The sequence below is a fragment of the Aquila chrysaetos genome, chromosome 2, assembly GCF_900496995.4.
Source record: "Aquila chrysaetos chrysaetos chromosome 2, bAquChr1.4, whole genome shotgun sequence".
NCBI classification, from domain to species: domain Eukaryota; kingdom Metazoa; phylum Chordata; class Aves; order Accipitriformes; family Accipitridae; genus Aquila; species Aquila chrysaetos.
The window spans coordinates 14,950,536-15,235,535 of NC_044005.1; the positions used below are offsets into that span (position 1 = coordinate 14,950,536).

The 285,000-nt window shown below is 43.9% G+C and overlaps 3 protein-coding genes across 9 annotated transcripts; 2 read left to right on the forward strand and 1 right to left on the reverse strand.

Moving 5' to 3' along the window:
- Nucleotides 1-3,648: 3,648 nt before the first annotated feature.
- Nucleotides 3,649-119,183, forward strand: CCDC85C (coiled-coil domain containing 85C). The gene is made up of 7 exons (XM_030005341.1): nt 3,649-3,767; nt 3,931-4,816; nt 73,937-74,013; nt 90,541-90,645; nt 106,275-106,370; nt 114,302-114,400; nt 116,053-119,183. The coding sequence occupies exons 2-7, from the start codon at nt 4,105-4,107 to the stop codon at nt 116,140-116,142; spliced, it is 1,179 nt and encodes a 392-aa protein (XP_029861201.1). The 5' UTR covers nt 3,649-3,767; nt 3,931-4,104; the 3' UTR covers nt 116,143-119,183.
- Nucleotides 119,184-119,925: 742 nt separating this feature from the next.
- Nucleotides 119,926-138,727, reverse strand: CCNK (cyclin K). Of its 5 annotated transcripts, XM_030005326.2 has the most exons (12): nt 138,558-138,689; nt 136,803-136,873; nt 136,442-136,708; nt 135,318-135,399; nt 134,589-134,720; nt 133,654-133,759; nt 133,455-133,512; nt 130,954-131,123; nt 128,227-128,513; nt 124,192-124,225; nt 123,413-123,487; nt 119,926-121,246 (listed from the first exon to the last, which is right to left on the reverse strand). In XM_030005326.2, the coding sequence occupies exons 3-12, from the start codon at nt 136,636-136,638 to the stop codon at nt 120,624-120,626; spliced, it is 1,764 nt and encodes a 587-aa protein (XP_029861186.1). In that variant the 5' UTR covers nt 136,639-136,708; nt 136,803-136,873; nt 138,558-138,689; the 3' UTR covers nt 119,926-120,623. The 5 variants fall into 5 exon arrangements, with proteins under 5 accessions (XP_029861186.1, XP_029861180.1, XP_029861191.1 ...); XM_030005320.2 differs by lacking the exon at nt 136,803-136,873 and having other exon boundaries at nt 138,558-138,727; XM_030005331.2 differs by lacking the exons at nt 136,803-136,873; nt 138,558-138,689 and adding an exon at nt 138,286-138,410.
- Nucleotides 138,728-139,113: 386 nt separating this feature from the next.
- SETD3 (SET domain containing 3, actin histidine methyltransferase) lies at nt 139,114-203,111 on the forward strand. 3 transcript variants are annotated; one of them, XM_030005309.2, is made up of 13 exons: nt 139,114-139,227; nt 165,088-165,197; nt 166,800-166,892; nt 170,188-170,336; nt 171,405-171,477; nt 172,006-172,262; nt 187,969-188,027; nt 189,918-190,032; nt 194,365-194,439; nt 197,171-197,337; nt 197,976-198,061; nt 199,802-199,962; nt 200,572-203,111. In XM_030005309.2, the coding sequence occupies exons 2-13, from the start codon at nt 165,095-165,097 to the stop codon at nt 201,013-201,015; spliced, it is 1,782 nt and encodes a 593-aa protein (XP_029861169.1). In that variant the 5' UTR covers nt 139,114-139,227; nt 165,088-165,094; the 3' UTR covers nt 201,016-203,111. The 3 variants fall into 3 exon arrangements, with proteins under 3 accessions (XP_029861169.1, XP_029861165.2, XP_029861173.1); XM_030005305.2 differs by lacking the exon at nt 139,114-139,227 and adding an exon at nt 140,549-140,652; XM_030005313.2 differs by lacking the exon at nt 139,114-139,227 and adding an exon at nt 163,514-163,618.
- Nucleotides 203,112-285,000: the final 81,889 nt, after the last annotated feature.

The window sequence follows — 285,000 nt, forward strand, 5'->3', positions numbered from 1 at the left end:
CGCTTCATCTTAAATCGGCATGGGGAAATCATAACACCTTCTGAACACCACCGGGAAATGGGGTTTGTTCACTAACACTAAAATCACAAACCCATCAAAAATACTCCGATGTTATGTATTATTTGTGTTGATTAAAAATCTGCTTGCAACACTGGGTTTGCTATTGATCATAAAACTGTGCACTGACCTAGTCCTTTCCCTCCAAGGTATCAAAGCACTTAAAAATCTACCTCATCCCAGCCCTCGGTTCCACTGTGCCCATAGATCATCTGGGCCACAGTCACTTTCTGGCACCTCCAAGCCTCACCCCTCTGCTCTAGCATTGCTGCCTTGCCTTTCCAAGATGAAGGGATTTTCCTCTACTGCAACGCAAGGTCTGCCTTGAAGGGAAGACAAGGGAGCAGAACAGGCAACGGTGCATGGTGTCCACTCGATTCAGGTCTTGCTCACTCAAACCCACTGACCCTGTCCTGCTCTCTCTGTTGCTAATGGAGGAGTCTTTCACCAGGTACTCATCAGGACCAGACACCATCTGGACACCCGGCAGCTTCAATGGCACCTCCAGAGCATACAGCCCTCCGGATGCCCAAGCACAGCAGGTCACCATGCTTCAACGGCCACCTGGGCACCAGAATGACAGCGAACCCCTTGTGGATAGTGGCAGGGTGGATCTGTGCCATTAACACTTCTGAAAGCACAGACATACCCACCGAGTACTGAAAGCAAGTCTTAATCATCACAGGGACTTCCTCTGTGGATATTAATAATCTCCTTGCTTCCTCTGAGGAGCCCCCCCATTTGCTGGGCGCAGTCTCTGCAGAAGCATCAGTAAAGCTCAAACTTTGAAAGGTTTCACCTAGAAAAAACAGCTTTTCTTGGGAAAAGGATGAAGCAAACATCAGGCAGGCCCAGCAATACACTGCCTGGGCCAGGCGCTGCCATGGCGTAGCTGCACCTGTGTCTGTGGTGCAGCCGCCGGAGGCTTCTCCTCCCCTGTTGACTTCTGCCAGCGATGAACGATTGCTCTGCAGGGTCCCCCTGCTCTGCTCCTCCTTCCCCCAGCCACCGGCCGGGGATCTGCTAGTCAGATCAGCGCTTGGGAGGGTCTGGGAGAAGCACTTTCCGCTTCCTGCGGGGAAGGATGTGATTAAAGCCTTGTAAATAAAAGGCTTGGCTCAGAAAACGCCTGGGTGCCTTCAAGACACAACGCAGCCACGAGCAGCGGCAGCGTGCCCCGTTACAGAGGGTGCTACGTTCTGGTGGCCTGGCTCAGGGTGGCGAGAAGCAGGAGATGGGGCACAGCCTGATCACACCCCACGCTGGCCGTGGCCTGTCAGAGGGGTCGCAGACCCCAGAGGCAGTGACCCCTTGGCACAGACACCTGCTGGTTTCCCCGTCCTAAGGGCTGACTCTGCTGCTGAGCTGGCAACCTCAGGAGGGGCTGACCGGCCATGGCCGGTACTGCACCTTCTGGAGAGTTGCCACCAAGGTGGGCACCCAGGTCACAGCACAGCTGGTCCCGGGTAGCCCCTTCTTTACCTCCTCGGAGCGATCCCCCCTGAAGGGAATAAACAGGCCTCACCGCTGGCTTGCGCTACGTGATTCCCTCCTCTTTAGGGAACCACCCTGGGGTGGGTATGTGCTAGGGAAGAATTGTCCTCTTCACATCTTCATGTCTGTAGGGCGTGTTACCAGGGATCCATCACCTGCAAATCCCACATGAAGTGAACTAGTGTCCACGCTCTGTCCTAAGCTCGTCTTACCCTTTTGATAATAAAGGGATAAAAGCTACTTTGGGAGAAGAGAAGGGCCAACAGCACCCACAGAGGTGATGAACTCCCCCCAGGAGCAGGGAAGTCCTGGTGTTCTGCCTCAGCAGGGAACAAGCAGTTGTCTTTATTTGCCAAAGGTGTATCGTGGCTCAGAAACCCAGGAGCACAGACTCGTGCAGAAAAACATCCAAGAAACTGCAGCTTTACTGACTGAGACTTAGGAAGATAACACCAAAAGGCAGAAGTTGCAATCTTCCATCCCTCTCCATTCTGATGTTCCCTCCATGCATAGGCCATCTGCTCTGCATCCCACGCTCTGGCACCAGATTTGATGTTTCTTTATAGCTAGAAGGTGTCTTGACCAGCTTTCCAGTGTGGTCAGAAACCTGAGGTTGCTCTGAGTTAACCCTGGAGTCAAATCATTTACCGAGGGTCCTCGGGAACACAAAGCTGGCGATTCCCTGGGGCTTTTCAAGGATACTTACGCAGGAAATAGCTGGCAGCACTGCTCTGTCCTGGTGCATCTTTCATTTTTACAATGCGATACTGGCCAAAAGCAGCCTACAGAGAGATAGCATAGCCCAAGGAAAAGTGTGTTAGCCGAAAAGTCAGGGGATATGATGCAAGGATATAGGAAATCTGCCTACATGTTGCCTAGGAAATCCACTTTATGAACTTTCTGTACCCTTTACTGGGTTCTGTCCGACGTGTGCAGAAGTGATGCTGGCACGCCTGCTCCCAACCGGAAGGACCACCAGGACCTGGGCAGATTTTACCGAGGAATAAGCGGTATCTGCATCTTCAGGGCAGTTTCCTCCCGCACCTCTGAGGTGTGAAGGAATATGCCAGCCCCGGGAGCAGAGAGGCGGCAGGGATGCTGGAGCCGGCTCCTTCAACCTGCAGGCTCTGGCCGAGGCAGGAGGGACCCGGGGACAAAGGCGGCGGCCCCGGGGGGAGGGCGGGCAGCCGGGCAGAGCGGAGCGGCCCCGGGCCCCGGTGACAAAGCCCGCGGCGGGAGGGGGGCAGCAGCGGAGATGCCCGGGGAAATCCCGCTCCGCTCCTGGCCCGAGCCGGCCGCCCGCGGCTCCGGGTCCCCCTCCCCGGCGCCTGGCGAGAGCGGGGCCGGGGCCGCTCCGGCGCCGCTTCCCCCGGCCGCCTGCCCGGCGGGCGCGTTTTCCTGCCTGTCCAACCCCACCCTTCCCCGGGCTGGTGCTCCCTCCGGTAGTTTTTCTTTAAAAAAAGGAAAAACCAACAAAAAAAAGGCAAAAAGGGGGGGGTGGAAGACCCGGGGGGGGGCAGCGGTGAGCCGGCCCCGGCTGCGGCGGGCAGGGCAGGGCGGGCGGGCGGAGGGAGGGAGGGAGGCGGGCGGGGAGCGGCCCCGTCCCTTTGTACCTGCCGTTTGAAGGCGCCAGGCGGCCCCGCATTGGCTGCGGCGGCCGCGGCTCCGGTAACCCGAGCCGGCGGCGGGGCGCGGCGCGGCGCACCGGGGCCCGGCCAGCGCCTAGCCCGGCAGCCAACGGGGGAGGGCGGTGCTGGGCCGGGCTGGGCTCGCCGGGGCTTGGCTCGGCTCGGCTCGGCTCGGCGCCCCTCCGCTCCGCCGCCAGCAGCCGGCTCTCCTTCTCCGCCGCTCGGCTCGGCTGGGGCAGGGCCGCGCCGCCCTGCCCGGCAGGAGGTGGGACCAGCCCCAGCGCTGCCGCCCGCCTCCTCCCTCCCTCCCTCCCTCCCGAGAGCTGAGCCATTCCGGGAAGGCGCCGGCTCCCCCACCGCTCCTCGGCAGCGCCGCACCGGCATCGGCCGCCGCCGCGCCGGGCTCGGCCCCACGTCGCCGCGGAGCTGCGGGCGAGCTGCGGCGGAGCGGGGCAGCGGCCGCGGCGGCGGGTGCGCGGTGCCCGGTCTCCCGCGGCGGGGAGCGGCGAGCGGCGGGAGGACAAGTGGACGGAGCGCCCGGGAACGGGGGGGGGGGGTGCCGGCCGCCGCGTAGTTCTTTTGCCCGGGGTAAGTTGGCCGATCCCCTGCGGAGGCTTCGCCTGGGGGGGGGGCAGCGCTTGGCTCCCGGCTCCCTGCCGGCCCCAGCCCCCTTGGGGGGGCGCCTTCCCTCCCCCTTTCCCCCCCCCCCCGGGTTGTTTTTTTTATTATTATGGGGTCTGTGGGGGAGCAGATCTTCCAGTCCAGCCTTGCTCTTCGTCGTCGTCCAACGCTCTGCGGAGAACTATAATATTTCTTCCCCGAGATGCTGCAGTGAATTTTAGTCCCAGGAAATCAGGCGAACAAAATAATCCGAGTAACCCGAACCATTTGTTACCGTGTGAGAGCAAACGCTGCCTAGGCACAGATGATGGCAAAAAATTCCCTGGAAGGGTCTAAAGAAGACCTGAGCAAAATTTCGGAAGAGGAGATGCTGAGGTGGAGCAAGGAGGAGCTGGTGAAAAGACTGAGGAAAGTGGAGAATGAAAAGATGAACTTAATGGTGGAACACGGCAACTTAATGAAGGACGTGAACCGGCGGCTGCAGCTCCACCTGCACGAGATCCGCGGGCTGAAGGAGGTGAACCAGAAGTTGCAGGACGACAACCAGGAGCTGAGGGAGCTCTGCTGCTTCTTGGACGACGACCGGCAGAAAGGCAAGAAGCTGTCGAGGGAATGGCAGCGCTTCGGGAGGCACACGGCCAGCGTGATGTGGAAGGAGGTGGGCATGTACCAGCAGAAGCTGAAGGACCTGGAGGCCAGGCAGGAGACCCTCCTGCGGGAGAACGTGGAGCTGAAGGAGATGGTGCTCATGCTGGACGAGGAGCGGAGCGGGGCCGGCTCGCGGAGCTCCATCGACAGCCAGGCCAGCCTGACCAACCTCAACGGCGGCTCGGCCACCAGGGACGTGGGGGACGGGAGCAGCACCTCCAGCACGGGCAGCGCGGGCAGCCCCGACCACCATCACCACCACCTCCACCACCACAAGGCCGGCGACAGCAAGGCCGGGGCCATGCGGAGGTCTATGGATGACCTGTCCGCGCCCCTGCACCACCGGAGCATCCCCAACGGCCTCAACGGTGAGCCTCTCCCCCTCCTAGCCCCGCCGGCAGCAGGTGCCGCCGGCCTTGCCCTGTGCCGCCTCCCCTTGGCCCGTCCCGTGCCCCTTGGCTGCGGGGTGAGGGATGCCGGGGGACGGGAGACCTCGCCACCCATCCTCGGTGACCCCTTCGGGAGAGCAGCCCCGGGGACCGGGGAGGGCACCCGTGTGCAGGGGCGGGGGTGGTGGTGCTCCTCGACTGTCGTAGCGATGTCTGGGGCCGAGGGTTGGAGCCTTTTTTATCTGGAGGGTTGGGGTTTTGTTTGGTTGGTTTGGTTTTTTGGTTTTTTTTTTTGACAAAAACCAGCCTGAATTTTGAGGGTTAAATGAACACTGGTTTTCCCATCTCTTCCTCCTCCTTCTCTCTCCCCCTTCAAATACTTTGATTTACCTTTGGCTTGCTTGTTTGCTAAGATTGATAAAGAGCCTGGATGAGATTGTGGAAGCATCCGATGAAAGTGCAGGTCTGCCCCACAGAGCATCACCTGTTAGCTCCATGGGCTCTCAGGGCAGGCTGGCTGTGGCACGCTCAGCAGTCTAGGAGAGGTGCAACTCGTCTTCCCCATCGTTCCCCCGCTCCACTTCAGAAACTGAAGGTTTGTTTGTAGAGAAGAGATTGCTCTCAAAGAGACGCTGTACTCACAATTTTGTTCAGCCTAGTCATTAAAGTTAGAAACAAGCTCCACTGTGAAATCGTGCCAAGCCTCCTCTGACAGTTTGTATTCAATCGAAGTTTCTCCTGTTGTCTAATAGTGATCAGGCATTAAAATAGTAATATTGGAATATCTTTAAGATGGAGATTTTTTTTCTCTTTTGAAACCAAAAAGACCAAATACTTGACTTCTAGAAGGAGTGGTTTGGCCAAGGGGGTTCAACAGGAATCAAACCAGGCACCGATCTAATTAGTTGTTGTGTGTAAGAGTCCTTTTAACGTTCTTAATCCTGTTTTCCAACCAGAAAGGACTATTTTCCGGTGGGGGTACCCCTTCCCCTCCTGCAAGCACAGAGATGGGGCTGGAGCCCCAGAGGTTGTCTCTGACTGCTGTCAGCAGTGGATGTGTTTACCAGACAACTGTGCCTTCAGCTCCCAGAGCTTTGGTGGCCCTGGTGGGACTAGGGAGTGCTGGTCCTTTTTCCGGTGGTTTGTGGCAAGTCCTTATGCCCCAAGAGATCTGAGGGCACCCAGCACCGATCAGCCCAGTTCTCAAGTTCATGAATTTGCCATGCGCGGTCCTGTTGTTGCAGCTGTGCGTCTCCACTCACAGCTGGAGATGTTTGGGCCACCTCACCCAGTAGACAGGGATTGCTGTTTTCAAGGGTGATCCAGTCACCAGATGTTGCAGGGTACAGCAAGCATCTTTAAATGTTTGTTGTTTTTTCTCTCTCTCTCTCCCCTAGTGCTGCGTAAATCAGAAGTATCTGGTTTGTAAATCTGCGCATAGCTTCTGCTCCTGATGTGACTTGACTTTGTTTTCATAAAGCATTGATTGCTCTGCACAGAGGCCCGGAGAGCACTTGGCAGATACTGAATGTGCCGTTGCTGTTTTGGGACAGAAGGGGTTTGCAGTTCTTGTTTGTGAACCTTAGACCAGTCCCTTTTAGGTATCTATAGCTGACTAGGACAAAGCCAGTTGAATTCATTCCTGTTAACCCAGGGCTCTTGTGCAAATGGGACACCACCACGGCCTCAGAACTGTCCCTTAAATCCCGTGTGAGGCACCGTGGGATTCTTCGCATGGGATTCAAGTCATCCCTGTCTGCATGAAGAGGACAGTCTGCTTGCAGAGCTCAGTCCTCATTGCCGTCCTCAAACACTGTGTGTGGGACGGTGCACAGCAGCATCATTCGGAGGGGACTGAGAGCCGAGTCTCATGTCCTGCCCTGTGTAGGGTAAGTGTAGGGAGGGGTGATAAAGCATCTGCACATGTCTGTGTTTCCATGCGTGCCTCTGCACCCTTTCTCCTGCTCCTGTATAGAAAGGAGGAGTACGGGCTCAAGCATTTGAGATGTGACCTTAGGTTTTAGTGACTGCTGGTTTTGGGGTGCCTGTGGAAGATGGTCTCTGTGGGAAGCACTGAAGCTAGCTCTTTGCTGGGAACCTGCGTGGCTTCAATTCTGAGGGTGGGACAGATATGATGAGCACTTTTAAAGCTAATAATCCTTGTAAAGGTGCAAACAAGCCTGATCTCTCCACTTAGGTAGTGAAGCTGTAAAATGACTTGAATAGTTGTCATTCTCAGATAGCATCGGTATTCAGCAAGGCCATTTCCCTGCCTGTGCCTTTGGAAATGCCTCTCAATACATATGCAAATGCAAAGCTTATCAGGCCCCTTTTTTGACTGACAGCAACAAGTCTGGGAGGAGGCTTGCCTGGGACCAAGCAGCAATTCTGTTAAGCCTGTGACAATGTGGAAGAGCAGGGCAGGTGAACGTGAAAAACAAACCCAGGAGAACGCAGGAGTCAAGTGGCAGTGGAGCTGTCACGGAGCTGCCCTGGCAGCGAGCATCCTTCCATGTCTCCTGGTGCCATCCCTGCCTTCCGTGCACGCAGCTTAGATCTCAGCCTTTTTATACTCTTTTCCTGATGATCCCCTCCCCCCGCCGCGGCATAAAACGGAAGGGAGGAAGAGGAGAAAGTGTGGCCTTTCATTTTTAGGTTGCAAACTTCAGTCTGGTTTGCTGTTGTCTATGTCTTTAAAACACTGGGTAACTAACCGGTGGATAAAGCAGAAACTGCTGGCCAGCTCAACTAATACGGCAATAAACAGCCCTCATATGCTTTCTTACAGAGGGTGGAGCGGGATCTCAAATGCATGCAGGGCAGAATTTAGCACCTATGGTAAGAACACAGTGGAAGCCTTGGACAACTGGTGGAGGCAAGGCATGGTGAGCTGTTTGCTAGAGCACTTTTGCATATGGAAAAGCTGAAAAGTCCTGAAATGTGCTGCCCCTGCTAGTGGTATCAGCAGGGCTTTGTGTGGTGCTCTGCTTTTCTAGGTATTAAGCAGGACTGCTTCACTTGTTTAGTGCTTTTCTAAAGGAGTCAAGGGTATGGCGACTGTTAAACGCTCCTAGGGAGGTAGCTTTTTAATGAAATCTTAGCAAGCAAAGGTGGATTAAGTATTTCTCATTTTCTCTTAAGCAATCCTTTGGAAGTGAGTTGGTAAACCAGGGCTTGATTTATTGGCCCAAGTGACCCACCCCAATTTGAGGTCATGAACTCTAGTTTTGTAACATGAATTCAGTATAAATGGTACGAGTTTAAAAAACAAAAAACCAAACCAACCTGCGATCCACCTTCCCTTCACTTTTCTGAAGTCTGTTTACTTTTATAAACTGGCTTTTTGGAAGCTGATAACCTGGAACCTGATGATTAATTATCTGCTTGTGGAAGATAAGGTAAGAAATACAGCTGATAATGTGAAAATGGCTAATATTAGATCACACATGTAATCTTACCCAGCTCTGGATATTCTGCTGAGAGCCAAGAGGAAGTCTGCTCAGTCTGAAAGTAAATGGTGTTTCCAGTCTCCATGTGTGAGCTGGGACCTGGGCTGCAGGACAGGGGCATCTCCAAGCTATGTGACGGGAACTGGCCAGTTGCGTCCATGTTGAGTGATATGCTACAGTTCCCATAAATCTACCCACAGATCCAGGGCTGAAATCCAGGCACAGTCGCTGTGTTGTGCTTGTGAGTGCTTTGGCTTCCTTTTGTATGCACGGCAGGATTCTCTGTGTGCATAGGTAGTCTTTCTGCCTGTCCAGCTTTAGGCAGCCCCATTGGGGCGATGGCTGTTGCTACTGCCTGGTACCTGTCAGAATAAAATGTCCAAAAAAAACTGAATTAAAAAAAAAAAAGACAGCCACACTGGGTGATATTAACAGGACCTGGGGGAAGGAAAAAGCCTTCAGGTACCATAGGATATGTCCCTGGACTGCGAGGTATGTGGGAACATTGGGAGGAGTGACTTGAAGCTCCCTGAGGCCAGGGCAACAGCTTCCACTGGTTTTAGCCTTATCTAGATCTGACTGGGACAACTGTTTATCCATCTGCAAGCCTGGAGGCAGACTCACTAGCTGGTGATGTGCCTGGGACAAAATCCTGTGCATGCAGGCAAAGCTTTCAGGCTTTAATTTCCACCCCCCCCCCATCAACTGAATGTTGTTAGAAGTTCTCCTTCACCTTCCACTGAAGCTGTTTGCTCTGGGTTCCCAAAATGGGCATTTGCTTTATTCCAGTTGGGTAAAATGTTAATGCATTTCTTTATAAATGTGAACAGTTGTTTTGTTTTGTTGTTGTTGTTGTTTTAATTTTTAAAACACTTAAGTCAACACTTAAAAAGTGGTCAGAGAGGCCCAGAAGAAAGCCATGGATATGGCAGATAGCCTGTAGTAGCAGAGACATTAATCCGTGGGCTCTTGCTGTTGTCTGCTCCAGTGGAAGAAGAATGGTCTCTCTGGGTGAGGGGGTGGGAAGATCTCTGCTTCTATTGATTCCCACTTGTAAATGTCCACATATTTACCTAGAGGGTACGATATATTACAGTTAAAATGGTGGCAAAGAGAAATGGCTGTTCCCTGTGGGTTGGTATTGATCGGACATGCAGCTACCCTGTACTTATTTCTCATCTTCTTCACACACCCTTTAGGCCAAAGTCCTTTGTTTTTATTAGTGTATTTGTAATCAATATATGTATTATTTACTGTGACGTATTAATGAGGCCTTTGAGATGAGAAGATGCAGGGGCAGAAGCAAAGGGTGAGGTTCATCCCATTTAATCTGAGATATCTCCAATATAGACTTTAACGTCTGCATCCCCTTGGGCTTCCTTTATCGGCCATGTGGAGAAAGGCACTTTGGTGTCATGATTTATGTCAACTATGTCTGCTTTGGAGGGAGAAGAGTTGTACGCTAATTGTGCTCTTTCTGCTGATGGGAAGGCAGCCTGCATGGCTAGTTTATATGCAACCATCTAAAGTCAGGTGAGATCAGTCCTGTTTGAGGTGTTATGGTGACCACTGTCCACTCTTCCAGTGCAGCTGTGCTAGCCCTGGTGAAAGAGAGGAAATCGCCTTTCTCGGTAGCAGTCAGATGTCACCCCTTGCAGTTCCCAAGCTGCCTGGGCACAGCAGCCTGGCTCAGAGAAAGCCCTCTTCTCTGCGATGGAGACCTGTCAGAGCTCAGTGGCCCCTGCCATGCTTAAGCAGAGGTTTGGCTACTTGACCAATTAGTATCTTTCTTATATCAAGGGCACTTTTCATTCTCTGAACACTGCTTTAACTTTTCTTTTTTTGATACTGCCATATTTAACCTGTCAGTATTTTTGGTGCTGTAGGCTGCTATGTACAGGTTCCTTGTGATTAAGCCAGGAAACCTGCCCTGGGCTGGTACACTATATGTAAGACCCCTGTAGAAAAACCTGTTTCCATCTCTTCTGTAAGTTCAATGAGTTCTGCTAATAGGCTTATCAATGCTGAGGTCTCAGACACTAAGGGTATGGCTTGAGTTTCTTGTAGCCAGTAGTTGTTGGCCACTTGTCCAAGGGGCTTCAGTGGACTTGAGGCATCTTTGTCATTGCGCGCTCCTACCTTCGTGCTGGGGCACAGCCTGTGTGCCAGCTGCTACGCTCCCAAACTTCAGGGTAGCTGGTGTCCCTGAAAACAAGGCTCAAGATGCTTAAACTAGGTGCTAAAATTGGGCCGTATCTGGAAATATATTCTCCATAGCAGTGTCTTCTAATTTTGTTTTCCTCTTTCAATTTTCTAGAGAGATATCTTGTTCTCAGCTGTCCCGTTGAAGGAAAAAACTTGTATTGATTAAAAGGCAATTTTCTATGGGCCTTTGATGGAATTATCCACTTACACTTGTCAAAAGCAATCAAAATAAGGGGAATAAACTGTGTTGGTTACATGTAAATGATTTGGTCCTCTGGAGGCATTTCATCAAATAAAGCTGAGGATCAAATTAAATGGTGATCTAGTTAAGTGGCAGGCATGGGAACCCAAAATGCAGCCTTGGCAGGTGTTACACTCGGTGGGTGTGTGCGGAGATGAGGGACATGAACACTAACACTAACAGAAGTGTTACATCTGAAAGCTCGAGGGTTAATGCTTTTGTGGGGACAAGGCTGAGCACATCCATGCAACCTGGGTGATACTGGAGGCACAGCCTGGGAGGCATTGGGCTTTTTATCTGCCCCAGCATGGCTGTGGCCTTGCTTGCATCTCACACAGACATATCCATGGCAGGGTCTGCTGATGTTGTCCCCTCAGGCTGCCCTTGTGGCATCCTTCTGTACTGGGGCTGCCCTTTGGAGACGCTCTGGCATGGGCAATGGCTGATCTCACTGGGAGGCGAGATGGAGGTGAGGTGCTTAAACTGGCAAAAATGTCTGGTATACCACATTAGAAGGTGTGGAGCGAGGCAAATGGAAAAATTTGTAAGCCCATTTAAAATACACTTAAAACGCTTGACCCCAGGAAGGCTGAAGTTCTTCTCATGCTCTTACTCAGGCCTTAATGCATCCCACTGCAAAACACATGACATTGCTTGCCTGGAACAGGGAAGGTTTGGGGGCTGCACTTCCAGTTTTCCTGCGAATTAGCAGCGACTGGCTGGGTTTGCTTTTGCATTCTGTATTTTTAACCTGACTTTTTGTCTGCCAGCCAGAATTCATCCTGCCCTGTCGCGAAATGTCATCATCCCCTTGTGGTTAACTTGCTGCAATTCATGAAACACTTGGCTGCCATAAATAGTTATGTGCAGAGGTTCCTCCACACGCGGAGCGGGCAGAAATTCGCAGGCAGCGCTGCTAGGCACTCGCACACTAACATGTCCACCAAGAGAAAGTTGACCCACTTCTGCAAATAGATAACTCCTGGCAGAAAAAGTAACACTGTCTCAGAGAATCTGTCTTCCCCTTGCCTACTGAATTGTGAAGCAAAAAGCAAGCCAGCTCCATCTTCTGAATTAACAGCAGTGTGAGCACCGTACTCCCCATTGAAATGAGAGTGTGTAAATCAGCCCTTGATCTGAGGAGGGCTTAAAATGGCCACAATTAATTTGTGATTTTTTTTTTTTTCAATATAATGACTGCTTTTGTTAGTGAATGAGGTGTGTGGAGTTCAGGACTCAGCTGCTCTTAGGCATTGGGAAACATTTATCACCATGGCAGTTGAACGCTGCTGTACAGGTTATTTTGAACACTTTTCTCGTGACTCATGTCTGGGCCGAGACCGTTTATGGCAGGTTGCTTTGGTCCCCATGCATGCAGGCATATGTATATTCTTCCTTCCCTTAAATTGCTTCTTGCCTTGGTGTTTGGCCCTCTCAGGAAGCTCACTGCTCGTACTGACTTCTTATGTCTCCAAGCAGTGGTGGTGCCAAATGTTCACCTTGCTCAGGGACTCTCCTGCAAAGGTTCTTTCTGAAAGATAGTCTTTGTGAAATAGATTACAGGTTATTTATCGGTTAGATTTGAGACTGGGGGACTCCAAAGCACTGTGCTAAGTGCTGTCAGTATTGGGGCCGTGTCACCTGGCTTAGCAAGTGGCTGTAGACCCTCCACTTCAGGGATCTTGTGGTGAGATTGAAGCGATCCTAAATCCGATGTGAATTATCTCGTCATCCGCATGGGCTTCTCCTGCGGGCTTGTAGGGCAGGATGTCTCCTGTTTGCCTGGGGTGGATGTGGTGGGAGAGGGCTGTGGTGTCTGTAGCGGAGGGAGCACTGGCGGCGAGTGCCGGGCTTATGGCATCAGGGCTTTGGCCAGCTGTAAACTGCAGTCGCAGGGTGACACGCTAGCTGTCTTGTGTGGTTGTGTCAACCCCGGCTTGCTGGCAGAATTAGTTCAATCAAAGCTGGAGCGCTCTGAAAAGCCCTTCAGACGTTGTGCCGTCTGCCAGCTCCGTGCAGTGACGCTCAGGACTGCATGCTGCTGCCTTTCCCCCGTTTCATCCCCAAACTCCTCCGCTCCTGGGGTTTCATTTGCAGGCCAGGGAGTCAGCGGCATTTAAATGTTTGTGGGAGATGGAGGATGGAGTGTGTAAAGCAAATGGATGGAGCAGGGCTCAGACTGGGACGCAAGAAGAGATACTTTGCTGCTGTTCAAACCGTCTCCCGGGCAGTAGGATGCTTCAGGGCTGCCTGTGCCTGGGGGGTTGGTGGCTGTGTCTGACCTGCCCGTGCCTTCCCGGGACAGCGAAACGAGGACGCGTGGTGCTGAGAGCCCCGCTTTGGTGCAGAGAGGGTGCTGCTCTGTCCTCTCGCTGCAGAAGACCCGTGGAGAGGAAAGGAGTGGGCAAAAGGACCACTCAAGATAGAGCAGTAAAACCAAACCATTATTTCAGAAAAGAAGAAAAAGTAAGCCTTACAGCATTTCCAGTCCCCAAAGCTTAATATTTCTATGGAAACCAATGCAGCAGGAGGCTTGCTGTCAGTCTCTGATCCAATGGGGTTGACTAGATTTAAAAAATATTTGTCCTTCCCCACATCTTCCATCCTGGATCATCTGAAGACAGGTTTGCTGCGTATCACAAATGCAAGGTTAAAACTTGCATTCGTGGTTTCCGACTCTCCATTAAGTGCTAAGCAGTCTCTGGAGGGTTGGCATCCATCTTTCATCTACAGTTTTTTACTTGCTAAGGTACGTTTCATTCACTCTCTGACACTTACTGATAATGCCTTGTCCTATAAATGCCACTCCTGTGACACCATGCTCCTTGAAGGATGGCTGTGACTTTGTATCAGACCATGGACCGTTCAGTGGTGTGGTACATCTCAGTGCCCAGTGAAGTTGCAGTGGGGACACTGTTCCTCGTTCTTCCCCCAGCTTTATATGCTGAGCATGACATCATATGGTCTGGAATATCCCTTTGGTCAGTTTGGGTCAGCTGTCCCGGCTCTGCCCCCTCCCAACTTCTTGTGCACCCCCAGCCTACTTGCTGGTGGAATGGGGTGAGGAGGCCCTGACTCTGTGTAAGCATTGCTTAGCAATAATCTATGTAAGCATTGCTTAGCAATAACTAAAACATCCCTGAATTATCAACACTGTTTTCAGCAGAATCCAAAACATAGCCCCATTCTAGCTACTCTGAAGAAAATTAACTCTATCCCCGCCAAAACCAGCACGGACTTGAATGGAGTTAAGACTTGGGCTCTTTACACTTGCTTTAGTCTTTTATTCAAAGGAAATCCATAATGTCTTTAATCTCCAGCAATGGACATAATCTGGCTCATTTAGGTAATAGTCCACTTGATTTTTGTGTAGCCAGAGGAGTATCCTTGATTATATATGTGCAGCTATTTACTGTTGTCATGTTGATGTTTTCACTGTTTTCCCCCCATTTTTGTTTATAGTAGGATCTACTAGAAATGGCTCCAAGACAACCTACATAAAAGTCCACTGCTTTATGCCAGAGTAGCATTGTCAGATGCTAGCAAAGTATCAGTAATAAAAAATAACTCATTTTGGTTGATGCTGACTCTTTTTCAGCTCCTAACAAAGGTGTTAAGAAAATCTTATTTTTATGTACAATCTTAAAGCACTTTTGTGATGTACAGTATTCTTTTGTCTTCCTGGTTTCATTTTCTTATCTCCCTTACTGGCATTTGCAGTCTCATATTTATATATTTCCCAGCAGCTGAATATAACTTTGATCTATGCTTTGGATCTGCGGAGCTTTTAATCCCTTTCCACTGAGTTAAAAGCTTGTTTGCTGTTGAATGTGATACGTAGTTATAGGTTATATGATCTTCACCAGCGGCTCATGCATTGCTCAAAGATGGCATATTGTGAAAAACTCTGATAAAATGTCCCCTTGTTCGTTTTCCTGATTGCAACTCAAACCCAGCATGGGACTTAGTCAGTCGTTCGCTCCTGTGCAGACTGCTGATACACCTGTCCTTTGCTGTTACATATACCTATGTACTCGCTTGCTTTATTTCAGTTATTCATTCATTTCTTTGTGATGTTTATTTTTGAAGCTACAAACCCGTTGAGTACTTCAGCCAGTGCAGCAGGCTTTCTGTCTTCCAATTCTGATAACACTTGCAGTGTTTTCCCTTTTCATCTTCTTAACTGCTTGTTAGACCTCTTAAAAGATGGGTATCAGTTTTTAAAGCCTGCGCATTTATTCCTCTTTGATGTCTTAAAACACGATAATGTACACCTTGTTTGTGGAGATCTTCTCTTCTGGAGTGGCTGCAGGTTCCACCTCAGGAAAAATGATGATTTCTGCAGCTCTCAGTCCTCCAGGCTGTGTTGATGTAGCTGCACCTGTGTGACTGTATTCAACCATCTTCTGAAAGTTGTTCTTTTTGAGGTTTTGGTGTAGCTATTTGCTTTCTGGATTCTGAGCAGTTTATTTGGAATTCTCCCATGCTTGTCTCCTGGCCTCTTGTAAAAATACGGTCGTCTTTTTACGAGGTCCATTAAGACTATTGTTTTAGGTGTAAGCTTTAAAATAGTGAAGGATGGATGGTTTTGCAACTTAAAGCACTGGATGGGGACGCAGATTTGGTGGCTTTCTCACTGTGACGTGACTTTCTGATGTAGTCTTAGGTAAGTGATGTGATCTGTGGTTCTCCTTTTATACAACCAGGATAATAGATTTCCTTCATTTTCTCCAAGTTTTTTGTGGTTCATTGGGTTATCTTATAACATGCTCATACAGTGCTCAACACAATTAGACCCTTACCTCCGATGGGGCCTCTAACCATTGCTATGATACCAGTGATAACAAACAACACGGGTTTTGAGTTATAATGAGCTAGCAAAGAAGGAGCAGCCTTTATAGTAACTCCAGACATTTCTAATTCCCAGTTTTGGAGTTGCTTCAAATCCTGTTTCAACTTTGCTGGGATAAAAGCACTTTACGTGTTGGGGTGCTTCTTTCTGTATTGTATATACTTCTCAGGACCACAGGATGGTGAAGTATGGACAGTCTCCAGCCAACTGTCAAAACCAGAAATTTGTCAAATAATAATAATTCTTCTCCCAAATGAGAAGAGGAGGAGCAAAGTAAGATAAAGAGCAGTGTTTGTCTCTCCACAGCCAGAGACAAGTGCAGAAAGATGCTGCTGCTGTCACAGCAACAGGTTACCTTGATATCTTACAGAGAGTAGGGACAGCATTTGTTGTTATTTCAGCTCATCCCATCTGCACTGCCCAGATGAGTATCATATTATAGATGTGTATTTAAAATGCTGCTTATCTGGCAACCTAGTGCAGTTTCAGCTGAGGTGAAGAACCACAACTGTGAAGTGGACAGGTCCTTGTTGTCATGTTGCTCCCCGTGTCACTGCAAAACAGTGGTGTCTTTGCCATAATTGCTGAAGACACCTTTCCTCTTTCCAATTAAATTCTTACCTCATCCCTTGATAGCTCTATTTCTGATGCTGGTAATTTGGTAAATCGTAACAAGCCCTGACTGAAAAGTCATCAAAGTCACTCTTGGGTGTGAACCCAATGTTTCTTAACCACCTTTGGTTTTTATTCCCATATGTGTAGTGGAATTTGTATGGAGGATCTACTTGTCAGCGTATCGCCGAATCGTTAGGAGGGTGACAAGACCACAGTAAGTCTTCCTAGGCAATTATGTATGAAAGGTTGTCAGTATGAGTAGTATGGGAAGTTAAAAGCCTTAATTTTCATTTGGAATTGAAACCCTAATGACTTTCCACTCCCACAGCTCATAAAAACCTTGTTTCAACCTCAAGTTGACCAAGAAAAAGGGGGGGGGGGGGGGGCTTTTATTGCAGACTCTTTTGCACAGGATTTTTATGAAAAAGCAGATTTATGAGTCACTGTTCTTTGTATAAAAGATAATTACTGGAGTATGAACCTCAGAAAAGTGACATTTTATGACTTCGCCTCTAGCCACGCAGTGTGAGCTTTTGCTTTCTCTCTTTTCAGTTAGTTAAGTTAAACAACATCTCGGTTTGAAAGGACTAATTATATTCCTGTTTGTTGTTTGCCTTGTACGCTAAATGTTTTCTATATGTAAAGCTAAGCAGTGGGGTGGGAGAGAGAAAGGATCACCCCAAATGAATGCTATTTAATTATTTAAAATGATGGGCATAGATCCTGTGGGGTTAAGTGGATTGTTGTATTCAGCCACATCCATCACTTGCATTGTAGTAAGGAAGAGAAACTGGATCACGCAAATCCTTTTTTAAAGCCTAGGAGCGTAATTAAGTTCCTCTGGAAATTTGTTCTTTAAAAACACATTCCTCTAAACAGCAATGTTGTTTAATCCATGCTTAAATGTAAAGCTATGTGTTTATCCACTTCTGTGTGTTTTGTTGGGTTTTTTTTCTATAAGTAAAGGGAGCATTTTGTAACGCAATAGCATCTGCTGCCTAATGCAAGTGAGACCTGAGGGTGGGTGAGTACGTAGAGGTGGCATGTGCAGGTCACAGTCAGTCCTGCTTTGGCTCTGCAGTGGGAGGTCAAGAGTTTGCACAACAGCAAGCGATCTGGAGCATCTCCGTTGTTGGGGATCCACCTGAGATACCTGAACCGCATCTTCTGTTCAAAGGACAGGTGCTCAGCATTTTCAGGGTATTAAGTATTCTGAACATGATTCAGACTTTGCTCTTGGCAGTATCTGAGGGGACTAGCTAATTTTCTTGGCCATGGGGCTGTGTACTTGAGCAGGCGTCACTGCAGAGCTGTAGATGCCCTCCGTCTGTGACAGCATAGGTCCAACAAGCTTTGTGATCCCACAGCTGTGCAGACAAGTCTGCTCGGAATCCTGCAAGATGAGGAACGGATCACGTAAACAGCAGCTGATGCAGTTGCTGGAAAGGCATCTATTTTTCCTTTCAGCCTGTTATAGCATCTTGGCCAGGTTGGACAGGGAAGGTTTCCGATGGAAAATCTGCTGCCCTGTCCTTTCATTCTGCCTTATTTGGGTAAAAATTAGAGGGCTGTCCTTTTTAAATTTTTTTTATTTGGCAGTTCAAAGTGAAGCAAATGCAATATTCTTGGGAAAGGCTTGGAACTGGCCTTGTAAAAGGAATGTTACCTAAAGGGTAAAACTAGGGTAAAACTCCCTGACTCTGTTTTGTTTAAGGATGGCGATAGTTGAATTTGACCTTTAATTTTTAAACGAGAGATTTCATATCTGGATTTAAACCAAACCCGTATCAAACACAAAGGGACGGGGTTGTTCTGTCAAAACCAACATCTGTAGAGCCGGAGGGAAGGGCTGGGCGGTATGGAGTGCGTGGCCTGGCCTGGGGGGCTGTGGAGGTGCCGACCTCCTGGACCTGCTGCAGGAGGGTAGAGAGTAAGAGAGCAGTTGAGGGGAGAACTCCTGTCGAGCTCCGATGAAGCTCTCAAGCAGCCCCTGTGCTGAGCTACGGGGGGAGATGTCCTCACGGTGGGTGAGGGGTGGGCAGCAGGAGTTGCCTGCCTAGCTCAGGATGGAGTTGGAGACCACTGCAAAGCGGTGTGGCAGCAGCCTGGAGGAGGAGATGGAGTAAATGAGTCCAAAGATGTGGTTTGGGAGCTAGCTGTTATTTTTAACTGCTGATTTCATTGAACTGGATTGAACTGCCTTCAGCACAGCATTGATGATGGTGCCTGGAGCTATAAAGATTGTATTTTGATCAGCAAGTCAAAAGCAAGTCTACCACTAGTTATGAATACATTTTCAGAATTGCAAGCAAAGGAGATCCCAGAATAATAATGGGCAGAAAAAGTTGCTGGAAGGAACCAGTTTCCTCAATAAATGCTGGAGGAGGTGTAGACCTGAACTTTGCACTCCTTCCCATCTCAGCTTTTTAAAAATGTGCAAACAGATCTAGTACCTGGGTTTTGAACCTGTTGAAAACCTGAGTAGACAGAATGCAAGATGGCAGGAAAACCAATAATGATGGAGTTTTGAAAATACAAATGGTTCACTTGTAGATGGGTGGGATAAGTGAGGGAAAAAAGTGCATGTGTGTCCTGTGCTGTATGTCGTTGACCCAGTTGGTTATTCAATGATGAAGTTGGATGTGTATGTTTCGAATGACAGATCTGGGTTCTGAAGTGCTTATGATTAGATTAAGACAGTGTAGTAAACCTTAATGGTGCATGAAAAGCTACTGCTGGATTTGCAGTAATACGTACTTTTCTGCCTTAGAACAGCATGAATAATACTTTATGGTTGTATAACTCCTTCCAGACAAGGAGTCTAGGAGTGCTTTGTAAACGCTAATGAGTTTGGCCTCATAGCATATTTATAAGCCTGAGAAGTAGTATTATTCCCCTTTTTTATGGTTTGGATGTTGACTAGCCTAAGTATGCAAAGAGCAGGGAACAGAGCTTTCATCTTCCAATCCTCAGTCCTGGGCCTTATCTGCAGGACTTGGTAGGCTTTCTAAGTGTGTCTGGGGCATGCTCAGAAATTTACTGCAGATTCAATCCAGCAAAAGGGTTGTTTTTTGCAAACCTCTGGGTATCCTTTGTAAAGCAAAAAGCATTGTAATTATTTGACGGTAATTTCTTGCTCGCCTTTTTGTTCTACAGCAACAGAGATTGAAGCTAATCCTCAACTGGAGTGAAATCAGTTTGGGCATTATGAATATATCGTTTCCTTGCCCAGAACAAAGAGGCTAAGCTAATGTGAATGAAAATTCCTGTTATCTTTACATGGGAGTTGCAGGTGGGTAAGGAATGTGAGGTCAGCTGGGATTGGGAGCAGATAATTACCTGTGTCAAAGGGCAGTGAGAGTGATGCCTGTGAAAAACGCCTTGCAAAGTAGGTGGGATCAGGCACTGCAATGGGCACACACAGATTTTTCTCTAGCAGCTTCTTCAGTTGTTCATCCCCAAATGTCTTAGTTATTTGTACAGATTTATGTAGTAGGATGTTCTGCAACGTGAGCATTGTGTGGATTGTAGATAAATTTTACAAATATTTTGTGTGTGATTTCCGTGTTTGGTGACAACTGCCAGGAAGACAGTTCTAGATGGAGAAGTCCCTTTTTAGCTGTAGGATAAGCATATGCAAGCAGATATTTCACATACTGCTTTCACATTCCTAACTTGAAAAGCTGCTTCCAGACCGCAGTGCTTTTTCATGGACTGGAGACCAGTAAGGATGCCGGCAAGGAGTCTGTAAAGTTCTAGATGTGGAGGTGGTGATCTTCGTGATGTGGCCATGCATCTGCTAGCAGACTGGGTTGTTAGAATGAGCAGCTTTTGTGGTCTCGGATCATAGAATCATAGAATAGTTTGAGTTGGAAGGGACCCTTAAAGGTCATCTAGTCCAACCCCCCTGCAATGAGCAGGGACATCTTCAACTAGATCAGGTTGCTCAGACCCCGTCCAACCTGACCTTGAATGTTTCCAGGGATGGGGCACCTACCACCTCTCTGGGCAACCTGTGGCAGTGTTTCAGCACTCTTGTCGTAAAAAATGTCTTCCTTACATCTAGTCTAAATCTACCCTATTTTGGTTTAAAACCATTACCCCTTGTCCTGTCACAACAGACCCTGCTAAAAAGTCTGTCCCCACCTTTCTTATAAGCCCCCTTTAAGTACTGAAAGGCCGCAATAAGGTCTCCCCGGAGCCTTTTCTTCTCCAGGCTGAACAACCCCAACTCTCTCAGCCTTTCCTCATAGGAGAGGTGTTCCATCCCTCTGATCATTTTCATGTCCCTCCTCTGGACCTGCTGCAGCAGGTCCATGTCTTTCCTGTGCTAAGGACTCCAGAGCTGAACGCAGAACTCCAGGTGGGGTCTCACCAGAGCGGAGTAGAGGGGCAGAATCACCTCCCTCGACCTGCTGGCCATGCTTCTTTTTGTGCAGCCCAGGATACGGTTGGCCTTCTGGGCTGTGAGTGCACATTGCTGGCTCATGTCCAGCTTTTCATCCACAGATATTCCCTCTTGGCCCAAGGTGGTCAAGCCAGGAGACTAAGGGGTTTCTGAAGCTGTTTTCTGAGTTCCAAGTTCGGTGGGATGGTGACTGTAGTGGAATTTCGGTGGTGAGGATTGGAAACAGGAGAACATACCTGTGTTTTCTACAGTAGTTTTATTAGAAAAGACTTGGGGAGTTTCCTAGGAATATTTACATGTGGTTGATTATTATTTTGTTGGCATGATGGAAACTGCAATAATAAGCTAGCTGGCACTTGAAAAAAGGTACAGATTTTCTTTTTTTCAGAGGCATCTGCTTTGTTTACTCTCTGTCTTTCCACATGTAGATCAGACTCATCTCAGATTTTGTGATGTTACCGCACTGAAGACAACCATTTTTTGAGGCTTTTTACATCCAGTTAGCTGAGTTATACGAAGGGTGAATTTGCCTTGTGGTCTTCTGCTGTGTGGGTTATGACCATGTGAACATGAAGAGGGTTGTTTGGTTTCTAGCAAATTCATGCTAAACGTATGAATGGCAGCTGGGGTCATAAGCAGAAGGAAGGCAAGATTTGAAGTGTGTGGTAATATACATTGCTGGAGTGATTTCGAGAAGGCAGCCTCTGGGACATCAGTATTCCCTTCCATCATGACATCCACAGACCCAGAGTTATGAGAGCTGTACTACACCATGCATTCTGGTGCTGAAATTAATTGTGTTCAGTGTATTGCTGCACTTCAGATGTGCGTCTCACTGAATTAACTGGCATTAAAGCATTGGCTGCTCCATATGACTGGCCTGTGTTTTTAGTCTGATTCTGGTGTATTAAATACTATATTGGCATGTGACCTTTTTCCTTATCTGGCTACTTCTGGAATGCAACCTAGCCTTAGCGCAGCACAGAACAAAAGCTTTTCTGAAATGCTGCTTGCTTATGGCTGCAAATAACAAAGAGGTTTTGGCAAGTCATGCAGATACACAGGGTATTTCAGTATGTGACGTGGCATCCTTGCAGAGCCAGAAGCTGGAGCGTCCTATAGGAGGCTCTTAGTTGACTGCAGTGCTTAATCTTTCTAATACAGCCCATAATGTGTAGTAAAAGATCTAGGTAATGCAAGAAAACAGTTATTTATCTGGGATTAGCCTACATAAAACATTTACATTGAGCAGAAACTAGGCCAGAATACCATTCTTTTGTAAATGGTGATGATGAATTGCGACGTGATCCAAAGTCTTTTGAAGTCAAAAGAGCCTTTGTAGTTCCTTCAGTGAATGGACTTTGGACCCTGGACTTTGGCTTAGTGGACTTTTTGGACTCCTGGACTTTGTCTTAGTACTACAGTCTCTGTCTATCAGTGTTCTTGTGCCAAAGAGGAAAATCTTAGTTTAAAAAAGAAAAAAAAAATCAACTTCAGCCCCACCAATCACCCAAGCAAGCATACCAAATAAGCAGACTGCAATTAATATCATATTTGTAACAAAGTTTCGGGTTGGCTAGTTATCAATGCCTCCTTATGAAGAATAGCCTGCCTGCTTTTCTGAATCCCTGCTCTGCTAGCAGTGCACAAGGCATTTTCCTGATGATTTATTATGGTAGGAGCCACAGAGTAATCCTTGATAAATAGATTTATACATGTGACACGACTGAATGGGAGATTTATACTTGGCTATTCCATTGCTGCTTATTATCATATGATGTTTCATTGAATGCAATTATATGGCTGCCTCTACTTTTTAAAGTCTAGAAAGCTTTCACAGTATTACTACCTTCTTCTGCTCAGCAGAGCCTCACAAAGAGGCACTTTCCAATGTGACGGATGGTGTTTGCAGGTGGGTTTGTCCCAGGTAGACCTGGTTGTGTGAAGGAAGCTGGGTTTTGGCTGTTAGCAAGATTCGTAGTACTGTTATGCTGAAGGTGTTTTAGAAGTGGAGCTTAACTTTGCCAGCTACCTGAGCTCTGACAGAGTTTTGCACTGCAGAACTGACCTGGTCTTACAGGCTGTTAGTTGGGAAGATCCTCATAACTCCTACAGGTCTTAGAGGACGGGTGGGCTTTCCTCTTGATGAATTTAATGTAATGTATTCATTACACCAGCTGAAGATCAGAATAGAGTGTTTTCTGTGACACTAGGAGAATGATTTAGATTTCTATTAGCTGGTATTTTTCACCTAGTTTCTTTGGCACAGATTCTACTATTTACTGCCGCTATCTGCTACATTTTTAATCAGAAAAGATTCTCAGTAAACTAAAATAGTTTCTTTTCCCCTTTGGAAATCAATATGATGTAAAACCTTTGCAAAACAGTGGCTTAAAGCAATGGGATCTGCTAGGTATTTCACTTAGTATAGGTATTTTGGGAGACACCCTGGGTGCACTGAGGTCTGTGGCAAAACTTCTCTTGGCTTTGGAGGGTCTAGGATTTCACTACTTACTTTCCATTTGCCTGTAACTTTTCGTTCCTGGCTAGTGCGTATTACATCTTTAATGATTTCATTTCGACGTGGCTTTTAGAAACCGTGACCTTTTTTGTCCACAGTCAAGCCCTGTGTTGCTGCACCCTTGTGCTCTGAGACCTCATTCATAAACATCTCTCCAAACACGGCCCTTTATCCCATGTCCAGGGATGCGAGAGAATCCCAGACAATAGGGAGGCTGAGACAAAAGCAGCCATTGTGGAGGGGCGCTGGGGCGGGAGCGTGGAGGGGCCCGGGAGCCTTGGCGGGCTGGGACCATTGTGCCCGTAATTGGATTTCTGCTGGCGATGGCCAGCCGGTGGGAGTGGGACCTGCCGGGGCAGGCATGCCCGCCGCAATAAACCTGGCAGTGATTGGAGGAGGCAGATGACCTTTAAAGCCCGTGTTGTTGAGCAAGACCTAATATGGTACAAATGCACCAGGTTGCAACTTTATTAGTGATTAGACACAGAGATAAGCCTCAGCACATTGCCTAATCTGCAGAGCCTAATTCCAGGCATTGAAGCCAGGGATGCTGATGCAGACCCAGCGCCCATTCAGTCTCAGTGAGCCGGAGCGACTGCAGACAATATGATAGGGAGTTCCTGGATAACCTGGGTCCAGGGCAGATTCTGATCAGCCCCTGCTGTGGGGGTGCTGGGACAGGGAGGCAGGCACTGAAAGTGTGGAATTGGGGAGAGTCATGCAATCGTTTTCTTCAAACCCGGCTTAACTTCTGTGATGGCTGAGCGGAAGAGTATTCGCAGTGAGCAAGGATTGGTCCTTCCTGACAAAAATAAGGTGAAGGCTACAGCCCGAAGCAACTTGTCAAGTGGAGTATTTAAGGGGGAAACAAAGTCTTCCCTATTTCCATTTTTCCATCTGAGGCTGTTCCTGGGTGCTCTGGAGCTATTCTGAGTTCTTTTCATCTTCTTTTGGACAGAGTTCCCTTTCCTTTGGCACAGGGTAAAGGCTTAGGTGGGTTTGGCCCATGGTGATTGATCCATGCTGGATGTTTTAGGCTGTGGCTGAATCCTAGTAATGTGTCTGCGTGAATGGTGGTGGAAAATGTTAGAGGTTGCAAGCAAAGATGAATCACCATAGGCCAAGGGTTAAGACAGCACAGCAAGTATGATGCTGTGGTATGCTCTGTTATTGGATTTCCTCCAAGGATTGCTCTTTGAGGAGCTTTGGCCTCACAGCATGCTGCAGAGACCTGCTGCTTGGTGCCATCCTTTAAACATAACGTGGGAGCCTCCAGCTGGATTGTGTACAGATCTTGGTCTGCGTTACAAATATATGCATTGAAATGTTTGGCAGATTCACGCTGCAAATCCAGACAAGCCCATGCAACCCGAACTTTTAAATCTATGGCTTGGAAATCTGCCTCTGAGAGCCACTGCAGACTTCCTTATCCTGGACTCTCTTGTGTGGCATCTGCCTTGTTGTCAGACCCACCTAGACCACCACACAAATATGATCTAAGAAACCACCTTGCTAATAACCATAGCCTCTTAACTTTGTCTATCAGAGGAGCTCTTTTTGACCTTTATTTGGACAAACTGGTATTAAACTAATCCCACCCGATCTCTGTAGTGACAAGGTGACCTTTTTTTTTTTTTTTTTAATCTTGTAAAATGATGTTGTTAAAGTTACTGCATCTCACTGCCTTTGCCCCTTGCCTCCAGGCAAAACCCATTTGGGATTCCTGCTTCTCTAGTTTTCTCTTAGCCCTTCCTAACTGTGTTGTGACTTGTATTTTGGAACACCTGGCTCTGTATTTGAGGGTGAAAAGGGGTGAGAAGCTTCATTTGCTGTAAGAGAAGAAGTATCTTTGGGACAACATTTACCCCCAAGAGGTGGCAACAGAAGTTTCCTAGGAGAAACCAAAACCGTGTCTTTGTGATGTTAAATTGTCAAGTTTGTTAAGAGGTAATTTGGAGATGTTAAATTCTCTGATTCTCTCGGTTCAGAAGTGGGGAGTGACCTGGCCAAGCTTGAGCCGTAGGTGAGACTTCGGTAGGTCCCAGGTCAGGGCCCCCGTCCCTGGGAGAGCACCTTGCTGGGTTACTGTATCAGCTTCCCTGCAGCTTTGCATTGTTTTCCCTTTTATCACCCAGCCAGGGCTTGTTGTCTGTCTGTCTTTTGCCTCCAGAGTTTTGGAGAGGAGCCACTAACTTCCCTTTCTGTTCAAGGAAGCTCTGCATTAACTAGTCCCCTCCTCTGGCTACAAAGGTGTGAATCTGAAGAAGAAGATTCTGTTGCTTTGAAGAAATCTGGGCCTGGGCCTGGGTTGTTGAGGTCAACATCTGTGGACAGCAAACAATGATACAAACTGCACGTCTGGTGCCAGGTAGCATGTCCAAAGCCATTGAGGCACCTTCCCTGCAGGTGTAAAATGAGTATTATTCTACCAACCTTGTGTTTCATGCATCACCTTCCTTCAGGGTAGGATTAAACTTGGTTCTGGGGGTGCTTGGAGGAGGGCAAGCAGGAGCCGAAGTGGGGAGAGCTGGCTCTGCCCACACCTCCGTTGCTTGTCTGCGGTGGACGGTGCGTGTGAAGGTTTCCTGGACTGATGCAAATTTTGGCTTTGCACATCTGATGGTTTCATTTTCCGCTTGCACCTGATGCAGCCAGAGCACGCTTTGCTCCAGAGCAATGTTACTGCTGAAGTAGACACCTCCTATGCCATACACTTCTGCTGGAGCTAATTAGAATAGAACTGGACCTAAAGCCTTAAGAGGAGCCTAAAGCCTTCTGCAGCAGAAGAGGGGAACTCCTTGTTTGCTCTGTTGTCTTGGAAGGTGGTGGTGTGACTTCTTCCCACCCCCTTCCTTGGCGGTAAGGACAGCACAAGCAATAGGTACTGGAGAGATCTTGTATTCGCCTCGTGAGAGAGCGTACGTGTCTCGGGAGGAGGTTTGCTGAGCAGCGTGCTCTTCACCGCCTGCCGGCACCTCCTTTCTCCGAGCCGGCAGCGTTGCCATCCTCTGCGGCGCAGCCCCGTACCCACCCGCGGCGACCGGGATTCCTGGGGCGGCCGCGGGCCCGGGGGAATACTTTGTTCGCTAATCTCCAGACAGTGTGGCCTTAGTTAAATAAATCCGTGCCTATAGGCGGCTTTCTGGGGCTCATTATAATACTAATTCAGTTGAATTCCTAATTAGAGACCGGTGGTTTTGTGTGGGTATTACTGGAAGTCGGTGTAACTTTCTTAGGGTGGAGGAATCATCCACTGAAAGCTGCTTTGGGGACAGAGGCTGAAATGAGATCAGAATCTAAAAAAAGATGTCTATAAAATAAAACAACTATTTAAAATGTGTTATAAAGCTGGTGTATTACTTCAGATCGGCCAGGGTGTGGAATTACTCTTTTAGTTGACTTTCTGTGCAACATCAGCAAGAGAACTGTGTAAACATGTCCATAGATGAAGAGATGTCTCTGCCTTAAAATACTAGGGAGGACAGTTTTCAAGCCCAAGTCCAGTGTTATTTCTTTGGGTTAGGTGAGAGGGCTGCTTCAAATAATTTATTGAATTAAGATTAAATAAAGACAGCTTTCAAGAGGGAGAGAGAATCCAAAGCAAGCCCTGCCTGACCCCTCAATATCTGTGAAGAAATCCCAGCAACATCCCTCTTTGACCATTCAGGGTTAGGTGCGTCCAGAACAAGCAGAACCATGATTACAGCCCGTGTATTTTAATTTTGTAAACTGGAAGAAGTAATCTGTCCACACTTTGCACCATGTCCTGGCTTAGGCTGATGATCTCTTCTATTTGTATTGCCTCTTCCGCTCAAAAGGGCTACGTTGCAAGGGTTTAGTTCAGGGAGTGCTTGTGCATGTGTTTTTGTGTTGGTGTTGCACTCTATCATTGGTCTAATGGACCTCTGGAGGATGTGATACAATAGTTAATGCTGGCTATGCTGTTAAATAATAGCTCTTTTAGGAAGGAAGTGAAGAATAATTTATGTACAGGAAAACAGAGCAGGTATACAGAGAACAATAAAAATAGATAAGCTGTGATGTCATTAAAGCAGTTCAGCCAGCCCCTACAGCAAAATGTTGCTTGGGCTCTGTGGTGCCTGCTGGTGCCCTCCTGCATGGTGCCAGCAGCGACAGCTCTGTGAGGATGAGGATGGGTGGCTGGGGCTTGGGGCGCCCGGGAGGACACGACGGGGAGTGGGCCAAAGCCCGCGAGTCGTTCAGCCAGTGCTGAGCGCTGGCAAACACATGCATCCAGCAGCCCAAATGCAACGTCCTTGTGGATGCACTGCAAAAATCCCGCACTTGTCAGGATTTCGCAGGGAGACGGTGTTACCCCCCAAGTACAATTTTGGCGTGAGGGGCACTGCTGGAGCTTGTTTATACCGGGAATGGACTATAAACTGTGACCTGCCTTTTGATCGTACCAATACACTCCTTCTTGTCTAAATAGATTTGTGCATTAGCGTACTTAATTATCTGCTGGACACTCTCAACTTTCGTTTGGATAGCCTTCCTTTTGTATTTAAATGTAAATAAATACTGATCGAGTAGATTGGGCTCCATCTGGGCTGTGGGGCTGAACAGGAGGCTGTGCTGTGGCTGTGCTCCTGTGAGCTCCTCAAATAAACAGAGACCTTCTCAAGGGCTACCGGGAGAACTCCCCCACCGCTAATTTTAAAAGTAACCTATAAATCAAAGTGTGTATCTCACTTTCCTCCCTTTGGCATTCCACTTTTGAGGGAGGTTTACTTTTGCAGTGCACAGCTGCAATGTCAGCTTTTGATTACTCCTTGCCTTTAGTCATAGAGATGTATTATTTAAGTGTAAATACATTCGCATGAGAAGTGGTATCCTGTGTCTAAGCTGTTAGGAAGCGATCACTGTTTATCTTGTTAAAGAAACTTCTTACCCCTTCTTCAGGCTTCACCTGAACCCCCCCGCCCTGAGCCCCAGCCCCTCTCTCCCCATTTCACACATGCGGTGGGATCCCCTCCCAAAGCCTCTCAAGCAGGGAAGACATGAAAGCAAAGAAATCCCAGTCGCATTCTTGTAAAGAAGCAGACCACCTATGTGATGGGGCACCTGGGCACGTAGGTCAGCAGTATATTTTGAGAACGTGGATTACCTGTGATGGGGCCACAGTATCCATTCCCGTACGGCGGGGGACCAGGTAATGCTATCCGGTACCTCTGGCTACGGCATCGCTTTTCTACTAAAGTTCAGATGGTAATTTTAAACCATGGGAAAACATTTTTTCTCTTTGAAGAGCGTTGTTACTCACTTGAAGTCTCCTCCCTTGTTCCTTTGCTGAGTGCATCAGCCCTCAATCAGATTGCGGGGAGCCCACGGTTCCCCAGGCGGCGTGGGAGGGGGTTGCCCACCGCAGGGATGGATGCACGGGGCAGAGGGGGCTGGCATTGTTTTTCTTCGGGGTTTGACTCATGTGGGCATGCTGGTCTGCGTTTGTGGGGGCAGGAATGCGACAGACACGTTTGAATTATTGTTGGATCAAATTAACCAACATTTTAGAAGAGGATTTTTGCAAATTCACAAATTACAGTTATGTCAAGAAAATACTAATTGCCTGCAATTTTCCCTCTACCCCTTCTCACCTCCCAGCGTATCTGTGTTCCCTCACTGAATAATATTCCACCTCTCTGGAAATGTAGTCAAATGCCTGCGTGTGTTTCAATGGAAATGTCATCACAGTAAAAATGCTTAGTTTCTTATGTACTGCCAGGTGTTATTGGCACAGGGGGGAAATCTGCACTTTAACAGATCCTTGGCTTAATAAAGAAGTGAAAATGATGCCTGGTATCTTAGGGTTGTTGGTTTTTTGGTTTTTTTTTTAAAGCTATCCCTGCTCTCCTTGGAACAATGCAAATTCACTCTAAAGTACTTGCATTTCAATAGCACTGGTTTTTTTTTTTCTCAGTACTGGGATGAGGGAGATCTGATAATGCAGTCCAGGGTGGAAAACCTTGATAACTTGAGCTGTTAATATAAACCAACATACTGTGTTGCATTAAAAGATAGGGCTACAAAGGTGTGGTGCTTTTCTTTGTGGGTTTTTCTTTCTTCGAGGCAAGAGCTGTGTTTGGTCACGACAAAGTCAGAGCCGGGAGGGGGGCACAAACTCGTTGCTGGTGGAATTGCACCTGTGATGAATGCACGCTACCTGGCCACAGATGCTTTTATAGATGTTATAAATATAAGGTCTCGCCTAGAAGGTGATGAGTGATGGTAGGAAGCAACTCTTGAGATTAATGTAGTATCTTTTTGAAGCTTTCTGCCTTTTTTCTGAGCTCCTGGAAGCTGTTTCTACCAAACACCTCTCCAGTCCCGGGGAGGGTAAGGAAATCCCCGCCAGCAGCCTGGTGCGTGGCAGGCGTGCTGCTTGCCCTTACGTTAAAAACAAACCCCCGAAACCCCAACAAAACTAGAGCTTGTGCTGCTTCAAACAAAAGGCAGGGCTGCAGGGAAGGCTATGCCGAGAATCTGACCCCGGGAGCGCAAAGCCAAAGGGCAGCGGCAGGAGCGGGGTTACGGCCATCCTGGTGCGGCAGCTTCCAAGCTGTTTATTCAGTTGCCGTTTAATTAAAAGCTGGGGTGGTTGCAGGCACAACTTTATTTATTTACTTATGCTGGTAGAAGCTCTTTTCTTTAGGAAAGTTTATGTTTCTGAAAGGGGTGTGGCTTGAGTGTTGGAGAAGTGTGGTTGTCTTTCTGAAGAATAACTTACGGCATTGCTTGCTCTCTGAGGGCCTCAGTCCCGTCTTCTTTGGTGGGCTCACTCCAGTAATAATCTTGCAGCTACAAAACCAAAACTAATGTTGTTAAACTACAATTAATTATTGTAGAATCATGGAATCATTTAGGTTGGAAAAGACCCTTAAGATCATCAAGTCCAACTGTAAACTTAACAGTGCCAAGTCCTCCACTAAACCATGTCCCTAAGCGCTAAATGCTCTTGCCTGGTGAGGGAATATTGGTTCATTTAATTTGCTTTTTCTGGTACAGACCCCAGGTTGAAGCACACCCTCTGCCATTTATGCCCCAGCCTTACTACCGCTGTTTCTGCTCCAAGCAGGTCAAAGGACCAGTCCAGATATCTGCACTATCCAGTTAGATCTGGGCTTAAATGCACAGGCATTCCTGAAAATGTGATAAGCTGATAAATTTTTTTCAAAGAAGTAGAGCGCTGTCGATCCATTGACACCACAGGATTTGTAGAGATATTTTGCTTCTGTGCACCAAGCCCCATGATCTTGATGACATCCAGGACTTGATATTTTCATGAGGTTTTCAGCAAGAATATTGAATTAAAATTCAATGGCATTCTGCTGTCTTTAATGATACCCAGGTGGAAAGTACAGGCAGGTAATTACACATAATTTTCACATTTTTTCCTGAGACAGACAACAATCTTCATATATATTAGGATGAACGGTGCTGAACAATCTTGCATCGAGTGTGCCTTAATTAATACAAATGTTAACTACTCTTACAAATAAGTCACATTTAAATGTCAAACACTTGTTATTCATTGCCTGTGAGTAATTTTTCTTGCTTGCATATGTGTGAATTAAGTGTATGTTTTGAAGTCGTGAAGTATCCGAGGTCATAACTAAAAATAGTGAGTGTGCATTGTTTGTTTGCCATCAAGAGTTAGAGGAAATTCTTGATTGCAGGCAGTTTCTTGCTGCATGGTGTTCAAAGGAGAGAGAAGTGCTCTGAAGCGTTCACATGGTGCTACGGAACCTTCCTGAGTGCTGGAGTTTGTAGGTTAGGGCAGATTTTTTGCTTTTCATTCCGAATTTCCTTGTTTGTACAGTCTGCGGCAAAACCATTGCTGCGTGGGTGTCCTTCCCAGGTGAAGAGCCTTGAATCCAGATATGCCGCTTTAAAAATGGCCCTTCTGGTCGCTTTCCCTTTGTATTCACCAGTGTATTATCCTATTGCAAAATGATCAGCACAGAAATGGTTACCAGCCTTTGCATTTAAATAGCCCTTATATGGAAATAAGTGGCAGCAGTTTCAACGCTGCCAGGGCTGTATTGGCTTGAACTTTTGTTGCCTGGACACGGGCCTTCAGCTGCTGGGTTGTTGGATCTTCCAAAGGGCAGAGCAGACAGGGCAGGCTGCCTGGTGGCCCAAACTGCTCTAGCCCCTCGCCACTGGTGGGGACACTTGGAAGAGTCCTCAGTGAGGATGCTTGGAAAAGTCCTTGCATAACCAATCCTTGAAGCTATTTTTCTGGAATGGGTATTGGTTTTTCTTTGTTCAGGAATACCTCAGTCACAGCTTTTGCTTTTCTAAGGGGTGGAAAATGAAGTTTTCCTGCAGCAAAGGAGGTGGAAAGGGAAGCTTTTCTAGGAAGCCACAAGGCAAGTGCCAAAATGCTGCTTTCCAGTTGTGCTTTAAGCTTCTTGCAGCTGCTGCCGATGAGACGACTGGTTCATGAAAATGCTCCTGGAGCTATACTTCTCCCAGAGCAGCCATCTCATAAGCTTGCTGATGGGACTGTGCAAGCACCCGAAGGAGAAGCAAGCTCACTCTGCTACAAAGCCTGTCCCACACAGAAAGGTTGATTTGTAGAGCAAGCCAGGGAGTTGGATCTGCAGCAGTTAGACCTACAAACCCCCGCATTGCTTCAAGCTGAGCTGAGTCGACTCTTGCCTAAACTGGCTTTGCATGTCCTTCGTGGCTGGGCTGTTGAAGCTGTGCTGGATGAGCTGGAGGTGCAGGGACTGAATAAGCGCTGTCAGAGTTGGAAGCTGGAAATGATGCTCTGCATCCAGGCATGCTACAGGGAAAAAGAATCCAAATTTTGGCCTCTTCTTCAAAACTTTTTGTATCCATTTACACCTCTTCACCACAGTGGAGCCCTTTCTGATTTCAGTTTTTGTGGAAAAGACCGGGACAGGGCGAGGGAGAGCAGGCGGGGAACGGCAGCATGTGGAGGACTTTGCCTGGGGTTTAAAGTGTGCCCAGCACACCCACCATTCAATGAACGAAGCTGTGACCCTGTTCGTGGCATTGGAGGAAGGCTGCCAGGAATAAGGGGACTGGGGCCCTTGTTTTGGAGCAGAACTTCTCCCCAAAACAGACTGGTTTGGGGGAGACTGCCACACGGACCTGGCTAGCCTCCTCCCCCCTGCTTGGCCCTCTGCCTCCTCTGATGCTCGGTGCTGGGACCTGGGAAGAGGCCTCTGATTATTTTATTGCTGGGTTTAGGGCTGCTTCTGGAGCTGTCTTGAGCAATGTGGCTTTGGGGAGAGTTAGCCTGTGCTTTGATTAGGCAATCTCTGCTTTGAGCAATAAAAAGCCTTAATTCTGCTGCACCGAGGGTCTTGCAAGGCAGACGCCAAAGCTGGAAAAACAGATATTTGAGTCAAAGGTTCCATCCTGGGCTGCTCAGCAGGAAAGAAGAATTTCAGCCAGTGTTTCTAATCCCTTCCTATAGCTTGGCCCTGCATGACAATAGAAGAAAAAATATTCAAGACTTTTCTCCCCTGTAATGAAAGAAATGAAGGATGACCCCCCGGACTGTCCGTAACCTCCGGACACTCCGTAACTGTCCGTAAGCTTGTCAGAGATGCTCTGGCAGATTCCCCTGCCAGCTCCAGTTCCTGCTTTGAAACGCCTCTGACTTTTATCTAATCTGTGCTAAAGCATCCTGAGTGATAAGGGATGTTTTTATTTTCTCCATTCCTCCTCATGCTTTCCAGGAGGCCGTAAGTATTTCATAAAAGTACAAAGCCACCGTTTCAGACAGTGGTACGCTTGTTAGCTGCTTGAGTCGGGTGCTCTGTCTTCCTCCAGGTTTCGTGCAGGACTGATCCCACTGGGAGCAATAAATAACAGGGGTTCCCCATTGTGCAGATGCAGGTGTTTAAATGGTCCTTGCTTGGAGGTAGCAAGTCAGCCCTGGGGGTTATCCGCAGTTGGGTTTCCAATGGCTGCATTGAAATATTTAGCATTTATTTTATTTAGCATTTAGGACATGGTGCTGTTCGCATCATGCAGAGGTTGGTGTGTATCGGGTGGCCATTGAGCTCTGAATTTCCAGCCCATGAGCTGGGATTGCGAGCTGATCACCCTGCAGAGCCGCCAAAATGTGCCCGTGACCTGCTCCAGGATGGATGGACGGATGGACTTTAGCACCTGCCGGGCTCTGAAGTTGTGCTTGCGGGGCCAAACTGGAGCTGCTCTTGCAGCCCGAGCCTTCCCCCAGAGCCAAGCCGGCAAAACGGGTTCAAACAGGCTGCTGCTGCTAATCTGCTTAATGTCTCGACACATTGTAATAGTGCATCATCTGCTGCTGCTGCTGGTGGGAAATGGGGCCGTTACCAGCAGTGATTTTAAGTGCCCGGTCACGCTGCTGAAACAGATATAACTCAGGGTGCAGAGCTGACCCGGTTCATTAAAAATTGGGCGCGTTTATTTATTTATTTATTTATTTTAAATTAAAAATAAGTCGTTATTTCCTCAAAAGGGTTGAACCCCCAAAAGACCCCAGTCCTCAGCCTTTAGCTGTGGCTCATTTCATGCCTTTGGGTTTCTTCTTGCGGCGTGTCCCTGCAGCTCGTTATGAGGGTTCCTTTCTGAAAGGAGAGCTGGGAACGAGTGCGGCGCTGGGAGGGAGGAGGAGCGCGGGATGCTAGACCTGCTCTGTTCTCACATGCTTGCCAGGGCTGGGAGGTGGAGAAAGGGGAGCCTCCCAAGGTGTGTCGGGGCAGCACTACGTACGTACCCAGCTCCCTGGGTTTGGTGCCTGCCTCTGGTGTTAGTTTGCCATCACCCCTGTAGTTGCTCCTGGCTCAGGTGTAGCTTTAGCTGCAGGAACATGCCGTGCGTCACTGTAGCTTGTTCTCGGTGGGAAGAGCGTGGTGGTGGTGGTGGTGAACGCATGTGTACGCTGGCATGATGGCATCGGAGCAAAGAGGGAAGGGGCTGTTTCTTCCTTGGCTGCACTGGTGTTGTTACGGTGATGTGACTTAGAATCACAGATTCATTTAGGTTGGAAAAGACCTTTAAGATCATCAAGTCCAACTGTTAACCTAGCACTGCCAAGTCCACCACTAAACCGTGTCCCTAAGCGCCACATCTACACGTCTTTTAAATACCTGTAGGGATGGTGACTCAGCCACTTCCCTGGGCAGCCTGTTCCAATGCTTGACAACCCTTTTGGTGAAGAAATTTTTCCTAATATCCAATCTAAACCTCCCCTGGCACAACTTGAGGCCATTTCCTTATGTGTGTTCAGACAAAGCTTTGGGCAGAAAAGTGGCATTTTTGGAGCTGGCTGGCCTGGTGGAAGAAGTTGCGGTTCTTGGCAGGGTGGGACCAGCCCTTGCTGGTTAGTGGCTCCGCTGATGGAGCAGGTCCCTAATTAAGCAGAACCAGCCGTGTTCCCAGCTTGCCTGGATGAACTCTTTGCCTGACTTGACCAGAGCCAAGCAATCAAACTGCTGGGGCAAGAGTCTGTGTTTTGGTGTAAGGGGAGGAACGGGTATATTGTGATTTTGCTTGTTTAATTCTGTGTATTCAAAGTGAAAGTAAAGCATAAAACAGCAGCAAAAGAAGGCAGAGAAGCAGTGAGCAATGAAGATGTGGAGGAGGAACAACATCAACAAATGGGTGTAGGAGATAGGAAAATGTAGACAGGATCAAAGAAAATAAGTGCAAGGCAAAGGCATGGTCAGACACAGCTGCCCTTGAGCGCAGGTGTGCAGACCCTCTCTCACAGGCAGCTGCAGCAGCCCTGCCTGAGGATGCGCTGCAGGATCTGTCTGCCTTGGAAGGAGCGGATGGTTTCCCAGGGCAGGGTCTGGCCTCATAACTCCCCTTGCAGCAGCAGGGATTTTGTCTGAGAAAGGACTGCTTGATGACTACTAGAAAAGAGAGCAGCAATACAGCTGCCATCTCTTCAGTTAAAGAGTAGAGACTTCAGTGGATATTTTATTTTTTTTTGGCCCGCGTTTGAGAAAAATGGTGATGAGAAGCCTTTTCTGAAGTGTCTTGGTCTTTTCAAAGCCTATGGAAGATTTCTTTTTGCATATTCCACCTGTTTGAAAAGATGTGGGATGGTAGGGAGTGATCCGCAGTGCTCATCAATATGTACATGAGGTCCTTATACAATAGCTAATGAAATTGCTCTCAAAACGTAGTCAGTGATTTATATGAGGGTGGCTGCTAGCATCAGGCTTATGAATTGCTCTGGGATTTGAATAAAGTTTATATTTTTTAGGAAACAGCTCTCCAAGCCTTAATAAACATATTTAATTGTCAGAACTGAAGAATGTCCAACTCCCTCATCTGAGGGCAGTGTTTCAGCATATCACATCCTTATTTGTCTGTGACTTTCTGCTTCGGTGCCGCTGTCCTGCCATGGGGTGAGAAGCTCCAGTACAAAAGCCCCAGGGCCTTAAAAAAGAAATCTCTTGTAATAAAACTATATTGCTTTCACACAATTGTGGAACACAAAGCAAACCCTTGCTTCTTAACAGCCATTTAGAACAAGGTTTAATTTGATCTGGGAATCACTTTTTTCCTTCTTTCTCCCCCCCCCCCTTTTTTTTTTAAAGAAATGATTTTATTTTTGCTTCAGCAGAAACCAGCCTCTCTTCTTCAGTTGCACAGGGTCAGTTGTCGTCTGCTGTGCTCAGGCTGAGTTAAAGGTTTGCTGGGGCCACCTGAGGCTTTGGAGACCACCATGGTTAATGTATGCAATCCCACCTGTCTCTGTGGGTGGGAACTGACCTTGGGCTCGCTGCTTTTACAGTGCCTGGGGTAATGGGGCTGTAAACCCTTTAGGAGTCTTTAGGCACTTCCACAGGAGAAATAACAATTAGGTGTTATGCACCAATCGAGGAGAATGTAGGCAGATCCCTGGTGTGTATGTGGGGAAGTTGGGATGGTTAATCACAGCCTGAGATGGGGATGCTCTGCCACAGTGGGTATCAGTGCAGGATCTCTTGTGCTTGGCACAATTAATCTCTGAGCAGAAATGGCGAGGCAGCCCTTGCAAGGCTCCCACAGTTCCTTGTGTGTCCCTGCTTTAGCTGTGATGTCTCCAGTCACTTGGGGATGAAAAACTTGTCTTTATTTCTGTGTCTGAACAGCAGCTCAGACAAGGCTTGTTGTCTGTGACTAGGCTTATAATGCAAATAACAACTCCATAATAATAATAATAATATTTAAGCAAAAGATTGGTAGCAGGATTAGGATTGCAATCTGGGGTTTTTTTCAGTGTTTCCTGGAGTCTTGTTGTTAAGTAAATGCTCATCAGCTCTACCTGACTGCTTGTCACACAGCATTTATGGAGATGGATTCTTGTGCATTAATAACATCTTTTTATAGAGGTTTGTGAGATGAAACTGTGCAGCTGTTTCACTTCAGAAATGTTCTATTCAGTACTTCTGGGTATTTTGTTTCCCACCATTGTTCTATCCCTCTAAGACTGGCATTTAATGTGATTTGGAGCTTTAGAACAGCCCAAAAGCTGGCCCTTGCCTATGACCATCCGGGTCATTTCCTACACTTCGGGGTGGAAAGAGTGAGTTTGAACCTTTTAAATTCAACAGATCTGTTTGTTTATTTTGCTGAAATCAGCCTACCTGCCTCCCTCTAGAAGCAAGGTGTCAGATCTGGAACTGGATTTGAGGAGGGCGCTAGGAAGGAGCCTAAGGACCAGGCGGTGTTCCCAGCCCCTGGCCATGTCCCCCAGCCGCAGGCGGTGCGTCCCTGTGGGACAAGGCTCTCTTCTCTTGTCCGCTTCTTTTGCCGAAGAGGGTGGCCAAGGGGAGCTGGTGCTAACGATTTGGTCCAGGCCAGGCGGAGGTGAGTGTCTCCTACTTGGGGAGAGGAGTGGGGAGGCTGGTGACTTGTGTTGATGCAGTTTTAGTCCCTTTGAGAGAAGGGGAAAAGCAACAGTTGCCGGACTCTGGTTGTGTCTACGCTCTAGCTGCAATAACCCTTTCCCCTGCTGCTGTCTGATGTTTTCTTACCCCCTCTTGCGCGAATGTAGAAATAACCCGGTTTCAGGAGAGTAGGTCTGTAGCCCAAATTGTCAGCGATGTCTAAGTGCCTCATACCCATTGAAGGAACATTGAGTTGAGTACCTAAATGCTCTTCAAGAATGAGGTCCATTGCTCTGGTGTTTTGGTGCATTATTTGCTATATTAGTCGGGTAATGTCCAGAGTCTCAGACGTAAAGCACGGACTGACCATTGTGGCAGCAAAAACATTGTGCCGGCTCCAGAGCATTTCCATTTAGAGATTGAAGACAACCGGCACCTACTGGGAACACATCATCACTACATGTTGTATTGCCTGGCCCTTACCCGTGTTTCTGTAATACCACTTTGGGGAGTGCAACTAGTAATTCTGCACTTGCATTGGTTTTTTTGCGATCAATCTTTCCCTACCAATTCTCTGAAGTAAGGGATGCAGGAAACTGCAGATCTGACAATCCCAATCTTGGATCCTCTTGACCCTTTCAAAAATGGAACAAACATTGTCTGACGCTTTAAAACCTTGCCCCGCAGGGCGCTGTGGATGGGAAGCTGAGCATGTTTAGTTCTTGCAGAGCTGAGCTCCTAAATTGATAGTGCCTGTAGTTATATGTAGCTCTTGTGAAGGAAAATAAGAGAAACATCTTAAATCTTTAAACCTCTCAAGGCCATCCTTTCCCTGCCTTGCTGTGTGAAGTGTGTAACTCTTAATAGCAGAAGAAATCCTATATGAATGTATCCATGCCAAGATGTGCTTACAGATAAGAAGCCCTCTCATACTGGGCGTGAACCAGTGCCTGCCATGGTCACTTGTGGGGGTCTTTCAAGGCTGCCGCGGGCTGTTGTTAATGTACCTGGCTTTTGAAAGCATTGCACGTGTTTCAGAGAGCCACAGAGTGATGCTGTAGTTGCTCCATTCACACCGTGTAGTTCTTGAGGATTATTAGTTTCTGTGCTGAAATATTATTTCTAAAATAACAGTGGATGGCACGTATGTCCAATCAGATCTGCTTTGAGTTCTGGAATGAATGTGGGTTGTGCTTTCATTTTATTTAGATTTGGTTTAACTAATGAGAAGCACAAGTAAATGTTGTTTGCTGCCTAGAGGGAGATCTTGAATGTGGATCATTAAGAAATGGGGTCAGATGAAGAAGAAATACCACTGTCCCCAGACTGGAACTTGCAAACCCATGCACTCTGCAACGCCCCACGGAGCTGGAAATCTTCTGTCAATGCTCATATGATTGTGATGATCTGCAGCGCTGATAGCAGTGCCTGGCTTCGGGGTCTGTGCTATCCCTACATGTCACAACCACTGTGTTTCAGAAGGCTGGATTACATTTCCTCCTGGAGAGTTTGTCTGATTGCTCACAGCACATAACGATTTGAAAACGAGTTTGTTTTTAGTAATAAACCTTTATGGCTCTTGCAAAGTGGGTCTTTATAGACTGATTGGGGCAGAGGATCAGCTCCAGCTGACCGCTGGTTTGGAAAGACTGCCAGCCCACCTGGAGGTAAGATGAGGTTGTGAGGAAAAAGGGAAATAAAAGGTTTTTCTCCCACTTATTCTGAAAACCCACAGCTTGGCAAAATACATGTTTCTCCAAAATTCTGGAAAAAAAAAAAATTGAGTTAATGTAGCTGTAAGTTATGTAAAATGAAATCCAAAGGCATTAATTAGAATTCCGAACCATATGGTCATGCGAATCCGGAGACCCACACAACTGCATTTTTGTATTCGATGTTGACACATTAAAATTCATCAGTTTGCAGCCAGAGTTGTCTTAGTTAATTTAACTAATACCATAACATTCCTGAGATGCATCATTACACCTCATCATGTAAATATAAACCAGGATGATTAGGGGAGAACCGCTCGCTTCAAAGAATTAATATAGCTGAAAAACCGCTTACAATTTAGAAGAATTAAAATAAGATGCTAAATATGTCGCCTTATGCCCCCTTGTTAAAGCCAGACCTTTATTAGTTTGCACAGTACCTGATTTCTGATGGTGTATTTTAGCCAATGGCTTGTTTACACTTGTTTCTGTGCCATCGTGATGGTCATGTGTTTGGGGCTGCGATGCACGTTCTGAACGGGAGCTTTAAGGAGGAGGTTGTTCAGCTTGGTGGGCACCTTAGATCCAGAAATGTGTATTCCGCAGTGTGAGCTGGCCATTGCCATGCCTTGGAAGGAAGAAATGATGCCCTCAGGGAGAGGGAGCCGGAAGAGAAGCCAACATTTCAGCTGAAATGCTGACTGGGGGCTCGCCTGCGCTGTGGTGGGAAGCGAAGCCTAGCCCACCTCTGTTGTCTTTGACCAGGAGCCTGGTTGGACCTTCCATGTTTGTGCCTGATCTTTAGCATGGGGCGGTGGAAGAGGCTTGAGTGTCCTCTTGTGCATCAGTTAAACTGGAAACTGTCTACTCTGAGGTTAATCTAAGGCAGATGCATGTCGGAAGAGAGTTGGGTTCAAAAGTTTGATAAGTTCTTGATGTCTGCTTAGACACTGGTTTTTTTTCCCCTGATGGTTAACTGTCACGTTTTGTGTCTTAGATATCTGTGCAGTGTACACATATACGAGGAGACAGAATACATCCCTTGTGATTACAGCAGTCTGCTTGCAGACTTAGGTGGCTGGCAACAAAAATGTTCATGGAGATTTTCCCTCCATTTGTGCGCACAAGGTTGGGGCTGCATTGGTGACAAGCTGACCAAGGGGCCCCAGTTCAGGAGAACAAGGGTTGCACTACAGAGTTTTGTGTGACTCTCTCCCAGCTCTGCCATCATTTGGAAATCTTGTTCTTGTGAGTAAGTCCGGCTGCTCTGGGCCTCCTCTGCACGTGGCAGCCAATGTGCAAAGCAGATATGCTCTTGTGGTCTCCTGTTTTGTTGGCAGGAATTTGGGCCCAGCCTCCTACAGAGCACTAGTCCTGGGAGAACTGGGCTTAGCGTGAAATTGCGGATGTCAAGAACAAGCCTCAAAGCAACCAATTGTTTTGAAAATTGTGATATTGACTTGTGAACAACTGTTACTAATTGAGTAAGCGGCAATAGGACATGAAAGAGTCTTCCAGGGGTCATCTAGCCCAGCTCTCTGCCCTAAGGCAAGACCAGCTCATATCTAAATAGATGTTTCTATAGCCTGGTCTTGAAAACCTGCAGATGGCAATTCCATAACCTCACCAGGCAATGGCTTCCAGTGTGGCACTGTCATTCCCAACTGGAAGGCTTTTCCTAACCTCTAACCTAAATCTTCATCATTGCAATTTAGGTCTAGTTTCACCTTGTCCGATTTGCCATGGGGAAGGAGAACAGGTTATTCTTTCCAGCTACTTGCCACGTATTTTAGAGATAGTTATCGTGTCTATCGTCAGTCTTCACTAGACTAAACAACCTAGTTCCTTCAGTCATTCTTTGTAGGTCATGTTTTCTAGGCTGCAGAGAAGTCTTGTTCCCCAGTGGACTGTCAAATCAATCTGCTTCCTTTTTTTGAAGTGTTATGCCCCAAACCAGCTGGCTGTGCGAAAGCGATGCTAAGCAGAGAGGGAGGAGTTAGCACAGGCCGTCTGCTGGTCACCAGGAGCTCAGTGTGTCGGTCTCTACAGCGAATAACAAGCTCCTTCAGCAAGGCATCATAACTGGCGCGCATGCTTCATGGCCTGGCCTCAGAGAAGGAGAAACCTCCTCAGTGCATGGGCTGGTGCCTCTGAGGTTCCCGCGTGTCCGAGCGGGTTGTCGGAGCTCTAGCGGGGTTTGCAGCCTGGTCTGAGTTTGTTGGCAGGGCTACAGGGTCCCTTAAGTATCTATGAGCAGGTCCTTCCTTTTGTAGTCCTGACTTCCATTTATCTTTTCTGTCAAGCAGAAATACATAAAAAAGAGGAGGCTGAGGGAAGGGAATGGAGGACTTAATTTCTCCCCTTGGCTCGTGCAGCGAGTTACCTGAGTTTCCAGAGAGCCTCTCAAGCTTTGCCTCTAAAAACTTGGCGGGTTGCCATTGCTTTAGGAATTAATTTTTTTTTCTTTACTCCTAGTGTTTCAGCTGACTTCATAAGAAACTGTTGGAGTGTGGTGTGGGGGGGACCTTGTGCAATGAAACCAAACCAAGGGACCATCCTTATTGTCCTAGAGTGACATAGGTTGAGGAACCTCCTCTGCCTTGAAATCACAGTTTACACTTGGGCTCAAAACAGATCTCACAGAAAGCGGTTGCATGGGAGGGGCCAGCTACCCAGCATGTTTTCTTCAGCAGAAAAACTGGTTGCTCACCAGCCTCTCCTTCCTCGCCACCAATCTGCCGTAAGTTACCCTGTCTTCCTCTGCAATGACCAGGAATTCCAGCACCAAAGTCAGGCCACCTCCTACGGTCACACGTATGGTAAAGGCACCTCACCAAAGCAAGCTCCCAAAACATGGCCAACAGGTAGCTCTCAGCCACGCCGCTTGCCCAAAGCCGGGCATCAAGCCCGTGTCCCAGCTGGCATTACCTGTGGCAAAGGAATGACTAAAGGAGCCCTCCGGCCTTTTTCCCAGAACTCAGGATCACACCCCTGTGCATTTTTCTCTCTGCTCGTTGACGGATGCCGCTTCCGTGCTTTCCCCTCCCCGGACCAGCGGGCCACGTGCCAGCCCCGGGAGTTGTGCAAGCGCTCAGCATTGCGGGGCTGCCAGGCGCAGGGATGTCGCAAGAGGACACAGGGCCCTTCTTGCAGCGTTTTGAGGCGATCATCCTAATTTCCCATTTCTTCAGTACTGGCAACAGTTTTAAAGGCTGGAAGATAATTACCCTGTGAAATAGATCTGATTTCCTACCGGGTCTTTTGTCTCTGCCAGGTAGTCTTAAAACTTGAGGGTTTTGGAGGGAGAATTTCATAACACATGACCGATCACTGAACAGTCCACGTGTGGATTCGACCTTGGAGTGTTTGTACAGACTCGGTGGAGCTGTTGAATACAAATGTTTTTTTTACTTCCTTGGTATTTGCTAAACATTTGGGTCTCGATCATCTGCTGACTTGCCATTTTGAGCTGCACACGCCGACAAGCAAACTCTGCCGTTTGCACCGCTCGTTTCCCCCTGCCACACCGCGGGTTAAACAATAACCGAGTCGGGACATTCATTACTTGGGTGAAGCATCTCTTGGAGCTTGAAACCAAGGCTCTGCTCCAATACATGGCAAGATTTATGGCCTGGTGGATAAATTGGATTTAGCAGAGCTGAAGCTGTAATAAAATGATTGTATCGGAATGCAATGTGTGGATGTGGGTGCGTGTGTGGGGGTCAGGTGGGGCTCAGATACCTCCTAAAAATATTCACTTTCCTTTTCCATCCTCCCTCTCTTTTAAAAGCTTGCTAAAGCAGTGAGGAAAAACAAAGCAGATAGGTTTGGAAGGGATCACTTCTGACTGGCTGACTTCAGAAGGATGGGTAATTTTAGAACAACAGTATTATTTTTTTGAGCTTGAACTGACTCGGAGCATTTCTTCTCCCTTTTCTCCCACACCAAGGGATAGAATTTATTTTGTTGCAAGTACAGGTCCAGCCTGAGAAAAAGAATTATTTTTCCTTATTAAATGTTTTGGGGGAATCCTCATGGAGAATTCAGCCTGTGTGTTAAAATATTTGAGAAATGGACTGTACCTTAGTGCGTGTTTCTTTCTCAGCTCCTTCACTGTCCCACCTTGAAACACCTGGTACCTAAAACAGGGAAAAAGCAGTAGGAAAATGCTGGCAGTAGAAGGAAAGGAGGATGGAAGATCAACCTGATCTTTCTACTTTCTCCAACACCCCGCTGGGATTAATGCTTTGGCCTATGATTATTTGTTTGTTGATTTTGGACAGAAGATGGGGTGTTATTGATGAAGTGCTGGATGGAGGCAGACCAAAGCTGTGGAGCAAGCCTGGCCAGCAGTGTATGCACAACTGTTGCTGTATCCGGAAAGGACAGGGCTGTACCTGGCTTCAAAACTCGCATTCAGGTTGTTGCTGCCCCTATCTGAGTAGGTCTGTCACTGGCTAGGATGGCTTTTGATATGTATTTTGGGTTTAACGACCCATTATTAGTGTGCTCTCCCTGGCTGGGAAGGGTAGGCTGGCACCACATCCGTATGATGGTGGGAAGCTGGTCCTGTTTATTCCTGGGTCTCCTCAAAGCAGAAGAGATGTAGAAAGCTTGTTGGACGTGGTTGTATGCTCCAGAGCTCCCTGGGAGGGGATGAGAACCAGCCAGCCACGTGCGGTAACATCCTTGGGATTAAGTGATCTCTTCCTGGAAAAAAAGGAAGGAGGGAGAGGAACGTATCAGGGCATCATGGAGAGGAGAGGTGACTCTTCCCCTCGGGAGCAAAGCAGCTGTCCTTCACTGTGCTTCAGAGCTCCCTCCACGGTGCCTCCAGGAGCCTCCAGCCATGCAGACTAACATGGATTACATTAATATAGTCAATCCAAATCTTAATTTTATGAAGGCTACAAAGCAAACTGGACTGGGGAGGCGGGTCAACTTTCTTCCTGCAACCCTACAACTAGTTTCCATTAAAATGATTTGGAGGGTGTGCCTGTACCTTGTCATGGAGCGCAACCCAGGGACGGATGGATGCCTGTGGGAATGAAGGCTGTAGCGGTGGATCCGGGCGTAACATAACCTCCTCCGGGGAAAGTTGTGCGTCAGGACTTGTTCGCTTGGCCGCAGCGCTATCCTGCTCTACTCGCTCGAGATCTGCCCGGCATTGCTCTTGGTTCTCCCTGCCACACCTTCTGCAGGGAGCAGATAAGCACTTTTGGGGGATGATGTAAGTTTTTCCATGTTTGAATGCTACAGCGCTGATTTTAGGGCAACAAAGCAAAATTACATCCTACCTAATAATAAAGCGTGCTGCTTGGATAGAATCGACCACTTAGTTTCAGATCTTGTGCAATCTGGAGAAACAGTTGATGTTCATGGGAAAACAGGCGATCCCAATACAAATGCAATACTGAGTGAGAGCGGTTGTCAGTTAGGGTGCACAGGAGATTTATTTACGTTATATATATATATATATATATATATATTTACAGAGGTAATAGTAATAGCAAATGAAGTAATAGCAATAGTCGTTGCAGTCTGAGGGAAGCGTGTCTGGACATTTTGTGGACACAGACATTTTCTGGCACTGGGGACTATAGTCAGTAGAAACCCTGCTCGTTCCATTAAAAATAATGCTCATAATTGGTCGGTTCAAAATTCACCAGTACAGATCATTGCTTTCCAGAAGCAGCGTTTTATGCTTTTCATTGGACATTGCTTACAGCATCAGTGGACAGTGCAAGGAGAAAATGTGCTCATTAGATATGAACTTAATTGAGAGTGACATGGCTGGGTATTAATATTAGTCTTGCCGCAGGCTTTTCCTTTCCTTTTTTGTGTTTATAGTCATGCTAGTAGATACTGAGCATGTTATCCATTTACCAAATTCCATAACACCACCTTCAAGAAAAAGGATCGATTTCCCAGTTTCTTTCTAAATGGAGGTGCAGCATCGGATGTCCATCTCCTCCAGATGTGGGAGCAGAAGCAGCAAAGCAGGAGGGCAGGGCTCTGCCTGGCTCCGAGCACAGGTCACCCTTGCTACTGATGTGACCTTTTTTTGATGGTATTTCTGTTTGCAGGAATCTGCATTTATGGTGGTTACAGTGGCTTATGGAATTTAACCTGGCATTTGTTTTTCTGGGGAATGGTCCGGTGACAAGAAGCTGACGCAGATTTCTTTGGGGTCCTGTCCCTGGGCACTCCTACCTCTTTCCCCGCCCCCCTGAATGTGCTTGGGAGAAGAAATAAATTAATTAGATGAAATGGAGGGGTCCATTTTCACTGGCAACAAGAGAAGCATGCTGGGAAACGCGGGTGAGCGCGGGGCTCTGATTGGCGCCGAGAGAGGCGGTGGTTTGTATAAATAGCAGGATGCACTCCTTTGTGCTTGAGAGGTTTCCCATGTAAGGCAGAGCGAAGATGCCGGGTGTGTTGCTGTCGAGACTAATTCAACTCTTTTTGGTACATAAGCTTTTTTTCAGGGCATGCTTCTTTTTTTTGCAGCCTTTCCTCGCCCCTGCGCACTCTGTACGTAGACCCGTGAGGCGGGGGAAAGCGCAGATGCCCATCGCAGGGTGGTTTGCGGCTGCACGGTCCCTGGCTCCACGCGCTCTCCTGCTGCTCGCGGCCAGGACGAACAATTATCAGAGCGGTTTGTCTCACAAGTCAGTGCCATCTGTGCAGGGCGCCTTGTTTGCCGAACAAAAGGATTTGGAGGGGCTGAGGGGCTACGGCTTTAAAAACCCCCAACTGAATGGAAGAAAAGATGCTGTCACCTGCTTCTAACTGCACGCAGGAGCATTGTTCCCTCCCAAAACGTTCAGCGTCACTTTTATTACCTGCAGCCGTGCCAGCGCTTGGCAGCGTGGTGTTTTATTTGGGGACAGGGTAATAGATTCAGTCATTCTGCCTGCTACTCATACGTTTTGTTTATATATATTTTACAGGGTTCGGTCTGACAGTTTTGTCTCCTGGGTAATTAAGCTGAATTATTGAAGGCCCTGAAATTAACACTGTCATTTTTAATAATTAAAATAAAGTAAATCTCAGCCTGTTTCACAAGTTAGGTTATTTCCTCTTCCTGATTTTGAAGGTGTGTGTGAACTTGTTTGGAAGAATGCAAGCACTCGGGTAGCTTGGTTTTAAAATTTTGTTTAACAAAAATATGGGGGAAAACCCTAGGTCTCCTATAAGGTGTCTCAAAACATCCAAGCCTTAAAAGAAAAGATAGGTGGGGAAGTCAGTGTATGGTAGGCACTGCTGGTGGGAGTCTTTGCTGCCCACTGCTCCAGGCAAATACTGGAGAATAAGAGTGTGTCGGAGAGTATTTACAGCAGGAAAGGAGCTTTACAAATAATTATTTGCACTTTTTTCTTTAAGTTGTAACACTGCCCTCAAATTTTTACTGGCCCAATTATATCATGTATTCAGATCTTTTAAAAATTTTTCTTCAAACATTTGAATTTAGTTTTTCAAGTCAATATTTGAATTTCTTATTTGCTGTGGATTTGGGAATACTCTTCGTTTGCTGTTTGGGAATTCTAGGATGGTGGATTTCAAGGAGCCTGATTTGGTTAACTCCAGTGTTAAGATTGAGGTTCTGGCCTTCGTTCCCTAAGTCTGGGCCAGTTGCACCCAGCTCCGTGTCTATGAATGACTCAGGCTTATTTCTCTTGGTGACATCCACGTGTGTGTGGAGCTGCAGCGACGGAAGGGGCTGCTCCCCGTGGGGGTGGTCAAATGAGGACTGAGATGCTCACGTCCCACCGGTGCTGCTGCCTGCCAGGGGTGAGCATTTTGTGGCAGTGAAGGAGCAATGGGAGTCGGAGCAATGGCCAGGAACGGTGAGAGGGTAATTCAGGCTGGAAGGGGCCTCAGGAAATCTCTACCCCAACCTGCTGCTCAAAGCAGGGCTGGCCATGAGATCAGAGGAGGTTCCTCAGAGCGTTGTTCTGTCGGGTCTGGAAAACCTCGAAGCCTGGAGACCACGCAGCCTCTCTGGGCAGCCTGTTGCAATGCGGGACTGAAGGAATGAGGAAGCTCTGCAGGCCGATAAGTCTTTCTGTGTCTCTGCTTTTGCGCACAGTGATGTCTAAAGCCGCGGAGAAGGTCACAGGTGGGTTAGGAGAGCTGGAGAACAGGAGGAGTGGCTCCAGCCCCAGCGAATGTGACTGGTTTGCCTGGGCACACCCAACACTTTTTATTGATAAACATATTGTTGTATTTCCTTGGCAACACAGTCTGTTATGGCAACAGCTGGCTCTGAGTTTGCAGCCTGCAGGTAAGGGAGAGGAGGTGATGGAGAACTCGGCGCTGGCCAGGGCAAGGGCTGGGGCCGAGGGGCTGGATTTTCACGGCGGGGGTAATACGGGCCACGAGCTCCAGTCGCTGCATGAGACGTGACCGCTGCTCTCAAAGTTGCTCACTGCGGCAGGGTTCTTGCCAAGGAAGGGCTCGAGAATGTGGCTTCGCCTTGCAAAACGTCAGTAGCTCTTAAGCTTCAGATCAGTCACCACATGAAAGAGAGGAGCCGGTGCGTGTTTAAGGCACTGGATTGGGCTGCGTGGGGCCGGGATTGGCCGCAGACTTCTTGTGTGACCTTAGGCAAGTCACTTAGCTTCTCTGTATCTCGGTTCCCGTTGGGACAGCAAGGCTTCTTCCATTCGCCGCGTCCAACTGAGCCGTAGGCTCTTTGGGCAGCAGTGGCTTTCCTGGGCGTTGCAAAATGGGGCTTCGGACTCTGCTGTGGGTTGTCCGGGTGCTGGTGTCACACCCAGCCTCAAGGCCAACATGCTCAGGTAGACCACTGCTTTAGAAATAAAGACGGCTGCCTTAGGAGCCAGGAGGACACATTTCCTAAAGCTTGCCACCCACTGGTGACTTTGAGTGGGCTAAGGTGCCGAGTGTCTGGTCCCCTCCACTCGGCATGGTACAGGGGACCTCTCTCCTTCCCTGGTCCTGTGGAAGGAGACCCTGCTCGCTTACCTCTCGGCAGCTTTGTTGTTTGCATTTTGGGTTCGCAGAGCCTCTTTCCTCCCCGCAGAAGCAGAAACACCTGCTTATTCTGTTTGGGGTCCTGCATGGCAATGGGTGGCTCAGACCTGCCTGGAGGGGGTTTCAGCATCCCGCTTGGAGGACCTCTTTGGGCTGAGTTTGCCGAGCTCAGGGGGAAGAGGGGCTGGTAGGAGGCACTGGAGGTGACTGCATCGTGGTCCCCATCTCGGAGGGGTTTGCAGGCTTCTGTGTTCTCGCTCCAATTTGCACCTATTTATCACCACTGAGCATTTGCAGGAAAATAAGAGCCATTCTCAAATAATGCTGTTGTTAAAGCACATATTTTAAGATTTTTAACTTTGTCTACCCTCTGGCACACATTCCCTTTCGTTCCCTTGCAGAGGAATGGGCAAAGTGTGAGGGCATCACTTCAGCTATGTGTGTTCCCGGGGAATATTCTCCAGAGCATCTCCCAAATCACTTGCAAAGAAATCTCAGCATTCAGATGCTGAGCTGGTACTTCAGAAAGCTCCTTCAGATGTAATACTTGGCAAATCCATTTTCACATCTCTGAAACTGTGGGAAGATTTTTTTAATTGGAAAATCTGGTTAGGTCCCTTCCTAATTTTCAGGAAAGACTGATGGAAGGATTATGACCAACCCTAATTTTGCAAATGAGGTAAGGAAGCAAAGCCAATATAATAAAACCACAGGGTAATGTGTCATCTTGTGCCCTTTCTTCACTCACTAGGCGCATACAGTTTAGTTGTAATGATGTGTGAACTTTTCTCCAAGTAAATCTTCTGGAATATGTTTTGCCAAAGGAAAGAAATCTCAGTAATACCAGATCTCATGATATCTCCCTGCTGTTTGGGGCATGCAAATTATGGGCGAGTTTCTAATGTGTTAAGTTCCCACAAGCCTAAACCAAATCCTTAAGGAGAAGCCAGTGGGAAAGACATTTCCCAAGACAGCAAGACTTCTTTTTTTCTCCTAGCTTTGCAAAGAGTTTTGGGTTTGGTTGGGTTTTTTTTTTTTTTTTTTTAATGAACATCAATATTAGCTAAGATACCTCCTCTTAGGAACATAAAGCATGAACTTTCCCATTGTCGCGTGGGCATGTTGCCTGAGCAAGGACTGGTGGATTCATCCTGTTGGGGCTCAGCACTCCCGGGATTTTCATATCGATGTCTTTGAACTGTCTTCTTGATGCTGAGCAGGTGAAAGCCTGGGTGACCGTGCAGGAGGGTGTGAGGAGCTGCCCCAGGGGCGAGTGGAGGGCAGCAGGGCCGGGGCATGCAGGGCACGGTGCTGATGTGCAGATGGGTGCTGCGAGGGCAGGTTTGGTGTCTCTGAGGGGCTGTGATGGCAGGGGAGAAACCTTGCTGCAGGATCATACCTACCAGCGATAGAAAAGCCCGACTGGGTTGTCTTGCCTGTCTTCCCAGCACTCGTGTCAGACTGGCCCTCTAATGTGCATAGTCTTCCCAGGTGGCTGCTTCTCCAAACTGGTGATCCCTGGATCTGGCTGATTCCTGCCACTGTTGTTGTTTTCTCGGTTTCCGAGTGCTGCATCCCATTGCAGTCTGGGAACCAGGCATGAAGCATTTGCCCAGTATCTTTTTCCCAGGTAAACATTGCTTTAGATGCTGCAGCCGGATTATGCAATGCAGATAGGTGGGGTCGGTCTTTTTTCTTCCGGCGGTAGAAAGGGAAAGTTGTTTTGCTAAGATAAAAGTGGGATTTTCTCCAATAGCTTGGTGCGCAACATAACGTCCCTTCCTCAGGGTGCGGCTGGAGCTGTGCTCTTCGGGGAGCAGGCAGTGGGTGAATCAGACAAGGTTTTGGGTTTTTGAGCAGGGTTTTGAACAGTTCCCTGTTGTCCAGGGAAAAGAGCGGGGAGGGGTGGGCTCTGCGTGCACCGGGGGTGGGACGCGGGGACGACCTGGGTGCTGGCTGCGCCTGCGCCCTCCGGCTGCGAGCCTGCCTGCGCTTCGGGGCCAGCGTTGCTCTCCTCTCGCCAGTGCTCTCCACGCGCCCGTCAGCAGAGACGCAGCTCCTGGCTGCGTCCTCATGCCGTTGCCCTCCGTGGATCTCACCGGGGGTTTGCCGTTGCTGTCGTCGGGGCTCTGCCACTGGCTGCCGGCTGCCTGCGTCTGCACGCCAGACGTCTTCCCCAGATGCTAGCAAGGCTGTTAGCGCTAAAATTAGAGCGGCGGGTCGTGGGTCCCCGAACGCCGACGGCGGCACGTGCGTCGCCGTGGGGCCGCCTGCTCCCCGCCGCGGCAGTGCTGCGGGCAGGGCTGCCTGCAGCCTGGGAGAGCCGCTCTGCAGGCAGAGCGCGGCCGGGCAGCGGCCTCGCCCCGCGGCCCTGCCTCCGCTGCCTTGGCGGCACCCGCCACACCGATGGTCTGAACGAAATAAAGCGGCTTGTGCTCTTGTGCGACGGGCTGACGGGCGATTTGGGGGCCGAGAGGGAAGAGGACGAAGAGTTACGTTTTCTGTTTTGTATCTGCTTTCTTGCCCTTGATGGTGTCCTTTATGGGCAAAACCGCAGACAAGCATAATATGTGTGCATCACTTTAATATAATTAATTATAATTCACAAAAGGGTTTAAAAAGTCAAGGACGACCCAGTAACTGTGGTAAACTCCCTAGGATAAACCTTCCAAGGACTTTGTGTAATGAAGGCCCCATGGCTCTTCTGGTGATTGCAAATCCATTGGGTAAGCATATAGTACCTTAACAAGCTGCCAGTCGTTACATGGAAACATCAGAATATTTGTAAAATACTTTGATATGGTGTTTTTTCAGTTATTGTCACTGAAACTGTGGTTCTGGCATCTGAGTATTTGAGATCCTCTTAAAAAATGAAGGCAATGCCAGTAAAAGCAAAAAACCCCAAAGAATACTCTTTACCCTTTGTCCACTGTCTGAATTAAAAGTAATTACCAAGAGCAAAAGTATTTGCACTTCATTATATAGGGACTGACTGACTTTTCCGACTGAGGGCTTGTGAGATTGTGAAGAAAATTCAGCTCAAGGATAAGCCCAACTTGGAGTCTGTTAAGTAGTGTCTGTCATCTTCCCTTCTTCAGTCAAGCTGTATTAATCTGTCTGAAAGCTCACATTCCCAAGGGCCACCTAGCGCTTGCTATACTGTGGCAGTGACCTGAAGAAAGTGTGTTACTTATGTTATTTTTGTAGAAAAGCTGAAACTAAATTTTTTACCTAACGAAAAACATCAGTGAAACCAGCAGTTGAAGTGCTAGAGGATCCTAAGCCAAGAGGCACTTTTATCCGTTGCCTCCATCCTGGACGTGCCCATCTCTGCATGTGAATGCATTTGTCCGAAACACCCATTACCCCTTTGTAGGCACACAGCTCATCTGGTGGTAATGAGACATGGGTATTCAAGTTGGCCAAATTCATCCCTGAGGTCATTTCAGTGACTTCAGTAGAATTAAACCAGGACTGAATTTGCTCCTGAATCTTTATGTTTGCAAATTAATTTGGGTGGAATCTACTTTTGATTATGCCTTACCTAATTATACCAGATTTACTGTCACAAGGGAGGAATGCTCTAGTATCCAAAACAAGTACAGTGAGTATGGCCATCCCCTTAGATCCTTAGACTAATGTTACATTGATGTTGTGTGTGACGTGGTGATGGGGTGTGTGTGTGTGTGTGTATATATATATATATATGCATGCAAAATGCACCAGTATTAAAGGACACACGAGATCAGAAGGGACCTTTGGGGTTGGTGAATGTGGTCTTGTGCCATAGTGAGTGCTCCCACTTGACGCTGCCTGCCTTCTGAAATTTTTGCCCCTACTGCTTGTATTGCAAGGCTGTTCCTGACTATCATAGCTCCTTTTCCTAATTTCTAGCCTAAACATCTTCAAATCTAGTCTATGTTCATATTTTCATCCCTTTCAGCTGCTGAACATTTTGCTTTCCTTGCCATCTTGTTGCCCAAGGCAAATGCTGCTGAGTCCTGGAGGAACACAAGTCTGTTGGTGTGAATCCTGAGTTCTGGTATTATTATGTCCCTTTCATCCTAATAACAGTATGTAATCTCATGATATATGCTACCGATGTCATAGGCAGGCCTGCAAAATGACTCTTAACCCTTCAGCTCCCACCTGGGAACCTGTGCTAGTGCAGTATGCTGGAAGAAGACCTATAGGAGCATAGTCAGGGGCACCTTAAAATTCCCAGTTGGTTGTTACATTTACAGAGAAACATATCTGAGGCAGTCTTGGCTCACAAAAAGGGTAGTGTAACTCCTCTGGCGTGCACCATGCTGCTGTGCCTTGCAGCTCTCTGCTCAGCATTTTTACCTGGGGTGCTGTCCCTGAGCTGTTTTGAGCGAAGATGAACGTCTGTGCTGAGGAGCGTGCGGGGTCTTGCTGGGGACGTGCAGCACTGTGCGTCCTCCACCTCGCCTGTGCTAGCGAGCAGGACATGTCCCTGCCCTGGTGGCCGTGCCAGGCACGTGGGGAATGGCGGGGAGAAGACGACCTGCTGCCTGAAGCGTGGGGCTTGGGGGTAGGCGAGGAGGACTTTGCTTGTGGCTGTGCTGGAGGCTTGTGACACACAGCTCTGAGCCAGCAAAGCATATGGATGTATGACTTTGACTCTAGGCGCTGTTTTTTTATCGTTCCTCAGGTTACTGAGCTGTTCAGCCAGGGTATAACACTTCCTTAGCCCTGCGGGAAGCTTTGCTTAGCTTTATTGATATGTAGTTTATTCACATTTTTCCTCTCGACGGGGAGGCCCAGGGCAGAGCTCGTGGCGGGGTGGGCGTTGTACATCACCACTGGAGCCCGGCGGTGCCAGCCTGGTACCCAAACTTTATCAGGTTGTGTGGGAAGTTCTGTAAGTACTATGTAGTGTACTGGCAGTACCAGATTTGTTAATGCTGCAGAGACAACAGGGTTGCTACCCAGCGTGGCTGAGATGCTACCTGGACTGAACTACTGCTGTATAACAACACATTGCGCTTTTCATTCCGCTTAGCCGAATATCCTGCACTACGGAGGGGGAAAACCAGCGGGGAGCTATTAGCTCCGGTTCGGAGATGAAGCGCTAGGCATGTGGTTTCCTGAGCGGCTTCAACTGACCTCGTGTTGGGCGGCTGCCAAGGGCCGGTGCCGGCTCCCCATGCCCAGCTGCACGTCCCCTCCCGCCTAGTGCCGGCCACAGCTGGGGATGCTCTGCGTCACCGGGTCATCGTGGGATGCCGTGGGGTAGCATCGCCCCTTTCGGCAGTTGCTTGCAGTTGGATGGGCACAAAAGCCTAGGTCTCGCCCAGCGTTAAGTATAACGTAGATTTCCCGGCTCCCAGGCTTTGGCTCCGTGCCTCCCCCAAACTCCAGTCCTTGCCCTCCTGCAATCTCTGTTACAGGATTTCCCAGATCTGAGATCCCTAGCCAGCTCTGGTATCTTCTGTGGCTGAAAACAGCACTTCTATGCATTGAGGGAGTAGGAACCCTTTTATTTTTGTGATACCTCTTAATGCATTTTGCTTGAGGAAGCGTTTGTTAAAAGGGTTGAGTAGGGTTAGAGAAGATAAATTTGGGCCTCTGGGCATGCTGTAGCTTGATGGACATGAAGTTCTTTCTGTCTCTGCCTCTGTCAGAGACTTGCAAAGCCATCATATCAAAGCCTGGCACCAGCTACCAGAGCACCATCAGCACTCGCTTTTCTCCTCCTTCTGGCAAAAAATTTGCTGGGAAACCATTTGTATTATTTAACTAATGATGAATAATACTTGAGAGTGGATATCTGTGCAATGTAGTATTGTGGCTGTCTGAGGTCCCAGCACTTACCCTCTGTTCTCTGTCCCTAAGAACACAGCCTTCCCTAAAAAGATAAAAATGAAAAATATTTTGCAGGAATCTTTTTCACTCCCCCTTTTTGAGAGTGAATCACCCTGAAAATGAGTTCTCTAAAAATGCCAATCTCGGTGTTTGTTGAGGCAAAACTGGGTGATAAGTATTTTGGGAGAAACAGAGAAGTGCTAGAGGCCCTTGTCTCTTCTGGGACATGCACTCTTGTGTGCTTTTGGGGGGGGGGTTTGTCCCAGCACTCGGTGACAGCCAGATCTCCAGCATCTTCCTCCTTCACTCCCTTATGTGTGTGGGCAGGAGGGTTACACTCAGTGTAGGGACAAGGCGTAGGGACAAGGGACACGTATCTCCATGATTCTGGGACTGTGAAAAGTCGGTCTTGGCTCCTGGTAGCAGCCGAGGGTGGCTGGAGGATCCCTGGGCTCTCAGTGTGAAGGGCAGCTGGGCTTTTGCAAACGTACCCCCATGCAGTCCCATCCCGGTCGCTGCAAGGGGAGCAGCAACCCACAGCCCAGACACCCTGTGCTGGGCAAAGTCCAAATAGCTCTTTGGAGGGTCCCAAGTAGCTCAGTATGATGGAGCAGCCTGACAGAGCACCCCAAAATTAATCCACTCTGTGGCATGTGCAGCTGGTTGGGCTGAGCTTACCAGGACCGATGCTTTTGCTTCACACGTGCCATTTTTGAGCACCGCGTTGTGATTTGCCTATTGCTCTGCTTTGGCCTGAGTGTCCTGCTGCTGGGTACTCACGAAGCCTCCAAGGTCTGAAAGGTCTCTGTTTAATTTAATTTAATTTTTTTTTTTTTTTGAAAATTATTTACTCAGTTGCAATCTTACTCTTTTCTCCCCATCGCCTTTCAGGACAGTGCCTGCTTCCTTCCTAAAGAAGCCATTAGTTGGCATGCTCCGAACCAAAATGTTAACTCAGCTGTAACAGATGGATGGATATGGGTATCGTGTGGCAACTTAATGAATAATATCTATCACCTAATTTCCCGAAAGTTGGCATGTAATGAGGCTGGTGCCATGATTATTACCTCTGTAAATCATGACTTTAAGATGATGACAATCCCTCCTGCCCCAAGGATACAGGACAGCCAGACAATGATGTACATTTAATTGCTGCGTGAGAGAGGCAATGTGTTCGGGAGCATGCCATTGCCTCTAAATTATCTTCTGCAGCACAGACGCTGGAGGAGATTAGTGCAGATTGGAGGGGAGGGAGGGCCCTGCCATGCTGTGAGGTGCTGTATATATGTGTGTGTTTATCCACTTGAGCCAGCCGGTGGTGGTGGTGTGAGCTGGCCGGGGTGGGATGGAGGTCTGACTCCCAGGTTTGCTGTCTCGGTCTCTCCCCGGGCCTGAAGAAGCAGCGGATGGAGAGGGGATCGCTCACAACTGCGTAGAGAAGCTTCTTTTGTTTTTCTGATGCGTGTTTGTGGTGAATACCTCTGTGGACAGAGGACTGTGATCTCCCAAACAGCGACCTTGGCTTGGGGGGTGAAAGCCGCCAAACCTCTGGCCAAACCAACTCCCACTACAGGAAATCTCTGTGCCTGTTTTCTTCCTACCACAAACCACGGCTGGCCATAAAGCAGAGCCGATGCCCACATTGTGGGCTCTCAACGTGCTCACGCGGCTGCGTCCTAGCCAAGGGAGGCATCCCTGCTTGCAGGGCCCTCCCAGACCATCTCGTTCTTCATCAGTTGATTGAGTAACCACTCCTAGTAAAATTATTACTCTGCTGGGCTTTTGAGGTGTCTTTCATTAGGTGCTATGCTATGACAGTTGACAGGGATGTGGCTGGATTGTGGATGAATCAGGTATTGCAGCTGACCCTTGGAAAGCAGCTACTGCCAGCCTGCTTGTACTGCTGGTTAGTGCTGGGCTTTTTTGCTGCGTTGCCCTCCTTGCTTGAGTACTTCTTTGTTTTTGTTTAATTTTTCTTTTCCTTTTAATTCTGCCCCCATCTCCCTGATGCGCCAGTCAGCGTGGTTACGAGCCAACTAGATGTGGGGCAGAGCAATGGACACGCTGCTGCTCTGGTCCTCTCCTCCAGTTCGGCGCTTCCGAGCCATGTGATGAGCAGAGGTGACAATAGCCTTAAAACTGTGACAGCAGCTGCTTTGGGTTGGACCGAAGATGCCCCTGGCCTGATGTCCTGTCTCCAGCAGTGCCCAGGGGAATTAAAACTAGGGCAACGTGACGATCACATACGATGATGTGTCTCCCTACAATACTTGCCCAGCCACCAGCGATTTGCCGCTCGAGGACTTCCCAAGCCAGGAGTGTTACCTTCTGGTTTGGTGGTCCCTGTGCAGCCACCATCGGCGGCATCACGGCTGCTTCTAATTCCTGCAGCTCAGGCCCTGAACCCAGATACTCGCCTGGTTTGCAGGGAGATGGCTGTAAAACCAGCAATACTGTGACTGCCTGGATAATGTGAGCAATAGGCCATTTCCAAAGCCGCCCAGTGCTCTGAGCCGCATGGGATGGGACTGCTCAGCCGTGTGACGGTGGCTGCGTGTTGCAGGGGAGATGCTGAGGTGCTGGAAGAGGAGACCCACGGCACTGGTGGAGCCCCACGTGTGTGTGTGGGGCACGTGCCTGAATTAGCCTCTTGTACCTCTCTCACGTTGGCTCCCGCAGCAGTGAGCAGCGTCGCCCCAAATGGGTCAGCTCCCACCGCAGTGACCAGCCTCCAGTCACCCTCCTCTGGCCCTGGCTTGCAGGGCTCCCAGCTGGAAACGCGGGCAGGTTCTGCAGAAGGAAGGTGAGGGTGCGAGCAGCCTGCACCAGCGCAGAGCCAGAGGGGACCGTGCAAATACCTTGGTAAGATCCTTCCGCGGCTCTGCGAGCAGCCACCCTCAGGAACACCCTCGGGTTTGCTGTTCCCCGAGGGCGTTTGCAGCCCTAAGGTGGCCTGGAGCATTTCTTTGCTTTCCTTCCCCCAAGTAAGCAAACACCGTCCTGCCAATGCTTTGCAATGTCAGATGTTCCCATACCTGCTGGAAAGATGCTATCTGGTAAAGCAATGGTGGCCATGCTGATTGATTTCCTAAAGTAACATCAGTTTCTTCTCTTTAATTCTCAGCACTGAATTGGCTGCTTGTTGGTCTGAGCCTGCATTGAGCCTTTTTGTCACTAAAGACATTGTAGTGCTTATGGCATTAGCGGTTACATAAGCTGGCTGTCTCCGAGGGGGCTTTGCCCTGGCATGATGCTCCTTTAGGGTTAGGTAAGGGCCAGCCGCGGAGCAGGGGGACGTGAAAAAAAATACACATCTGTAGTCGAGAGACTTATTTGAACTTAACACACCCCACAGGAAAACCCGGATTTCGGAGTTTTCACGTATTCTCTCGGGCTCCGCAGATTAGAGGGGGACCGTGGGAAAGCTGCCAGGGCTCGGAGATCAATCCAGCCTTTGTAAATCCTTTCATCTGACTGGCGGCTTCATACAATTGAGTATTACCCAGTTTATTATTGTTGGTTGATTAAATTCCTGTTGGTCAACACAAATAGTGCTGCACAGGCTGTGCGTTCGTGGGATGGAAATTGGCATTGCAAAGCACTTCCTAGAGAAAGGCAGGGACAACCTGTCATTTAAAACCACATTCAGGGGACATTTGTGGGTGGGGGAAGGACAAATCCCTCCATGCAAGTGACTTTCCAGGCATTTCTCACATGCCTGTGGAGGCTGAGCCTGCGACGAACGAGTGTGAGGGTCAGAGCCCCACTTTTCTGGCAGTGAAGGCAAGCGGCCTCGGCAAGGATGCACTCACCAAGCCCCCGTGTCTGCGGGGTGGGGAAGGCAGGGTGCGGGGTGGACCCAGCATGTATAACCAGGATTAATGGGATGAAGTTAGACGAAGGAGAAAGTCGTCAGGAACTGTTTCCTCAAGGTGAAAGCTATTACGCTGCGGCACAGTTTCTCAAGGGAAGCGATGGGCGCTTACTTACTTGGGTCGTGTTAAAATGAGAATATGAGAAAAATCTGGCTTTGGGGAGGAGATGGGTGCTATCAGTGGCTTCAGGGGGCTCCAGGGAGACATGAGCCCCCCCTGCCCCCCAGGAACAGTGCTGTTCTGGGACAGATGGAGGGGGCCGCGAGTGGGATTTTTGCCTCTCTACAGGGCAGGGCCTTCAGCTGAGGTTTGAACTCAGAGGAGCTGGGGGCTGCTGTTTATCAAAGCAAGACATTACCAGTAAGCTGGCAGCAGGAACTTGTCCTGGTGGTCTGGTAGACCCTGAAACAGCACTCCCCGGATTTGTTGGTCTTTCAAAATACTCTTTCTACACACTGCCTGGCTTGTAAGAAGGAGGGCATAGGACATATCTCTCAAGAGTGGGAGTAATTGGCAAACTAAATAGTTTGGGAACCTCTGTGCTAGATGACCTGAAACATCTCTATGCTTTTATGAATGGTGTTACCTTGAATGTCCATGTATTTTCCTTCCCCATCCTTGTGCCTGAACCAAAGCAACCCCCTTTATCTTTGGGTGTAATGATTCGTTTCCCATCTCTATGCAACATGCCCCCCTAGAAAATAAGCCCACCAGGTTATTTGGGGAGGAGATGGGGGATATCAGTGGCTTCAGGGGGCCTGTGCTTAGTGTTCTTTTTTTTTGTGTGTGTAACAAAGAGCTGTCCTGTGGAAATAAGAAGATCACCTTCTTGCTCTCTGCTAGTTCTCAGAGTCCTGAAATGCGGACGCAGAGGAGCCCCAGGTGACCCTCTGCAGTGAGCAGACAGGAGATGCCTGGAGCAACATGTGATTGGGAAGGAAGACGTTCATTTCCAGGTCCCTTTCCGTATCCCTTCCCTTTGCCCCAGCTTTGCCATGGTTTGTGTAACCAGAACTGACTCATGAATGTAACGCTGCGGAGCGAGCAGGGGTCCATGCTGCCGAGAGCCCGCTCTTTAAGGCTGAAATACAGAATAATATGCGTTTGAAGGCCAACGTGCAGAGGTGGGTCCTGTGGACACCTGCGTGCTGCTGGAGCGGCGAGGCCGAGAGCGAGCCGTGGAGGCCGCTTTGGAGGCCCAGAGAAGCACGTGTTAACCCGCTTTGTGGGGAGCGGTCAGCCGCCAGTCCAAAGGGCTTAAGTGGGAGGTAATAAACCTGTTAATAAATAACAGGGAAAGCTGGCTACGTTGCATAGTTTTAATTTCTGAATGTAACCTCAGGGAAACATGGTAAAGGTTTGCACAGCCCTTTTGCAAAGCCGTAGCGAGCACTCGTTCGGCTTGTAGGATCGGAAAGTCTCCTCCGATCGCCTGCTCTCTGGATCGTTGTGGGATTGGTTTTATTATCCCCAGTGGCCGAATGCCTGGGCTCTCCTTGGCTGCCCCAGGCAAGGTGACGGCGCAGTTCCTTGCTTTGCTCTAATCGCCAAGGGACTCGTCCTGCGGGATGCTCCCCAGCCACCTTCCCTCGCAGCAGGGGTTGCTCAGCACCCCCTGGGAAGGGCCAGTGCTGGCAAGGACCGGCTTTGTCGAGCGCTTCCTAAAACTCCTGGCTGAGGGCGGTAGCATGGATGAGAGCGAGTCAGTTATCAGGGAGATTCATCTGAGGATTGACTTGCTATTTCTAAATTATTTCTCCTATTTTTATTGTAGTAGCATTGTACTATTAACTTATTTTAAAGCAGGTTTTGTTTCCTCATGTCTCATTATTTCAGTGCAGCCCAGTGATACATTGTAATCTGCTCCTCCATCTTGTTTCTACTCCCTTTAGACATTGTGCAGTTAGGGAATGCTTAGGTATTGTCTGGCCTTTCTTTCCAGGCATTAATTACACGTTTACTGTATTCAGATTCTTAAGCCATAGCACGTGTCGCTTGCTTAGGTATCTGGAGTCCCTATTCTGCTCAGTTTTGGGTTATAGCATATTTTTGGCTGGCCTACTGCTGTTCCCAGCTGGCCCCGATAAAGCCCGTGCTGGTTTGGCATAGCCAACACGTTACACTCGACAGCCCTTCTCCTGTTTAATTTCCTTTCGCTAACTCCTGCAGCAGGGCAGCGGGTCCAGGCAGGAGAGGGTTGCAGGTAAGAGGTGGGGCATCGCTGCTGTCCAAAACGAGGATTTCCCTCCACCCTTGCGTGAGAACACAGGCAACAGTGTCTGCTCCATTTGTGTAATTCGATGGCACGAAGGGGCTCCTCTGTGACCCAGTTTTGGTTTTTTTTGGTTGAATTTTATCTCAGGTGAAAGCTGGCATGGGTTGGATTCGTGCCATCTTCCAGCTTGACACTGAAGTACAGTGAATTAACTGTACATACTTTATCATTTTTATGCGTGGCTGTCATTCCTGTCTGTACAGAGTCCTTAAAGGTGTTTGGGAAGAAGCACACCTTCCTCCTACAGTCACACTGCTGTTGGAATGTGTTTATCAAAAGTGAGTTAAATTACTAGGCAATTGCAGCACGTAATGTTTAACTACGGTCTGCAGCAGGAGAGTGCAAGGCTGAGTGGTTTTCTGCTGCCAGGTGGAAAGGAGGAACCAGGCAGGGGAAAAAAGAATAACCATCTCAGAAAATACTCCAAATCAGAGGGGACCAGGTGGTGGGGAACAGGGTCCCCTCGGTGCTTTGGACTGCAGCAGAGCTTTGCTTCCCAAAACACTGGCTCACTGGGAGAGACCAGCACATTAAACCAGCTAATTGCAAAATACACATAGATCCAGGACTGAACTATGGGTGAATGCTGGGACCTGCACAGGTGCCCATCCTAGCTAGTAGGAGCCACTGGCTCTACAACTGCAGTTATTTTTGGCAAATAGGGCTGGGTATGGGGTTTCTGCCTGCAGTTTAGCAAGGCTCCATATCCTCGGCCATAGAAATTTGTGTCTTTGACACAGACGCATACAATCCCCAACTCCAGAAGAGCTTAGCATGCAGGGATTTAGACATTCCCTGGCGATTGCCTTAAGCCACAGGCTTGCAGCTATTTTAGGCTTTCTCCCTTTCTCCCTCTGAGGGTCTGACCAGAAATTTCATCCTAAGCTAAAAATTGCATGAAATCGGATGCCTGTGTTAAAAATGCTCTCTTGATAAATCAGCATTTTCCTATGAAAAACTGCTTTACCTAAAAATTCCTACCAGCCCTCATCCCAAGTAGCGTGGCAAGAGTGGGTGACACCATGAAATCATGCATCTTGCTCGCCGCTTGGGCAAGAGCCCTCCCATGCCAGCCCTGGCTGCGGAAATGAAGTTTGTTACCATCCTGCCCTGTACGTAAATGCCAGCCATAAATGGATAATCACTTTTTGCTGGAAAAAGATTACCAATTTTTAACACCTTTGCTACCTTGTACTTTTTTAGGCTCAGGGGGAGCGATATGAGCAGCCACCGCTGGGGCTAAGGATGGGGTGTGGGGCAGCCTGGACCGGGGCGGTGGGGATGACGAATTCCTGGGCACACGGAGGCTGTTCAGCGAGCGTTGGGCTCCGGTGGGCCCCTGACTGGAAGGACTTTGATCTGACTCCAGCCTTTTCCCACCGAGGCATCGCTTTTGAATGCGTTCCTGCTCTCAGCCTTGCCGTGCACGGCAGACAAAGGCGAGGGGAGCGGGAAGAAGGAGGGGGGGCTGTTTACCCTCATCAGGAATGGTCGAGTGGCCCGAGTCAATAAAACCTATTTTTCATTAACCTAATCATTATTTTTTTCTCTCTGCCAATTAAATTTTTCCTGTTGGTACTCAGAAGGGCATCGTTTGCATCTATGAGATTTTTTTTTTTAATAGGGGCCTTCCTGAACATGGTGGGGGTATTTGAGGAGTGGAAATTAAAGTTTAATTTCTCTCTGGATGGAAGAGGATTTTTGAGATTTAATTATCACGCAGCTTGGATTCCTGACGGTTGAGGACTGCATTGGAAAGGCTGGTTTCCATTGTGTGGAGTGGATAATTATGCAGCCCTCTCCCGGGCTCGCTGCGTTTATTGTCCAGAAGAATCTTCCCAAGCAAAAGGGGGGGAGCAGATTTACAATCTGAAATACATTTTCAGAGCCTGCAAAAGTTTCATCTTGATGTTTGCAAAGAGAGACTTTTGCAAATATTTAAGATCTTCTTATTTACCCTTTTAACAAAAAAACGCCCATCAATTAATCTGGTAATCTGCCTTTCCCCCCACAGGTTGCTTAGGAGGTAGTTTTGTAAACTCAAAGAGAGCCCTTCTGCTGCTGGACTGCTTTGTGCTATCAGTTTCTAAGCAGGATTCCTTCGAAGGCAATGGGAATTTCTGCATAAAACCTACCGGCCCATTTGTATGTACAATGTCGAACGTAAGATTTATAGCCATCTGAAGCTTGGCAGTGCTTCTTACCTAGAAGGTAATGTTAATCTATCCAGGAGAAAATGTTGAAGGACTAAAACAAATCTAAAGTTTCCAAGCAAAATTCACTCACAACTGTTCTGTTTCACAAGGCTTTGGATTAACCTGATGTCTTTCCCACAGGCTTTTGATGGTTAGAAGTTTGCCATAAAAATGGAAAAACTTCAGCAAAGGTCTTGTCAAATATGGTGAAGTTTTTGCAACTGCAACAACCCCCCCCAAATCTTTCAAGGGTGGGATCAAATCTGCATGTGTTTGAGTGGGTTCAGATCTGGGGGCAAATGTCTTGCGCAGCTTTGGTCAGCGTGATGAGTTCAAAGAGAAAAATACCAATTGTGGATGCTCGCGGTTTCTTCTTGCGAAGCGGTGGAGCGGCAACAGTGCAAAATGGAAATCAGGGAGCAGATTCTCAGATACACTTGCACTCATTTCAGTGGATTTGCAAGAGGTAACTAACAGGGCAGTTAGACGTGCAAATGTTTCAGATCAGCCTGTTTTCCAGAGCTTTCTGGCTGTGACCGAGTGACAAAGGGCTCTGAACCCAACTTGACTTTCATTTGCAGCTCTTTTTGGTTTCACTAGTGCAAACTCAAGAGTCTTTGGGCTTCTGATAGCTACCTTCCTATCTTGAAAGACCATGTGGTTGTTTTGGGGAAGGTAGCAGCTTATTATGGGAGTTTCTGGATTATTAAAATAGCTTAGGACAACGTGGCCTCCATTCCTCACATACACAGTTTTCAGATTAGCACCTTTCTCTTGTGCTGCCCTAAGACTCATAGACATGGACATGGCTGTCTCTGTAGCCTTCTCCTGTCCCTTCCTCTGTCACGGTGCCTATGAGCCTTGACTGCCATTGGACTGTCAGTGCTGCTGGGGCTGTTTCCTAACCCACATGTTTTCCTGGCATTCACCAGCTTGTCTGCATTCACCGAGCTCCTCTTTTTTAAGCTCTTGGCTAGAGACCATATGTTGTTACTATAGTCATACCGAGCCTTGTACGTGTTGGCCTTCTGTGATTTAGGACCATGCATTTCTGTGGAAAAGCTGGAAACTCTTAAAGGTAAGAACTCTCATTTTTTTGGGGGGTACTAACTCTTGAAATCCCTGGCTGTATTTTAAAACAGCCAACTGTTCCCAATATAACCTTTTTATTGCAAACATCCCATTAGTATCGGAGGGCCCTACCCCAGCACTTGTTCCTCTCCACACACTCCTGCCGGCTCTGCTTTCTTCTTTGCTAGCTGCCATGCAGTTAGGTGAGACTTTCTGCAGGTGATGGAAAACCAAAATGTGTGGATGGTTTCAGATTACTGAATCTGACATGCCAGTCAAAGGCTGTTTAGTGATTTCTTTTTTGCCTTCAAATAATAGCGGTGCTTGCTTTCTGGAATTTAAGTGAAATAGCCACAGATTTTCTCATGTGATATTTGTACAGGGTAGGCATGGAAAACAGAACTGATGGGCTCTCAGGGTCACCTAACCCATCCCTTTGCCCCAGGGCAGATTCAGCTCTACCTAAACTACTCCTGACAGATGTTTGTCTAACCTGCTCATGAAAGCCGTCATCAATGGCAATTCCACCACCTCCCAAGGCAATCTTTTCTAGCCCCTAAATATCCCTATTATTAGAGAGCTTGCTCTTCCTGGGTGGACGCGAACAACAATTTATTCACTTCATCTTTTTTTGAAAATCATTTACATATTTGAATCTGTTACTACATCTATGTTTGGTCTTTTCTTCTCCAGGCTAAACAATCTGGGTTCCTTCAAGCTCTCCTGCTAGATAATGCTTTCCACACTCTGATCCTCCTTATTTCTCTCCTGAATTTCTTCCAACTAGTCCACATGAGTCTTGAAGCGTGATGCCTAAAACTGGATGCAGATCCCTATTCAAGATCTTTAATAGCACCAATGAAGGAGGATTATTTCCTCTGTTTACATACAGGGCTCTTGTTTCTGCATCACAATGTGATCCCACATACTGCTTTTGCCCCAGCGTGACACTGATTCGTGCCCAGTTTAGGAATTGCAATAGCCCCCAAGATCCTTTTTCACAGAACTGCCGTGTATGAGGAATCGAAGGATGCTGCCACAAAAGTTCAGGTCGACCTCAGCAGAGGCTTTGAGCATAGCACGCTGGCAATGGGATGGGCTTAGCCTTTGGTTGCTGTTGTAGAGACAGGGACAGCAGCTACTTACTGTAGCAATAGCCAGTGTCAGGTGGGAAGGGTTGGGTTTTGGATGTGGGAGAGAGGAATGAAGTAACTTGATTGATACAGGTGGAAATGAGTACAGCCTGTCCCCTTGGTTTCAGGGATTTTCCTCTGGGACCATACCCTCTTGGTGACTTCTAGGGGCTGCAGTGTTTGTTGAGGTGGCCCCAAAAGGAGGAGGTGGAGCAAAGTGGGCTACTCTTTCCAAAGCATCCACACCATCCCAAATGTTTTGAGTCATTTGTAGCTGGTGGAAAGCCACTAATCGGCTTCGGGGCTTTTTTTGACCGGGTCACGTGACCGCGCTACCAAGATTAAAGCAGCACGAGGAAGGAAAAGAGGCTTAAACAGCTGAGGGTGCCTGGCAGGTCATTTTAACCTTTTCGTAATCATTAAAGCTGCAGAATCCCATTAGCAGTGACTTGCAGCTCTGCTCCCCGAATGAGTGCTGGTGACACAACTTTTCGTTCACCTCCACCTTCCCCCAGGGGACAGTCCGGCACAACTGGCTGGTAGGGCCTGCACTTCAACGGGAGGGTCCAGCCATTCCTTCCCATGCATCAGCGAGTCCATCGCACCAACGAGAAGCAATCCATGAGGTCTATCAAAAGCGGAGGATTTATCTCTCTGTATCTAAAATTAGACTCTCATGGAAGGTCCTGCTTAGGCCATACTGTGGTAGATCAGCGCTGGCCCATCTGTGGCAATAGTAGAGAGGTACAGGATAAGGAAGATTATGATGATCTCCTAATTCACTGCTTTGGCACTGGTCAACGGGCTATGGCTTTACTCTGCTGGGCTTGGTGACAGCGGAAGATCCTGCACTGCTGCAGCGCAGCTCTGATGTGGGAAGCAAAGCTTTTTGGATGGAGCTACGTTGACTAAGGCACGAGGCAGTCAAAGAGCCTCTGGTTTGTTGGTGTTACTCATCTTTTCCTCTCTTGCAAGTTTTCATGAGCGCAGCATCACATCCAGTAGTCAGCCTGGTCTTCCCCTGACCTTCCTCCAGCTTCTGCATCTTTTGTTGTGTCCCTTCATATCAGCTTGTAAGCACTGATAGAGAAATGCTGATACCACAGTGTCTGGAAGGGAGGATCGCTCTGATCTACCTGCAATTTGAACGTTGTCCTACTTTATCTAGAATTGTCCTTTTTGCATTCAGGCAGTCCTTCGCTGAGTACATCTACGTGGTTGGACAGCAAACGGCTTCTTAAAGAGGCCAAGGAAAACCTGAATTCTGCCTGGTGTCACTGAGCTGTGGTGGGTGTTGCAGGTATTGCAGCACCTGGAATTGTTCCAGAGAGCAACTACTCCCTCGGACAGTGCAGGCTTTTGTGTGCAGGGGGCAAGAGCGCTGCAGCGGATTTAAAATCAGCTTTTCTCTGTTACATGTACACCAGTCAAGACTGTCTGGCTGTGCGTGTCTTGGACATTAATATTTCTATCACTGTGTTTGCTTATTGCATCTAATTACAGTCTGTCCCCTCTTGCTTGCAAGCTCAGTCTGAGGCTGAACCTCAAAAAACTCACACGGATTGTTCTCAGAGCGATGCCCAGTCAGGTGTTAAAAGACAACTTGTAAAACAAACGCAGTCTTTTCCTTGGTTGTTTACCTTCAAAATCTCTGGGGGATATAAGGAAAGATTTCCCCAGGAAACCTGGACAAACAGTAGTGACTAATAATCAGGGCTGAGCCGGGCTGTCCTGCAGGCAGCACGGCGTGTGGGGAGCGCATCTGAGCAGCCTGGTGAAGGTGCCGTCCTCTGCAAGCAGGCTCACAAGGAGAGCTGTGGAAAGCCCTGGAGTGCTGCCGCAGCGCTGTCTGTCCTTGCCTGCTCCCAGCAGCAGAAGAGCAGCTACCGGTTGTCCCCCTCAGGAGAGGGGGAGTGTGGTGTCAGACTAGGAGATTGGGAGGTGTTTTACCACCTTCCCGTTAAGCAGGTTTTACGGGTCGAGTGGGTCAAACGTCCTCAGATGCAAGCTATCTCCAATGGTTCCTGCTCTGCTATGTGATAGAAGGACGGCCCCCACGAAGATTGTAATGTAAAGGTCACCCAGGTGAGGAAGGAGAAACCGGTGGCCACTTTCCGATGGGATGAGACAGCTCTCTCCCGGCTGCGCTGCGGTAGACGGGCACGCACACGCTCCTCTTTCCCTATCAGCCGCCTCCTAGTGAAATCCCGATAAGATATCCGGAGCTCTTGAGCTCCTGTTGACAGTCATCGCGGGCAGATGTTTTGCTGTGCGCAGAGATGATATCATGGCTGGAAGTTGCAGTAGTGAGCTGTAAAAGCTGAAGTCAGGAGAGACCTTATCAGACTGTTACAGACCGACTTGAGGCCGCTAAGCTCCCAGACAGGCCTAATGGACTGGAACTGAGTCGGGAATGTGCGGTCTTGAAAAACTTCAGAGCTCGTAGTTACAGGCTTGCTATGAAATGTTAATTAAATAGCTGCAGTGGCATATGTTTCATCCTGCCGGAGCAGCACTTTGCAGCAGCACAGCCGTGTCGCCAGTGCGCAACCACCGGCTTGTGAGAGTTAGAAAAAAGAGGTGTATTAGCCTGAGACCAGATTTCTTTGTTATTTGTAATTGGACTGACAACACACCTCTCTGTTGTTTTGACTAGTGTTTGAATACCTGTTCTATACCTGAGTTATCACCTCCACCTTGAAAACGAGGACTGATCCTACCAGTCTTACTCAGACAGATGTTATCGTGGGTGGCTTTGGATGCTACATATGGGCTTTTTATTTATTTAGCATAGTCTAAAGCAGTTTCTATTCAGTAAAAATGTGCTGCAGCACCTCAGCTATGGAAATAACCAAGATTTGGCCTTAGTTCTGTTTCTGTAAGTGCCATCCTGCCACCTCTTTAATGCTGCCTGGCAGAGTGCAGAGGAAACTGTTCCCTACACAGCCCATGGTGAATGAGGTGGTGGGACAAGAGGTAGAGCAGGTTGGTATGGTTTGCTTGCAGAATATCTTGCAAAGCTACAAAAGGCTGGAAGCCTCTGTCTTCCATAGGCCTTGTCATTGCATATTCTCTTACCATGTTCCAAGAGAGAGCCCAAATTTTGCCCAAGCTTCTGCTGGAGAGGCATGGGGATTGGGGTTAGCAAAGTATGGTATTTTGGACCTGAGAGAAGAGAAGGAGGGTTTAGGTCAGTGAGCTTCTTCACCTCACTGCTGGAATACTTCATTTGGCTTTTACCTGCCTTTTATCTGCAGACCTGCCCTCCCATCTACATGATTTCACAGCTGCTTTTAGTGATATTTTCAGCAGGGAGTAGCTGGGTTGGAGCCTGGGTAGCGGGCTGGAGAGCTGCCTTTGTTCACTGGGGACAAGCGCTAACGTGGGGACAGGGGCCAAGTCCCTCGGACAGCGGCAGCATCCTCCAGGTGCTGGAAGAAGTGGCTTCTCCCTGAGTCCAGGTGAGAGTCACTGCAGAGCTGAGCATGCCAAGGCGAACTGAGGAGCGTAGCCCGAAAGCCCTGGTGATGCCGTAGCAGAGGGCAGCACCTGCAAAACTAAAGGAACTCAGCAGTGGCTTTGCGGTGTCCCTGCTCACATTTGAGCCATCCGCTGAGTTAAGTCTGACGTGAAAACTTGCCTCGCGCACCAGTCCAAAACAGGACATTGGGAATGGGGTTTGCTGGTAGGAGCAGAAAGATGGGGGCTGCCCAGGAAAAAGCAAGGGTGGTGGGTTTGTCCACCTCTCAGTAATTTCCTTTAATGACAATATATAAAGAGATGTGGGTTTCATCTGCTTCCCAGCTGCTCTGAAAGAGCGCTGTTACCTTAATAAATCAACTTCTTTATAAAATGTAACCGCTGGCCCATTTTTCAGCCTGCTTGTCTGTGTCAAGAAGCAAAACCAGAAGAGCAATATGAATCTGAAATATAGTGCTGAAGAGCAGAGGTGTGATAACGAAACTGCCGACAAACAGTGAAATGTTTTATTGAGCACGGGGAAGGCCTTTTTATGAGACGATCTTTGATGGAAGGGAAGGAAGCCAAAGTGTCAGCATCCCATCACACGAAGAAGAAGGCGGCAGCTGGCCACAAGGTGCAAACCTGGCAGAGCATCACTCCTTCCTGTGTCTTTCCTCCTTGGGTTTGGATGTGGGAGAGTCCCTTTAAGGATGCTGCTTTTTATGAGGAGAGGAAGAGCCTTGTTTGCAGGACAAAAGATAGCTGTGCTTTACTGTCTTAAATCATGCTTAGTGAAAGTAGCTCCTGGGGAGAAAATTAAGCGGGAGGCAGCGGGTGTCCAGCCTTGCTGCTGCCTCCGTGGTGGACGCGGCGACGGTGCTGGAGTGGGGCACCACAGTCCTGACCTGCCAGCCAGTACCCCAGCCAGACACTGCGTAACCCCCCTCTTTGTAGCAGACATCGAAAAGACAAATCAAACCTCAGTGGGATGCCGTGGAAGAGGACTAAGGAACCTCTGTTGGCTCGAATCTGCTCATGCCAGATTGTTTCGTATTGCCCAGGCTGGGTGTAGGGACTGTCCCGCTGTGAGTGAGTCCCATCGGAGGGCTCTTGACGGCTTCCTCATCTCATGGACACCTACCTTAACATTTTCTTGCATCTCTGCTGTGAACCGCCCTAAGTAAAGGGGTTGCATTTTTTTCTTGTATTCATTTAAGTGCTAAGGCCTCATTATGAAAAGGTCTTAAATAAAAGTGTTTCGATCCCAACCATGTAGCTAGCATGCAAACCTCAGCTCTGCGTGCTTGTGGTTTGGAGAAATGACATACAAGGAAATAAAACCATTTCTTTTACTACTGTCAAAATAAATGTATAATTCATCATATTTGCCCCTCTGACAGATTCCTCTGAAATCTCAGATGAGAATCGGAAATGCTCCAGTGTCTCCAGGTGTCTTCTAAAATGACACTGTTCTGTGCTCTGCAGGGTGAAGGATTGTTTTGATTGTTAAAACAGTTTCTAATTTATGTTTTAAAAAAGCCTTAGGAGCCAGGCAGTTCCGTGCTCTCTCAGAGGCCATTGAGTTAAAACAAGGTAGAGTGATTTGTCTTGCCTCCATTTAACTGTAATGAGTATTAAGTGGTTTATCTATGTGGAGAAAAGTTACTCAGCTAGATTACATCCAAGTTGAATTACACCCCATTCCAGATGGAGTATATTTTTTAAGACAGTAAATCTTGAGGAGGGTGGATAATAACAGTAGTGCTCCTTCCTGGGCTGGAATGTGACTCTTCTACCTCTCGTGGAGATAATGTGCGGAGCTACATCCAATTAGTTTTTCAAAGGCTTTGTAAAGAAACGGGACTTCAGGTTTTACGTCTCTGTGAACAATTTAGCTTGAAGCATTTACATCGTACAAGTGAGCGATGGCTGATGGTGATTATGGCTTTCATCTGGTTTGCTGTTGCGGGTAGCAGCCTGGCAGGGCACAACGCCGGCTCTCTCCCCGACCTCTTCTGCACCAAGTGTGATGGCCGCGTCAGGGAGGGTGTTGGGTGGGAGGTGAGATGTTTTGATGGGTAATTCCTTCCCTCTGGTGCCATCTGGTCCACCAAGGCACCCATTGCTCATGTAGCTGGTGCTCACGGACCTGAGGAGTAACTGGAGGAGGACGTTGGCCCCGCTGGCATCCCAGGCGGCAGCGAGTCCCAGAGCATCCTCCCAAAAAGCTTATCCTTGGCTACGTGTCCTTGGCCACCACCCTTGTCTGCTTCCCTGGTACTGTACCTCCCCTTCGCTGTGCCGCACTTCTGTCGAGCCAGCCGGCGTGGTTGTCCGGCCGGGGTAGCACGAGGTGTCAGGTCACCAGCAAGGCTCCAGCAGGCGTGGGTGGACTCCGAGTCAGTGCCACGAGGTGGTAGCCAGGCGGGTGTGCTGGGAGTACGTACGCCCCAGCACCCAGGTGTGGGAGCTGCTCGTGCCAACGGGGAGAGTGCCTTTGGGCTGGTTAATGTGGAGCATTCCTCACAGCTGGCGGCAGGCTTCGGCAAGGCAATGAGGACCATTTGTTTAATTTCTAATGAAGGGGATGGGGGGGTCCGAGCCGTCAGTGATCCAGCTCTGCTGCCTCTCCTGGGTGGGTCAGCGGGGCCGTCCTTGCCCCATGGCTCTGGCGGAGGCGGGAGAGGAGGGAAGCTCACTGATAAGAGGAAGGTCAGAGGCAGAAAAATGCTGGGAATGTGTTTCTTGATCTAACGTGGGAGAGACCCAGCCCGGGGTTTCGCTGCTCAGCCCAGCAGTGTTACTGCCTGCTCTTGTGAGAGTTATGGGATTTTTTAAACCTGAGATCAAGATGAAAATGGCTCATCTGGCACCTACCTCAGCACAGGCAGGTCCTGAAGATGGAGGCAATTCATCTCTGAGGGCACAGCAAGAATAGGGATGGCTCTGAGCACTGTTTCTCAGCCTTTGCCGGAGATGGAGCATCTTCTGCTGACAAAACAGCTGATTTTCTTTTTTGCTTTTTTTTCTCCATGTATTTAATGTTGCTGTGGGGTGTTTTCTGGCTGAGGTCAGATATCAGACGTGGTTTGGGGTTGAACAGTGTTTGAAGAATTCTAGCAAATCTCAGAGCAGGCTTTCAAGACTGGGGGTAGCTGTGGTGTGCACTGGCTCCTGGGGATGCAGGGCTTGCCTTCCCAAGGAGCACCCTTTTTTTGGCAAGGGATACGAAACCAAAGTGAGGAAATAATTCTCCATTTCCTTTGGCAGCCATGCTGTATTCTGTCCATCAACCAGCCAGTCAGTCCTTGTAGCATTCAGGGCCTGAACACAGCAGCTTCTGTGTCACCATTCATCCACTTAAGCTCAGTTTCCTGTAGTTGTTAGCAGTGCTGGAACCCACCACAAGCACATGTTGAAGAGGTTGCTCGTGAGGTTCATGTTGCCAGCCTCCACCTTGGGTAACTTCCCACTGTGTTTGAACGAATTGCTGCTGGAGAGGACCTCCTGCAGTTTCTCTACCCTCCGTGGGCACAGAACTGTAAGAAAGGGCTTGTTTGCATCAGAAATAGTCCCCATAAGCTTTTTTTTTGGTTGTTGTTCTTTGCACACTACATGGTGTAGTGGCCCACAATAAAAACACTTAGTAGTGATAAAAGAGTACAAAGGTGAGGGGGGGTACTGCATATAGCAGGCTCCCTGCTGCTTGGGAAACAGGCTTGGACTGCTAACGGGCAACGGGCTTAGTCAGTGCTGTGGTTCTTGTGGAGCCTGTGTCTGTTACCGGCATCACATCGAGACCTTCTTGAGCATTATCTAGCACTTTTACAGTTGTTTATGCAAGCGTTGCTGTCTGCGCAATTTATGCATGCAGAGACTGTGCTCGGTCCAGAGCCATATCTCTGATTCCCAGGCAGGCGTGGATTGAGCCTCTCGTTTGACCCCACTTTGGATCCTTCCTTGAAACTGCTTTGAATGGCCTGATACTTTGAGATAAAAATCGGGACCTGCTGTATCAGGATCACTGCGTTCATTGTGTAGAGACACTCGGCTCTGCTGCCACCCTGGCAGCGTGGTGGTACCGCGAAGCTGGAGGGCAGGCAGGGAAGGACACCTCATCTCAACAGATTTACCGATGGAGGCTGTTGTATCCAGCACAGGAGTGGAAATGGTGGAGTCTCTGGTTGTCTTCAGACAGAGCTGGAGACTGTTCTGGGAACTGTGTAGTCAAATGAGTTATTACTGGACTGAATTCAGGGGTACGTTAACAAAGTGTGATGGCCTGGGGCACAGAGGAGGTCAGACCAAAGGGTCCATGGTCCTCCTGGCTTTGTATTTAAGAATCTTAAACTCCCCTCTCACCCCACTGGAGGACAGGTCCATTACTAATTCAGCAAGTTGTTCAAGCTGATGCTGAAATCTTGCTGGCTTAAGCACCGATCTTCTGCAGCTTTATACTCGCCACCTTTTGATATGCATGACTAAATTCAAAATACTGTTGTCACGAGGCCTTCTCGGGGAAGGTGCTATGGATTGATCCTATAACCTACTTGGTTTGCCCCCCTTCTCCTCTGACCTGGAGACTCCTCCCACGTCAGGGTTGTTTTTGGGCTCAGAGAGTTTGTGGTCCCTGCAGCTGAAGGTGATATTGCTGTGAACCGTACCACCACTTAAACTGTTCACTGAACTTACATAGCTTCCTACGGTGTCTTAACCTTTTTCATGAGGACTTGTTTGGATTTCCTGGGTTTGGACAAAGCACAATCCAAACGAAAAAGTGAGCATGTTTCCTCTGAGAGTGTTTGTGCTTTAGATGGGCACTTGACTCCGATCCGTCCTGCTGTTCCTTTATGTGCAGTTTGGCACTTGTCTATGGCAGCACTTTTTCAAGCATATTCCAATTTTTCTCTTGAATGGTCAAAGCACTCTCAGTGATTAGCTGTAGCTTGCATGCTAGCTTTTCTGCTAAACTGCCCCCAGAGTGGCCAAGAAACAGCATCCAGGCTTGTGCCGAGTGCGTTCGGCAGCTACTGGCAAAGGCAAAGATAAGCTGTGTAGTGCAGAACCAGACTAAACCTTACATGTATGCGTGGGCGTGTGTTTGTGTGTGCAGAGATGCAGCCAGTGGAGCCTGCTAACCATGGTGGGGCTGATCCTGAAAGGTGCTGGCAATCGGCAAGGTGCAGCGGCATCAGCAGGGTTGCATGAACACCTGGTTCCCCGCCGAGTCACGCTCAGCGAGAAGTCCTGTGGTTGAATAGTGGCTTTTGCAGTCATGCCGTAATACATGAAATGAGGTAAAAGATAATTCCCTTTTGCAGAGCCCTTTTAGCAGTGCAGAAAATGTTTGGCTTTTTTCATATGCTTAAGCTGCAAAACGTTTCCTCCTGCTGTAACAACTCACAGCCTCTGCTACCAAAATTACTAGTGGAGGAGAAATTTTGCAAGCATCCAGGTGGATGGAAGGAACTATTGCAAACTGCTAAGCTACAATGAAAATGGAGAAAAGGTTTTCCCAGGTTCCTTCGTTTTCTTCCCTGTGAAATTTGCAAATGTGTTGCTTCAAAGCATGTTTCAAAACAAAACCCAGATGTTTTGGAGAGCAGTAAGCCACCCACAGAGCTCTCCAGCAAGTTATCTTCTATGCCAGGTCACCCTATCTGGTGTTGCTGTCTTACTGCAGTGGTAGACTGGCCATTACATTCCTGCAGGTTGAATATTACCATTTTATGTGAGGTTATTCTGTATTTTATTGTCCTGGTATTTTTTCTGTTTAGTGTCAGGAGCTTCCACTAGAAAAAACAGATGTCCTGGGTAGACACTTGTAGTCTATGTCAGGCTGTGTGCATACTGCAGTTCTCTGATCTTGCTGTATACACTTCTTCCCCTTTTACAGCACTGGGAGTTGTGGCAGTGACCTCTTTGTAGAGCTGTGCCAGCAGCTTATTTTTGTGAGTTTTTTGATTGTTTTTGAAATAAAGAGGCGTGTGTGGAGGGTTTGTTTACTCAACCCTAAAAGGAAACATCTTGCTCTGTTGTTGAGTATTTTGGTGAATTTTAGGTGAATGAGAAATTATTTCAAAGCTAGGAAATTACTTTTATAAAATTATGAAACACAATATTTCAACTTCACTTTCCTGCTGTACCCCCCACCCCCCGACCTGGTGGCACTGGTATGGATTCACTGAAGATACTGCTGTTGCTGAGTCTCAGCTTTTTAGTGAAAAAAGGTTTTGGCAGAATCCCCTCCTCACCCTGTACACTTGGGGTTTTATTCATTAGGTCTTTCCCAAACTTGCCTTCCACAGAGTGGGAAAACATATTGCTGTCTGACAGTACTTGCCTGTAACACAAGAAGCTTAAACATATTTTTTCTCTTTTCCTAAAGATTCATCTTCCAACTATATCAGGCAACTTGAAACAAAAGTGAAACTGCTGGAGGATGACAACAAGCTTCTTTCCCAGGTAGGTTTTTTATTGCCTAATAGATATTAATGTGGCTTGGTTCTCCTGTTTCCATATAGTTGTGTCTGACTGCCCACTTGAATGCACAAGGGCTTTTGGTGGTCATCCTACCAGGGAAGAGCATAATGGTCTTTTTATATCAACCCCCCACCGATAGAATTAGGTTTCCTTTTGTTAAAAAAAAAAAAAAGTAAATCCTTTGCTAGTGTCTGTGTGTGTTTCAGAAATGCATTAACACCTCCCTGCAGAACACCTTGATCCACCGCTGCTCTTGGGGATGCTGCGAGGATCCGGCGCTGCCTGTGCCCTTGCTGTAGGATTTTGTCTTGCTTGCCCGTTTACACTGACTTTTATCTTGTTGAAAGAGGAGGCTGTAGTCAAAGGACAGCCTTGGGAATAGTTTTGTGCAGTGCTGGCTCCCAGCTTTTATTCGAGATCTTGCTTAAAACCGAACAGACTTCTCTAAACTGGCACTTTTTGCTTGCATCTGCCCTTCAAAGTCTACTCCACTTGCCACTGAGCTTTTGATCACTCCTGGTGCTTACCTATCTGTATATAGCAATGTCAAGCAGCAGGAAGAAAACAGTCATTCTGTCTGATATGTCCCCTGGATCCCCTGTAAAATGCAGCACTTGGTGTAAACAGGGGCAGCTTTGCTGAATTCAGTGAAACACTGTCTATTTAAACCATCGGAAGAGTTACCCTTTTTCTCTTGTTCTTTGCATCCTTTTTCACTGTTGTATGTTCTACCTCCCTGGCATTTTAAAGGTTTTTTCTATACTTTGCTTCTTACTTCAAGCACTGAGTTTCATAGTCATTTTGTTCCAGATTCTTTCCAATTATAAGGACTGGAAATAAAAAACCCCTCCTAATTATTTTTTTTTTTAAATACCTTTTTTGCCAGTTTATGTTGTGCTATTCTTTGCATTTCACCAAGTCTGAAAATAGACTGCTCCAGGACCACATGTGACTAAAACATCCCCGTTAAAAAAAAAAAAAAAAAAAGAGAAAAGGCTCTATGCTTACTGAAATTTCAATAAAATAATTTTGTCTTCTTATTTTTACTGAAATACACATTTTGTCCTGACGGTGAGCTTTTTTTGAAGATTACTCCAAATTTCCAGCGTACTCATTGGCATTGCTAGCCATGAAACAAAACTCACAGGGCATCGAAGGGTTAAAACCCCCAAAGAGTGCTCAACCTAACAGCTACTGAGTGGCTTCATGTATTAATCAATTGCTAATTTAATTTTAACTCCGTCTTTCTCCCAACCCGTGAGTGAGCTGGTGGCGGTCGAAACCCCGAGACTATTTAATTGGAGCTATTGATAAGCAGATGGGCTGTGCGTGGGCAGTTGGGATGCGCATGGATTCGGGGACAGGCTCAATGTGCCCTTGGCCCAGCTTTGTCCTGCCACAGCCGAGTACGTTACTCCATCGGATCTGCCTTACGAGGTCAAAAAAGAGTGGTTGGTAATTAATGGGTGGTAAATTAATAGGGGCTGAATAGCTGCCTGGGCTTATTGCGTGGGGAGGGTGAAGCCCAGTTAGTGCTGGGGTGTGTGAGGCTGAAGCAGCCCCACGCATCAGCCCTTCAGCTTCGTGCCATCCTGGGTGGGAAGGCTGTGCCTTTTCCTCCACGCGCACAACTGTCCTCAGGTGTCCTCACCTTACAGGCTGTGTCACTACAAATGTTTGAATCCAGGAGGGAGGGAAATAATCTCAAAATAGCTCTGTGCTCTGGAGAGGCAGCAGCAGGCACCGATGCCAGCCTGGCTGTGACGTTCTGTGCAGCCCCTGTGTGATGTCTTAATGGCCCTCCAAAAAGATCAGAATCCGACCTATTTTAGATCACACTCAGGAGATGCCTCTTTTTATCCTAAGCAGGGGGACAGCTCTCCTTAGGGCAACAGGAGAAGTGTTGAAGCTGCCATGGTCTGGGCCAACTCCCTGGTAATACCAAGCTGTATCACCTCCAAATCTGTCACGCTACAAACCTAGATTTGGATTTTTTTCTCTTTCAATGAGAAAGATGAGGAAAATCTGTATAGGCGCAAACTCACATGCATATGTACACGTTGCTCCCAGGACTTTCCCGGAAAACTGTAATCCACTTACTGTATTCTTACTCGCTTCATCTGATTGGAAAGCGTTTAGCTGTTACCATGCGGATCTCGGGATAAGACTCTAGTCAAAAAGGATCCTGGCAAACTTTCTACTGTTTTTAAAGTTGCCAGGTGATCCTGGCCATTTGAACTCTGCAATGCCAAACTGGCTTGTCAACACCAAAGTCACATTTTAACTCGGCTTGGCTTTCTCCCTGGGAGTATTGACATTGCAATAATATTTGCAGTCTGGTGTCAAGAAGTTCTATCACCGGCATGCTGAGGAGCGATGAAACCTGACGTCCTAAGTAACAAACAGTGCCTGTGCATTAAGGGATTAACAAATCAGTGGCGGTTATGGAAGTCTTCCTGGCTTCTCTCCAAGTGCTAAACATAGAGCTGAAATAGTGCTTCAACCAGAGAAACCCGAGAAGGCCGGTGCTGCAAATGATACTGCAAGCTTTACGGGAGGATTTATATTACAGTGGCCGGTGACACAATGCCCCTTTGCTAGCTGGTGCATCCTGAGCAAGATTTGTTGCTTTATCTTCTTCGACGTCTGGGGCGTGAAGCTGTGCTGAGAGGTGATGTCTTTGTACCACCTTCAGGCATGCAATTAAGTTGGTGCAGGTGTCCCCAGCCTGCACGTTTTCTCTTGCTTCCTGACATCTTTCTCCATAAGCACTTTGGAAGAAAATCTCAGTGGGAGAGGCGAGAGCTCCCCAGCCTGTGCCGAGGCGGCCGCTCTGCACTGCACGTGTTACCTGCAGCGCAGGCGTGCTGGCATTCACGCTTCTCTCTCTTCTTCTGGTGACTCATTTGAACAGATTAATGGAGAGAGCTTTTTCTCCCCTTGGGAGATCAAGAAGTACCATCTCATGAGCCACACTTTGCAGTGGGAGGAAAGTAAGTGGAGAAGTGGATGTAATGTATGATAGATGTCTATAGATTTTTTTTGTTTTGACTTCTTTTGCTTTCTAGGGAAGGCGATGTGTATTTCCAGTTGGGAAATGAGCTGCTTCTGACATTGGTAACCCATCAGTAATCATTGCTTTTCCCATTCTCCCTTCTCTGAGGAGAAACGACTCCAGTTTGATACCTTTCTTTGACGCAGGTTTACACTGTAATGTTTTGCTGGCATGGCCTTGTTAACTAGAAAGTCATGCTCTTGGATGGCATCGCTGTGCTCACAAAATCCCTGGCAGCAATTCTGACAACACACAGCTTTTGTTGCCTTGGTTTATATTGGTAGGGGCGATGCTGTAGCGAATGCCGCTACCAGAAAAGGCCCCTCGATGCCTGCTCACTGGTGCTGGTAGGTGTCTGTGGCGTAACCACAGTGGCAAAGTCCCCGCAGAGCAGGTGGGGACCTCAGTGTCCTGGGGTTGATGGTGTCAGCCTTTCTCACAAGCGTAGCTGGTTTCTGGAAGTTTTAGTCGAGATGTAAAGATGAACATAAGCTCTGAGGAATGTTGGTTGTTGGCTTTGAAGAGCTTCATAGGCATCACTTTTATAGTCTCAAATTCTCTAGGGAAGAAGTGCACTAAGTTCTGCTGTGTGCATGCAATTAATCTATGCAACATCACGTGGGAGAAGTCCTGTTTTTCCTCTGTGCCATTGTGGGGAGAGCCCAGGAGAGCTGGTGTTAACCTCTCTTTTGTGGTGCCTGGTTGACTAGATGAGGGTACCTTCCATATTACTAACATATAACCCCTGAGATGGGAGACCATATTTGGTTTCCGTTCCTCTGAGCTGAAAGCATCCAAGCAGAAAATAGACCCCTAAAGCCACCTCACACTGCCCCTTAAACTAAAAATGAATTTGTAATTACACCCTTTCCCTTCAAGATTACAGAAACCCATGTTTATGATCTTCAGGAGCTCCAAAGGTCAATTCTGGTTAGTTTTATAACTAATGCATACATTTTAGAGATAATAACAGTGACAAACTTCTGGCCATTCTTTCACATTATTTTGCATTTTCCAGCTCATTCTGTACAATGCCAAGCATTGGGCACATTTAACTAAAACTGAATTTTATAGGCTTTGTGGGCTCATCACCCTGTTCTCCTCATAACTAAGTCCTGTGCACCATAGGCTGGCTGTCAGGAGTTTTGGTTTATAGTCTCTGCTGAGCTGTGTCTGGCTTTTCCCTTCAGAACAGGAATCCCAGAGGCATTTTCCTACTCAAAGATGCCCAGGGCATGTTGCACACCTTTATTTCAAAAAGCCCAGCTTTGAGCAGAGCAGATGTGTTGGGCAGGCGAGACTTTGAGTAACTGGACGTTTGACAGTGAGGTCCTGGTGCATCTTCCAGGGAAAATTTCAGGTCCCATGGTGCAGAGCAGAAATACAAAAAATTCTTCTCTAGGGAGTGGACAACCCTTGGGATTTATGAGAAACATCAGAGTATTTAATTAAAATCACCAGTAGACTTCAGTATTACCAGCACTTCACAGCATTTCAGTATCTGCCAGCTAGCTGATTGGGATTTAGAGTATCCTTGGAAGATCTTTAGAGCATCCCTGGAAGATCTTGAAAACTGTGCTTAGTGTTATTTTTAAGAAACTGCATGCTTGGCCTGAATTAAAAGAAGGCTGCAGCTGTACAGGTAGTAAAATGATAGTGAATAATGCCTGTAAACACTGCTATTAAAACAGAGCTGAGGTTTTTGAGCTAGGAGATTCCATGGTAGGGACATCTACAGGCTGCCTCAATTCTTCTTAGCCAAATGTGAACTTGGCACAAACATACACTCAGCAGGCAGTTTCTAGCATATTGTTCTGAAAATGAGGGGAGAAAAAACTGGATCCCAGGATTGAAGAGAGCCTGAGAGTTGTTAGTACTGCAAACAACAAAGATGTAAATGCCGTTCAGTGGAGATCTTGATCTCTTCCTGAAGAGCAGAGGATGGAGGTAAAAAAGAAATTGCCCACAATGTGCTGGCTGGCTCCAGGAGAGTCGGAGTGCAATTTCCTCTTGTTTTATTATCAGTCGCTTTTGTGCCAAGTGTGCCATTAACAGTTCCTCCTTGTGGAGTTGCCCCTCGACTCTCTAGAGTTGCTACAGGGTCTTAACGTTTGGGCCTCTCCTTGTATTGTGGCTCCGGAGTTCTCTTGTGAGGCCATGGCTTGCACCAGGAGCATTGCCCATGCTCACCATGAGTGGAACAAAATTACAAACCTGTCTTATTTCCCCAAAGTCTACCTACTGTTTGTGTGTGAGGAGGATAGGTGTAATTGCTTTTAATTTAAGGTCTCACAAGGGAAATTGGATTTTTTTGTAATAGAGAGCAATTCAGACATGAAAGCTTTCCAGTGCATTTGGTCTCCATTTAAATTCAGAATACTGAAGGGGACATGCCCTAGGTTACTATATTACCATTTTTATGTGCTGTTTAAATGTTTAGCTGCATATTAATTTTAACTAATCAAAAAGGAGATGCGTATTTGGGGCCTCATCCAAATATTCCTTTCAAGTCAATGGTGAGACTCTCTATAGGACTCCATGCATTTTGGAGTACAGCTCACGCAGAACCAGATTTTTATGAGACTTCCTCTGATGAGACCTTTCGTGAGACCTTTCCTGAGACCACTCTCCAAACTTTGATTTAGGCCTGTAATTGCATTGCGTTACTTACATGCGTAAATGCAAAAAATGTTAACAGAATCTCCCAAATGTAGTTTCCTTAGCTGTGGCAGCAGAAGCTTCAAGAAAACATAGCATGCAAAACCAATCTATGTCCAAGTGTGTTTCATTTCACCTCATTCTTCTATGAATTATAATGACACGACTGATCTGACCGATTTTCTGTCAAATAAGTGGACCTGACTTTTAAGTAAACAATATGTATTTATTAAATAAAATGGTTTTTTACCTGCAAATAAGAGATGTTCAGTTTTGTAAGAGCAGTGCAAAGAGGTCTCAGACTTGCATCCAAAATACTTTCAAGCCCTTCAAGACAATGGAATTCCTTCTGTTGACTTGGGACATAAGGGTCTTGGGCTGCTACCTACCAAAATAAATATCCTCTTGGTATTCACCTCCCATTCATAGGTAGGAGCATGTCTAAAAAGCAGGATCAATGACAGAAATGAGCTTTTGCAACTTGTAATGAAAGCTGGATGGTGCACTGTGTGTTCTGGGGGTTGTCACCTGTGGAATCAAGGGAGTTTACGAGAATGCCACCTGGAACATATAAATAGAGTTCCCCAAAAACCTAGGAAATACAATTCAAGAAGTTCTGAATCCAGAAGTCAAATAGCAGATAGACAGAAACACAGTGTTTATTGAATCATAGGAATTTGAGACGATCATTTAATTTCTTGCAACTTAACTCAAAATTTTTGAAGGACTGGAGCTGAATTTCAATGTAAGAGTGTGAGTGTCAGGCGCACACACAAATCTCTGCCATGCCCCATTTGTTTCTGCTGCGGGTAAGCAAGAACATTGGGTTTAATGAGGCTCAGTTTAACCTCCAGCTGTGAAATGTGGGTTTAGTCATATCCTGTGCTTAACCGGCTTTGTAATAATTTCACTAGATTCCACTTTTTTCTGTATATGAGAACAGGGTCAGGGAAGAAGCTGTTAATTGCAGTTAGATCAGGCTATGATGAAGCAGTGTTTTGTGTCTTTGTAACATGTAGAGAGGTTCAAAGTACACAGATTCGCAGCGATCAGTCCATCTGAGAAGGACTGAAAAATGTTTTGAGGGGAAACTAAGCAATAGCTGCAGAGGCTTAAAACAGATTTTTGCAATAAGTTCAATGCCAAATTCAAGACCAGCTCAAGAAAAATTCAGTGTCTGATATCTGAAAACAACTTGGGGAAGTATGGGAAGGATGTTAATAATTCATTGCTTTTGAACCAAAACTGTAGCTTTGTGACAAAATTTTCAGTTTTGTTTTGCTTTTCACGAAGCCAAAAATGCAAATCTGAATCTTTATAGGAGGCTTTTAAAGAATATTCAGACTATCTCATAAAAATTAAGACTGGTTGTAACTGATTCTTCCCGACTATTCGAATCCTGGTTCAGCAGAGAGCTTTGAACATCTGAGTCGTCTTCCAGGAGAGAGGGGCTTGGGTGTCCATCCTGCCCTGAGCACTGTTCAAAAGAAGAGAGAGGAGGCCAGCAGAGCCCTCGGCCAGCTTGGTCCCAGCGTTAGTTAAAGCCTGCAAGGGACCTTTTCTGATTTATGAGAAGGGGATTCAGGTCTTCGCCTTCCTCATTCCCAGCTCCCTTGTTTTATGGGATGTGGGGAGCGCCTTGAAAGCAGCTCTGGCAGCGTTGCTGTGGCTGAGCTTTTGGGAGTAGGTGCGGTGGTTCCCTTTGGCCTTGTTGCCTGGAGTCCAATTAACAGAAGAAAATGAAAGGTGACTTCAGGGGATGGTCCAGTGAGTTTATTCGTGTGCTTAATACTACATCCACATCTACATCTACTTGCCTGGTGGAACTGGGGCAGCATTCCTTAGCTTCTCCATTGATGTCCCTAATGAAGAGACTGATTTTGGTGCTAATGAGCCATGGATGGGCTCCATTAGTCTGAGACTCCTACACTTATTGCATAGGAGACACAGACCAGACTGGGGCCACACCAAATGTCAGTGCTTATAGCTCCATTTGGCTGGTTAACTATTGAGCTGCATTTCTGTTTGGGTTATAGGCTGTGATGCTTGAATCTCAGCTGTGCCAGCTCATATTCTCTCTTGAGTAAAGCCTGCCAGTTGTGTGATTATAATTATATACTGCAATTTGGTTTGAGCTGATTATCTGAGTCTCCCATGAGTTACGGGGTTGATCTTTCTCTGCTGATCTAAAACAAGAGGAAGAAAATGCAGACACTCTTGAATATTAACAGTGTACTAAAGTTCCCTACCTCAGTTGCTACAGAGAATGGAGGGGTTTGAAACTTGCACTGCTTTTATTGCCTGTGCCCCACTGAGATACTAATAAAAATATTTTTCCAAGAGTGGTTTTACATGGCAAAATCTGCTAAGCCTCTTACTGACTGTCTCCTGCTATTTATTAAGCCTGTCCCAAAGTGTTAGCTCCCCTGACAATAGAAAATTCCAGTTGTCACCATTGCAACCAGATGAAATGTGCCGCTTTGCCCCTCCAGCTTGTATGAACGCAGCTCATGATGAGAGGGGGAAGTCAGAGCATAGGCAGAAGTGAGGATGTTCGTTCCTGCGTTGTGTTTTTTGAATGGCTGAGATCCAGCCATGGCACAACGTCCAAATACATCCTTACAGCTCCCTTTTGTGCTGCTGTACAAGGGCTGTGCACCTTGTTCTCAGTGTCGTACCATTTCCAATTCCACATGAACAACTGAAAATGGCTTTACTGACTAAACTGGCTGAGGTTGCACTTGTGACCTGCTGGCTGAATACTGGAGAGGGAATTGGCAGAGTAGGTGTCTTGGCAGACCATCATCCTCTAAAGCCTTTGTCACCAGTCTAAGGAATGATCCCTGGATATGCCGCGTGTACGACAGGGATATGAACCAGTGTAAAGGAATTTAATCTCTCCTGTTACAGAAAGCTCGTATTATTACATGACATGGAAGATGTTAAATAGTTTTAATCTCATCCCTTAATTTTTTTTCTTATTTGCAGAGTTCTTTCAAAATCAAATACGTTGATTTTTTTATTGCACTCTCATGTGTGTAATTTCCAGCTTGCCTGATAAAAGCTGTTGAAGCTAATGGGACTCTTCACATATACTTAAAGTCAGATATGTGCTTTGCTGAGCTTATTTTTGCTTGAATATGTCTTGTAGTGATAACTGCAATTACTGAACCTTAATTCAATTATTTGCTAGCTTCACACAGTGAAATTGCCCATCCCTCAACTTCCTGGTGCATGAGTCCCTAAAACACGGATTAATGAGATAAGGAGGAAATCTTTGTGCAAGGTCGTGTGGTAGGGGATGTTTGCTGGGGCACAAGGCCGCCTGAAAGGGCCGCTCATGTGTGGTGCTGGGGTCACAAGAAACTGGGGCCATTGCCCTGGTGCCTGTGTGAGAGCTGCACAAGGCAGGTGCTTTGCAGCACCTCCTTCACATTATTTAAGATGTGTTTGTGCTTTGCTTTACCTTGGCAAAATATCGCTGCTCTGCTGGACTTACTAAGAATATATCGGGCCAGGTCGTTCTTACAGAGTGGTGTGTTCTGATAGTGCCATTGAACTCTGTGGGTATGGTAAAATATCTGTAGTTGTGAAGAAGAGTAAGGTGATCAAGCTTTATCAACTGTTTGTGGGGTCACCATGCTCTAAATCAGCATAGTAAGATGTTAATGTTTGTGGAGATAATAATGGGTTCTGCCAGACTTTATTCATTTAATATGGGAAAAGGGGTTGGAGTTCAAATAATAATATTATCTTGTCAAGTGCTGCATGCAAGACCAGCTTATTTTGGTCATCTGTGGTAAAGATAGAGTTTTTTCCAAGATGATAAAATAACTTTTTCCTGTTAAGTTTCCAAATGTGTAACGTTCTTCTGTTCCCTTCTAGCTGGCTGACTGCAACAGCTTGCCACGAAATTTCAGTAAGGTAGAGAGAGCTAATGCATCCACAAACAGCTTCTTGGATCTGGGGGCTGCCTTTTAATATTGCTGCTGGTTGTTTGGGCCTCTGATTGCTTGTTCTTTCACATGCTAATGTTGGCGATTTCCATTTTTTAATCGTCTGAATGTAATAAATACGCCCCTAGTTATTTTTTATTTCCCTCCTGTACCTGTGCAAAAGACATTGGTTAGTAATATCTGAGTTTTGACCAACTTGAAATCAAAGCCATTTACCTCCCTGAAGAGAAGTTGGTACTTTTAGCTAAATTGCTGCAGGAAATAACAGGAAAAGATTTGAGCTAAACCTTCCGTTTAATTACCCAGTTGCAAACAATGGGTTGTTGAGTGTCAAAATTGAGGCAGTTTCAATTACTGGAACAATTATGGTTTAGAAAGTTGTTGCTGGTAGGTTTAGGAATTTATATATACAGTGACAGGCAAGTAATTCAGGTAATGGGCAGTACAAGAGTCCATAAAGATTAAGGCAGCCTGACCCAATGGACTGAAATAAAACCTTCCTCCTTTTTTTCTTCACAAATATATATAATCAAAAGCCAAGGTCTCAGCAGAGTTTTCCATCTAACATCCAAGATTTATGGGGTAAAACTAGACTATGAAGTAAGAATGACATTTATTTCATATAGACTTTTTCATATAGAGAATTACCCAAATCACAAGCCCAAATCCTTACGGGCTTGCATGGTCAGGATGGGATGCCTTTGCCCTATTGCTAAGGATCAGGTTCACCCCGATATTTAAATGACAGCTAAAGGAAATCCTGTACTTCGTAAAACAGTGGAGTAACCTCTAAAAAATGGAAATTGCTTGTCTCTCTGAGGGCTGGGTGATGGTGTGGCATATTCATTTGTGCAAAGAAAATCTTCTGAACTGGTGTCTTATAATAAGAGTGTCTTCTATTGCCAATATCGAGTTCCTTACGGTATTCCTTTCCATCTAGTTGCATTTCATGTTAAGATACATAATTTCTTCTAAAGTTATGTTGAATAGCAGATCTAATATTAATACATTTAAGTGGTGCGGAGTGTAATCTGCTGTCTCTTGAGCTTAGTGCCAGTGGGTCTGCGTTCTAGGAAAATGAAGCTGATTACTATAAAGCCTCCAAAATGACAGTCCTCTGGGAATCGGTGACTCATGTATGCTTGATTCTCCTCGTCATTCTGGACACATTTTTCCATCCCTTTATAAAGGGACTCCCCAGAGGTAAACAAAAAGGGGCTTTGTAGGACTCCTGGCCTTCAAATTGGTGCTTTTTTTTTTTTTTTTTTTTTTTTTAAATGGCATGTGGACCAGGAGAGGAAGCTTTCACAATGCAGGAGGTTACAAATGACTTACAAAGAGGTGAAGAAGAGAGTAGCATCGCAGGTACTCAGATGTAGTCCTCAGGTGCCACCAGGGCTGTCCCTCCTGACTCCCACTGTGCAGCAGAAGGATGTAGGTCTCTAGCAGCTCTTCTTCACGTCTGCCAAGCCTCCGCAGGTGCCTTGGATACATGCAGGCACGGGATGCCATGTGTAGACACCCGAATTGCTCCAAGGTGACCCCGCAGACCGTGGGGAGAAGGGAAGCTGTGACCCTTTGTAAAGGCTTTAATATTTCTGCAGGGCACAGGGTCAAACTGATAATTTATGATTAATTTTTTTTTTTAACCTGTGTTCAGCCTTCGGCTGTTACAGCTTATACGAAAGGAGAAAATAGTGTTTTCAATTAAAGGCTACTTATGTAACAACCCTGTTTTGAATGCTAATTCATGAATTACTGGAAGCTGACAGTGTCGCTTTTTAATTTTCCTCGGTCACTTCAGCACATAATTCTAATTGAAATCGTTCTGGGTTTTTTGCTAATCTCTTTCATAAATGCTGAGAAATATCTGTCAAGTAAATTTCTGTCTTTCTGTATTTAATTTCTGTTAAGAATGGTCCATTTTGTTACATCAAAGTGCTTCAGAATTAAATCCTTGTCTTCTTTTTTCTCCCTTCCAGCAGAAGTAACACCGAAGGTTAACAGAAAAGATAATTTGTCTAACTTGTCTATAAGTTTTCAACACTTTATCTTCACAGTTGGTTCAACATGGCCACAGCGCTGATCTGACTTTACTGGACAAAAACGGGAAGGAAAATGAATGTTTCTTCATAGTACTTTGACCTTAAAATACCACAAACACCATCCATCTTCTTGTGTTATTTGTGTTATTTTCAAATTGAATCACTCAGCACATCAGGTCAAAAAGTCAGAGGCCACCATTTCTTCTCCTTGCTAGCAGGACAGAAAGCTTTGATAGGAACAAGTGTTTGTTGATTTTTTTTAAAATGTAATTTTAGGCTTTGGTAAACACCAAGACTTTAATTTCTATCTAAAGTATTTAAAATGATAACTTATTTTTTATGGAAAATACTTACCACTTTCCACCCATGTTAATGATCAAATTGCTTTCTAGACAGAGAAAAGGTTGGGTTTGCAGTCCATTTTTACTAAAAACCTGATTTGTTGGTCCTATTCTTTTCTGATATGAGTAGGCAAAACTCCCTTCCCTGCCAGGAGGGGCATGTCTAGGTCCATTTCTTTCGTAACAGGGCTGACAAAGATCTTGGGCTTTGGTCCAAAAACAGTATCTTCCGGGGTCACTTCAAGTTCTGCCTAGTTGAAAAATTTAGCAATAAATGTCATGTCGTTATTTCCAGATAATGAAGAGTTATTGTGTCTGAGGGACCAGTGCGGAGCTGTCAGCATTGGTAGTGTGTAGCACAGGTTTGCGCTGAAGGCGAAGGTGTTGGGTCTGCAGGCTTGTCCCGATGCTCATCGGCCGGTAAAGGGAGGCAACACCGTGTAGAGCGATGCTGAGTTAGACCTAGGCGAGGTCTTGCACTTTCGTACCACCGTGAAAGTCAGCAGATGCTTTATTTTTCTTTATTTCCTTTCCTTTTCCTTTTTTTTTTTAACATTTGGATGAAAATAGTGCTTGAAAAAAATTCACAGTAAAAGAGCAAGACCTACTCCAAAGTAGTCAATGGCCAGTTGTTGGCATTTGCTGGGGACAAGTGTATTTCAAGTCATGCAAGTTGTAAATTTGATCGGACTGACTATGAGTGTCCTCAGCTCTCTCTTGGTCTCCTTTTCTGTGTTCCTCCCCTTCGCTCCGCTCCTCAGGTTAGAAAACATTCCCAATAAAAGTTCAATCGAAATGGCACTATCCCATGGACTTTTAGTTCAGATGAAAATGATTTTGCTGATAAATTCCTTGAAACTCCAGAAATGTGAAGTGATTTTACCTGAAGGGTAATTTATTATAGACATGTTACCCATCAATTGAGATAATCTCCAACAATGATGATGAACAGAGATGATCAGGGTTTGCACTTTTAAAATGCCATTCTGACTAGAAAAGCAATTTGGGATCCACTTACATCTCAGTAATGAAAATTGGGTAAGGTAATAAGAGATTTCATTTTGTGAGTGAATTGACAATGCAAATACCAGGATTTTTAATTTAGGTTTAAGTGGAGTAATGGCTACTCATTCTGATGCATCATTAGTCATATTGCTTTTTAATGAGGGATTCACTTTCTTTTCCTGGTTAGCTCTAACACTGATAGCAAAGCCCAATGAATGTGTAAATGTTTAGGGAGGTCTGATGAATACATGTCACTGCACCATTTTAATTTAAAAAAGGAAGAAAAAGCAGTTTTCCTTCTATGATGAAGAAGTACACATTTGCTTTTAGTGCAAAGAAAATAAATAGTGCAGAACTGTGATTGGTAGGCTGTTGTAAAAAATAATTAGAGTAAGATACATTTTGAAACAAATTCTAGAAAATATAGAAGGAAAATTGCATTGAGTGGAGTGCTCATGAAAGGGACTGGCTTTACAGCTGACAGCGGTAGGAAAAAGTGGTTCTTTGGCCATCTCCAGTGTGAATGTATTATAAATAATGGCAGATGAGGATTCTTCTTGCCCTACCAAACCCACCTCATGCCCCAAACACCTCATTCCTCTTCTGGATAGATCTCTGTTCAGCATTTTTGTTTCTTAGGTGTTTTGTCTTTTCTTTTTCTTCTCCTTTTATTTTTTTTCCTTTTTCCTTTCTTTTCTTTAATTAAGAGCTTGTTTTGATGTTCATTGAACTCAGTGGGAATCTTTCCATCAAATTGAATGCATTAGGTCAGATTCATAATCAGCAGTGACTGAAACAACTTAACAATAGTTTTGTCACACACAAGTGCGCTGTCTTAAATGGGATTTGCTTAAAAAAAGCAATAGAACTAATCCATTATAAACACTTGTTAGAGCAGAGTTTTGACTGTATCTGTATATTTACCAACACAATTTCAACCAATTTAAGCCAAATTGAAATTAATGCAGATTCTTGCTCCAGGCAGGAGCATAGGGCAGTTAAATTAAATCAGTTTAAACTAGTGTATTTTTAGCCACAGCAATATGATATTGTGTGTTGACTAGACTGAGGTCTGGGTGCCTTACTCCCTTTGGTGAGCGAGACGTTTTGACTTTCTGTGGGGACAAGCTGTAGTGTGATGAAACACAGGCTACATCTAATGTAGACCAACCCATTCCGATGTGGGGGCAAGAGAACGAGTTTCTGGGAGGCAAACAAATGTCCACCAAATCTCTTTTTCTCAAGCCTGTTTCTACCCTCCTGGTGACCCATAAGCACGTGGCATTTTGCAAGTCTCGGTGCGGTTTGCAAAAGTCTGAGCAATCCCAGGCCTCTACGCACCGGCGAGGCAGTGCACGTCCTGGGTGGAGCAGAGCCTCCGACGAGATCTGTGACCTCTGGGGTCTCCAGCACAAAGCTACAACCTCACTTTTTCGCTCTGCTGTTTTATTCTGCTTTTCCCGTGCCCGTGCAAGTGCCCATTCATCACGGATGTCAGGGACGGGTGCAAGAGCCCCTGGGCTGACAAACTAAAGGAGCGAGTAGCAGAGTGTTGGGACTTCTCCAGGAGGTTGCTGTCCCCCCGTGCACGTACAATAGTGAAGAAGAGTTCGCACACAGCAGGGCAGTGGAAGCGTAACCACGCAGGGTAAAATCCTTTCAGGATAACCACCAAGAGGCCCCTACACATCACATGCCTGGGACGATGCCAGTAAACTAAGAGTCTTCTCATCGGCTTCCTTTGTGACCTGCTAACCTTCCTTTGAAAGTACTTACCTCCCAGGCATGGTGGAGGAAACTCGGTTTCGCAGCAGTCACTTTTTAGCTTCAGAAGGGATTATCTCCTTCAGATCTTTCTGTCTCTGACTCTCTATTGTGAAATGCAAAAGAAATACAGGCCACGATCTTCTCTGATGCCACCTTGTAAATTCAAGGGAACCCCAGACATCCAGTATGCTGAAGCCATTCTGTATCACTTGACTCCATGTGAGGCACAACAGTTCCCAGCAGATTGGGTGATAGAGGACTAACATCCATTTCTCATGATGGCTTTCTTGAAAACTGCCCTTCTCTTCACAGCTTGTAAAAGGAAAGTTGATAGGGTGAGTGCACCAGAACGGTTGTGAAAGCACTAGATGTTTTAACCTAGGAAAATAACATTTTGAAATAAAACCAAAGCTGAACATGTCCTAAAACAGGCCATGTAGCTACAAGAAGATGTTTCTGACACTGATAGAAAATGATGTGTCCACTCTGAATGCACCAGTTCTTCTCTGCTGAATGAGAGCAAGAGATGGAAATGAACTTCCCATATTTCCAGAGATCTGTGCATGGCCACAGTCCCCAAAGTCTCAGTTATGGTCAGGCCTTTGGGGTTACTGAGGGGTTTTTATATACAGTTGAGCTGATTTATGAGATTTCCCGTTAAATTTTATTGCACCAGTGGCTTTTCTTTGGTTCTTTTGAAGTAGAAAAACATCATTTCTGTAGCAAATGCAAGTCAAAACTCTTAATGGAGCATAAAAATCTAAAAGGTCATGATTTTGTAGCTTTAAAATAGAGGACAGTGCACTGCTTGATACTCTTAAAAATATGAAAAGTTAATGAGGATGTTTATCGGTTATAAAAAGATATTATCTTCTCTCAGACCTTTGGTTTTGGGTATTTGTGTAGTGGCTTTTTATGGGTGTACTTTTATAAATGAGAAACTTCTCATTCTAGGACTGTCCCATTTCAGAATCACAGAGAGAGAGAACTAATAACATAAGGCAGAAACTTTGTCCCAGGGAGACTGTTCAGTACTCTCGACACCCAGTGCTGCTTCTCCCTTTGAGCGCAGACTGCTGATTGCATTTATCTGGTTTCTAGGGTCATATAGACTACCTTTATTTATCTGATTTTGTTTAAGACCTGTGGATGCATGCAAATTTATAACCAAATAAGAAGCTGTTCCTGTCACACACATTTTGTAAGCTTCGGTGAATCACAGCAGCACTGTTTACAAACTCTCATTGCTTTCCACATGCAGGTGATTGGAATAGCCTATGCTGTTTTAAAAAGAAAAATACAGAAAATGTCTCCTGGTGGATTTCTTTTGCTGATTTTGATTTAATCTGAAGCCTTAAAAATATTTTTTCATTTGCCTCTTAACAAATGTTCTTAACAAACATGTAGGAACTTGGGTAAAATAAAAATGCGTTCTTGCTGTATCACTTAATGGAGTAGACCTTCAAAGGTTCACCTCCAGCTGCTTGCAAATGTTTCCTCCAGGTGTGGGCATGGAAAAGCATTTTATTAAAATGTTCCCTCACTGCTGTTGCAGGGAGAAGTAATGGGAATAGGTCACGGGGCAGAAGCGATCACGGGAAAAGCCAATACAGCAGGAGGGGCACAGCTTTCCTTCTTCTCATTAATATGGACTGTCCTGTTTTCTGTCATTGTCTTTGCAGCAGTCCAGCACGGGGGACCTGAGGACTCTGAGGAAAGGGTTGTCCCCGTACCACTCTGAGTCACAGCTCTCGTCACTGCCGCAGTATCAAGACGCCCTGCAAAATGTAAGAGACGTTTCCTTACCTATACAGACAGAACCGCGGTTTTCCCCGAAAGCGGGCATGGCTGGAGGGGGGCATGTGAAGATTACGGGGGAGCTCTCCCAGCTGAGAATTCACCCTGAAACCCATAGTGCGAACGTGCAGCTGAAACCTGCAGCTGTTGGGAGGGTGGGGAGCCCTGGAAACTTCGATCTTTACCTGAGTTTGGATCATCAGCTTCCCAGCACAGGTTTTTCGGTTAACTGACAGTCACTGTTGTGCATCTTTTAAAGCAAGGGTGAGTCTTGTTATACCTGCAGCTCCTTGTTTGTAAATGCCTTGTATGCCTGCTATCAAAAAGCTGGTCGTAGATGAGGCGCAAGATGGTTTGCCAAGTGTCTGGCAGTGCGTGGTCAGGGTTGCTTTAGCAATTAAGTTCTTAGGACTTTCATTGCAGGTTTTTCTGTATCACAAATGAGGTTTATGTTTCCTAAGATTTGCCTGCGTTGCTTCTTCTCAAACAACAGAATAATCTTGATTAAAGTCTCTTGGGAAAGATAGATGCTGTGCTGCAGTGCCAGGGCTCCTCCTGCACTGGTGTGCCAGGCATGGCTGAGGAGGCCGAGCCCTGCCAGGTGATTGGCTTCCAGATGTTTGTCTGACTGCCTGAGACACTACATTTGCTTGGTGACATCATTTTCCAGATTGCAGGAAAGGAGTAGATGCAGTCAGGGAGTCCTGCTGAGTGGGCTGCGGGCGTCGTGAACGCGAGCAGAAGCCTGATGGCAGCACAGCTGGGGGACCTCCCTGCTGCCCTGCGTCTCGTCTTCTGCTCCGTGTCCAGGGCACCGGTCAGCTGAGCTGCGGGTACTGTAGGACCAGTTGTACGCTGGCTGCCTGCTTGGGTAAAAGTCGTTCTGTGCATTTAGCGTGCCTCTTAGAGCTGTAAAAAAGGGGATAATAATAATTTAAGAACGTTTGCATAAATAAAACTCCAGCGTGAAAGCAGAGCCCCTTTCTATCCCTGCTGAACAGCAGGATGGATGGAGACCCGCCAGCCAAGAAAAGGGATAAAACCATGCAAATGAAATGGAAAACTGTGGCTGAATATCCACTTTTCTAAATTTGTGCCCCATATATAAAGTCAGGAGACTTTATAATGAGGGCAGAGAGATAATAATATAATCTCACTTTATAATGAGGCCTGGAGATGTTTGTCTGGCTGTGCCGGTGCATTATGGTTTGGGGGATTTTGCTTCGCTTCCCTTGTGCTCAGGTTTTTGATCCCCAGCTTGGTTCCAGGTGGGGGATGCTCAGTTGGCCTGCGCTGGTTGCCCCGAGGAGTGCTGCTACACACAATTTTATGTTTATCTTGTGAGTCAGGCCAGGATATGGCCAGCCGCTTTCTGCAGAGGAGCTGTGGCTGGGAGCTGGCAGGAGACTTCTCTGCCTAAGCATTGGCCCCCACAGCTCACCGGGGCTGCGTGAGGGCTGGCGGCAGATGGTGCTGCCTGCTGGAGCCCTTCCCGGCCACTTGTCCCTGCTTTCCTTCCTTCCTTCCTCAAGGAAGAGGTGGCACCTGGCATTTATGGAGAGGCCCAGGGGCTGCGTGACACTCACCTTCATCTGTCACCCTGGCTGTGTTCTGCTTGCTTTGTGGGAAGATGATAGAGAAGAAACAAAACCAACACCGTCTGGAATACTTACATAGCCATTTATTTACTTATTCCTATGAAAATCCCTTTGGTTTGTGGCTTGACATGATATATTGTTTTTGTGACAAAGGATAACAATCACAAATTCATGCAGATGTCTCTCAATGTCTCAGGCACCTCCCAGAAAGTGGACAGTTAGACGTACCTGACTTTCTCTGCAGCCTTTTTTTTTGACAGCAGGCATGAGTTTGTGAGAAATCGTTCCTCTTTATGCCTGCACAGGCTTCATGTGGGTGAGTGATGGACAATTGGTGTCGGCTCCAAAGCTGTCACATCCGTTCAGGGTTTCATCATCGTCACTGCCTGTGCAACTCTTTGGAGAAGTTCCTCAGCACATCCCTCACTGTCACACAGTTTGCACGTAGGCATCACTCCAGCTCTCCATGGCCCTGACGTACCTCAGTTGATGAAAAAGTTTGGTGTTTCTAATGTATCCTGGATCATGGACACTGGCGCACACTCAAGACGCAGAATTGAAAGACACTCATAATTACAATCTGTGCACTGTTTAGTCTGTGGTGCATCATGCAGATAGAGAGTGAATTACAGGTTTGCTCTGTGGTCTGCAGCGGTTACCAAATACTCAGGGAAAGCAGTCCCAAGGGGTTAGTTCTGACCTACAAGCCCCTGGCTATTGCAAGGGAAGGTGTGACATGTATGTTAGCTTCAAGTGATAGCAGGCTGGTCAAACTCCCCAGCCCTGGGAACTGCAAACTAAAGTCATCTCATGGTGTACCAGAGGCTCCACGTGTCCTTTGGGAGGTGAGGGCGATTCCCTCGGGCTTGGACTCTGAGTGAGGCATGAGAGGAGGTGGCAACAAGCAGCTCCCTGTGCGACCTGCCATTCCCCTGGGATGAGAGGGGCAGGCTCCAAGGCAAGCTGGTTGGGCGGGCTTGATCTTTCCCATCGCTGACAGCCTCCAGACCTGCTCAGGCTTGAGTCAGATGATGTCCCAGGCATGGGAGCTGACTTTGAGGTACCTGTAAGCAGTGCACTCCTGAGGACCCAGTGGCCAGCCTGGTGTCTGGGTGTCAGTGATGGAAATGATCCCAAAGCATCCTTGGAGGTCTTGGGCTTGCATTTGTAGCCTGGGTTGTTGGTGTGTCTTCAGTACTTTGGTTCTCTGTGGTAGTTAGAACAGATTTTTTCACCCATGTTGCATTCATGTCTTACCTGCACTGCATGTGTTCCCTTCGTGGCTCCTCCACGATGTCGATGCTGCAGCACTTGGGATGAGTTACTGCACTCAGATTAGCAGCCCCCCGATTTACTGCAGGAAGCTGTTGGAGGAGTAATGTTGGGGAGTCTCAGATGTGTGGCTGGAGCGCATAGAGAACGTGGTGCTCAGTCTGTCCAGGAAACTCTTCCAGCTCAGAGCTTTTCTGGATTTTAACAGTACCAGGTGGGTGTTACCGACTTTCAATTTTGTTTGTTGGCATTGTCCAAGGAGTCTGGATTGCCTGGTCATATGGTCTCACCTCTAGTTAGTGTGGTGGAAATCACATTTCAGTAACACTGAGAGTTTTAGGAGAATAACGGTGGTTTTGGGTAAGCGCCATTGCAGGGAGAGGAGGAGCCCTGTCAGCGCAGTGCTGTGAATCAGGACTGGGAGCCGTGCCTGCCACTGTGGAGGGACTCTTCTCCTGCAAACATATGTACCTTCTTTTCACCTCTCTGTGCCTCAGTATTTCCCCTGAAGGAATTGGGTGGGAAATCACCCATTCCCTAGCATGGTTTTCAGGCAGTTCTTTATCACTAAGCTAAATAGCACTAAGTGCTCCAGGATCCTCCACGAGTGGACACTAAAAGGTGGTGTTTAACTTTTGGAACAGTATAGCATTGATGGAGAGTTCACTTGTTTCTCTCCTGGGCTTTCTCCAGCATTAACTGAATGATAAGTGAAGATTGGGAGCTGGAGTTGTCCACACTCAGTGTCAGCTCTCCAGTCTCTCACTCTCCATAAAGCCACCCTACACAGTGCTTAACCTTTGGTCACATCTAATGATTGCTGAGTTAAGTTTCTGACAGGTGGAAAAGGAAATTCCCTATCCACAGTGATAAAGCTCTTATTTTGTTACTAATAGTCATGTTTCAGCAATTCATTTTCTAAGAGCTGGACTCTCAGCTGCTGACTTCTGGAGCATTCGATGCCCCTGTAGCACAGCCAAGGATGAATGTGGTGGCTGAGGCATGGCCCAGAGCTTGCACCTCTGTCTCTTCTGTGCTCCCTTTGGCCTCTTCTTGGGTGCTCTGGCTGCCCACATGGACACACGGTCCCTGCAGACCTTCACATTCCTGCCTGCTGCCCTGCGACTGTGCCCCAGGCACGTCTCAGTGCCCAGGCATGGGAAGGTGGCCTCAGGGCTGCTCATGTTCCTATGGTTGGAGGTACCTTCACCTTGAGAAGCTCATAAGCCAGCTGGCTGGAGGAGCCATTTATCTACATTGGCATAAAATGCCATTAAATGTGAAGCAGCCTGTTACTAGCAGTCGGAGCTAGCCTGGCTGGCTTACACTTAAAATTTACTAGCAGTGTTCATGTGATTTATAATAGGAATCCTGCCTTTGATGGAAGTAACTGTTGAGGTTTGTAATGGAAATATTGAGGTTTTTAATGGAAATATTACGGTTGATGTGGATGTAGTGTGAATGGAAAAGTGTGTGTGAAAACACCAGGAGGAATGCTAGAGCAAGGGATGCGGGGATGGGCTGTGCTGATGACCAAAGACACAACCGACAGCAAACAAATGGGTAAACACTGCAGGATGTGTGTTTTGCATGAGGACCAGGAAGTCTGTGCTGTGATAAGGCCACAGCACAGATGGCTCATCACTAGAAGACCTGTTCCCTGGTAACAGGAGCAAGGTTACACTGTGATGTGCCATTGCGCTTCCTGGTTCCAAGAGGAGGACTTAGATAAAGTGCACAAGATGAGGGAAAGGAGCCAACAGGCAGCAGCTTTCCTAGGTTTTATGAGGGGTAAGCAAGATGCTGAGTTAAAGATCAGCCTGTAATAACCACTGACTCCTAAAGCATGTGAAAAATGTGTCCAGAACCCAGTTCTTTGCTGTCAAGGAGGAGGGGTGCCAGAGCTGTCGTTAGGACTTGCTAGTGGGTGTGCCTTGTCCTCCGTGTTGCACACAGTGACGCTGACCATGCCACATGGACATCTACCTGTTGGTGAATGCATGAGTGTGAGTTTGTAGGTCTGCAGGTGTGCGTGACACGTTAGAGAAATCAGTTTTAGGTTAAAATAAATATCCCTTCCTTAAGTTTTTATACTAGGTTTGTACCGCTGTGGTTTTCTGTGTAACCCCGTGCTGAGGAGCAGGAGCTCCCAACGGTGCCCTGGCTGAGTGCGGGAAGACGTGTCTGTGGGTGCTGTAGGTGGTGGCTGAAGGGAGGGACCTGTGCTCATCTGGGGTCTGGAGCTGGGAGCCCCCGGGGAAAGCACCTGCGGATACGCTCTGCGAGGGCTGAGCAAAGCTCCCTCTTTTGAGAAGGCAGTGATGACGGTGCCATTGCCCAGCCTTTATATACATCCCTAGGGACTACAATAAGTATCTCTGGAAAAAAGTGAGATTTCCATTAGCGTATTCAAAGCTGCATCTCTCAGGAGTCTGGTTATAGACTACAGGCCAGGCTGGGAAGAGACAATACCATTTTCCTCCCTAAATCTACTCCAAAACCAGCGAAGTCCATAGGAAAGCGCAAAGAAGCAGGGCAAGTGTGGTTATGTAGCAGAGAGTGCTCGACTGAGAGGACCGCCGAGTCCCTGGCTTCCCAGCACTGTCTCTCATTGCATTTTTCTCCAGTGCCTGTTCCGTGCAGGATGCAAAGCCTGAGAGATGGCTCTGGCTGCCCGGCTGCAGCACTGGCTTCTTCGGCTCCTTCCCTTGATTCCCACCGTGCTGTCACAACCAGCTGCGTTTCGTAGCTCTGCCTTGTAGGCATACTTGCGAGAAGCGTATTTCGTTTTGCCAGATGGCATGCGTGCTATTATAAAAACAAACCCAAATGTTTGTGGTCTGTAGGTGTAAAGAGAAGCCGTTAGATGGGGTGGGAAGGGATGATAAGAGAATCCTTAGCTGACGCGCTGGCTGTCTCCTGAGCCTGCGAAAGCGGTGGCGGGGGGATGTGATACAAGGGCACGTAGTAGCTAAACCCCAGCCTCAGTGACAGTCTTGTCTCTTCCTTCTGGCTGGAAAGATGGTGGTCTCCATGCTCTTCGATACAAGGGCAGAAGAAAAGTGAGAAGGTGACTCGGTCTCTCTCTCTCTCAGCTCCCTGCAGGGGAAGGACCAAGCTGGCCCCTGCGCCAGCCTGGCGCAGGCAGGGAGACGTGGCTGTGGCCCAAGCTTGATCTCGGGTCTCACTGGGGGACCCAGAGCAAGTCTGCTAGTCCCTTCCTCAGCCTGCGTGGGAGTAAATCTGTTCCTCTCAGGGAGAAGAACTGGATCGGCTTCTTAAAGGCAACCTGACTTTTAAAATCAGGTTTGAAACTGCCAGAGACCACCGTTCCCATTGTGGTGCCCAGGAGACGGACCCAGAAGAGCCAGGGGAACCCTCTGGGCATTGATGCCCCTGCAGAGTCACCCGGAGCACCAGGGACCTTAGCATGGCCCTGAGATGTCCCTGCACAGCACAGGAACCCTGCCACCACCAGCACGGAGCCCCCAGCCTCTCGCTGTGCTGCATGAAGCCCCTGGGCGCGGGGATCCCTGGGCTGCCCGGTGCCTCTGGCATCCCCGGGACTGCTCTTTGCAGCTTCAGCATCGTGTTGCAGCCTCTCAGAATGCCTTCAGCCCCTTCTGTCGCTCCACCAAGCCCATCCTGTGCAGCTCTCCGATGGTCCCCTCCTTTCTCCCATCCATGCGCGCCATCCCTGCGGCTGTCAGTTGAGCTGAGCGCTGCCAGCGTGTGTCGGAGGACAACCCGAGGCCTGTTTCTTGCCTTCTTCCAGCAGCGGAGACGGCCACAGTCCCTTTTTAGGCAGGGAGAAACAATGATCAAGGAGCATGGCAGAAGGCAGCTTCTTCCCGCCGGCAGCATCGATACCACCAGGATGCTATTGAGCAGACAAAGAGAGAAATTCAAGGCAGCCGTTTTGCTGCTGCGGCAACAGCGGCTGTGGAAGGGAAAGTAAAATGAAAGGTTTGTCGGGATTTGCAGCCCGGGGAGCGCTATTGTGAAGCTTCAGAGTGTATTACCAGCAGCTGAGAACAAGCTGATCCATTTTTGAAGGCAGCTGCCCTTCATCAGCAGTTATTGCAGCGTCTCTGAGCAGCGGGTGGCTTTTTTCCCCACGGCAGCCAACCGACACAAAGTTTGGCAATGACAAAGTTTGGGGATTTGATGAGCAAAAGAGGCACTGACAGTCAGTATCCATAATCTGCCCTTACAGGTAACCACAAGAGGCGAGAAAAATTCATCTACTTTGAGGATCTGCTGTAGGTTCTCGTGCTCATTTATCGCGTGCGTTTGTGTGGGGCTGGCAGTGGGTCGGGGGAGAGATACAGGCACGGCAGACCCTCGCTCTGCCCCAGACCTGGGCAGAGGCTGCTTCACCAGCGACGGCCAGGGCAGCCAGGCTGAAATGGAGACCAGGAGGGGCAATACAGATGTGAGCAGGTATCCTCCCGTGTCTGCATGCATCTTCCACCCACCCAGCGGCTTTCACCTGGGCCATCCCCAAATCGGTTTTGCTTCAAAATGAGGAAAGTCTTAAAAATACCCACGGTTTCCTTCTGAAATCAAATGAGCTTGACGTTCCTGTATTAAAAGAACTAGCACCTCTCAAAATACTTACGCTGACAGTGCCCCTGTGAGTCAGTCGGAGTTAGTGCACTTTGTCCGTGGGTACAGCATGGCCTTGCTCTGTCCGTAGCCGTCAGACTTCTTGTTTGCTTGTATCAGGTAGTTACGGGCTGAAACTGCTCCGAATATGTCATGTTGGTAATAATTCCGCAGTCCGAGGTGGAGCTAAAGCTGTCGGTGGGGCTTTTTAACAGCGTGCACCCGTTCCAGCTGTGCAGTGCTGTTACCAACCCGAAGAGCGACCGCTCTCCTCTTCCTCTCCCCGTCCGCTGCCGGAGGAAGCTGGCTCACCGGCTTTGCACGCGCCGAGGAGTTTTCCAAGGCTGGAGCTGCGATCCGCCGTTAGCACAGTGCTGAGAAAAGACACCCTTCCTGTTCGTAGATGAGATCCAGTTGCAAACAATGTCCTGACTTTGTCCTGTCTGGGGCAGTCCCTGAAATCCTCCCTTTCCTTTGGTGGCCCAGCACAGCCCGTACAGCCAGCGCTGTGTCGTGCCTGCTGGGGACAAGAGCTAATCTTTTGTCAGGTGTCCTTGATGTTTATGCTCAGAAAGCAATGAAACAGTTAAATTGTTTCTTTATTAATCAAAAGGGCTGTGTAAGCCCTTTTTGTTACTTAAGTAGATATCTGTGAACGCGGCGGAGGCAGTGAAGGTGCAGGAGGCGGTGGGTGAGCTGTACAGACGGGCTCTGCCTGGCTCCTGGGTGGACCCAGTGGTTAATTCATGGATTTGAATGTTTACATGACCAGCTGCTCTCTATGATTAAAGGCAGCAAATTAAGTAATGCCAAAGGAGATTAGCATCTGCAATAAAGTCCCTTGATTTGATAGGGAAGATGCTAATACGGGGCACTGACGGCTCCTGCACTCACTCCCACTGGTGGCCGGGACCCGTGTTGTGCCGGGGAGCACCGCGGTGTCTGTCTGCGGGCTCTCCCACGTCTTCCTTCTCCTCTGCCTGGTGGCAGGGTGTCAAGTGCTCGCAGCTGCGAGGCAGCCCGCTGTGAGTTCGGGAACGTAGGGCCGTGCAGCCATTTAAGCGCACAAGGGGGGAGTGGGTGGTTTGTTTTGAGCTGGATGCTGGCAGGCTTTCTGCACAGTAGGCACGGAATAACAATAGCCAAGTGTCATCATCGCTTTGGATCATCTGCCAGGCAGACTGGGCACATGAGAGACCTGGGTGCTCCCTGGCTCTGGCGAGGGTGTCCCGCGCTCAGGCACGAGAGGTCTGGCATCGCCCGCAGCAGAGTGGCAAAAAGGCTGTGCTTTGCACGGTGTGGTTTGCAGAGGAGCCGGCGCCGGTTGCTTCTCCGTGCCTCTGGGAAAATCTCCCTCTTGCAGCCGGGGAGGAGGCTGCTGCAGGGTGCCTTCAGGTAGCCTTGTCCCCGCGGGGCCGCGAGAGGAGCCGGGCCCCTTCAGGAGCACCACGCGTGGTGGCAGTGGCAGAGCTGCCGCGGGCATGAGAAGGTGCAGCAGGGAGGGAAGGGGCTTCGAAGGAAGGGAGGGAGAAATGTCAGCCCGGAGTCATGTCACGCTTCAGCGCCGTGCGGCACCATTGCTTTGTTTCAGCCATTAACCCCTCTGCAACTGCAAGGCAGCCGAGGATGGGAAACGGGGCCCAGGCTGCAAAACGATGAGGGGGTCTGATCTGCCATTGTGGGGCCCAGGAAATTTCTCAGGCTGGTGGTAGTGGGAGATTTTTTTGTGCGTGTGATCTCCTGGGGATGCGACTCATCTCTGTGTGAAGGGAGATTTCTCTTTCTGAATGGGCTGACTGTCTGCATGAGCCTGGTGCTTGCCCTCAGTGCTGCCGATGCTACGTTTCTGATGGCAGCACCGTGCTTCGGGGCTTCGGCGCATTCCCTGCGAGGGTCTGGGAATGTTTCTCCCACGCCGAAGTGGCCCCGTGCTCTCAGTCCTTGGTTTTGCCGCTGGCTTTCTCCATCTGCCCCCCCCCCAGCACTGCCTCTGGCTGAAGCCGCTCCAGCCACTTTCTAAACTTTGTAGCCACAAGCGCCATTCACAAAACCAAAATATGCTGGGCGTCCCGTTCTGCCAGCACACCAGGGCTGGGGTTTGCAGTCAGATGCTGCACCTTTCCATGTTACTGCCCGGCTCTGCCACCCACTTTCCCTTTGGCTGTGGGCACGTTACTGCCTCCTGCGTGTCCCTTAACAGTTCCTAATTTACAGAGCAGCGTCGGCACCTCTATTTATGTAAAACACCTGGATGGTGATGGGTGCTAAGGAAGGCCCCAAGTATAATTCAAACCTGGGTAAGCAGGCCGCAAGCAAAACCACTGTGAGATAAATAGTCGTGCCTGGGAATTTTATTGTGAGTTGTCTGGCAGTGCCTGCCTATAATGTAATTTTCCTTGTTCTGTCTTGGCAATAAAAACTTCAGAGTGTCTGATATGACTCCATTTAGCTTTAATGTTGTCTGAGGTATGCCATTAGAAAAGTGTGGTTTATTTAATTGGGTTTGAATCCTGAATGTCTGCTTGTTTTTTTGAAATGGTAGACAAAAATTAATAGAAGGCAAGGAGAAGATGTGCGGTTCAGAAGCATTAACGCTTGCTCACACGCTCCATGTTGGCCTAAAGCACCCTCAGTGCCTGGACTGTGACTGAAGTAAAATCAGCATGACGTTCTCCTCTGGGTTTTGAAACTTAGTCCTTTGCAGTCTTTCTGCGTGCGGATCAGGAATAGCTCTCAGAGCTGAGGTAGGAAAGGATGTCATTAAAAGACTGAATATAATTGAGCAGAAAGAGATTGAAAACTGATGGCAGGACCAAGGTCTCATGTCTTTTCAGATCCCTGGAGGAATCAAGGAGAAATTGTTTATCGCAATTTCTTTGTTCCTTTTGGAGATTTCCAACCTAAAACCTCTAAAAGAGCAGACACCTGTCATCCCCAGTTAGGCTCTTTTCTTCTTGGGTTCCAACGCATTCCCACTGTTATTAAGAAATGTTCATATTTTAAGCCTTACTTTGTCTCTGTGGAGGTGTGTCATTATCAAGAGTTCCCAGCGTGCCCTATTACAGAGAGTCCTATTAATTTTGTTCCTCCAAACATGTAGCAAGAGTATCAACGGCAGTGCTTGCCAGCATCTGTGCTGGACCACCTCCCGTGCAACCAGACAGAGCCAGCAAGGACTCATTAGGTAACTTGGTCTTAGACACTGGCAATGCCATCGTGGCTTGATACAGAGGAGCAGATGTCCTCCAGCAGCTGCAAGTTGAGGCCTCTGCTCTTCATTTTTTGGTGTCAGATTAAAAAGGATCATTGGCAGTATTTGTGGTCTTCGGATTTTGTTTCTCACATCAGCACTGATTCTTTGCTCATCATCTTTGGGTTCTGGGCTGGGGCAGTGCATGGGACTAGTTTGATTTGGTTTGTTTTCTGCTTTGGATTTGAGGCTGTCACCGGGTCAAGCGTCATTCTTAGCAATAGACAACTGGGGGATTTATCCCCTATGCATAGCATATTGCTTCAAGGATGCTCTGGCATGAGCGACTTCAGAGTTCCTCTCTCTTTTCTTAGTCTATTAATGATACAGCTGGACTGTGACTCTCCTTACAGACTTGGAGATTGAACCACAAGCCCTGCAGGCTCCAGTGAGAGGTTTCTGTGAGGGTCTCAAACGGAATTGGGCTTCTCTGGTGGATTTGTGGTTTGGACATCCACGATGTGGGTCTGGTGGGATGGAAAGGGGGCTGATGCTATGTGGGAACAGTAAGCTCTGAGAAGTGCGTTGGTCCCATCACAGACACCAGCAAATATCCAGTGCTGATTTGCTTGAAATGAAGGAGCAGGCGAGGGCTGAAGGGGAAATGTGTTCAGTGGTGCTTCGGTACTGCTTTCTGCCCAGAGGCGGCAGAGGAATAGCTCTTGTCGTGGTTTCCCCACTGGGAGAGTGGCTGCATACGTGGGTGCGTGGCACTTGCCTCCCATGAGGGATGCGAAGAGCCTCACCAGGAGCCTCTCGGGACATTACAGTCCCAGAGCCGTCCCGGCAGCAGAGATAGGGCTGTTCTTTCCAGAGCTGAACTCATCAGAGATCCACACTACAGTGGTCTCAAATGCTCTGAACTCCCACAGTGGTTTGCAGAGCAGCAAAAGCACCAACTTACCTAGGAAGCATCGGCTGGGTCACACACGCCTTCACAGCCTTTGGTTCTGGGACTTTTTCTTCTTAAAGATGTATCTTGGACAACTATCTCTGGGTCTCAGAGGTGCAGTGATCAACAAACCCTGTGCGTAGGGAAGACAAAGTGCTTCCTCCAAGCACTTGGGAACTCCAATGCATCAGATACGTAACTGAGAGCTTTCTACTCTTAATTAGGCTGGTAATCTCATTGCTGGGCAGCTCTTTCTTTTGGCAGTGTAACCGTGGCTGTGGATGAAACAGAAAGTGGTGTGCAATGTAATTCTACCCAGGTGACCATTTGACACCACAACATAAATCTACAGTTGTTTTCTTTTTGAATTACAAATTCCTTGTATAAGTGATGAGTTAAACAAGCTAACTTCCAGTCTCATGTCTGCTGCTGTAAATCTGGAGCAACTCTAAAGCTAGTTGGGGCCAAAGAGAGTAAGAAACTTCACATTTTGAAATGACTCAGCTTCTCATTCTGCTGACGTTCAGCCTCAGCAGAAGTAAACTAGAAAAATGACCAAGATCGTATTTCTCAACAGCTTTATTATAAATATAATGGCATCCTTTTGGGTGACTTCTGAGCTGTCTTTTAGCACCATTCATTTATATAATCATGTGACACCTCAACCACATGTCTGAGGATGAAGAGTGAACCATCTCTGAGCTACCAAACGCTATGAAATCCTAGCAAGTGGAAAAGCCAGATGTCCATCTAATACAGAGTGTACATGTTTGACAACACCAGACAGGGAGAGGAAATTGAGGGTGATGTGTGCCCCAAAACGCACCGTATTGCTTTGTGCCTATATGGACAATTTCTGCTTCTTAGGATGTAACCAGATTAACCTTGCTATTATTGTCTGTCAGGGTGCTGAATCAATTGTGTTCCCATGGCTGTGAAAATGTCAGCGATAGGGAACGGGAAGGGCATGGGCTTCTGCAGTGACAGAGGTCTTCAGAGTAGCTGCTGAGTTAGAGTGCTGGGGTGCAGCTGTGGTAATTCTTACCCACAGTTTCCAAATGCATCTATTTTAGGCATGAGGAATCTCCTCCATCTGTGTGATTTCAGCTACTACCTTAACGCTGACTTCCCGAGATTTCCCCCTCCCTCCTGTCCTTCTTCCAATCTCCTATCTCCTATCTCTGTTCCCCCTCCCCTACATTTCATCTCAACTGGTTTCCTGCTGGGTAAAATGCACATCCTCCTCTTTCTTCCCATTCCCTCCCTTCTCTCCCACTGTTGGCAGTTTTCCAGTCCAGCAACCTTGACCTTATCTCCAATTCCTTCCATTTCCTCCCCTTCAGCTAACACTATTGGTGAACTCTGCCCATTTTCCTCTCCATCCTCCAAAGGCTGGCCATGCATCCTGCTGGATATGTTGTCATTTCTTTCCTTGCTGACTACAGTCCCCTCTTTTCTGGCCTCCTTTATGTAAGCCTCCGTGCAGGAAGCTGATAGGAGTCTGGCTGAAGCTTTTTTTTTCTGAGAACCACACTGAAATCAGTGGGAATGAAGCACCTACCCCCCTTTATAAAACTCTGACTCTTTGTGTATCTGGAAAGAGCCTTTTCTAAGGGTGCAACTGCACGAAAAGCACTAAATGTAATGACAAATATTAAGCCACCTGTAGCAGTGTGGGTGTTTTTACTTGTTGCATCCTACAGCTGCAAAGAGCGGGGGTGTTGGTGAGATCCTTGCTCGCTCCCCCACTTTATTCGGGTGCATGTTTGGCCTTTTATAGTAACAGTCTCACATGGTGGGGAGGTCTCTGTGGCTTGGGGCATAGCGGGCCATCGGCATGGTGGTTTGGTGCACTCGCCGTTGCTGACGATTGCACTTTTATCTTAGTATGGTGATCAGTTAAGCGTGATCAAGCTCTTTAGAAAATGTTTCTCTCTAATAATTCTGGTTTCTTTTGTATTCCCTAATAATTTTGAGAGTGATTACGATCATGGAGAGGCTTTGTAGCTCATTAGTGATTTCAGTTCTGCGAGGAGAAGTTGCTGCTGCCTGTCGTATGGGAGACCTCGTGATCTACTCTAGTTTAGTCAGAAAACTGTATTTAAAATGTTGTCAGCAGCAGGATCCAGCAGAATTCCTTTTACTTTGTCAGATTACTCTCAACTCTGAAGAAATATTGCATGTTAGACCTTTGCTTGGTATTTCCTGTGTTACTTCTAAAGAGGGCTGTGGGGGAAGATCCATCTCAAGTATGGTTCATGGCCACAAACTCCTGAATATTCTGCTTTCAGTTGTCATGATATTGGTCATTTATGGAAAGAAGGAAGCTTTCATGCTGAAGCCAGAGGAATTATGTGTGTATTGGTGTCTTTGACCTCTGTGGGAGGCTGGTTCTGGAAGGACTCTCTTGCGTTTTCCAGTCCTGTGATAAATTTGTAACCCATTTTGCAGTCTTAAGTCGTAGCTGTAGACTGGCTGGACCCAGTGCCTGGTGCTCCCTCCCCAGCCTCTGCCTTTTCTGTGTGACGTTCTGGACGGGATGGCCACAGCTCCAGCAAGCTGTAACCCTCTTCCAGCAGGTCCAGAACCATGCCCAGCCTGCGAGTGTCTCTTGGTCTCTGTGCTTTGGCAGTCTGTTAAATCTCCTTGGAGAATTATGGTGGAGTTATTAAGTCTAATTTTCCTTTTTCTGAGATGCTTGCCTCTCAGAAGGAAGTTTTTGTATCACCAGCAACTCAGTTCATGAAGGTCGCTATTATGAGGAAATGGCTGTTGGTCATGATATTGGTTAAGCACAGATCAGTGGCCTAGGCATGAAAGGCTCCATGCCTTTCATGCTATTTTTGTCTGTAGCCTAATGGATTGGCCCATCTTTTTCTTTAATGTATGCACATGAACACTTTTATTAGTAGAAAAGCCCCCACAACTTAAAACATTTGGAAGAATAAGAGGTGGTGAAGTGCCCCTCCGTTGGTCCTCCTTTCTGGCACGACTAGCTTGCTGGCCTTGGCTTAGAAGGCAAAGCGATGAGACGAAGTATAAAACATGCTGTGTTTTTAAACGTGGAAAAGATGAGAACGGAGTGCCTCGTGTGTTGTATGTGAAAGCATTCCTGTGATGGTGCTACATGCCGCTCTGCCGTCCTAATTTGCTTTCAGAGGCCCCCAGTATAATCATTCTTTGTGTTTCCTAAAGGATGTGAAGACTAAATACGAGTTTGGTCAATGGTTTCATTGTTGATTTCTCCCACTGCTACAAAGCAATGCAAAAATATTAGGGACAGGCAGGGTGCATCTCACTGAATAAAGATATTGTATCTCTCATAATCCAAGTTGGATGCCTTTAAAAGAGGAAAGCCCTATGAAAAGTGCTTACAAGGCTGTTTGGACAGTAGAAATCTTTTGTAAAATGTAATTTCGGCATCTTTCCCAATGGGATCCTTCATGCAGGAGGACTGGCCCTCATTTTGGAAACAAACCCAGCCAACATTAGGTTTGGACATCTGCTTGTTTTAAGGTTGCTTTCACAATTTTCTCTGTAGCTGAAGATTGGTACTTGATGTCTATGTGAAAATGTTGCCAGAAAAGCAATGAAGTTATGCCAACTGTTTCTTTCATGAATGCAGCTTCTTAGAAATGACCGCTTTATGCTGGAAAATCGTCTTGTTTGCATTGCTCCCTTGGCTAGAAGGATGAGAACCCTTTGATCTTGTCCTTGTACAAAGTTACCCTAAGTGAGCAAATAATGCTTCATGAATAAAGTTAGCTTTAAACCAGGGTGATCTCCTGACTGAGTACATCTAGACTGAGTGAAGGTAGGCTTAAATGGCATTAAATCAAGTGACTTCTGAGGAAGGGGTAGTGGTGTCTTTTGTCTTTGCAGGTGGCTGAAGGGGACTGAATTTGAGAGAAGCTAGGGCTCAAATTTTCTGGATATTTTCTTCCTTCTTGCTTAAATCACCCAAAGGGAATTAAAGCATATCTTCCCTTATTTCAACAGGGACCAGTTCGCATGACATCTGATCTTGCATCTTCTCCTGCAGCAGGATATGTCCCTGTTGGTCAGAAACCAGAGGCTGTTGTGCATGCTATGAAGGTAAGGATGCTGCAGATCCCCACACAGCAGTGCAGCGCGGTGCAGTACAGTGCGCTGTGGTGGAACAAACACCACAGTGGCAGAACTGGACGTTTGCTCTTCTCGTGGAAACACAGCAACTAGAAATGGAAAGTTAGTACATTATCGGTAACCAGCACCTGTATCATAATGAGTAATCATTGCTTCAAATAGTTGCGGAGTTAAGCAGGATCATGCATAACTATTTTTTGGGCGGGAAACCTCCAACAAAAGCTGCTGATGCTGAGGGTGTTGGTTACCCTTTCTGTTCATCAGTCCTGCGTAAACTGGCTCTCTGGGGTGACAGTGTGACCAAAATGCTGTTTTTAAAAGGGACACAAAACCTGCAGTTCCTACATATGTTTTGTTATTGAAAATCCTGCAGCAGTCTTCAAAGGAGAAAGACTTTATTTTATGTAAATACACAGCAAACCATGGCATCATACCCACGTAGATATGTGCATCATCAGTGGGGATTAAAGTGAGGACTGTCAGCAATAAAAACCATGGGACGGTGCTAGCTGAGTTGAAGGAGAAAACTTGCACCGTGATTTCACAGCAGTTCTCAAGTCCTAGTGACCATCCATTAGCAGGAAAAATGTAATACCCTGGTTTTACATGTTTAACTGGTTAAGCAAGTTACTTCTGAGCAGCTAAGGGACACAGAAGCACAAATCCTTTCCAAGGTGCCATAGAGATGGCTGGAAAGTGTCTAACTAAATTAGGCTCAGGTTGGAACATACTGATTTATAGATTTGGATTTGTTGAAGCTGAAGAATTTTGTACAGGGTTAAAAACCTTTCTTCAAATCAAAGGAGAATTCCTGGATGGCTACTCTGAAGCTCAATTCCCCATGGTCATAGCTGGAAGAAAGGTCCAGTAGTGGCATCAGCACTAGCTTAGACTGTCCTAGACCTGGAGAGTGGTGCTTACAAAGCTTTTTGCTTTATACCTTTCCACGTCTGACAGCTAAATAAATGGCACAGATGTTGCTCATAGCTTTGATCTACAAGCTCTCTAAATTTTCTAGTTTTTAGTGTTTTCAGCTCACTTTTTTCTGCCTGTCCAGGGTCTCTTGGCTCCAGGACAGATGTGGCAGGTGGTGGTGGTAAAACCAACAAGTGTCAGGAGAAGCAGTAGTGCAGCTGGCAAGGACATTGGTTCCACTGGGCACTTGGAAGATCCCGGGAAGATATTGCTCAAGTAGTTCATCTTCTATGCATTTATGGTGTGTGAGGAATTATGAAAGGAAAGACAAGTTTGGTTTGGTTTGGATCAAATTTGAATTTGTATTATAAAAGATCCATCAACCTGAAAATCTTGATTTTTCAGCTTACTTGAGGCTTTATTACACCCAGATTGTATAACTCTCATTGGATCTTAAGAGAAGGGTGTCCAGCACCATCAAGGATTAAAAAATAACTTTAGTACAGTTTTTGCTAGTTCCCAAAGAAGCCCTGACCACACAAGTGGCAGTTCACTTGCCTACATATATTTACCCTGTGTTTTCCAGACAAGTTTCTTCTTTGCTTGCTCTGAATTGTGTTGTGCTATCAGAAAGTTGCTGTACTCCATCCTGTACTATGCTGCATTGTGCTTGTGGGTGACATTTCTCCTCTGTATACATGCATATGGATCTGCTAAACTGATGCCTTGCAGAACGTTGCAGACTTATGTGATACCTTGGTTTTTCTGACACTTGTACTAATCCAGTTTTGCTTGCATTTAATCATCCAAGCCCTCATGCACTCCAGACTACTGCTGTTGGCTTTTTCTTACCCAGCTGTGGGGTTTGTACCTTTCCACTCCTGCTCTTCATTGCATTTGGTGAGGTGGTGGTGAGGACAGTGTTAAGCAGAGTTGATAATGTTTTTAAGTTACAAGATCAAATAGTTATAAATTGATTATGAACACATTCTGGAGGGAAATTAGGTTCCTATTTGCTTTAGGGGTTACGGGACTGAATTTCTTAGTAAGGGCAAGAAATATAAATGGCTTTAAGATGCGGTTTGACAAGCTTGTGGAAAGGATTGGAAAATGAATGAGGAAGATTCTTGGAAACTGGAAATTAAGTTTGGGAGGTCTGGCGCAATGAGGCATATAAAGGAGTTGAAAGGAAGTTGGATGACTAGTTGTTTGCAATTATTATTATCATCATCATCATTATTAATCCTCTACTTCGGGGCTTTGTTGATCACTAGGAAGTGCTGGAAGAAAATCTCCTCTGCAGTTTCATCATTTGGCCGCTGGGGTACGTTTGTCTGTCTTCAAAACCCCGGAAAGTGCCATGGCCGGAGTCAGAGAGCAGGTGGCATAGCAGTCACATCTTACGGGGCATAAATGATCTCACATGATGTGTCTTGCTCACACACTTAGGATTGAAAAATATTCTCACATTTGAAGCAAGGAGGAAATTCTCCTGTAGGTCAGCATGGCAGGGAGGGATGAGAAGCTGTTCATTTTTCCATCCTGTGGCCCATTTCCAAGGATCAGCTGGGAACTGAGAAGACTGAGGAAACTGGTCATGGTCTCAATCTCTCCTCCTCCCTTCTTGTGGCACAGTGAAATTTTTGCTGTTGGTCTCTAGCCGTGGATCTTAAACTGGCTAGAAGATAACGTTATATGGCCACGGCATGCTGTAGCATATGGAGTAGGTCTTATTTGCACCCTGCAGAACTGGGCAGCTTTTCCAGTGCCAGCCCCTGCATGTGGGAAACTGGATGCAGCTACCAGCTTAGACCCTCACTGCCTGTGATACAGCTCATGACCTTCCCTTGAGGAGAAGAGAGTAGCCTACAAACGAGACTTTGCACTTTGGCTGTACCTCGTCAGATATTAGAAAAATCCCTTCTTGGCTCTGTAAAGAAGTCCAAATGGCTGTAGTGGGCTAGCTCCTTACCATAAGGAGAGGCAAAGAGAGATGGAAGTTGGCTTCGCTTGTCTTGTGGGATGCTTGCATGGAAGGCTGTCCAGAAGCGGTGTGGCTGCAAGGATGCGGCTCTGTGCCCAAGCAAAGGTCATTGAGGGGCTGTGCACTCTGTACAGATCTGCAGGGCTGCTGGATTGCCTCCATCTGCACCCATCTATGTAATGTCCCCTAGGCTTTTTCCCTGGCTTTTTCTGGCAGCTGAACGCTAGCTATGTGGCTGAAGCATTGCCTGCCATTTAGCATAAGTAAGTTCTTCCTTGAGCACATTTAGGGATTTTCTTTATTTTTCCTTCTGAAATAGTTTTTGTTTATTTGCACCTCCTAAATAAGGAGCAAGATGACAGGTTGGCACTCCTAACAGCTGTTTTTGCTAACAAGAATAAAAGGTACATATGCTACAGCTCAGTATCTCGCTGAACATCAAAGCACTTTTCTTAGGAATTGAGCAAACTTGCTAAAGACGTGGGGAGGTGAGGAGGAGACAAATGTATGAGAACGACATTTAGCCTATAACCCAATTCCCCCCTGCAGCAGCACCTGGACCTCTGCCATGTGCGCAGAACCATCGAGCCCGTGATCAATCACTCCCACTGATGTTGGGTAAGGCAGGATTTGGCCCTGCCAAAACCAAAGGAAGTCCTAGCAGGGCATACAGACTGTTCCCTTGCCGAAGCAGGATGCTGTGTTCCCCCGTGCTTTGTCCAGTTGACTTATAAATCAATAAAATCAGTGAGGCTTGCACTCTTCAGAAAGCATCCTTCAATCTCAGAGTGCTTCCTGGTGCAGAAACACTTCCCTCAACTTTCAGCGCCCCTTCCAAAGCTTTACTGCAGTCATCCTGACTCTTTGGTGGTTTTTTTTTGTTTGTTTGTTTTTTAAATATGCATTGCATGGTCGTGCAGGGCCAGTACAGCAAGTCAGCAGGGAGGTGGATGTGATGGACCAGGTGACTGAGGTGACACTGCCTTGGTCACAGACATCAGTGCAGTCGCGAAGGAGAACTAAATATACCTGAGGTGTTCCTCACAGTTTACGTATCAGCAGGAAGAAAGCCAGGCGAGCCAGTGTGCTCATCGAGAGCGAGCTGCGGGTTGTCTTCAGGCGGTGGCGTCCCCAGGCAAAAGAGCACCCTTACCTGGTCCATCCCCATCCCCCTGCACAGAGAATCGCCCCGTGCCCGAGCGGAGCAGGTTGCCCTCGCCGCCCGGCATTTTACCCATGGAGATCACACAGTGCCGGTGCATCTGCAAAGGGCCAAGTGCTGTCAGGGCAGCTTGATGAAGAGCAAAAAGGAGGGGACGGCATGAGCCGCTTCAAGCAAAACACTTGTCTGTTTTCTGTAGGCTACTGGGTTGGGATGTGGCAGAAATCACAGGAGGATATACCCCAGTTTCGTAGAGCCCCACTGAATGCACAGTCCTTGAACTTCAGCTGAGCCATAGACAATTTACGTGAAGGCACGTCCATAATCCCCAGCGGTGTAATTGGAGGAGCATTAACCTGGTCCTTCTAAACAGCTGAGGCAGCGCCTGGCAAGATCTGAGAATGGCTGGGGCTGGGTCAGCACCAAGAGGCCTTCCTGTCTTTCTTCAGGAGGTGATTTCACTCTTCAGAGTGTATTTTTCTCTAGCATGCCTTTCCAGGGTAGGCTGCTGAGTTTTTACCCCCCTGAATCCCTTTTTCCCATATCCAAGATGCTAATATATCTTTACAAAGTGCCTATGCACACGTGGGGTGGGCCTGGGGAGCAGGGTGGTTTCCCGGGCAAATGAGTCCCGAGTCATTCAGAAATGAAATACAGCCATAACTTCTGTCTGATCAGCTTTTCGCTCCAACTCTGCCTCGTTTACACCATTAAAAGACATTTCCACTGGAAGAAATGGGCTCTGCCACCCTTCCACACCTCCTGGACTAGGGAATGTTGTTTTAGTTTAAGCACAAGTCATAGAAAAACTTTATTTTTGTCCGCCGAGACTCTTGTGCCTGCAAGATTGATGGCTGGTGGAAGCAGAGGCCGGAGCTGATGTGATCTTTAACTAATCTAAACCATGGTCGTCCTTGACACTTGCCCTGTGGACACAGCCGGCGCTTAGCTGCGAGCCAGGCAGCCCTGGCGCTCCACACGGGGATGTGATCCTGCAGGCTGCTGCCTTTGCAGCCGAGCGTCAGAGGCACACTGACTCCAGACGAGCGAGTTCGATGTGCGAGTCCAGCTGGATCAATAATTAATTCCCTCCTCTTTAGGAAAAAATAGATGCTCTCTTTGTCAGCATGTACATGCTTTTTGCATCCCTCTTGCCCTTCCTCTCCTCTTAGAAAGGATGTGGATAATTCTTATTTGTGCAAAGATTGGTCCCAGCTATGTTGGTTAAACTAGCTGGTGCATTTTAGAAGTAGGTTAAGGGCCCTAGGAGAATGACCTATTTTTGTTCGTAACGCAGTAAAGTACAGCAGGATTGCTGTGCCGAGGCAGACCGGGGGATAATCTACCCTGGTGTCCCCTTTCACGGAGCAGCTGGTGCCGTATGCCTCAGCAAAGGGTGAGACCCATCCTCGCACTGCATCTAGCTCTTCTAGTACTTCCCTAGGAGGTGTAGGAACACTTACGCGTACAAATACACCTGCTGTACGGCTTGATACGTCTGTGGATGTATCACGGTGAGTAAGACTACGCACTATTTGATGGTGTTGGGTGATTCCAGGAGCTGTGACCCTGCAGACCGAGCTGACCACGTGCTCATCCGTGGCAAAGCCCTGGGTGAGGTACGTAGGTGAGCACAGATGCAGCAGTAAAATCTCGAGGCGGTCCCGCGCTGTGATATGCCCGACTTGTGCAACATCTGGAGGAGCAACCTGAATGCACGTGGCTGTGTTGGAGGGGGTATTCTGTGGGTCACCGTGTGTCCAGCGGGAAGCGAAGGCTGCCTTTATCCCCATGCAGCCTCATCTCTGTGATCGAGGGAGCACCTGGCCGCAGCCGGGCAGTGCCTCCCTGGAGGTGCTCTGCGGGGGTAGCCGGGACGGTGCGTGTCCCAGACGGGACGTGGGGGGTCGGGGCTGGCTCCCAGCTGCTACAGAGGTGCAGGGTGTGGGCAGCGCGTGGTGGGACACAGCAACCACATAGACGGGCTGCGTCTCGCCAGCCACGTGTGGCCTGGGGATCAGCACTTGGGGAATGTGTCTCCAAGTGCTGTTTAAAAGAAAGAGGTTAAAAATGAGGCTTTTTCCATTTTCAAACATTGTCAACCTGAAATCTAAGAAAATAAGTCACAGGCAGGATGTTTCCACTATTTTTTGCAGCGTCCTGAGCTGCTTTCACAGTGCGTTTACTTGTCTTCCCACGGCAAATCTGCAAGTGTGGCCCAGCCACCGGGCTGAGTGGCATCCAGGGGTCCCATGAACATGAGCACTGGATTTGTCAGGTCTGGGGTGTCAGTGCTGGAGCCGTAACCTCTCTGTCTCTGCAAGGAAACGTGGTTCTTCCCAGATCCGTGAGCACCTGCTGGAGATGCCCTCCAAGCCGCAGAGCAGAGCCTCCTTGGAGACTCTCAAATCCTTTCCTCCCTCCCTTTCAGGATATTCCTATGCTTTTGCAGCCATGTCTCCATTTTTTGCAGTGCTTTCCTCCTGTTAGTATCATGGGAAAAGCCCCATAGTGATGAGCAGGAGAGAAAGGCAAGGCGATGCCTCACTCCCCCAGAGGCTCCTGCGGACAGGGTGCCGTAGGCATGTACCTGGTCCTGCTGCCTGTAGCCAGGCAGGAGAGGAAAGACAGCAAAACGGAGCTGCTTGTGGAGGACCAGACAGTCCTGGCACCAACACTTTGTGGGTATGGCCTGTATTCATCAGCGTTTGTACCAGCTGAACTCATTGAGCAGCCGGTAAATGTTACCCTGTAGCCGTGGCTGCAGTTCTGGGGGGGCTTGTGCAGGGGATGCCGTGTGTGTGTGCCAGCCCTGGCCGAGGGTCACCTATTCCCTTACCTTTATGGGGCATGTGCTGTGGGTGGAAACAGTGCTGACAGAGATTAAAGTAAAGCTCGGGGAGTCGAGGTGATTATCTCCATCTTCAGAGGGCGTCTGTGGCACAAGGAGAGGGTGACCCAGATTCACCATGGCACTCGGCACTCGCTGGGGACGGCACCTTCGGAAGACTGCAGTCAGCATGCAGGGTCCTGGGAGACAATACTGGTTTTTCCCTTGCCCCGTTCCCAACCCCTTCGCAGCCTGGCTGCATCCAGCTCCAAGAGGGAGTGGGTAAGAGCCAGGAATCAAATCAGGATCTCTGAGTCCTAGGGGTCTGTGCTAACAGCCTGTCTCTTTCTCACTGTCATTGTGGGCCTCCGAGGGGTTCCCTTGGGAAACTAAATGGGTTGAAAACAATTTTCAGCCAAAAGGTGAGTGAAATTGGCTGTGTCTGTTTAAGATATGAAAGTTCATGGCTGATTGGAGACCACACACTTAAGCTGCACAGTGTGTAATACTCTGCTTTTCAGTGGTACAAACCTCTGTTTGCCTCTTTACCTGATGGCTAAAAACCTGTTAGCCCTAAAAGCTGCTGACCACAGTTGCCCCACGACTCGGCTTAGTAGAAGGGAGCAGAGAAACTCCACTCCTGCGAAAGAGGGGAACGGAGGGAGCAGGAGTTGCTGGGGGATTGCCTTGGGGGAGCTGCCTGGAAGTGGGGCCACCAGCAGCCTTCCTGGGAGAGATGTGTTTGCGGGCGCAGGCAACTCGCTGCCAATTATCACCTGGTCCCCGGGACTGCAGTGGCAGCCACACCATGCAGGTGGTGGGACGGAGGCATGCCATCACCAGGGAAGGGAGAGGATGGAGGCACCCAACTTGGTGTCATGCTCGTCTTTGCAGTGCTCTGACTCTCAAGGCTTTGTGAATCCTGCCAATTTAAATACTGGTTAATGAGGCTGTTAGGGACAGTTAACGATTTGAGGAGCATAATGCTTTTGTAATATTGTTTTTTGTAGGTCCTTGAGGTCCATGAAAATTTGGACAGGCAAATGCAAGACAACTATGAAGAAGACCTGAGTGAAAAGGAGAAGGCGATTGTTCGTGAAATGTGCAATGTAATAACTCCTCTCAGCAGCTCTAGGGGTTTCTTTCATGGTCTTTTGTTAGAAGTACAGAGGAGCAGGGGTCTGCTGCGTACAAGCCCTGTTTGATGCGAGATCCACAGGCACAAGGGAAAAGCGGAGGCTCTGCTGACCACTGCTTTGGGTATCAGTAACCTGAATGCCTCATTCACTGTACGGAGCAGCCGTTGCTCAGCAGATACTTCCCACTCTGCTGCCTTCAGGGGTGCAGAGTAGCTAGTCTAGCTGACCGAGAGCTGTGCAAAGGACTCTCCCTGGCTTGGAGAGTCCCGTTAGCAGTTGACTCCAACTGTGTCCTTAGGGACGCCGTGTTGGCTGAGCAGCAACTGGTTGCTATCTTTAAAGCTGTACAGCTTGAATGGGTTTGAGCCTAAACCATAAGATAACATCAGAGGGAGAATATTCATTCATGTCTGAAGTCATTGAACAGCATCATGGTGTGTGGAGTGCTTTTAGCACTGCCAACATATGGGGCAACCACACTGTTAACTGAGCTTGCCACATCCTGTACGGCGAGCGTTCGTACCAAACCTCTGCTCTGCGGCGTGTGCCGCTGTGGCACTGCCTCCAGCTTCAAAGCACCTTGGCCACGCTTTGGCTTTGAACAAAGAGTTTGGGATTTCTGCTAGAACATGGCTCAAGCTGCATGTCGCCTGCAGTCGGGGCTGTGCTGTTCGACAGTACCAGCAGTGCCCACAGCAGGGAGGAGGATCCTTATGGAGCCTTCTCTTTTAGAAGTCCACGTTGGAGGTCAGCCCAAGGGGCATGGTTTAGTGCCTCACAGCAGCAGAGGAGCGTAACCCTCTGTTTAAATTCTGAAAACCACTTCAACCATAAAAAGAGGGTGTAAAGAACACAAGTGCGTCTTGCAGAGCTAAATCACTGCAAGCATCCTTGGCAAGGGCTGAGGCACTTCACTTTGGTTGCTGGATACTTATAAGCAAAGCCAAGACGAGAGTAAACAAGGGTCTGCTTTTTAGGATATTTTGTCCGCTTAATGCCACATTCCCTTTAGCTATGCAGGGGGAAAGGTAAAATGCCATCACTTCATCTTCCCAAATGGACTCATTTCTGTTTGTGTATCATCAGCCGTTTTTTCTGTAAATATTCATTTTATGCAGACTCAAGGCAGCTATGAAGTGCTTTGCAGTTTCTTATTTTTTAAAAAATAGCCTCCCTTACCCCAGTGGCCATAAAGTGATAAAATGTATGGGTTTTTTTAAGAAAGTCATATATATATATATATATATATATAATTTTAATCATTATCTTTTTCATTATCTTTTCTGTTCATGGTAACGTCATTTTTGTAAGCATGGCACGGTTGACCTACCATTGAACTTAACTTCTGAACCTAGTGTATTTGTTTTATACTATTACCCCAGGCAAAAATGGTTCTAATTTCAAGAGAGACTAATTAGAAAAATGCATCAATGTTTTTTTCCTTGGAAACTGGTGCACAGATGCCATCCAGTGGCTCTGCTAAGAATTACAGCCCACTGCTAGGAAACGGCTTTTTTTTGACTTTCAGACTGCAATTATGAAAATACTGCAACTCATCAGAGGCTTTGGGTTTTTTTTAATTCCTGTATTTCTCTCCCCTACTCCTTTATTTTTTCTTACAGGTTGTCTGGCGAAAGCTGGGTGATGCTGCAAGCTCCAAACCCTCCATCAGGCAACATCTTTCGGGAAACCAGTTCAAGGGTCCCTTGTAGGAACACCATCTCGGAGGCTGGAAGTGATTGATTCTGTGAAGACTAAAGAGGCAGAGCTAAGCATTTCTGGCTGCCTGTTTTCTGGGAGTCGGGGTTGAATTTTTTTCAGGGTTTCCTTTTTTCTTTTCTTTTTTTTTTTTGACTTTTTTTTTGTAACAATAGTGTAAATATGGCAGCTAAAGGCCTGATTTCCAGGCTGTGGTGCTCTGGAACTACTGTTCAATGGGTAACCATCCAATAATGCCAGACTTGCATCATTTGTATTGTAGTTCAAACCTGCTTTGTTGTAATGGTCTGTTTGTAGAATTAACTAACGCGAGAGAATTTCTAAGAAGAAAAAGAAGAACCCTTAACCTGCATAGAAGTCACAGTTTGTATTGCTCCAGTCCACCTGCTTGTCAATGATTAATAGCTGGGTTAGTGGCTCCAGGCAGCACCTTCCAAGGAAAGAGCAATTTGAATTCGTTGGCTTACTGCCTGCCAAGCTCCTGAGCTGCTAACACTTTTTTTTGGAGGTCCTTATTGTGAAGAATGACATGCAACTGTTTTCACGAGGCACTGTGTACAATATTGAGTGGTGAGCTATAAACACTGGTACCACTCTGTACATTGTACGGTGGTACTTATCACACAAGCATACAGAAAGGCTTGAGACTCCGTATCAGCTGTTAATGAACTATTTTTCATGAACAAATGACACGAGATTTCTGCAGTCGTAATGTGAATGAACTGAAGTCACTTAGCCACACACCAGTATTCCCTACAAATATGGCAACACTTTTCCTGTAAAGCTTTTACTACAAAATAATTCAGCAGAAGCTGCCATCCTAACAGTGCGTATGGCTTTCACAGGATCTTCAAGAGCAGCTCATCTTTCACATAAGGAAGATTTGGGTATTTTTTTTTAATGTTCTTGCTGGATCCCTCACCTATACTGGTTCCTGTGTAAGGTAACCAAACAACAACCTTGCAGAGCTGAATAAAAACTCCATAAACACGGGCTGTTGGGTGAGACTACTTCCTGCCATTCAAGCTTTATTTTTGTTAACGAACCAAAACAAGTGGGTTTTTCCTTCTTCTAATGGTTGTATATAAAACAATGGGACTTATATTTTGCTATTGTGGAGTAGCTGCTTGTATAGTTGTAAGAATTTGACCCTGTTTTCCAAGTTGTCACAGCAGCTGTCCCTGTATTTTATTAGATGCTCTTTCCCAATAGTCCAAGGAAGTGGGGCTTGGTTATTGAAATGATTGGTGTAAAATGATTTTAAAGACAGGCATGTGAAAAGATCAAAGCCTCCTCTTCTAAAGTTGCATCGACTTTAGCGATTAGTTCAAAGATTTAATGACCTCAAACACCATCACTTTCTTTTTATTCTCCATAAGAATCAGTCACAGCTACAGACAGCTGAATTAGCTGGACAGATTCTTCCTCTTAAATGAATTTGTCCTACCAGTTGAGTTCTTGACTTGTGGTAGTGTATTAACATGGAGCACCGACACAATACTTAGGAGCCCATGCTGCAAGTTATGGAAGGTAATTAATTGGTCCCATGGTATAAAATAATCTAGCTGCCTGGGTGAAGAATTTGCAGTGTCAGAGCCAAAATCTGTAACCAGTAAAAAAATGGAGAAGGAATACAACCAAAATATGTGGTAACCAGTAAGAGTAAGCATCACTTCATTATTCATTGCAGAAATAAAAATGTAATGGTCGAGTAGGTTATTTTAAAAAAAAAAAAAAAGAACCACCCCCAAAACACACACGCACACTCTCACTCACACACTCACCAGTTTATTTCTTACTACTGCTCAGTCAGCGAACACTGAGCTAGGTAACTCTAAGTCTAGTAATATAGACATCCTGTGGAGTCTGGAAAAATTAATTCTAGAGTCTGACTGTCTCCTTTAAAATACAGCATCTTTAGAGGATTCTGGATTTCCTCCTCTTTGTTTTTTGTTTTGACCTCCTGTTTCTAGTCACCGTCGATTACTTGTGTTCCTCCCTTACAATTTATACCTTGAGATTTTTGTACCAGAAAAGGTGATGTAAAGCAGAGGCATCATTCTTCCTTAACATCTAATGTCAAACAGAGGGTTACTTTAATCTATCTGCTTGAAAGCCCGTTTTAATTTTGGTGGCATCTAATCGGTGGATTAAGCAGAGAATTTAAGCATATTGGGAACAAGGTTAATTTACGTCAGTGAATTTTAACTAAAGCGATGCAAATGTTGCCAGCACTTGTAAAGAGTTAATTGTGTTGATGACGTGCTTGCTATTTTAGGAATATATTAGACTAGCAGCTCTTCTCAACAAGACAAGAGCTATGCTAATCAGATTACTAGTCTCACCAGCTATGTAATTCTCATTCAGATATTCCCTGCTATTAAAGCTCTCTCAAGATCTGTTCAATAACTTCAAGCAAAGCTTGTTTTGTTCCACCTGCAGATCTCGCCAACAAGGGAAATAGTGCTGCAATTGAGGTCCATTAGCACTGCAAATCCTCAAGAGCCAGTTTACAGGGTAGCCAATAGTTCAGCTGAACAATCTTTATACTCTTAGGGTATATCCCGGGTTTTTTAAGACTCTGTTTGGCAGCATAAATCTTCAGTGCAAGGCGTGCATCACTGACTTTGCAGAAGAACACGACAGCGCTGTACATTGGGGTGTTATTGTTTGGGAGTTTTTAGGCTTGCTACTCTTCATACTTAGCTCCATTTGAGCTATAAAGTGTCTTCCTGGAGTAAAATGACACTCAATGACTTTACAGGATGACTTGGGTGCTGAATTTTCAGTTGTCTAAAAAGATGTTTTATATGCATATTTAAATTCACTTACTTATGCGCTAAGTCTTCAGTGAAAACTACCCAAGGAGCTTTGTACATTAAGTTGGAGGGGAGCATCCCTTGAAATAGCGGCCATTAAATTGATATATTTGGGGCAATAGTCCAAGTTAAGTTCCTCAAGATTGAAGCCCTGGGTTCTGCAATCCTCTGGCAAAGAAAGCATCCACTGTTTACAGATGGACTTTTCTTGCTTAGAGAAAGTAAAATCACATCCTTGACTTTTGTTGGAGTGACTGAAGTAAGCGGCATTTCTATAACAGTTTCTGAAATGCTGCAGTATAACCAGCTTCAGTTGGCTCTTTGCACCTTGATTAAGACTGCTGAGCACAACCTTGTTTGAGAATGGCACATTTTTATCCAAATATTAGATATTAAAAGAAATCAGTGTTAAAGTGACCTTTTATCTTTTTAGAAACTGTGGGGGAAGAGTACTACTGATCTTTTTCAAAGTGCATGACTGTAAAGTGATAAAATTGTATATTTTTCATAATGTGGGGAAAGTCTATTTGTGCTGCTTTAGAAATCAGTTTAAAGTTTGATTTCTGTTAAACCTGTGATCTTACAGCCCTGCTATATTTTCTGTATATGATTTACAAAGAACTGGAAAAGTTAGCACCTGCTGTTGTGTATATAGCAAAATTCTTTAGACCTTAGCACGCGTTTTTACCTATTATTGAACCACTCTGGCTTTTTTGGGGAGGGAAAGTAATAGTACAGATTTTTTTGATAATGTGTGTAAAACATTCATTTGAAATATTTTAGTAAAAATGAAGTAAGAGATTGATTGTGATAGTGTATACTTCTAGTTGAATAAAATAAAATACATTCTTTTTAAATAAACTGATGAATAAGATTTGGGAGACCACCCCTGAAATATCTTGCAGTAAGTACCATAAGTTATGAAGTCTGAACTAATTGAAAAAACCGGAAATCCACTAAATTCAGAATCAATTTTATTTGGGTAGATGTGAACGAAGTAGTCCCATTTATAACCAGGATGTACGTCACAGTAGGTTGTTACATTCAGACTTTCACACTTAGAAAATATATATATTATGTACAGGAATTTGCAAATAGGTGTAAACATACAATACTTTAAGATACCAGTACATTCCAAACAAAAATATCAGCAAGGCAAACACCTCAAAAATTATTCCAGTCAGCTAGCATTCAGAATCTCTCTTAAATAAAGTAGCTTTTATGTTTGACATGGTGTTGTTTTAATTATTACTAAAAATGAAGTTTCTTATTATAGATCAAATTTCATGGTATCTGGCTATTTTGATACTCAAAAATAGGCACTGATTTCTAGAAGGAAATTTTCTTCTTACTGATACAATTGAGCCAATATGGCTGGTTTTGCTAGTACAAAGTAATCCAGTGCTGGAGTAACTCAAGACAATTTAAACTTAAGTCAAAGTTAGAATAGATACTGCAAAGCTGATTAAAATCTAGAAGCCTATATAACTCACCATAAACAATGCTGCAAACAGATCAGCTAAATTTTCATTTCACCTCCTCGTTTCTTCATCTAAATTATACAAATTACCCTCCTCTTCATCTTTACAAAGTAGGTTTTGGCTAGCTACTCCTGCCTAGTCAACATAAAGGGATATCGTGCAAATTACCTCATGCTATCTCATCCATGTAGCACGTCCAAGTCCTGCTACAGGTGGCATACCAGGTGGTGGAATTGGAGGTGGTACAGGTGGCTGTCCACCTGGGGGAACAGTAGGCGGGGGGTAACTAGCTGGTGGCATTCCCAGCCCTGGAGGTGGATGAGGTGGTACTGCATGAGTTGGAGGCAGTCTTGGAGGTGGGAAGTTAGGGTTGTATGTAGGTGGAGGAGGATATCCAGGAGTAGGAGGTGGAATATTGGGTGGGGGGAATGAAGTAGGGGGTGGAGGTGGAACTGGTGGTGGAGGGTTGGGAGGATAGACATGCGGATGATATGGTAGATGAGTTGGTGGTCCATAGGCCGGTGGTAAAGCTCCGTAAGTTGGTCCTTCTGTTTTCATCATTGACTGAAGACTTTGATAACCCTCCCCTGACATATAAGAATTTGTAGTGGACATCCCTGTAATATAACTGGTGGGGGGGGGGGGCGGGGGACGATGCGGCAGAGGTGGAGGTTGATGTACTGGGGCAGGATGAGCAGGGGGAGGAATCTGGACCTTTGGCATATCTACTGAGTCCACAGTAGTAGATTGCTCTGCTTCTCCCATTGAAACTGCAGTTGTCAAAGGAGGCTTGCGCTCTGGAAAAGAAAATTTAATTTATTTTTTTGAAGGATAGTGGCAATAACAGCTTCTGAATACTTTACATTTTTCTTCCAGTTAACATATCAAAAGAGGACTCAATTCTCTAAGTCTCTGAATGCCATATGGTATCCAGTCAGACCTTCTTATGGCACTAGAAAATAACTAAGCTGCCTAACAAAGCTCCAAGGTTAGCTTTTCCCATTCAAAGAGTTAAATACAGCTTTTGTTATTACTATTTTCTTATAATTAAATATTGTTCTACAATAAGCAGAAATTAGCAGACTGGATGGACAGAATCACAACTAGCAGATTTAAAAAGTCATGGGACCCAAGATACCAAAAATCTTTTGACCAGTGCTTCAATCTTCTTTAGTCCAGGCCTCCTTTCTACCTCTTTTATACTCCAGGAGGTGGATTACCCTCTGCACTTCACTTGCCTCCCATGTTGGGAAATATTATTTGAGAATACAGGCCAAAGTCTCAAGTCTTTAACACTCAGTTCTAAACCTGTTTACCAAAAGAAAGAAAAAAGAAAACTGGAGGGTAAGTAAGTAAGATAGTGCAATAGATTGCTTGGGACATGAAATCTGATCAGCTTTGTTCCACTGATTAGTTTCAGGGAAATCAGTACCTGACAGTCTGGGGAAGTTCATAAAAAGGTCAGAATTTTACAGAATTATACTTGGCCATTTCTGGGAAGAACATGCTTTAAGCTGTCTTCTCTTTAAATAAGAATCTTAATTTTTTTTTTTTTTTTTTCCTCTTAATGCAGACATTATGAAGTAAGGAATACCACAATAAGAAGACTGACCTAATGGCAACATCTCTGTACGGTCATACAGTCAGTATTAAAATGCCCAACAAAAGAGTTTGGGCCATCTTGACATCCACCCTGCTTGTGTATATAAGCATCTAAAAATGTTCACTAAGAAAAGCTATTTAGAAGCAGATACAGGGCAGTAATTTCCCGTGACATGCAACAACTAAACTGACAATGCTAAACGGAATTTGAGATAAATCCTCCTTCTAGTACTTCTATTCATTTGATCAATAAACATTCTTAGTTTTCACCTGATTCTTCCTCAGAGCCCCAAAAGACAAGAGCTGGCCTCTAAAGACTGTTCTTAAAAATCTTTCAGTGCTTACACAATGATTTGCTTGTATAAAGAAAATCTAAGAGGAAGATTTTTAGATAACAAGGGAAACAATTTCATTACCTGCCTAAATAGGATTTACCTTATCTAAGCAGTTATAATTTTAACACCAAAATTGTCCCCTAGGACAGCTACATAATTGTATCATGCAAGGTGGGTATGCTGGCTGTGGTACCTATGATTTCAATAACTTCCAGCTCCTAAATTATAGCAGGCAATAATTTCCCCATTTGCTCATTTTCAGAATCATTCTGGATGCAAGACGTGCATTCAAGATTTAACTACTGAAGGAATAATGAACATGATATTTAGAAGAACCCCTCCCTTCTTAATTAGATTTTAACAAGTGGGAAAAATGGTCCTACTATATTTCAGAGGACTGTTTTTCTCTCTTGTAGTTTCCTGTTAGAAGCTGTCATCTTACAGTTACATTATGGACCATGGTCTATAAAATATGTATGTCATATTTAAGGGTCACTGGAAGGACAGCTAATGCATCAAGGTGCTGGAAGCACATTTTTACTACAGTACAGTTTATTTTGCAAACATAAGGCATGTGTGCAGTGTTAAAGTTCTCTGACAGATGAAAGTCCTCTTTTGCAACACAGCAAAGAAAGTATCCCCCTTATTGTTTAGAAGTTACACACCTGCAGAATTTCTATACTAAAGATGTAACATGGAGGACTTCTACAGGACAGTTGGAAGCTACTCTAGTAATATGTTCTCAAAAGGATGGCAGATGCCATATTATAAGTCCCTTTTTGCCTGCTAGTGACAATTAGTTTTAGTCTTCTAGGCCTTTAACAGTCACAGCTTTGTTTTGCCTTTGTCCACCTAGTATAGTCTTGTTTCCATCATAACTTTTTTGCTTCTGTCTGGAAATGCTTTTACTTGCCAAGCTGATTAATTAAGGCTACAACCCCTGCCCCCACACCATTACCACCATCTGAATGAAAAGCAAGGCAATTAACGGCAAGAGTAAATGTGTTTAAGAAAATAAAAGCTTACCTGGAGGTGGATGTGCAGGAGGTATTGGTGGATGTGAAGTTTCAATTTTAGGAATTTTAGATGGTGGTGGTGGTTCTAAAAAACATTTGGAAGTTCCTAATTGGCTATTGCTCTGCAATATTTTCCAAATTCCAACTCTAGTTTCATTCTAATAATTACCATATCATATACAAAAGTACAGTGGAAATCCTATATACTAGGTATGTTTAATAAAGAAAACTAAAATCAAGACCTTTGTATAAATAAAGTGGCATCAAGTATCACATACAAGTCTTCCAAAGGAACACATGCCTACAAGTTCAAGCTATGCAGTGAAGCATTTCTTAAGCTAGACTATATATTGATACAAAATGCCTTTTACTGGCAGCCATGCCAACAACCAATTACAAATGTCACTGATTACGAACAGACGACTTATTAGTGCAGCTGTTTAATGACATGGTACCTTCAGTTACTTCAAGGTCCCACAGCTTGCTGAAGAACTACTCTAAATGATGCATGGAGTTATAAATTGAGAGTCGAGTAGTTTAGCAAGACTTCTACTGTACAGACTGTATCAAGGGACTCTTGGGGCACAGTTATACTCCATTTTTTCAAGTTTTGCAGCTAGGAACATTTTAAAAATAGTTACAGTGTATATTTAAAGACACATTATTAGGTTCAAAATAGTTTAGAACTGCCAAGCCTGTAAGCAAACAAACTAAGCACATGTCAGCAAATTACTTATTCTGGTTAAAATAGTAAAATGAAAGCAATACGAATAGAATATTAACATTTACCTGATGTCTTTGTTTCTTCTTTTGGAGACACCGCCTGTTTAAAAAAAAAAAAAAAAAAAAAGACCATTGCAAAATACAAAGCATTTTAAAATGGTAACAAGTGAGCAAAATAGAAACAACTTACAGCCTGCTGAAGAGCTTTTGTACAGATCTGACTAAACCAGAACCAGTTTCCAACTCGGAACCAGTTTCCTCCTCCCTCCCGTAAAAGGAAGAAGGACAAACCCTTTATTTGTTCCTATATTTTTATTAAGAGGTTAATAACGTCCAGTCTCTTTAGACAGATGCAACACAAACACTGAACAAAGTCAAATCACATTGGGAAAGCCCAGCTTAACTGGCAGAATGAAAAGACTGAAAAAATAGCAGCTATTTTAGATACAGCATTTCCTGCTGTTCTCACTTGAGTATTACATCTCGTTTAATTTATTTATCATCCACTGCACATACATCATGGTCTGGTACACTGCTCACTGAGCTGAAAGCAAGAGACTTGGCCTCTGTTCCCGATTCTGCTTTGACCTGTCATTCAACCTTTGCCAAAATCTCTTCAGGCCTTTATGCTTTATTTACCAGGACAGGAGGGCAGTGAAAGTGTTGCTCAGTGTAAAACATTTCAGAAGCCTTCAGATGGAAAGCATTGTATAAAAGCCAAATGTTACGCCAGAAGAAAAATTTATGCACACTGAGCAAAACGCCCAAAACCTCACATCATCCTTCCAATCACAAGTTTTTGGTTAGGGTTTTGTTTTTGCCGTTTTGTTGTAGTGTTTTAAAGAATCACAGACAAGGGAGTAAGAAAAATCTTTCCAGCTTACTTAGTCCAACTAAGATGGCTAGCTGATGGTCTTTGAAAAAAGCAGAAAACCTAACTGAAATTTGAAATACAATAAGCTTAGTTACAAATGTGTTTAAAATTAATGATAAAAGTCAGAGGGGTACAGTACATAGCTTTTGAATGAAAGGGGTTTTTTAAGGGACTATTTACCTCTAGTGGCTTTACGTTCACAAACCGTTGCTCAGTTCCCATCACTTTAATTTCCACAGCAAGAATGGACATATATTTCACTCCAACTTGAACAATGAATTTTCCTTAATTCTGATGAGTATTCTCAAGATTTTTGCTTGACTTGGCCAAGGCCTGCCTGAGGCTACCTCATTCTTATATTGCTTGGATAGTCATTTCACTGCATCTCCAGTCACCTTCTGGCTGCCTTCCTGCTTTTTACGGACAATCTTTATTTTATCTTCCCATTCCAAACATACGTACTTTTCTTGGTGACTCTCACAGACTCATCTGCTGCCTTCATTTTACTTGGGTGGTCCTTTCTCAATTTTCTAGCACTAAATTCCTTGTCTGTAAAACTGCATGCAAACATCAGATCTCCCTGCACTTTCAAATAGAAGCAAGTCTCCACTACGTATTGCAACATTTCCAAAAAATCACTCATTCTGCGAAGTCAGTTGATCACTTCAAGTGGCAAGCAATTAAATTATTGCGCATTTGTTAACATGGAGCAATGTTCAGAAAATAACGTCACTGAGTTACAACATTAGAATGGAACAAGCAGACAGAAAACCAAACATCAGTTTAAGCTGTATTTATGCTGAAGGAAAAAAAAAAATACCAAAAAGCAACAAAATCAAAGCCTATAAAAGTTTAAATCACTTCTCTAATAATGGCAGCTGCTAAAGTAGAGATGAGCTTTCTTTTGGTCCTTCTACTGCACTGTAGTTTGTATTGATACAGCCATGACAACCAAGGGTCAACATTATTTATTAGCATGCTGATTGTTATTTAGTACTTTCATAATAAGCTCAATCCATACCACAACAGAACTGTTCTTTTAGTGCTGTTTCTATGTGCATAAAAATTGTTCCCACTAACAATTTCTAGTTTAATCAAACTAAATATATTATTTACATCTAATGATTCACCAGTATATTTTTAGTGAAGTCAACTGAATGTTCAAGTGCTCCTCACCACCAGAGATGTAGAGGATCTGCAGATGCTTTAGACATCTGGTATGGGTCTGTAAGTCATGGGCCAGTGCCTCAGCTGCCTGAAAGTATCTTGGCTCAGTAGCAGGTAATGGAGTTATAAGAGTTCACGTAAATGGAAAATCTGGCCTCCAGGAAGAAAGTGTATTTATATTCTGTACAAACCAAAGAACAAGTCATGCAAAGCCCTATTTATAGAATGGGGCAAACATTTTAAGTAAGGTTTATGGTACATCTAACTGAAGAACATTTTAGAAGCACCAAGTAAATCTTTCAGTCACTACACATCTTGTTCTTATAGACTGCTTTCTGGAGAAAGAAAGATTTCAGATCATTTGCTTTTCTCAGATTCATGCTGTTTGTGCTGTTCTCCTACAAAAACCCTACTGAGTCACGCTTTGCTTTTTATTTTTTCTGGATGCCTACAGGGCACCAGGACTTACCTTTTTATCTGTACTATTCACTTCGTTAATTATTAGGTGATGAACCTCAAACTTAATTTCAAGAAAAGGCAAGTTGCTCTGAGGGCTTGACCAGAGGCATTTGTTAAAGAACAACAGATACTATTCATGCAAAAGGCATCACTTTTTTCCATGAGGTAGCTCATTAACACATGGGATAAGGTGAAATCAGTAGTACTGTAGAGGTAGAGCCTTCCCATGAATGAACAAGCATTCATAACAACTTACAGTCAGATGGACACACGCAGAAAAATCCAAATCGTTATTTACAGTTTCTGATATGCCAAACTGTCCCAGGCATTTTTGCTGAAGAAAAATAAGAAAAGAGTTCCCTGCCCTACAGATCTGACAACCCAAGGAGAATTTGTGCTGATGGCACAAAAAGTATGAAAAGAAATACGCATTACCTATAAAGAGCTCTCCCAACTTTCAAGCTAATTAACACATTTTATCAGCTTTCTATGCTGAATAACTCTGAAGTTCAGTGCAAGAACTTTCATTTATTTATACTATTTCAGTGTAGATTTTTTTTCCCCTAGTGCTAGGCTATATTTTGCAATTACAAGACCAATGTTTTACAGAGTTCATTTTTTCTCTTTTTTGTGAGGCTGCTATTATGAAGATGCCGCACTCTTCCAATTCCATTTCATTCTATCATTTGTTGCATTTCCTGGCTTTTTGGTTTTGGTTGTTTTTTTTTTTTTTTCCTCTTGATGTCTGTTCTCTAGCTTGGGCATGCATTAATTACAAATTAGAGCAAAATCTGTAAAAGCTGTACAAAATTTACTTCCTAAATGGACTTGTTGCAAAGATTTTACTTCTGAAGGCACTCTTCTTACTAAGTACATGCAAGAAGATTTGGGTAACACTTTAACGCTTTTTTTTTTTTTTTATAACTTGCAAGTGAGAAAAAAAACCACAAAAAGCGTAAATTAAAGTCTGAAAGCTTCATTTGAACTTGATGACTGTGGAAAAGCACTCGGAGTACTTGTGATATTATCCAACTGCCAGTGTACCTTCGTATTGTCAATGATGAGGTGATAATACAAAGTGAGACTTTAATGTATGATGCATTTATAGGCTTCCACTGTTATTTGATCATTTTGAAAGACTTTTTCTAAGAATTTTGACATAGTTTTAGAAGTCACCATTCTCTTACATTTGTAATCAAAGACCAGAGAGTCAAATAATGTCTTCATCATCACTGTGCACATCTCTACATTCATGTATGGCACAAGAGGCCTTCCCTAAAACAAGCCTGCTTAATAGCAAAACCAAAATTTGATAGCACAGAACCACAAACAATTAGAACCCTAATAGCTCATGCTGACTTAAAAGTCTCTCCACTGGTTTTGCCTCAAGTGCAGTAAGAATGTGGTATGCCAAAACTGGAAAGGCTGTTCTACACTAACATACCTGCCATATAACCAATGGAAGTCTACCATACAAAATTAATTACTAGGCTCATGTTTAAAGCTAACCGCAGTCTGCTGCACACTGCAGCCTTTAAATCAAACGGACATCAGATCAGCTTGAAAATAAAATGCAAGTTAAAGTTCAAAGTTAAACTTACTGCTGGTCTTTTAATCTGTCTAGGAGGACTTGACTGGGGAGAGGGCTTTTTAGATTGCTGTGCTTGTGTTTGCTGCTGCTGCTGCTGCTGTTGTTGTGCTGACTGTTGTGACTCTTTTTGCTGCTGAGTCTGTGATTGCTCTGAACTCTGGGACTGCTGCGATTGCTGTACTGTAGGTGCCTGGGGTGTAGATTGAAGAGATGGTGGCTGCTGCAACTGGTGAGGAGTATGATGAGGCATTTGCTGTTTTCCCTGTGAGTATAGATCCAGGATCTGATGACAGATGTCTTAAAAAAAAAAAAAAAAAATCCAAAATATTATACCCCTATTAACATGCAAGTGTATATTTAATACACAATTATCAACTAAGCTTTTTACTAGACATCAACTTCAGAAGAATTAATTGCAAATATTACTTGACTTTTTTAAAACAGACTATTTTTCAATTTATACTTGCATTTCTGAATTTCTTCTGCCTATGCTGAACAACATATAGATGTATAGGGATCTAGACAGGCTGGATCGATGGGCTGAGGCCAACTGTATGAGGTTCAGCAAGGCTAAATGTTAGGTCCTGTACCTGGGTCACAACAACCCCATGGAACGCTACAGGCTTGGGGAAGAGTGGCTGGAAAGCTGCCCAGCAGAAAAGGACCTGGGGGTACTGGTTGACAGCTGGCTGAATGTGAGCCGGCAGTATGCCCGGGTGGCCAACGCGGCCAACGGCATCCTGGCCTGCATCAGAAACAGTGTGGCCAGCAGGAGCAGGGAAGTGATCATCCCCCTGTACTTGGCACTGGCGAGGCCACACCTCGAGTACTGTGTTCAGTTTTGGGCCTCTCACTATAAGAAAGACATTCAGGTGCTGGAGCATGTCCAAAGAAGAGCAATGAAGCTGGTGAAGGGTCTAGAGCACAAGGCTTATGAGGAGCGGCTGAGGGAACTGGGGTTGTTTAGCCTGGAGAAAAGGAGGCTGAGGGGAGACCTTATTGCTCTCTACAACTACCTGAAAGGAGGTTGTAGTGAGGTGGGTGTTGGTCTCTTCTATCAAGTAACAAGCCATAGGATGAGAGGAAATGGCCTCAGGTTGTGCCAGGAGAGATTTAGATTGGATATTAGGAAAAATTTCTTCACCGAAAGGGTTGTCAAGTGTTGGAACAGGCTGCCAAGGAAAGTGGTTGAGTCACCATCCCTGGAGGTATTTAAAAGACATGTAGATGTGGTGCTTAGGGACATGGTTTAGTGGTGGACTTGGCACTGTTAAGGTTAACAGTTGGACTTGATGATCTTAAAGATCTTTTCCAACCCAAAAGATTCTATGATTCTATAGCACTCCTTCCAGAAGAAGAACAAAGTGTCTTGGTATTAATATACTATATGTCATTATTGTGTGCTTGGAGAACCAGGTAACTGTGTAACAACAGGACAGTAATACAGTAAGAAAGTGGGTGAAAGATTGTATGTTAAAACATACATGTCTAGTTAGGCCAGTCAAAAAAGTTTCAGGAAACTAAGTAAAGGACTAGTACTAAATTATTTTTCCAATACGTTAGGAGCTAAAGGTATGTAAGAAAATGTGTAGGACCAACTGATAACCAGGTGCAAGAGCAGCACTCAAGGAAAAGAAAACCTTTCTAGAAAAGCTAAATGAGTTTTTTCCATGAACATTCACTAATGCAGTAGCAGAAACTGGAGAGAGATTCCCATTCTACAACCCTCTTTGACAAGGATTCAGCAGAGGATCTATCAGAAACTGAAGGGACTCTGAAAAAAACTGTAATACAAACAGAACAGGTAACCATTCAAGAAATCATCAGAACTGTATGGTATTCACCTGAAAGTTCTAAGAGCAACAAAGGCTAAACCACCTGAACAGCAACACATACTGTTTCACTTAAAAATTCCATAGAACCCAATGCCAGATTGTGACAAGCATCGATTTTTAAAGAAGGTTTCTAAAGCAATTTACGGAACTAGAAGTATGCTTAGCCTGGCATTTGTACCAGGTAAGTCAGTAAAAATTTTAGTGAAGACAAATTAGTGGCCACATAACCACAATTTACTTAACAAGAGTCAAGAAAGGTCCTGCTTTATTTTATTAACTTCCTGGGGTTCTCTCCCTCAAGAGGGCAAGCAACAGGTAAATATGAGCAATATATACACACAAAAGGAATAGTACTAAGATATTTGTATTGATGAAAAAGATCCATAAATCATCCCCTACCAGAATTCACACACACACCAGAATTGATCCCCACAATCTGTTCCTCAGTCATCGTACACCGTAAAAAAACCCTAACAACCTAGCATAATTTGGTTAAAGAGGTCAATCATCAATGAGAAAACTACTGGAAACCAGGCTCCATTAGTTCCAGTGTTTGTAGAGCTGCTTATTTAAAATGGGAGAAGGGAATCATTAAAAAAATAGAAAACGCACACCATGACAACTTAGCAGCTAATTATCTGTGTTATAAACTAAACAAGTCATAAAGCAAATTCTGACTAGAAGACTAATCATGATAACTAAATAAGCTTCCAGACTAAGCCAGTCTAATAAGTTCAATTTAAAACCCAGTTAAGGCATAGCACATATGATCCAAGTTACACACTCTACACATGATTATTTTTACTAAAACCTAAATAGAAAGCAATTTGCATTTACTTATGACCTAGGTCACACAGTTAAAGGAAATACTCCTCTCTGTTTATGGCAAATGTTTTTCATACCTTCCAGTACATCAACAGGAACATCTTGGACAAATTGCTCCCACCATCGTCTGTACATTGGTTTTGACGTCCATTCCTGTATTTCAAACTTACACAAACGGCCTGCTAAGTACATAACTGCAACAGCTATGATCTCAGGTTCCCACTGTAGTGACAGTGTAGTGCAGAGACTGGAATATAAAAAAACCCAAAACACAACCCTGAAGACAATTCTGATTGTCAAAGTACAACACTTCAATGCACGACAGCTATAATTAACAGGGTAAAAAATCCCACCACACTTTAATTAAAATTGTCTGAGATGTTAAGAGCCTTGTTAAACAAAAGAGTTTACAAAACTAAACTGTTTCTGCACTATTGCTATAATGAAACAAGGTAATTTTACACAAATAATACAGAGGGCATATGCCTACAGAAGCAATACACCACATAGGAACATCAGGTTTGGAGTTTAAAAATAGAAAACCTAACACTATAAGGGTGTGGAAGAAGAGGGAAAAGACAGCATTATATTCCAGGTTTGAGCAGCTACATTCCACTGTAGTTCCACCTGTAGGGTTAACTAAATACAGCATTCATGTTTGCTGCTACACAAGTGTGCTGTCACTGCATTATACTGGTTAGGGAATGATGCCCACATCTGCATTTTAAGAGCGTCCAAAGGTTTTTCAATAAAATGTAAACAAGTACTAAATAAATCCAACCCCCCCCCACAGAACAGCCAACACGAACTTGTAAAAGAAACTTGTCAAGCACGACGCAAGTTTGAGATCAAGCTGCAAAAACTGTAAAAGGTTCCCTTGAATAGCCTTTGTTAAAGCTAATGCTAAAATAACTGATATTATTGGTATTATTGACATTGACCGACTAAGTTCCTGTCATAATCAGTTACTGTTTCCCGATATTAATTTTAAATGACAAAATTTGTTTTTCCCTTTTTTCTTTCTTTTTCCTCCATAGATTCTGTAACATAGGATCTGCTTAAAGAATTTTAGATCCAGCTCACCAGTTAAGTTTCTGCAAATTCACTGATGAATTCATTATTATGTCTTTAAATGCATCAAAATAGTACCCTAGGCAGCGGTTTAAATCCATTTTCTCTCCAGTGGGCTACATGTAACTGAAGGCCAGTGGGATACTTAAACACTGGCAGAATCAGGTCAGCAGTAAACAGCAAAAGACACAAGAACTAGGTCTTAAAACACTTATTTCTTATTATTACTTTCATGACATTTACTTGGGGGGTGTACTGCAGCTGCGTAAGCACAGAACCCCCTATTCTAAAGGCCCGTAGTGCAAAGTACAGAATTATTTTCCCAGGATCATAGAAAACAAGTACACTTCTAATATGGTACCTATTAAGTAAGCACAAGACAGCCTCTCAAAAACAGAGATAAGTATTATTTGAAACATCACTCCAACTTCATACTAATGTTTTCCTGAAGTGCATTTTTTTAATTATTAAATTTCTTCAATTATTAAACACCATCTAATTCCAAGTACAGTCCAAAGTTTGATGGATAAATAACATAAGTTTTCCCTGACAAACTTAACAGTTACAGTCAAGCCACATTTTTGTTCCACCTGTCAAATCATCACCTGCAAGACTGGCAGCAGCTGAAGTAAACATCTCACTAAGCAACCTTTTGCTCAAATTAATTTGGAGAGTTTAGGTGCTATCTACAGAATTTGGACCCACACGGGGCTAGTTCAAATAAGGCATATGAACAAAAATGTACCTTTTTTTTAATGGTGTTCTACTGCTGTAGGTATGACTGAAAGCAATGTATTCAGCATTTCTGAATAGTCAGGCCACTTACATGTTTTCTTAAGGGTTTGCTATGGAAATTAAAAATTAAATTTAACCATCCTTGGTGAATTAACTTGCCTAGCTCTGTAGAATCCTTCTTATCAAGACGAAAGTGTATCGAGTCGTTTTGTTTTGGTTTTTTTCCAATACATGAAAAGTGCTTCTACACACGCTCCTATTAATTGATGCGATCCTTGTATTGCAAATCCATTATTCAAGAAATTGTAAAGCTAGCACTAAAACCTGTATTCGTCACTGAATTTAATGGCTAGTTTACTATTACCGAAACATCGCTTTAAAAAACCCCAAAAAACATTGACGAACATGATGGAATTGCGAAGTTAACTTCCTTTCTCAGAATGTGCCACATATATCTCAGATTGGGCAAGAAGCCAGCTTCTATCCCAGAGATCTATAATTTGGTTTGGCCCTTTCAAACAGCAGCTTTTTTTTAACGCAGCACTAAATCATTACCACAAAATTGCAAAGGTCTTAATGGTCTCCTTCTATACTCATCCTAGATTCCCTGCTCAACGGAACTATTATGGCAATGATGCAAAGAAAAACTGAAAGAAAGAAAACCTATAACAAGCAGAAAACATAAACATTTGTCAAAGAAATATCTAATCCCAGAATAAAGTAAGCAACAGTAACTATTTCACTTTCAAAAGGTTTCCTAGAAGTATCTTACCTGTCATTGACAAACGTCCATGCCATTTGAACCAGTTTTTGAATTTTATTTTTGTCTCCTGAAAAACAATCGGGAAAGTTGTAAGAAATAAAATTAGGAAGGGCAAACAGTTTGAAATAGAATATTCTTGCACTGTTAATGTAAATTAATTTCTGAAAATTAATAACAGGCATTACTTGCTCACCCTGTAATGTTTTACCTTTGAGTTGTTTGGCATATTTGAGAAGAAATTGGTATGGATGTTCCACTTGCAAATCAAACTTTATTGTTTGTAGTAAGATTCTTTCAAGAACCATCACTTCTTCCTAGAGAATGTTACAAGGTAACCACAATATTATTCCTTCTTTTACTTACAAATATTTTATGCTAGTACAAAGCATGACTGCATAGCATCTCCAGGCAAACATCTTTGCTTCTGCTTGATTAAGGTTTGTTTCCAAGGAGAACAGAAATCTCTCAAACTTAAAACATTATTTTAAACCCAGATACTTTTTCTTCACTTTTATTTGTCAGGAGAGGGGATGTGGTGTTTAAAATTCCTTCTACTCCATGGAGGAAAGAACTGAACCAAACACAGCATGAAAGTACCAAACATACAAAATCACGACAAAAAGGTAAGCTCTCACCACATTTCTCTACCAAGTTTCAGATCGTTCTGCTATTTATAATATGCAAATTTTGAGAGAACCATAGTTTTGCTAAGTCAAATACTCTAAACAGGAAGTTTCTCAATACTTTTGAGATGTAGTTCTATTGCTTGACTTAAAATTTGCTATTAATTGCTTCCTAAAACAACATTAAGACTGTCAAATATGATTTATGTCTTGATGACATTCCCAGCTTTGACCAGAATTACTTAAATTTACTTTAATTTCCAAAATAACACCAGAATTTACATGAAATCAAATGTAAACTTTTAATGCAAATGATTATCCCAGTAGGCTCCCATAGCTACTTGTATTAGAAAGAATTCTTTTCTTAGTTACCTATCATATTACCCAAAAGAGCCATAAATGCATGCTGAACATATCATTTTATTTAGAACAACTGAAAATCAGCTAGTGCTCTAATGAATGTATGCCACTTTGCTGGAGTACAATAAGATGAAATCAATTTCAACATGAGTATTTTTACCTTTGGGTCATCTCCAAACTGTCCAAACTGTACATCATTTAGCAAGCTACGAGCTGTTTTAATTATATCTTTACATTTCTTAGGTGTTTCTTCAACTTTTCCTGCCAGGAAGAGACAGCAGGCTCCTGTCACCTAAAAAAGAAAGTGCTTTCAAAAAGTTGTCTGTATGTAGATGTGCAATACAGTATAGCACTGTAAAAGCACTGTCAGTTTCCATTAACAGTTCTGTAGAAGTTTCCCAGGAAAGACTTTATGAGCATATTAATTTCTGATTTTATTAGTGTTAATTTAAGCTTTTACTTTCTCAAAGGAAGAATATAAAATTTGGAGGACTGTCCATTTTATACAACTTTACTTCAAGGTCAGAAACCCAAAGAATTTGTCCTGGTTCAGCATAGACTGTCAAGCAGTTTTAAGATGGTATTAACACTGCTTTTTTTCTTTTAGCCAATATAGGAGCACCAGAACTATAGCTGTTACTCTTTCTAAAGAACGGTATCAGCAAGACATAACTGCAAGGTCAATATAAATATGCTTCTAAGCATAAACAGAAATGTGTAAACAAGCAAGAATAGTGTATTTTAAACTGTAATGTTCAAAAGATAAATGCTGATTTTTCATCATTCAGAGTGGTGGCCAGCAGTAGTACCCAAGTGACTTATCACCATTTCAAATAGTCCATGCCTAGTGCAATCACTGTATTAAGTCATCAATACTGTAAATACTTACATATCTTGGGAATTGTTTAAAGGAATGAAACATATAAAACCGATGGAAATAAATTATTCCGGTTGCTAGAGTATCATAATGTCTGTGGTGCAGAATAAGGACTTTAAAACAGGGCACACACCAAATTTAAAACCAAACATGCACAAAGGAAAAGATACATGCTGCTGTCTCGAGTACCTCAAGTAACTGTCTGTTCAATGACCAGTTAGAAAAAACAGCAAGTAAAACAGGAGCTTCAGAAAAAAAAGCCACAAAACCCCTCAAGACTGTGTAAATACTATGATTCAGCCCAGATGAAGTTGATATCCAAAGCATTTATTGGAAGCGTGTGAAGTTCCAATCATGTTTATAGCAGGATCCACACAATGTCATGCTCGTGTTAAACCATACCTGCTTCAGAGAAGGTCAAAACCAGCAGCAAGTATTTTGAAGGAACGGAACAATTATCACTTCACGTTAAAGTGTTGGTGTGGAGGAAAGTTACTAACTATTCACACCTACAAATACAAATAAAATCTGAACATGCTCCCTGCTCTTCTCTTTAAGGAGAAGAGTAAAATTTTATCTTCAACAGGTTTTATTAAACAAAGAACTGAGAAGATTAAAAGAAGCATAGGAATATAGGAAGCAAAAAGTTTAAGTGGCAGTCTATGAGAGAGTGGGACAGTGAGGAGAACTTACTAATATATACAGAGTTGTAAATCCCAACCTGAACTAAAAAAAAACCCCCAAGACTGGGGAGGCAGAGGTTAGAAGCCTCAGATACATACCTCAAAATAGGTAGACAAATGAATGCAAAATGCAAAATTTGAGAAGTTACGTAGATTCATGTAGTAAAAGACTGACTTCCCTAACTACCAAAAGTTATCCTTAATTGGCAAGTCTGTATCACCTTACTTCTCTATTGCTAAAACAGTTCAGTTGAAACCTTGTTTATCCAATGAATGGATAAAAACTGTGTAGGAACACAGTACATCAAAAGGCAAGTAAACTCAAAAAGATTTTTGATTAATGATTAAGAAACATTTGAACAGATAACTAAACACATGACATTTCTTGTACATTTTATTCTGAAAACTCCCATTCATAAAGACATTTCATACCAACATGAGTTTAAAGGATACAGCCCTAAACGTGTCCCCACATCGAATATGAATCTGGCCCCCTCCCTGCGGTATCGTGCCTCAGTGGCTGGATCAAGCCCTTCTAGCTGTGACGGTGTATGTGCCAAATCTTTCTTATCCCAGTACCAACATGGCTTTGTATGGTCCAGGTTTGCCAAGTTTACAGAAGGGCTGGAATTTTCTTTATTCTCCTTCATTTATTAAAACAGAATTGTTCTTGCTTTTTAAGTTTTCAAAAATGAAGTCTTCAGATAGTCGCTTCAGAACCTTTAAGAAAAAACAAAATGATTTCTTTAAAAATGGAGGGGACTTCCCCATCCCTGCTCAAAGATGAGTAAAGACGAATAGTGTTTAGTCTTACCCGTTGGAAGGGACTTTTTCTACGCTCAAAGACAAGTAATGTTTAACCTTGCTCTTAATCCTCCCCATATACTGCAAAATCAATTCAAAGAAATAGACACAGGTTATCTTTGCTATTATCTGTTTAATAAAGAAACTTCAAGAATGCATTATCAACAATATCTGCTACTTCTTAGTAGAACAACTTTCACCTACTTTGTCCACAAAATAGGGAAAAGCAATTCAGTGATGGTAGCAGCAAGATTTGAAAAGTTGGGGGGGGGATCAACTCGCTGTTCATAACTAGGGAACACATTCATTAGGTCAGTCTGAATGGCAATTTAAATACTTGGTCTCCCGAAAATATCCCTGGCTGGTAAGATAGCAGCGACCACTTGGCAAACAGCTTTGTAAAGTGGTCTGTACTCGTATTACTTGAAGAAAAAAAGGTAACAATGGTAGCGTTCTTTCACATACCAAGACCAAGACAATTGATGTGAGTCTGTAAAGTAAGGTGGTATCTAACGTTGTTGAAAAACCAGGCAGTTGATTACACTCAAAGAGTGTGCTACTCTCCTGTGTTTACCAGCACTTCAGGTAGGTATATTTACATCACAAAGCTCTGCAGGCAACTTTCTGGTGTTGAGTTATGACTGATGTTCAGCCATGCCTCAATGTAAAGAACGAAGACTATCTTGCTGCCTTTATTTCTCTCCGGCACAAAACTACACTTACTGTAATTCCATAAGCTACAGATAATACGCACAAATTACTGCAGTCACCTGCAAAGGTTCGCATAACAAATAGTGATTAAAATATGATGCAATATATTTGCTCTAAGCAAAACAGTCAGAGGAAGACCCAAACTTAAAACACTTAAAATTAAGCTGTTAGTTTTCCAGATGTTTCCCTTCTGAAAACGGAAGAAAGATCACATCAACTGCCAGAAAAACGATGCCTGCAATCAGCATCTCGCTCAAATTCAAAAAGTTTCTCTTTTTCAGAATAAAGGAAACCGTCCTTGCTCCACGTTGTTTTTGGAAGAACCTTCACAACTAATGGTACCGATCACAGGCTAATCCAAACTCTGTCACAAATACGTGAATGGCTACTTAAAACTATCTCCAGACCCAACACAAGAGCGCCGTGCCACGACCACACACTCGCATCACATTTACCAAGAATGCGCTATTTTTTTACAACTGTTACGGTTCTTCTTCCTTACAAGTTATTTTGCTTCCTAACGCTCTGAACCGTTTAAAACCCTCTTAACGCCAAAATCGCCCGAAGCGACGAGACCCGCTTCTGCGAGCAGCGAAAGCATTTCTGATTACAAAATCAGGAATAAAAACCACCGACGCGACAACATCCTCAACGAACCACCTCAAGCATCCCAATCCAAACCGTAGCGACCGAAAAGAAAAAGTTTTTCTTCTGCGTTTTTACGCACCCCATTAACACAGAGAAGACTTCAGGAGCTCGATCCCGGCTCTTTTACATCCTACCTCAGACGAACCATCCGACCGAGAGCCCAGCTCCGTCCCCTGCAGCCCCCAAACCGGCGAGGGGGTGTGTGCAGCTCCTCCCAGACCCGGCCGGCCCGCCCGCCCGCCCGCCGCAGACGCGGCGGCCGGTGCCCGGGGAGGCGCTCGCTCCCCGCCCCGGCCTCCCCGCTCCCTTCCCCTCTTCCCCTGGCTCTGGCCGGCGGGCGGCCCGGGAGGGCGGGCGGCCCCGGCCGCCGGCGCTCCGCGGCCCCGGGCAGGCGCGACGCACTCACAGGCCACGCGTGGGAGAGGAAAGCCCAGCGGAGCGCGGAAGCCTCTAACGACAGCGCAGCCTCCGCGCCCTGCGCGCCGCCATCTTGGGAACCAGGCCAGGCCGCTCGTGCGTCATCACGTCGGCGTCACGAGGGCATAGCGCGCGAGGACGAGGCCCCTGCTGCCTAACGGCCAATGAGAAGGGGCAACACCCCCTCCCCGCCCCGGCCCGGCCCGGCCAATCCCAGCTCCTTCAGCGGCTGCTAAGCGCGAGAAGCAGGCGGGCGACGTGCTCCCGTAGTCTTGGAGCAGGCCAGTCAGAAAGCCGGAGGGAGAAGATTGCAAGTGGCGAAAGCCAATAGAAATCTGAAGGCGTGGGTTAAGTCTCAGCCAATGGGAGAGCTGCCTGCCCTTTTTAAGGGAAGAAGGGGTGGTCGCTGGGGATTGGCCGCCGTGGGTCTCGGAGGGGGCGGGGCCTTCCGGCCGGACGCGCCTCGGCCAATGGTGGTCGGCGGGGTGAGGGAGGGGGCGGGGCCGGCGGGCGGGGCCGGGCCGGGAGTGCGGGGCTGGGGCGAGCTCGGCCGCCGCCTCCCCCCCCACCCGCGGGCAGCGGCGTCCGGCGCGAGGGGCTCGGGCTCCGGCTCTGCGCCGCTCCCAGCAGGCGAGGCAGGAGCTGCCGCCGCGCGGGAGGTAAGGCGGGGCCTCGCCCGCGGCCCCCTCCCCTGCCCGGGCCGGTCGCCCCTTGGCGAGACACCCCCCACCCCGCCTCGCCGGGGCCCGGGCCCGGGCCCTTCCCCTCAGCCCTCCCGGCGGCCTCGCCCCGCCGCGGCCGGCCCCGCCGCTTCCCTTCCCGCGGGAGGCGCCGCTCTTTCCGGACGCCCCCTCCCCCACCGCCCCAGGGCACGCTCCGCGGGCCCGGGCCTCGCCGCCCCCTCCCCCCCCCTTCCCCTTCCCCTCCGCGGCCGCGCCGGCCTCCTCCCTCCCCCGGCGGCCGTTACCCCACGCGCGGGGCGCCCACGCGCCACGCCCCTCCGCGTGCGGGGCTGCGCCCGCCCCGCGCCGCCCCTTCCCCCCCCACCTCCTCCGCGCCCCGGGGAGCTGCAGCCCCCGTCCCGCTGGCGGGGGAGCGGGGGGCCGGCGCTCCGGCTCCCCACTCGCCGTGGCGTTTCTCTCTCCCGCCGCCTCGCCGAGGGCGGCCGGCGTGCGCTGCGCGGCCCACGGCCGGCTCGCTCGCCTGCTCCGCCGTGGGTGGGTCGGTCTCGTTTCAACCCGAGTTTAAAGTGAGCGAGGCGGTGACATTCGCGTCTTCCCGCTCCTTTCCCTTGTGTGTGTCCCGTCCCCCCCGCCCCGAGAGGCTGATCAGAAACCAGAGTAAAACAAACGGCTTAAAACTGCTTTCTCCGCGATGTGATTCCTTTTTTTTGTGTGTGTGACACGTTTTGAATACTCCCTACTCCTACTTCTTCAGCTTTGCAGAGCTTCCCGTACCTCCAGGGGTCTGGCTCGGGAGCCTTTCTGCTGGTGTGTGGCTCCTCAGAGTCCTCCTCTGGCAGGAAGAGAGTGCTCTGGTTTCTTTCCTTTTCTCAGCCAGTCTTCAACCTGCTTAAGTAAAGGGATTAAACCTATTTAGAGGAAAAAAGGTGGGTTTTAAAGTTCGGATAAATCTTTGACTCTTAAGCCAACTGTTATTTAAACTGTTTACATATGAGGACACTACTCCTGAAACAGCCTCGGTGTTTGAGCCTCCCCCTGTTACTACAGCAGCTGCTGAGACGGAACTTGTCGTGAACCCTTCCTCATCTTCCTTCTTAGCCAGCAACACTTGCTTAGAGTTGCTTAAGCTGAGGGTGTGCTTTGCATTTGTCTTTAATTCTTAGCAACTTCCTAAATTTTGAACTAAAGTGGCATTTGGGTTTTTACCCAAAGGCAACGCTTAGCTGTCAGGACAAGCTTGGTTCTTCCTTTTGGAAGTTGACCCTCACAGCTTAGTTCAAGGCTGCTCTTCTCCCAGGCTTGGTATCTGCTCTTTTGGATGGACTTGTCCTTGGAACCTAAGCTTGCTCATGAGATAAAGTTGAAAGCAAATTGCCTTTGTCCCTTCCAAGAGCATGTAAGGTAAGCACCTGTCTCTTCAGCTGACAGCTTTGTTCTCTGAAAAGTGCTACTAGTATTAGCTTAATGTCTCACAAGTGTTTTCTGCTTTTGGTTGGTGTAAGCTTGTAACTGTAAAGTGAAACATAGTATTTTTGTAGGTGAGTAAACAGCTATAGCATTCTGCATGTCCCGTATCTGGTTCCTGGTATAAAATAGTAAGCCAGTGTACAAGTCGTTGGAGGGAATGGCATGATGGCCGCAAACGCGGGGGTGTTTCCCGATATTTTTGCTCAGTTAAGTAATTTAATATGGTAGAGATTCAAGCATGCCAGCTTGCGCTTTAATAGAGCTTTCAGTTATGTTTAGCAAGCTGGATTGAAGTATATGTTGAAGTACAGTTGAAAATACATCCTTGGCATGGCGTGCCTAGAAATAGATTTAGAGTGTTGGGGGAAGAAATGCTGCAAACCCTGAAATCATTTGTAATCTGTATGTTACTGTTCCCAGTTAGAGATGGCCTGATTACTCTACATAATTTAAAAAGAAGCCATATTATGCCTGTCTGCATGGAAAAGTGTACATCCTGATGATATTTTTATTGTAATAAATATAATGAACTTAGACACGTCTACTGTATCTAAGGTATTACATACTTTATCATAGTGGTACTGATTATACAGTTAAACTGATGTATTGGGTAGTTTTCATCAAATGAGTGTTCTAGTGCTTGCTCTTTGAATGAAAGAGGCAGTTTAAGGGTATTGCAGATCTCTGGGGATCTGTATCTTTACTACCAGACTGTAGTAGTGTTCAGTGCTTGCTAAAGGATGCATCACAATGCCCATGGCTTAAGCATCAAGTGTTTTTGGAGGCCTGGGCTGTTCTGTTAGGTCTGTCCATGCTGATGACTGAAGTCAGTGACTTGCTTCATTCTCAGTTAGGAGTTATATTTTTATAAAGTGAGATTAATATTTTCTAAATGAAGAACGTATTTAGAAACGTGCAAATAAAAGCAGTATGTTAGGTTTTTTAATTAATTCTGCTCAAAAGGAATTGGGAACAAAAAGTCTGTGGGAGTCTTCAGTAGGAGCTAAACTCAAGCAAAGAAATGAAATGACAAAAGTAGGTTGGCAAAGTGGTAGAGTTTAACAGTCTGTTTATGGCTTCTTCTTTGCAAAGAGTAAATATTTTTTCTTTTCTGGTCAAATAGTTGTCTGAGGAGCTGGTTCAAAAGAGAGGCAAGGGGTTTATTAATCATTAAGAAAGAGCTTGAGTTGTTTCCTGTGGGATAGTTAGTAAGCTATCTTCCCTAGAAGATCAGCGAGGTGTTTATAGTAAGAAGCACTCCTTCTGCCTAAGAAAGCTTTAATGGAAGGTGGACAGACATAGGGACAATCCTATAGTTATTAATGTAACAGTTCAGACTTAGCAAGCTGATAAAAGTGATAGTAATTACAAAATACATACTTTTCTTTTGGATGTTGTCTTGGATGTAGCCATTTTTCTTTGCCCTTTAGCATTTTTTGTTACCTTCAAATTAATAATTTCTTACCAGAAGTTTTTATTTAACTTATGAGGCAGTCCTGTATTTAGTATCTAACTAGGCTCAACTGCAGGGCAGAGGGGGAAGAAAATGTCAAACTGACAGTACTTACTTTTTTTTTTTAAGTAGATTAGGAGTATCTTGAGCATCCCAATTCAGAATATTGTCAAGATGTGTTCTATTTGATTGTAATTATAAGACTAAATGTCTTTTGGAATTTCCTTCCCCATCAAATAAACATTTAGCTGATTTCAGTAACTTCTTTTGATATTATTTTGCAGAGTGGCTTCTTCCCAGTATCACAGTAATATTTATATACTATCATTCTTTCCTTAACCTGAAACCAAAATGGGATTAATAAAGTTTGTTTTTTGCAGGGTAGGTGCATGCAGTGTATACAGCAGTGGTTCAATCTTCCCTCTTTTCCAGATGCTTTAGACTGGTGCTAATGTTGACAAACCTGTGATGGTACAGCTTTTTATAGCAAATGGGATTATTAATTGAGTTCTGGCCATCCTTTGCCAGCTAACTTATTAGAGACACTTCAGCTTCCTAGGCCTGGTTTTAGATGTTTAATAATGTTTTAACCAAGACTACTAAGTGTAAAATATGAGAAAGGACCTCTCAAATCTAAATAAAGTACACTAGGAGTTCTTCATTGTACTCTAAAAAATGCCCCATTAGTGTTGTCTGGCTGTCTTCTGTATTTGGAGCTAGACTTTGAAAAGGCTTGTGCTTGTAGTAATTAAAAGGCAGGTTCAGTGCCCAAGAGTGTTTTAATATTGCTTTACATTCTTGCTCTTGCCCTTCCTCTGCTGTAACCTTCTTTGCTCCCTTTTTCTGTTTTTAGCTACTCTGCCCTACATTGGCTCTTGCCTGCATCTCTTCCACCAAATGACTATTCCAGTTGCTCCATCTATTCCTGTCTGTCCTTTACCATTTCCCATACTGTTCAGCAAGTCTGATAATGCTTTTTTTTTTTTTTCTTTGAAGTAAGGAAGAATTAGCACCAAAGTCTTATGTTTCAATTCTGGGATCTGTTACCACGCTAGAGCATCAGACCTGTCAGCTGCAGGGAGGATTCCACCTGTCTTTCTAGTCTGGGCTGAAGTATGCTGAGATGTGAATGACTGTGCTTGAGATCAGTTTTATCTGCAGTGAGTACACGTGAACAGGTGTTTACATGCTCTGAAGCTGGCCATGTCTAAGTAATATGTAAGGCAGACATAAAGCAAAAGGCATGTTTCTGAGACTGTAGCTGCTAATATCCTATTAAGAATCAAAACAGAATACAACTTCTAATTTGAGAGATTTCTTTTACTTTCCAGAAGGATTTTTTTGAGCCCAAAGTTAAAGGCTATTATGTTACATATTAGGAGATGACACATTAGTATCTACTTCCTGTTTTATTACTGGGTATCTTCCCAATATCTTGTAGAATTGGCTGACCTGTCCTGCAAGTGCCTGAACAGCAGTGTTTGAACCACCATGGTTTTCAGCCAGGGTGTTAATGTAGGCCAAAATTGTCTTTGTGGCTGAGGATGGACTGTAAACTGTATTAGTTCTAATCAGTCGCTTTTCAGTTGTTTCTGTTAAGTATGATCAACCTGCACTGAAAGGAGGGGTTTGGTTTGGTTTTAAGAACTTTTGTATTGAGATATTTCTGACAAGGACTACTGAAAGATCTAGTTTTGCAGATTTGCTTCTAGGTAGTTCAAGTGAACAGTGTCTTAGTGTCTGCAATTATATAATTTGCAAATATGTATGTATACTCTGTCCTATTGTCCAAGTCATCAGTGAAGATGGTAAACAGTGTTGGTTCCAGTATTAATCCCTGGGGTACACCACTGTGACTGGCCTCCAGCTGGACTTTGTGCCATTCATCACAACCTCTCGAACCCCACAGTGCAGCCAGTTTTCAGTTCACCTCACTGTCTACTTATTTAGTTGGTACTTCACCAGCTTGTCTATGAGGACGTGATGGTGGTGTCAAAAACCTTACTAAAGTAGAGGTGAACAGTATCCACTGCTCTCCCATCAAGGTTACGAGGTTGGTCAGGCATGACTTACCTTTCATAAATCCGTGCTGACTAATCCCAATCACGTTGCCCTTCCTATGTTTGGGAATGGCTTCCAAGTTTACTTGCTTCAACAGCTTCCCTCCACTCAGCATTGCTGAGGCCACACCTGGAGTACTGTATCCACTTGTGGGCTCCCCAGTACCAGAGAGATGGAGCTATTGGAGAGAGTCTAGAGGAGGGTGACTAAGATGATTAAGGGACTTCATATGAAGAAAGGCTGAGAGAACTGGGACTGTTCAGCCTAGAGAAAAGAAAGAAGGCTCAGCAGGATCTCCTCAGTGTGTATAAATACCTGAAGGGCGGGTGCAAAGAAGGCAGAGCCAAGTTCTTCTCAGTGGTGCCCAGTGACAGGACAAGAAGCAATGGGCACAAACTGAAACAGAGGAGGTTCCCTCTGAACATCAGGAAACACTATTTTACTGTGAAGGTGACTGAGCACTGTCTGGTGACTGAGTCTCCATACTTTGAGATATTCAAAAGCAGTCTGGACATGGTCCTGGGCAGCTGGCTCTAGGTGGCCCTGCTTGAGCAGGGGGGTTGGACAAGTCAACCTCCAGTGGTCCCTTCCAACGTGAGATTCTGTGAGATTTTTTTTGAAGTTTGTCTAGATGTTTCTTTTCCTGATCCTCTTTCACTGAGGATAAATCTTCCTTACACCAGGTCTCAGGGCCTGGGATTCCTGAAGGCAGGTCTTACCAGTGAAGAAGGCATAGAGTACCAAAGTCTTTTTTCTGTGTCTTTGTCACCACATCCCCTGCCCCATTCAGCAGCAGGCTCACACCTTGCCTAGTCTTACCTTCCTTTAGCTCCTGAGCACCTGTAGAAGCCATTCTTACTTACAACTCTTGTTGTACTTATGTCCCTTGCCAGATTAAACTCCAAGTGGGCTTTGGCTTTCCTAACCCCATCCCTGTATGCTCAAACAGTGTCTTGCTTCCTCCCGAGTCACCTGGCCCTGCTTCCACCTCTTCTGTTTCTTTGTTAGGGTTTTGTCAGGAGCATCTTGTTCATTCATGCAGGCATCCTGCTACCTTTGCTTAACATCCTGCGCGCAGGGATGGACCATTCCTGAGCTTGGAGGAAGTGATCATTAAAAGTATCACCTCTTTACAGATCTTAAAATGATGGAGTAGTAGCACAATAGCTTTCTTTCCATCCCTCAGTTTTCAATTGCATGCTCTTAGAAGAGGTGAATGTAGTAGGCCACTAGAGCATATTTTGTGAAACCAAGAACAGATGCCCAGGTTACCAAATACCAAGTTATCCTCTTGTATCAAATCTCTGGTTCTGGGAAGCTATGTAAGATTTGTTGGAGCAGTTGATGCTACTTTTTTAATATAAATACAACAGACTATGATTTATCATTTTGAAAACTTTCATCTAAAGGTAAAAGTGTTCTGTTTAAGCATATGGATGTTCTTGTTACGTTTTTAATACTTGTGTAGGCAGTGTTTCAGTGTTTGCCAAAATGGTTCTGTTTTACTGCTTTGATAGACACTATACCTTATTCTGTCACTATACCTTATTCAATTTTGGTTTCCCACACTTTCACTGGGATGTAGTGAATTGTCATCAATATCCTCTTCCATTGACTATTGATGGAATGGAGTAGAGGTTGATATCAAAGTTCACAAAGTTGGGCTTCTTAATTCTTCAAAACCAGCGATAAAACGTTCAGATCTGCCAGTCTTTGCTGATGCTCCGCACCTATTTACAGGTTAATAAATTAAGTTCTACCAATTGAACCCTTAATACAAAAGCATTTCTTTAATGCATCTACATAGGTTTTTTGTTGAACAAAGAAGATCAGGTTCAAGACCATCTAAGGAGCCTGAAGGTGCACAAGTCCATGGGACCTGATGAGGTGCATCTGTGGGACCTGAGGGAACTGGCAGATGAAGTGGCTAACCCACTGTTCCATCATATTTGAGAAGTTGTGGCAGTCCAAGGGAGTTCCCACTGACTGGAAAAGGAGAAACACAACCCCCGTTTTTAAAAAGGGGAAAAAAGGAAATCCTGGGGAACTGCAGGCCAGTCAGTCTCACCTGTGTGCCTGGCAAGATCATGGAGCAGAGCCTACTGGAAACTATGCTAAGGCACATGGAAAATAAGGAGGTAATTGGTGACAGCCAACATGGCTTCACTAAGGGCAAATCATGCCTGACAAATCTGGTGGCCTTCAACAACGGGGTTACAGCATTGGTGGATAAGGGAAGAGCAATGGACATCATCTACTTGGACTTGTGCAAAGGATTTGACACTGTCCTGCACCACATCCTTGTCTCTAAATTGGAGAAACATGGATTTGATGGATGGACCACTCGGTGGATAAGGAATTGGCTGGATGGTTGCACTCAGAGAGTCAATGGCTCAATGTCCAAGTGATGAATGGCATTCCTCAGGGGTCGGTATTGGGACCAGTGCTGTTTAATCTCTTTGTCAGCGACACACACAGTGGGATCGAGTGCACCCTCAGCAAGTTTGCTGACAACACCAAGCTGTGTGGTGCGGTCGACATGCTGGAGAGAAGGGATGCCATCCAGAGGGACCTTGACAGGCTTGAGAGGTGGGCCTGTGCGAACCTCATGAAGTTCAACAAGGCCAAGTGCAAGGTCCTGCACATGGGTCGAGGCAATCCCAAGCACAAATACAGGCGGGGCGATGAGTGGATTGAGAGCAGCCCTGCGGAGAAGGGCTTGGGGGTATTGGTGGATGAAAAATTGAATATGAGGCAGCAGTGTGTGCTTGCAGCCCAGAAAGCCAACCGTATCCTGGGCTGCATCAAAAGAAGCCTGGCCAGCAGGTTGAGGGAGGTGATTCTCCCCCCTGACTCTGCTCTGGTGAGACCCGACCTGGAGTGCTGTGTTCAGCTCTGGGACACCCAACAGAAGAAAGGGCTTTCAGCAACCTGGTCTAGTGGAAAGTGTCCCTGCCCGTGGCAGGGGGGTTGGAACTAGATGATCTTTAAGGTCCCTTCCAACCCAAACCATTTTGTGAATCTGTCTTACACACCAGTAACTATTTCTTAGTATCTAAAAGCCTGTGACCCATTTGTCCAATTTTTAGTTTGGTTTTTTTTTTTACATAAACAAAACTGACTTTTCAAAATAGGCTCACAACATTCTGAGTTAATGCTTCATTGCCTTGCACACACTGTGGCTTCTGGGTTGTCTGCGAGCTTCCAGGTGGCATGGCTAGAGCTGCTAGGATTCAGGAACTTGATGAGACTAATACATTTCAACAGAATTTGTGGTACTCTATCGCTAATCTCTCCGAGCCAGGAGCACTTCTATAACTACTGCTGTTCACTGTGGAGGGTAATACTGCCTGGGTTTGGATATTCCTGGTATGTCTTAATGTTTGGAGGCTGTTGTATATGTACCTATGATCTCGCAACTGGATAATCTTTTCTTTGTAAACTGCCTTCAAATAAAGTGGGTCTCAGCAGAAAGCTGCACTGTTTGGATGAATTTCTTTCCTTGAGGAACTTGATTGCTGGAATAGTATTTTCAGACTTGCAGAAAGTAGCAAGGGTTGGCTGGTGAAGAAGGAAAAATGGCCGTCTACTTTGGATGACCAGCAACAGCGTTTAATCTTCCACTTTGCAAAGCAGAGTTGCATTGATAGCATATTAATATATTAACTGTCCTTAAAATAGAGAAGCATCCATTCCCTCTGGAGTGTGCTGCACCTGATTCTGTCAGTCAGGAGCAAGTAAAATAGATGTTGTCAGACCAATTTGAGAGGCTTTGTGTGCTGATACAGTGAAGAAGCTGATATAACTGTAAAGCTTAGAGTTGCAGAAAATGACTGTTGGGTTTTCATGTGGTTGTCAGATTCAGATTGGTATCTGTTCTCTGCCCCTTTTTCTAGAAGTCAGCATTCAAGCAGTTATTTCTCACTTTGTTCCCAGCTGATATTTGGGAATAATAGTGAGCTCTATAAGGGTTCATGAAATTACAATTTTTGCATTTCTCAATGCTCTATTAAAAAATAGAATTCCTGCTTTCAAGACAATGACAGATAAAGTGATTTCCTTCTGTCACTGTAGGATGCCTGGCTTGTACAGCCTGTTTCTCTGGTTTATTAAATCTTTGAATCGATGCCTGAATATAAAAAACTGTCCCATTGCACTTTGAGTTTGGGCATTTAGAAGACTAAAATGAAACAATAGACTAATGCAATAACTGCTTGCTTTATTTTGTGGTGTCTTGTAGTTGGTCTCTGCAAGTGGTTTGGAGGTATACTGCAAAGTTTCATATAATGATACGAACAGCCAAAAACCTGCAAACTCTAGTAAACAAAGGTCTTAAAGGTACAGCATATCCCTACTTTGAAGGTGGGAAGTTAGCGTAGTGATGCAGCTTTTAATTTGTTTTACTGGGGTTTTACTGTTGTACTTGAAGAAAGCAAAATTCTGTGCAACTTTGAGCAAAATTTTACCTTCTGTAAAGATACAACTTTTATGTTTTCTTGAAAACTCTCAGAAATGCCAGATCAGGTTAATAACAAAAAAACTGGTTTGAGCACATTTCTGCAGAATTCTACCCTGACAGTATGCAACACGTTGGCCTAAGGCATGAGACATGAGCAGTCTAGTTTTAGAAAGTACTGCTGTTCCCAGAATGCATTTTTCTCTGGTGGATAGAGATTTACCAGTATCACCTGCAGCAAGATGTCAGGAGTGGCTTCTTTATGATAATAGTCATGGTGTTCATATTCAGTTCTGTCCTTTGTGTTCTGTAAGGGAGAACTGGTCAGAGTGGAAGTAATCTCTCTCTATCTAGAAATTTGCCAGACTAGTAGATAGTGGTTCTATTTGTGGAAGCAGGAAACTCAGCTACAAGAACTGGGAAGCAGAATATTAACAGTACCAGCCACTCTTGTCAGGAGTCATTTTACTGCTTTTTCTCTTGTTCTTGAGATTATATTGGGTAGGAACAAATTTTCACTGGGCTGATGAATATAAATATCATCTTGCAAGTGTTTCATATGTGGCTTGCTTGTTAATATAATTTCCAGTTCATGGTCCTTTACCAAAGAAGAAGAAACAGCGGTATTCGTGGTGAAGGAGGCAGGGCTCCAGCTGCCTCTTGAGCTGTGGCTTCTTACTGGGACACAGGAAGCCATGCAGGTCTAAGATGAGGCTGAAAGGTGCTGGATCTCCAGATGCCTGGGACTGTTGGAATCTGAGGAAAGTAGGTTATCTATGCTGGCTGTGCAGGACTGAGGTAGCCCACAGAAAATAGGAATGCAGGTAGTTAGAAATAAGAACATTGAAGTCTCAGTTTGGAGGGGTCAGAGGCAAGAGATATCCAGGCTTCCTAGGGGTTCATAGGGGACTATAGAAATGGTTGCAGCTCCTTATCTGAACACTTTGGAATATCACTTGTAGGGTCTGGGCAGCCCTACTCTGTGTTTTGGTGCATGGCCTGTCTAGGGATCAGAGGGATAGGTTGGTGACATGGATAGTGGTTTGCATCAAAATAAGGCAGGGTAGGAAAGCTGATTTTCAGCAGGCATGTTAGTAGTGCATTAGCATACTTGAGGCAGTTGTCTTGTGAAAAGATGCTGTTTAATTGTTCTCCCTTAATACAGAGAAGAGGGCTTTGTTCAGAAAGTGGTGTGGCCTTCCTGGATGTGTTCTGAGACTGGAGGGGGCAATACATTTACTCTAATGCGTGTACTAAAATAAATGTTCAAAATATTTCTGCTTTGGTCTGTTTTGTCACCTGCAAACATACAAAAAAAAAAAAAAAAAAAAGTGCTACCAAGCAGTTCTACTATAGTTCTTCTGAATTGTGAGGACTACAATTCTGAGAAGCTGATGGCAGTTTACAGTGCCCTGTGGTCTGTATACATTTTGGTTATTACTTTATCAAACATCTGAAAGCTCAGGCATGAAGCCAAGTAATACTTAATCTTGCTGCATCTTTCTTGTTCCTGACAGCCCAGTAAATGCCTATGTTAAAAGCTTTCTTATTTCAAACCACTGCAGTGTCACTAGTTTGAGTAAACATGGAGGAGACTCTTAAGGGCTCAAGTTGCCAAGTATGAATGCCAGAAGATAAAAAGGGGCTTGGAAGAACCTGCTCCTTCATTTTCAAGGTCTAGAATAAAAACATCAGAAAACTGCCAGTATTTTGCCTGAAACTTCTAGTCACACTTTCTAGAATAGTCACCATTTTAACCACTAGATAGGGAGTGGGCTTAAGGCAAGTGAGTTTGGAAGGGTTTCCAAGTGTTATTAAGCCCTCGATTACATCACTTATCAGGCATTCATAGCAGAAGCTTCTTAAATTCTTTTTTTACAATGTGCATAGCACTTAAATGTTGTCAGAAGTTCCTCTCCAGACTGTCAAAATAGTACTCTCTTGGGATTTAGAAATCCTGAGTGCTTGGTCTGACATGGGTGTTTTCCAAGGACACTAAAATTACATTATCTTGAAGTGTAATTGTAACTGGGCTTTGGGGCTGTGATCTCTTCAGTAAGGGTACCCCAGCTAAAAAAGCCCCTAATCATTAGCACCTGCTACAGGGCAGGTCTGTAATAATTTTATTGGGAAAGTTTTTCCTTTGAGCTATTAAGGAATACTCTGGAGGTGCTGCTCTTTTTATCACTTGCATTGCAGTAAATCTGTGCACTGCTACAATTTATATGTTGGCAACCATTGCATGACCTTACCACATAACAGAGAGCTCAATTTTCCTCAAACTTCACGTGGGTACATATGGAATGAATGATAGTAATGCTGATTAATTACTTCCAAGAATGACCAGTGGTTTTTTGGTTGTTTTTTTTGTTTGTTTGTTTGTTTGTTTTTTTATATACAGCTAGCTGATGTCACTCCACACCCACAGCAGGAACGCAGGCAGGTGTACTCTCTGGGTGTGAAAAAGTACAGCACGCTCTCATGGGGGTAGAGTGCCACTCCAAACTTCTTTTTTCTTCCCTACTACTATGAACTCCATCCTCTTTCAACATGAGCTGTCTGGCGTCTTTCAGAATTGTGCAAGGCACACAACATCATTTAACAGCAAGTGCGTTAACTGGCATAGATATTCCCACATGTCCTAGAAAGGTTAAGAAAAGGCACACACCCACTGGAATTCTCCATACTGTTACCTTTTCCTTGTTCACACTAGTTTGTACTGCGGTTCCTGGCTGCAGCCTGGAAGTCCTCGGCATTGACTGTGCATTGAATAGACACTTCTGTACCATTTGGATGTGTTTTCTTGTGGTGGTCTGATAGTGATCCTAAGCACTGCTGGTCGGGGTGAAGTGCCAGCAGTACCATCTCTGAGCACACCTTAGGGGAGTTAATATGCTGTGGGCAGAAGCTTGATGGAACAGCTGTTTTTCACTCTTAGCTAGAGAAAAATACAGCAGTTATTTTAAAAGTGCTTAGATTCTCTTCTGTAAGGACAGGGTATTCCAGGAAACAGCACAAAACTGTAGATGAATTCAGATATTTATAACTTCAAGCACAATTTAATTGTGTCAATTCAGTGTCCAAATATAGGTCCCTAAGCATTTTTTTGGTTCCAGCAGTGGCATTGAAACATTCAGCTAATTTAAGTTGTTACAAGACATGAATGTATAATGAAACTCATTCTGAGGGCAAGAATCACATATGCTGCTACATAGCATAGAACAGGTCTTAAAGCTTGTAGAAACTTGTTTTCTGCTGTGGATATCATCTTTCCTTCCTCCTTTTCGTTAGAGAGATTTGCAAGATTTTTTTTTGTCATTTCATGTAAGTATTGCAAGGACTGTGTGGGTAGAAAGTACTTTTGAATGAGAGGGACGTGGTGTATCTGATGTACGGTTACATCTGTATTATTTAGCTGCTTGGAGGAGAAACTTCAACATGTGGATTAGCTACATTAGAAGGGCCCAGGGACTGTGGCAATCACTTTTATAGGATCAGCTGCCTGTGCTGTGATTGGAGATGTGGGTTGTCAGTATGATGGCCCTACATAATTACCTGATTGGAAAGGAGCAGCCTAGCAGGCAATAGTAAATCATATTGGAGTTGCAATATGTGTAGAAAGCAGAGGGTAGGCAAAGGTGTTAAGACAGAAAATAAACAGAACTGATAGGAGAATTTTTCAGTGCATAGAAATAATCGTGAGCCCAATTGCTACTAGGTTGCTTGAGGGCATTCCACTTAGGTGGAATTATTGTTGCAATTAAACAGTAGTCCTTGGCATTAAGCATCTTCAGCTTTAAATCTCTTCCTTGGAGACAGTCCAGTTAATTGGAATATATGTTATTGCCTAGTTTTGTATTATTTATGCCATTGACTATAATGCAATTAAAAAAGGACTTAAAAGAAAAAAAATTATGCAGTGATACCCAACAAATTTTTTTGTGCTGTTCAGCCAGGCTCAGTTTCTTCTGCTCTAGCTGTTATGTGAAGGAGATGCAGTAATACATATCCAGTATGCATCCAATGTCTTCTGTGCACCCTAGAGAATTTACATACAAAATATGTATCTGATGCTAGACTCACTTTTTTTTTTTTTCAGTAACACATGGAAGAATGGGTTAACTTCTCGTTAGAAGTTCTTCTACCCCTTTGAAGAGCTGCTGCCTTTTTTCTGGTAGTTAAAATTATTATGATTCTTAGTGACTGAAAAGCAGTTGCAGTAAGGGCTGACCCATGTGAAATGTACATTTTGGGTTAAAAAACCAATTCCCATAGAAATTATGTGTGCTTAGATACCATCATCCTAAAGTTTTTAATTGCATGCAAGGATTTGTCAAAATTTCAAAGCACGTCAGCTGTCTTGAATGGGGACTGAACTTCTGCTCTTAGTTGCTCTTAGTTGTCTTTGTGACAATGTATTGAGTGCTATACTGTTTTGTTGCACCTCTATTAACATAGTATTGCTGAATTTTAACCCTTACTCATGCCTTGATAGTCATCAGCAGTGACTGATTTTCTTACTGTTGTCACTTAGTCTGTCTCTAAGCAAAATACAGGAAACGGTGATAAAAGGTCCTAGTTCTTGATCGCATAAGTCATCATTGATATGAAGGTTTACATAAAGTAGTTTTAGTCACTGTCCTGTCTTTACCCTGTGAAGTAAGTACACTGTGAGCATGCTAGCATGGTTCAAGAAGTCAGTGTCTGAAATGACGCACTGAAGTGTTTTTGAGCATTGTTGGCACATTGCAATGGGAAGTAGAACAGGTTGTGTTGAGCCATCACAGGGGCTATTTTGCAAATTTATGGAATTTTTAGAGCTTTACAAACCAGTTTAAGTACAGGCAAAGGTAGCATGTAGTTACTAGTTCATGTCTTAGCATACGAACGTTTGAAATTAAACATTGTATAGTATGTTATTTCCTGATGTATGTGTACAGGATAATAGGTAAAACCAAAGTAACTATAAGTCTTGCATAGTATGACATACTGGCTAATAAAGATTTAGGGCAGTATTAGCATTTCTGTATTTATGGTTTTACAGTTTGGGGAAATTTTCTTATGTGAGCATTGGGAGGGTAGCTCTTGACAACAACTAATCTCATTCCTTTTGTGGACCAAACCTTTTTAAAGTTTCTTGTATATGTTGAGGGGGTTGCTTTTGGGATTACAGTCATAGCAAACAGCTCTTCCAGGATAAAACATGTAAGTAGTGTTCTCTCAAACAATCAAAATGTATTTTGGGTTATATTATTTATACATCTAAATGTTTATACATTTAACATTGGGTTATATATATTATACATCTGGGTTTATTGAAACACAAGTCAATCATGTGACTGTCTTATGCCTTAGTAAACAGCCCAGCTGTAGGAGTAAGTAGAAGCAGGATCTTGTTGAAAAACAAATGCTTTGCATGAACTGGATTTTTCTGTATAAGTACAAAAGCAAAAATGTTATCTCACAATGGTTTTTGATGTACTTAGTTGACATTAACTGTTTTTAAAGTAGTGACAAATGCATATACTGTAACTCTAACCCAGCCTGTAGGAAAAGAAATAAAACATTCATTTGGAAGCATTAAAAATATAGGCATATATTTCTAATGATTTATTTTTTTTGCCAGTAAGTTCTTTTCATTAGTGAAAACTTGAGAAACCTTTTCACTATTGGTCTTTTTTTATCTGGTTGTTTTTGCTCATTCAGTGTTTAAAAATTTATTCTTAATCAGTTAATTTTAGATGATTGTACTTTTGATATGATACTGTGCCTACTTTAAGGAACAGCGAAGCTTACAACCACTGGCTTGGTAGATTTCTTGAAGAAAATAGATGTTTGGGAGAAGCAAGTAGTCCAGAGAGTAGAAACAGAGGTAAAAGGTACCTACCTCCTGGATGGGATAAAATCTGTCTGCTAGTTAAATGTGAAAGAAGAGAAAAGGTGTGGGGAGGAATACTTGAATCAAAAACCATGAGGCTTGCAGAGAGCTTATCTCTGGAAGACTGTTCCTGTTAAGTGACAGGGACAACCTATTTCATTTGTTTACCTGAGAGAGGAAATGTGCGGAGTCCCATTACAAATGGGTCATGTGGCTAAATCAGGTCTTTGAAAGGAAAATACAACTGAAATTCTCTGTGAAGGAAGCTGACCTGGGTAACTTAACAACCTCATGAAGAAGGGAAGCTTGCTACATTGCAGCTTGGGCCACAAGAAGCTGGGTGAACATACTGCAGAAAAATCCCTCTGTCGTGCTTTTCCTGTGGCTCTCTAAGTACCTGCTCTTGGTTGCTGTCACTGTTACTTTTCCTCTGGTAAAAGACAGGGTGGAGGGAGAAGACAAATGAAGAAGACTAAGATGAGGATGAAAACTGTAGACTTTAAAACGAAACGGAGCAGAGCAACTTTTATTCTCACTAATCCTCCAGGAGATGATGGATGGTACTCAGTGCTGCTGTTTAGAGATGGGAAGATACTGGGGGATGTGGTAAGTGTGTTTTAATCAAGAAGAAACCCTGTGACTTTATGAGGTCTTGAATCTGGGGAGCAGAGACTAGAAAAGGAGGGAGGAATGGTAAGCAGAATCTCGTAAGATGGAACTGGAAGAAAATTGCAGTCTGTAACCAGTCTGCCAGGATCTCCGTCTTCCTGCAGAATGGAGATAGCATTCTTGACTTGATGATCAGATGAAAAATCTAAGCATGGCAGTTGTTATATTTTATATAGGAGAGAGTTTACAGTTTCTTAACTAGCAGGAAGGAACTACATTTGAGCATTTCAAGTTGTTTTGGGAGAGCACGAGAACCTAGGGCACTCTGTATTTGCTGGGCTGTGCATTGGAGTGTTTCAGAGTACATCATCTTGCCACAAGAAGCAAGTGTATCAAAGGTAGCTCTTAAAGAAGGAAATAGTGTGGGTTATGGCTAAGGGGAGTTCTTGGGAAACATAAATTTACATTGTATTTTAAGTGGAACGCAATCCTAAGTGGAAACAGTAGGGTCTTTTCTATCATTAATCTTATTAGTGTTTTCTGTAGGTTATTTTTGTCAGCATTGTCATCAGCGTTATGGCAATACTTCAGAGCCTGTTAAAAAAAAAAGGCTGTCTTGTTATAAGCACTCTATAATCACAGGAGGTCCCATTTCCAAAAGAGCTTACAACTTTAATTGAAGAACAGAATCATCCTGGAGAAAGAAAGTACACAAACACAGTGAACTGCAATGGCATTGTATTTAATAGAGCTTTTGGGGCAAGTTTATAGAGGAAATGAAGAAATGGAAGAAAAAGGAAAGGGCAGTGGTGGGAGAGGAGAATTAATAGCAAGAAGAGAAGGGGTGGAGTACAGCAAAGGTGAGAGATTGAGAGCCAAGGGGGAGGGGATGGAATCAGTAACTAGTCATTTATTTAGTAGGAACATCTAGATTAATACCTTAGGAGTGATGAGAGTGTTAATGTGGTCTCCAAGTGACATGGTGTAGGTGGTTTTCACAAGCAAACATAGTGTTCATTGTAAATGTATAAGCTGAATTTTTCTTAAAGATCACAGATCTCTTCCTCCACCCACACTGTTCTTACACTTCTTGATTTCATGCTTTCTATTTGCTATAAAATGTATTTATCTTTTTACCCGCAGTCATAAGATTCAAGTTTAGGAGAAAAAAAAAAAACAACAACTTGATCAGTGGAAGCAAAAGATCACATTCCCTGTAAACCTGGTCATATCAAGTGTAAAATTGTGTTCTCCTACATACAGATTGGAGAACTCCTGTCAATTCCCTATAAGCATTAAACTTGTCCCTTAAGACCCTGGCTGCTCAACATATGTTGATACAAGAGATGATACACTTACCTCTGAAGTAGAAGGGAAAATTACTTAGTCTAGGCAATCAAACCAGAAAAAAAAAATTGCAAGCCTGGTTTGTGTGCATCCTACTCATCTGTCCTCCTTCTCGATGCAGCTAGGGAACATATCCCACAACCACCTACTATACTCACCTCTCCGTGCTCTTTGCATGGCTTGAGAATTCCCTCGTCTTCTCCTTGTCTGCCCTTGTCGACCCGTATCTGTCCTTCTAATACTGATTCTAGATCTGCACCCCTCACCTTCTGTACTAGTATATGCCAAGAAGATGCGTGGGGTGGGAACTATTATGTAATGAGAACATAATGTAATTAGCATCTACAAGGCTCTGAATTAAAGAAGATAGAATGTTATGATACTGCATTGGAAATATATACTGAGTCCTTGAAGCAAAGTTACACTTGAACAGATAACTTGCTCTGGGAATTCCTAATTCTGTGGTTATTGTTAAAGCTCAGCAAATTTTTGAGTAGCTGGTTTACTACTCTGTAAAATAAAAAGTAATAGCTGAAGCAAATAAGGCTTACAGGAGCATGTCAGTTCTGTCTGCTGGTCAGTTCTTCCCACTTCACCCATCAATTTATTGGATGTTTTTAATCAATTTTGACAGAGTAGGAGAACTCAAACATAAGTTGGTCCGCTTGCTAGAGGAAAAGCCATGTTGAGAATAGTTTATCTGCTTGGCCTGTTTGTTAGTCAGTCAACATGCGTGCTAATGTTTTTGCCCAACATGCACAGTTATATCGAAACCTGCAAAAGAAGATGCTGCCTGGCTAGTAAGGTCATGTGGAAAGGGAACTGAAAACAACGTGGAGTCCCAGAACAGATGAGGAGGGTAACTGAGAGCACTGCAGGGATTCTGAGACCATTGGAAAAGGCGTGTATAAGAAAGGGAGATGCACATCCGGAAGAAATCAGACTTCATATATTTTGCAGGATGTAGGATAAATTCTTTAAAACTAACACAGTTAAATACTTAATATGCTGTTTGCTTAGCACAATGATTATATTCACAGTTTTGTAACAAAGGTTGCGAGCTTGTGTTTTTACTCAGTGAGTGAGAAGCAAGTATCTTGATAGTGTCTTATATTTTTTTTTTTTCTATCAAACTTAACTGCAGCTCGAGGTAGTGCTGCAGTGAACTTCTTGGTGGTCATGTGAATGTGAAAAGCTGGGTGGTTTTTTTTTTAATGATTAAATAGATTATTTTTTTCTGAACTATTGTTTGGGAAGATCCATATTTTATCATCCAAGCTTGGTGTTGCTTCCATAAGGAAATGTGGTCCTGTGATGTGGTCAAATTCTCTAATACCATAAGTATTAACTTTCTTAAATAAAATGTTTAGGCAGTCATGGGGGTGTTTTTTTGGTTTGTTTTGTTTTGGTTTTTTTTTTTTCCCCCCAAAAAAACCCAAAAACCAACAACCAAAACAAACAACCAAACCCACACACACACTTGGTGGCAATTCTTTAGTACTTTTGGGATTTTTGTACAGACTTCATGTGGTTACCTTCTAAAGCTGTTAGGTGAACATGCTCACTTTTTAAAGCTGTAAGTCAAGGTGGGAATATTTTACAGCTCATTAAAATATTATTTGTGTGTGATGCTGAAACAGGTTCAAAGTCTGACAACACAACTGCTCTTTGATAGCAGTATTAGAGGAGGGAGATGGATCATTTACACCCCTCACTGCCACTTTTGGCATGATTCTTTTTGCCAAGCCAGCTGATACACTATATTTGGAAATGTGGCTGTGTTGTGTGTTACCAAGCTTATTCATCATTGCTGTCAGCGTACTCTCTCTTTGCAGAATGCTTTCAGGAATTTTCAACAACATTCACTTGAAAGGAAACATTGCATAGTACTTACAAAATATTCACCAGAAGACAACCAGAAAAGCAAACTCGCAAAAAAAAAAAAAAAAAAAAAAAAAAGCCCAAACCATTTTTCCACTGAAATGTGTATTGCTGCTTCTTCACATATTTATGAAGTCTGCAGTTCATCTCAGTCCTGAAGGATTTTTTTGTTTTGTTTTTCTCTGCATGTCACATGCAGCTATATTTTATATTGTTTCTTCTGTTGTCATGCATGTACTGGCAAACAGCCTGTCCTTTCGTTGCTGTGTTGAGAAGCAGGCTCATACTTTTTCTCTCTAAACAATAGTTTTAGTCACTTGCAAAAGAAGGTGCTTAATATCTGAAATTTTATTTCAAATTTTAAAAATACTGTTTTTTCTGACATTACAAACCTTTTTGGAATTTCAGGGGTTTCAGTAGAATTGAAATCTAACTCTAAAATCTGTTTCAGGAACTGTAATTTTATTAATGTAATTTTAATTACAAAGTAGTTTCATAAAGGAACCACACTTACTTTCTCTGTATTGTGCCTCGTTATCAGTATAACTCATCATTTGCTGGTTAAATACGGCAGAGAGCATTGCTCAACTAAACTGTTTTTTGCCAAGTGTGAAATCTTATTATATGTGTGTGTTAGTTTTCAGAAATTTTGAAAAAAGTTTCATAATCTATTTTTATATTATATATAATATGTGATTTTTTTTTTTCTTTATGCTACACAGCTCCACTGGGTTGGTGTTTGGAAAATGTTTTCTAGAAGGCTATGTATAACAGCAATTCCTTTCAAATTATGGCTTTTACTAAACAATACAGCTGTCAGACGCATTAGTTTTTAAATAGTTATATCTGTTTCATGTAACTGAGCAGTGAATGGAGATATGTAGGAAGTAGAAACCTATTTTTCTGATCGGGAATTGGATAAAAAAAGTACAGTTTTGATCAAGATAGATGATTCCTTAAAAGGAAATACTTCCATAACAAGGTATCTCAACATACCCGTCTGCTAGTTTTGCTTTTTTGTGTGAGAGACACTTGCTGATTTAATCATGCATGCAGCATATTTTCTCTATAGAAATTCTGATGACTAAGAAGCAATAGTTTAAACAAGATACATGCATCAAAGGAGAGAGTGAAGATAATTACAGAGCTTATTTCACATTCATATACTGGTAGCATCCTACTGAAAAAAATGCATTTCTGATCACAGTGCCATCAGTATAATGAGTTGTGTTCACTGAACTTGTTTTTTCCTATGGTATGTTTGCTGCATGCTATCTGAGCAGTAGGAGATGAGGCAGATCTTGTATTAGCCTTGAACTTCTTACTTGTGTAGAACAGATTTCAGCTAGAGGGGTTTTTTTTTGTCTCTAAAACAATATTCACCTATGATAGTAATGCAAATACTAAGCCTTGTTCAAATTTTTCTTTTCATCATATTTGGGAAGCTGAAGTTCACATACTCTAAAATCAGCTTTATCTTTAGACATAACTCTTGGCAATGCTTTCACTGCAAGAAATAGGTTCTCACAACTTCATATGGGCAAAAATTCAAAATTTAGTGCTGTATACTATATTCATACAGCCTCATGTATTGGTGTATCATTGTTCTGGTTGCATGGTGGCACTTTTCATGTCTCCATGTATAATATGTGCATAGTTCTTTGTGGGTTTTTTCTTCTCATAAAATCTACCAATGAATGTTTATATTCCAAGCAGATCCTTCCTCTAAATACAACTTAAAAAAAAAAAAAAAAAAAAAAAAAAAAAAAAAAAAAAAGAAAAGCCTGCAGTATTTTGGTAGTTGTGTATACAGAACATTTACTTAGACTGCTTTTCCTCAATTTATTGGTCAATAAACCTACTTTGTTCTTAGAAATGAGAAATCAAAATCCTTCAAAATAATTTCTATTTTTCAACTTATTTATCTTAATATATATGAGCATCCTGATTGATATAAACTATATGTCATCATAAGTTATAACTTGTAACATGGAATATGCTATGCGAGTGCTTTAATTTTCTGATGATTCTAAAGATGCAGGGGATTGTGCTTAGAGGGAATGTAGAAAACCATTTATATGAATCAACACAGAACTGCATTGTTCTTGCCCTGAAGATTTCGGACTCTGTCCCCTAACCTGCTGTTGGATCAATTAGACCCACCTAACTTGATTTCTCTTAAGAGAGAAGGGTCTAAAATAAATGTAACAGGATGGCATATGGGAGAGGGGAACACTCAAGTGAATAGGTGACGTGTAGATAAAGTCTTTGTAAAGGTGGACTCCTGTACCAAGAGCTCTGTTTATCTTTTTACAGGTATGAGAAAATTAGTAGGAAAAAGAAAAAAAGGAAAAAGTTATAATGGGAAGACCATGAAAATAAACTTTTCTAAGTTCTTTTTTTGTTGATATTGTTCTTCTATGTCTTTGTCTTACACTGTATTATGGCAGGTTAGCCATTTATATTGATCCTATTTCCAATTTGTACTATTATAAATTCAACATGGATCTCGTAATGAGCGTTACTCCCTGCTTCATATGAGCTGAAAAATGTTATAAAAACTTGTCTCAAATGTAATTGCTTGTGGTAGAGCAACGTCTTTCAAGAGGATGTCTAGTGTTAATTTACAAACTTCAAGGGATGTGACCAGCCAGTGTGATTCCCACACTGAATCTGTGGGGTCTCTCCTTACCAGCCTGCACATCAGGGCTTTTAATAGTAGAAATTGTATTGGGAAAGTAAGTTATGCAACTCAAGAGGGACTGATAAAATTAAGCAGTGCAGATGGGTTGTTTGAGCCTCTGATATCCATTAGAGAGTGCTAAAATTGGGGGGGGAGGGGTATATGCCCCAGGACTTTACAGTCTCCATATAGTCAGGGATAGTCTTGTTCCTTGCACTGTGTTTAGTGTCGGAAGATGAAAGAATTTGGTTTGTTTACCTTCCTTTTTGAAAACACCTTATAGTTTTGCCTTAGATTTTTTTCCCCCCTTTTGTTACGAGGTGGTGTCTTTTCAGTCAGTTTTGAGCTCCTTTAATTTTGACTTAATAAGTTAACAATGTTAACCTTAACTTGCTTCCTGATCATTCAAAGTTACTATTTAAAATAAGCCTTTGGCTTGGCAGTTTCTTGTTCACCCTAATCTTAAAGGAAAATGAAAGCAGCCAGATTATGTACCTTTCCCACTAGATGTTTTTTTAACCTATAGCATTTGTATTTAAACTATCTGCCATATACAGTTACTTAACATATGGATTGCAATTGTTTCAGCCTTGGTCAGTGTGGAGAAGTAGCTTTTCAGCTGCTGGTTTATACTTTCCAGTATTAATACCAGCTGCCAAAGAACAAAACTTTTTGATAGAGTATGAGAGGAAACATTTCATTTTGGGTAAGCTAGCTGCACTGACCAAGGATAAAAAAATCCCTTTTATATATACAGAGTGCTCAGAACATCTGGAATCCAAAGTACTACTTCTGTACAGTGATTTTTAACATATTTATGGATTTTACTATGTAGTGTGTGATAACTAAAGGCTGCTATGGCTGAGGTGACCTTGATGACTCAGGCAGTTGAAATCTTTCAGATGTCCAAAGTTACCTGAATGTGTCTGACTCCCCTCTCACTGTGAAGTAACTGGACATAGAATCTTCTATACTGTACAGGAAGATATTATATACCATATAGACTACATAGGCTGCCCATATAGAAGTGAAAATATCAGTTGCAGTAACACGTAGAGTCGTAGAAAAATGTAGATGGGAAGGGACCTTTGGAGATTGAGCGCCTCAATTTTCTGCTTTTTCAAAGTTAAATCAGGTTGCTTAGGGCCCTGCTGAGTCAAATTTTTAAATTCTCCAAGGTTGCTTGGAGACGCTGTTAAATCTCCGTTCTGTTCCAGCACTCAACCACCCTCATGGTGAGTTTCCTTATATCTATTTGGAATTTCCTTTGCAGCATTTTGTGACTGTTGCCAGTTGACCTTTTGCTGTGCTTGCCTGAGAAGAATCTGCCTCCACCCTTTGTATAACTCCCCATTGCATAGGTGAAGGCAGTACTGGGCTGCTTTTATTCTCCAGGCTGAACAAACCCAACTCCCTCATCACATCTTTCATCTCATGTGTCAGCCTTTTCACTATTTTAATGACCGCATTCTTGACATGCTTCACTTTGCCAGTACCTCCTGCGCTGCATGGTCCAAAACTGTACAGTACTCTAAATGTGGCCTCACCAGTGCCAAGCAGAAGGGAATAATTACTTCCCTTGACCTGCTGTTTATGCTCTTGCTTATGCAGCTCAAACTACAGTTAGTTTTCATTGCTTTAAGGGTGCACTGCTGGTTTATGTTCAACTTGCTGTCTGCTACCATCTCCAAGGCCTTTTCTGCAGAGCTGCTGCCTGTCCAGTCTGCAGCTGTATAAGATTTTTTTCCTTCCCAAATGCAGGACGCTTTACATTTGTCTTTGTTTAACTTTATAAAGTTCCTGTTGGCCAATTCTTCCAGTTTGTTGAGGTCCGACTGAATGGTGGCCCTGCCCTCCAACATGTTGGCTGCTTTCCCCATTTTGTATCATCTGTAAATTTGCTGAGGATGCTTTCTGTCCTAGCATCCAAATCTGATGAAGACGTTAACCAGTATTGACCACTGCGGAATACTGCTTTTAACCAGCTAGCAGTTAGGCTTAAAATTATTGACCACAACTCTTTGAACCTCATGGCCCAGGGATTTTTTTTGTCCACCCATTCAGTCTATATCTCCTCAGTTTGACAACCAGGATGCTATGGAAGACAGTGTTAAAAGCCTTGATTAAGTCAAAGCAACTGGCAACCGCTGATTCTCCCTGGTCCACAAAGCCGCTTATTTCTTCAGAAGGCAGTCAGTTTGGTTGTACACGGTTTGCCGTTAGGAGTCTCTCTTGTCTGATCCCAGTCACATTCATGTCCATTGTGCCTGGAAATAGCTTCTCTTTAGGATTTGCTCTATGTTTTGTACAGCGCATGAGGTGAGATGGACCAGTACCTAGTTCCCTGGATCCTTTATCCCCTCCCGCCCCCACTTTCCTTTTCTGGTGGGTTTGGTTTGTTTGTAAGTTACCTGTTTCCTGTCATAGGCAATCACCATGGCTTTTCAAAGATGATAGGCAGCAGCCTTCCAGTGACATCAGCTAGCTTTCTTCAGTACCTTGGACGTTTCCCATCTGGTCCTGCATACTTGTGTAGGTCCAGCTTACCTAAATAGTCTTTAACTTGATTCTCCCCTCCCTCAAGCTTTGCTACTAGATGCAGAAACCTGGGAAGCCTGATAGCACAGCTTGCTGGTAAAGACCATACCCAAGGTGTTGGGTACCTCAACTTTTTCTGTACCTTTCATCACTAGGTTGCTTCCTGATTCCGCAGCTGAATTACACTTTCTCCAGTCTGTATTTTGCTGATGGTGTACCTGTAGAAGCGTTTCTTCTTGCCTTTCACAACCGTGTTCAATTTCAACTCCAGACAAGCTTTGGCCTCCCTGGTTCAGTCTCTGCTTGCCCAGACAGTGCATCTGTGTTCTCTTCTGGTTGCCTGTCTCCGCTTCCACTTTACATATGTTTCTGTTTTGTTTGAGCTCATTCAGTGAGGAGTCCCATGTACAGTCAGGTAGCCTCCTGCTGTGCCTGCTGATTTTCTTGCATGTTGGGCAGCCTTGTTTTTGTGCTCTGAGAAGAGAGTTCAGGAAGATGACTGGCTGTCATGGGCTCCTTTGTAGCTTCCTAGGGCAATCTGCTTACCATTCCCTGAGCAAGCCCCAGCTCTACTGATGTGAGTCCAGGGTCTTTAGTCTGCTTCTTTTCTTCCTTTCCTGCTTCAAGATCTTACACTACCATTTCATGATTACCGCATCCAAGGCTGCTGTTGGCTGTCATATATATGAGCAGTTCTTCCTTATTCATGAGAACCAGATCCTGCACAAGCCTGTTCAGTGCCAGCATCAAAATTTGCTCCCAGCGTGTGCTAGAACGTCCCTGGCTATTTCACACCCTGCTATGCTGCCCTTCCAGTAGATGTTATGTGATTTAAGTCCTCCATGAGAACAAGGGGCTCTGAATATTGGAAAGCCAGCCTAGGATGATGTTCTGGTTTTTGTGGTAACTGAAAATAAGTTTTCCTTAACTGGTTGTCTTGAACCACAAGAAGCTGCTGCAAAGATATACATATGATATTTTGATTTTATTTTGAAATAGAATACTTAATTTTCTATTAATTTTGAATTACCACTTTAGTGCAGTCACAAATACTAATTCAGCTGATGTCCACAGTGCAGCTGATGAGGTAAAGTAACCTAGTTTTGTATAGCATGGATACATTGGTATCCATAATATTTGTTCACAACTAATGAATTTGCTAGTGATCTAAATGATTTATTTCTTTTTCTCTATATAATTTCTAGATTCTAATTACCCTAAGGTAATTAATGTGTAACTACATGAAATACTGCTTCAGATTGCACTGTATGGTTGCCTTGTGTTCAGGCCGTGCCAATAATACTTACACATATATATGTGCCAGAAACAACTCCTCATCCTCTTTTTTTTGGTTTTTTTTTTTTTTTTTTTAAGTGACTAATAAGAGAAGATCTTGTGCATTCATCATTATTGTATTTTGTTTCTTAGTAATTGGTGACAATTTGCTTCTTAATCTGTTTTAGTTGGAAGATGGGGAAGAAGAGCCGAGTAAAAACTCAGAAGTCAGGTACAGGAGCCACAGCAACCGTATCTCCAAAGGAAATGTTGAACCTAATTAGTGAGTTATTGCAAAGTAAGTTTCAGTTTTATGCCTCTCTGGGAAAAGGGATGGTGTGGAGCCCACTCAAAAACATTCTCTTGTTCTCTTACTAAAGCCAGTGAATTCTATTAATTTCCTGTAAGTGGCCAAGCTTGCTATTTCAGCTTGCTTAAGATAGTATAGTATGTGTCTCAGAGTATGTATCTGTTAGTATATACCATTATTGGCTTATTTATACGTGTATGTATTGGAAATACCATATTTCTGGCAGCTTTTGGCTTTACATCTCAACACAAATATAAATACTGGTCTACTCTAGGTAATGTGACATTGCAGCTTTGTCAAAAATGTTTTCCTTGTAAACCTCAAGAATTACACTGTTTCTGTTTAACATTTAAGTAGTACTTTGAACTGATACCAGAGTAGGGAAATTAACTGTGGAAAGCAGTGATACAACTCAGTTCAACTGCACTGATATTTTTGTCTTTCCAATAAAAATGCGGTTGTTTTTGTTGTTGTTTTTTGTAGTGCTTAGTTCTTATATACAGACCAGAGATTGTTTCACTTGTTGAGGAACTTTGAACTTGTCCATTATTTCTAGTAAATATGAAAAGCAGAGCATGATTTCATATGATAGTGCTAAAATACTGTTCACTGTTGCTACTGTCATTAGTAACTGTGCTGAGCTACACTTCTTGAAACCCAAGTCCAGATTTTCATATCCTGGACACATCTAAATGTTGCCTTAGAAAAAGTAGAATTTTTCTTAGCATTGCATGCAAAGAGGAGACAAGGAGTTGGCAGACCAGTTTGATGCTTATGCTACAATTGGCCTCTGCTTTGCTACCAAAAATAAAATGTAGATCTAATTTTCTAAGCAAAGACAAGTATCAGCTGTTCTTTTTGTCAAGCTTCCATATTTTATTCAACACAAAGATTTTTCAAATCGGTTGAGCAAAGTAATCTTCAGCTGTCCACTTGGGTTTATGCGGCTTAGATCAAGAAATCCACACACTGGCATTTAGAATATTGTCAGAGACACTGTGGATATAATCTAGAGCTAAAGCTTGGCGAAGTGTTCCTTTGCTTGTCCTTCCAGTATGCACGCGTCTATAAAAACACTATTGACTAGGCAGGTCAAATGTATGTACTAGCAAATTTCTCAATTACTTAAGGTAAGCTCTGCACTATAATATCTGCTTTCATTACAGCAAGAATGATGGCAAGCAGGCTAATGTAAACAGAGTGCTTTGCTTGGATTATGGAAAACAGACTTCATTTTTTTGTCTTATCTGAGACACTATCTACTTAACAGTCTGGTTGTTTACCTTTTTTTTCTTCCTAGCTTTTTAAACATTTGATATTTCTTATATCTGAAAGAATATTAAAAAAAATAAGATGAGGTAAGTTATGCTGTAAAAATTTCAAAAGTCTCTACAATTACATGTCAAAGAATGGGATGTTTATAACAGTAGAGATTACAGTGTTCACCATGTAAACATGTTTGAAGGACAAGTAGTACTAAGGTTCAGTTAAAGTTACTGTTAAACTGTGACCTTTTCTCTGATGTTAAAAAAATACATACATATAAAATTTATTTAAAAAAAAATTTTCATTTGGCATTTTTATTTCCAGAATGCAGCAGCCCTACCCCAGGTCCTGGTAAGGAGTGGGAAGAATATGTGCAGATCCGTTCACTTGTTGAGAAAATTCGCAAAAAGCAAAAAGGTAAATGTGAAAGACTGTAAGATAAGGGTGGCTCAGAGTGTTGATTCGCCTAAAGAATTGTCTGTTGACAGGTAAAAGAAATATTTTTGTTGTTGTTATTGTGTAAATATTATGCAGTCCTATTATTTTGGGACAAAAATCTTAATTCTCTGGCATGCAGTTGCTTTTTACACTTGCAAGTGTTTCTGGAATATTCTGGTGGGCATAACCACTGGCATTAACCATTTTAATACTTATAATTCTGAGTGAATATCTCAGACAAGTGATCCTGTGATAATTCTGTCTGATAAGTAGAAAAAAGAGCGTGAGCTTGTCATCACAATTGGGAGGACTAGAAGTAAAAATCCTTTGAGAATAATAGGTCTTTTTGATTCCTGATTGCATAGTCTGTCCCTCTGCCTCTATAAATCTGAACATTTCAAATTTAATTTTATAACTATTTTTATTTTGACCTGAACATTTTACTGAACATGGAACCAGTTTCAGCAATTCAACATCATGACGTTAAATTATGATAAAAATATATAAAATCACAAAATAAATACATCAGCTAATAAATCTATCTGCTATTAATCAAGAATATAATTAAAGAAATGCTTATGGTACCACAGTTAATATGGAGTTTTAATGGTAATTTTCCTAAGTTTAAGGTATGCTTATTTTTCAGATTAGAACAGTTTTCTTCCAGTATGTTCTGCAACAACTCACCATTGTTGATACTTTATTTTCATATTTGTTTTGGTTTTATTTGGAGGTATGCTCTAAAAAGTGCTTGTAATTTTAGTAAAATTAACCTCTTTTATGACTGTTGTATTTTAGTTGCAAAGAAATAACTTTTTAACATTGGAATGAATAGATTTGGGCTGAAAAAGTCCTGAAACAATTCTTTCCTCTCTGATATTTATACGGTGACAGCAAAAAAGCCAGACTGCATTTAACATTGAGCTTGACTGGTTCATGTACTTGAAAAAGCAGAAGACTGTACTTAGAGGCTTGAAATGTCCTTTTTGCACCTGTTTTTAATAATTTTGACTGATGCATGAGAATCTTACTTCATGAAAGGACTTTTAAACCTCTGAACATCAGTTATTGGCAGAGGGCATATAGAAGAATAAATTATACTGTTTTAGTGACTGCATCCTGTAGCTCTGTGGAGGTGAACTTGATTCATTGTTTTGCTGTCCTGTGACTTCTATAAGTGTATGGTACATGTTCTGTTTTTTTATAACGTGTGTGTTATGGTAAAACATAATTCAGGTTAACAAGAACAGAGTTAGTGTTGGGGTTGGGCTGTTCACTATCTTTCTTCTGCGCCGGAAAGATTGAAACATTCATGGGGGGAAATGGCTGCTGTGGTAAAATTAGTATAAAAGTATTATGTTAATGGGACTTTTTTTTTTTTCCTTGAAAGATGCAAAACCTACTAACCACAGCACTGTTGACATACAAATGGCTTTTAATGTAACATTTTTACATACATAGTGAGTATGAATGTTATGGTGTCTTTCAAAACTATTTTTTAATGGAACGTGGTAATTTATACTACACAGTTTTCTAGCTTAATAAAGGCTTTAAACAATTAGCAAAGGAAGTATAAATTGCTCTTGGGGACTCTAAGATGTACAAATGAATATGTATTGCCTGAAGTGTCATACTTTGTGCTTTACTTGAATAGAACACTGGGTTGCAGAATGTGAACTAAAATGATCTTGATTATAGAAAATTCTTAATTTGAAAACTGAGTATATTTACTTTCTAAAACTTTTTCTTGTTTGACTCGCTAGTAAAATTTTAAATAAAGCTAATTTTTCAATATAGATTTTCATCAGTATAGCTATGTTTTGTTCAGTATAGAAATAAATTGTTCCCCAGTAGTGCTTGTAATTTAAAGGAGCTGCTCTTCTCTTTGATTTGGAAAAATGTGGGAAGTATTGGACTACATCATATACGAGGAACAGAGGTAGAATTTCACAGATGCTTACAGAATGTTTCCAAATGCAAGCTGGATCTTAAAAGCTTCCAGTAGCCTTATACAGTAGTCAGTGTTGGAAATCAAAAGAGCGAAGTCCTGGACAGTATAAACACTTATCAAGTTTTGTAGAAGCTGTGCAACTAGTCTTACTAGATTTGTGAGGCCTTAGTTCTGAAAATACTCTGCAGAAAGTAGCATACTGAAGGGAGTATGAAATAAAGGAAAATGCCAGCTTTAAAAAAAAAGCCAAAACACTGTACACCACATTCTCATTGCATTAAGAAAATACTTTATCAATATCAAGTTTTTATATCGTATTATCAAAGACTATAGCTTTATATGATACTGGCACTTATGTTAGCTATAGATTTGTTTGGTTCTGGGGCTTGAAATGCATGATTTGCAGTGGGAGGGAATATTTCGAATACCCTAATGCTACTTTCCTAAAATCCTTTTAATCTAAAGATCTGTTTATCACCTGTGCTTAACCAAAATACCTTTGGATGTAAGCAACTTGCTGATGACATGTTGTCACTCATAAAATGGCCTGAGCATTTCAGGGGGGTTTGGATACTTCTAACATGATCTGACACTAGAGTTTGGGTTGAATAGAACACAGAGGCAAAGAGGTACAAAAGGAGCTGGCTGAGTATAGCTGGGAGCTATAATGGATAGGTTCAAATCAGATGACAGTAAAGGGGGAAGCTGAGAAAATGAATGATGTCTGCGATTTCACTGGAGGACCACATGCCTGTTGGTGAAGAAAAGTGTAAAAATTTGGATGAGCTCTGTGGTGTGAGGAAGATGATCAGTCCTTAGTTATTTTAGTAGATTCGTATGCTACAGGAAAAACCTAACTGCCTTGTATGTGAGAGAAGGAGCTTGAGATCTGCTTATCATCATTTCCAGTGCTGAACTAATGAAACTGCAGCTTGCCTCTCAAATTCCTCCTTGTGTCTGCATTAATATGTTGTGGTGATTGCATTTATCATTGATATTAAGCTGGGAAACATTTTTGCTGAGCTTATTTAAAAGGGAAAGAGGAGGGAAGCTTCATATTTCATCACAGCTCAGTTTAGGTGGTTATGTTTTTAAGATGACTGGTAAGCCAATTTGGCAGAATATTTAAGTTGATGAAAATTGGGTATGACATTTGTATACTATTGAGTAACACTTAACAAAGACCAGTTATGACTCAGCTACTTCAAAGTAGAACTGCTGTGGGATAGCAGATAGCTTTTTACATGTGATTTTATATTGACCTTCTTTATCTTTCTAGATCCTCTTACTTGGCATTTGTTTTTTAATAAATTGTATATATAGGTTTGTCTGTTGTCTTTGATGGAAAAAGAGATGACTATTTCCCTGAATTGATAAAGTGGGCAACTGAAAATGGAGCATCCACAGAGGGTTTTGAAATAGCTAACTTTGAAGAGGAGGGGTTTGGTTTGAAAGCAACAAGAGAGATAAAGGTGAGCGTGTGAACATTTGACTTAGATTAGAAAATCGTGTTTGGAATGTGGCTGCAGAGCTCTGGAACACTCACCACCTTCCCTTCCCCCTTTTGACTGCTTATGAAACTGCTGTTCTGAAATGCTCTCAACTCTGCATACTCGAGAAATAAAATTATTGATAAAATTGAGTATTATTTTTGATGACTATTGGGTAGTACTATGAATTTTTAATTGGTCATTTTTTTTCTCTATGTTGCCTATACTGTTTACCTAATCACCAGAGTACTCTACCCCATTGATGTATCCCTCTCTTCCATGTTTTCTAACTACTTAGTCTCTTCTCTTCTTTCATGTCCCTTCTTTTAAAGCACTGGTCTTTTTGCCTCAGAAAGAGGTATTTGCAATACTTTTTCAGTGAAAATGAAAAAAACAAAATTACCTGATAATTGTAAAGAATATCTTTTGATCATCAGGTAAGGAATATAGACACACAGTTATCTAACTGTTAAGAGGCAATTTTAAATGCTTACCTTTTTCCATTCCCATTTAACAGATGGGAAACAGCTTTGAAGAACAAACAGCTGTTGTAGAAAGAATATTAGAAAACGAGTATATAGTATTCATTTTAGAGTTTCAGTAGCACATAGTTAATAAGACTAGCACTACTGGTTGATAAAAATCCTGAACAGTTCTTCTAAAGTAAGAATGGGCAATGTGAAAAAACCTCTACTAGGAGAAAATATTTGATCACGTAATTATTAGCACTATAATGTATCTGGTAGCTTTGAGGCTGTGTGGGCAATTTACATATCAGCAGTTCCAAACTGAAGCACTTTATTTTCTAATCTAAGTGTCTGTCTTTTAAGCTTTGTGTAATGCAGATTGGAACATTTGGTTACCACAATATGAAACATAGCATGTTTGTTTAATTTGCAGTGGAAGAAAAGGAAGAATTTTGATTCAGAAGAATTTTGATTTAAATAAAAAAAAATGAAAACAACCTGTAATTTAAAGATGATGTATATTTGAGACACTTGGCATATATAAATGCTAACTGACCCTCTATGCATTTTTTCCTTTCTGTAGGCTGAAGAGTTGTTTCTGTGGGTTCCTAGAAAACTGTTGATGACAGTTGAGTCAGCTAAAAATTCAGTATTAGGTAAGAGCTTAAGGAAGCTTTTAAGCAAGAAGTTGATATGTATGGGAACATTCAGTAGGAGACTTTCTTTTTGTTAGCTGATCACCTTTATTACAGGACTTGCTTGTCATGCTGACCATCAGGTTTGGAATACCTACAAGCTTGAAGTGTCAGTGGAAAGAATTTAATTTTCCTCTTTGTTTCTGGCTGAGCACACTAGATAACTTCCAGAAGTGTGTGTATTAATTTGAACACATATCATGTAGCTTTTATAACACTTGGAGATAAAATATTCTGAGGTACTGAGAGTATTCTAGTTTCTTCATGTCTTCTGTCATGCAATTGTACGTGAGGTGTTTACTGTGTCAAATAACTTGCAGCATAATACAATGTGGGCAGCTAAGTATTTTAGAAACCTGAAAAGCTTTTTTTTTTTTTTTTTTTTGGAAATTCTTACACATTGTCTCATCATGTTCATTTAAAGTAAATCTGGGATGATATTTTCCATGGACAATTAATTTAGTGCCTCACCTTTCTGGGTTAATTCAGGATCCCTGTATTCTCAAGATCGAATTCTTCAAGCCATGGGCAATATAACATTGGCATTCCATCTTCTTTGTGAGCGAGCCAACCCCAGCTCTTTCTGGCTGCCCTACATCCAGACACTCCCCAGTGAATATGACACTCCTCTCTATTTTGAAGAAGATGAAGTGCAGTATCTTCAGTCAACTCAGGCCATACATGACGTTTTTAGCCAATATAAAAATACAGCTCGACAGTATGCCTATTTCTACAAAGTTATTCAGGTAAGCATCTTAAATGTAGTATATAGTATATGCTGGTCTCATTATGATTATTGAGAAAGGTGTGAAAACAGTGATGCTAAATAGTAGAGCAAGTGTGTTGCTCTTAAAGGTTTGAATCATTAAAGGATTTTCCTGCTGTTTTTTGAACTGCTGTTAAAATTTTGCAGCTCAATAGGCTTATGAATATATATGAATGTATTTAGTTTGTTGAGAGGAGTGATTACTGCCCTTTGTTTGGCATTGGGTGAGGCTTCATCTGGAATACTGCAGAATTTTGGGCCCACCAGTACAAGAGGCATGTTGACAAACTGGAATGAGATCAGAGGAGGGCTTTTAAGATGTCTTTTGCTTCAGCCCTTTATCCATACAAGGAGAGACTGAGGGAGCTGGATTTGTTTGTTTTGGGAAAAGGAGATAAGGGATGATCCAATTATTGGTTTCAACTTGCTACTGGTACCAGACTCCAGAATTTTGCCTGTGGAAAGTTGGGCTAGGTGACCTGCAGAGATCTACAACCTATGCCTCTATGCCTCTATGTGAAAAATATGTAGTTCGCAGTAAACAAAGTAAAATCATAATTGTTAATTGACATAGAATAAAACCATTGCATATGTTGTACTTCCAATGACCATGGATCAACTGTTGTTTTCTATTCTATCTAACATAATTATTTTGATTGCTTTCAAATACAAAGATAAACCAATCTGGTAACAATTTGAGTATGGGGAGGCTTGAGATGGATGAACTTTTCATCATGTTCTGAAGTAATGATTTAAATTTCTAAGTTTCTAAGATAGAACTGTTACTCTGACTGATGTCTAGACATAATTGATGTTGTAAGTGAATGGTGATATGTTGTTGTCAAGGTAGTGCTCAATGTCCAAACATCCAAAGCTTTTTGTGGCACAATCTGTAAAAAGCATATGACTGTGTACTGAATTTCCACAGTTGTGTGATCTAGAGACATTTTTTTGGCAGTAGGAGAGGTCAGAAGACATAAAGTAATTCTATTCTCCTTTAACGTTATCAGAGTTCCAAAGCTTTTCTATTGACTGTTTTAAGTCAATAAAAGTTAAATTATTTTGTGTAGCTGTTTGATGTTTGAAGAACTTCATATGTTTCAAACATAGTGTCAATTTACCAAGTATAAGGATTGGAGGGATACATTTTGAAAACCAAAGTAATTGAAAATAGTGGGTGAAAACCAAATAAGATGCACTTAATTTTGAGACAAGGAGTAGGGTAGGAACAATGGCTTTAATATCAGGAAGGAACAAAATTCTTCCTTCAGGAAACGATAGTTTAGCCAACTCTTTTCTTGCCAGGTACTGTTCTAGGCTGCCAGTCCACACTTGATCTTCCAGCTTTAAACTTTTTTCTCAATGTATACTGCCTGAGCAAACAGAACTCCTAAATTATATTTCTTTAGAATATCTTTTTACCCCTAAATTGTTCTACTGTTTTTAAAGAGTTATTAGCAGAATATTGTGTAACATGATCCAATTCTCCCAACTGCTGTTCATGCTCTTGCGGTACTTAGATAGCTACACTATCACGGTGACTAGTTCCATCATTTTTATGGACTAATACTGCACTAGTAGTATAATGTGAGCGGTTATGTGGTCACAACATTAATTAAAAAAACCCTGAAATACAGTTTTACAGAGAAATGAGATCTCAAATGAAACCCTGGATTTTGACTGCCATGTGTCCAGTATTTCAGAACCGCTTCTCAGTGATTGATGAATACCTGTAGACTGATATCAAAGTGATGCAAGCACAGCTGAAGAATGTATATAAAATGCAGTGGTGTAACATCAGTTGAAGCATGAGATATCTATTATGTGAAAAGCTGCTTAAATGTTTGACAAAACATTTTTTGTTTATGAAAGTTTTTCATGTGGCACATAATCTGCTTAAGGATGGCAAATACATGCTGTTTCTCTTGTGCCTTAAAGCTAATCAAAGATCATTTGTTATAGCATTTAAGCTAATGTGGTCAAAGTAATGTCTCACTAAAAAGTTACTAAAAAAAGTAATGTCTCACTATATATTCTGCATTAAAGTCCATGCTGTTGACTGTTGAGAGTAAGAAAAGCTACAGTTTGAGCAAAGAAAATAATGTACATGAGATGACTTTAGGGGGAGACTGTCTTTAGAACCCCAGTGGTGGTGATATTCTTGCTGTACATGGCAACGAGCCTTTAATACTCTGCACTGTTGTATTTTCTGTTTTACGTTTGCAATTCTATGGAAGCTGATGTGTTCAGCTAATGGAGGAAGACTTCTCAGTCTGATATTGTTGAGACTGATTCAGTTCAGTTTGATCTGCAGCAATGGGGAAACCTTTGTGGAAACAGTGTTTAAATAAATGGCTATCTTCAATTTGAGCTTTATATTAGTATATCCAAGAAAAAGTTTAGAACTATACTGTTGCCTTTTGTATGAACTGTTAAAATGTAGGTTCTGGTCACTTGTGGTCAGAAATCTAGACCAGAATTTTATGTTCTTGTATAATATAGCTGTTGTTTCATGTTGAATGTGAGCATGGAGGGAGATCAGGTAGGAATCATTTGCTTTATTTACTTGTTCTTTGGAGAATGAGTGGTAACAAATACTAGGTAAATTTTAGGTGTGTTCTGGTTGTCTGGTGCCATGCTTCAGCACTGCCATGTAACCACAATTTCAGCTGAAAGGTTCTTTACTACTATGCAGTAAATGTCACATTAGGAAGATATATAATTTCAGCTGGCTCCAGGAGTGCCAAGTCAATGTATTGGGCACCTATTATTAAAGCTTTTGGTGAAAACTCATGGAAAAGTTTTAAAACTTTTTGATTTCTGTTTCTGCTGTCAAAAATAAGAACCTGTAATTTATGAAATGCTGGAGAAAAAAAGTTCGTAGTGAAAAAAAAAAGCCTCTTTCTTCCCTAAAATGAAGTACCATTTTTCATTATTCAGAAATGCTGAAATTAATTTTAGTATTATCTTGCATGCACTCATATCATTTTATGAACAAAGTTGACCCACAAAATACTAGTGCTAAGGATAATTCATGAGCATATGGGAAAGGGAAGAAGAGGTGGGGAGAGAAAAATTTCTTATATAAAAGAAAAAAAAGAAACTAAAACCACTTTCCTGTTAAAGGCAGTGTACTCTGCAAGTTTTATGAAAGTCAATGTTAGATTTTTGTATACCATTATTTCATTCAGTACTACTCCTGCTTTAGCATAAGCGTTTTAATGAAAGCTGTCCTGTGTGACCAGGATTTTGATACTGCTTCAGATATGCAGACTAATATTTTTTAAAATTTACAAATACACTTTTTGTAATACAAAAATCTTATAACTATATTTACTTTCTTGATAGCTATTCTACTGCAGAAAGTAAAACTAGTAGCATCTTGAAATAAAAAGTGGTTTGTTGTTATTTGAAGACACTGAAAAAGGGAATATTTTGTGCAGGCAAAGTATTTAATTCCTTTGCAGCATTTTTAGTCTGCAAAATGTTTCTAATGGCCAGGGGAACAAAAGAGTTAACAAATAATTTCTTCAAATGCTTCATTTTCTTTCCAAATAGGATTGCTAGACTGTTATTAAAATAATTTGGCTTCTGATAGGTGTGCAGCTTTAAACATTGTTTGACAAGTGCTGGTCTGTTTTATTTCCCTAGCTTCTCCATAAGGGTGGCTTTCACAGAACACTGCAGTTCTAACCCTTTCTCCAAGTGCTTAGTCTGGATACACATGAAGAATGGGCAGATTTATGAATTTCACAGCTGTTGCAAGCTTAACTATAGTCTGGTTTGATAAGCAGAAACAGGTGGGATATTAAGTAGACAAAAATAAACCCTTGAGCATGTTAGCCAGGCTCTATAAACCACACTGACACCTTTCTAAACATATGTAATTTGATAACTAAAAAATAGAAGTTCTTACAGATGTACTTTAGAGGCGTATTTGACCTCTGCATTGCTATCAACATACAGCAAACGGCCAAAAGACTACTTTCTTCACAGCATACTTACGGCTTGCAAAATGTTTTTGTAGTTTGTTCCAAAGAGAAATTTTGTAAACTGCAAACTTGCCCTGGAAGGTATGTGCGTGACTTCCATTAACATTTATGGGCATTGCATGCCTACTGAGGGGTGAACAGATCCCAAATACTTATGGCTTAATATTAAATTTTTTTTTGTATACTGAAATGTGGTATAATAGGCACAAGAGGGAGCCATATAGTTTACAGACATTCAGAGTGAGATTATATTCCTAAAGTAATACAACTAAGTTTGAACCTTTTTTAAAAGAATATGCAGCGGTCTTTGTGTTTGACTTTCAGTTTGCACCTGCGTGCCAGTTTGTAGTCTACTACAGAGAAGTTCTTGTCTTGATATCTTGTTTTGATTTACAAAGAGTGCTCTTAGAGAAGGTGGAAGTGCCCAAACTCTATTTACATTTTGGACACTGTGGGTCTGAAGCAGTGTTGTATCTCTTCCCCAGGCTGTTATTACCTGCCTTACTAAAAGACAATTCTGTGATAATTTTAGTTAACTTTTAAAATCTTTGAAGTGGTAAGTCTGAAACCAGCAGAGCCCATCGTCTAACCATAACTTTTGCCATGGTAGCCAACTGTATGCATTCAGTGGCACTCTATGTGTAAGTAGTATCTGTATGTAGCTGCCTCTCATGTGCTAGAAAAAGGATCGGTTTTGCAGGACTGTCCAGGATGGCAGTTTGGCCCTGATTTAGACAGTGGTTTTAGCCTGTAGTCTCTGGACCACTGGGGGACTGCAGATTTTTCTGAAGGGCACCAGCAAGCTAGCTGTTTGTAAAAGAAAAAAACCAATATGGGTGACATTGTAGTAGGCATCTGCTATAGGCTGCCTGATCAGGAGGAAGGAAGGAGTGGATGAGGCCTTCTACAGACAGCTAGAAATAGCCTCACATTTGCAGGCCCTGGTCCTCATGGGGGACTTCAACCATCCTGATATCTGTTAAAGGGACAACACAGCAGGGTGTAAGCAATCCAGGAGGTTTGTGGAGAGCATCGATGACAACTTCCTGACCCAAGCAATAGAGGATCATGACGATTGGGAGAGGTGCCTGCGTTACTGGAGGAAAGCAAATGCCACTCCTATCCTCAGGAAGGGCAGGAAGGAGGACTCGGGGAACTACAAGGCTGTCAGCCTCACTTCAATCCCTGGGAAGGTGCCATCCACTGGGACCTTGACAGGCTGGAGAAATGGGCTGATAGTTGATGAAGTTCAACAAGAAATGCAAAGTCCTGCAACTGGGGTGGAATAATCCCATGAATATGTTGGGGGCCAAGCTGAACATGAGCCAGCAATGTACCCTTGTAGCAAAAAGGGCTAATGGCATCCTGGGTGGCATTAGGAGTGTTGCCAGCAGGTTGAAGGAAGTGCTCCTTCCCCTCTACTCAGCACTGGTGAGGCCACACCCAGAGTACTGTGTCCAGTGCTGGGCTCCCCAGTACAAGAGATCGGTAAGTAAGAATTTTAGAATTAAACCAAATGGAGAAAGCAAAGTCACCTGTTTAAGTAACATTTTAGCAAGTAAATTTAATTTTCTTTGACTCTGTTTTATGTTTCTTTGCTAAGTTAATGAGCAAATACTTGCAAATGCTTTCTTTGCCTTCTGCCAAGCTACTGTTACTCGAGAGGTCAGAGCTGCCCCATGAATCGCACCTTTTTTTTTTTTTTTTTAATAGAATCTATTTGGTAGAAGTCATTAATACTTTTAGATAGTATCTGTAGTCTGTTTTGTATCCAGCGTTCCTCAGGAACACTCTTATACCAGTTTTCTGACCAGTGTGTATTGACATCTGGACAGTGCTTGTGAAAGTGTTATTGTAGTCCCATTGTGAATACAATCCTTGCAGTAATCTATCCAAAGATGTTTTGATCTGTTTGTGTGCACTATTGGACAGAGGACTTAATTTCCTGGAGGCTGTAATCCCTTTTGATCAGATACTAAATTTGATTTATTATTCATATAAAATTTGACTAATTGATTTAGCGTGAATGAAATTCTAAAATCCAGTTATTAGCTGTTGGGCACTGGAATATAATTTTAGATAGGACGTTTTAACACATTAAGTTCTAGATCTCAAAATAATATTATAGCGTCTTTAAAATCTGGTATCACATTTGACTTTTCAATATTGGGTATATTAGGTGAGATTTCACATCTCTAGCTTAATTTTGACACCAATTTTTGAAGTTGTGATGATACTTTCAATATGACTTATGCCGCTCTTACGTTATTTTTCTGTACTGTTTCTAATCTATCCTATTCTAATAAGCATATGATTTTCCAGGTCAGCATGAAGTAGAACGTCTGGTGTCTCTCTGTACTTGGCTTTAAGATACCACCAATTAACTTTCATGTGCTAAATAATGTTTGAGTTGAATGCAGACAAGTATACTGCCTTTTAATATACTCTAAACTATTCAAACGTTTGGAAGTTGTTTATTATTTTTAAGTTGATGTAATAGATAATATTTTAATGCTTCTAAAGAATTCAACCAATATGCAGTCAAAAGCAGATATGTTTGGAAGCAGAATACAGTTTTGATCATGTACCAAGTAGGTTCTTAGGGTTCTCAGTTTTCCTCCCTACTTGATACTATACTCATTGGCATGCCAATCAAATAACTTTTTTCAGAAGTGATGGCAGTGGCACTGTAAAAAATGGGTGGAAGAAACATGGCACAGTTGTAAACCCTATAAAATCTTTCCTTTTTGTTTACTTATTTGCTATACATGTCACCTTAAGGAGAGATTTAAAATTCCATTGAGTGGGCAGTTACAAAGGTAAAATAGTGTTGCTATTTAATTTGCTTTGTCTGAATTTCAACGCCTGAGTTGTTCTACTTGATCAATAGTAAATCAATAGGCAGTTAATAATGGAATATATTTATGCCTTTCTGTGTTTTTCCTCTCTGTGAAGGCCAAAATATTGTATTAATCTGTTTTGCTGGCAGCAAACTGAAGATTGACTGTATGTATGTACTGTACCGCTTAGCCTATCTATTGTAAGGTGGTTTAGACTTTGCAAACATGCACCAAATTCCTGATTTTTGTGTTGCTTTTGGTATATCCCACCCCAGCTATGACAATAATGGCAGATCCTGGGGCTTCATTGGGCCATTCCTGTGGCTGCCCCTCTCCATCGCAGAAGCAGCTACAGGCTTCGCTGGGTTGCGTCTGTCCGTCTCAGACAAATGAAGAGCTCAAGTCCTTGCGTGGGCAGGAGGTCTGCTGCCTTCTTCCCCCGTTCCTTCCTTGCCTTCCACAGGAACACTGCGACAGCTCTGGGCTTTGAGCCAGCCGGACACAGGAGGAGGTGTTTGGCTGTTCGGGCAGCATTTGCTCCTCAAACAGCTGTTCCCTATCTCCTCCAAGGAAAAGGTGGCAGGCCATATGGAGGCATCCTGTGGTCCAGATTCAGCCGATGGGCGCTGTTGGAGCGTGCTGGCCTAGATCGAAATACAGGCACGTCCTACTTGGTGTCTGCTATTTCTTACAGTCAAAATGTTTTAAAGTTGGAGGACAGACAGGATAAAACATATCTTTCATTTTGGATATAGATGTTATCTTTCTCTGGACATTCATTGTTAAGATCTCCTAATCAGTAGGTTTTAATTTATTTTATATTCTGAATGGTTTGGGTTCTGTTATACTAGCCTAAACCACATCTTTCCTCTAGAGAAGCAGAGATGTACTTCAAAGCATATATGCCAGTGCTAAACAAAATTTGTTTCTGCACAGTTTAAACCACATTTGGGAGGAATAATGTGTTCTCTTGTTAGTATTATTGGCTTTTAAGGCATTTTTTTGGAAGATGGGGTTCTCAACCACTCTCCTGGTTGAGAATGCAGATAAGCATCCATTTTTACAACCAATAGAGTGGAGAGGGTTTTCTGTTTGCTTTTCTGTTAGTTGCTTTTATTTTTATTTTTTAACGGAGTTGCACTTGCTGGGGCAGTTGAGTTTATCCCCAGAGATGTTGTCTGTGTCTTTTGTGGAAGAAAGTGCCTCAGCAGACATCAGGAGATCATCATGCACTTACAAGTATACTTTCTCATATAAAGTTTGTACTTATTGTGCAGATTTAATATTTTTCCTGATATAACAGCAGTTACAAATGTTCCATAAATTTAAAATATGATAACAAGCTGATGTTTCTTAGAATGGAATACTCAAAGGATGTATTCTTTAAGCACTGCAAAATTATACAGGGGACTTATCTTTGTTAAAATTAGTAATTTAACTAAATTACAAAGTGGATTATCCTCTTCAGTCAGACCCAATGCTAATACTCCACACAGTAGGAGATTGATATGTTGCTAAGTAAACCAAAGTTTATTTTCTTGTACTATGGTTTGAAGGCGAGTTCAAGAGGAAGTGGTAAGTTGTTAGTTTTGGATGTGTGTGCACTATAGTCCCAGTACATCTGGTTCCAGGACTTACCATGCCCCACGTGCCATGCTGGTTGTGCAGCAGCACGGTACCTTGGTTGTAAGATGATGATCATGATCCAAGCTTCCACCTAAGTGGCTCCTGGTATGATTTATCTGTGAACTCAAGTAGTCAATTCACAGGTAACAAAACTTTGGCCGTACTGCTTAATATTAATGCTTGTTAGGAAACTCTTTGGATGTGGAGTGGTTGTGAATAGGAAATATTGTCCCTGTCCTTTTAAAGCAGTTCACTTCAGCCTTTCCATCACAGCATTTTATTTGTGGCTTGTGATTCACTGAATTAATAGTAGAGTTGTGTGATGAATTTGTGTGTGAACATAGTGCACGTGTTGCACTAAAAAAAATGAAGAAGGTGAACCTTGTAGCTCAGGAGGACCCAAAAGAGTAAATGATACGTCGTGGTATGCAGGCATAGACCTTTGCAAGGAAACTATTTACTGTAGCTATCTTACTGTACCTGTGTGAATGAAGTACTGCAGACTGAACCTATCAATCTAAGGCTCAACATGAACACTAAGCTCATATTTCATGAGGAGATTTACCACAGGAGATAACGGACCTAGTGTGTCTTTCTGTTACATGAACAGGGATGGGACGGACTGGCGAGGCTGTCTCATTGCGAAACATGTCCAGTCTCAGGCCAGCTTGCTCTCCCGCTTCATCCTTTCAGCCCTTAGTGGGGCTGCATTCAGCTCTAAGTGATTTTGTGAAACGACAGGAAAAGGTAGAAAACTTGGTCTCTAATTTTAAAGTGTCATATCTGAGTGCCTTCTTTTCTGGGAAAGATTAGTATTTTAGAATTCTGTATGTCGAGAAGTATTCTGTAAATGGAGTGATCGAGAAGTGGATGTTAAAAAGTCCATCACTGTCTTGCCTCTGTTTAATAAAGGACACGACACAGGATTGTAGGCAGGGTACTCATTTGCAGTCAGTTCAGAATTATTTCTGTGTACTCTCTCAGCCAAATGGTAACGTCCACTTTGCATGTGAAGTGGATTGTCAGTCCTTCAGACCCTTGAGTCAGTAGCTGATGTCATCGTTTGAGCTGTCTGTTATGCCACTGCTGTCTCATTAACTAAGAACAATTTTTGCAGGTAGAAGGTACAGAAAAAGGGACTGTGCAGTTAAATTCCATTGCACCAGAAGGAGTCATTCCACTCTGCTTCCGCTGCATGAATCCCCTAATAGTCTGGAACAGTGCTTTCTTGTGTATATTGGCAGAAAGTAAATAAAAATTGCTGACATAAAGAATAAGCAGGAATATTATTTAGATTTAATAAGTTTCAATCCTGTGGTACCTTTTTAATTTTAAGATTCATTCTATTAGGTTTTGCAAAGTAGGATGATCTTTCTTCCATTAGAAAAGTCATATAACAGTACAGGTTTGTGGACATAATTCCTAGTGCTTCATGAGTTGGGCTGTTTGAAAATTCTAGAGCATGCCTCTGTAGTTATAAACTGTTATTACAAAGTAAAATAATCTTTGCCTTCGTCTCATGTCCTGTACAGTGAACTGGCTTTCCCTCGTTAGGTTAGGCAGCATATGTCCAATGGAAAAAGTGAATTCTTGTTTCCCTGTAGATCGCTAGGATCCTCCATTCTGAATTCTTTATTTTACTTAGCTTTAGGGCACTTAGAGCCTCAGCAGCTCCGCAGAGAGGAGTTTCTCTTCAAGGCTGCTGCTTCAAAGGATTTCCAGAGCTGGGAAAGGGACAGTAACCAGCAAATACTGACAGATCTTCCTGCTTCTGGCCCTGAAAGTGTGTGTGTGTGGTGTGTGTTTGTGTTTTTTGTACACCTACACACTGGCCTGAAACCATCAAGTAGCATCCAACAAGGCTCATAACGAAATCTCCCCATGTTAATGAGTACATTGGAAAGAGGGGAGAATCTGCAAAGAAGAGGAGGAAAAAATTGTTTGGTCAAAAGGAACGAACCCTTGGGCTTTATGTTCAAAGGCATGAAAGTTAACAAGGTGGAAGCTTAAACTGGTTTTGGCTTTAACTGTTTCACGCACCCTTAGTGTTTTGGGGGCTGGGAAGGGGGTGGAGTGATGGCCTCAGTATAATCTCAACGCTTGGTATGATGCTTTCCTGGGATAGAAATGGAGCTGTGTCTACTTCAACTGTACACAAGAATTTTTTGAGAATATTGAAATCTGATTTAGTAATATTGATGCAGTGATTCCCCACAACTTTGCCTTGGACTTGTGAGTACTTGAAATATTCTTCACAGAAATCCAACCATCTGTGTGTCTACAAACTCAGGAACCAACAAAAACAAGGATTTTTTTTTTTTTTTAGATTATGTATTACAGTGGAGTAGTAGATGACTCTGTCGGTCAGCTTATCTCAGCTGAAAGGTGGTATCTTTTAAAAAAAAAAAACCACTAACTTTGATGACATCCAGCGATTCACTTAATTTTTCTTATTCGGAATATACAAGGGCTAATGGTACAAAGGAATATACTGGCCAATATGACTTCACACCAAAATACATCAATTCTTTTCAACTCATCTAGTAGTATAGGTATGAACACAAATTTAACACTATGTAAACTTGTACTCTGATTTTAACTTTTAGTCAAACGTTTTTATTGAATGTTACTGTAATAAGACTTGTACTTTGCATCACTTGATAAACAAGCAAATATTAAGCTAATTTTAATGGAAATGCCTTGTCAAGATTAGGAGCTCTGATAAATGAGCTTTGGCATTTTGTGATTGAATGGGGTAAGGGATTACTGCCTCTAATAGTCTGGCCACTCTTTTACAGGAGGTTAATGCCCTTGTAGGCTGGATAGCAGAAGTGAAGGTTATGATGGCTTCTCAGCTGGAAAGGCACCCACCCTTTCTACATTGAAGCCTTCATGCTGTCCAAATAAAAACAAGCCTTCTTAAAACTGGAGGAGTCCTCTAGCATCTAGTTTATAAGACTTGAGAATCATTAGCTTGTGATGTCCATCCAAAAATATGATGGAGAAATCATTAGTGCAAAGGCCTCTATGGAGCATCAGGAGTTATGCTTTCTTATGAGACATTAAACATGAGGCATGAACCCCTGGATATTACTGCTTCCCAGAAAAAGAAAAATGTCTGAAAGTGTCTTTTTCTTTTTTTTTCTTTCTTTCTTTTTCTACACCCCCCACCCCCCCCACACCACACCACACCCCCCCCCGGTTGCCATACTGAGTAACTGGCTTCTAGTCTGATAGTGTTTTAGGTGACTAGAATAACAGTCTGTCTCTTTCCGCAGTGGCTGCAGACAATCTGGCAGCAATCACTGTTACTTTTTAATATTTCTGGTTATTTTGAGATATCCTCCAAATGTCTTAAAGAAGGCTTGGAACACTGAAGGGGAAGAAGCATTTTTTTAATTTTTTTTTTTTTTAGGAATAGCAGCATCAGGAGGAAAATTAAATTCAGCATGCCACTATTTGTTTTTGCAGTGGTCATCACCCTGATTGCCAGCTCTGACAATATTTTCACAGAAAGGGTAACGAAATAGATGGTATTTGTTCTTTATAATAATTCTTTCAGTAGAATGTCAGGACCTGCATCTAAATGAATATATTCACATTTTCATGTTCCCATTTTTTATTTAAAGCTTCCCCTCCCAACTTTCTGAAACTACTTCATACAGACTTGGTAAGTTAAAATTAGGGTTCATGTAGTGGATAATGTCACATTTCAAAGCTAATCTGTAGAGACCTAGCTGTGTGAACCTATAAAAGCTAGATCTGATTTTTTTTACGTATTAAGTGTTTGTTTAGTTTAAATATGTCTGTATCTTTTTTGATCAGCCCAGGCAATTTGCATGCTATGCAGCAGTCATCTTCTATACTTTATTAAATATCTGTCAATTATAAATATCAAGGTTTTACATTAATGTCAAGATAGTACATCAAAAATTCATGGAATATGTGACTTTTTTCAAGGGTATTTAATACTTAATGCATTTGTGTCATTTTTCTTTCTAGATATATTGACAGGTTTTATTAAGTGTTTGTTAGGGAGATTTCATTTTTACCAAGGGACTATAAAGAGAAGCTGCATACTAAATCAATTTTTTAATCAGAATATTGTTCTTTTTTGTGTGTCTTCACATTCTTGTAATCTATGGGGTTTTTAAGTTACGTAGGAAAATAGTCCAAGTCAGAAATCTAACATGATCAAATATGCTGACATATCTTAACTTTAAAATAGCTACTAGAATATTGTACCACAGAATGTTATAAATATGGTAATTATGTACACTGGGATTTTATTCTGCCTCGTGTCTTTTAAGACCATATATTGTGTCCTTTATTGTAATTTACTAGTGGTTTCGTGTGAATTATGTCTGGATGGCCTCCATATAGGGGCAGTCCCTAAGTTGCACAGAATTACAAATGGGGAGGGTTAACAGAGCGTTTGGTGGCATCCACTATCTTTGCCCATGGGTTGCATGTTCAAGTTGACTCGTTATAGAGGGACTACCTATGTCAAATGAACAATTAACCTCACTGCAATCTGCTGATTTAATACAGATTTTTCTCCCGGAGAAGACAATGGCAACATGTGTATATCTTGCTTCCTGTAGGTATTTGCTCCATGTTAGGGTTAAGCATGTTGGCTGGCACTCCCTGTATACAGTGTGAGTAGGAACTGTGCGCAAGTAACGTGTTTAGTCTGTAAAAATCACTTTTATGCCGTTAAACCCTTCGTAATGCTTTTTTACTTTTAGTGCATTACGACCATAGTAATGATTGCCATTTGAAAAATAATTTACTCGGTTGAAAGCTGCTGTTTGGGTCGGGGGAGGAGAGCAGAACAGGGCAGAGAGGAAAGGCAGGGGTTACCTGTTTGCGTACCGGGGTCTGTCTCCCGCGATAAGCCCGTCAGGCCCTCAGTTTGAACCGAGGCAGCGTCCCTTCACACCAAAGCCGCGTTATCCTCCCAAGCTAGGGTTGCACAATGTCGGAATGATATCCGAGGGCCGCCGCGGGGCGGGGGGGGTCGTTTTACTTTTGGGTTTCCCGCCCCTCCAAGCCGGGGGAGAAGGGCACAACGGCTCGGGGAGGTGCGGGCGGCTGGCACCGCTCCGCTGGTGCCGGGCTTGGGCGGCGGCGCGCAGGCGGCGGCGGCACCGGCAGGTGGCAGTGCCGGACCGTGCGGGCGGCGCGGGGGACGGCCCCGGCCCGGGCCCCGGCCCCGGCCCCGGCCGCGGAACCGCCCGCGGCCCCGGTCCCGGTCCCGGCCCCGGCCTCGGCCAAGGCGCCGCCCGCGCGGGGTCTTCGCCCGCAGGCGGGGAATGCGCTGGGAGACGCGGGTGTAGAAGCAGTGGGGCTAAGCAGGGCTTGTTTTCACGCGAGTTAACGAGCGCGTGGTCTGCAAAGAGACGGAACGGTGACGGCACCGGCTCTTCAAGGGATCCGAACTCCTCTCTTCGTGTGAAACACCTTCGTTAGAACTTCGGGTGCAGCATGAGATTCCGGCTTTTCACAACCGGCACTAATGTAACAGGTTGATAGGCGCTTATGTCCCGCGGTTGGTGTTGGCTTTCCCGGCTTAGTTTATCAAGCTACTGTAAAATAGATTAATAATGCTAGCAATGAAAGTTGAAATTAAATTGTCAGAAAGGAGTAATATGGGGTGGTGTTTGTTTTTAAGGACTGTTATCTCCAGCTGAAGGCTAAGTTTCTATGTTCGTTTCTGGAATCGAGTCTGGACTGGCCTGCTACAGCGAAGATGCCCCCTGAAATTTATTGGATTGGATTTCAGTTCTGGTTTTGCACCGAATGTTTCTGCCAGAAGAAATAACTCTGTAAAATGTGTTGCAACAATTAAACTCGAGGGAATTTGTTATGCAATGACCATATCATTGATGTGAATGAAAATCATATGGAGATGTAGAGTGCTTTAAAAAGAGGGGAAAAAAAAAAAAAGAAAAGAAGTGAGGGAAGGCACAGGCCTCGCTGGAATTGTTAACTTCTGTCATGTTTCAGAGAAAGCCCGTCCAAAGGGTTAACTGGAGGGGCTGAGGGAGAACAGACACCTGGGACCTAACACCCAATTGGCAGTCTTTTGTAATATATAATTTGCTTAAAATTGTGCACTGAGCACAAGCTTTTGTTTTCTAATTGATTTACGGTTTGAGCCACTTTTACCTCATCCCCTACTGTCCTGCACACAGTGCCAGCAAGTACATTACAGTGAGAAATGATAAATTACCATGCACTTGTGATGCTAATGCATCAAGAGTAAAAAAACTGCCTACTACATGGAGCTTCATGCATTAAGAGTGTTGCAAAGATAGAGCTATGCAAAAAATCATTTGTATCTTCTGAAATAACCGTTTGATCATTTACTTCAAGTCGTCTCTGAGACCTAATTGAACCTGAAGATTAAAATTTATGCTATTATGGCTTTCCATTTGTGAATTGGAACAAAGTTCTAAAGAAAGTGTGTGAGTGTGGGCTTAAAGCTACCTGCATTTTTGAAACTTTTAAGAAGTTAATTGATCAGAAAGGTAACAGGTATTACAGCTTCTTAAAGCCTTTTTAAAAAGGTAAATATTTTGCTTGTTAATGACAACTACAGTATGCATTCTCAAATGGCATTGCTCCACTTTTAGATAGGAGCATGTGTAGATGGGTTAATGTAGATACTGTCTGATCAGTGTTTGTCACCAAAACTATTTAAATATTATAATCTTTTTTGTTTCAGAGGTGTAGTGCAACTTTTACTGAATAACACCTTTACAGGTATCGAGGAAGAATTCAAAATCTTGTATAATTTTTCTTGCATTTGTGAAATACCTTACTGATATCCCAGAGAAGAGGAAAATGTGAAGTTGGTGAAACCTAATGTATCTTTATTGCTTGAATTCTTTCCCCTACCCTGCATCAAGGGCTGGATTTTGTTTTACCTTCACATACTCAGTCCACCTTAAATTTTTTATTTTTGTATGATGTCTGTGGGTTCCAGTCTTGAAATATGAAGAAACAGATTTATGGCGGCTGCTGGGCACAACAAATTAAGTTGACAGTGATGTATGAGAGCATAATAGCATGATGATCCCTCTGTAGCGCGGCTGGACGCCTCCTGCTTCATTTGGCTCTTGTTAGGATCTGTTAGGCAGCTAAATAATGAAATTCTGCTGACTGATTTCTGATTTCTCTTTTCTTTCTCTTTTCACCTTTTTCTGAAACTTGCATTTCCCAGACCCATCCTAATGCCAGCAAACTGCCCTTAAAGGATTCTTTCACTTATGACGACTACAGGTTGGTCTGTCTTTTAATTCTTTCTTTCTTTTTATATATATATATATATGTAGTGAGCTGTGGGCCCCTGGAAATGCTTCATTGATGGGAAAGCCCTATTGTTATTGAAATGTTAAATGTAGGATTTGATACTAATACACTTTCTTAATGAAGAAGAAAGTAAAACAAATATGTAGATTTTAATTGTTACAAAGGAATAGTCATTATGAGCAGTTAATTTAGCCAACTGGCACACATAGTCTGAGATTAGTAAGGCAATTCGTTGTTTCTTAAGAAAATAATTCAGTTCACATTGCAGGAGGCTTTGGTTTGGGGTTTGGGTATTTTTTTATTATTATTTCTTTTTTTATAAAAGGCTTTACCAGCACATAGTAGTAAAAACTAATATTTACAGTGGCTGTTGAACAGGAGAGCTGGAGAACTTAAGTTGTACACATGAAGCATGACTGTCACTTGGACGTGCTATAGGGGGTGACAAAATTAAGAAAAAAATAAGAATAATTAAGATAATGAGAGCTTTAATTCTGTTAAGTGATTAAAATGGCATGAATAAAAGGCATTCATGATATCTTACAGGGATTTTTTTAGCCTAGTCGTACTTCTGGGTAAGTCTATGAAAGTGGGATTTCCAAAGCATGCCTCCTTCACTTATAGGGTCACTGCAGAACATGCCAACTTACATGTGAAGTGGTCTAAAATTTTGCAGATAAATTAAAACAATTAAAAAGAAACATATTGCTATTATGTTTCAAACAGTGAGTGTATATCAAAATTATCCACAATTTTAACTTGCTTTTTAGAAATGAAGTAGATTTCAATTTGATGGTATCTTTCTAAGCAATCTGTAGTCCTTCTGAAAAAATCCTTCTGAAAGTCTAATTCTGTAGATTAAATACTTGTTAGTAGTGGAGGCTGTGGGAGTTAAAATTATTTTGACTTTCTCCTGGTGGTAGTCCCTTCCCCTCCCCCGCCCCCAAAAAACCCTCCACAACAAATATATGTATTAAGGTCAGAACATAGTGAAACTAAGATTATTTTTTCCTTCTGGCATTTAATATTCATTTTTGTCTGAAATAAAATAAAAATGAAATTTTAGAAAATACTGAAATGTTAAGCTTTTCTGAAGATTCTTATGTTTGAATAGGTAGCTAGCATTTCATTTGCTTAACCTGGCTTAGAAGGGTTTTGAATGATGTCTGTGTGATAAACTATGTTATGCTTTCTTCATTCTTTTTACCTGGATATCTGTTTGGAGTATTGGGGCTTTTTTTCCTCTTTATTCTGTTAAGCAGAAAATTTAGCAATACTGTTCTAAGCCAAAAGTTGTCAAACTGAAGAGAAGTGCTTACCAAAATATGCACGTGTCAGGTGATGACACTGGTTTCCAGTTCATGCAGTACATAAGCTTTTTCAGGAGCGAGGGGAAGAATACCTCCTGGCTCTTACAAGAGTCTGCACATAGATGAGAGCTACTGCTGCCAAGCAGTAGCTGTGAACTACTCTGAAGCCTGCAGAAATAGCTGACCCCAGGTTTGGGATGTGTGGGGAGAGGTATGTGTGCACTGAAGGGTTGGGGAAGCAGAAGGTGACATGGGAGTGGGTCCTGGTTGAGGTACTGGAGGGTATGAAGGTTCTGTTGCAAAGAGTGCAGAAGAGGAGTGGGACTGCAATCCTGATTTGGGAATTGGTCTACGTACATGTCTTGGAAACCTAGGAGCTGCTGCTCCTCCTGCAAGTGGTGTTGCTTTCTACTGTTACTACAGTCAGTGTGATCTTTAAGAAAACTAAGTTTGGAAACTCCTAGCTTAAATGATTGCTTCAGGTTGGACTACAGCCAGTCATGTATGGATGCTTTGAACATTGACCATCTAATGTTTTTAATTTTTGTAGATGGGCGGTTTCCTCTGTTATGACACGGCAGAACCAGATTCCAACAGAAGATGGTTCCAGAGTTACGTTGGCTCTAATACCTTTATGGGACATGTGTAATCATACTAATGGACTGGTAAGGATTTCTTCAGTGTTGCTGAAAGGCTTTTAGGGCTTAAGTATTAAGCCTTTCAACTGCTTTAGAACAGTTTAATAATACTTTTCATTACGCTTCTTAACACAGGTATTTTATCTTCCCAAGTGACCCTAAAAAAACTAATATCTGAAAGAAAGATTTGTCAGTTCCTTAAATGTCTTACCATAGCTTTTCGGGGAGAACTTTCTTCATCTAGACAAAACTTTAGAAGTGATCGGATACTTGCATACAGTTGTGTCTCATATATATACAATGTACCTTTAAAAGTTTTCAGTTACATGATACCTTTTTTTCCAGCCAAGTTTGAATATTCTTTTGACATGGAGTTTTGTTTCTGACAGGCTGAAAAAGATTCAAAATACTGGACAGATTTGTTCTGAGAATAGGAAAGCAGACAATGATGGAGGATGCCTCTTGTAGCTACCACTAGGGAAAGTGGTTAGAAATTTGCAACTAAGAAATACTGCCTGCTCTCCTAACCATGCCCGAAGAGCCTTGTTATGGAGACAGCAACAACAAGAACAAAGCCTAGTTCAACAAAAACAGTACATCTGTTACTACATCAAAGAAATAACATGCAAAAATACTACTTTAGGGCATATTAAACATTTAAAAGGTGACACATGTATATAGAAAGTCAGACCTGCTGACATTTTGGCTTACGTGAGCTAGTTCAGAGGATGAGGTCTTGATTTCATTAACAGGCTTGATAATGTTCAAGTGAGGAAATGGAAACCCATAAGAGGATGGTTTATCAATGTTGTTTAGCCAGTCTCATGTACGCTTCGAAATTCATACCCTCTAATTGCATTTCTAGTAGATAGTATTATTTATTGTAAGCAGTGAATATGACCATACTATTCAAGTAATCTGGTTCTTTTGTGGGAGAGATGACCTGAGTGTTAGGACAGCAGCATGTGTTAGTATTGTTGGTATAAGAAAAGCCTAGTTTAAATTAACAAATTGTAAAGCAAGTTGTTTTTCACTTGACATTTAGCTAATTCATTGTTACTATGACTGCACCAAATACAGCACAGTAGGCTAGGCTACAAAGTTGAAGTGTTGGGGGGGGGGGTATTTATTTATTTATTTATTTTTCCTTACTATAAGGTAATCACCTGTTGTTCTTTAACAGTGATTCTTGCCTTTCACTGTTATGCAAGCTCACAACTTTGATTTAGCAATAAAGCTTGTATGAGAGTCTCCAATATAAAGAAAATTGCTTAAAATTCAGAAATGTATATTTCTGTAATATAATTCTTAGCTGCAAGCATCAGTACTTCCTGTACCCTTTTCCTGCTGGGCATCTCTTTCAGATGCTTTTGCAGAGACTTGTCTGTATTCATTAGACAACTCTTAATGAATGCCTTCAAAGTTGGGATTAGAGGAAAGAGGAAGAGAGTTAAGGTTCTGGGAGGAAAAAAATTAAGCAGCCTATATTAAAAGAGCAGCTAGTTATGTTGTTTTAATCATTCAAAGTTCTATTTAAATTGATAAAGTAATTTTTATTTTTATTATGCTCTTTAACAATGGGTTTGATATGGAGCCAGCCTCTGGAGCCAAACCTGCTAATGCAGTAGTATATCAGGGTTGGAAGCATTTTTTTATGCTGAAGTGTATCCTAAAGGGTGTGTGTGGGGGTGCTGAATTTAAATATTTTGTATGTATATACAGACTTCACTCATTTGTTTCATATTTCTACAGAAAACAGTTTAAATGGTTATAGATTTAGAAAGGATATGCAACTGTAATATTGATAATGGGCTAAGAAAAGCTACTAAACCTATTTTTGTTGTGTGTTAGTTTCCTTGTACTATTAGAAATAGGGGAAAAAAACTGCTAAGATAACTGTAAGCTGCTAAGATAACTGTAAGCTATCTGTATCATAGTTTGTATTATTGTAGAGCGAGATGAGGGTGGGTTCAGCTCTAATCATAGCGCATCCCTTTAAAATACATGAAGGGAATTGTTCTTCATTGCAGGAAAGTAAGAAACAAAAGATGGCATTGTATGCATCCCTGTCTAGTCTATTCCAAACATAGTGCTGAAATACTTCTTGAGTCAATCAGCTACTATATATCCCTGTTCTTGCTTTATTCCACACGGCCCCTTTCTATGAACTAGATAATAAAATGCTCTTTGGGTTTTAACTGGAGCTAGGTCCATCCAGCTTTTTCTTGCTTCTGACACTATTAATTAGATCAACCTGCCTCTAAGAACTATATCAAAATGGTTGTCTTCATGCATTTCTCATTGTTATTCTTTAGTGGGATTGTATTTTGACAGTCAGAGGTTGATTACGAGTTCTGACAGAGCTTTGAATAAGCTACATTCTGCCTGTTGGTCTGGGTCCATCCTTAATCACTGACCAAGCAGACTATTGCATGCTTTATACACAACTTGAAATTCATGTATCAGTCTGCTTCAGAAATAAAACTGAAGGGATGCAATTTGTCAGCTATGATGTGGGAAGAGAAGTAAACACCCTGTTAATTCTCTTACATGAGTGCTATTAAAAGAAAGAGGAAATAAGAGTCTAGTACTCTGTTATGCTTTATAGAAAAGTCCTTCAGAAGCTCTGCTGTTTTGGGGTTTTTTGGTTTTGTTTTTGTTTGTTTTTTAAAAAAGGCAAAAATAAAAAACAATCCAAAAAGTGAGCAGTACTCTACTGGAGCATGCTTAAACTGACAGAATCCTTCTCTTGACATACTGGAATTTCCCCAGTCCTTGAAAGCCTCCTGTTCCACAGGTATTTCAAGAGACTGGAATGGACTTTTCACATTCAGAAGTATTTCACTGAGTTTACATACTAAGAAAATTTCAGGACAGGTCAAGTGCTGTCAAGAGTTCCCTTTTTTGAATGGATGTTACAGTTTTTCAGAAGATGACTGTATTTGAAGTTGGAAGGTACATTTGTCATAGCAAAGGTAAATCCTCTAGTACCTGTAACCTGTAATTCAGGGTTAGATAACCTTCTGAACGAGAGATCTTAATTAAAAATTGTTCAGTCCAGTATAGTAAATGTGCAGGAATTTCTGTGTTCAAGTACTACAGCCTGTGTTTTGCAGTAGGCCGTATTGCATGACTCTCATGTTCACTTCTGATCTCAGCATACCACAAACCCATTAATAGACCTGAAGTGGTGGCATCCACATGCAGAGCAGTTCTGCAAGCCTCCGCAGGGCCAGGCTGCCCCTGCTTGGGGCTGCCATTTTGGGTTTGCTGCATCGGAGACAAGTTCCCCGTGGTCACTTTGAAAGCAATGTTTTGGCTGACAAATGCACGCTTGATGATGTAAGCAGTGTAAAATTATTAACATGTAAACCATAAACCAAGCTTTCAAAATAATCCATGGAGTTCTGTCTTGGACAAACTTCATCCAAGATGGGAATCAGGGTACACCACAACTCACATGTCACCTTACAAAAAAGTATGTTTTCATTTACAAAGGCTGAGAGAGAATCTTTGGCTTCTCCTAGGTTTTTCCCCAGGCCCAGAGCATATTTTTCCATAAGTTAGCTCTGTCAGTACCGAATTCAGAATACCTACCATAAAAGTTGCTTCCTGATTGTTCAGCAGCTTATGTTCCATCCTGTGGCTGCATCTGTGCTGGCATCTTTAGTAATACTGTTCAAGAACATGCTGTTTGTCACTTTATAAAAGTATTACATTTTTAGGATAGCTTTACTTGTTAGTGTGACCCCCTTTACAGTTTTGTAATCTTTTTTGGAGAAGTACAGGTTTGTTAAGAGAGTTTATCCTCTTCCATTGCCTGCTACCATCAAAAAAATCCTTTTAGCGTTTTAAGAGTATTACTTTTAGATAAAGGGATTATTTGCAAGTAAATTATAATTCTCTGAAGATGGTATCCCTTAAAGATCCACAGTTATCTAATCCTTTTTCATTGAGAGATCAAAAATGTGCTGGCAGTTGAAGGATAAAGCATAGCATATAGATCTGTCACTTGGGCTCACTTCCTTGGGCCTCATGGGAGTGACTGCAAGCTCCAGAACTTTATAAGAAGCTGCTGGCTTTAGCATGGGATTGTCTGTGGTCTATGGCAGTTACTTTCCTCAGAGCCTTCTATTCACTTCAGGTAAGTTGTTTCCTCTATTGGATTTCTTTAATGCAGATTTTTTAGAAAGAGATTGCTCAGGAATAGTTAAACAATCACTACCAGCTATATTATATTGTGCAGAGAAAGAAATGTATGCAATTGCTATTGTTAATATCTATTTCCGATAGGACAATGTTTTGTCAATGGTGGGAGAGATAAGTATAAAATGCTTTTGTTACTCTTTCCTTGGATAGATCACTACAGGCTACAATTTAGAAGATGACCGGTGTGAATGTGTAGCGCTTCAAGATTTCAAGGCTGGAGAACAGGTAGTGTGAACAGTTACCTACATAATTGTTCTTTAAGTTTTGTGGACACTTGGTAACTCCCTACAAAATATTAATAGCAGAGTGGTGTGGATTAAGCCCTGCTACATTTGAATTTTATTATGCTGAGCTAATTTTGTGTGAAAATACTACCAAACTAAATAAGTGCACATTTTTCAGAATAAAATATTTTCTATCACTTGGTAGACCCCAACTTTAGGAGAATTTTGATTCCTCATATTTTAAAGAACTAGTTGAAGTATTCAATCACTGGTAAATGCATATACACAGACACTGAGTTTGGTGTTCTGGATGACATTAATAAAAGGCCATATCCAAAGGACCAAAGGTAAATATATTTTAGATTTGGGGCATCACTTTGCAATAGCAGATTGTAGAGTCTTTCGTAACAACGTTGTTGGTTTATGTTCTTGTTAGTCTTCATTTAACAAGAGGTTAAATGCAGTATAGTTGCCAGTCATTTTACCATGTTGTCATTCCCATGCTTAGTGAAAACGAGAAAGGACCTAAAAATATACTCCTTCCCTTTCACACAGGCACACAGGCATGTACACACCCCTTCACCCTGAAACATAAAGTACCAAGGGAGAGTCTTGCAAAGATGCATAGAACAGTTCAGAATCCAGTATTTTGTTCAAAACTGCTAAGAAACAAAAATGAATGTGAAAACTAGTGAGGCATTGAAGACAGTGCTTCCAGGAGTGTAGGAAATCTCCGGTAGGAGGGTTCCTCTGCTGTGTCAGCAGCCAGCCTAAGTCCTCAAGTGTAGTAGCACTCCGGTTTTGCTACTGCCTGTGCAACTGCAGTCGGCGTGGCCAGAAAAAGACTTTGTCTATGAAACATCCTGAAATGTTTTGTAACTCAGTCTCTTGAGTTATTACCTTGAGTGTATTATTTTGCCAGTCTTACACTTTATAATATTTTGATTTTCATTTTTCTTATGTATTGTTACCTTCTTTTTTAACAAAGATGTGTCTGAAAAATTTTTTTAAGTATGTCTTTCCAGAGGTATATTTATCCTCATTGCTATGCTGGGGTTTACAGTGATTGTATATTTTTTGTGTTGCTTTTAGAATTTGTTATGGTAGTCAAATATTTGCTGTTTTTTCCAATACTGGCATGATGAGTTAAAAGGGGTCCACAGTTTTTCCAGAAGTGATCCAATTTATAATTTTCCACAGCTGGCAATGGAAGTGTCATATAGCTGTTCTGGCTGCTCTCTCCATTTCAATTATAGAGGCTTCCTCTATTTCGATTTTATTTTAGTAGTTTCACTTTGTCTTCTATTTATCAGATTTTTTTTAAATTTCTGTGCAAACTTTAACTGTTATTGACATCATTAAAGCACTTTAATTATATAATGCTTCAGTCTTTTAATATACTGTGCAGATGTTATTTCTTACAGTTTCAGCAGGAAGAGTGTATGATCCCAGCTTTTACTACTAAAATATGTGAGGCAACAGAAGTCCACAGAATCTATCAAACACTGGCCTTGAATAAAGCAACTTTCTCATTCTGTTTAATTGCCTTTTTTGTAAAACAGTCTTAGAGTGTAAGAGCATACTGTATAATCTACACATGATATATGACTTAGTTTAATATGAGATGTATCATGGTAGTTTTAAAACTTGAGAGGGTTAGCAACTCTCTCAAACTCTGCCTTAACATACCTAGGCAGGTCACTTGTTCTTTGTACAAGTGTGTTACAGTATAATGTTTACTATAATTTAATATCACACTTAAGCATTTAGTTCTTAGGAGAATTTAGGATAAATGTTTCTAATCTAAAATTGAAAACAAAGAAAGTGAATGGCATCATTACTGTTGTTGAGCCCTTAAGAGAACACTGTGCCTTTCCCTGTCAGCTAGAGAGGAGTAGAAGCTTACAGGTATCCAGAGCATTGCTGTACCCTAAGGTGAAGGAGAGTTCTGTAGCTGTTGAAACTTTTTATTCTGATAGGCAATTCCATTATCAAACAAAAGGGGAAAATATCCTCTTGATGCAGGAGAAGACAATTGCTACTCTGACCTTTTGTCCCATGTACTTCATACAGCCTAGCCCTGAATTAAATACGTTTTGCAGGTTATATTTAGGAACTTCTTTTTTAATGTGAATTAAAGTAACCTATGTGCTTTAGATGAAGAGTTCAGAGTATAGCACAAAAATAAATACTGGCTGAACACAGATCAGATCTCTGTGTATGATATACTTTGGTATATCCATGCCTTAAGGTAACATTAAAACAAAACCAAAGCTGATCCATCAGCAGTGTAGGTTACTCTTTTGGGTGGACATATGGGGGGAAAATGAACCCAGAAACACCATTTCTTTTAATGGGCCTTCCTTGTCTCAGATTTTTTTAGCCTTTAAAAGGCACAGGATCTTTGAAAGCTTATTTCCATATACTGGTATTTTATGACAGTATGAGAAAACAAAGCATTTTCATTTTAAAGTATAGAATAAGAACCTCTTCTCTCCTTTCAAAGTCTCTGTTACATGGATATGTTTACATCTACCTCTAAAGTATATTGCCACATTATATACAGCATTTGAATCAATACCAGAAAACAAAGCGTGTTTCTATATATAACCAAATATACCTTGTACTCAGAATAGTAACTCTTTCAGGAAATAACTTTCAAATTATGTCAGTTTTGTGAGCTGATCTTAAGCTATTTTCCTGTCCCTTCACTTCTCTTTTCATCCTTCTAGATTTACATTTTTTATGGCACTCGGTCAAACGCTGAATTTGTGATCCACAGTGGTTTTTTCTTTGATAATAATTCACATGACAGAGTGAAAATAAAGCTTGGCGTGAGTAAAAGTGACAGGCTGTATGCTATGAAGGCAGAGGTCTTAGCTCGTGCTGGTATCCCAACGTAAGTAAAACACAATGCCATGGGGTTTTTAAAACATTTCCAAAGTATATAGTGTCCAGTAGGGCATGTATAAAGCTGTGCTATGATAGTTTTCTTAGGTGTAATATTTCTTCTGTTTGTATAGGAAATTAAAGTTATTGTAATAATATTTACAGAAGTTCTATGAGCTATATTATCTGACTTGGACCATATATAAGGAAAAAGCCTTTGCTTTAATAATCATTTGAACAAAAACAGAGTGAGGATTAATTTGCAGCAATCTGTGGTTTTTCTTTCTTTCCTATCCCTTGCAGACATACTACGATGCTCAGTATGTGAACCACAGCATTTTCCTTTAGTCTTTTCAGTCCAGAGGGTACTGTTAGGAGCAGCAGACGTGAAACATTACATTTTCATGAATTTATTATGAAAGCCGTATAAAAATAATTGTAAGTGTAAAATTATAGAGATAATTGTTCTTTTCAGATACAGGTTAGGGAAGCTTTTCTTCAGTTTGAACTAGTATTACCTAATTTTTTAAAAGTTACTTTTCTAACAGTGCATTTGTTTTATACTTTAAGGTCTTTCATGTTTAAATAAGTTCAAAGGTATGACAATAGAAATTGCATTTACTGTTGTTGTTTTGTTTCTTTTATTAGTTCTAGTGTTTTTGCCTTGCACTCCACTGAGCCTCCAATCTCTGCCCAGCTTTTGGCTTTCCTTCGAGTGTTTTGTATGAGTGAAGGTAAGATGTTTTATAAAGATAACCTAATTTATGTTTATTTTGGGGTGGGGTTTTTTTGTTTGTTTGTTTTAGTGCCAGAATGTGATAGACATTTATATAAAATATTAAGCTAGAAGACTGGAAAAGTTGAGGAGTTGAGGTTAAAAAGGGATCTATAAGCTAGTGAGAAACCCAGTCTTTGGCCATGTCTGAGGGAATATTTCGGTAACATAGGCTTTTCTGGAACTCCTAAAGCATGAGGTGATGCAATTTTTTTATTTTGTTTAATCTCCCAAGTTTTTGTGAATGAGCGAGCTTTGGAGCATGAACTTCAGTTCTTAGGTTTAAAAATGGTTCACAGAACAAGATCATGTGAGACCTAGGGGCTTACATGCTTAAAATCATAGCATATTAGCCATCACTGCTAGAATCATTTAGGTATGGAACTGGAATATCCTGTACTGTAGGAGCAATATGGAAGAGACCTTTCAAAACTGAGTACTTTCAGTATTTTGGTAATTCATAATCTAAAACCAACTTACGTATTTGCAAACTGTCTTTGTAGTGTTTCTCTTACGTTAGGGTCTTTGAGGGGGGAAATATGTGTACAGTTAATAAATATTCACCTAATTTGTGCATGTGAAACTGCTGATTAGATGTTTGTAATAGCTGCTTGCTGGTTAGATGCAGTTTTGGAGGTTATACATGTGACAGTTTTTCATGACAGTGAGTGAATTCCCTTGCAGTTAGGGATGCTGTGCAGATGATGTGGATTTTAATACCGGTAGGAATACTGAAGTTGTTAAGCTCTTGCATGTGCTCTATTTGCTTTCTTTAATAAAAGCAACCTATCTTTAGTGTTGTGCCTTCGCTGCATCCTGTCATCCATCTTTTAGAACTTATTAAGAAATTAGAATGGAATAGTTCAGTTGGAGGGGATGTACAACAATCATCTAGTCCAACTGCCTGACCACTTCAGGGAAGCAAATCCAAGTAAAGAAAATTTTAAGATGCTGATGAGGGGGTGAATTTTGGCTCAGAGAAGAAAATATAGCTAGTGGACATTTTAATTGCATTTCTCTGAAACATGATTATGCTCAGATTATTCATATGTCTTAAATGCTGTATAAGAAAACTGTTCATTGAGAAACTACATTCAAGTGTTTTGTGAAGTTTGTGATAGCTGCTTTGCAGGAGTGAAATTTGGTCATTAAAAGATTAATGGAATTTGTGTAATGTCAAGGAGCTGATTAAACATTTTCTGCTCTGTGTGAGGCTTGTTTGATGGATGTCTTTTCTAACCAACTGTAGGGAATTTCTGCTACTGAAAAAGATTACCAAAACAATAGGAAAAATTATTCCATTGCTATTCGCACACTCTCTGGCCTGTTCCTTTTATTATCAGAAGGTTTGCTGAACTCTTTAAAGAATTACTCCCTTTTGTTTATCAAGTATTATACAAAACATTCCGTCTCACTGTCGCAGAGTTACACTGTGTATGAGAGGCTATGATATATAAATTATCTTTACTTCCGAGTGGAGCAAAAGGTCCATTTTCTGTTAACCTCAAGATTTCCAGTTGCCTCTTTGAGGAGAATCCTAGAAATAACCAACATATCTGATAATTCTTACTTGGGGAGAGGTTTTTTTTGTTAGCTGCTCAAAGCTATACTATTGAAAATAAATCTTTCTGCAGTTTTTCAACTGACAAAGTGAATGATGAGATTGTTTTTTAACAGATTGGTTTTGTACTTATTGCAGAAGAGCTGAAGGAGCACTTGATAGGCGAGCATGCCATTGACAAAATCTTCACTCTGGGGAACTCTGAGTTTCCCATTAGCTGGGACAATGAAGTTAAACTTTGGACATTCCTAGAAGCCAGAGCATCCCTCCTTTTGAAAACCTATAAAACAACTGTGGAGGTAAAATTATCATTATATGTAATTTAAATGTCTGAAATGTTCTGTGTTATGATTGTAGGAAAAGATATTTTGTCCCCATCTTGTCTTTACAAACTTTAAACTGAATGTTAGTACATAGTTCATTCTGTACTTTTTCAAGTGTAGAAGCAGATTTGCATTATCTAAGGAAGATCAAATAAGATTGCAAAAAAGAAAATTTTCTTAATGTATTTTTTCTTTGATTCTCCAAATAGAGGCTACCTGCTTTTTCTCTGCAAGTAAAATGGGGAATCAGTTTCAACTCATTGTCTATTAGTTGCATTCTCCAGACTGCAAAGAACTGTACTACTATTGCAAGTGTATAAGTGAACCTACATGTTTCATGTATTTGTGAAGTCTCCTGACTTTGCTTGTTACGCACTGCTCGATGTGGAGAAATTTTTGGCTCCTTTATGAATTCTTGACATACTTCACTGGGTCTCTATGCAGACCCCCTCATTCATATACGTCCATTTGGCTCAGCCTGAAGAACCTAGTGTCACTTACTGTTAATGCATAGAGAGAAAAATTGAGGGTTTTTTTTTATTAAGTTTGTTGTTACTAATAAACTTGCTTTTTCTTTTCTAACAGGATGATAAGTCCTTCCTGGAGACCCATGACCTTACTTCACATGCGATAATGGCTATCAAATTGCGCTTAGGTGAAAAAGAGATCTTGGAGAAAGCAGTAAAGAGTGCAGCTGCTAGCCGAGAGTATTATACCAAACAAATGGCAGATGGAGCTCCGCTTCCTAAATATGAAGAGAGTAATATTGCCTTGTTGGAGAACAGTGTGGCAGACTCTAGACTCCCTATTGTCTTGAGAAACTTAGAAGATGTGGAAGAGCAAGGGGACTTAAAGATTGATGAAGCTATTGATGCTGAAGTCACAGAGAATGGGTTTGTAAATGGTGAAAACTCTCTATTTAATGGGATCAAATCAGAAAGTGAAAATCTAAATAAAGAGAAAAGCAACAGAGAGACTGAAGATGCCAAAGAATCTTCTTCAGAAAGTACTGATGAGGTTAAAGAATAGTCCTAAAATTTTACTTTCTTGTGAAATTAAATTAGCTGAAGTTTATGAACAGTGCATTTATGTTGGTGTGTTTCTTTGTTAACGTTTCTCTTTCTGCAGAGAAAAATGTTTTTGCTGCTTTATATAAAAATGAATTTTTAAGTTATTTAAAAGATTTAGCATCCCTTTTCAATTAAGATTGCCATCTTGCTTTCAGGCAAAAACTGGGGAAAGAGGTGCCTTTGGAAGATTTTGCAGCCCTTTGTTGAACCAAATGTATTTTCTTCCTGGGGAAGAATTAAGCTCTTCTATCTGCTGTGCTTTTGTTGTTCTGTCACTCTGACTACCGAAATTAAAAGCTTGCTCTGCCTCCTGCCAAGAAAAGCAGAAGGCAGGACTGACTCGGTATTCAGCATGAAGGTGGGAGAGCAGTACAGCAGAAAACTGGATAAGAGGATCAGAAACTTGGGAGACTGGAGGAAAACCTGTTTAAAATCAGGTGTGCCAGTCCAGAAAAAGGTAAGGTGGCAACCTTATGATTGGTAGTTTTAAATGTTGATGAGAATCCAAATTGTATACACTTAAAGTGATCTCTGAAGATTTCAGTTTACTTTGTCTTTTGTTTGCTGTATAAAAATATCTCATCGTTCTTCTTCAGTCAGAGTTAGGCTGCTACAATACAACATTCACCAACTTTTAAAGGCTGACTTCTTTTTATTTCCAGGTGGTACCTTTTATTTACAAGGTTGGCAGTGCTACTGGAGAGTTTGAAAGCAGATAGGCCAAGCCACAGCTTTAAATTGACTGTTCAAAGTGAGGTTGCTTCCCAGCTTGTTCAGGTTTTCACAAATAGCTAGAGATTTTCAAAGCTACACTTTTGACTAAACCATTATTAAAAGGAAAATATGATTAATATTCCTGTCTGCTACTCCTTCATTTCTGTGTTGTTGGATGTAACATCGAATGTGACATGGTTAGCCGATCTTACTCAACTGCGTCTTTTGGTTAACATATTAATTGATGCTGTTTTCTTGAAGGAAATGGCAGGCAGGCTAATGTATTTTTGGCCCAAGTCCAGAGCACAGCCAAGTCTGCAGTACACTTTGCCATTTAGATTGTGTCTCCGTCTGATGCACGTTTCTTGGGATACCTCCACAAGTTAAGCAGGTCTACTGTCCCCAGCAGTTTTGGTCACCCTCACACTCTATGTTTTAACTTCTAGGTGGAAACAATACAATCCTAGCACAGTGCAATATCAGAACAAGGGTAATTCCAAGGCTTGACTTTGAAATTACCTGGTATTGGGAAAAGAGGAGGGTGGAATATTTTTATTTTGTGGGTGAATGGAGAGGAGTATAAAGTGATTTAATTTTGTTCTCAATATTAAGGACTTTGTCTTTACCTTTGTATCCTTAACTTCAAGGTAATGGATAGAATGGAGAAGCTTGGACAATTGTTTAAAGCTCAGTAGATGTTGCAACCTGCTCATCCAAGATCAGCTGCAGTAAAATGTCTTTTGGCATATTCATAGTTTTATTAGATTTTGCTTCTTTTATACTGCAACTTGGAAAATGTGTTTTTGCATAAATCTTTGGTGCAATACACATGATAAGTAGTGACTTTCTTTCAGGTTGTCATAGCAGTTTGGTGTTCAGCTAGTATCAGTGTGGGGAAAATAGAAAAAATAGTTTTTTAAAAAATATTTCACTAAGAATGGCACGTTGCCATTGCACCTTGGATATTGCTTCACTACTAACAAGATGCTGGACCAGTATTTTTGTAACTATATGCTGCCTTTGGTAGAATGTTAGGAATTGTTGTCTTGACAGTTTAAATGTCATACAAAAGTCATTACATTTCAGTTTTTATTAGGACCAATATTCCGTTTCTGTTCCTGCCACTTACATTGCAGAACCTTGTACTAGATACTATGATGCAATTCTGAAACTAGCCTTCCCTGAAAATTATAACTGTAATTCAGAATTTAAATGCTTTGATTTGATTTGATACACTGTATTTTGTTCCAGTATTTGCTGATATCTATGGCTTAGCAAAGCCTGTGGTCGCCACAGGACAGAATGTGTGGGTTTTCATGAATAAAATATAATTCTACCATGTCTTCCCTAGTGAGTGTATTATACAAACAAAACCTCTACCTGCTACCTGCTGTAACTTTTGGGGTCCGTGGGGAGAGGAATAACTGTCCAGGTGTACGGATAAAGATTAAAGGAGAAATAACTGGTTTAAAAAAAAAAAAAAAAAAAAAAAAGAGGGATTCTAGTAAACAGAAAGGGAAAGTGGTCTATTAAGCGCATGGTCAAATACTTACTCTTCATCTGTTAGTGTTATTTAGAAAAATATGTTGCATACAATAAAAATAGTGAGTAATCTAATTTTGTAATTTGCATTTTTCCTCTATGCATGTAATGGTTTCTCAGAAGCACTAACCTAAAACTTAAGCTTTTGAAAACTGAGGTGGAAACAAAAAAATTGGCACTGATGAGCCCTTATTACCATCTGTCATGAAAACAGACCTTTCAAAGCATTTTAAAGTTAACTTTCTTCATAATGTTTGGGTAAGAGGCTGTTCACACTAATCCCAGGCTAAATGCCAAATCTTGCTTCTGTTTAGCTAGCTCTCTGAAATATTCCTGCAAGAAAGACATCACTTGGATTTCTCGGACTATTCTCCAAAAACAAAACAGGGGAAAAAAACCCAGAACTTTTGAATTTTACATGAACCTACCTACTGATGAATCATTTCCCTAACAACCTATAACTATTTTGGCTCTATACTGCAAGATGATGTCCATATAGCCCTGTTGATAAAGTCGATTATACAAAATCGAGCAACAACCTCCTCTCTGAAAAAATGCTTGTAAAGTATGTAAATGCAACCTTAGCTTAAGTGCTGTCATGAGTAAATGAGAGCTGAGAGCTGAGAACCTTCTGGCTGTGGAGGTAAGATGGTTTAGGATCTTGGCTAAAACAAGTTGTGTTTTAGCATCTTGGCTGAAATAAGTATTCCTTTCTTTGGACATTGTTAAAAGGCGGTATGTACAGAAAATCTATGCAACTCAACAGTAGCTATGTTCTTGAGGCTAATCTGCCTTTATAGAGGAATGATCATCATGAAGTCATGAAACTAGCATGTTTTAAAGGTACACTGGAAGATTTAGGTTACACAAACTGTTCTTCTCTAGTTCACATGTTTAGAAACAGTATTTAATATCTGCTGCTGCCACTTCTATCACCCTTTTTTTTCTTTTGTAGAAAGGCACATGAAGTAATAATGAAACATAATTTGAAGTATTTCAGTCTGACACACTAAAGATGCTCCTAAAATCCACTGCTTTTCTTCTGATTTTATGGACTGAAAGTCAGCCCTTGCTATTTCTTGTACTCTGTGCCAAACAGGAGTGTTAAGGCAAAACATTGCTCTATGAAATATATCTGATGAAGCATCCTTTTTCTCTAAAAGATTTTTCACTGATCCTTGTTGAAGCCAGATATGATCACATGATTTTCACATAATTACCATCTATATTTAATAGTTTCTAACACACTTCCTTCTTTGAGTGCATTGCTTGCTGTACAAAGTGCAGCACATAAATTGGTGACTCACGGTCAGAAGAGCTTCCTTAGCATTTCTTGGTTTTTACAGCTATTTCCTAATGAATGCCACAAGTTTGGAAACCATGTGGGGTATTTTTCAGTTAAAAAATAAATCTCAATCTATACTTAAGAAAAAAAGCCACAAATGGTCCTGGATTCTTTTGGGTTTTGTGTCTCCTTAGGTTCTCTGGTGTATTCAGTGTATTTCAAAACTAAATGAATGACTGCTATAAAACTAGTGTAAATGACATAAACTTGAGCTTTAGCAATACAAATGAAATCTATGATAATTTGTTTAGTGAAAAACACAAATTGAAATTTTGCCAAATGCCAAAGCCCCTAACCTATGGTACCAAGCAGAAACCAAAACACCCATTTTTTTCTTTTGTTTGTAGCCCTTTGCTGGATATGGAGTGCTCTAGTACTTATACTCCTGGATTATCAGTAATAGGCTTTGAAATATGCTTCAATAAGCTGTTTTGTGTAGCGGCATACATTGGGTGGTATATGGTACTCATGTACTTCTAACAAAATGTGATTTTTGCCTTGTATGCTGTCTTTAGTCTTTAACAAATATCTTTATTTTCAGTGTATGTAGACATGAAATTTCACTTACAAATTAATTTTTTTTTTTTTTTTTTTTTTTTACATTGGTAGCAGCATGAACTGGACCTGGCAGTTTACAAAAGCAAGCAAGTTGGTCATCAGTGTTTGCATTGTCCAGAAAGTGTTGCACAGTCAGTACTGGAGTGCTTGGAAACCAGAAAGTGTTTGACTTCTGCCTTTGTCTCTCATGCTAGGAAGCCTTAACAGCTGGAGCTTCTGCCATTTTTCATCATGAAAGAAGAAGCTAGGTAGGGGTGGAAAGCAAGGAGATGTCCTTTCTCAAGTGGAAAATAAAAGCTGGACAACTGAACACCCGCTAGCTTGTCTCAGAGGCAAGTGTTGCTCTCCTGACGAATAAGAAGTTTAGGAATTATTTCAGTGAGTGTTCAAAAAAAGAGCATCTCCAATTAGTACTGTAATTACTGTGTATTTCTAATTTCACAATTAGACAAGGGCTTCGCTTTCCCTAGGAACAGGTGAAAACATATGAATTTCAAACTGTTGTAATGTGTTAAACTGGCAGAGAAGAACAGATATAAGCTGCTTGCCTTGCTGTCAGTGCTGTGCTGAGGGCAACCTGAGTGAAGGCTGGGTTGGAGTCACTGTTGTCCATTAACTTGCTCTTTTGCCATTGTGGGAGAACTGCTCAACACTGAGGGGGTAAGGAAAGGCTTTGCAAATCCAGCATGGAAGGATTGGACAAAGCCACAAAGAGCGATATGAAAATAGAAGATAGTGGTGTATTCAGGACATTCACCTGAAATGTAATGTGTCTAGACTTAGGGACCTTTGTCCACATAATATTTTTGTGTATAGGACTATTTTATTATATAAAGCTGATCAAACATAGAAGAGGCTTTTGAACCTGACTCTTCTATCCTCCAGGTGATTCTTTCTGTTGACTGTGCTCTGAACTCCTTTTATTTCTGTTTTTCTGATTTAAAGATTTTTGGGTATGTTCATGCAGAATTTTTTTTTTAACTTCCCAGTTTGGAGAAACTAGACAATCTTTTTCCATTTAAATCCAGTTCAAACATGGCAAAATAGGTAATGCTGACCACCACAACTTGTGCCTTTGAGCAGCTTAACATGAACTGGAGTGAAACAGATCTGTAGCCCTTTGAGACTTGACTTCGCTTCTTCAGAAGGGTGTTTAAAATCTGCATGAGGATAGGGAATAAAATCTTGCGTGTGTGAGCAATGTTGATTTCCCAGGTGAATCACCATTACTTATGCACAGATTCAGACACCAGCAAAATGAGATAATTGAACTTAAACACTTAACATTTTATTTAATATTAAGCATATATTGTTCTTGAAAAATGGGCCAATTTGACCGCCCTGAACACACAAGTCATTCGTCCTTTGAATAGAATCAACAGGGGCAAAAAGCAAGTTTCTCTGTAGCATCCCACACGTGGCAAGACCAAGATTAGCTTAATTCTAGCATGGTGCCTTGTTTCGCTTACAGATGTTACTGGCGAGGTAGCCTCTTGCTTTGTGTCAGGCTGGGGCCACCTACATGTTCCCTAGATGCACTTGCTATCCATAGGAGAAATATTGGCTGTCATCCTGGCCGATTAATCCATGTTTGACACGGTGGTGTGGAATTCGGTAGATTTCACACTGGGCTGCTGACTTGGATCTGTGCAAATGGAGTTGTTTTTTTTTTTTTTTAACTTTCTTTTAGTGAATGCTGTTTGATTTAAATATTCTGTAGTTTGTTGTCATATTTACAAAACTTGTCTGTTTCTCATCTGTAAGGCTGAAATTTGGGAACTATGTAGGTGTTCTGCATCTAGCAATTGCTTTATGGTATGGGTTAAGGCAAATTCATTTCCCTTTGCTTTATTCCATGCTGGTTCACCACTTTCAGTGCTGTTAGTAACTCAGCCAAGGCTCCTAATTTCAGCGCTAAGAAGTGGGGTTGTATACCGATTTGTGGTCTAAAGGTATGAATAATGTGCCTTAAAACTGAATCTCCATACTGAAACAGGCATGCACAAACAGCCTCCTATGAACTGCAAAGGAATTTTTCGATTAACTTGAATATCTGTAAGAAAGCCCCACTGCCTGCAGCAATTAATTCAAGTGATTGGATGCTAGGAATGGTTTATTATAATTGCACACAGGTAGTAATTTATTAGGGTGGCTGTTTCTTTTGGCATATGTCAAGAAGGTCAGAGTTTAGACTTTTTTGGACATTAACCTAGTCTTCTGAAGCTCTGAAGTTCCACTTTTTGGTCATTAATTTCATACATGCTGAGATTGTGACAATTAACCCACTTAATAAAGGTCAAGTTTCAATTTTTCCAATTTCTGGAACACTTAACTTTATTCCTTCTTGAAAATGGGCAGATACAGAATGATAAATAGTTATTAAATGAGAACGAAGATGTAGTTCTGCTGTCAAGATACTATTGAATGGTTAGTTAACAAAAGGACCAGAACTGCTATGGATCTGAAGTAAAACAGACTACAGGAAAATGAAATAGAAAAGTGTAGGTTACAGTAAGCTGTTTAAAATCATTTCCACTAACATTCCTGTTAACTTACTCTACCTTAGCTTCTAATTATGCAAATCCATAATTTATCCCTTTAATTTTTTTCACATATACATGTGATTTTTCCCACGGCGCTAAAGCAGCATCTAACCACAACTGAAAGGCATAAACAAGCAAAGTGAATAAGGAAATGGTGGTGGTGTTTTCAGATGACCAAAGCCTAGTTATATTGCATGTTAATAATGCCTGGATTTCAGTGAGCCACAAGATTAGATAAAAATAAACCCCTGGTTCTGTGTAGTGGCATCAATTCCTAAAGGATACACTGGAAAGTTGGGTCTCTTAAGCTTTCACTTAAAAATTAGAACTGAAGTATGTTGTAATTTTCAAAACTTCTGAAAAGTATCCATCAAAAAGCATATTTATTCATTTTAAATTGCATCATCCATTGAAGAAGTGTTTGCAGATGAATCAGAAGTAGTCATTTTCTATGTTACATAAAGGTGCAATGATTTTATTATTATGTCATTGCACCATTGCATTATGTCAGTGCTGAGTGATTTTTGGAAACCTATTTTTCACATACCTAAAAACTATGCAAAAATGTATCCACTAAGATTGTAAGTCCTTCTGGAGTATTACTGCAGCAGTTTTATAGGTTGATGCTGAACACTTCAATGCAGGAATGACACACAAATATTTCAAATAATAAGAAACTGTGGATTGAAAATAATAGTTTTTCCTGTATAATTTTTTCATGAAGTAGTACAAGTACTATTACCCAAACCTTAGAAATGTAGGTATCATTGTCACAAATTCTCAGTCATGTTTTGTGGAAGCTGCAGCTTTGGGCTTCTGAACAGGCTTACTTCAAGTACAGGGGTTTGAAGTATCCAGCACTATTAACATGTGCACCAATGCAACTGCACAACATTCATATTCTAATATCATCACTCAAGATTAGATGAAATTATTTCCCCCCTGGAAAAAAAATGTGGCTTTTGAGTTTCAAATACTGCAATACAGTTTGGACAGTTTGGAACTCATGTGGCTTGTTTTTCACAGGAGAGGTCTAGCTGTTGCTTTAAAAACTCTCGCATTGTCCTCAGAGGTTTTTACACATGTGCACACACACACACACACACATGCACTTGAGGTACTCTCTGCCCCTTCTCCCTTTGAGAGAAGTAATTAGCCTGTGCTAATGCTGTCTAAATGCTCACTAGTTAGTAGCAATACTTGTGGGACGGATGATTTATAGCCACTTGATTCAAAAGATTTTCAGCTAAAGCTAAGTAATCATTTCAAATGATCAAATATCATCTGCCACAAGAAGCAAATACACAGCACAATGATAGTTATCAAGCTTGCTCTCAGCAAAGTATATTAATCTTTTCTTCAGATTTTACTTTTGGGAGTAGTACTATTCTCTGACAGAACACTTCAGTCATCTTAAGCTGAGTTTCGAGAAGCAGCAGCATTTTTCCTCAGTGAAATGAGGTTCAACAGGTAGAACTTCAGCCTAAAAATTATGTGCAGTCTTGAGGTGGATCTTATGATTTTGCATCACAAGAAATTAGCTAGCCTCTTCCTCTTCTTTCTCTTTATTAAGAAAGCTATTTTTGTTGTCCATATTGGGCAACTGTATAAAAATAGGCAAGTTTTATATCTTGGCAGGATTAAATGAGAAGTATGTATGTCTCTTCATATCCTTGAATATCAAAACAAGACAAGCCTATTTAGGAACTAGAATTTTATTGCTTAACATATATTTGCATCACGCAGTGAAGACATTCACTTTCATGGCACGTTTTCTCCCAATGGTTTCCAAATGCCTTGCAGCTCTCTCAAAGCTGAATTTTTGCAGTCCTTTTCTGAGATGAAGAAGCATTATTATGTTTTCTGACATGAAGAAGGGGCTACAATAGGGTGGCAGAGTCTGAATCTGGTTCTGGTCATGAGAGACGGTTTTGTTAAATGTTTTCAGGATCATGTGAAATAGTTTTGTGAACAAACTACAAGATTGTTTCTAGAAAGAGAGAAAAGATGTGCCTGCTACTTGTTTAGAACAAATGTTTACTAAAATAAGAAGCTTATACTTAGGAATAGAAGATCACTAAGTATTGGGGGTTTTTTCCTGCCTAGCCATGGACTGGGGGAAGAAAGTAATGCTGTAACAGCAGTGCTAAGCGTCCCCCAAGGACAGGCTGGCTTTCATGGGTGTAATTGTACCTGTTCTGATCTGACTTCTTCTCTGGGTTTGGTGGTGGCAAATACAAATAAAGTGTTAGTTTGGAAAACACTGAAGAACACATAATGATATGGTCTGATCATCCCATTTCCAAGAAGATATAAAGAGTCAAATACAGACAAGAAAGTCAAGGTGGAGCTTCTCTATGAGAGAGCCTCCAAAGACTCTTTAAGGTAAAGAATAGTTGTGATACAGATATACGAAGTAATGAAAGGTGCTGTAGGGAAAGGCACAGCTGGTTGATTTAGTGACAAAAATGTTCTCTCAGGAATGTGTTGGTCTAAACTGCACAAATCTGCAGGAAAGGGTGAGATTTAGCATGTCTTCCTCATGCAGAGAACTTCTGAAAACATTGGATCTGTCAAAGCATCCTATTTTGATGTTTCAAGCTTGAGTTGTTCAAGAAACAAAACCTGGGCAGTGACATGATCTCTTTGCATTTCCCTACATGTTACTTAAGTATTTCTTAAGTTACTTAAGTCTCAAGTGTTAAGAATTTGTTGGTCATGTTCAAATTTGACAAAATTATGGAAAGCTCGGAGATTGTTGAGTCCCATGAAAATCACCAGCCAGGTAGTGTAGTGCCCTGCTTTAGGGACAGACCTGCTTCAAAAGCTCAGATGTTGTTAGCCTGCAGAAAATCCACATGGAGACAGCCCTAATCACAGTTCACGGTCAACCATGAGAGCCAGAAGAAAACCATGCCTTGCTGTTCACAAAAGTAACTTAAACTTAAAACCTCTGATTTGGGTGTGAAATGACCTTTATTTAAGAGTGTAAGCTAGTATGATTTAAAGACTTCAACTCATTTCTTTGAAATGTTGAAGTAAAAGATTCAAAGCGATCAAGATTTTAATAGCTTTTTGTCCTCTGGTGCAAATGGTCAAGAATGAATTTTGCTGCAAATTGAAGAACAAACTTGGAATTGAATTGGAAAGTTGCGTTTTGGTCCAGCCCCAGTCCCATTCATCCTTCTCTACGCAGGAGGACCGGGGGCAGTCTGAAAGGCAGAGAACCTCAAACTAACCCAATAAAACATAGCTGACCACTGGCACTTCATGCTATAGCAAACAAAGCAAGAAAACCACCACTCAGGAGGAGTCTGAAAAGATAAAGGATTCGTCTTAATGCTTCAGATTTCTGTTAAAGGAAATAGACAAAATTAATAAGATAATTAGCCCTCAGCCCTAAGATTACAAGGAGATTCAGATTGAGGGGGGAAGATAGAAACTTATCCCATGGGCAGGTAATTATGTAGTTGTCTAAGGAGCAAGGTTTTTGCATTGCTTTTGATGCTTTTTCTATGCATGACAGAATGGAAGTTCAGTGGTCTGACCTGGATTTCCTACATTCCTCGAAAGACAGGTCAGACCGAGTCTTTGATAACAGACTCATCAGTTTGGCAATATGGAGCTTGAGGAAGTGTGCATAAGTTTCCCTCCTATTTTATTTTATTTGACAACCTTTTTTTGAAGATCAGAGCATACTTACAATTTTTATAGAACTCCTAAATCATTAAACTTACCACATATGCTTATAAATGGCTTTTGTAGTCTGGTTCAGTTTTTTCATATGCTGGGTTTATATCAGGTAAACTGGAATAAATGCAGGCTCCTGACTCCCACCTGATTCTCGATATCCCCATGAACACTTGCTGGCAAATTGAGTTAACTCTCTACCACTTGAAATAGCCACTAAATAAGGTCCACATGCTTTTCAGCTTTCTGACCTTTTTGGCCTATTTACAAGTCAAATGGAGCATGTAAGTGGTATACCAACCTCAGTAGAGGTTGATATGGCTGTCCATCATCTTCAGCCTTCACAGGCTCCTAGAGAGTACAGCTGCTTTGGTCAGCTGGCATCTGGCTATAGGACCTCACCAGTTACTAATATGAAGGAGGAGAACATGCATAGAACAGGTGCTGCTGAGGTGGCTGAAAAGGCTGGGATGAAATAATACAGATAGAGCAATAGTAATGAGTCAGTTGAAAATGTAACCTCAAACACAGAAATGTTAAACCTAATAAGCCTAAAAATCTGAAGTGTGTCAATTTTCCTGTTTGTTTAGGTTTGTTAGGGGTTTTTTTTAACATCTTTCGTATTTGCAAGATCTCTAAAGACACCCGTGCCCTCTCTGGTAAAGGGATAAATATGGTACTTACTGGTCTGAGATCTCATTTTGTTCCTTTTAAAACCAAGTAAGCGTGCTTTACAGATCACTGGAAGTCTGTAAAGGGATTTACCTCCAAAGCTAGCAAACCAGCCATGGAACAAAGGGAGAATAGCCCTTGTTTGAAGTCAGTGGTTACCAAAATGCAGTATCTTGGCACTCCAAGTGCCAGTTTTTCCTTTGTAAAGCATGCTGCAGTATTCTGGAGCAAGTGCCTCATGCTGTGGTGCAGGATCTCTACCTTTGCTGCCCCTCTGTCTCTTTTCATTGACATGCAGAGAAAACTACAGCATCAACAGTCTTCGTTGCATCATCCTCCATACCCGTGAGCAGAGCTTCAGACGTTGTACTACTTCTGTCTGGTTCAGGTGGGTCATAAGAGAAGATTATTTCATTAGTAAATGTAAGAACTGCAGAAGGACTGGGTGTTAGCTGAGTCCCAGGCCAGAACCTTAGGAATGGGCTACAGATTATCCACTCAGCCCACAGTGGGGAACAGCTGACTCTAAGTGTGCATCCAGAAGTGCCTAACTTCAGACGTGACTGAGCCAAGATCACAGGGTAGGTGCATCCCTGATTTCAGCACAAGTAGCGTTACCCTTTTTTTAAAAAAAAGACCTGACTGTTTCCTGTGCCCTCTGAGGGGTCTGGAAAAAAAAAAACCTAATTCACAAGCTGTTCTGTTGTGTTTCTGGCTGAATCTCATCAGGCAGTGGCTGGTGCCACATTCAGAGCACTATTTCTTAATTCTCTCTCCTTCACTTTATACTTATCTCACTTTAGAGAGTGTGAAATTTTTCAGTTCATTATGTTCTGAACTGTTATTTAATTGAAGCCCCTAATGTTCAGTCAGTACACACTGCACACAGTCATTTAAAATATTCCAGCAGTGCACATTTTTTGTAAGTGGTTCAATTGGAAGTGATCAAGGTTTGAGACTTCCAGCCTATAAAGGCTTCTGCAGTGGAAATGTGAAGTGCTGCTCTCAATAATTTCAAACTGCTTCCTAAGCAGGCCCTCTGTTCTGACTGTCTTAAACTGCAGCATAATTTCTCAGCACCTCCACTTAATGTCTCACACAGAAAGGAGCAAGTTGCAGGATTTGACAGAGCCCACTAGCTATGGAGTGTGGTAGGCAGCCCTCCTCTCTAAACAAAGAGATTGGGTGGGAGATTTTTGTTTCCTTCGCCCCATCTTGTCCAGAAGTACTGGAAGAGAGTGACTGCCCTTTCTTCTGCATGGTGCGTATCATGCTTACAGCTTTGTCCTCTGTTCCACGAGATCTTGTGTGCAACTGAGATAGGAGCAGAGCCTCTCTAAATGGACTTCTTCCAGCAGTGCGCTCTGAAACTCCAGTGTTGTAAGGAGGATGGCACCCTAGAAGAAACTAGGAAGAACCATGGCATCAGAAGGTCAGATCACAACCAGCTGCAGTTTCACTGCCCCGGAGTGAAGCCATGGTGTAGATAAGGTACTACTCGGGGATTAGGTGCAGCAGTGCAGCTATTTAAAGTTTACTCTGCCTGTATTTTGGACATGGCTGTAACCTGTGACAACACAGACTGCAAGCTTACTTTTCTTCCATTTTCCATAGCCTGTGCATTGATGATAAAAGGAACTCTGTCAGGGGATGGTTGTCTTCAATCTTCCCAAGCCCGATTCTGTGCAACAAAGGAAAAGCTCTACTTGTGAGGGAGAAAATGAAGCTCACCACCTCCCTTCTCCTGCTACTCAGAGCAAAATGGTACTCAGGATTACTAGCTGTCTGTTGTGTTGGTCAGGCTAGTGACAGTGGTAGACAACACTGTGTACCACACAGAGAAGAGTCTCCATTACTTTTCAGCGTTCAAATTTAGAGCCGAAGATGAGTCAGAGATTCCAGTTTTACTGAAAATGCTCAGTAATCTTTAGTAATGACCTAGTCTAACTAAAGAACAAGCACTCGTTAAAGGTCATTTATCTGAGCAAAGAAAAGTGTTCATTTTCCAAGTGCTGTCATCTTCTACTTTAATTAATATCAGCCATGTATGCCGTTGGCAGTGGCTTCAAATATTATAGCATAGGAATACTGGACTTCCAGTGACATTTTTAATGAAAAAATGTAAATCATCTCTCACAAATGCTGTAATTGAAGTGTTCATTAGCTAACCCTGGCCTGCAGAGGAACACATATAGAAACAAGCTGAACTTTGTGAATCTCGGATAATTTTGTAAGAATGAGAAGTCTTGCAGACATAACCCAGTAAGCTGCTATCAGCTAGGGACATGTCTGAAGAGCCATGGTCCAGGTAGCCAAAAAGACCATGAAAAAGACAGATGAAGCACGAGGAGGCAGGATCTACACTACTGATGCTTAATGGAAATGTAGAACAAGTAGCTCAGGAATCTGCAGATTTGGGAAACCGCTTCCATGAAGATCCTTATTCTGATCCTTTAAAGAGATTGATGAAAGCCCTGAAGAACAAGCAGAAGCTATTATATCCTTTCCAGAATGCACTAGGAGTAACCACTCCAACTCTAGATTTATACCTTGAGGCTGGACGGGTCCACTAGACCACTCACCCTGACCTCCTCAATTGCACCCAGTTACCTGGTACATGTCCATAATGTGCATTTTGCTAAGACAAAGGCATCCAGTGTTGATACAAAGATAGAAAAAGATGGTGATTCCATTGCTATTCTTGGCAGCTTGTTTCAACGTTTGATCACTCTCACTTTAAAAACAAATATTTTCCTATTGCTTCAGGTCCTAATGGTAGATTTTGTACTGCTTTGTTTTGCTGGATGCAAAAGCTCTCTCTCTAGTCCCTGGAAATTTCCCTCTGTGAATATACTTGTATGGAATAATAAAGTTTACCTCCCAGGCTTCTTCTTTTGATGAGATAGGCAAAGAAAGCCTCCCATTGTAAGCTGTTTCCTCCAGCCTTAGAGTCATTTTGGGGTGTCCCCTCTGTGTTCCTCTAATTTTTCAGCACTCTTCAAAGATTCCTCCACTCAAATATACGTTGGTACTTGTAGCACCAAGGCTGTTTATAGTGGTATTTATGTTTTTAATTGCTATTTTTCCTGGTCAAATATCAAAGTGTTTCAGTAGTCCTCTTTGTCTTAGTGCTTCTTTGAAGCTCCTTTTGAGTTCTGTGCTCATTGTTTGAATCACTACTATCGATGATACAGTTTCCACAGTTCACAGGTAGAGCCTGTATTATGATTTGTAGACATCTGGCTTTGAATTCAGGTGCATTAAAAAGTTTCATGATGCTATTTTAGCAAGACATTGGACCAGAACGTAAGAGCTCCATGATTATCTTCACTTATTGTGCCTGAAATTGTTATGTCTTCTTCAATTCTTTTTTCAGGTGAATTTTCTTATTTCTATAAGTCCAGTGTTGGGGGTTTTTTAATCTTCCTAAGTTCATGTGCTGCATGCCATGTTCTGACAAGAAGCTCTATAGTCAAGTTTAATGTCTTCTGGAATATTTTTACTTACGTAGATAAAAATAGGGACATGTTCTCCAGTACATTTTTTTGGAACAGAGATTGCTAAACTCCATACTTTTCACATTTAGTCATAATTTTAGAAAAACAACAGTACAGAACTGCTTGCAAAGTTTGTGAAGTTCAGCTCCAAATTCAGTTTTCCCAATAGTGGGTTGAATCAAAACTTGTCTCTCCAGGTACCTTCACTTTTTACTGTGGATGAGGACTGTACAGCATGGGTGTTTATGGCTCTTGTTAAATATGTTCATGCTCAGCAGTTTGTATAGTCATTCAATAAGGAAGAACATGGATCACCTGCACTAGGCAATTCTTGAGGCAGGCATCTCCTAGAAATGGTCTGAAAGAAATGCCTCTGCTCAGTCAGGCTGTGTCAGGGCAGAGACGTTCGCAAGCTGTGTTAGAGCTGTGTGGTTTCTTACCAGGGAGCGTGCAAGCCTTCACAATGGAGAAGAGCAATTGGACTCTCAAAGGCAAATTGCACCTTCAAATTGACGTACAAATCTCAAAATGTATGCAGGTTTTAAACATGCTCGTATGAAGGATTGATGGGTGGCAGGCCTTGGGTGACAGAGGAAGGCCGAGTGAGAACTCATTTTAACAACTGGGACCTTCTGCAAGGGCAGTAGGAGCTGCTCGCCTAAAGCAGTTGCTGGAGTTAAAGGGCTGAAGTTGCACTGCAGAAGCACTCCATGGGAGAGCGGGAAATGGGCAGAGACCAGGCAAAGGAGAATGGGAAAGCTCTGATGAGTGAGGAAAGTCTTTAAATTCTCTGTTTTCTATCAATGTTGTAGAATATTTAGATTAGTTTTAAACAAATGTTTTCTTGTATGTGTTTGCTGAAAGTAGCTTGGCCTGGATTATTATCTATCTTCCTTCAGCTATCATTTTCCAATACTTCCGAACGCATTGTGAAGTGACACAAAAAGTGGGATTAGGCCCCGTTCACCTCCCACTGAAGGTGAGTGTTAAGCTCAGTTCCTCCTTAACCCCAGTGCACAACCCCTGTGTTATTGCCTGAGTTGCTGTATTGAAGCTCACCTGCACAAAAGACCATGGTCATGTGTGAACTGAAGTTGTGCAAGAGTGGGATCTGATCTGAGTGGGATGATACTGCCAAACCAAACATGTGTGGAGCAGAGGTGCAGCCCTGCCACCCCTCTCCATCCTGAGCCATGCTTTTCACGTCCTCTGTTGTTCAGACAAGTTTTTCTCAATTCCTCCTGTGTTTTCTTCCAGCCACCCCACTGTGTACGTGCCATTACAGATGCTGTAGTCTTTGTCCTTCACATATGTCCTTCACACACGTCCATCACACACGTCCCACACAGAATCCAAACACAAAACCAAGAACCTACGTGATTTAAAAGGGTGAAGTATTTCCTGTTTTTTACAGCCAAGTGATTCACATTTTGGTGTGCACACATGGATGTCAGCTTGTAGCAGCTTCTTGTGATGTTGGAAATGTGTACTAGTAAGTTTTGCAAACAGCTGGGAAAAGTAAAATGTAACACTAATTACTTGTACTGTACTGATGCTGGAGGCCAGGGGCAGATTGCTGACCCATCACACTAGAAACAAATTCCAAAGAGCTCGTAGCCTAATGGCCTGTCATTGTTTTGTGTGAACGTTACATTCCACTGTTCCAAATCTTAATGACAAGTCAGCTAGTGAGAGGTGTAAAGCTCCGGAAGAGAAGATCTCTAAGTGAAAGGTCACAACTCTTTCCAGTGTATATGCCCCGTTATTATCCAACCCCCCTGGTTCATGCTATGAACAAAATGAGCTAATAATCTTCATTTCACCATGAAGCTGTATTTGTACTCAGAAACTTGCAGTAAAGATCTCCATGACAGATTTATACAGCATTTAAAAAAATATCTTGGAAGAAGTTTGAGCCTTGTTTGCTTAGGATCAAGCAGAATCATTATGGGCACTGTATTGGTTTTGTGTGGCAAGGTTTTGGTAGCAGGGGGGGTTATACAGGGGTGGCTTCTGTAAGAAGCTGCTGGAAGCTTCCCCTGTGTTCGAGAGAGAGCCAATACCGCCGGCTCTAAGACAGACCCGCCGCCGGCCAAGGCCAAGCCAATCAGCGATAGTGGTAACACCTCTGTGATAACATTTTTAAGAAGGAAAAAAAGTTGGGACAGGCAGATTCGGCAGCCGGAGAGAGGAGTGAGAACATGTAAGAGAAACAACCCTGCAGACCCCCAGGTCAGTGAAGAAGGAGGGGGAGGAGGTGCTCCAGGCGCCGGAGCAGAGATTCCCCTGCAGCCCGTGGGGAAGACCATGGTGAGGCAGGCTGTCCCCCTGCAGCCCAGGGAGGTCCACGGTGGAGCAGATATCCACCTGCAGCCTGGGGAGGACCCCACGCAAAAGCAGGGGGATGCCCGAAGGAGGCTGTGACCCCATGGGAAGCCCGCGCTGGAGCAGGCTCCTGGCAGGACCTGCGGATCTGTGGAGAGAGAAGCCCACACTGGAGCAGGTTTTCTGGCAGGACTTGTGACGCCGTGGGGGACCCACGCTGGAGCAGTGCGCTCCTGAAGGACTGCACACCATGGAAAGGACCCATGCTGGAGCAGTTCGTGAAGAACTGCAGCCTGTGGGAAGGACCCACGTTGGAGAAGTTCGTGGAGGACTGTCTCCCATGGGTGGGACCCCACGCTGGAGCAGGGAAGAGTGTGATGAGTCCTCCCCCTGAGGAAGATGAAGCGGCAGAAAATAACGTGTGATGAACTGACCGTAAACCCCATTCCCCATCCTCCTGTGCCGCTGAGGGGGGTGGTAGAGAAGCCGGGAGTGAAGTTGTGCCCGGGAAGAAGGGAGGGGTGGAGGGAAGGTGTTCTGAGATTTGGTTTTATTTCTCATTACCCTACTCTGGTTGATTTGTAATAAAGTGAGTTAATTTTCCCCAAGCTCAGTCTGTTTTGCCCGTGACGGTAAGTGGTGAGTGATCTCTCTCCTGTCCTTATCTTGACCCACAAGCTCTTTGTTATATTTTCTCTCCCCTGTCCAGTTGAGGAGGGGGAGTGATAGAACGGCTTTGGTGGGCACCTGGCAACCAGCCAGGGTCAACCCATCTCATCTGAGATGAAAATTGCTCAAAGCTTAAACCAAAGGAATAAATACTTTTTTGTTGTTTTTAAGTTAAAATAACTTAATTTTTACTTGAGTTTATTGTAACTACCTTGTGTCTGAACCATAGAAGTCTTAGTATTTAGTTACCTTGGAACAGCTACCCTAATTCCCAAGATGGGTGGCATGCCTAGTGTACCAAGGATGGGCAGAAACCTCTGTTTTAGTAAGTCTGGTTCCCTGAAGCCACTGGTTTTCATATTTATCTATAACTCCATTCACAAACTCATAAAGTTACAGTTTAAAACCAGGTATGTTTCTTGATCCCACTGCCTGTACATAGGATTTGCTTCCTGAAGCCCTGTTGATATGGATGTGAAGAGTCACTTTCTTCTGCTGTGGAAAACGGGGTTCTTCTCCAAAACACCAAGAATGGTTCGAGAGATATTGCTGTCTTACATGCAACTCGTTAAGCCTGAGGCTGGTTTCATAGCAAGAAGGGAAAACACGGTCAAAATGCAGTGAATGAAAGCCTATGTCAGCACACTATACTTACAGGTGCACTTAAAGAATAAATACTAGCAAGCTCTGTGAACTGTGACGTACCTGCACTGCCTTCACTGCTTTCAGACTGCTTTGAGCATCAGCATTTAAGCTGGCTTGTGTGGAGAGAGTTGCACTAAGATACACATTTTTACACAGACTGAGAAGCTTGTGTACTCTTCCCTAGCAGAGATGTGTAAAATCCAGTTGACAGCTATACTATGTGGACATTCCTGATTTTTTTTTTTAATGTGCAGATTTCAGTAGAGTCTTCTGGTAATACAGCCTTGGGAAGTTTTAACATCTGTAAATGCTTGAGCTGTCCAGAAACTAAGTTAATCGGGGTTGTTAAGCAAAGTTTAAACAACATCTTGTGGTGGCTCAGCTGATGAAATGACCACAGTGTGTGGAGATGGTGCTGCCCAGGAGTAGGATGCACATTGAGAGTCAACTGCCCCAGCTCTTCCACTGCCCAGCCCTGTGATCTTTAGAAAGATGATCTGTTTTTCTGTGCCTGCTTCTACACCTATAAAAAGACATTTTGAGCTAAGTGCTTTGAGAGTAACAGATACTGTCCAGAGATTGCCCCGAAGAACTGAGCTAATTTGGTATCTAGGATGGAGTGGAGTCAAGCCCTGTTTGGTAATATAGTGGTAGGACAGCACTGGTAATACTGGGAAAGAAACACTCTTCAAATCTCTGCAGTTTCTTCTCCTTGTGACTGGTGAGTTTAGGCTTAAGGCTACAGTGCCATTTCATGAAATGAGTAAGAAATGAGTCTGTTGAGCTATGGCCTAAACTCCCTCCCACATTAAAATGGGCAACAATGTTTGTAGCCAAGTGTGAATCATGGTACCACGTACCATGGTGCCACGTGCCACGACAAATCATGTCATCACTGACAAAATAGCACAACGGTACTTCGTGCAGAGAAGGCACTATGGACCTGCATTTCAGGATTGTCATCCACTTACACTGCCAGTCCAGTCCTGAGTAGCTGTGCCTGTTTGGCTCCCTTGGTTAAATCCAGAGGCAGAAATGTTGGGACCAGTGGCTGAGGGCAGGCTGACTTCTGAGGAGCCATGCGGTACTTCTCCAGCACCAGCAACACCCCACTGAGGGGATGCAAACAAAAGTGGTGCTTCTAATCTCAACACTGGCATTTATCTGAAAATAATTAGCTGAAGGGAAAATAAAATGCCTTCTATCCTTGCAAAGCTGGGAGGAAAGGGAAGTGCATCTAAGATTGCTTCAAATGAAACAGGGAAGCTCAGAGGAACCAGAGACCTCTGCTTGTATGCTCCATTCCTTACTCCCGAGACAAGTTTATGAAGGAGTGGAGTGTCTTTAATCATTTAATTTGGTTAATTTAAAACTACATATGCATAATTTATTTACAAAGAGGTAAAAACCTCTAATTCCTGCATTTATTATTGTAACGCACAGTATTAGAGTGATATTTTTTTTTTTACTATTGCAATCTGCACACTGTCTGAGAGTGTTAGTGTTCTACGCATCATGCTTGAGTGAGTGTGTTTGAGGGAGTTTGAGACTCCAATTCACATATACCATCCTCCATAAATTATGTACATAACTTCCATTTATATACAAAGGCGTTGCAGAAATTGTAATACAAATTAATTTACAGGGCTTTCATTCCCAGTCATTGTTTTATGCCCCTTGTCTTAAAGGGAAAAAAAAAAAGGTCTTCTATTTCCCACTCCACACTGTAAGGGGGATTTGATCTTGATGATAGTGCAGTAGTGCCTTATGTTGAAGGAGCATTTAGCTCATTCACAGCAAAACCCAAGGAACCCTTGTTGAAACTATCTCCAGATACAATTTCTGCAATCTATTCATGTAAGTGGGACACCTTTTCTAATTCCAGCTCATGGGAATTTAATTGCCAAGTTTGAATCATTGTCAGGATATCTATCACTTTTCAAGGACTTCATGGATGGATAAAGAATTCAGTGAGGTCCAGATCTTTTGCAAGGCTTGACAACTAATTCTGACCTTCTCAATGTGTAAAACGTGAGCCCTGGAAGACCTGGCTGAGCCAAAGAGAGAGAATTGATTCCAGAGCTGCCTCATTCCCAGGTAGCTTTAAATTATGTTCCAGCCTGACCCAGAAGGTTTCTCTAATGTAAGTACGAGCCCACTCACCTTTAGATAGCTGAATTTTCCCTCATTTGTTTTCTGACCTGGGCTATACTTTGAGCAGCCAGCTTCACTGAAGGCATTGTGTGTCCACCATAATGCCTCTCATCACTAATTCACAGTCCCTTGGCATGTATGAAAGCTTAAATTATTTCTTGCAGTGTGCATTAGCTCGCACATGTCTACGCTGAATTTCATCTTCCATCATGCTGTCTGGTCAAGTCTTTCTGGAACACGTCATAGCTCCCCACAGTCTTGAGTAACCTAAAAAATTCTGTGTCATCAGGACATTTTGCTAATTCACTATTTACATACCTACTCCCAGGTCACAAAGAAACATCTCTTACTACAAACTTTGGGCTGGCAGGCATAAATTCTTAATGTGTATTGAAGCCATGAGCCAAACTAGGGCTATTTTTTAGTTTGATTTATTTGAAGTAGCTTTTAATGGCTTATCAGTAGCTGTTGAAGGCAATGAAATCTGTGGTAGCGTTACAGGTTTTGCTTTCTTGAGCAGGGGTTGCCATTGGAGACAGTGGGGCTCACAATCTGCTCCCCTGGACTAGAAGATAGCTCTTTCCTAAACCTGTGTGGGACAGGAGCCTCTTCCCTTCACTGTATTTTTCCTGTGCAGGGAGAATAACAACTCCCAAAGGCAGCAGCAGCTAGTCGTGGTGCAGAAGGACAAATATATGTCTCTGTTCTAGGAAACTGGGTTGACCTATTCCCCTGCCTGCCCAGATGTGATTGGCACAAGAGGAGGAAACAGGCTGACAGAGGCAGCCAAGACCATGCACAGGGGCAGGGAGAAGGGATGTGGGCCAGTTTTGGCTGTTGCTGAGTCTCCCACCAAGGTTATCTCTCCTATCACTACTTGCGTAGTGAGGCAGTTATTGACTTGCCCCTCAGAGTGGCTCCCTGTCTGCTGTCCCTGGAAATGCCGAAGGCAATATGGTGATATGGCTCTTTTTCCCAAATATGAGATCCTTAGGACTGATGGGCCATGTTGAACATAGTAGGTCCAGTATCTAACAGTGTCCCTTGGGAAGAAAGAGTGACACGGCCTCTGTGGGGTGCACTTTAGTGTGGGGTGCACCTCAAGAGATTCATTTAACCCACCTGGTTCCTTACTTGCCATTGTAGAAACTTTATCTTTTACTTTGTAAATACTATCTATTTCTTCCTAAGCTCTACTGTCAATACTCGTAGTGACAAAGAGGGAGGTGCTGTGGGCTATTGGTTGCTTTGGATGGAGAGGAGGCAATCTAGGTGGGATCTGGGCAGTGTAAGTGATGTAGGACATAATGTCACTTTTTGAAATTTTAAGAAGTAGTATTTACAGAGAAGAAGGAATCTCCTTTCTTCTCTGTCCCTCACACACAATCTCACATGATCTAAAATATTTGAAGACCGTGAGCTCTCCTGGCAAAGCCAGCACCACACTGAAAAGTTTACCACCAGTGCCTGCCATGATGTTGAGCAGCCGCAAAGAAAAAACATGAGCTGAACACTTAAACAGTGAATTGTTGCCACTAGCAATGACACACTGTTGACGGCAATAGGATGGTATATCCATTTCTCAGAGGTATTTGCCTATCCAGGATATACACAGGCTTGAGTATATGAGACTGATTTGGATTATGGTTGGCAACACTTAGAAGGTTATCTTTGCAATCAGAAGAAAAGAGACTTTTAATTACAAGCTGGGGCAAATCCTGTGCTTAATTCTGTACTACCGATCTGGGTTTTTAGCTGGTTCAGATTCTCGTCTTTGGCTGTTTCCTCATGAAATCACTTCCTGGGCTGGATATTTTTGTTAGAACCATTTTGCAATAAAATGATGGAGACCAGAGAAATATTTGACTCTTGGGCTGAGCACGCTTGGGAAAATACTGTTCTGCCCACAGCCCCTACCTGAATGTGGGAAGAAGGCCACAGAGCTGCACAGTTGCCTTTGCAAACCATCACTCATTCATACTGCGGCAAGGGACTAGCATCCCCCCCAGGCACCGGCTCAGGCCTCTGGTCCTGCTGGGGAAACCAGCAGGATAATCCTCCCCCCCCCCGGCCCCTGGTGTCCCAGCATCGCACCGGGTAAGGGAGAAGAGAAAGTCTCTGATTCCAGCTTGTCAACGCTACTGTACAGAGCAACACTTGTGCGACCTTCTTCCTTCGGTGTTTAGCCTTTCACACGTGGGTTGCATCGATTCAGAGCGCTTTGGCAGCGAGCTAACGAGCTCTGTTACCTCTGGGTGGGGGCCGCGCCGCCGCAGGTGCTGCGAAGGCATCTGCTTCCCCCAGATCATGTTCAGTCACCTGGTTCCCAGCCTGGAGGCTCCGGACAGCTCTGCCTTAGATTACATCTCCCACATCACCCCGCACCTCATCACCCTCTCCGCCCTCCTCCCTGTCCTCCAGCCTTTCCTCTCCCCTCCCACCCTCGGCCACCCTGCGGCTGCCTCTCCGCCCCTCCAGCCATCCCCGCTCCCCTGTCTGCATTCCTCTCCGTCTGCCCCGTTTGCCTCCAACCACGGCACCTGACAGGCCGTGCCTTTCTGCGGACGGACCAGGGCAGTTACCGACAGCTCTCCACGGGGCGCTGGTTCCCAGCGGGCAGCAAGGCCCGTTTCCCTCCTGCTGTATTTGAGGCGGCTTGTAAGCCCCCGGGGGCTCGGCGAGCGCTGGAGCAGGCCCAGGGAGCTGGAGTCCAGCAGCGCGTGCCCCCAGCAGGATTTCGTCTGGGGGTCGGGGAGGTAGCGGGGGCAGGTCGGGGGATGCCTTGCTAAAAAGGGGGAGGCTTTGGGGCCCGAGACTGAGTGGATGAGGTGGTGGGAAGGGGAGCAAGGGGCGGGAGCCCTGAGGAGCAGGGTGTGCTCGAGGCTTGAGGCTGTTTGGGAGCTGCGGTTTCAGGTGCGAGCTCCACCATAAAGCAAAACTGCCTCCAGCACTGCCCTGTCAGGGCATGGAAATGTGGCCAGCCCCTGCTCAGGGGTAACATAGAGTCCCTCTTCTTCCCATGGCGCCCGGGCCAGGCCTGCCCCTACTTGCTTCGCAGAGGGCTGCGAGCCCTGGAGGAGCGCAGCCCTGGAGGAGCGCAGCCGCCCTGGAGGAGCGCAGGCCTGGAGGAGCGCAGCCACCGAGGAGGAGCACAGGCCTGGAGGAGCGCAGGCCTGGAGGAGCACAGCCGCCATGGAGGAGCACAGGCCTGGAGGAGCGCAGGCCTGGAGGAGCACAGCCGCCATGGAGGAGTGCAGGCCTGGAGGAGAGCAGCTACCGAGGAGGAGCACAGGCCTGGAGGAGCGCAGGCCTGGAGGAGCACAGCCGCCATGGAGGAGCGCAGGCCTGGAGGAGCGCAGCCGCTGAGCTGTGGGGTCCCACCAGCCAGGAGCTGCGCCCATCCCCTCTGCCCCACAGAGCTGGTGGGACCTGGCTGGCTGGGCTCCCCCAGGCCCCGCTGAGCCACCAGGCGCGGTGGGTGTTTGCCTGGAGCTGGGGCTTTCAGGGCACTTGGGTTTTGTTAGAGGAGGAGGAGTTTCTCTCTTGACATTTTCACAGCTCCGGAAGGAACAGGAGGGATTGATGACTCTGAGCACAGCAAAGACAAAGAGGTGATCCTGCCCTACTGGGCTTTGATAAACCCAGGCAACCAGCCACCACTTGTTCTTACAGTCCCTCATTCCCACATATGCACAAGAAACACTATTGCAGGGCTTTGTCAACATTAATGCATGCTTATTAACTGACGTGCCTTTGTTTTCTATTAAAAATCTTGTTTCTAAACCTCTCCTTAAACCTCACCATATAGATGCACACACATACTTATTTTTCTGTCAAAGAAATCAGATCTGTAACATTTGAAAGGGAAAGAAAAGTACCATTTTAAACTAAATTTATTTTTTTCTTTTCACCGTTTTCTTTTACCAAATTACTCTTCAGCTATTAATTTCACAGACACTGTGCTCAGCTTCAGTAGCCTGTGGAGGTCTGTTGAGGTGTGATTGAGCAAGCCTTTTGCTAGCAAAATCCTATTCATTTTTTTCTCAAAGCACAGCGTTTGTACCTCACAAGCCTGACACTGGTACTGAGGTGCAGATTTGTAAAGGTATTTTGGCATCTTCCTCCCAGCAAGTCAGACTCAGAGATTTGGCTTTTCCAGTATGATACTTTGCTCTTTTATTGGTTGAATTTTCCTTCTGTTAGAGGAATGGCAAATCTGAATTGACTTCTCAAGGAGCAAAATCACAGGAGCACAAGGCAAAATCCTTTACAAATATCTGCTGATTAACTCTTGCAGATGCCCATCAGGAAAATGGGGATTTCAACCCATTTTTCTCCCCAGAAACTCCAAGGTAAAGCAACTGGCTCAGAATATGAGAACCCACATCTAATTCATGGTGATGGCTACCTGGTTGGATGCACCAACATGCAGATGGATTGAAGAAAATGTGGCACAGGGGCTTCCTAACAGCACTTCATGGCTCCCAACACCTGAGTGCTTTTTCAGCACTAACTCAGTAATTATGCAACATGGACAGGCCTACTTTTTCACCATCAATTCTACATTTCACAGTAACTTTGCAAAATGATCAAATGATTGAGATCTAGAAAGTTCACACTCTCTGTCCTGTATTCAGGCTATTTGTAAGACACTATTGTGCAATTTAGATCCTTGGTGAAACTAATTGTGTTTGCTGCTGTCCTGCCTAGAGGGCTACTGAGAACAGGACCCCGTTGTGCTAATTTCTGGATAAGCACATAATGAGAGTTCCCATACTGACGAATCCATTATATAAATGGAAAAAGAGACCCAGACAGAGCGGGGACACAAAAGGGAGCGAACAATACAGGAGCTGCAAATATCAAGTCAGTGGGGATCTCAGCTTCAGAATGTCCTGCTCCCACTTGAGGCCAATCATCTGAATAGCTTTCACGGGGGGGTGGGAGTCTATTGGATGCCCAAACCACAGCTGAGACTGGAGCTCAGCATCCACGTGTATTCAAAGGGAACATCAGGCCCAAGATGCTCTGCTTGCTATGTCCTGTAGGGTGCTGCATCTGAACAGCATCATTTCTGCCAAGCACCTCTGTGAGGCAACCTGAGACATTATAATTCCCAAACATCCACCAAACCCCAGCAAACTGCTGAAATGCAACTGAAATAACAGAATTGTGATGTGGTCAGTTAACTCCCTGCTACCTCAAACCCTGATATCTGTGTATAAATAACATGAAAGGTAATAGTGCTGGATTGTTGGCATATCTGGGGAGGAAAGCAGTGATACCATGGTAAGGTTTCTTATGAATTATTTACTGGGTGCTGTGATCAGAGCTAGGTTTAGCCTCTGCCCTGCTCTAGGTCATCACGAGTATATACCCTATGCCCTCACTCAAAGCATTAAGCAGCCGTGCCAAAGACAGGATCTTTGCATGACTGCCTCTAGATCCCAACACATACCCATGTAGCCCCTATAATGGACAAGCACATGTATTATTAAGCAGCAGAAAGCACTTGTACAAGGCTGATGGCACACATGACTTATTTACACTGACCTAAAATAGCAGCACTTTAAGTGATACAAACACAGAAGACTTTAAAGTGCTCCATGGAGATTTGTGAATACAGGAGAACCCTTTGGCTAATCCTGAAACATGGTTTTCTTAAAAAATCAGCTCATTCTCTTTTATGCACCTGCCATTACTTTCCTTACCTAGAAGTCACTTCCTTCTTTTTTCCCTATATATCGGATTATTAGCTCAGTTAATAACAATACTCCCACTTTTGTTGGCATATGCAGCCTTTCAGAGCTGACAGTTCCTAAGGGCTTAGGAATACTCACCCGCAGGCTTGCAGGGTGGAGAATTCGTGGGGTTTTCCCTTCTTTTAGCTGGGTTTCCTGATGGAAAGTGGCTTTAAATGGCCCTGCTTCAGCTATGCCCACTGGCCATGCTTGGCACAGGTCGTCCCCACCGTCGCTTGGTATCTGTTCGGGGATGGAGGCTGAATGTCCGGTGTCCCTTGGGAGGTGTGTGCCCAGATGAAGAGGGAGGTCACTGCCAGGGTGGCTGGGGAAGGATCCTGGGGATATGCCAGGAGTGTGGGGTGAGAGGCGAGAACCAGTAAAACATTAAAATGTATGTATGTGTGTGTGTGCGGGGGGGGGGACCTTAAAGATTATTTAACCAAAAAAAAAAAAAGTCTCAAAGTCTGACTTATATGAAATTTAATTTAATTTATTTTTACACCAGCAGCTGTCAGTTCAAAGAACAAAAACAAAGTAGCCATCTGTGCTTAATTTCATAAATCTACTGTAGATTGTCACATGATAGTGGAACTTGGACAAAAATGTGTCATGTGATTGGGTCCGGTCCCTTTAAAGTCATGCTTTCATATATCGTCTGATTGAGCTGCTGCTATAGGCGTGAGGCCCGACTAAGCAGGCAGCAACCTGTCGTGAACTGAGCAGGGTCAGTTTGACAAAAATCCCGATTTCTGGGGCTTGTAACATCTTTCCCTCTTGTTGTGGCAAAAGTGTTTTGTTGGGGGTTTTTTAAACTATATTTCCAGCATTTGAGCAAAACTATGAGCCTATTCGATAATACCAATGCCTGTAACATGAAATGTAACATGAAATAACTCCCTTTCCATGACAGCTGCAGTGACAAGGAAAATGCAGGGTGCCAGGGAGCTGCGGTGGACCAAGGGTGGTTGCAGAGCCGAGCAGTCTCACCTGTCATTGGAAGCCCTTCCCTGGCTCTTCAGCTGGGAGGAAAAGAGTTTTTTAAACCTCCGCAGATCACAGGTGAATCAGAGAAATGTAAAGAAATGACTTTTTTTTTTAGCTATTCGAGAGACAGGGCTAATAGGGAAAGTCAGAGTGTACTTACTCTCCAAATTCATATTACTAAGAAAGTGCAAGGGAGAGAGATCAGAGGGGGTGTAATTAAAATACAGATCAAAAAGTCGCATTTTTCAATTTGCCATGTGAAAAAAAATAACAATCAGCTTGTCATATTCTCATTAAATACCAGATGGTTGAGCATGAGTAATAGATCTCTGGCTGACAGAAATCTGCAAACTCTTTTCTTTGGAGAGTTTTTAATTTAAGCAATCCGACCATATCGAATAGTCAATAATGCTCTCAAGGTGAATGTATTTGTTTAGTATTTGCGTGCATGTATTTGTCTGTGCGTGCCGGAGCGTACGTGCGTGTGGGGTGGAAACAAGCGTAGAGCCTCAGAGAAAGTAAAATTAATTCTTAGCAGGTAATTTTAGCTGCCTAACACTTATACTCTTACTCTCACACTCACAGACACAAGAGTTTCCTGAGGTTTTAATGCCTTCCACCTTCTCAGGGATAATTAAGTGATGACCACACCTATGCTGAAAGGAAAAGGCCACAGCTCCTTTATCTAATGCAGCTACATGACCATAAATCAGGTTGTCGCTCTCCTGTCGAGCCCCGCAGATCAATCGCTTTCTCGCAGCGCTGCAGTCCCCCTCCGGCGAGGCGAGCAGGCAGCTGCCAGCAGCCCTGCCCCGCTGCCTTCACCGGGGCCAGCTTCCTCCCGGACTAAGTCCAGCAAAAGTTTTACCACGATTGCAGTATTTCTCTGGTTTGTTGTTATTAGTGCTGCATTACAGTAACACCGATAGGGTCTGGCCATAGGCCACCACTGAGACAGTACAAACACAGAATTAACAAGATGCTTCTTTTCTTCCCTACATGATTTACTCTCTCAGTGTGCAACATGAGATAGCGCATAGACACGGTCAGGGAAGTTTAGCCCTAACTGTATCAGAGGGTGCTCGTGGAGATAGCACCGGAGGAATCAGCACTGCTGGTCTTCTGGAGCCAGACCTTTACGCAGCCAGGCGACTGTCTTGATCCCTAATACAAAGACGCATCCGATTGCTACCTTACTGGACTTCAGCCATTTGCGAGGCTTGATATCAGCGCAGCCAAATGACTGGGAGCCCTGAAAGGCCGATGTAATAAAGCAAACATTTAAGCCTGCCAGCAACACATGGAATTTCAAAGAAATTCTGCGTGTGTGCAGGGGCAGCAGCCATTTTCCTCTTGCCTGCTCCAGCCTGTCACGGAAGTGAACGCACGCTGATCTCTCTTGGAGACCTTGCATTTTATTTTAATTCCCCTCACCTCCCCTCTTCTCGCTGCTGTTTTCCCTTAATCTAGAAGAAGGCATTTTGAATGAAAGTAGATGATCTGGTCCTTGTATATGGAAAAACAGCAATTACTGGCAAAGAAAAACAGTCTTTGTGGTAGGAGTGTGGTAGCTTTATTCTCCTACAAGTTTGGGCTGGACTGCTACTTAGAGTAATAGACATTAATGCCAGAAAAGAGCTTGTGAGGTTTCTTGGCCTACTCTTTTTGCCAGCAAGGGATTTTTCCCTACGGGATGTTGTAACCGAGCTTTAATTAAAAAAATTAGAAGGCATTAAAGCAGCACAAAGTAATAGCCTCCTTCGGTGTACCTCACATTACCAAGGAACCTGTTAGTCTCAGACCTTCCTCATTCAACCTACTGACACATCTGTGTTCTTGGCAGATCCGGATCTCACAACACTGTGTTGTTCAGGGATACCTAGAAGTGGTATAGCTGCATTAGTACAGTAAATTAGCATGGGTAGAGCACCATGCTAATAAGTCTGGATTGCTTCTCATCCTCAAGCTAGTTCTTTTAGAGCTAACTCACTTAGCACTATAATGGGCAGTGCAGATGTATCCACGTGCTATACTACTCTTTGGGAATGACGCTGGTATTATGGGGAGCTCAGAAAATCCATGGGCATTGGGAACAGTGGAAAAGCTGAAAAGCTCAGGCTCTCCCCACTCAAGACCTTCAGTTGGTCAAAATAGTGTTTTCTTTTCCTACGAGAAGGCTCCTGGGATGAAGTCTTGATGCCACTGAGATCTGTAGAAGTTTTGCCACCAGCTACAGCGGTTCTAAAACTTTATCCCCTGCTTATTTTTCCAGTCAGAGTAAAAGTGTTTTTTCTGGTGATAATAGGCTAACCTCTCAAAACTGTTGCTTTCTTCTTAAATTCCATAATGTTTGCCAGTTTCACAACATTTTCCTTATGCACTTTTCATGTTTTTAGCTAATACCAGCATATATTACTGCCTGAATCACTTTTTTGGGGAATTGCCATCTTATCACACCAGCCTCACTTTTCAGCTGTTACTTTTTCAGGAGTTCATCCCCCATCTCCTCTTTTACTCTTGGCTTGACAAGACTGTCAGAGGCACATGTAAGCACTTGCTTTCTTGATCCTGGGCTTTAATGATTAGCTTAAGGAGTCTCATATGCTCCTGTCATGCCTATTGCTACCTCTGTCAACTTTCTTTTCAACACAGCAGACTTCGATTGCACCTAGAGAGAAGGTCGGCAGCACCTGCTCTGGAAGGAAATGGAAAGAGATCTTCTGCTTGTGAAGATTGACTAAGTAATGGAGCCATGGCTAACGAATTCACCTGGAGTTTTCGTATACCTCTTGAGTCTGTGCTTCTCTAATCTGGTAGGATTTACTGAGGGTAAGGTAACAGGATCTTCAGCTGCAGACTGAAGTTGGCAGTGATTTCTGGCAGCTTCCAGACTATTTGGCTTCCCTTTGAGACCCATGCACTTTCTATCTAGCAGACCATGTCCTTCCTACCTTCTGTCTACAGGTAAGGTGGTTTTGGAGAACTGCTGATGAGCCTCTTTCAGCAGTTTGCCTACACTGCCTTCATTAGGATGACATGTCCAGCCACTGATACTCCAACAGACATCTAACACGGCACAAACAGGGTGGAAGTTTCTATATGGATTTAGCCCATTAGACAGCTGTTTTGTCTCTCAGGACCTCACGACCAAGGTCAGAGGCTTGGGCAGAGTTGCTATTTGCAGCGCCTGTCATCAGAACAAAGGAAGTCTTTAAGCTGGTTTTACCACCTTATCAAACCTCTGTGGGCGAGGCAGGAGAGAACAAACTAGTTTTCAGGACCATAGAGGTATACAAATCTGAGGGTAAGCAGATATACATATAGGTGTCTGATGACTCGTCTGATATACCTGATTAGTGAGAAAGGACGCTTTTGAGGTTAAGACACTGGATAGGATTCAGGAAATCTGGATTTGGTTCCCAGCCCCACCATAGATTGCCTGTGGCATCCTGAGTAAGTCTGTTTGCTTGTACCTCAGCTCTCTGTGCGTAAAAAGGGGGCACAGGGCTTCCTAGCTCCTAGCTTTTCCTTCAGACAGACAGAACAAGTTCACCAGTGCCCCCCAATTCACATGGGCTCTCATCTCACTGGGGATCTCTTGATACCATCAGCGTGTGAATCACAACGCTTAAGGGAAGAGAACAATGTATACTTAATACATGTATGTACCAGCGATGAACGGTTCCAGAAGTACCAGTGAAGTATCAGAAGTTGGCCACTTTTGGGAACACTAATAGTCTCACTGGCATCTGTCTCTAGCAATCTCAACTGTTAACCAAAATTTGAATCAAACCAGGACTGCGTATTTTATTTCATGGTTTACTGGGCAGCTAAGTATTTAAACACTTACTTACATTTTCCTTTGTTCGTGTCAATGCATATCCAGGTCCTGGCTGCAAGAATAACAGAATTGAAACAAAAACAGAGCAAGACAAAACTACCTGGAAAACGTGGAGGTAGTGGGCAACAACACTATTTCTCTTTGTTCATTGGTCATATCAATCATATTTATTACATGAGTCATGGTCATATCAGTCATATGAGTCACATAATATTCATCGTTAGATGGGCCTAAGGAGATGGCACTGAACACCGGAGAAGCTTGGTGTGATAATTTCTCCATCATCCTGTTAGATTCAAATTGTCTCCTTGCTTGTTGAATTCCAGACAGAACCAGGCCCAGTCACTCAGGCCTCCACACTCTACGGTAACTGAAAATAAACAGTATGATTATTTGCAATAGCAGTAACATTAATAAGTGAGAATCTCCAGAGATGCCCCGCTATGTGCTTTTTTGGTTGATTCAGTGGTCTTTCTATCCTTTTAGTCCCTTCTAGGTCACTCGTCAGAGATCCTCCTTTGAAGTTCTAGCTTGCAATGTCTTGCTTTAAGGCTGTTGTAAGGCACTCTCTCTCGAGTCTCTTTTCTTGGCAAACTCTTGTAGCAGCAGGCTTTGTAGGCAGACTTCTTTCATTACGTAACCTTTTCCTCTTGATAGGGCATCTGTAGTACCGGAGGGAGGAGGATGCCTGATGTAGACAGGTTTCATCCTCCCACCCTATTTTCATGTCCATGCATTTTCTCCTCTTTAAGAGGACTCTAATACTTCCCCTTGCTACTGAAAGTAGGTGGAGGAACAGCCAGTCTTTCCTATCCTTGGCAAAATGTTTCTCCAGCGCTGTTACTTATTGTGGAGCAATGAGTGCAAAGCACCCTCACTGTTGCAGTGATCCAGGGGGAGGAGCAATGCTCCAGCTAGATTTCCTGGGCAGGTATGTGACCCATCAGACATCCACTGGGAGCATCAATAGGTAACAGTCACCTCTGAAAATGGGGTACCTTCGGTTGAGCCAGGATTTAGTTGTACAAAGGGTATTATGCCCAGTGTTCAGGTCTCACTGAGATTGCCTTGCTCAAAGCTGCCCCAAGGGGAGCACTGGAGTGGATTGCTTGAGGAGGTCATGGAGACTGTATGCCCAGAGATTTTAAGAACTAGTGACATGAGCACCTGTGAGGATGCTCCATGTATAGCTGATACTACAGTGGTGCAGGAGAGCACATGGGATCACCTCCTGGCACGGTCTGAACACGCTTAGTGGAGTGGGAAATGCCTTAAGGTCTTCTGGGAACCAGTGCTTTCAAAACTCATAGCCGTCTGAGTCCATCTCCTCGGGAGCAGTGGTTTAAACTTGAGTCTCACATCCTGGGGGAATATACTCATCCTTGGGCCTTACAGAGAAAGGTGGGAGAGTCAGGTTTGGTTTATAATTGAATGCAGGTATTTAATTAGCTACAGCAAAGTAGATCATATTCAGCAGAAGGTATTAAGAAAGTCCTGTTCCCAAATACCTGAGAGGGTGGTGGTGAGGCCACTCTCCTCAATGGGAGACCAAGGTTCGAATCTCTGTTTTCTAATCAGGTGTGTGGGTGAGGAGAGAGGAGGAAGACTTGAAAGCAAATTTCCTACCTCTTATGTGGCTAAGAGAAAAATATGGGGGAGAAGACTGTTAGTTGTTTTTTAGTATTTTTCTTATCTCCAGGAAAGGATTTACAGCCAGAACTCCCAAAGGACATAGGTGCCACCTTCTCTCCCAGCGGTAGCTATGCAACTGCCTCTGCTTAATTGCCTCACCGCTAAATACTTCACACCACAAGGCCTCTTGTAGACATTTCTTATCCATCAGCTTGGGCAGCTTCTTCTCCTCTCCACCTTCTCTAATCCCATCCTGAGGTATCAGATTTACTCTCTCCCCTGTGCCAGACCTGGCACCCTGGGATGCCTGTGTCTCTAACCCAGGGCTGAGGATTCCAGTATGCACCGGGGTAGGTGGAAGTTAGGTATTACACCAATGTGGTTTTCCTCTTTTGGTGTGAAATCTCCTTTTACCTCAACTGTGAGCATGTGGAACAGTGAGGAAAGCAGTACTTCTGGCTGAAGCATGCACACAATTAATCAAGCCTTGTGATCCTATGACACAGATCTCTTTGTCTCAGATCTTCTGTAAGGAGTTCCCTTTGGCTAAGATTATATGCTTAAGGTCTTTGTGCTGTTAAAGTCAGCCTACTTTATACTTTCTGCCATGTTTATGGGACTTGAAGGGAGCTGGTGAGATATAATGCTTGTACTCCTACTGGTACATGACTCTGGTTTTATAGATCAAAAAGGTTTTCAGTTACCAGCCAGGGAAAGATAAATGTATTTCTTGAAGTTTTTTTCTTCTTAATGAACAAGTTGGGTTTGTATGGGATGTTTCTCAAATTCTTTGCTTTGCCATGGAAATTTATATTATCTCTTCTTACACTTAAATTACATTTACTTCAGTGGAAAATACCCCCATTCCCACACATTTTAACCTCCACTATCTTTCCTATGAGAAAAAGTAGAAGTGAGGAGGAGTAAAGCAGTGAAAAATAACAGGGTTGGCTTGGTATTTAGACCTGCAACTCGCTGACACCTGAGCCTACTTGACAAATAGAATTAGTCACATTTTGTAACATTTTGTTTAACTCTTTTCACCACTCTGGTCACTCTTCCTCTAGCCCTGGCGTTTCAGGAAGAAGAAAGAGGAGGAAGAAAATGTTAGTCTTTGTTTCAGGACAGACTCCCCATTTTCTGTTAGCCAAGTCAAAGGTTATAGCAGCATGTTCCTGTCACAGCTTCTCCCATAAATACCCCAGGCCAGTCCCTTGCTGGCCCCACTGAGGTCTTAAAACTCTCACCCTTCAGAAGGAGGGAGGGTAATTTTCACTGACGATGTGACAGGTCTTCAGATTCAAAGTTCACAGTGGTGTTTCCCACATGCTGATGTCCCCAGTCCTGGCATACATAGCATCGCATGTGTGTGTTTCCCATTTTCACTTGCATCACAAGATCAGGTTTTCTATCTCTTGCCAAAGGCGATCCACAAGTCTTGTCACCTTCTGGCTGGCGTGGCACCATTTTCTGCGGTGCCGAGCTAAGGCTGTATATTATCGACCAACTAATCTTTTAAGTAAGTGACGTATTTCTGCACTCTTTCCTGAATCCACTAGCTGGTGTTAGGAAGCTCACCAGAGCTTCACTTCTTGTGTTCCTGTTCTGCAGCTCTTCAGGTTAACCTTTCTAGCTTTAATCAAAAAAGATGTCAACAGGAATCGTATTGTAGACTTCCCTGGTGCCGATTGTAACCCTTATTGTTGGTTAATTGACAAAAATGCTAGAAGTCTGCTTCAGAATTTCTATTTCATAAAAATGTCTCCTTTGTTGAAGTATCAATTAGCAGTCTTGGTTCAAAGTTTATTTCTCTTGCATGCAGCCATTTATTCTGTAATAATTGTTAGATTCTGACATTAAATACTGTAATTTCTCCTGCTATGTTTAAAACCACTTCCAAAGGCTTCTAAGTTTTATTTGCTTCCCATTTTCTACAGAAATAGCTGGAGTTTGTTCATGCTTGGGGAGATTAATAAAACTATAGAGTAGATTGTGAAATTCACCCCAAACCAAAATACAATGAGCTCCATTCCAAGACCTCCTGCAGGCTCCATTTCTTTAATTAAATATATGCCAAAGTTCCTCTCCATGAAGTAAATATATAAAACTGCATATTTGAGGGCAATTATAAGCTAGTGTATTTTGACATTTCTTCACTGCAAATCTTTTAACCTCTATTAAGGGAATTCTGGTTGAACGGATTTCTACTTGAGATATATATAGTAAAAAAGCTTAATGCCTATATGAAACTATGGACAAACTAAAGAGAAATCCCGGGAAATATGAGTAAATGAAACCCTGATTTTGGTCCTACCAAAGGTTTTGGCCAGGAAAGGCTCATCATTAGCAAGAGCTACAGGCTTGTATAGAAGCCAGGGGAAGGTGTTTGCACTGGGGAAACTTCACCTTTCTCCATTTAGCCTGGCTTTGCTGGTGCAGAGAGCAACCTGTTTCCAACCCTTGCTGCAGAGGTGCCCTAGGAAAGGTAATGAGATAGGGCTGGTTGCAAATGGGGCAAATGCTGAGTGTGTGACCCTGATTAGCCAAGACAAAAGCCCTCTGCTCCTGCACTCTGTTTTGTTTGGAATGGAAGCAAGACATTAGTTGGCTCTTTGTCTTTGGTTAATCTTCTGTATGTCTGTAGTTTCTTCTGAGAGTGGGTAGTTGAGAGTGCGAGATACGGTGAGAGGGCAACCCTGGGACAGATGAGCAGGGTGGGATGGGCTGGAAATGGGACCTCTGAATGGGGAAACAATGCTTGGAGGAAGGGACATCTGCAGGTGTGCTGGCACTGAAGGGGAGGACACTGGGGAAATTCCTGGGGTCCTTCTGCCCTTGGGGATGGGGGGCTGATGTGCTGCCAATAGCCACATTGTGAGTGGGATGGCTGGGTCAGAGGTGGGTGATGGGTGCTGCAGGAGAGCCACCGAAGTCCTGGGGTGGGTCCAGGTTCCCACTGCTGGAGGAGGCCTGTCATGCTGACCTTTGAATCTTTATCTCAGACCATCAGGCCTGCTTGGTGTTTTTCCACAACCGCTCTGAATGTCAGGGAAAAGGGACACAAAAAACTTTTCTGGGGAGGCCGCAAGAGGGTTTAAAGCAGAGGGCATAGGTGGGGTTCTGATTCAGATGTGGCCTGGAGCAGTAGGAGCTCCTGCAGCCACCGCTGCAGACGCTGGCATGTAGGTACATTAATGTGGGAAACCCCTGTGATATGGGAAACATCCTGGCAAAGAAGCCACAGCTCCTGCTTGAGCCAGGAGACAGCAGTATGCCCATAGTTTGGCTATCATTTTGAGCCAACCCAGCAGTTTTTCGGAGCTGCTGGAGGCTAGTGGTTCTTTGCAAACTATCCACATGGTTCTGCCTTGGGTATAACCTTGAACTTTACTTAAACTGGGGTTCTGTCCTAGAAACACAGACCAACACATGCTGTACTTTATGTACTAATAAACCCAAGCCTGTTCAAACCTGCTTACTTGACAGCAGGCTACTAGATGAAAGCAGGGTTGGTTCACTTATCATCCAGAAATAGAGAGCTCCAGAAGATTTTTCCTACACAGCATAGAAGTTTCCAACTTTTACTTTGTTTTTTTTTAGTGGTAATCATCCTACCATGGGAATGGAAGACAGCAGGATAAAACTTGAACTTGCCATTCTTAGCTGGTCAAAACAGAAGTTCTGTCTCCATAACTCCAACTTTCCGTTCAAATACATGTGTTGAAACTTTGCCATGGATATTTTTCTGCCTTCTAAGAAAAAGCGTTAGATGATCCATCTATAAGAGGATCTCTGACATCAGTTGGTAATGGATACTGCACACTAAAAAGATTCATTCTGAACAGCTCCTGCCCTGCACAAACCCTAAGCCAGTTTGGTCTGACCTTCTGTGGCTTTTCTTGCCTGCAGAATAACTTATGAAATTTTTAGCATTCCTGCAATCATAACATCTGGGCCTCATTGTTCTATACCTTGGAAAAAACAGGGGCAATGACAAACACACTTTGCATTCACATTCTCTTTCACCTGGTTTTCTACATGTTTTGAATCAAGATGCTCAAGCGTAAATTTCTGCTGGTCATTTCTGGATGCCCTCCTGAGGGGCAGCCCTCAGAGTGAAGGAGGGAAATGATAATGCAGCGGAGTGATTTTGTGCACACAGCACTGGGGTGCTGCTTTGTGTTGGGCAGGTAAACAGAAGAGTCACTTATTCAAAATATGCTGTGTATTGGGTTTGCATGGCAAGGTTTTGGTAGCAGGGGGCCTACAGGGATGGATTCTGTGAGAAGCTGCTAGAAGCTTCCCCTGTGTCCAACAGAGCCAATGCCAGCCGGCTCCAAGACGGACCCACCGCTGGCCAAGGCTGAGCCCGTCAGTGACGGTGGTAGTGCCTCTGGGAGAACAGATTTAAGAAGGGAAACAAAAAGTTGCTGTGTAACAGAAACTGCAGCCAGAGAGAGGAGTGAGAACATGTAAGAGAAACAACCCTGCAGACCCCCAGGTCAGTGAAGAAGGAGGGGGAGGAGATGCTCCAGGCGCCGGAGCAGAGATTCCCCTGCAGCCCGTGGGGAAGACCATGGTGAGGCAGGCTGTCTCCCTGCAGCCCAGGGAGGTCCACGGTGGAGCAGATATCCACCTGCAGCCCGGGGAGGACCCCACGCCGGAGCAGAAGGAGGCTGTGACCCCAATGGGAAGCCCGCGCTGGAGCAGGCTCCCGGCAGGACCTGTGGCCCCATGGAGAGAGGAGCCCACGCTGGAGCAGGTTTTCTGGCAGGACTTGTGACCCCGTGGAGGACCCACGCTGGAGCAGTCTGTGCCTGAAGAACTGCACCCCGTGGAAGGGACCCACGCTGGAGCAGTTTGTGAAGAACTGCAGCCCGTGGGAAGGACCCACATTGGAGAAGTTTGTGGAGGACTGTCTCCCGTGGGAGGGACCCCAGGCTGGAGCAGGGGAAGAGTGTGATGAGTCCTCCCCCTGAGGAGGAAGGAGCGGCAGAGACAACGTGTGATGAACTGACCACAACCCCCATTCCCTGTCCCCCTGCGCTGCTGGGAGGAGGAGGTAGAGAAAATCTGGAGTGAAGCTGTGCCCAGGAAGAAGGCAGGGTGGGGAGAAGGTGTTTTAAGATTTGGTTTTATTTCTCATTATCCTACTCTGATTTGATTGGTAGTAAATTAAACTAATTTCCCCAAGTCAAGTCTGTTTTGCCTGTGACAGGAATTGCTGAGTGATCCCCTGTCCTTATCTTGATCCACGAGCCTTTCATTTTATTTTCTCTCCGCTGTCCAGCTGAGGAGGGGAGTGATAGAGCGGCTTTGGTGGGCACCAGGCATCCAGCCAGGGTCAAACCACCACATGCTGGAAGATTTTTGGCACTCTATTAAAAATACCAAATTAGTGCTGGTATCTGAGTTCTGTTTTCTCTAGTCCCTTTCACAGATCTACAAGAGTTTCTCTCTTACACATCACTAAAACTGTAAGCTATGCACATTAAGAGGCCTTGAGTGATTTGAAGAAATCATCTTCCTGTGCTTGTTGGAAAGAGAAGATCCATAGTTAAAAAATTAATTAAATTTCTGAGTATTTTACTCTTCCCCAATCATTTGCTTTTGCATCAGTTGCTGACTTTACCATGTTACATAGCGTGTAGGAAATGCCATCAATAACTTGTAAAGTTTCAAAGGTCAGGGGTCATGATATCAATTCTGACGGACAAAAGCAGAGGAGCAACACGTGTGTCTTGGGGCTGGAAAGGGTAAGATTGAAAGGTGCAGTCATAGACTCATTAACTTAAGGAGTACAATGCTGCTTTGTTGTTATAATTTGGTAGAGTGCTTGGAAACAAGCAAAAGATCAGTTTGTGTTTGGGAGGGAATAATTCAGCCTCGTGCGGATGCCTTTTATTTTTAGAGAAATGTGTCTCCCTTCGACCCTTGTAAAAATAAATTGTGTGGAGCAGAGGGACATTGCCTGCATGCAGAATCAACTATTTGCCAAATGTTTTCTTTGTTTAAAATATGCACTTGCTAGACTGAAGCCCAAACTGCAAAGTTCAAACCAACACTCAAATTCTAAACAGCGCAGACTTTAAAGTCACTGAAGTCCAACTGGGAATCACGGCACTACAAGCAGTCCTGGAGTTAAATTTCTACACCAGCCTTTGCTTACAAAATATCAGAAGAGGTGCAAGTGCTACCACCTGTTTCCTTCCTCACCACTCCCAGTTTTTGCAACAGCTCAGCGGTTAGCGTGCTCCGCCAGGATGGGGATGACCCAAGTTCAGTTTCCGGAGAGATGGAAAAGCATTTGAGCCCACAGACTCTCAGGGTATCCTCAGAAAGGACTCCTACAGTCAGTCCTGTGAAAAGCATTTACACTGGTTTTTAGAATAATCATCAGATGCTAGATTAAAAAAAAAAAAAAAAAAGAAAAGAAAAAACAGAAAGGAATTTGAGCATGATTTTTTTTTCATCCCAGGCAAGATTACCTAGAAAAAGGAGACATGGGTATCAAGCCTTGCTCCAGGAAAAACTTCCTTAGGGCAAAATACTTAAGCAGGGTTTGGAGCTAAGAGCTGGAACCAGTGGGTTTTTTTCCTAGGTGAACACCTACATGCTCGCTAAGTTAGTGTCAAGCACGTGCATTTTGCCCCTGACTGGCTCTGTTCATGCAGGGGATTACTGCAGGCAGGGCAGGGCAGGGCAGGGTAGTAACTGATAGCCTGGGGTTGGGAGGGGATGATGGGGTGGGGGAGCAGAAAAGGGATATATCTCCATCAGCACAGGAGGGGCTGATCTTTCACATCCTGGGCAAGGCACATTAAAGCCACCAGATAGAAGAAAGGGGCAATTAATGCCCTGATATTCTTTATCCACCCCAATTTGGTAGGCACATTTGAGGCCACTTACTAGATAACCTCGTTGATCAGGGGCCATAATCAATGACAGCCTTTGAGGGAATTTGGGATTGCCAGTTACACATTATTAGTTCATTTGGTTTAGCAACCTATGAAGATCTTTCCACACAAGGAGTTATCTGGTAAAGTGGAGGGTTTCTTTAAATCTAATTTTTATTGTGAATGAAGCATAACCCATGACAACAACTAGTGATAATAGCTCAAGTAGATGAAAACAGGAGCTTTATCATTTAACATCTCATAGTGCATGGCTTGAACTTCCAGACTGGCACAAAGAGCTGCTTCTTAGCAATTTTAAGATGATATCAGTAGGTGTCGGGCACCCGGATACTTCTAGATCCTTGGCCCAAAGTGACCAGGCTATCCTGTGAACCAGGTTCAGAACTTTCAGTGGGGAAATGTCCCATGAAAGACTCATGCTTCCTCTGTCATCCCTGGTAATCTTTCCCTAAGAGAAAAATCTGCATCACTGTGGCTTGATTTAAATATGCAAGCAGAGTTTGACTTCTTCCTTTACTTTGTAATTAATGTATAAAGTACTCATCTCTTGGCAATATCTCGGGCGTAGTGTGTAACACACTAGGACTCGGCCCACCTGGGCTCCAGGCTGGAGTTCGTTCCTGCCACCAAAATGGACAGTACCAGGGGAGAAAAAAGCAAACTGAAGGAAGGCTGCCGTGCTCAACGACGAAGTGACCTGAAGAGAAAGGCCTGATGTGCCCAGCTGGGATGACAGCCACCGAGAGACCCCAGTGGACATCCTCGGGGAAGAAGCTCCATAGATGGAGTCCCCGCCGAGAAGGTTCAAACAGCAAACCCAAGTGCAGCAAAACTGTACAGTTAAAAAAAAGAAAGAAAAAAAGGTAGTTTTCATGTTCCATAAGGCTATGATTATGTGATATACATATTTTTATTCAAGATCAAAGCGTTGTTTTTAATAGTTAAATATTCACAGATGCAAATGAGCTTTGATTTGCATAAAGTGATAATTATGTTATTCATTAGGACTTGGTAAATGTTGTGTTCAAATTCCACGATCATTTTGCTTTAGGGTTACTGAGAAACAAGTTTATGAGTTTGAGGGGAAACCTATTGTGAAAGTAAATGGCGGAGTTTATTTCCACCGAGCTGGGATGATTTACCTACCTCCTACGTTCTCAGCACGGCATGTCCAGTCTAGCCCATTATATCAGCTAATGTCTGTGGGGAGGCCCAGGGCTGCTGTCCCTGCAAGGTCATCTGTCAATGCCAGACGGGGAGGGGGAGCTGTCAGTCTCCCCGCGTAATTGTGTCTTCCCAGCTGCACTGCCTGCCTGCCGTTGCCCGCGCTGCCTGGGCCCCGGCTCCCGGTGCTGTGGGAGAGACCCATCTTCCCTCCCCGTCTCACACGCACACCTTCCCCTGGGTCAAGAGGAACAATGGAGCAGGGAGGACAGGGCAAGCCTGCGCCGAGCTGCAGACACTTGATAAATGGGTGGGCAGGCAGCAAGTGACAATATGCAGACGAGTGATATCATTTGCAAATGGATTCGGCAAGGGAAGCAAGAATGTAGAAGGGGGGAAGACAAAGTCAGGGGCACGGAAAAGGTTTCTCGTTAACCCGTGCGGGAGGGTGGGAAATACGATAGCTCGGCTCTCTGGGAAAAAAAGGTTGGGAATACTGCTTTTCAATCCCTCACCTACAACCTCTGGGAGAGCGAAACACCCCACGAGGAAGTCACGTGACACTAATTGCCTCCTTAAAAACCACAGTTTTAATATCTGTACTGCGGGCCGTCTCTCCAGATGCATAGATATGGGCATCTTGGGATTTACCTGGGATTTACCTTACTTAACGCCTTTGGAGAGATTCCCATCCCCTTGTTCAGAAGCTGAGACTGGTGCCTCAGAATAAGACCCGGTGCTTGGGCTGCGCTGACTTCCCTCTTTAGACACCCCAGCGCTGGCATTGCCCCGTGCAGCGATGCGGCCCCATCTCCCGGTGAGTCAGCAGCCCGGGAAGACACCCACGTTCCACTGGCAGGCCAGCGGACACAGGGAGGGATCAGGACTGCTGCAGGTGCGAAGGGCTCTTCAGGGGGGGCTTAGTGAGCCAGACAAATTGGCGAACGCGAGGGGTGCTACACACATTTTAAATATTTATGTATGTAAATACTTTGTAAAGGTCAGTCATGAGGTTAAACCACCTCCTTTCCCCCAAACCATTTCTAAACAATGGTATGAGAAACACTCATCATCCAGTAGGTTGAATCCAAAAAGGACTGAACAGTCTACTTAAGCCGTAGGACCAATTTTTTTTTCATTACAGAACTATTTTGTGCCTCTCCTAGAGGCTGACAATGTCCATCTCTCTTCCCTGTGTGCATTTTACTGGCTCCAGTCATACAAGAAGTCTGGCCGCATTTTATACCGATGCTATTTGCTTCCAATGAGCATAGGATGTGTTCACACACCACGAGATTTGCCTTCCTGTCTCACAAGCCCAGTTGTGCCAGGGGAGTTGATCCTGCCCCACTGAGCTCAGAATATCTTGGTGCATGCGAAGGAGGTCGGGCCATCTCCTTGGAGAACATGGTCGGGGATGGCTGCTGGGACAGAGCACTTTGGGACTGTGGAGTTACTTGCAATCTGCTACTCGGGTAGTGACAGCATCATCTCTGCAAAGGAGCCCCACACAGAATTTCAAAGACCATCAAGCAGCAGGAGTGCTGTTAGCTTCTGTGTTTACAAAGACTATAGGCTGTGTCACCTACAGTCACAGACAGTCATAGAGGCAATGCTTTGACCAAGTTTTGGGTTTATATTTTGTTCTTTGTATTGAGGATGTATTTGAGAGCTGGTAAGAGCTGGACAGATCTGTAGGATGCTCCTTAGCTGTCAGGAATTGTTCTCCGCTTGTGATACAACCACTGTGATGCAGGTTTGAGGGTGTTTCAGGCATAGAGTCCCCAACTCATCTAAACTACAGCAACCAGCAAGCCCCTGTTCCACGACAGATAGCGTTGGCTTGCAGTGAACTCTGGTAAAATGGCCTAGATCGGGGCATGATTCTTCCCTGGTGACATTCGCAACCAGGGTTGTGCCATGATAGAGATTCCCAGAGTGCAGTATTTCATGTGATAGATCCTCTCCTCCATGTTTCCTGCCACTCTTGAGCATAGTGTGAACTTTGAAGTAATGCTTCCAACCCTTTTCCCTGCAAAGAAATGTCATCTTCCTCTTTCTCTCTCTCTTTACTTGCTGGATATTAGCTGTAGTTGCCATATTATAGTTATTCTATTTAAATGCACTAAAAATACAGATCAAATAGTTGGATCATGCATTAACTGCCTCATTATCCTATTGAATGAGGACCCATTCTGTCTGTTACTGTGGACACGGACAGGATATATTAGAGCTTGTCTGTCATTAATAACTTCACACACACACATCTAAATGGCCAATTAAAGTCCACATCTGCCTTAATGTTACTTATTAACTTGTATTACCTATAACAGCCACTAATGCTTTTGGAACTTATTTCACTTAATTCCTGCCTTTTCTTCTGGTTTTTGGCCCCACATAATACTATATTTCTTTCAGAACCTCTCTCATTGTAAGGATGATGGACAAGATGACCTGATAGCCTTTCCTACCTCTAATTTCTATATGCACACTTCCCTCATTACGACACTTCTGCACAATAAAAGGCAGAGGATCAGGCTTAGCATCTGAAAAAAATGTTCTCTTTTCCCCTAGCCATCTTGCTGTGCTGTTGGCCCTGATTTAGCCTTACCAGCTATGCATCTGTTGCTCTTCAGGGCATTGAGAGCCCAAAGATGGGAGGAGGTCATTAAGGGTCGTACAGACTTCATCATTAGAAACAAAATTGCACATCTCCCTTCTCATCTGTTGCGAGCCTTTTCCTTTTTTAGGAGACTTTTACATTGGTCAGAGGCACCAAAGTTACAGGTTTTACTCTCCTTGGGTCAAGCACTGGCTTTCTGGCAATCAATAGTGGGGTCTTTCACTTAAGTCTTTTTGTGCCAGATCACTCAAATGCCCATGGAAATCCTCATTTCTTATGCACATGGCTTCAATGCTAAGGACATGCATTTAGAGTTGCTTCTTCTACATGTCAATGACTGGCAATTGTCAGAAAATAAGAAGGAGGTTGGTCTCATGGTCAGGATTTTGGAATTGCATTTCAGACATTTGGATTTCCTTTGCTATTTCGTGTGGTCACAGGAAAAAAAAATGTAGATGTCTCTGTGCCTCAGTTTCCTCATCTGACAAACGAGGTTGCAAATTTTGTGGAATTAAATTCCTTCTTCTTTGCAAGATATGTGAAAATCACACTTGGTTGCTCCTTGTTTCATGTTATCTGCATTAGGAGATGAATTCAGGCTTATTCTGAACCATCCTGGAAATCCTCGTTAGAACAGATTTGCTTGATCTTGAATGTGACTGGCCTTTCATTTCACATGAGGTGACTGAAAAGGAGCTGAAGAGCAGCTGAACAAGCAAAAAACTATGTGGTAAGAAATCTGTGGTCAGAGGAAGACTTAAAATGTGATATTTGGAAAAACGGTAACTCCCAGTAATTTCTTATCCTGGCTGTTGCTTTCTGCACTGGTCCTTTGGAGAAGCTCCAGGGCCAAGAGGAGCAATGGACACCTTCTTTGGGTGTCCTTGAGGGCCTGAACTACAAGTCACTAAGCAGTCCCGTGCAGCTCTACCTATGACATAATTCTAGGTGTCGGTCCAGGACTCTGACTTCGAGGCTTGTCAAGTCCTTACATTGGAATGACTTCCAGTTACTCTAACGTCACTCTTAACATAAGGCAAATGTTAAGGTAAATGCAAAGAAGACTGTTTTTATTGCAATCCAAACTTAACAGCATAGTTACTCAATTTCAAGACAGGTGGATAGAAATAGAAAAACATAATTATAACTATCTATATGTTAGATCACCCAAGAGGTGTCTCTCTCTGTTTCATTCAGCTAGCAAGCTGTCAGATGCTTATGCAATTTCTTGGCACAGCCCCTCTTTACATAGAGGTGTAGTCTCGGGCTGAGCTTTCAGATTTAGGAACAGGTTTATCTTTACAACCCCCAACCTTCCCTGAGGATCCATTCTGAACCTGATATCTATACAGGATAAATGTTCCCTTCTGCCTTGCAGAGCAGAGGATCATCCCTCAGCATATGACTTCTTTATACACTGAGACCGACATTTCATGTAACCACCTATACTTTATTCAACCTTACTTCTACAAAGAGAGAAATGAGAATAGTGTGCATAGTGCTTTCCAATTTCTCATCAAGATCAGACATGATGATAAGTAACCGCTTTGGAGTGATAGTAGGTGTTAGCTGGGGTGAATGAACCTTGGGCTGGGCTCTGAGGCATTCTGGGGCAAGGAATTTCAGTGCTCTGGATATTACTTACTAATGATAAAGAGGCTTACATTCCTGAACTCATCCTTTTATTTTGTATCTGTTTAATTTTAATCTTAATTTATTATAAACAGGGGAAAAAAGCATATTCAAACCTCTACAAAGGCAGAAGGTTCTGGTTTTAATATTAAAATATGTCATTTGCAATAACCTTTATGGCTTTGTCATATACTCTCAATAAATGACTTCTAAGATTGATTAAAGACCTTAGCTTTGCTTCACATGCTAATCAATCTCACAAGCCAATTAGAGCTTTGGTGCTAGAGAGCAACAGAGATCATCTCTTGGCTATATATGGCAGCATTTATTGTGCAAGCCAAACCTTTATGACCTAATACTGGTAGAGGAACTCATGACAGTTTATGGGAAAAGAACATCAAAGAATTGCAAGATTATTCATGCTGATACTTAATGAATAGATATTTAGAAGTTGTATTTCAGAAGGAGTAAAAACTAAATGCAGAATTGGCTTTCCGGGACTGAAGCAGAATTAGTGCTTTAGAATAGCAGACTCTTACTTCTAAGGACTCCATGCTCTTCCTTCTTTTTATGGCTTGGAGTATATCAATTAAATTTGCTTCAATTTCACTACCTGTAAAAGGGGAATAAAACTACCTGGTTTTCCATCTGGATGAGCTGAGGATGAATTAGCTCATGCTGGAAGTAAATGAAAAGCAAGACATCCGTTCCAGTGATACTACAGTTTCCTACCTGAACAATTTAACTGGAAATGAATTTGGAGCAACAAGAGCAGAACTGCATCAAGCTTGCAGGTCACTGCTTCCCGGTCCTGACTGCAGTGAGTGTGGTAGGCTATGGAAAATGAGCAGAGGGGGCTACAGTCCATTTTCTGCATGCCTCCACAGCTGACCTGCTTAGTAGCTTTTATAGCAGAGAGGCCACAAGCTAGACATGGAAAGTCAACACTTGTTGTGTCAGTTCAGCTCAGTGCCGAGATACACTGATGTGCCTGAGTTATACATGAATAAACAGACGATTTCAGCCACCAGGGCTACAAGCCCCTGCATTTTTCAGAAGATTTTTAACTCACTCTAAACATAAAGAGAAATCCTGCACAGTGTAGGATGTAGTGATTAAGTGCCCAAGCAAGAACAGCCTTTTTAAGTGTGTCTTTGTGTGTGTGTGTCCTGGTGCTTTCACAATAGGTTGCCATGACTGGAATCTCTGAGTATTAATGTAATTTGAATAAATAACAGTACTAATAAATCAAGAGGTAAAGTAAAAACAAAAATTGAAAATAACTTAAATGTCACAAAAGGTCTTTTGCATTTTCCGTGGTGAATATTATTTATTCCAAAATGCTTTGGTATTGCAAAATACTTTATTTCACAGAATATACATTTGAAAGTGTTGAAAGATCAAATTCCTAGAATTCATCTATTCTTGAGGTGGATGCTAACAACATGTTAGTACTAGACTGAGGGCATTATCTGAGTTCCATGTATAGCCTGAATTCCAGACGAGACTGAAGCCAATTTTATTTATGTTTCGTCTTGGTATAATATCTTTCCTTCATTCAATTTTCTCGGTCTAAACACTGCAGGAAAGTTACTTTGAAATGAATGTCTGGGTGTCAGGGGCTAGCGAGCTAATAGTATAATTACTTTTGTAGTCTTTATTAGTTGAAATGTTTATTAGAAAGGTTACTTTTTATCCAATGAAAGATGACAATCTGGGTTTGATTGAGCACTGTTTGTTGTTTTAATATTGTTAGCTGTGTGAATGGGTTAACACACTTCTCATCTTCCAGAAGCTGAAGGCTATGAGAAATCCCAGGGGTAGCCACTCCTCAGCCCACATTTGCTGCCTTTGCCAAGAAAAGATCCCATAAGATTTCCCCCCCTCCATCACTTAAGGGTTGTGATGATTTTTAATGTCACTGCCTAGATGGCCTGGAGATTTTTATCTATTGCACTTACAGGTCACCTTAATATTATCTCACTCAGAGGGGGGAAAAAGTTTCTAGCGGGATAATATTAAGTTATACAGCATGACACAAGGTCAGACTGTGAGAGACAAGAATATATGAATAAAGCCAGTGGCCATGAGAGTCACCAGTGTGAAAAAAGGAAAAAAAAAAAAAAAAAAAAAAGAGGAGGAAGAGGAACAAAGAGTAAGAAGGAAAAGTACTAGTGGAGGAGAAAAGCAAGGAAGGTGGAAGGAAGAAGGAAAGGTTAAAAGGGAAAAAGAAAGGGTCAGGGTCAGAGTGGGTAATGTAAAGTCATTCTTTTTATCCCAATCAGCTGCACACTGTGTGCTCTCGGTGGCCATGTTCATACTGAATTAGCTCCAGACTGTTTCTTTTCTCTGGGACTCCATCTTTTTGAAAATACATCATCAGTACAACTCCATCCTGAAGGCATATTACGCTAATGCATCATTATTGCGATGGCTGACTGATGATGTGCTAGTGTCATACATCACTAGAGCTGTGCCTTGCTCTGATGAAATGTTGGTGTGATACATAATCAGGGAGAAGCACATGGGTCCCACTTCTAACGACTCCAGAGATGTAAACTACCCAGAATTAAAGCTAAAGCCTTGGAGAAGGGCAGCCAAGAAAAGTGAGCATCCCTAAGAGTGGGGCAGCATCCTAAACCTCCTGAGAAAACCTGTGGTAACTTTGAGTTACATTAGTGGAAGTGCCTGGAAGGCTGCCAAAATCCAGCTGCTAGGCTTGGACAAGAGTCATGAAAGCCTTAGCAACATGGCAATAATGAGAGGCAGCTACCACGAGCCGGAGAGGGCATACAGCAACATCCCACTCCAGTCCTGCCTGTGAAGGCAAAATCACAGTTTGACTGACAAGCAGCTCCACAGCAAGGGAAGGGAAGGAATGGGGAAGGCGGGCTGGAGGGGATACCTCTCATCAGGTGGCTGGCCATGGCTCCCTTCCAGATGAGCATCTCTCTTGCCCTCCCTAAAACACACTCACACTGCCTCTATGGCCCCCTGTGGCAGCCAGTGGCTGCCTCGACGGACGGGCTTGCAGAATCCGGCCCTGGCGAGTGGGAAGATGCATCACCCTGTTGTTAATCTGACTGTTTTGGGAAGGGGGTGGAAGAAGAATGGAAACTTGGCTGAATGGCAGCCTGAAACTTGGCATGAAACAATCATTTCTTGATACCCACACACATACACTCTTCCTGTCCTGCAAAGAGTTTGCCCAACCATATGCAAAAGCCCAGCCAGTTGTTTTGTACACACCTACCTTTACCTCAGCGCTTCCTTCCAATACAGTCAATGCACCTGCCTCACCCTCCAAAGCAGACTCTGGTCCTCCCTCTGCTTGTGGCTTCCCAGTGCCCTGGAGCAATTTCTGTCTCCGTGCCTCAGTTCCCCACCAGGCAGAGCGGGACCAGTGACACAAACCCTCATTAGATGCAGAGTTGTATGGCTCTGAGCAAGGTCTCTGTTTCAGATGGTTTCTTACAAAACAAGTTTGAAATAACGCTCTTTTCTCTCAGAGGATGGGTCCTTCGCCTCACCAGTTGTAATTCCTCCGGGGATAAACACAAGCAATGCTCAAGCCATTGGTAATCATCATTTCATGAGTTGGATTCCTCTCTTAGTCTTTTTCCATCGTGTCACCTGTGTAACAGCGGGTCTAGAGTATGTCTGAAGTAGCTCTGTTGTTCAGAATGGAATTACTCCAGATCTACACCCACATTGCTGAGAGTTGAATTTGCTCCAGTGGTGCTAACCAAAGAGGATTTTTACCAGATAGCTCGGAAATGTAAACTGTCAAAAATTAGAAAAGGCCTCAACTCAGCATATCAAGGTATCATTTTTTCCCTCAGTCTTGCAAAATTGCTGTGCACCTGCCATACCGCACATATCTTCTAATGGACTTAATATCCTGCTTTTTCACAAGGGAAATAATCCCATCACAAGGCTGCAACTATATTAAGGAGCATTGGTTTGCAGCGTTCATCATATAAATACCAAATTGGGCTGCGTGCATGGAGTCTGACATTTAAGAATGAATGTGCTGCAGCAAGAAAATCTGAGGCTTTGCAAGAATGAATGAATTTTGGCACCATTAAACAATAGTTTTGCTTTTAAAGCATGATTCCTTGCACGTCATTGCTGGCTGTAAGATCTTCTAACATATACCTTTGTAAATTCTCTTCTAATACAGAAGGCTCCAGAGCAGGTCTCTGAAAGATTAGTTTCAGATCTTTGAGAGAGTCATTGACAACTGGGGTTTATCATCTGTAGGAATGATGGGCAGAGAAAGCCTTCACTGCAAAATCGCAAGCGTCTCTGCAAACACATACTCAGAGAGCTGGCTTTCTGCAAAATAATCATTGTCTCTAGATTTCCAATGCCTAATTTATAGTTTCTGTATGGCCATAACCAGGAGCCAGAGTCCCTGTCAGTGGGTCAATGGTAACAGGACTAACAAATAACTGCCACAGGATACCTTGAGGCAAACCAGCCCCTGACAGGTTCATCCCTTCTGTTGAAGGTGACGGGAGAGAGACTCGACCAACAGCTATGTCCTTGCCTTCCCTGCCTAGACCTGACAAAGTTCTGTTCAAAGCTAATGATAAGCCTGAAATAAAATAATAAAAAAAAAATGACAGTTCAGTTCAGGTAAGCACTCTGAAATGCAGATGGCTGTGTGGCCTGTCCAAGTAGCTTTGGCCTGCAACAACAGGGACTGCAAAATTAATCTGAAAATATCTACTTTTTCTGCTTTTTATCCTGTCAGAAGCCCTGTAAGAACAGTCATTTCTCAGGTGATTTTTCCAGCACTGACACTCATTTGGTTTACAACTCTGCCCCTCCAGTACTGGTCAGGATCAGGAGAGAGATTCAAAACACAGTAATTAAAAGACAGTTACAGAATGCCAGGCAAGGGGTGGTGATGCCCTCAGGGACAGACAAAGCAGGTGGCAGAAGATGGGGCAGGCAGGAAGGTTCTAAAAGTTTCAGTACTGCACTGGTACATTTGCTTGGATTTAAGATTTGTTTTAGCTAGTGGTTCATGTTGTGATTTGCCAGAACACTCAGAGCTCCACAGCTTTCTGATATCTACTTCATAGCTTACGTCTGTGTCCAGCAGTATAAGAAGATGACACAGGGAAGGTGCCTGAAGTTAGCCTCTGAAGAGGTCAGAAGGCTTGTACCGCCTTTGTATCAACCCGAAACATCCCTGGGGAAATCAATAATGCAACTTCTTTCCTTTGGATTTAATTAAAGAGACATTTCAGGCTGCAATTTGAAAGCAAACACAAACAACAACAACAAAAAATTGGCTTTCTCTTACAGCTACTGTCTCCCCAGTGCACTGGAAAGTGAGGGGGAGGAAACATTCTCACATAACATGCAGAGAACAATTTTTGAATGTCTTAATTATTTCCCGTGTGCATAAAGCATTTCAGTCCTATTGTTTCTTTTCACAATCTGTTTGGGGTCACTGGTAAGCAGATCGCTTTGCCCACCCAGAGGACCGTGAAACTCCAGGCAAAGCTAGAGAACTGCATGTATGTTTGCTGGGCCAAGGTTACCACTGCTGATGTTTACAGTCTCCCCCATGTCCTTTGACAAATCAATTTATAATATGCAGCTTGAGTCTAGTTAAAAGCCCAGTCAAGACAATGCAGTTGGTATGAAACACTACAGCAATGCACAGATTATCAAAAATACATCAAGTCCTCCATGATCTTTGGCTTTCTACTGGATAAACATGAAGGGAAATGTCAAGCCTTAGCTATTTTCTCAAATTACTGCTCCCCCAAAAATCCAGACTATTGTTTCAACCTCCTAGATAAAGACTGGCTGGCAACTCTGAGCCTTGGGCTCCCTAGCTTTTGCTGTTGTAAGACTGGAACTGGACTGAGGAGGGGCTGAGGCCTTGCTCAGCTGTGGAAGACAGAGCCGAGACCACCAAGAGCAAGATGGTCCTCTGCTGCCAGGGCACCCTGCACCTCTTTGCTGTCCTCTTACCAGCGTTACAAAGGAAGAGATCCTTGAGTTAAAAAGCAGTCCAGCAGACTCAATTTATTCTAGAACAAACTGCCCATGAGAGATGTTAGTCAGAACCTTAATGCACTTCTGCTTACTTCCACGGAAAGTAAGAGTGAGTAAAGCCTGAATTTCTCTGGATTTCAAAGATGAGAATTAAATTTGACTCAACACACTTCTAACGCCAACACTGTGGCATGTAGGTTAAAGCCAATTCTAGTCAAGTACTTTGTGCTTGGGAGTGTGGAATTCCTTTCCACCTTCCACAGCATTTAACATACTAATTGAGTTGTAGTCATCAAACCCAAATTATTACAATTAACATTCAGTCTGTCTCCGCTGGACAACCTTCTATATGTTTGAAGATATTCCAAAGATACATTCATTCCAAATGGAGGTAAATAAGTGAGTGACACTATGGTGTAGGTGGGATCTGTGAAAAGCGACATCAACTGTGGAATATCTTCTGGAAAAAGAAACACATATTAATCTTTCAGGTGTTTATTTATAGTATATACACAGATAGATATATATATCACCCGGGATTATTCAATCATATGTAAGTTAACCTCCCTTTCAGTAAAAGACTTTCTCAAGGAACAGAATAAGCAATTGAACACTTAAAAAGATTTCCTGCTGCACTATGCAATGTCTCCTCATTTTCCAGTTCTGCTACTTCGACAATTCTGAATTAGCATTTATTCATAGCAATTCCTAAAGTGTCACCAGATGAATTCTGCATTGAAAGTTTATGCAAATGAAACTCTGTCCATGTTACCTCCCACCCCTATTTGCAAACACACTGGAGCAAAGACTTTTCTCCTGATGAAACTTATGTCAGTCCGGAGCTGGGACAGAGAGTTTGTGCAATGGAGCAGCTTTGTCACAGTTCTCACTCCTGCTCCTCAACGACAGGATCCTGAGCACCCAAAGCGCCCTGAGCACTGAAGTTCAGGACAAACAGTTTGCAGATAGATGTGACAGTGACTCGACTCTGTTTGGAAAGCAGCTGCCTCTGGGGTGGATTAAAGACCAACCGTTTTCCATTCTTAGTAGAGAAAGTAGAATTATTTTTTTTCCCCTGGGTGAACAGCAATAGGAATTTTGTAGGAAGGCACAACGGATGAACTTGAGAGCTATTTAAATTCTGTTTTCTTCACTGGGGGAAGGAATTTGTCCTGGTATCAGAATTACTCTTGGAGATGAGAACAAGGAAAGCAAAGCTGGGACTTGTAATTAGACACGTCACTGCACTCTCCTAGGCAGCATTCGCTTCTGAACTGGCCCAGCTGAGACCTGTGTCCACCCTGGGCTCCTGGGTCTCTACGCCACACCGGCTTCATATGACTAAGTTCATCAGATGTTGCACCAAGCTCAGTCACTGGTGGAGGCTGTAAGCGTGGAAGCTCTAACACGTGAGGTTATACAGCTATTCCTTAGTCTTACAGGCTAGAGTTTGGACATCTACAAATGAGGGCTGTAAATGACCAGAAGGTCTTGCCAGATTTCTTGATGAAGGCTCAATACATTAATACAATGGGCATAATTCAAAATATTTTGCAGTAAACACTCATGAGGCTGGGAAAAAAACACCAACTTTTAACGTACTTTGCTTCTGAAATCTTGGTTTTGTTTCTTTCATAGTCAATAAATGCAGGAGGTATCACAAAAGGTAAATTTCTTGGGCAAGTGAAGACAAATTGTCAAGGATGTCTTAGGGAATCTAAGCTTTCCTCATCAAGCAAGAAGGCACTTTCTGAAGCTGTGGAGATGACTGCAGCTGTGCATGTTCCTGGGGAGAATGACAAAAAGTTGGATCTAAAGTTTAATGGCACAAGATGGGGGGGGACGGGGGGACGGCAGGAACAGCATATGGAAAAACTGTCACTTTCATCCCTTAGCAGTATCATCTAATAACACAAAATTCTTCTCAAGGATTCTTGGGGTTAGGATTTATAACATGGCAGAAACACCTTTCCTAACCAAAGATAATGTGGAAACCTGCTAAGATATTTGGAAAGTCTTTCCAAAAAGTGAAGCTACACAGAAAAGCTGCAGGCATCCCTGGAATGGGAGGGTACAGGTGTTTCAGGCAGAACTGCCAGTAGTTTAAGACAGGAAGAAGAAGAAGATACTATATTATTTTGGAACATACAGAAAGAAAGTGAAATTATAAAATATATTTACCCACTCTGGAATTTAGCCAGGGCTAAGGAGACAGTATTTTTGACAGCCACATGTGGTCAGTATTTCAGCCTTATACCTCCTAAAGGCCCAGGTCAACAGTCTCTCTGAACAGGCAAATGGACTGGGGAGCTCTTCTCTCCCTCGTCATGTGTTTCCGAGTTGAAATGCCTCCACATCATTTAACCACATACCGAGCGCATACATCTAACATCCCAACAGCTCCTAGCACACCTGTGCAGCCCGAGGTGACTACATAAAAGAAGCTAATAAAGCAGCGCTTACATTTCATTCATTTTATTCACAGGCTCGAGATTTCAGGGATGGAACGGAGCACAGCTGGCCTTTGGATGTTAAATATGCTTCATAAGCCAACACCGGTTCAGCACACAGGCAGAAGCCTTCTCGTCTCGTGGCTCTCCACAGGCAATAGAAAGGAAGTATGTTGGCACTCTCACAGCTGGCAGTGGGGCTGGCACAGGAGAGCTGTAAATACTGTGTAGGCATGATGGTGCAAGCTGCCAGGGTGAGAGCGGGTCACCATGCCTTGAGGGGCTCCTGGCCACCCGCAGGAAGGCATGATGAAGAGTGCTTTGCTCTTTTTTAACTGAAGAGAAGGGCAAAGGGTAGGGTGGGTAACTGAGATGTTGAATCAGGTCTGGCCTGACAGGGACAGATGCTGCCAGGAGTGGAGATGCGTCTCAGGAGGCTTTGGGGCTTTGCTACGTCACCAGAGCAAGGAGCTGCCTGCGGTTGTGACCATGAAAAGCTCCACACTCAGAGGCACTGTCTGGCCTGGGGTTTCTCCCTGCCCTGACAGAAGTACCTGTGACTACCTGCTGTCCTGTACTTGTTCTGGTGCCTGGTCTACATACCTATTCACACTGCAAAGGGAACCTTCCATTTCCACCTCATCTCACTTGGGAATATGCACCAGGGTGGGTATGAGAGTCCCACTGAAAGCCACATCATCTCTCTATGATTGGGACAGCTGCTAGACAGGAAAGGAGCATGTGGGAAAGAGCTATGTTTTGTCCTTTGACTCCTTCTTATTGGTTTGCAGATCAGAACTTACTTTGTCAACTTGTTCCTCTTCCACAGAGCCAAAAAAATTAAAGAGGGCAGAGGTACGTCTCTTAGGGAAGTAAAGGAAGGCTCTCTGACCACGTAATATTTGTATCTATGATTCTTGACATGTAATTTGCTCCTTATGACTATGTGCTATTGAATTTCTGGGTTTATTAAATTATCCAAAGCAGTTCCCTTTTGGACACATATTGAGCTCCAGGGGAACTTCCTTTAAACAGCTGTTTCCCAAAGCAGGATGACTGCTTGCAGAATGTTCTCACCTTGGCCGGGTGCCTCCGCTGGCAGAGTGTGATAGCAGGGGCTGCCTGGTGGGGCTCAGCCGCATTAGGTACCAAAATCAGTGTCCAGATATCCAGACCTATGGGCTGAGTACAGAGACCTCTTCAAAATAAGCTGTAAACATTGGGAACAGCTGATGCTGAGCACAACTGAGAGGTGGCAGCCAAAAATGTCCCACCATTGGACCTAAAGTTTCTTTCTCAAAACCTTTTTTCTCCCCAAGCATATCCTCACATCTCCTCCTGAACCATGTGAATAGCCAGTCTTCGGACTCAGCACAGAGACTTTCCTCAAGCAATTCTACCTGAGTAGGGTCCACACCAAAGGACAAGGCAATCCAAAACCAGTTAATATGCCAGGCAGGAGCCACACTTAAATAGCCCATAGTGTCTTTAATTCTCACCAATAACTATTAAATTTAACAGAGCCCCGAATTTCCCTGATGTTAGATGAGAGGCTGATAGATAAATGAATAGGTTTTTATATCCAGCCTCTATGAGCAAACACTGCATAAAAAAACCACCAACAACAAAAAAAGCACTGATATTCAAGAGGGCTCAAACTGCAGAATTTGGCTCCTCATTTCAAATGCCCCCAAGGCTGTGGATGCTCAGAACTGAGATTCCAGCTTGGTCTCTGTGGTGGTTTGACCATGGCTGGATGCCTGGTGCCCACCAAAGCCGCTCTATCACTCCCCTCCTCAGCTGGACAGCGGAGAGAAAATAAAATGAAAGGCTTGTGGGTCAAGATAAGGACAGGGGGATCACTCAGCAATTCCTGTCACAGGCAAAACAGACTTGACTTGGGGAAATTAGTTTAATTTACTACCAATCAAATCAGAGTAGGATAATGAGAAATAAAACCAAATCTTAAAACACCTTCCCCCCACCCTGCCTTCTTCCTGGGCACAGCTTCACTCCACATTTTCTCTACCTCCTCCTCCCAGCAGCGCAGGGGGACAGGGAATGGGGGTTGTGGTCAGTTCATCACACGTTGTCTCTGCCGCTCCTTCCTCCTCAGGGGGAGGACTCATCACACTCTTCCCCTGCTCCAGCCTGGGGTCCCTCCCACGGGAGACAGTCCTCCACAAACTTCTCCAATGTGGGTCCTTCCCACGGGCTGCAGTTCTTCACAAACTGCTCCAGCGTGGGTCCCTTCCACGGGGTGCAGTCCTTCAGGAGCACACTGCTCCAGCATGGGTCCCCCGCAGGATCACAAGTCCTGCCAGAAAACCTGCTCCAGCGTGGGCTCCTCTCTCCATGGGGCCACAGGTCCTGCCGGGAGCCTGCTCCAGCGCGGGCTTCCCACAGGGTCACAGCCTCCTTCTGCTCCGGCGTGGGGTCCTCCCCGGGCTGCAGGTGGATATCTGCTCCACCGTGGACCTCCCTGGGCTGCAGGGGGACAGCCTGCCTCACCATGGTCTTCCCCACGGGCTGCAGGGGAATCTCTGCTCCGGCGCCTGGAGCACCTCCTCCCCCTCCTTCTTCACTGACCTGGGGGTCTGCAGGGTTGTTTCTCTCACATGTTCTCACTCCTCTCTCCAGCTGCAGTTTCTGTTACACAGCAACTTTTTGTTTCCCTTCTTAAATCTGTTCTCCCAGAGGCACTACCACCATCACTGACGGGCTCAGCCTTGGCCAGCGGTGGGTCCATCTCGGAGCCGGCTGGCTTTGGCTCTGTCGGTCATAGGGGAAGCTTCTAGCAGCTTCTCACAGAATCCATCCCTGTAGCCCCCCTGCTACCAAAACCTTGCCATGCAAACCCAATACAACCTCTTGTAAACCTGAAGAGTCACATGAAAAATTTGAAACTGAATTGCTTAAATTCAAGGCTTTTCTCAGCCAGACGTTTCATTTGCTCCTTTTTTTCAAAGGCTAAGGTGTGAGCCTTCCCTTAGAGCTTGCATTGTCAAACGGCATCCTAATCTCAGTATCACCCCCAGCTCATTAAGTCATGTTTTCACCCCATTTACACATGGGCATCGCCCAGTGGTTTAGTAGAGTTGTCCATATGGCTCTAGAGGAGGAAATTTGTGACTAGCTTTCTGATAAGGAACATTTTTCAGGCACTGATGAAAGTGTTCTCATCTGCTTCTATTCATGGTACCCCACCAATGTATCCATACCCCAATTTTAGTCTTTCTTTATATACTTGTATAATAGACCCGAAGAACTTCATCATCTTTAAAAATGATTAAAAAAGCCCTTGGTGCCTCCAAGTTCTAACACTACAAGTATTTTCCCCAGGGCACTTGATTACAGTAGAAAATTGTCTTTTTAATTTGCAGAACTCAGAAAAGTCAGAAGATGGCAGCAGTTCATTCATGCATTAAACAATCCCTAAATCTCAGGAACAGAACAGCTCTTCCTTAAAGTTATTTTTGTTATGCAACCACCTAAGAGTAAAAATTTATAATTTACTAAGCAAAATCATTTTGCTTACCCAGGTTCTACAGCCATCAAAGCTATAATTTATCATATTCTTTTACTTTTTGTTGTTGTTGTTGTTGTCATCAGTGCAGTGGAGAAATTTGGCGGGGGGGGCAGGGGAAAGTACATTGTCACGGGAAGAGTTTTTAGATGGATGCTTTTAATTCCAGACATATGTTTTCAGCTTCCCTAAACTTTCTTCCTCGATTTTGTTCTATTTTACAAATATCACATAAGGAAAAAAGGAAATAATGGTTTTGATATTTCCAAATAACATGAGCTGGTAAAAGATTTGTTGGTTTTTTTCCCTGCTTTTACAGTTGAATGTTTTTATCTTACTCTATGCTAATATACATACTTCATCATTTTCACACCATCAGCAATGGGATCTCTTCTCTCCAAAGATTTAATAGTGTTAATGTTGCATTAATGATGTATATTACTAAATTTTCTTTACCTATGATATGAGAAAATATATTATAGTACATTTAAAGTATGGCATAAAGGGTTAGCATAAATAATTAAACTAAATTACAGCCATCAAAAAACAAGGCAGGCCAGATCCAAGCTGCCTCAGAAGAAATCTACTGTAACTCCATTGCTGTCAGTGGAATTATTCCCAACTGACACTGGCTTAAGGGATGCAGAATCTGGCATCCCAGCTTTTGTAATGCAACCTCCTTGTCATTGTGTGTTCACTTATTCACTTAATTCATAAAATTCAATCAATCGCAATGGGCCACCCAGCCACTAGAGTGAAGAAAAGAAAATCTATTGTATATGATATTTCTTTGATCAACTACGTCTGAAAGTGCATTCCCCCCTTCCGCCCCCCAGCAAAAGAATGCATCAGAGACCAGGGCTGACATTGTGGTGCTGGGAGCTGATATTTCCCTCCAGCCTCATTTGTATTGCTTTATTGACATGTTAATGACAAAGTACTTCCCCAGGTCCTATGAAGTACAGAACAAGTCAGAGAAATTAGAATAATACCTAGTCCTAATTAGAAGCCAGGTATCTGCCTGACATGCTCTCTTCTTGTATTTAGCAGCTTCAGATACTTGTACGTTGATTGATTGCCTGCTTGCTTGATTGATTGATAGAGAGGCTCCACCGAGCTCATAGACACACACATGAAGGGAAGCTTTTGATGTCAATATGAACAAAGATAATGATAGACTTACAAACAATGCCAAATGCTGAGTCTATGAATTAAGCATAATGCAAACAGAAAATGTGCCCAGCACTGTTCTGAGAGCAATGAGACTAGAAGGAAGATGTGTTGTGTATGACTGAACCTCATAGCTACAGGCAAAATTGTACTGTCAGGAAGATTTGCAGGTGATGTTTCTGATTGTCTGAAGATCCCTGCACATAAGCAGGGCAACAGAAATTAATCCAAATCTTTCCTTTGCAGCAACACAAACACTGTTTTGGAAATGGGCTTCTAGAGCTGCCCTGCTCTGGGAGACAAGGGTTTATCCAGAAAGGAATCAGATTGATTTTCGGTATGTGAAGATCACAAATGTACTTCTATATGGGAGCTAGGGCATTAATTGATGAGAAGGCTCAGTGTGCAAAGGGCAGAAATGATCAGCAAAACATAGAACTAGAGGGCTGCAGATTCCTCTCCACATCTCCTCCCCCCATCCACCCCCAAATAAAAATATTTAACAACAAATAGAAAAACACAAAAACTTTAAGGGGCACCTTGATCCTCGGATGCTGCTGAGCCCATCTTTCTCTGCCGCCTTTGATCTCTACTCCCCTCCTCTGTTCTGCACAGTGACAAATGCACTGCACACAGGGCACAGAGTGCAGCACAGCAGGACAGATCCTTTTAGCTAGAGCTGTGCAAAATGTTCATAGCAGAGCCCCAAATCACAAGAAACTTGCTTGGCTTCAGGTTGCATTGCAAACTTGGAACTCAGGCCACGTTTGTCAAAAGGTTACTGAGATTTGCTAGCCCTTTGAGAAATTTCTCTCTTTCTTTCCCTTGCACGCTCCTTTTCTCTCTTCCTCTCTCTAATCTGCCTGAATTTCTAAAACTATTTCCACAGTGTTTAGGAGCTAGGAGGACTCACAGGTTTGGATTAAAAAACCTGCCAAAAGTAGTCTCTCATGGTGTCAATTCAAAACCAGGTGAAAGTAGGTGATTCATTCCAAGGAAAAAAAAATGAACAGCCAACTAACATTCTCTCAGTTCCTGCAAATTTGTGAGCCACAGACTTGGTTCATCAAGGGCTTGAACATCTTCTTTGAAAGTGTCTCAGTAATCCTACTGATTGTCATAGTGTTAAGGCAAAAGCTGGATTTTTTGAACCCCAAAAGTCAAAACAAAACATGGGTGTGTAATTCCTTTGCAGACCAAAGTGAGAGGAATCCCTGTGAAATGAAATCATAGTTTCACACAGCTCTTTTTTTCAGTATTGTGTTTAGAGACACCATGGTTCAACAGAAGTTTGTATCCTCTTGCTCTTATACCATTCCTCACTCAAAGATCTCACATCACTTTGCAAAGATTATCCGAGTAATTAATTGACATGTGGTCAAATAGAAAGTCAGTGCTAAGGTTTGAACCCAGGTCTCCTTAGAGCTTTAAATTCAAGCTCATCTGCCTTGCTGGCAGAAGTGCTGTCTAGTTCTGTTTGTGCCAATGACACTTCATGATTCAGTTTGCATATTTAAAGAATAGGTGAGTGATCTCTCTCTGGACATACCTTATGTGCTCTGGTGCACATAATATCAAGTGGCATATGAATTCAGCACAGGGATATGCACTTTTTCGGAGCTTTTTGCACGGTATCTGAAGTATCTACCCTTTCAGTACCTAACAAAGAGGCTGGAACTTATGCACAGACTTAATGAACATCTTCAGTTCAAACCAGACTTTTAAGCAATGTGTGAAGTTATCACACAGCAGTAGGGGATGCTTTTGTTTTTGATTGACCAGACCCATGAATTTCAGAGAACCTAACGCTTTCACAGATGCTCCATGAACAAGATCACTATTAAGCTAACACCTCTTGTGTCCTGATACAGATGTCAAGCTTGCTTTACAGGCTTGGAGAGACATTTAAAACAAAAGAAGAGAAAATAGTGCCTTAAGCTAGCGCAGGTTCAGTTGAGTCATTATGTTTTAATGCCCAACCCTTGTTTGTTTTCTATTTCTCTTTGGAGATCTTTTGCCATGGAAGGTTAAAGATTACTGAGATAACTAACAATAAATGTGTCTGGCATTGTGACTTTTGACCAATAATTATAACTTGGGTTGACTGAAATGAACCTGTAGGCGATTTTATTTTACACCCTATTGCAACAAAATTGACAAGGGTGTGAATTAAAACCTTAGCCCTGCTGACTAATATCAAAATGGGGATGGCCATTTCTCTGAGCCCTTGTCTTACCAGCAGTGTGGACTGCAGTGCTGCAGTAATTGCTTAACTGCTCCTTTGCCTGTTAGGACTCAAATGACTTGGCTTTGGAGTGGACTTCAGAAATGACTCAGAGTTTCAACAGACACACCCAGTTACTGGCTTTGTAGTACACTAAATGCTTTCCAATATAACATATTTTTTAAAGAAAGGCTGTGTATTGCTCTCTGTAGACCCGAGGGCATATATTCAGTCACAACATAGGTGCAGGTTGAACGATAACTGTGCAAACTGCTGTCTCACACCCTTGCCAGCCTGCTTCAGTCCTATTCACAAAGGGTTCCTGGTGTGGGGAGAAGAGCCCCACTCTGTGTAAGCTCCAGCCTGACTGCTGCAGCTACTAGGGTTAGTGACAGGGATGCTTACGCAGGAGGTAGTGCCCTCATGTCCTGTGTACATTAGAGGTTGCAGGTGCAGGTGGCCATCAGCATACTTCCTGGTGCAGAGACCAAGATTAGGTGAGATTTGCATAGGTGGTCAGTCATTAACAGTAGTCGTGGCTTTGCTGCTCTCCACTGAAAAGAAGCACCTTACAGCCATACCGGTTTGTGGAGCTTTAACTAAGCCAGTCTTAGTGTTGGTCATGTCTGAGATGGCAATCAGTTTATTGAGAGCAGCCATCAGAGGTGGGCAGTTACAAACCAGGGCTGCATTGGAACAAGTAACTGAGGCAAAAAGCATCAGGAATTCTCATCACCAAAGCAACCTGTCGCCCAAATCACATAATCTTCACTATCCAGCCCAGCACCCAACACTCTGGTCCACCTTGGTCAGAGGCATACTGTAGGCATACTGCAAAAATATGCATAAATTCTTGAATATATGCTTTCTCCATTCACATATCTTCAAACTAAAGAGTTTGACAAAAATAAATGAGCTTGATTTCCAAGAGTTCTTAGAGTTCCCCTGTTGTCCTTTGTTTTTAATACAGATCAGGTGATTCTTCAACTAGAAAAGCTTTAGAAGCACCGTCTTCCACAATAAAACATGTTTATTAAACAGATTATTATCTTTCCTGCTTTAAGTAGTTTCCAGCATTTTGGTGCCACAGAGGAAGAACAGCAGCAGGTTTAGTTATTAATAATACGTTGTCATGACAATTTTTTTTTGCAGTGTTGGAAAAATACTCTCAGTCGCATTCTAGGTACAGCCAACTTTCAAGGTAGTCACAATGACTGATTTTCGGGGGGAAAAGTGATAAGGGGTAGGACATGCCCTCTGTCAAAGTTTGAAAGATTTTCTAGGAGACAAACTGTGGTCTTCTTGCTTGCATTTGTAATTGTCCACTCGTGTAAGTGGTCCCATGAGACCTTCTAACATTATTGAGTATGAAGAAGAACACAGCATTCATGATACAGTTGAGATTTCTGCTTATTTTCAAGTTCACAAATGCAGAGCAATTTCAGAAAGGTCTTTGAGAACTTCTTTTTTTTTTGCCAGTCTTGGTCTCAAGAATTCAATGGCAGAAATTCTCAGACAAAAAACCTGCAATCCGCCAGAAAGAGGTCTGTGTCGGACCGAAAAATGTACTAGAAATTTTTCTGTTTTGAAGAGAGGTATCATCTAAGCCAAGAGAAATAAGGAGGTAGTTGTGGCTTTAGGTTTTCATCATCCCTAAGCTCCATGCCAGTTTTAAAGAAAAAAGTTGGATATTAGCCAAATGTGACTTCAATCCCATCAGAGGAGTAAACTTTACATTAGAGGAAGTCCTTTCAGAGGAGCAGAGTTACACTTGAAACTATTTAGATGCCCACAGTATTTGGGCGCAAGAAGACTGCTAAGACAAGTATCCCATTTTACCCCATGGCAACCACACCATTTAAAATGGGAAGTAGAGACCACCTTTTAAACTCTTTCCCTGCTTGCTGCACGTCATCTCAGCATCATGCACTGCCCCCAGGTAATCAGGTACTCTGGTCTTCCAGTTAGTCTACTTTATAAGAAAAATAAATATCCATTGAACTGGAGGAGGAGAGCACTTGCGCACGTGTGAGGGGGAGAGAGACTTTGCTGCCAGAGATTAGCGCACTAATGTGAAATAAGGAAGAGAGGTCTAAATCTCTGGGCAAATAAATATTTTATTATCTACAACAAGTGGAAGGGCTTCTGCAAGAGATGTCTTGCTGCTGAAAACAGTGTATGGTGGATTGGGCCTCTTCTTGGGGGAAACCTGGCCTTGAGCTCAGGCAGGATGGTAAAAGGAAAGCAAGCCTCCCCTTCTGTGTTGCATCTCTATCCAGGGGATATGGGAGGAGACTTTTTTCTTCTCTCTTACATAGTTTTTATGAGAAAAGGCTGACCTGCTTTAGGCTTCTAAAGCAGCCCCCAATTTCAAACAGAGATGAATCTGTGGGGCAGGTTTTAGAACCATTTTCTCTTCCTAGCAGAAATACCTCTGTTTTCAGCAAAAATAACCCGCCACATCACAAATCACTTCTGGCAGCCAAGAGCTGGGCATGGACGTGGCAACAAGCAGTGAGTGAACCCTCCCTAAGCAAAACTGACCCCAACAGGCATCTCATGTCCCCACTACCCAGGGCGGGAGATGCAGGAATAGGAACAGGATCAAGAGGCACTTCTGTGCTTGCTCAGTCACACTCCCATGACAAAACGTCTCAAACGCTTGTCCCAACCACCAGCCTGTCCAGCCCTGCTAGGGTTCTGACAGCAGCAAGGTGCCACAACAGGGCACCCTGGGCACATTGAGTTGTTTTTTGTTGTTGTCCAGATTGGTATTGCGTTTATTTTTAAGCCAGGCTGGCAGTTTTTATCTGATCTAAGTGAACGGTTGGTATTAAACGTACATTTCTATAAAGTGGTGTGCCACCTCCTTACATTTGAGGACCTGGGGAGGTCACTTTGGTTTCTTAAATTCCCTGTTCGCATGGGTGAGTATCCCCAGGAAGCACAGCACTGGGCTGCAGCCTGATTTGAGCCTGGGGGAAACACAGAATCTCTACACAGAGGAGAGATACGGGGTAAACAGCAGCAAAGAGGTACTGATAACCTGCCCAGGGAGGTTTGGTGCTGGGCTTAACAGAGGCCTTCCGCTGCGTGGGACCGACACATGGCTTTTGCAGAAAAGCCCCCTTAGCTCTCTGGTAATCTCATAGATGAAGGAAGGAAACTTCTTAGCATGGGACTTGGGAAAAATGTGTCTTTGGGAGAGACAAAAAACCTTTTCTATATCTTCAGGATGTTTGTGGGGAGAAGAGGACAGGCTCTGCTTGAGGGATGGTGTTTATATTTTACGGCAGAGCCTTGTATGCTTGTGCTTTCTGGGTACATGGGAAGGGGAGACAGAGATCTTGCTTATATCCTTCGTACCTAGAGGAGAACAATGCTCTACTGTCTTGGCAGAAGGGAGGACTGCTGTTAGATATGTGAGGGTAGGGTTTATGAGTACTGATAAGGTAGCTCAGTTTAACCTGAGTAGCCCAACGTGTTGTATGTTAAGACTATTTCGGTTTTAGCTCTGAGCTGTATGTCTGCAGATGGCTATGCAGATTTCCTGCCAGCCCAGGAAACTGAGCTGCTTGTGGCAGTACTGCCCAGATATGCAGAGTTGGATACGGGCTGGCTTACAAGCTCTTCAGACTAGCCCTGAAACATCTGTCTCACAGGAGTTTGGGGACCTCAGCACCCAGCTATAGCCACACAACCATGGCAGGAACAGTATTCACTGTCCCCCAACACTGTGATGGCTGGTATTCCTTTGGGAAGAGAAGGTGATGGTCTTTTCTGACCAAAAACATCCTAAGTTGTGAAAAAACTGTAGATCATAGTTGTGATCCTGGCCCATGTCAGAAGGAAAAGATGATGGAAACATCTCTGGCAAACATGGACTGAAATGGCTTCAGAAGGGCTAGGTCCCTCTGTCTAGGGAAAACTTGACAAAGACATGCATCCCATGTCTTTGCCTCTCAAACCTTGGGAAGAGGAGCGGCAGCAAGGAGGATGCTTTCACATGTGGATAGTGGATGCCTGAGTAACGGATGGCTGAGAGCATGCATCGCGGATGGGCGCCATACATACAATGGAATCAGGTGTCGTGTGAGGCACATGATGTCTAAGGCGTGCTGAAGAATCCCAATCTGTGTAGCACAAAGAGCTGTGGGACACATGTTACAACAAGGGCTACTCCAGCTGGGATGTGGCTGCAGGTTCCAGTAGCATCTGGAAACCTGAAATGCCCATGGTGAATGCAGCCCAGGGAGTCTCTCATCTGATTTTTCCACCGCAATCGTTTCAGGATGGCGGAGGTCCTGGCCGCAGTACCGACAGGCGTTTCTGTGGGGAGGATCAGGTTGCAGCGCTGTAGCAGCTGATGCACAGAGAAGATGGCCGAGATCAGCCTGTGTTCCCATAACATATGGTTGGGCCATGAAGGATTGCAAACACAAACTCTACTGCGCAGAGCAACTGCAGACATTTAAACCACTGTTGAGCTTTTATTGCAGTGTGTTCCTACTGTTTTCCCAAGCCGTACTAGCACTGTGTATGTTTGGGGATTAAAGCATACCTCGGGTACCCGAACACTAGCTGTTGTCTTGTGGCTACGGTGTGGAGAAATGTCCAGGACGTATGGTTAACTTTATTCACGAATAACACTTAAGGTTCTAACACCTACCTGTGCTGTGGCTAACCATGCATCAGGTGGCATGAGGTTTGTAAGGATGAGTCATATTTTTATTAGAAATGTGATAGACTTGGAAAGAAATGGACAACCTCCCAGGCACACAACTCCTTCCTCCAGGCAGAAGCAAGAGCAACAAACAATAAGCATATCCCTTAAATCACATCATTTCCTCTAATGGAAGATTTTAGCTCTCCCTGCACAGGTTTCCTTTCTTATATTTTTACCAGGGATGCAAACCTACAAAATCCAGTTTGGCACTGCCATGGTGTAATGGGACAGCCTTTGCAAGCACAGCGGGAATCCCAAACAGCAGGTGTCGATATGTCCCCGAACACACTGTTCCTGGCGTCCTCATGGGCAGAGCTGTCTCAGAAAGGCTGCCCATCGTTGAAAGAGTTAAGAACATCTTGTCAAGGATACGCAGTTATCTGGAACTTTTGTTTATACAGAGAGGCAATAAAACATTCAGCGCCTTAGACCAGTGTAAGAAGGGTCAATACAAGCTCCAGCAGTTGTATATAAATTAACCTTTTAAGTATGGCCTAATCCATAATGATTCATTGACAGGAATTATTCCAGGAGGCTGAGCTGCAGCAATTGTAGCAGTTGTAGCTAACTACAGTACCTCACAGCTGCTGAAAGCTCGGCTGCCTCTTAAGATGAGGTATCTAAGGGAACATTTTAAAAGGCTTTGACAATGTATTTCCACAATACTTGTTAGAACTAGGACGTCTCCAATGATCTTATGTTCCTAAAGTGGAATAAAAGTATGAGGAATCTGAATATATACATGAAGGATGTTTTGAAAGATTTTTGCTTTTACTGTAGCGCTGACAGAATATGAAAAGGATGCTTCACTCCTACACACTGGAGTGGTCACCCAAGAGAGCTCATTTCTTCTCCTCACTAGGATTTAGCCAGGATAGTGCAATGAGCGTTTGAGCTGAGAAGCCTGCAGCGTATTTGCAATTGTCAGAATTAAAAGTGAAGGAAGACAAAACAACCTCTCCACTCCCACCCTCTGTCAAACATGCCTAATGAATAGCTCTACATGCACTGTATCAGAAACCCCAAACGTTGACGGCGACGTGAGGCACTAATTTGTTAGTTATCATATCTGACAAATTGTCATCATGGTTCCACTCCTTCAGAGGGTGTTGTGCGTGTGACCTGGGGAAGGGCTCTCAGGCTTGAGCTAATGGGTGTACGACTTGGAACAGAAGATGATGTGCCAAGATGGGAACCACAGAGTGGGCTGCCAAAAAAGAACAGTATAATTATCTGTGCATAATTCACGGCCGGAGAATAAGCTTTCCTCCAAAGTTGTCTGCTGTGGAGCTGTACCAGATTCATGGCTTTTTCAGTGAGTATTCACAAAGTAGTGACAATCTGTGCAGAAATGTTCACTTCTCCAAACTTTTTTTTTTTCTATTGGACTAAAATAGACATTTCTATAGCACTCTTTGCTCTCAGGACTGGTCTGTTAAGACAAGTGATGACTCACAGATGTATATTCTTACTTTCTTGGATAGTTATCTCTCCCCTCACCCCACCTAATCCCTTCACCGATGGGATTTGAAAAAAAAAAAACTCTGCAAGGAAAAGCACTAAAAATACAAACTATTGCAAGAGTATTGGCTCACTGAATCTTTATAGTTGCTGCTATACTGTGACAACAGTGGTCCTAGTTCTCCAATTCTCAGGAAAAACACTCAGACAACATGAGCCAAAGGAAAATTTCCTTTAATTCTTAGCACTTTTAGGCAACACAACTTGCCAGTTCAGGTTCTGTTCAGCAGATGGCAAGGTATGAATGCACCTGCGAGAGAGCATGCATATAGCTCACTGCTCTTTCAGTTATTATTGGACTGTATGAGGCTTATTTGGTTCTCTTACCCTCATCAGAGATACCACCTTTTCATCACTGTTATGGAAGATGGATATTTTGTCTTAGCAATGAGTGAAAACTCATTTTCCAAACTGTGTTTGTTTTCTTGAAGGAGATTCAGCTTCCAAATGGGAAAGCTCAGGAAATTCCTTAGCTAGTAAGTCCTTCTGGAGGAGATCAGGGTGAAGGACTGAATGTCCTATAAAGGCTATTCCAAACGGGAGGTAGAAGGCTCTTAGAGAAAGGCAAAGGAGATGGAAAATGTTCCCATAATTGCTGGCAAGGAAGATGCAGATTTTGCTCGGGCACATTTCTCTTTGAAAGCTGATCCTGTTTTGTAAGGGTAGACAAGGAAGAGTTGCCAAATTCATAGGACAACGAAGTTTGGAAAGCGCTGGCAAAATATGTGGAATTGGATTAAATTTGACAAAATGTCATATTGCTTTAAGGCTCCTCAGGGTGTCCTGAACCATTTTTGCTCCACGTAGTGCAGATTTCCTATAAAGCTTTGGCACTGTCGCCTCCATCCCGAGCTGCTCAAAAATGTTGCTGTGGCCGTGCCGAAGCTGTAGGGACCCCGTCTCATGGGAATTTTGCCAAAGAATCGGTGCTGATCTCCCTCTGGTCTATGTGTAGGAACCCCCCCTCAGGGAAACTCCTGGTGTTGCAGGGAGCTTGTGGGCACGTGCATGGGGTCTGTGCTGTGCAGGGGTGCTTGGGCAAAGCTCACTGGGCAGAGGCTGGAGGGCACAGTGCTAAGGGGACACGAGAGTTTGGATCTGGAAGTGATGTAAAGCACAAATGTGCTTACCAGGCCTTGACTAGCTGCTTCGGGGGTTGGTTGTGTGGGATGACGCTTGTGCACTTGTGGTGTAAGCCTACCCTCTGTCACTGCCTTGTCTTCCGTTACTTTGATAATTTATAATTACAAAGTGAAAAATCAGGACTGGAGAAAGATGTCTTGGTTCTGGCAGAGTGCTTCAGTCAGTGGGTAGTTTATAATTTTAAGCACATGCTTAATTGCTTTGCTGGATCGGGGTGCAACTTTCTTGGTAGATACTGCAAGACTTTCATTTTCTGGGAATGCTCTTGGAAGGAGGAAACAAAAACATTTCCTCTATGTTTGTGGAAAATGAATAAAAATCTGTGAGTATGCAATGAAAATGAATTTCCACTTCTTTATCGTGTTCACCAAACAATTCGATGTAGCAATAAGGACCTAAGCTTACATGAACAGTGAGGAATGAGCTCTGCAGCCTATTGACCTGAGGAAACCATGGGGTACGGACATGTCCTGCAGTTTGCACTCATGTAAGTGTCTTTATCAGACTGACCAATAGACCAGAGGGCATCAAACTGGAGCTACCTGAGAGGTGTCTCCTGGAAACACCCCAGGGACAGGCTGGTGCCACACCTGAGGCTGCTCTGCTGATAACCAGATGACTTCAGTTTCCAGAGATCTTAACCCAAGAGCTTTCATCAGCATTGCATTCAGCGAGAGGAAATTACCAAAAAAAAAAAAAAAAAAAAAAAAATCATACAAGAAAAGTACTGGAAAATCAGGTGCAGACATGTAACCAGGCCCAGCATTGATCTAACGTAAATGGTAGCACTTATGAGGCAGATAATCCAGCTTCTCATTGATCTTGGCAGTACTAGTAGGGGGCAATATTTACATTTGGTTACAATTGCTCTTGGACAAATTTTCTCCACAGTATTAAATACAAAGAAGCCTTCCATTACCACCAGAAGAGCAGGGCTTTTCATTCATCTATTTTTTTCATCTATTTTTTAAAAAATACGTGGCCTGGTTGTCTATTCTGTTGCTGGTCTTACACTGGGATAGCTGCACTGAGTAAAGGGAAGTAGCAACTACATCAAAGGCTGCAGCAGGGAAGAGTTGGACCCTGAATATTTGCAGCAAACAGCAGAAAGAGTTTTCACCTTTTTTAAGCACAAAAGAACAAGGAGTTATTATCCTTCTTCTCCCAGCAAAACAGAGCAAAATCAATATTCTTCCCTGGGTCATTTCTCTAAGCTTCCTTCTTTCCCAAATACCCTCACCTTATGCTATCTCCATTCTGGAGATATTCTGCTCCTTTGATGAAGGAAGGTGGGAAACAAGCATTTTTTTGGAAGTCATTCTTTGGATGTTTTTTAGGCTGAGATGAATTGCACTGTAAAGTGCCTGTTTCTCCCCAGGTATGATAGAGTTCAAGCCCTGCAAATGTGTGTGTGCGCGACCCTACGAGTCCTGTCCATTGCATCTGGGCAGTCTCATCATGTCTGGCCAGTTTTATCCTGCCATCAGGTAAAGATCTTGACCCCTTATTGTGTTCAGGCAGAGAATGAAAGTGCAAAGGAGTCACTGTCCCTGCATGTCCAACCCCACCACTCTGGCAGCGACTCAGGGTCCTGTGACTGACGATGCTTTGCTGGACACTTCCAGCTGCCTCCTGGGAACTGGACAGGGAGACATGAGTTGCAGGGCAGAAGAGTTTATCAGCACCGGGTAGCCAGTGTCTGTGGCCTATCAGCATAAACAAAGAAATTGTCTTAATAGAGAGCCACACCTAGAAGTATTACAGTCCTCTCATGGGATCACACAGCATGTGGTACATGAACCCGGGCAGTGAACCCATAGCAAGCAAGGAAGAACAAGTTTATAGAGCAGCAGCTACAAAGAGAGCAAACAAGTAACATGAAGGGAGACAAAAAAACCCCCCATATAGTAGCAGGGAAGCCAGAACCAAGTCTGTATGCAGACCTGACCATAAGAGATAAAGATGAGAAAATGAAGGTAAAGATTTTTACTGTCTCACTGGGAATTAAAGGACAAGAAACAAGTGAGATGCTGCTGCCAGGAATAATGCCTGAAACACTGGAGGAGCTGATAAAGGTGTTTGATTAGAATCATGACCCTGCAGACAGAATGAGACTCTGGAGAAATATTGTATCTTTTACCCCACCCCAAGAAGCAGGAGCTGAGATAGATAGACACCCGCCTTGCAGAGCTGCAAAATCTATAGCTCTGGAGATGTTAAACACTCCCTAAATAGAGCCAAGATCATCTGTAGGACACATGCGTCCCTCTTACAGAAAAGTATAAAAAGAGATCTAGCCCTAGAGAAACACCTCCAGATAGCAAGGGAACAGCTAGCTATCCCAGGAAAAGGTCAAACTGATACAGCAAAGGAAGGCCGCGAGCGGGAGGGAACAGCCTACCAATAACGCAGGCAGCAGTGGCCAGGGTGGGAGCTCTGTAGCAAAACAACAAGAAAGGCTGAAAGAAAAATGCCTGGCAAGGTCAAAGATGCAAGAGAGGTGGAGAAACAAAATGTTTGCCTCAATCCTGCAACTCCCTAGGGAGTTAAAAAGCAGAATGCCTTTCAGATACCTGCAGCGTAGCTTCAGCAGCAGGAGGGACCTTGGGTGTCCACACACCCAGCAGAGCGTGGCCACCAGCCTTCAGGACCCACATCTGCTCTCACATCTCATTACAGAGCCAGCTGGGTCATGAAGCCACGATGTTGTTGAAAGAAGCGATAAGCAGCAATTCTAACCTGGAGAAATGTGACCACATCATGGTGATGTACAATAAAACCACCTTGAGGTCAATGGGCAATGCAGGCTGTTGATAATAAATCCATGAAACGAGATGTTATTGCTCAGAGTTTATAACAGTTGACATTCAAGATCACCACCCAGGGCAGAGCACTGGGGCAGTGCACAGCCTTCCTCCGGTCACAGTACAAACCCTCAGTACCCTCCAGTTGCATGAAGGGACAGACAGTCTCTGTGGGCCACATGCAGGATTTGAACAGGACTAAAGGGCATGGCTCTGTTCCCTGTGCCACGTCAGAAAAGATAACATCGCCCAGAGAATCTGGCCCAGACACTGTCTGCACTGTGATGAGAGACCTCCTGACTGTACGTCCCTGTGCACCATGTGTAAAGGGTGAAAGGGGGATAAAATATTCTATCCTGACCTGGTAGCTTTCGGCACTCATTTTTGGACATGTCTGAATGCCTACACAAGGTACCAGACAGAGGTGGATCAGGTCCAGAGCCTTATATGTTCCTGTTTCAGAAAGCGTGTTATATACTTTACAATAGATCTTACACTACTAATTTATATAATTATCAAAAATTATTTCTTCAACTTGTATTTTTAAGAGATGGCTGAATTTGTGGTTTGCCTACTGTGCCAAGAGCCTGGCACATGGCCACATGCTTTCACACATCTCCTTGCAGACCGCTGGGTCGAATTCTAAAGCCAGTGGTGCCATCCTACAGCTGAAGCAACTCCATCTACATGAGCTCAAGTGCAATCACAATGGGACCAACTGCCCCTTTGTCTGGCATCAGGACGTATCAATATCTGACACTTCCTATGCAGGTATCTATATATCTGACCTGCTAGAATTATCAATAAAAGAAAGATAACTTACACAATAATCATTGCTTCCTGACAGCTGAAATTTCAGAGGAATCAGCTCTGCCCTTCTTTTAATGACAATGAGTAACAAAACCTTACCTATGTGAAGTTTGTCTCTCACTATCAAAATAGCTCAGCTGACCTGTGTTAAAGACTGTGTAAGAATCGTTGAGAAATAACAGGAGAGGAATAGGCAGAGATTTTAAGCTGGACATTCTCTCCAATAGATGTAAGACAGCACAGATGACCTAGCTTTAAAACATGGCCTCGTTGAACATCTGCTTTTTTAGTCCAATACATACTAGGTAAAGCATAAAACATATATTTAAATGCGTATTTCTTTTGTAAATACAATTTCTGAAGCACAACTTGAGATAAGACATCTGTGCAACAACAGTAGATAAAAATACAGTATTTAATTCTCTTTGAAAAATTATGCTTCACAATATTCTTCACTAGGGAATTGCGGATTTTTTGTGCTGGCAAGGTACAAGCAAGATCCAAGAAGACAATCCCTTGCAGAAAGTGCTTACACAGCACAAATCAGTTTCTTGCATACTGAGGACAGCCGCTTCATTCTGCTCTAAGTAATATTTAAGCTAGAATCTAAGGAAAAAAAAAGAGAAGTTTGTTAAGCTGGATGCTGATGCTGATAGTGGTTGTTACTAAGTGCACCTGCCTCTCATGAGTCTCAGCCTTATGCTCTGTCCAGCAGGATTTTGAAAGGTATATGTGTCCCTTAAAAATGTAATTAATACCTCAGTGGAGTCTTCAAATGGCAGAAGTTCCTGGTTGATATCTATTTCAATAGAAAGAAACAAAAATACTGGGCATCCTCTGGTTTGAAGTGAAGTGGAGATAATAACCAAAGGAGAGGGAAGACAAGGGTAAATACAGTGAAACCACCAGGATGTGAGACAGCAGTGATAAGGATATGAGGGCTCTGCAGTGATGTGGCAATTCCCTTAGCCTGTGGCAGGAATATCTCTCACTGATTAGAGCTAATTAGGGAGGACGAGGGTTGAGCCTTTTTATCCTCCTCAGTAAATTTGCCTTTGATGCAGACTGGTTATAGCACAGCTCTGGTTCTAAAATGGGTTTTGAATGCCCTTCCTTCACTGGTCCATTTAAATAAATACAACAAGCTCTCTAGGTCTGTTATGCACAATAAATCTGTTTTGGTTCCTGATGACTGAGTTCTTCGGCTCTGCAAACGAGGTGAGAACACCAGTTTTATTTCTTTTTAGCACTGTAAAGGAAGTCTTGTGTAATTTTGTGAGTGCTGGAAAAAGTTTAGAAAAGAGGTAAGGAAGTGATTTGGATTCTGGATTCTGTACCTTTTATTGAGCGACCACAAGTGATTTATTGGTGAGAAAGTTCAGAAATTTCATGACCAGAAATTGGGAATGACCAGTTCTCTGTCCTAGCACAAATCAGTGAGATCAGTCAGTTGGAAGCTGAAGCTGGACAAATTCAGGATGGCAATAAGGTGCATTGGCTTTTTAATAGGGGAAGCAATACATTATTGAAACAATTCACTCAAGGTTGTTGTGGAGTTGTCCTTAAGTCAAGACTGGGTGGCTTTCTACAATTCAAGTGGGAGCTGTGCGTTTGGTTGCTTGAAAGCCTGGGTGAGGGTCTGCTGCCTGCATTATACAAGTGGCCTCTAGCCTTCAAACCAACTAATCCAAGTACTCAAGAGCAATGGGCAGATCTCCGAAAGTTGAAAGGTTTGAATTGCACATGCCCCAGAGACATGCAATTTGAATACCAAATGTCCCAAATGGCCACAAAATAAGCCTCCTTGGGGAATCCAAACATTTCACCATATTCATCAGAAAAATTAAGACCTCAAGCATACGGGAGTGGTGGTGGTGACGTACAACTAAATCCAAGAGGTACACAGCAGCATACAAGCACATGTATGCTGCGTCAGGGAGCAGCAGACACTTCTGCACAGCACTGTGCAATGCAAGCGGCTGGAGAAGCCAAAACCAGGTCAATGCCGCGCTGTGCCAGTCCAGCCTTGGGCCTCCCATCTGCTTTCCTGCACCAAAGCTCACCCGCTGAACTCTGCTAGGTGAGAAGAGCACAGCTAAAGTTTGACCTCTCACATGACCCATCAGGCTTTTACTGCAGCTTCGTTACTGTGCTCTTAATTGCTGTGCCCCAGAAGATGGTTGCTGGTCAGCCAAACACCCCAACTCTGCAGGTTTCTGTTTTGGTGGATGCTGGCCAGCTGAGGAATGGTTTCAGGGCTAATACTCTCGAAAGCACACGAAGCCCAACCTGATATAGAAGAGCAAGATGGTAACTGCAGGCACTCAGGATTCATGAGGTAAGCCTGAACGCTGTGCATGTGACTGAAGAAGCATTTGCTGGTTTAGTTTCTTTTATTGTGTTTAGTAAAGTGTCCTTTTTTTCCCTGGAATGCTGAGCCTTTTGGTTGGCACCGTTTGGGCTTTTGGCCCTTTTTTTTTTTCCCCTCTGCAGTTAGGAAAAGCTCTTTTTTTAACTGTGAACACTTTTTTTCACAAAAAAAATGCCCAAATCTTAATAAAATCTGAAGGTGGCAGCAACGAAACAGTAGCAAGGCTATGGCTACAGCTTCTAGGGCAGGTTTGCATCATGCAATGAAGAGATCCCCCACCCACTGCAAAGTTGAGTTTGTAAGGTCTCACGATTCAGCAGTTTGGGTCTGGAAGGATCTGTGGCTGAGTTGGTAAGCCCTGCGTCTCCAGCAGCACAGTCCAGCCCTGCACTGGGAAGAGTGGTGCTTGTCCACCACGGCTGCCTACAGGCAGAAGCTGCCTGCGCAGAGCCCACAGGCGCGCCTAGCCCTCCTCAGTGCGTTTGAATGCCCTTCTGCAAACACAAGGAAGGGGTGTATACAGGCGTGAGAGTATTTACAGGTTTTGATGTACACAGAGGCTTTTAGGCAGGATGGTTTTACTGCATTCATATTTCATATCCTTTATAATATCAGCAGAATGTATCACGCTGAAACTGTAAATTGATTTGCATGGGTTGGTCATCTCAGAACAACGTCCAGCCTGCAGCAAAGAGATATGCTGTACTTAGTTCAGAGATAAGGCGTCTCTTGGTTTGTCAGTAGAAAAAGTACTATCACCGGTGTCGCTGGCCCGCAGCTGCGGTCCAGAGCACCCCACCTCCCCTCCTGCTAGTCCCACGGCTCCTTTCCCCGCAGCCAAAGGGAAGGAAGCGTGGAGAAGTTCGGCAAAGTTCACCCACCACCACCAGAACTGCCTGAGCGGCACGGCCGTGACAGAGTGATAAAGCAACAGCTATCACCATGAGTGACCGGCGGCACGGGGTCAACCACAGTGAAATCCCCCCTGAAGAGTGAGTCTGTGAGGTTTCATCCTGAAAAAGGGCACCGAACAGTCCAATATCCCAGCGAGCTGCCGCAGAGGACAGGGGATATAGTAGGTCCAAAGTGCCTCATGGAGGCCGTTTGAGATTTCCTTCCAGATTGCCCGATAAATTGCAAGTGTGGCAGCCACGGCAGCTTTGGTGGGGTCTTTGGCGGGGCAGAATATCTGTCAGCTGCCTAACGCTTGTGTCCTCAACCGCAGCGAGTCCAGAAGGCGCCCGAGCGTCCTGGCTGCGGTGCTGCCGCCTGACTTCCCCCAATTAGTTGCGTGATGGTCGGTGGGACAGGAGGCTGAGGGGGTGAGCGGGCCTTCCCGGACGGCACAGTGGGGGATGATTAGGCAGGGACTGGCAGCGTGCTCCTGCTGCTGCTACTGCTACCGCTACCGTACGGTGCTTCACGGAGGGGATGCAGAGGCGTAGCAGGCAAGCAGCAGGAGAGTAGGATGCCACATGGCGAGGAGGAGGAAAAGAAAGAGGTGGAGGAGTAGGCAGAAGGGAGATTCAGTTTAACATGGCATGCCAGGCCTCCACTGCTGCTTCCCTCCCTCAGGCCTGCTCATCATGAATTTAATTTGCGCATGGGGTGAGGGGGATTTTGTTGGCATTGTTTTATTCTTATTTGATGTGCTCCTTTGCATCGCAAGCGCTGGTAGTGTGCTCATTGCTGTGCATATAGGCAAACGTGGCCTTGGTGCGCTTTAGTCTAAGACCCTGATTCTGCAAACACATGAATAATCTAAAAAGCAAGAGCACTTAGTAATATACTTAAAATGACACCTGCTTTTGTCTTCTTCTCTCTCTCCTTCCCACTCCCACTATACTTTTGCTTCTGGATAGCTAATTTGAGCTAAGTATCTCAAAATTTGAATACAGAAAAGATAGTGATTTTTTTTTTTAATCTCAATTTAGAGGCTGACCTCATCTACATATATTCAGTAAAACAAATAAAATCCACTTGTGCCCTGTCCCAGCTAAGATTCAATATAAGACACCTTCTCTAGCAGGAAGGGCTAGGAAGGGTCAGGCTTCAGATGGCAGTTGATACGCAAGGGCATTGCCATTTGGAAAGATTTGTCTAAACCTGACTCAGAAGAAATTAGTTATGTACTTTGGTAGATGATTGTTTGCTTTGCTTACAGACATTAACTTAATCTCTCAAAAAATTATATTTGGGAAAGCATCTACTGAATTTTGGGGCAAGTTAGTGGAAGGCAGTAAAACTACCTGTAATTCTGAAAGGGCGTCAGAAAACTGACAAAAGGTAGAATAAGCATATATATACACACACACACACACACATGTATACATATATATGTTTAAAAAACAGATTTCAAAAAACATTGCTGGGCTTTGGTGTAGAGGCTCTGAGCAGCAGCAGACAGCTCCCTCTTCTCAGTAGCTGCAACATCATTACACAAAGATACAGAGACACAGGAGCCACTATTCAAATGTAGCCCCGCAACTTCATGACCACAAGTGGGTTCTATTTTGGTCCTTGCTTTTGAGGCTGCTTTTGATGAAGGGATCAGAGTTTTTCAGCTCCCTGCCATTACATGTTGCTGTTGACCTCTACCTGCTTCTAGCTTTCAGAACTTCGTTTCCGTTTCCATTTCTTTAGTGTGAAGGTTGGGGATGGGAATCTGTATTTTTAAAATCTTGGTGCCAACTGCTGTGTGCTGTTGTATTGTGGCTGACTTTTACCTCTCTTACATTTCCTCTTGTGTTTCTAGATCTGAATTGTCCAAAGTGTCTGCTGGAGTATGGCCTCTGGACCCACATAATCCTGGTGACTTGGGACATAAACTGTTGTACGGCAATTCCTGACTCAATCAAATTGGCAACAGAGCCTCAGGAATTATTTAGGCACTTAACAACCACTGAGTTCGGTAGCAAGTAAGCTGCAAATTGAGAATCCGTGCGTTATTTTTATTGTGGCTTGATGTGTCCCCTTCAAAATCAGAGTCTTTTCTAGACTGCCTTTTTCTTTCCTTCCCTCTGAGCAGACGGTGGTTTTGGTTATCCCTGCGCTGCTGTTGCATGATCTCCGGACAACATTTCCAGTGGGCTGTCTGTCATAAATCTTCAGTCCTCTTGCATTTCATGTTATCTTCAGGCAGCCTGGGTTACTGCACGGGCCATGGAGAAGCGAGCAAGGGAGTGAGACCCTGCAGTCACTGGGCATCTGCAAATTCAAGGGTGTGCAGGGACAGGCGCAAACCTTGAGTACCATCCTCATATGACATTGGGGGAACTTATTCAAACTGACCCTCTTCTTGTACAGCTTGGTAGCCTAATACTGAGGAACAACATGACATTTTAATATTGCTATTGTTGAAGAAGAGAGGTAGAGATGCTTATTCAGAGAGGGATTTTTAGCAGTCAGGAGAACTGGCTTTTAGCCTTTGCAATCTTGCATTTTTGCTTCTGTCCCACAGCTTGCCTGAGTAACCTTTCAAGGTTATGGGAACACTTTTTATGCCTCCTTTTGCTCATTACTAGGAGACGTATCCCAACCGTTACCCACCTTTATGAATCACCTGGAGATGCAAGTGAGACATAAATGCAAAAATAATATTATTGGTATTGTATTATTATTTTTCCCAAGGAAATCGCTGTTTTCCACAGAGCAGAGCACATGATTTCTTGTTTATTGTGTAGTAATAGCCTTGTTGTGATGGTAAGTAGGACACAGATACAGCTTTTCAGTGATGTACAGTACTCTTTCTTATCTTTAATTAAATGCTATTCCCTTGTATTGGAACATACTCTGTGATTACATGTGTTTACAGTCTCTAAGTAACTTACCATCAAATACACTAATGAAAATCAGTGCCCCAAAGCGACTTGTGCCTTTTGTCCTGTACTATCCCACACCTCTCTCATTTTTTATTTTTTTATTATTACTTCCAGTTTCCATTTTAAAAATTAAAGGGTTGAATTAAACACTTTCGTATGAATTTCTTCCAACCATCTCTGCTTTTGATCTAGGGACATGTACCTATCTAGCTCTCTGCCCTTCCCCAGAACAGTAACCCCTGGGGACACCATAGAGCATAGAGATGATACAATTTAATAAAGTCACAATAAAACATCCAAGGCCTTTCATACTTTTTCACTTTCTTTAACTCAATTTATTTTTCATTTCATGGACAGAGATTTAGTCCTGGTATTAGTTTATGATTTTGCTGAAAGAATTACCGAACACATACAAAAAGGAAATATTATTTTTATTATTTATTTTGTGCCATGTATACCATAGGAAAAAAAAAAAAAGAGTTGAAATCACTTCAGTACCGCTGTGTTTTTCATTACAAAGTTATTACATATAGAAATTACTCCAAATTATCTGAAATGAATGGAAATTATGAGGCTTAAATTCCCCAGGTTACTGCAAGCACAGCACTGGAAATTTATTTTGTCATCTTGCTGAACATAATTGCTACAACAAAATTTCTTCCATTTTACAACCGCAGCATAACTTATTTATACCAGTGTTGTTGTAATTTTACATCAATAAGTTGCATGGGAAGGAGTACACAGGTGGTAATTGAAAACAATAATTTGTAGTGGGGTCCAGGTGGAACAGTTGGCTCAGAAAAGACTTCATTTGCTGCTCCGTAAATGCTTCGCATCTCGGTGGCCTCTGACTAGGGTGCTATCAAACCTCTGGTCCACCCAGTGCCGAGGTGGCCTGATCATCCTAAATTACATTTCAAAGTGTCAGCGGAGGCGAGAGGAACAACCGATCTATCATCGTGGCACTGGCCTGCAGCTCACACGCAGAAGCAAAAGCAAGGTGCCTGGGGAGAAGGCGAAAACAAACCGGGAAAGTGGGAAGCACGATCCTGGAGTCAGGAGCGGCATCCCTGAAGGAACCGTGGTGCAAGGAAACACAATCCAGGCCTGGGGCGTGCGTGTGTGTGCACACACGCGTGCGCTCGCAGGGTGTTATGGCCAATACCGGCTGTTGCCCCTGGCTTTTCAGCTCAACTACCTTCAATGAGCCTGGTGATACATTGTCATTTGTTTGTCGAAGGGAATGCTGTTATTTGATCATTTTCAATTAAGATGTGAGTAGTTGCCTGAGACACGAGCAATGACGTTCACATTCATACTTTGCTCCACTCTTTATGAACAGGAATGTGTAATTTGGGTGCAATACACAAGCACTCCCAGGCCAGGCATCCGCACTTCTCCGATCCGTAATTGTCGACAGGAATAATGAAACTGCAGAGGCTGGTACTGAACCTAGAAACTGATAAATTTCCCTGTTTGAGTTCCGTTGCCCAAGTTAAAATAATAAAAATAATAATAATAACAGTGCTGATACGTTACTATGGATATACCCTATTTAAATAAAATAAAGTAGGAAGAACATAGAGAGTTAAAGAACAAGAATGAATGAGGTGCCATTCTCTTCTGATGTTCAGATTCGGATTTTCATGATTCACAAGAGACAGGCTGGAACGTTTCTGTCATGAGTTCAAGCTGAAGATTTCATTGCCACGTTCAGAGCTTAGAGGCCTTTGTTATTTTAAACAATCGAAAGATTTCAAATCCTCTTAAAATCATCTGAGAAGGGAAAGGGAAGAAATTGGTTGAAACTTGCACTTGAAAGCAGTGGAGAGCTGTATGGATCCCAAATTTCAGGTTGTATAAGTTCTGAGGAGTACCTATGGAGGAGGGGTTCTTTGTCCCCTCCACATGCAAACGTAGTTGCACATGAATCTCTAGAGAGAGACAATGTTATGCATTTCCATAACGGAGGAAGTTTTAAAGGCACCTCTTTAGATGAAGATTTCCCTGAATTTCTAGGAGTTTTTCAGGGACTTTTTTTTTTTTTTTTAACAGTGAAACTAGTGCTGGTTCACAAAACTCAGCTTATTCCACCAAGCAATGATGGCATTTGTTTTCCAAAGACACAAACAATCCTTGGATTGAATTTGTTAAGGAATATGTGCCAGCTGTTTTTAAAAAAGCCTCTCTAGCAACAGCAGATTTTGCCCATCTTCCTTCAAATTTTTTTTTTTTTGTAAATAACAGTCCTAACCCAGGTGTTATGTGGATGCCTGAATGGTATTTGTAGTGGGATGGAGCATATATAGCAGATGTGATGCTTGACTCTAATTTACTTTGGATGCTTGTAAAGCGGGTTCCCCTCTACCTTTGCCTGTTGGCATGTGTACGCAGATGCAGGTAGTCCTTTGTAGGATGAGAGACGGTGCTGGAGAGAACTGTTACCTGACTTTTAGAGAGGCCCTCAAGTTACAAATATAGGGGCACGTCTTGCTCTCGCCGCAGTCCCTGAGGGTCCTGCAAGTGATTTCAGTGGGACCGCAATGGAATCTCTACTGTCGAAAAGTCTGAAGCTTAAACAGACCAAATTCTGCCTTTAGGAATGCACCTTTTAAACTGAAGAAGGAAAACAGGCCCCAATCCTGCATTTTATCTGATTTAAAAAAAAAAAAAAATCAGTGTTTTTCTTCTGCTCTGGCTTGCTGGTTCCATGATTATTTTTTGGGGGGTGGGGGAAGAGGTATTGTTTTGATTTTGTTTATTTTAATTGAAAAAAGGTGTGGGAGAAAACTGGGCCCCAGCATTTGGACTGTTACCTAGTATGTTTAACACTTGGAAAGAGTTGGAAAAATGAGGGACTCTGCAGGAAAAAAAAACCCACAAAAAAAACCCCAAACCCCACAGACCATTGACTGAGCAGGGGACTCCAGGGAAGGTTTAGAATGTAAATGTTGAGAAAATCTCATTTTCTAAATTCATTCCTCGAAACATCAGCAAGTGACAGCCACCAAGAATAAGGGGACACCAAATGTCTCGAAAACACAGCAAAATCTGCATCGCTTTTGCCTCTCTCCAAAAAGTCTTGGGAGTGGAGCAGGGGGATAACACACTATCTGCTTAAGCCTTCATTTCACTGCACCCTCAAATATACCAGTGTCATGGAAAAGAAAATCAAGTGAATAAATGTTGCAATTTATATATATTTGAATAGATAACAAGAACAATTTTACTGTTCGCCATAAATGAAAAACCCCACCAAATCATTCCTCTGATTGAGGTTCTGAAGCTCTGTTTATGGCTGCAAAGTGATTTGATACAAAAAAATTACACATTTTGAGTTATTATATCACCCAGAAATTTGATGCCACTTAACTATGTAATTTTCAGAAATGATATAAAACCACTGCAGAAAAATATTCAGGGAAGCCCAAAAGACCTCTTTTTATCTTTTTTTATGGGTCTAAAATGAGAACTCACAGAGATCCTTGCACTGTATGTGAAGGCTGAACTGCCACCTCGGGAGCTTTATTAATATGTATGTAAATATGATCTGGTTAGATCCTGTGCTTCTGTGTCTTTTCACAAGGTGGAGCGGCTAACTAAGCCGATCAGATCAACGCCCTGTGTTTATTTTTTTTTATTTATTTTTTCTTCCCAAGCAGCAACATTTAAAGATTCAAAGAGAATGAGGACAGCAGCCTCATTTATGTCAAGATTGTCTCAAACCTCCTTCCTTCCTTCCTTCCTTCCCTCTCTTCTCCCCCCACCCAACTCCCAGATCTGTATCAGAAACAATTTACTTCTAACTTAGCATGAGCTTTCTCAGTAGAGACTGGGAAGAAACTAAAATCACATCACACAGAATCTGCAGCTCCAATTTTTCTTCCACTGAAAAGTTATTTGAGCAAATGGGGAGAAAGTGGAAATGCATTCGAAATGTGTCCAAGTGACACATCAAGCTTATCCTCTGTGAGGATATTGGGACTTCCTCTTTACACTGAAGCCACTGTTATTTATGTATCTATATCCGTGCCAAATTTTAGCTAAAGACATTGCACAATTTAAAAAAAAAAAAAGAAAGAAAGAAAGAAAGAAAAGAAAGAGAAACCCAGAAGCTGAACATGTGTGTGCAGAGAGTTCTTGACTCAGCATGCCTTGCTGTATATAGGATAAAATGGAATATTTAACATTGTATTAGCTTGTTTTCCCCTATGATAAGGACAGTGTTTCTAGATGAGAACTCTTTGAATCCCCGGTATATTATGAAGACAGAAAAGATTATTACCTTAATACAAGTTATTTTGTGCAAGAGAGTGCTTTTTTCCCCCTAATTTAAAACAAGGGACTGTAGCACCTTTAACGCTAGCGAAAAGCTCGTCCTTTTCTTGCAGGTCATGCTCCCCATTTGCCTGTTTTCTTCTTTCTTCTGGGCATTTGTTTTTTGTTGTCGTTGTTGGTTATTTTTCGTCGTCGTTGTTGTTGTTTTGGGGAGCTGCGGCCCCAGGTTTGCAGGAGGGTGGCGGGAGGCCGGCGCTGTGCCGTAGCCCCCAAGCCGGACGAGCGGGGGGGGGCCGGGGGGCACAGCCCCCCCTTTCCCGGCTGTGGGCGCTCAGCACGGCCGCGCACCCCGGGACAAAGCGGGGCGATGTCGGGGGCCGCCGCCGCGGCCCGGGGCAGCCCCCGGGACCCCGGCGCTTCTTGCGGGGCTGCTGCCACGGGCTGCGGCGGTGGGGGGGGGACGGACACGGACACAAGCGCGGGGCCAGCTGCAGATGGAGGCGGGTCGAGGGATAGGTCAAGGTTAGAAAGAGCTTGCTATTGATCTGGCTTTGAACGCGAGACAGGGAGAGCAGAGAGACTAAAGGGGGAGCTGTGAGACAAGACATTAACAGCTTTCAGTGCTAATGATCACAAGTGCCAGACAGGGGAGGAAAGAGGAGACTGAGAAATCACTTTGGAATTTTTTTTTTTTTCCCCCTATTGGGATGTATTTTCGGAGGAGGAGGAGGAGGAGGAGGAGGAGGAGGAGGAGGAGGAGGAGGCAGGCTGGGGGCTCACCCCCCGCAGCCCAGCCCGCAGCCGGCGAGGCGGTGCGGGCGAGAAGGGGCTCCGGCGGCCCCGCCGCCCCGGGCAGCCGGGGCGCCCGCCTGGTGAATCATTGCCGGCCCTTATCTCCTGCTCTCAGTGCCCACTGGAAGACACTGGTTAATCAACAGATGATGCCCAGTAACTTCCCGATAAGCTGCGCTCCGAAGGGGTGCAGCTTCCTGCAGCTCGCTGAGAAACGGCCGCAGCCGCTGCGAGCCGGACTTTGCACCCCCGAGGGTGGAAAGTGACACCCCCCCCAACCCCCCCCCCCCCCCCCCCCGTGACCGCGGCCGCAGCCCCGCGGAGCGGCCCCGGGGCCGGGCCGCGCTTCGCACGGCAGGTACAGCCACACAAAGCCTCTCGGCCTCGCCGGCCGGGAGGAGAGGAGGGATCAAAGCGGGGAGAGGAGCGAGGGCAGCCCCCAGCCCCGCTGACCTGCCCGGGCCCCCTTCCCCGCGGGTGCGGAGGCCAGCGGAGGGGAGACCCTGCCCTCCGCCCCCCCCCCCCCCGCGAGGGTGCCGCATCCCGACCCCCGGCCCCCGCAGGCTCGGACAACGTTGTCCCGCCGGGCCGGCCCCGGGGGCACCCCCGCCGGCCGGGGGTGCCGCGGCTCCCGTCCCTCCCCTGCCCGGCGGCGCGGAGCCCCTGCCATCACCACGCACATTTTTCTTTGCAGGACCCTGCCAAACAACCCAAAACACTCACGACGAAGAATCTAAACAGCTTAAGCGCCGTTAAATGTCTTTGACGTGTTTGCCGTGCCTTAATAGAGGCGGAGGGCTGAGCCGGGGCAGAGAAGGGCACCGCAAGGCTGGCCCCGCGCCCACCGCCCGGCCTGGGAGCTGGGGGGGGGGGGGGGGCGCGGCTGCCCTCGGCGTGCCGTCGGGCCGGGCTCCGGGGGGCCGGGGGCTGGCAGCGCCGAAATGCGAGCTGTGAGCGGGCGGACGGGTGTGGGGAGGAAAAGGCAGATTTGCTGGAGGAGGCGAGAGCGATGCTGTTTAGCCAAATTCTACTCAAAGCTGATTAAGGGCACCGAGATGAATTCTGGTCCCCCCAAGGCTCTCATGCGATTTAATACAAAAAAAAAAAATATTCATTTAACGTGGAAAGTAAATGACACGAGTGCAGAGCGGCTCTCCTAGCGTGCTCCGGGTGGAGGCTGGCTTTCTTGGGTTTCTGCTCCATCTGCCTTCAAGCCCCCAGCTCTCCCCCTCTCCCCATTCCCCTCGCCCTGTCCAGATCTGGTGCTGAAAAGCTGTTTGCACCGAACAATTTCCTTGTCTGGGGCGGCGGGGGGGGGGGGAGGGAGAGAGAGAGAGAGAAATAATCGCAGGAGATGGGCTCGGAGAGCGGAGGTAGAGGGGAAAAAGTTGGTTTC

Bases quoted from the DNA above. Each gene is read 5' to 3' on its own strand.
- CCDC85C (XM_030005341.1), top strand. From the start codon at position 4,105: ATGATGGCAAAAAATTCCCTGGAAGGGTCTAAAGAAGACCTGAGCAAA. The intron at 4,817-73,936 runs GTGAGCCTCTCC...CTTTTCCTAAAG, and splicing joins CATCCCCAACGGCCTCAACG to ATTCATCTTCCAACTATATC. The intron at 90,646-106,274 runs GTAAGAGACGTT...TTATTTCAACAG, and splicing joins ATCAAGACGCCCTGCAAAAT to GGACCAGTTCGCATGACATC.
- CCNK (XM_030005320.2), bottom strand. From the start codon at position 136,638: ATGAAGGAGAATAAAGAAAATTCCAGCCCTTCTGTAAACTTGGCAAAC. The intron at 123,488-124,191 runs GTAAATGTTAAT...AATGTTTTTTAG, and splicing joins AGAAGAAACAAAGACATCAG to AACCACCACCACCATCTAAA. The intron at 121,247-123,412 runs GTAAGCTTTTAT...TTTCTTTTCCAG, and splicing joins TCCTGCACATCCACCTCCAG to AGCGCAAGCCTCCTTTGACA.
- SETD3 (XM_030005305.2), top strand. From the start codon at position 140,570: ATGGACTTGTCCTTGGAACCTAAGCTTGCTCATGAGATAAAGTTGAAA. The intron at 171,478-172,005 runs GTAAGAGCTTAA...GGGTTAATTCAG, and splicing joins AGCTAAAAATTCAGTATTAG to GATCCCTGTATTCTCAAGAT. The intron at 188,028-189,917 runs GTTGGTCTGTCT...TAATTTTTGTAG, and splicing joins TTCACTTATGACGACTACAG to ATGGGCGGTTTCCTCTGTTA.